Source organism: Hippocampus bargibanti, linkage group LG17 (genome assembly GCF_051943395.1).
Source record: "Hippocampus bargibanti isolate YZ-2025 linkage group LG17, ASM5194339v1, whole genome shotgun sequence".
Taxonomy (NCBI): domain Eukaryota; kingdom Metazoa; phylum Chordata; class Actinopteri; order Syngnathiformes; family Syngnathidae; genus Hippocampus; species Hippocampus bargibanti.
The window spans coordinates 8,412,523-8,637,500 of record NC_142750.1 but is presented as its reverse complement, the minus strand read 5'-3'; the positions used below and the strand labels follow the sequence as shown (position 1 = coordinate 8,637,500).

General features: G+C 40.6%; 13 protein-coding genes, 1 long non-coding RNA gene and 1 other non-coding gene across 20 annotated transcripts; 3 read left to right on the top strand and 12 right to left on the bottom strand.

Annotated features, from left to right (window-relative positions):
- Window positions 1-2,345: 2,345 nt before the first annotated feature.
- Window positions 2,346-2,417, bottom strand: trnaa-ugc (transfer RNA alanine (anticodon UGC)). Its single transcript has one exon. It is a non-coding gene; the product is annotated as a tRNA-Ala (tRNA).
- A 5,789-nt stretch (window positions 2,418-8,206) lies between these two features.
- aanat2 (aralkylamine N-acetyltransferase 2) lies at window positions 8,207-12,451 on the top strand. Its single transcript, XM_089018821.1, has 3 exons — window positions 8,207-8,800; window positions 10,460-10,614; window positions 11,539-12,451. The coding sequence occupies exons 1-3, from the start codon at window positions 8,506-8,508 to the stop codon at window positions 11,842-11,844; spliced, it is 756 nt and encodes a 251-aa protein (XP_088874947.1). The 5' UTR covers window positions 8,207-8,505; the 3' UTR covers window positions 11,845-12,451.
- Window positions 12,452-12,584: 133 nt separating this feature from the next.
- rhbdf1a (rhomboid 5 homolog 1a (Drosophila)) lies at window positions 12,585-30,693 on the bottom strand. Of its 3 annotated transcripts, XM_089018817.1 has the most exons (18): window positions 30,547-30,693; window positions 30,155-30,294; window positions 29,755-29,862; window positions 28,594-28,807; window positions 25,189-25,395; window positions 23,480-23,599; window positions 23,234-23,397; window positions 19,686-19,937; window positions 19,502-19,613; window positions 19,345-19,419; window positions 19,103-19,264; window positions 18,931-19,031; window positions 18,801-18,864; window positions 17,642-17,736; window positions 17,500-17,575; window positions 17,326-17,426; window positions 16,179-16,332; window positions 12,585-14,715 (listed from the first exon to the last, which is right to left on the bottom strand). In XM_089018817.1, the coding sequence occupies exons 1-18, from the start codon at window positions 30,661-30,663 to the stop codon at window positions 14,296-14,298; spliced, it is 2,682 nt and encodes an 893-aa protein (XP_088874943.1). In that variant the 5' UTR covers window positions 30,664-30,693; the 3' UTR covers window positions 12,585-14,295. The 3 variants fall into 3 exon arrangements, with proteins under 3 accessions (XP_088874943.1, XP_088874944.1, XP_088874942.1); XM_089018818.1 differs by lacking the exon at window positions 29,755-29,862; XM_089018816.1 differs by lacking the exons at window positions 28,594-28,807; window positions 29,755-29,862; window positions 30,155-30,294; window positions 30,547-30,693 and adding an exon at window positions 27,303-27,668.
- Window positions 30,694-59,616: 28,923 nt separating this feature from the next.
- On the top strand, window positions 59,617-62,297 carry mpg (N-methylpurine DNA glycosylase). The gene is given in 4 exon segments (XM_089018820.1): window positions 59,617-60,055; window positions 60,058-60,092; window positions 61,272-61,476; window positions 61,766-62,297. Coding segments are annotated over 4 exon segments (810 nt in total). The 5' UTR covers window positions 59,617-59,886; the 3' UTR covers window positions 62,167-62,297.
- A 752-nt stretch (window positions 62,298-63,049) lies between these two features.
- LOC148885547 (GATOR1 complex protein NPRL3-like) lies at window positions 63,050-73,989 on the bottom strand. The gene is made up of 14 exons (XM_089018819.1): window positions 73,672-73,989; window positions 73,228-73,294; window positions 72,426-72,464; window positions 71,671-71,803; window positions 70,957-71,031; window positions 69,149-69,302; window positions 69,007-69,082; window positions 68,801-68,938; window positions 67,549-67,705; window positions 66,512-66,618; window positions 66,266-66,395; window positions 64,680-64,872; window positions 64,347-64,548; window positions 63,050-63,215 (listed from the first exon to the last, which is right to left on the bottom strand). The coding sequence occupies exons 1-14, from the start codon at window positions 73,883-73,885 to the stop codon at window positions 63,050-63,052; spliced, it is 1,851 nt and encodes a 616-aa protein (XP_088874945.1). The 5' UTR covers window positions 73,886-73,989.
- LOC148885546 (GATOR1 complex protein NPRL3-like) lies at window positions 73,967-77,632 on the bottom strand. The gene is made up of 5 exons (XM_089019338.1): window positions 76,656-77,632; window positions 76,212-76,278; window positions 75,433-75,471; window positions 74,705-74,837; window positions 73,967-74,050 (listed from the first exon to the last, which is right to left on the bottom strand). Exons 1-5 carry the CDS (start codon window positions 76,867-76,869, stop codon window positions 73,967-73,969), a joined length of 537 nt encoding a protein of 178 aa, XP_088875464.1. The 5' UTR covers window positions 76,870-77,632.
- A 135-nt stretch (window positions 77,633-77,767) lies between these two features.
- On the bottom strand, window positions 77,768-79,287 carry LOC148885545 (hemoglobin embryonic subunit alpha-like). Its single transcript, XM_089018824.1, has 3 exons — window positions 79,129-79,287; window positions 78,856-79,063; window positions 77,768-78,001 (listed from the first exon to the last, which is right to left on the bottom strand). Exons 1-3 carry the CDS (start codon window positions 79,221-79,223, stop codon window positions 77,873-77,875), a joined length of 432 nt encoding a protein of 143 aa, XP_088874950.1. The 5' UTR covers window positions 79,224-79,287; the 3' UTR covers window positions 77,768-77,872.
- A 2,112-nt stretch (window positions 79,288-81,399) lies between these two features.
- On the bottom strand, window positions 81,400-85,119 carry hspb9 (heat shock protein, alpha-crystallin-related, 9). The gene is made up of 2 exons (XM_089018823.1): window positions 83,242-85,119; window positions 81,400-82,648 (listed from the first exon to the last, which is right to left on the bottom strand). The coding sequence occupies exons 1-2, from the start codon at window positions 83,427-83,429 to the stop codon at window positions 82,111-82,113; spliced, it is 726 nt and encodes a 241-aa protein (XP_088874949.1). The 5' UTR covers window positions 83,430-85,119; the 3' UTR covers window positions 81,400-82,110.
- Window positions 85,120-85,978: 859 nt separating this feature from the next.
- On the bottom strand, window positions 85,979-87,259 carry LOC148885543 (hemoglobin embryonic subunit alpha-like). Its single transcript, XM_089019586.1, has 3 exons — window positions 87,101-87,259; window positions 86,812-87,019; window positions 85,979-86,232 (listed from the first exon to the last, which is right to left on the bottom strand). Exons 1-3 carry the CDS (start codon window positions 87,196-87,198, stop codon window positions 86,104-86,106), a joined length of 435 nt encoding a protein of 144 aa, XP_088875712.1. The 5' UTR covers window positions 87,199-87,259; the 3' UTR covers window positions 85,979-86,103.
- A 3,495-nt stretch (window positions 87,260-90,754) lies between these two features.
- Window positions 90,755-93,409, bottom strand: snrnp25 (small nuclear ribonucleoprotein 25). Its single transcript, XM_089019587.1, has 5 exons — window positions 93,097-93,409; window positions 91,690-91,780; window positions 91,204-91,309; window positions 91,025-91,099; window positions 90,755-90,920 (listed from the first exon to the last, which is right to left on the bottom strand). The coding sequence occupies exons 1-5, from the start codon at window positions 93,298-93,300 to the stop codon at window positions 90,863-90,865; spliced, it is 534 nt and encodes a 177-aa protein (XP_088875713.1). The 5' UTR covers window positions 93,301-93,409; the 3' UTR covers window positions 90,755-90,862.
- Window positions 93,410-94,922: 1,513 nt separating this feature from the next.
- LOC148885540 (uncharacterized) lies at window positions 94,923-100,464 on the top strand. Its single transcript, XR_016118155.1, has 5 exons — window positions 94,923-95,016; window positions 96,065-96,120; window positions 96,201-96,280; window positions 97,223-97,274; window positions 97,387-100,464. It is a non-coding gene; the product is annotated as an uncharacterized LOC148885540 (long non-coding RNA).
- Window positions 96,057-97,406, bottom strand: hcrt (hypocretin (orexin) neuropeptide precursor). Its single transcript, XM_089019588.1, has 2 exons — window positions 97,200-97,406; window positions 96,057-96,395 (listed from the first exon to the last, which is right to left on the bottom strand). The coding sequence occupies exons 1-2, from the start codon at window positions 97,284-97,286 to the stop codon at window positions 96,057-96,059; spliced, it is 426 nt and encodes a 141-aa protein (XP_088875714.1). The 5' UTR covers window positions 97,287-97,406.
- LOC148885539 (inactive phospholipase C-like protein 2) lies at window positions 98,972-158,380 on the bottom strand. 2 transcript variants are annotated; one of them, XM_089019579.1, is made up of 6 exons: window positions 157,739-158,374; window positions 119,436-121,922; window positions 114,459-114,662; window positions 113,445-113,520; window positions 107,669-107,778; window positions 98,972-102,110 (listed from the first exon to the last, which is right to left on the bottom strand). In XM_089019579.1, the coding sequence occupies exons 1-6, from the start codon at window positions 157,994-157,996 to the stop codon at window positions 101,721-101,723; spliced, it is 3,525 nt and encodes a 1,174-aa protein (XP_088875705.1). In that variant the 5' UTR covers window positions 157,997-158,374; the 3' UTR covers window positions 98,972-101,720. The 2 variants fall into 2 exon arrangements, with proteins under 2 accessions (XP_088875705.1, XP_088875706.1); XM_089019580.1 differs by lacking the exons at window positions 98,972-102,110; window positions 107,669-107,778; window positions 113,445-113,520 and adding an exon at window positions 115,856-115,977 and having other exon boundaries at window positions 114,525-114,662; window positions 157,739-158,380.
- A 5,471-nt stretch (window positions 158,381-163,851) lies between these two features.
- On the bottom strand, window positions 163,852-209,767 carry stat5a (signal transducer and activator of transcription 5a). 2 transcript variants are annotated; one of them, XM_089019581.1, is made up of 20 exons: window positions 209,609-209,767; window positions 190,301-190,385; window positions 188,264-188,401; window positions 186,745-186,901; window positions 185,542-185,631; window positions 183,467-183,641; window positions 180,973-181,103; window positions 180,735-180,886; window positions 180,446-180,601; window positions 179,432-179,611; window positions 178,335-178,422; window positions 177,162-177,284; window positions 175,570-175,662; window positions 173,077-173,283; window positions 171,474-171,568; window positions 171,135-171,277; window positions 169,569-169,724; window positions 169,442-169,493; window positions 168,994-169,104; window positions 163,852-166,530 (listed from the first exon to the last, which is right to left on the bottom strand). In XM_089019581.1, exons 3-20 carry the CDS (start codon window positions 188,389-188,391, stop codon window positions 166,407-166,409), a joined length of 2,361 nt encoding a protein of 786 aa, XP_088875707.1. In that variant the 5' UTR covers window positions 188,392-188,401; window positions 190,301-190,385; window positions 209,609-209,767; the 3' UTR covers window positions 163,852-166,406. The 2 variants fall into 2 exon arrangements, with proteins under 2 accessions (XP_088875707.1, XP_088875708.1); XM_089019582.1 differs by lacking the exon at window positions 190,301-190,385.
- Window positions 209,768-211,895: 2,128 nt separating this feature from the next.
- stat3 (signal transducer and activator of transcription 3 (acute-phase response factor)) lies at window positions 211,896-224,739 on the bottom strand. 2 transcript variants are annotated; one of them, XM_089019583.1, is made up of 24 exons: window positions 224,561-224,739; window positions 223,036-223,179; window positions 221,995-222,238; window positions 221,811-221,903; window positions 221,137-221,218; window positions 220,924-221,024; window positions 220,688-220,839; window positions 220,255-220,413; window positions 220,062-220,154; window positions 219,766-219,825; window positions 219,660-219,689; window positions 219,487-219,580; window positions 219,349-219,396; window positions 219,182-219,265; window positions 218,844-218,942; window positions 218,587-218,722; window positions 217,609-217,661; window positions 217,409-217,503; window positions 217,183-217,322; window positions 216,852-217,070; window positions 216,730-216,772; window positions 216,146-216,205; window positions 214,085-214,188; window positions 211,896-213,071 (listed from the first exon to the last, which is right to left on the bottom strand). In XM_089019583.1, exons 2-24 carry the CDS (start codon window positions 223,161-223,163, stop codon window positions 213,031-213,033), a joined length of 2,358 nt encoding a protein of 785 aa, XP_088875709.1. In that variant the 5' UTR covers window positions 223,164-223,179; window positions 224,561-224,739; the 3' UTR covers window positions 211,896-213,030. The 2 variants fall into 2 exon arrangements, with proteins under 2 accessions (XP_088875709.1, XP_088875710.1); XM_089019584.1 differs by lacking the exon at window positions 216,146-216,205 and having other exon boundaries at window positions 224,561-224,738.
- Between the last annotated feature and the right edge of the window lie 239 nt (window positions 224,740-224,978).

Here is a 224,978-nt window from a genome sequence, read left to right as displayed (position 1 = left end):
GCCGAAAAAAACACCATGTATAGTAAGGCATTTTGACCCAAAAAAACGACCATGTGTAGTAAGGCACTTTTAGCTCCCAAAAAACGACCATGTATAGTATACATGGTCGTTTTTTTCGGGAGAAAAAAAAGCCTTACTATACATGGTGTTTTTTTCGGCTAAAAATGCCTTACTATACATGGTCGTTTTTTTCGGGAGAAAAAAAGCCTTACTATACATGGTCGTTTTTTGATGGGGCTAAAAACGCCTTACTATACATGGTCGTTTTTTTCGGGAGAAAAAAAGCCTTACTATACATGGTCCTTTTTTGATGGGGCTAAAAACGCCTTATTATACATGGTCGTTTTTTTCAGGAGAAAAAAAGCCTTACTATACATGGTCGTTTTTTAGGCTAAAAACGCCTTACTATACATGGTCGTTTTTTTCGGGAGAAAAAAAAGCCTTACTATACATGGTCGTTTTTTAGGCTAAAAACGCCTTACTATACATGGTGGTTTTTTTCGGGAGAAAAAAAAGCCTTACTATACATGGTTGTGTTTTTCGGGAGAAAAAAAAGCCTTACTATACATGGTCGTTTTTTAGGCTAAAAACGCCTTACTATACATGGTTGTTTTTTTAGGCTAAAAACGCCTTACAATACATGGTTGTTTTTTTAGGCTAAAAATGCCTTACTATACATGGTCGTTTTTTTCGGGAGAAAAAAAAGCCTTACTATACATGGTTGTGTTTTTCGGGAGAAAAAAAAAGCCTTACTATACATGGTCGTTTTTTAGGCTAAAAACGCCTTACTATACATGGTGGTTTTTTTCGGGAGAAAAAACGCCTTACTATACATGGTCGTTTTTTTCGGGAGAAAAAAAAGCCTTACTATACATGGTCGTTTTTTAGGCTAAAAACGCCTTACTATACATGGTGTTTTTTTTCGGGAGAAAAAAAGCCTTACTATACATGGTTGTGTTTTTCGGGAGAAAAAAAGCCTTACTATACATGGTCGTTTTTTTCGGGACAAAAAAAAGCCTTACTATACATGCTCGTTTTTTAGGCTAAAAACGCCTTACTATACATGGGTGTTTTTTTCGGGGCTGAAAACGCCTTACTATACATGGTCGTTTTTTTGGGGTCAAAGTGCCTTACTATACATGGTTGTTTTTTTAGGCTAAAAACGCCTTACTATACATGATCGTTTTTTTCGGGACAAAAAAAGCCTTACTATACATGGTCGTTTTTTAGGCTAAAAACGCCTTACTATACATGGTTGTTTTTTTAGGCTAAAAACACCTTACTATACATGGTTGTTTTTTTCTGGAGAAAAAAAAGCCTTACTATACATGCTCGTTTTTTAGGCTAAAAACGCCTTACTATACATGGTTGTGTTTTTCGGGAGAAAAAAAGCCTTACTATACATGGTCGGTTTTTTCGGGACAAAAAAAAGCCTTACTATACATGGTTGTTTTTTTAGGCTAAAAACGCCTTACTATACATGGTCGTTTTTTTCGGGACAAAAAAAGCCTTACTATACATGGTCGTTTTTTAGGCTAAAAACGCCTTACTATACATGCTCGTTTTTTTCTGGAGAAAAAAAGCCTTACTATACATGGTCGTTTTTTTCGGGAGAAAAAAAGCCTTACTATACATGGTTGTTTTTTTAGGCTAAAAACACCTTACTATACATGGTGGTTTTTTTTCGGGAGAAAAAAAAGCCTTACTATACATGGTCGTTTTTTAGGCTAAAAACGCCTTACTATACATGGTGGTTTTTTTCGGGACAAAAAAAGCCTTACTATACATGCTCGTTTTTTAGGATAAAAACGCCTTACTATACATGGTTGTGTTTTTCGGGAGAAAAAAGCCTTACTATACATGGTCGTTTTTTTAGGCTCAAAACACCTTACTATACATGCTCGTTTTTTAGGCGAAAAACACCTTACTATACATGGTTGTTTTTTTTCGGGAGAAAAAAACCTTACTATACATGCTCGTTTTTTAGGCGAAAAACGCCTTACTATACATGGTTGTTTTTTGGGCTAAAAACACCTTACTATACATGGTGGTTTTTTTAGGATAAAAACGCCTTCCTATACATGGTCGCTTTTTCGGGCTAAAAACGGCTTATACTTGCATACATGGTCGTTTTTGTTGTTTTTTTTGGGGGGGGGGGCTAGAAATGCCTTACTATACATGTTTTTTTTGGTCTAAAAATTCCTTACTATACATGCTTTTTTTCCCGCGACAAACGACTTACTTTACAAGGTAGGTTTTTTGTGATAAAAACATTGTCATTTTTTAAATAAGAATAAGAAAGCCTTTCGTAGTTCCACAATGAGAAAATTTGCAAAAAATAAAAGTGGAGATGATGGGGATTGAACCCACGACCTCATGCATGCAAAGCATGCACTCTCCCACTGAGCTACATCCACATTTCACCAGTCAAAAAGTGCCAATAGTACATGGTCGTTTTCTTTTAGACTAAAAACGCCTTACTATACATGGTCGTTTTTTTCGGGAGTAAAAAAAGCCTTACTATACATGGTCGGTTTTTTTAGGCTAAAAACACCTTACTATACATGGTGGTTTTTTTAGGTCGTCTTTTTCGGGAGAAAAAAAGCCTTACTATACATGGTCGTTTTTTAGGCTAAAAACGCCTTACTATACATGGTTGTTTTTTTCGGGACAAAAAAAAGCCTTACTATAGATGGTCGTTTTTTAGGCTAAAAACACCTTACTATACGTGGTCGTTTTTTTCGTGAGAAAAAAAGCCTTACTATACATGGTCGTTTTTTTTCGGGACAAAAAAAAGCCTTACTATACATGGTCGTTTTTTAGGCTAAAAACGCCTTACTATACATGGTCGTTTTTTTCGGGAGAAAAAAAAGCCTTACTATACATGGTTGTTTTTTTAGGCTAAAAACGCCTTACTATACATAGTTGTTTTTTTAGGCTAAAAACGACTTACTATACATGGTCGTTTGTTTCGGGAGAAAAAAAGCCTTACTATACATGGTCGTTTTTTAGGCTAAAAACGCCTTACTATACATGGTTGTTTTTTTAGGCTAAAAACGCCTTACTATACATGCTCGTTTTTTTCTGGAGAAAAAAAGCCTTACTATACATGGTCGTTTTTTTCGGGAGAAAAAAAGCCTTACTATACATGGTCGTTTTTTAGGCTAAAAACGCCTTACTATACATGGTCGTTTTTTTCGGGACAAAAAAAAGCCTTACTATACATGGTCGTTTTTTTAGGCTAAAAACGCCTTACTATACATGGTTGTTTTTTTCGGGAGAAAAAAAAGCCTTACTATACATGGTCGTTTTTTTTCAGGAGAAAAAAAGCCTTACTATACATGGTCGTTTTTTAGGCTAAAAACGCCTTACTATACATGGTTGTTTTTTTAGGCTAAAAACGCCTTACAATACATGGTTGTTTTTTTAGGCTAAAAACGCCTTACTATACATGGTCGTTTTTTTCGGGAGAAAAAAAAGCCTTATTATATACATGGTCATTTTTTGGGGGGTCAAAATGCATTACTCTACATGATTGTTTTTTCTGGTTAAAAACGCCTTACTATACATGGTCGTTTTTTTCAGCTAAAAACGCCTTAGTATACATGGTTGTTTTTTAGGCTAAAAACGCCTTACTATATATACATGGTTGTTTTTTAGGCTAAAAACACCTTACTATACATGGTCGTTTTTTTCGGGAGAAAAAAAAGCCTTACTATACATGGTTGTTTTTTTAGGCTAAAAACGCCTTACTATACATGGTTGTTTTTTTAGGCTAAAAACGACTTACTATACATGGTCGTTTGTTTCGGGAGAAAAAAAGCCTTACTATACATGGTCGTTTTTTAGGCTAAAAACGCCTTACTATACATGGTTGTTTTTTTCGAGAGAAAAAAAAGCCTTACTATACATGGTTGTTTTTTTAGGCTAAAAACGCCTTACTATACATGGTCGTTTTTTTCTGGAGAAAAAAAGCCTTACTATACATGGTCGTTTTTTTCGGGAGAAAAAAAGCCTTACTATACATGGTCGTTTTTTAGGCTAAAAACGCCTTACTATACATGGTCGTTTTTTTCGGGACAAAAAAAAGCCTTACTATACATGGTCGTTTTTTAGGCTAAAAACGCCTTACTATACATGGTTGTTTTTTTCGGGAGAAAAAAAGCCTTACTATACATGGTCGTTTTTTAGGCTAAAAACGCCTTACTATACATGGTTGTTTTTTTAGGCTAAAAACGCCTTACAATACATGGTTGTTTTTTTAGGCTAAAAACGCCTTACTATACATGGTCGTTTTTTTCGGGAGAAAAAAAAGCCTTATTATATACATGGTCATTTTTTGGGGGGTCAAAATGCATTACTCTACATGATTGTTTTTTCTGGTTAAAAACGCCTTACTATACATGGTCGTTTTTTTCGGCTAAAAACGCCTTAGTATACATGGTTGTTTTTTAGGCTAAAAACGCCTTACTATATATACATGGTTGTTTTTTAGGCTAAAAACACCTTACTATACATGGTCGTTTTTTTCGGGAGAAAAAAAAGCCTTACTATACATGGTTGTTTTTTTAGGCTAAAAACGCCTTACTATACATGGTCGTTTTTTTCACTATACATGGTCGGTGTTCTGGCCTCAAAATGACTTACTATACATGGTGTTTTTTTTTGGGCTAAAAACGCCTTACTCTACATGGTGTTTTTTTGGGGGGGCTAAAACGCCTTCCGATACATGGTTGTTGTTTTTTTGAGGGGGGGGGGGGGGGGATAAAAACACCTTACTATACATGGTCGTTTTTTTTCGGCTAAAAACGCCTTACTATACATGGTCGTTTTTTTCGGCTAAAAACGCCTTAGTATACATGGTCGTTTTTTTCCGGGCTAAAAACACCTCACTATACATTTTTTTTGTTGCTAAAACGCCTTACTATACATGGTGGGTTTTTTTTTCAGGCTAACGCCGCCTTACTATACATAGTCGTTTTTTTCGGGCTTAAAACGCCTTACTATACGTGGGCTTTTTTTCCAAGCTAATACTGCCTTACTATACATTACTGATATGCTCTGCTGTGCAAAGCAATTTTTGAGGCATGTGTTGATTACGCTTGTGGTCAAGCCCTAAGCCTTGGAATGTGAGTTGCTATATTCAAAACCTCGCGAGACGGACTTTCTATGTCATCACCAACTCATAGTTTATTTCCAAATTCTGACTTTAAAATGAGAATCCTCTTTTCCTTTCGGCTTTTCCCTTCAAGGGGTCGCCACAGCAAATCAGTGTCCTCCATCTTTAGAGGTTTGATCCGCATGTTTGTTTTGGCCAAGCTTTTACGTCGGATGCCCTTCCTGACACAACGCTCTGTATTTATCACATGACTTGAAGAGCTTCCTAAATCCACTATGCTGACTGAAAAGTCATATTTCTTCAATAAAATTGAGAATCTAACCAACTTTTTTTGTTGGCCCTAATCCTATTCAGTACATTTTGACCCTATCAAATCAATGGTATAATTTTCATCAACCTCTCTGTCATGACATTTATTTTCCACATGATGACGCAATAGAAGAAATGAAGCCTCACGATGCTTCGGCCCAGAGCCGAACCCTTTGAATGGAAAGACTTGTTGCTTCATGATGCTTCAGTTTCCATCACTACAGGATTCACACTGTCACTTACGAACAATTTGGACTTTTCAATCAACCTGCCAGGTGGGAGGAAACCAGAGTACCTGTACAAAACTCACACAACACCCGGGCAGAACATACAAACTCCACACCTAAATTTAATTCTTCAAATATCAATTGCATACACAAATTTAGCAATGATATGCTAAATTAAGGCTATTTAGCTTTAGCATTAGTGTTCTTTGTACACGTGATGCCACCTCTGCGTAACAGAAGGTCACCTCCTCTCTGGAACGTGATTAGCTGGCTGTAGCTACTGCATGCTGGGTTGACATTAAACCACAGTTAATCCTCATTAGTAAGATGTCGCGTCGTCACCTTTTTTGAGCTCCACATAAGCAGACTGATAGAAAAAAAATCAGGTTATAATAACTCCAGAGAAGGGTTTAAGATCATGCGCATTGTTAATACAGTATATTCATCTATATATAGGCAGTGGTTCATTCCAACAAATTAATATTTCTGGCTTCAAATGACTTTTACTGAGCGTATTTTACGAAGATACCACCGCATATAGCTATATTTTACCTTTTAAGACTCGCGCTGAATAGTCAGGAAGTCTTGTTTTCGAGTTGATGACGATGCCTGACGTCACGTCACGGAAGGAACGCCCCTGAACAAGAAAGGACACACAATGCATTTTGGGTACTTTGTTTGCTCTGAAAACTTCATGTTGATCCGTGTTGATGATGAAATTAGAAGGAAAACACATAAATAAAGCGATGGTGAATCGTTGTGTGTCGGACCAAGACTACTATTTGATAGTAGTTGACACAAATTCCCAGCAGACAAATCAGCCCATTTCCAACAGAGCTTCGGCGCCATCTTGTGCATTTCCAGGACGCTACATTTTAGTCCTGACGGCTCGAATTGATATGGAAGGACTTCTTTAATCCATTGAAAACATTTATGCTTTCCTGTTCAGAACTATTTGAATCATATTCATAACTGCATGAGTAACAAGAAAGCATCTTCTCCGAATCTGAAGCCATTGTTTTGATTCTCGAGCAAGGCAAGACGTCCTGCCTTGACGTCACGAACGAGGGGGCGGGACCTTCTGAAACTCGCTATCTCCGAAGTCATTTTGAAGTAGTTTTGGGACACTAACTCATTTTTATTGGTGTTTTGCAATTGGGCTAAAAATATCAGCCTGCGTGTTTGGGTATTTTAGATGCTATCAAACGTTTTTCTGATGTCAGTTAGGAAACAAAAAAATGGTGTCGGTTGTCCTTTAAGGAACTGTTTTATTGTTGTCATTTGTCTAAATTGTTTAACAGTACTAAAAGTAGCAGGAGAGAGACTTAAGCATTGAATTCACAAAAAGATGGAACATAGCCTTCTGAGTCAGTTGTTCTGAATATTCCGCCCTTTTGCCACATCGGGTCATTTGGCACGTGTGAGGTTTTGGGAGTCCTAATGTCAACACGTTGAGCTCCATTTCATTAGCGTGCCTTTAAACCTCTTTCAAGGGGTCAAATCAGCCAAACAGCAAGCCGAGCAGATCGCCCAATGTACGATTCAATTAGCTCCTCGTGCCCCCGATCTCTAGAAACGTGGGCACTGCCCGCAACAATACCTCAGACACTCACTCGAAAATCATGCTCCAACATCCAAACGAGTTCTTTCTCAAAGAGCAACATGCTATCTGGAAGCCGCACGTGTAAAGTGTAGAGAAGAAATTAAGAATAACATAGTCTGGCAGATGTATCCAAGGATGCCATGTTGCCTCAAAATAGACCAAGTACTACCAGTATATAAATGAACAAATGGACAGATAGCTAGCGAGATAGCTAGCAAGATAGATAAATAGCTAGCTATCTAGATAGAGACCTAGATAGTTAGCTATCTGGCTAGAGACCTAGATAGCTAGCTAGAGAGCTAGCTAGAGTTAGTCAGCATGAAGTTTTTGAAGTACACACACACACACAAAAACGAGCAGTTACTACAAGCGTTATTAAGGTACGGCTGTAGCTAGGACCAAGGAAAAATGTTAGATTTTGGGAAGTGTGTGAAACTTTTTGTGAAGTTTTTCTGCCACAAGTCAATTCTGAATTTGTACGTTTACAGCCATTTTAGACATGTTTCATCTAGCCATCCATTTTCTGTAACGCTTGCTCTATTTAGCTAGAGAGCTAGATAGCGAGCTAGCTATTGAGATAGTTCGATAGATAGATAGATAGATAGATAGATAGATAGATAATATACTAGTCTGCATCTTCAGCAAGCAAAGCAAGTCAGCACTGGAGAATAGTACAATTTGTCACCTGGTTCCTTCCTAAAAAAACACATACATAATGAATGAAAAAATAAATAAAATCAACCATAAATGAATGAATAACTGGTAACGTAAAAAAAAAAAAAACAAAAAAAAAAACAAAAATCATCCCTCCAAAAAAGACAATCGAAATATATTAGGTAAAAAAAAAAATCAAGAACAATGAAAAATTAACCACGGATAAAGAAAAATAACTAAAAATCTAATGTGAAAAAAAAACAACAAAAAACAAATTAAAAAACACCCCCCAAAACAAGTTAAAAAATCTATAAATATCTATTAAAAAATCAGCAAAAATGTAGATCCAAGCAAAAATCAGGAGGAAAAAAAGAACATTCTGTGAAAAAAATAGATCAAAACATGCTGTCATATTTTCACATTCACCTTTTTACTATTCACTCGCAATTTCTGCAGGAATTGCTCATCCGCACACGCAGCACTTTTGGAGCATGAGGTTCTGAGACCCATTTGTCAAAGTGGTCCCGTAAAAAATATTTAGGCCGGATGCACCCAGCAAATGTCCGTCACGGGGCGGGATTAGAAGACAGAAAATGAGCAGGTGTCACGTTGCCGGCAAGGATTTGCGCAAACGCCCGTCGTCGTCCCTCAGCCCTCAAGTGTGCGGACCAGCAAAAAAGAGCTCCACATTTTTGCATCTCGCGTGTCGATTGGACATCATGAGCCAGCACCTGAGTGTCTCGTCGCCCTTTCTCAAGTCTTTCTTCCTGAAGACGCCCGTACGGGTGGTCAGTCCTCTTCGGCAGAGGCGACACACGCTGCCGGCCAGCGAGTTCAGGAACCTCACGCCTCAGGACGCCATCAGCGTGTTTGAGATTGAGAGAGAAGGTGGGCATTCTATCTATCCATTATTACTGTTGTTTACATTGTCAATCACCCCCAAAAATAATAATACATCAACATTTGATCATATTTGCTAAAACTGTCAGGGTGACATTTCGTGATTGGGCTTATTGTTTAATCCTAAATTAAACAAACAAAAAAAAACAAAAACTTGTAGCGGTCGCTCCAGTTTATAGTGCTTACAGATGACAGCAAGTGTGTCAAACCCATTTTTTGATTGGATTGGATGTGTCTTTATTCATCTCGCAGTGGAGAAATTTACATTGCAAAGCAGCGAAGTTATGAAAAAAAAGAGGAAATTCATAATTATGACAGAAACCATATTTAAAAAACAAAGTCAATAACACTTTCTTCAACTATTATTTAATGTATTCGCTGCCATTCCCGAATTTATTTGGGAATTAAAAAGTGTGACGTGGAGCACCATTCCTGAGTTTGTTCAGTTTTTTTTGCGGGCGGTGCCGATAAAGCGCTGGTCAGACCTCTGACAATATTTTTCCCCTTTTTCGAGGGGGCAGCATTTGCCTTTGAATAATAACAAGAATAATAATACATTTCATTTTTAAGCGCCTTTCAAAACTCTCAAGGTCACTTTACAGTCACGGGATATTTTTTTTTCTGTGGGTGAGCAGCGGGAGCCACACCAGCGAGCGTTCACTAAACCCAGAAGTGAAAATAAATAAAATGATCATCATTACACAACAACATTAATAATAATAATAATAGTAATAATACATTTAATTTCTACACACCAAAACTCTCAAGGTCACTTTACAGTCATGTCCATGTTAGCGCTTTGTTACAGCTTTAAAGTTCTTAAAGCTCTATATAAATCAATATGTATTGTATTGTATTCTGGACAGACGGCCCAATTTCAAGCTCATATAACTCCGGACCTATATAATTTAGGAATTAATATTTTTTTTCTGATGAGAGGAGAGAGTCCAAGGTTTCTTACACTGCATTGAATGTTTAGGTAGTCCGAAAACTCAATATTCTGTGGGTCCTCCAATTTGAGTGACAATGACAAAAACCCGGGCACTGGAGTGGACTCATTTTTGCGCGCGTCTGGCAGTGAATGAGTTAATGAAGTGCATTCAAGCGCTGATACAATGTTGAGTTTAGATGATTTTCAAACACTTCCCAAATGAGAAAATGTCCAACTGTATGTTTAAAATCTAAAAATGTGTGTTTAAAATCTAAAAATGTCTTAAAATCTAAAAAAATCCATCCATCCAACTCCAGACCTATATAACTTTTTTTTCCCAGGAAAGAAGAGCATGTAAGGTTTCTTACGCTGTATTGACTGTTTATGTAGTCCTAAAACTCAATATTCTGTGGGTGCTGGAATTTGAGTGAAAATGACAAAAACCCTGGCACTGGAGTGGGCATATTTTTTTGCACATGGCCTGGCAGTGAATGAGTTAAGTTGCTGTAATCATAGTTGCCATTTTGGTGCATATTTTGACAAGTAGCCGTGTTTGATTTATGGGCCGTATTAAATGATGCGTCCGCCAGATCCGCCCCCAAGCCATGAGTTTGACACCTGTGGGTTAAAGGGCGCATGAAAGTGTTCATGACAATGATTTATGATAGTGAAAATGTTTCCGTCATGACCTGCGTATTATCATCTCTCCTCGCCAGCTTTCATCTCGGTGTCCGGCGAGTGCCCTTTGACCCTGGAAGAGGTGCTCCACTTTGTGGATCAATGCCCTGAGCTGTCGCTGGGTTGGTTTGAGGAGGGCCAGTTGGTCGCCTTCATCATCGGTACAGGTTGGGACAAGGAGAGGCTTTCCCAGGTAACAATGCGCCACACAGTCAGCAAGGGTGACTGGGCAATGTAACGACAAATGACTTCACTTAGAAAAATGACGTGTTTCTGTGGTGGATGACTAAAATAATCTACAGCTGTGTAAACTCAGTCGTTCAGGAGCGGTCCATCGATGAAAAGGTTTCTTCAGCCGTCATCTGTACTTCTTTGAAGGTGTCGGACGTTTCGCTTCTTATCCAAGAGAGCAGGGACCAATCATAGCAGAGTCTGGCACCGCCATGTCTGGGCAGTAGGGATATACATAGGGCCAAAACTGCCAGCAAAATATTTTAGTTCGCTGACGAAGCCTCTTGGATAAGAAGCAAAACGTCCGACACCATCAAAGAAGTACAAATGACGGCTGAAGAAACCTTCTCATCAATAAAATAATCGACTTTTAATTTATTCGCTGGCATTTCCTAATTCATTTGAGAATTGAAAAGTGTGACATGGAGTGCCATTCCCGAATTTCTTCTGTTTTTTTTTTTGTTTTTTTTTTCCATGCTTGGGTGCTGATAAAGTGCAATGTTTTTCCCTTCCACGCGGGAGCAGCATTTGCCTTTTGTCCATGTTAGCGCTTTGTTACAGCTTCAGCTGTTGTTAAATCACTATATAAATAAATATGTATGTATTGCATTCTGCCCCCATTTCAAGCTCAGATAACTCCAGACCCATATAACTTAGGAATTAACGTTTTTTTCTGATGAAAGAATAGAGTCTAAGATTTTTTTACACTGAATTGAATATTTATGCAGCCCTAAAACTAAATATTCTGTGGGTCTTGGAATTTGAGTGAAAATGACAAAAACCCTGGCACTGCAGTGGACACAATTTTGCACATTGTCTAGGAATGAATGAGTTAATTAGAATGACCAAGATTTTTTTCTTTCTTTTTTGGGTGGGCGGTCCACAGGAGGCCATGACGCTGCACGTGCCCAACACGTCAACGGTGCACATCCACGTGCTGTCGGTGCACCGCCACTGCCGTCAACAAGGCAAAGGCTCCATCCTGCTGTGGCGCTACCTGCAGTACCTGCGTTGTATGCCGCACCCTCGCCGTGCCCTGCTGATATGCGAGGACTTCCTGGTGCCCTTCTACCGCAAGGCCGGCTTCAAGGAGAAAGGCCCGTCGGCCATTAGCGTGTCCAACATGCGCTTCAAAGAGATGGTGTATTTGCTCGGCGGGCAGGCGTACGCCAGGCGGAATAGTGGCTGCTAGCGCCGCCCAACCTGAAAGACCCCCTCGCCCCCACCTCCCACTCATGGCCTTCACCAAATTGAAGTTGGGTTTTCTGTTTCAACATGCAGACTGTGCGAAAGCAGCACTGCAAAGTCCTTCCTTGGCTGGGTTTTGTACAAAAGGCAAAAGAAAGCAGCCACTGCATTATAAACTCTTCAGTGGGTTCTGTGCAACTAAATGCCATGTCTCCAACAACGCTGATGTCCGTGTGAAATTCCACACATGATTACAATGTCTCTTTTTTGTTGGGTTCCGTGTAAAAGCCAAAGCTGCATGAATACTGAGACGACTGGGTTATGAGCTGGATGGATTTTTTGCCTAAATGTACTATCAGACACAGCGATATTCTTCCAGTGCTGAATTCTGTGTGAAAAGCAACGTCAACGTCAAGCCGTTGGTGATAAATCCGACGACGTAATCTCTGTGTGGAATGTAGTAGTCCCATATATTTCTCTTTATCCGGTTTTCAGTCACAAATCTGCCTGATAAGGCATAGCAGTGTCAAATGTCCATCTTTTGCTGAGTTATGTGCGAAATTGCTTTATCGCCGCGACTTCCTCTACAACTGACGCTGCCTATATAAAATCAGATTGTCAAGGCAATTTTTTACACTTTGCTGAGTTTGTGGAGAAAACAAATGCTGCATCTTGTTATTTAGGATGGCAGTTTTGCTGAATCTCCGTGTGAATTAATAATAAAGACTAACACACACACGCACACACTGTGATTATTTGTATCTTTTTTTCCTCTCTTTTTTTCCAGTTACATGTGAGTAGACGGGGAGCTAAAACGCTGCCATTTTCAAGACAAACATCACTTCTGAGGAAGCAATAAAACAACATACAAGGAAAAAGAAAAACATTTGAGTGCTCAGCATCATGTAACGAAAAAAAAAAAAAAAAAAAAAACAATGGCAGTAGTAGTTGGTACATTTTTCTTTCAAACAAGGCACCAACGGTTTTGATATTGGATTTCTATTTGTTGTGGTTTGTCCCTGCTTTATGTTTGAGATTGCCTGAAGGAGTTCTGCGGAAAAGGATAAGAACCAAGTGGGGGTTGGGGGGGATTGTAATAATAATTAAAAATAAGTGAATTTTAAATTGCAGAGGACTCTTGTGGATGATTCAGGTCCAATCAAATAGATAAAAGAAAATATGTATGTTTCATTGAGCAATTACTTTATAGTTGCACTGATAAGAATTCTGAATGGATGAAAATGTGTTTTCGCTCCATGAAAAAAAATGTGAGTCTGTTGAATCATGAACATTGCATCATTTTGGTTGGTCAATAATTTGTTAAAACAGAAGAACAGCGCAATAGTAGACACTTCGGGGGGGATGAAATTGACCAAATTTGGACATGTAGTAGGGAATTCTGCCCAACCGAGAATATATATATATATATATATATATATATATATATATATATATATATATATATATATATATATATATATATATATATCGTTTTTACCCGCCTCAAAACTCACTTGTACTCTTTGGCATTCGGCATGATTCCGATTTCATCTTGGTTTTACTCCCTGGTGCTTTCTACGATCGTTGTGACTGCTTTATTTCCTGTATATGATAGCTGTCCATGTTAAGCGCTTTGTTCCAGCTTCAGCTGTTGTTAATGCGCTATATAAATCCATGTGTATTGTATTGTGTATTGCAAGTGTACATAACCTGTTTGTGACTCATGAAAAAGTGCTCCCATGTCTTATCTTGTAACTGTGACGTGAAAATAGTGCTTTGGAAGTTAGAAAATTATCATAGGAACAAATATTTGTCAAATTCGCAAGTATTCGTTTTTTTAAATTAATTAATTTATTTATTTATTTATTGTTCAAGTGCTAGTACAAATATGTACAAAATGATAAGTGTGCCTTTTTCCAAATGTGAGATTTTTGTTTTTTAATGGTCTATTAAAAAAAAAAACTTACAAATCCACCATTGCAAGTGACATGAAAAGTGAATCTGGTTTTTTAAGAGTTGTTGTGAATGCAAAGGGCCTTCTAATGAATTAATATAAAAGAAAAAAAAATGTGGAATTCAAGTTACAATTCTAATTCATACGGTCAAGCTATGTTTTCAAACTAAAAAAAAAAGACATTTGAGTGCTAAGTCACATTTTCTTCCCCCGCACGTGGTCCTGATCCTCCTCCTGTTAAAAATCTCCACGTCAAGACTGAAATACCAACGATTAGCTCTTTCTCTGGCTTCGGTATATCAGACACTCGGTGAAGCACTGAGCGTCATAAGGAGTGTGAGGTAATGAGCTGAGCGGAAGGGCGGTGATTCAAAAACAACGATGACACATTACTCGTATCTCGACCAGAATAGAAAAACCTCAAAGCGTCTCGCCAACGGAGTTCAAGTGGTTTCAAAACGTCCCATTCTGACCTGATTGGTTGGGAGGGAGGGCAAGGCCTCAGTGGAGATGCGCGTTGAGGTCGTACTTCTCGCAAAATTTGTCCGTGAAGGGGATGCAGGTAAGCAGCTCGCACCAATCGCACTTGATGGGGTAGACGTAGAAGAGCACGACCAGGCCAGAGAAGAGGCCCACGAATACCAGCAGGAAGACGATAATCTGGCAGCGCTTGCGGTACAGGTCCATGCGGCCGAAGCTGATGTAGGGCAGGAAGGCGAAGGACAGGAAGAAGCCCGACACAAAGCCGCTGAAGTGGGCAAAGTTGTCGATCCACGGCAGCAGGCCGAAAGCGAACAGGAAGAGTACCACGCACAGCAGTTTGGTGAAGGCCACCCAAGGTTGGGCCAGGATCTGCCAGCTCTGGAACAACTCCACAAATAAGCAGGCCAGGATGCCGAACTGAGAGCCCGCCGGTCCCACCTGAGCAGCCAAATGCCGAAAGGAAATATTTTCAATTTATATTATTCACTGCCATTCACAAATGTATTCGGGAATTGAAAATATGACGTTGACGTTCCCGAATTTGTTCGGGTTTTGTTCCTTCTTGCTTAGGTGCCGATAAAGCGCTGGCCAAACCTCTGGCAATGTTTTTCCCCTACTACAAGGGGGCAGTATTACCCTTTTTTTCTATGTTAGCGCTTTGTTCCAGATTCAGCTGTTGTTAAAGCCCTATACAAACCAATATGCATCTATCGCATTGTATTTTGTACAGCTGCCCTCATTTCAAGTTCAGATAACCTCAGACCCATATAACTTAGGAATTAACTCTTTTTTTCTGATGAAAGAAAAGAGTCTAAGGTTTCTTACGCTGCATTGAATGTTTATGTCGTCCTAAAAGTCAATATTCTGTGGGTCCTGGAATTCGAGTGATAATGACAAAAACCCTGGAACGGACACATTTTTGCACATCGTCTGGCCAGTGAATGAATTTAGACGGCTACATACTGTCTTCTCTCAAATATATTCCCAATAGAGTTCATACACAGATGACAATTGTTCAAGTAAAATAAAGAGGTTGACAATATCCCCCATCAAATCCAGTGTTAAGAAAATATCACATCATTTTTATTATTATTATTTATTTTTATTTAGATTAAAATGAAAAACACTGACTTTTTACACTTATTTGTAGCACTGGAAAGACCAGAAAAAAATCACTTCAACTAACCTAATTGTAATCTAATTGATATTAATACTCATATTCGGAGTATTATAAATGTCCGATTTGATGTGTATGTCACTGTTTTTTATTTTTTGGTATTTTTTACACGATTAGAAAACACCAACCCCAGCTTTTATGATGTGATGAGTAAAATAAAAAGAGGTTATCATTCCCCCCCCCCCCCAAATCCAATGTGAGGAAAATATGATCTGTTTTATTTTAATTTTGTTTTAAATGAAAAAAAAAACACCCAGCCTTTTTGCATTTTTTGTAGGACTAGAAAGACCAAAATCACGAGGAAAAAAAATCTATTAAATTAAGCAAAATTCTAATCTAATTGAAACCAATATGATTCCTATTTTGCATGTTTCATTGATGTTATCGGTACTTATTTCAATTGTTTGTTTTTTCTTTTTCTTTTTATTGTTTTAAATAATTAGAAAACACAAAACCCAGCCTTAGGATGCACCAATTTTAATCTAAAAAAAACCTAATAATTTGTCAAAATCCATTTGTAACACTAATATGTAACAAACATGTAACACGTAACATTTTAGCATGCATCCAACATTCTGTTCTTACAGTATTTTACAAGCTAAGCATTCTGGAGTAACTCCACATCTCTACTATATCACTTTTGGTTGTGGCTAATTTTTGACCAAAATGACCAAAGTGTGAACCAAGACGCCCTGGCGTGCGTTTCTCAATGTGCGTAGCTCACCTCGGCTCTGTACGGCAGGAAGATGGCAGACGCCAGGTTTCCAGTGATGCCGCTGACGATGTAAATGATGGAGATGCGCAGCCATCCCGCCAGTTTCTCCAGGTCTCTCAGGATGGTCATCTGGAATGCCACCGACACCATGCAGTGAAGGACCCTGGCAGGACGGCACGGAAGAACAACCGACACCATTTTTGTTATTTTGTAACTGACATTAGAAAAACGTTTTATAGCATCTAAAATACCCAAAACACACAGGCTGATATTTTTAGTCAAATGCAAAACACAAATAAAAATGACTTAAGGTGTCCCAAAACTGCCACAAAATGCACTCGGAAATGGCGAGATTCAGAAAGTCCCGCCCCCTTGTTTGTGACGTCACCTCCACAAAATGCCTTGCTCCAGAATCAAAACAATGGCTTCAGAGAGTTCAGATTCGGAGAAGATGCTATCATGTTACTCATCCGGTTATGAATATGATTCAAATAGTTCTGAAGAGGAAAGCATACATGTTTGCAATCGATTAAAGAAGTCCTTCCGTATCAATTCGAGCCATCTGGACTCCAATGTAGCATCCCAGAAAATGCACAAGATGGCCCACAAGCTCCGTTGGAAATGGGCTGATTTGTCTGCTGGGAATTACACCTTATTTATGGTGTTACCGCAATTGGTAGTCAAGGACTCACCATCGCGTTATTTATGTAGTTTTCCTTCTAATTTCGCGATCAACACTGTGTTTTCAGCTGAAAAAAAAGTGCCCAAAATGCATTGTGTGTCGCTTTGTCGGTCATGGGTGTTCCTAATGTGACGTCACTTCAGGAATCGTCATCAACTCGAAAACAAGACTTCCTGAATATTCAGCGCGAGTCTTAAAATGTAAAATATAGCTATATGCCGTGGAATCTTTGTAAAATGCGCTCAGTAGAAGTCATTTGAAGGGATTTTACAAATAATGGACGCAACTTGTTCGGAGGTGTCGGTTGTCCTTCAAGTATGGTTTACTTTAGTTTTAATGGACGGAGCTTCCAATCACAGAGACGGAAAAGAGAAAATGTTCATAGTTCCTCTTGATGAAGACTGCCCCAACATGTCAGGCTAAATGTTAAAACACCAAATCGACAGAGCGCATCTGTATCTCACAAAGACTTACCCCGCATGCAGGAAAAGTGAAAGCCAGAGTCTGTAAAACTGATCTGGGACTTCAGGATTGAGGAAAGGCAGAAGTCCGCATACGTCATCCATGCAATGCACCTGAAAGACAAAGCAATGAGATTGAAATCCATCTTAGAATAAAAAGAACTCACAATTGGAAAACAGAGCTTACTTGGGAGCAGAGAGTGGCTTCCTCGTGAAAAAAGCCATTCATGAAGTCACAATATTCCCGCGATGTGATTTCACACCTTGAACAAAAAAAAGCCAAGTCAGAGCTAATTAAAAAGAAAATAAATAAATAAAGGTTTCCCTACCTCCCCTTGGTTCCGATGCAGCAAGGTCGGCCCGTGATGGTGCAGTCAATGTGAGGCAGGTTGGTGTGGTTCCCTGTGTTTGACCTGGTACAAATCTAACCGTAGACGACCACATTCGTGATAAGATATATATATATATATATAGTAAAGTCTCGTTATATCGATATTCAAGGGAGTCCGAAAAAATATCGATATAACCGGGACTATCGATATATCCGACCCTGTTTGCATGTAATTTTCTCCGTGCGTGCATAGAAATAGTATCGATATAACCGGGACTATCGATATATCCGATATCGATATAACGAGACTTTACTGTGTGTGTGTATATATATATATATATATATATATATATATATATATATATATATATATATATATATATATATATATATATATATATATATATATATAAAATATAAAAATAGAATAATAAAATAAATAATTGTTTCACATAGATAAACTGCTGAAGAAATTGCTAGCCAGAGCATGCAGTAAAAAAACCGAACAAACAAACAAACAAAACAAATAAACTGATAGATAAATAAATGTGTAAATAAACAAATATTTTTTTATTATAATAAAAAATAAACACACTATCAATAAAACATGTGCAAATAAATATGTAAATAAATACAGAAATAAACAAGTAAATAAACAAATAAACAAAATGAATAAAAATAGATCTAGCTAGTTAGCTAGATACCTAGATAGCTAGTTAGCTAGATAGCCAGACTATACTATAACTATAAAATGTATTTACAGAAAATTAAAAAACAAATGTATAAGCAGATAAATAAACAGATAAACAAACAAAAAAAAAAAACAAAAAACATGATAAATAAATGTGTAAATAATACAAATAAACAAACATGAAAAACAAACAAACATCCAAATAAATAAATACATAAACAAACAAATAAACAAAATGAATAAAAATAGATCTAGCTAGCTGTCTAGCTAGCTAGGTAGAAAGCTAGATAGCTAGGTAGTTAGCTCGACTATACAATAACTATAAAAACAATGAAAAAACAAATAAATCAATACAAACAAAAAAATAACAAAACATGATAAATAAATGTGTAAATAATACAAATAAACAAACATACAAACACATAAACAAACAAACATACAAACAAATAAGAAAAACTCTACTCACTGGCCACTTGGTGATGTCGTCTGGCCACTCGTGCGGCGGGACCGAGGCAGGCTCCAGACATGTGCTGACAGGGACAACCCAGCCGTTAATAGCCTGCTCTCGCTTAACAGCGCGCTTTCAGGAGGCGTACCTGGGGTCCTGATGGCAGACGGAGCCGTAATGTCTGGCTTTCCCGTTGAGCTGAGGCGTGCTGGAATGCCGCGGCCACTTCACCCACACAGCCAGAGTGCTCTGCGCAAGGAACGGACCAGTCAGAAGTACACTTGCGACGACATACAAATAAAAGACGGCGCTATACGAACCGAGCACTGCTCCTCTGATGTCTGGACGCAGCCCGAGCGATCGTTGCGCACGCAGCAAGCAGAGTTGCGTTCAATGTCTCGTTTTTCCCTGATGAACTCATGAACTTGCTTATCCTGCCGCATGCACGGAGAGTATTTGGCCCCCAGGTGGATCAGTGCCTCCTGTAAGGGTGACGAGAAGATTCGCACTACGCAGCGTCTCAATTGTACATTTCCATGCTCGAATTGAACCGTGCGCTTACCGAGCTCGGCCCGATCCAGAAGTTCTCCTGCTGTACAAACTTGACATTTTCGTACACGCCTTTGTTTCTTAAAACCTGCCCACACGACAAAAATGAAAGACCAAAACAGTCAAGAAGATTCCCACCTCCGCAAAAACGTCAAGTGTGCGACACTCACAGAATCAACCGTCTCATGCTGGGAGAAGCCCACCGGCGCGATGCCGTAGATGCACACGGCCAGGATGGTGATGAGCATGTGGACAAAAGTGATCCAGTAGGTAAAAAAAGGTCTGTGGGGAGGGAGGAGAGATTAAGAAAAAAAAATGTTGACTCAAGAAACACTTGATGAATCAAATGTGGACCTGTGATCATCCATGTCCTCGATCTGCCTCTTAACGTAGCTGTCGATGCGCTTGCGGTACACGCGGTTGGTCAGCTTGCCCACCATGCCCAGTCCGTAAGGCCTCTTTTCGCGGGCGAATAGTTTCTTGACGGGTACGGCGATGCGTTGACCTCGACGCTGCCCGCTGACACTGACCACCTCCTGACGCAAGGGCACCTTGGGCGGGCCCGGCGTGCCCTCTTTGGCTTTACGCCACCCTCGCTCCAAAGGGCTATGCGTCGTCATGTGGACACAAGACAGAAATAAGGCGCTGATCATATTTGAAAAAGAGCTGTACTTCACGTTGTAAGATGCAAATTTTTGATTTTTTTTTTTTTGTATATTGGATCTCACAATTGTTTACATATGCGATACATAGTGAAAAATACACCATAAAAAAATCTTTTGAATTCTTCGGAGAGAGCTTATTGATGTATTTTGCAGATGATTTTTTTTAGTATTTTGGATATGAATGAAAAGACGAATAATTTTTTCCAAATTATTTTTTTTATTATTACAGTAAAGTCTCGTTATATCGATATCGGATATATCGATAGTCCCGGTTATATCGATATTATTTCTATGCACGCACGGAGAAAATTACATGCAAACAGGGTCGGATATATCGATAGTCCCGGTTATATCGATATTTTTTCGGACTCCCTTGAATATCGATATAACGAGACTTTACTGTATTTGTAACGGATGTTGGCCAATTTAAGTTATTTCAGAATCAGAATCAGTCAACCTTTATTCGTCCCACAATGGGGAAATTTGTTTTGTAGTATTTTTTTGGGGTCAAAATCAATTCAGAATTTTTGATCATGTCATTGCATGACATTCCCGTATGGAGGATATATATATACATATATATACATATACATATATACACATATATATACATATATACATACATATATACATATATATATATATATATATATATATATATATACATATATACATATATATACACACACACACATACATACATACATACACATATACATACATACATACACATACATACATACATACATATATATATATATATATATATATATATATATATATATATATATATATATATATATATATATATATATATATATATATATATATATATATTTATATATATATATAAAGTACACAGAGTGAATTTTCTTTAAAAACATTTAAAAACTACTATTTAGCCCAGGGGTGGGCAAACTTTTTGACTCGCGGGCCGCATTGGGTTCTAAAATTTGACAGAGGGGCCGGGCCAGGAGCATTTGGAGGGAGTGTTTGGGCCGGAAATACTCCGAACAAGTTATGTCCATAATTTATAAAATCACTTCAAATGACTTCGACTGAGCGTATTTTACAAAGATTCCACAGCATATAGCTATACTTTACGTTTTAAGACTTGCGCTGAATATATGAAGTCTTGTTTTCGAGTTGATGACGATCCCCATGTGACCGCCCCTGACCGAGAAAGCGACATACAATGCATTTTGGGTACTTTGTTTGGTCTGTAAACTTCGTGTTGATCTGTGTTGATGGCGAAATTAGAAGGAAAACACATAAATAAAGCGATGGTGAATCGTTGTGTGTTGCACCAAGACTACTATTTGATATTCGCTGACACAAATTCCCAGCTGACAAATCAGCCCATTTCCAACGGAGCTTGGGCGCAATCTTCTGCTTTTTCTGGGTGCTACATTGCTGTCATTGACGGCTCGAATTGATATGGGAGGACTCCTAGAATCAATTGCAAACATTTATGCTTTCCTCTTCAGAAGAACAAGAACAAGAAAACATCTTCTCCGAATCTGAAGCCATTGTTTTGATTCTCGAGCAAGGCACGACGTCTTGGCGTGACGTCACGAACAGAGGGGTGGGACCTTCTGAAACTGACCATTTCCGGATTCATTTTGAAGTCATTTTTATTGGTGTTTTTCATTTAACTAAAAATATCAGCCTGCCTGATTTGGGTATTTTAGATGCTATAAAACGTTTTTCTGATGTCAGTGGGAAACAAAAACAAAAAATGGTGCCGGTTGTCCTTTAAATGTAGTATGTACAAACCTCATAGCACAGTAAAAACACTACAACCCAATTTATTAACTGTCTTTCAAATGTGAAAAATATCCCTGATCAGTTAATAAATTTGTCTCAAGGAATATGCAAGATATGGCATTTACAGACTATTTCGCAGATACTTGGAGGAGGAAATGGAAATAGATTAAAATAACATATGCACTGAGATTTATCAAGATTGCGTCTGTTTTTAAGTTTCCATCGAAGGGGCAAAGAAATCAACATTTATTGAAAAATGGAATCACTTTCAACATTCAAAACATATGATTACACAACGAAATATTCAAGCTCAATAATACCTACTTGTGTTAAATTCCGCCAAATCATAGATGGTTGGTCCTGACCGCGCGCTCAACAAACTCGCCACGGACGCTCTCGCCGTCACGCGCTAACAATACACGTGTACCGTCGCCGAGCACACAAACATAGACTACCTGCAGTTGAAATTTGCATACTCGGCTCGGCAGCCAATCAGAAGCCTGCTTCTTTCTTCCGGACTTTCGCAAGCGTTACAAAGTCGTGCAATTGCATGTCATTTTCCAAAATAGATGCACAGAACCTCAAACTAGAAGAAAGATTCAAAAGAAGCTAACAACATATGTGAGGCTACAAAACGTAAATTTACATTAAACCGTGACTGTAAAGTGTACGTGAGACTTATGAAAGGGGCTTAGTGGCTCGTAGGAATCAATGCAAACGTTGCATTGTGCACCACAATGACAATCAACTACTGTGGCGAAATTTACAGCCATGCGCATTTGACGTAAATTATGCAAGCTAGCATTTGTAGTTGGTGCATTCTTGATTTAAAAAAAAAACTTTATACTTTGTGACAATGTTTCTAATTGGGATTGGTCTCATTTTGCTTCAAGTTGGGAAAAATGAGGCAGGCAACTTTTCAGTTATCTGCCCTGTTGTTCGCTCGCTTTTTGTCATGAGTTTTAGACACTGTTTGTACTATAATTTGGGCAAATTCGGCGGGCCGGATTGAAAAGCCTAACGGGCCGTATGTGGCCCGCGGGCCGTAGTTTGCCCATGCCTGATTTAGCCCATGTAATGAATTAAAACGGTTAAAAAAATTGTCGTGCAATAAATTATCAAAAATTCTGAATTGATTTTGGCCCAAAAAGCGTAATAATAAAACAAAAAAATTCTCAGGAAAAAAAAAATTGTTTTCATTCAGATCCAAAATGCAAAAAAGGTATTTGCAGAATTAGAAAAAAAATAAATTGTGAGAATATAATATTGTAACAAAAATAAAATATTTCAAAAGATTGTCAATGGTAACATAAAAAAAACAAGCTCAATTGAAGATTCATTGCATCTTTGACCATCTTAATTTTGAAAACGTCCAATTTTTTTCTGTCTTTTAAATAAAAAAAATCCACAGAATGACACCTTGCTTGAGAATTCCTCTGGCGCAGCGCCATCTACAGGTGGCAAACTCACAGCATCAGGTGACTCCTCTCCAGCGCCGTTTTATCCAGCGCGCTTCCCGTCAGCTCGATTTCATCCTTCTTGTCACTTTGCTCGGCCTCTTTCATCGCCGCCTCCGACGGAGATTCAAACACCTCGTCGGCAAAAGTGGACAACTCTTCGTGCATCAGAACATCCTGAGGAACAAAAAATAAATAAACACTTGGAATGGTGCGAATACAAAGCGCATGAGGCAGCGGTGCTTTTTGGCAGACTTACTCGGGCAAAGAAGGACGTGTCCAGCTCATCGGGAAAGTCGATATCTTCCTCCATGAAGCTGGCGGGGGTGAAGCTCCGTCTTTGGGTCCGTCGAAGGGTGCCGTCCCGTATGGAGCGCCCCTAAAGAAGCACCCAACACGCATAAGCACTCATTAAATACACATGAACTCAAATGGCTCATTCACTGCCAGACGATGTGTCCTCTCCAGTGCTAGGGTTTTTGACATTTTCACTCAAATTGCAGTATCCACGGAATATTGACTTTTAGGACCGTATTTATTCGAGTAGAACACGCACACATGTATAACGCGCACCCCTAATTTTCAATTAAAAATCTGTATAAAATTGTGTTTTTTTTTCTCGGCTCAGACCAAGCATTATGATAGAAATCATTTATTGACGATGTAAACCGGTCCCAAGCCCAGAAAAATACAGAGGGTTGTGTCAGGAAGGGCATCCGACGTAAAAGCTTGGCCAAAACAAACATGCGGATCAAACCTCTAAAGATGCAGGACACTGATTTGCTGTGGCGAACCCTTGAAGGGAAAAGCCGAAAGGAAAAGAAGAAGAGAAACACTGAATCAAAACTCTGGATATTGGTAATTGTGCAAAATAGCAATGCTCAACTCATGTTTCAGTGTGGGCGAGGCAAGGAAAGGAAATGAAGCGTAGCTAAAGAAATGGTAATCAACAATAATTAAAAAAAAGGAATCAGCGTGATCAGGTCTTTCCGAGAATCGAAACTGAAGGGTGAGAATAGCCTTGGAAATGCTGTCCCCCTCCTGCAAGGATAAAGCATTAAATATACATGAAATGTTTTTCCCAGTCCTCGTTTATAACGCGGTCGAACATTTTGCGCGTTTTATTCGAATAAATATGGTACATAAACATTCAATGCAGCGTAAGAAACCTTAGACTCTCTTCTTTCGTCAGAAAAGTTAATTCCTAAATTATATGGGTCTGGAGTTATCGGAGCTTGAAATCGGGGTGGTTGTACAAAAGGCAAATGCTGCCCCCTCGTGGGAGGGAAAAACATTGCCAGAGGTCTAACCAGCGCTTTATCGGCAACCCCGGCAAGAAAAACCAAAACCCAAACAAATTTGGGAATGGCGCTCACAGTCATGCTTTTCAATACCCAAATAAATTCGGCAATTGCAGTGAAGGAGTTAAATTCGAGATTAGGACAGAACGCTTTTTGAAAAATCAGGTCGAAAAATTTGCATAAAAACTTTGAGACAACTATTCTATTAAAAAAATAAAATGTACTTGAATCACCTTAAAAAATAAGCAGGTGTCCATATGAGAATTTCTTTGAGGTCAAATAAAGAGACAAAAGTGAATTATTACAAAAATAATTACCGTAATTTCTGAAACACTGTATAAGGCGCACCTTCAACAAATGACATATTTAAAAACCCTTTCTATACATAAGGTGCACCGCATGATAAGGGGCACCTTCAATGAACGACCCATTTTAAAATGTTTTCCATACATTAAACACACCGGATTACGAGGCTCAGGGTCAGCTTTTGAAACATGTTTTTGTTTTAGGTGCGCCTTATAGTGTAGAAAATAGGCTACTTTGAAATATTGTCATAATAAATATGACTAACTCTAAATTACCCGAATGGGTCCCATTTAAGGCTTGCAACACCAGTTTAGACAAGATTAGGTGTTCCTAATCAAGTGTCTGAAAAATCCGGGCTCACCTTGACAAGCGCCGCCGCCGCCCTGAAGCTCATCTTGGCCACCGACTCCCTCTTGCGTCGGCGGGGAATCCGGTTGAGGCCCGAGCGCGAGCTGGTGAAGGAGCAGAGCGACGCTGCCCCGGGCGTGATGGGCGTCTGAGGTACGCTGTATCCGTCCACTTCCTCCACCATGCGGAAGGCCCGACCGCGAGCCAGCGGGTCGACGATCTACGGCACAGGTGTCAAAGTCAAGGCCCTGGGGCTAAATGTGGCCCGTCACATCATTTTATTCGGCCCGCGACAGCAAATAAAACTTGTGAAATTAAAGTCCCAACCGAAATTTCAAATTGTCATTGTGAACCACAATAACAGTCATTATTTTGTACTTCAAATTTTAAAACTAGTTATTCATTATTTGTTTGTGCGTTATTTTTCTAATGTGTGGAGGAGATGACACATTGTAATGGTTTCCCGAAATTGGAGAGGAAACCGTAACTCCAATCATGACTACAGTAGCACATTAAACGCAAGCCACTGTTCTCTTAAGATTCTGAATTTCATTTGCTGCATGAATTCATACATTCATAAACGGAAGTCCTATTTCCATTCCATGTCTTAAAAAAAGTTACATTGACTTTTATGTCAGTAATGTGAAGTTAAAATTCCGTACGATTCAGAAAGAAATCAAAAGCTAATGTTTAATGATGAAATAACACGTTATGTTCACAAGTAACTCACTGTACAAGACGTTCGCCTTGTTGTATTTTCGTACCGTCTACGATCACAGTGGTTACAGCTTGCCCAAAATGGCCGCCGCATCCCACAATGCAACACAAATTCAATTCTTGAGAATTTAGAAAGAGCAGAAAGGAGATTTGGCCGGAGTAAAAATTGCACAGCGTGATCACGAACGCATTCTAATATTTAGCGATTACTCCCGACTTTTTTCAACTGAAATGGGGTAAGGCTACCTACTAACACAAGTATTTTTTAAATTGTTTTTAAAATAATAAAAAAAATATACAACTTGTTTTTATCTAACTAATACCAACTGTTAGCATGTCAATTGTGTTTTCGAATGAAGCCTCTGTTTTGGGGTTTTCATTGCAAAACATCTACAGTGATACCTCAGCTTACGAACTTAATTGGTTCCCAGAAAGTGTGTGCAAGGCGTAAAGTGTGTCTTACAAACAATAATTTCCCATAGGAAACCATTAAAAATGAGAATAATCCGTTTCCACGTCCCCATAAAATTTTCTACTTTCTAATTTTCTAAGCCTTAAAATTACACAAAATATACCTTATTTTATGTATAATAAATGTGCTATGGTATGATAATTAAAGAAATAAACTACTGTATAATAAAGTCGTTTCATTTACCTTTGTGACGGTCGATGGCTTGATGGAGTGGAGTGACCGGTTTCATCAACATTAAACACTTGATGAGGAATGTAACCTTCTTCTTTCACCATCTTGAGGAATGATCCCATGTAGGATCTTTGTCGGCGATAATTTTACCTTATTCCTCATCAATTGTGTTCTGTTTAGCTGGGTTTATAGCTTTTTGCATCAAGTGTACAGATGGCTTGTGCGGGTTATTTGTGGAGCCTGATTGATGGGATATTTTAATCTTGCAGTCTACATTCTGCCTTACGTAAAATAGTTCGTATGCCAAGGTAAAATTTTCATAAATGTAACGTTCGTAAACCGAAAAGTTCGTAAGCCAAGGGGTTCGTAAACAGAGGTATCACGGTACTTCCCTTTATTTGATGTTTAGTTTGACCGGGAACTTCAAATGTGATTGGCATGAAATGGCTTGAAGCCTATTAAAAAAATAAAATAAATGTGCTTTCATGTGGTGGTAGAAGAAACACATGTAAATTGAGATTCCACGATTTCCCAATTGGAATTTACCTTTAAATAAATTAGCAATTTGTAGCCAAAATGGAACTGTATAGTGCCACTTAGCATTTTTTTTTTTTTGACGACGATACTAGTGCAGCGTGTTCTACCGGAAACAAATTCCTTGTGTGTTCTACATACTTGGCAATAAAGATGATTCTGATTCTGATTTTTTTCCTTTGCGGTTGCATTGTATTGATGAGAAGCAGGTATTGGTTTTTGTTTTTATTTACCTTCTGCATGCCATGCGAAGAGGAGGGCACATACAGCGGAGGCGGCGTCTCGGTGCTGGCGAGCGAGATGTTATCCTGGCTCGGCAGGTCCATCTCCCGAATCACCTGCGGCTTGAGCTTGCCATAGCGTAGGCTGCAGTGGCGGAGGCTCTTGCGCTGCCATTTTTGCGTGGCGTCGCAATCCTTGCTGACCCCGAACCAGTCGGCCGTGCCCCTGGTGCCAAAAACAGCCGGCATTCAGTTCATGGTTATGAACAATTGAGGCATTCGTTGATAAGATAAGGACATGAAGGTGAAAGAGACGACACTTCCCCAGATGTCATAATAAATGCAAGGGAACATGTCAGGGCATGTTTGTTGTGAGCTGAAGGATAACATGTCGCAGACAGACAGACAGACAGACAGACAGACACGCACGCACGCACACGCACACACACACACACACACACACACACACACACACACACACACACACACACACACACACACACACACACACACACACACACACACACACTTCCTAATGTATGTATTCACTTATGTATTAATTTGTGTATTTATTATGTATTTATGCATTTGTACATATATCTATTCCTCGGGGGCGGGGAATAGAGCACAAAACACAAGTATTTTTTAATTGTTTTTAAAATAATAAAAAAATATACAACTTGTTTTTATCTAACTAATACCAACTGTTAGCATGTCAATTGTGTTTTCGAATGAAGCCTCTGTTTTGGGGTTTTCATTGCAAAACATCTACAGTGATACCTCAGCTTACGAACTTAATTGGTTCCCAGAAAGTGTGTGCAAGGCGTAAAGTGTGTCTTCCAAACAATAATTTCCCATAGGAAACCATTAAAAATGAGAATAATCCGTTTCCAGGTCCCCATAAAACATAATTTTCTACTTTCTAATTTTCTAATCCTTAAAACTACACAAAATATACCCTATTTTATGTATAATAAATGTGCTATGGTATTATAATTAAAGCAATAAACTATACTATATAATAAAGTCGTTTTATTTACCTTTGTGACGGTCGTTGATGGCTTGATGGAATGGAGTTTCATCAGCATTAAACACTTGATGAGGAATGTAACCTTCTTCTTTCACCTCTTGAGGAATGATCCCATGTAGGTCTTTGTCGGATAATTTACTTTTCCTCATCAATTGTGTTCTGTTTAGCTGGGTTTATAGCTTTTTGCATCAAGTGTACAGATGGCTTGTGCGGGTTATTTGTGGAGCTATTAAAAAAATAAAATAGCAGGTATTGGTTTTTGTTTTTATTTACCTTCTGCATGCCATGCGAAGAGGAGGGCACATACAGCGGAGGCGGCGTCTCGGTGCTGGCGAGCGAGATGTTATCCTGGCTCGGCAGGTCCATCTCCCGAATCACCTGCGGCTTGAGCTTGCCATAGCGTAGGCTGCAGTGGCGGAGGCTCTTGCGCTGCCATTTTTGCGTGGCGTCGCAATCCTTGCTGACCCCGAACCAGTCGGCCGTGCCCCTGGTGCCAAAAACAGCCGGCATTCAGTTCATGGTTATGAACAATTGAGGCATTCGTTGATAAGATAAGGACATGAAGGTGAAAGAGACGACACTTCCCCAGATGTCATAATAAATGCAAGGGAACATGTCAGGGCATGTTTGTTGTGAGCTGAAGGATAACATGTCGCAGACAGACAGACAGACAGACAGACAGCACGCACGCACGCACACACACACACACACACACACACACACACACACACACACACGCACACGACACACACACACACACACACACACACACACACACACACACTTCCTAATGTATGTATTTATTTATGCATTAATTTGTGTATTTATTATGTATTTATGCATTTGTATATATATATCTATTCCCGGGGGCGGGAATAGAGCACAAAAAAAAGTCCGCAGCCATTTCCTTGTTTGGAGAACGGGCTCCTTCACGAACGACACATCACTCATTGTGGCAGCTCCGTGTGTATCCCGAAAAATAGTTGTTGTGCCAAGGTAAAATTTTCATAAATGTAACGTTCATAAACCGAAAAGTTCGTGAGCCAAGGGGTTCGTAAACTGAGGTCCCACTGTACATGAGCTGCTGGAAAAGCAGCCACTCTCGTATGATAAGAAACATTTTCACATACATCAAACAACATGATCAAGGAAGCCATATTTGGTTCAAGAACTGTTTACATCATTAAATTAAACGAACAATTAAAAATGAGAATATATTAATATTATATGTATTTTAGCTACATAGTGCATAAAAGGGTAAATATCAATCAATAAATTGAATAAATAAACAAATAACCTATGTTTATGTGAAACAACTGTGTCTTGTGGGAGTGTGGAGTGAACGTTACAAATAAAATCAGCAAGGACATCATCAAAGTTCACCTCCAGCATCATTGCGTCGTGTGCTTTCTGACAAGATTTGACCCTGCATACCTGAGCAGGGTTCTGGAGAGCGAGTGGTGCTTCCCTGTGCTGCGGCGGGCAGCTCGTTGGCCCTTAACAGGCACCGTATTAATCCGCTCAAAGTGAACCCTCCTGCTGCTGTCGCCGGGCAGGAGGAAGGTGCAATGGGAAGAAGAAGGAGAAGAAAACAGAGAAAAGAACGGGCAGTGAGAAGCAAGAGTGCAGCGATGGAGCTATCGAGCTGGGCTGAGGAGACGGTTCAAGCAGGATATCGAATTCAAGCAATTTGCCACCAGAAAGTCTGTTGTAGTAACATTTGTCAATCAAATGTGAGTAGCCATGCAATTTGCATCAAAAGAAGGAAACAAAGGAAAAGATCAAAAGGGTTTTCTCACACAAGTCTGTCAATCAAACCCACTGGGGGCCTCACCTCTTGATGGTCTGCGTGATGGACGACTGGCGCTGCAAAACCGGCCGCCGGCTATCAAAGAAGTCTCGGGGTGGCGATTGCATATGAGACGTTTCCACCGGCATGCTGATGCTGCGCAAGAAGCCCTGCCTCTTTATTGGCTGCAAGGTGGGTGAATGAAAGGTCAAAGGTCAGAGCTCTATTTGTGTTTCCTTGCCCAATCCCTTTGGTCAAATATTTAATACCACATTAGTTCGATAAAAATATTATAATTGACAAAAAATGTGAGAGAAAAAAATAAGTCAATCAAACCTTACTGCCATTTTAAAAAATAATACTGGCTGTGATTTTTAATTCTACTGTTATTATTATTATTATTTAATAATATTATTATTAAGAGTTCGATGACTCACCTGAACAAAAGTGGGTGGCTCATCCAGCGACATCTGGGCGGTGGGAATGTCTAATCGCAGCCATGGAGGCTTCTTCCTCTGCAGACTGCTGGTGCTCTCCCGCCGCGCTTCTGCCATGTTGTGTGTGTGTCCCCACCACAGGCCTGCCAGCTAGACAGACAAACACACACACGCGCACGCACACGCACACGCACACGTACACACACACACAGACACACACACACGAGGGAGATAAGAACTTTAATGCGCCACTGTAAACATCAAAAATCAAAGATCCAAAGGAAATGACTTGCAGTACAGATTGACTCCGCTAGAAGGCGCTGTTGACAAGACGTATGATTTTAACAAGCTGTGTAACAAGATGGAAGTTTTGCCGGAACGTTGCGCGTCAAGACCTAAATTTAGTCCTTGGGAATCTTCTTGTGAAGCAATAGTGACTGTGGACAATTCCATTCCACCCACAGGAAGTGGAAATAGAAGAAAAACAACATTATGCCCACCTTTTGCAACATCTTCCATTTCCACGCTAGCCAAAAGTGGAACCTTGTCCAGAGCCTGACAAGTATGAGTGCAAATTTACTCCAGAAAAGGCCTGATGACAACAGGGTGTTAAATAATAATAATAATAATAATAATAATAATAATAATAATAAAAGCGCATCGCCCCACAGCCGGGGCTTTTTTTACTGCATGTTTCACTTCCTGTCTCCACTTTGAAACAAAAATAGCACTCCTCAACAATCCAATGAGTGGAAAAAAAATGCTTCTTCATGTTATTTCAGTTTGAGATGGAAATGTCATCATATTAATTGCGGGAAAGTCTTGAAAACTACACAAAAAAAGTCCTGAGTTCAATAAATTGAATAAATAAACAAATAACCTATGTTTATGTGAAACAACTGTGTCTTGTGGGAGTGTGGAGTGAACGTTACAAATAAAATCAGCAAGGACATCATCAAAGTTCACCTCCAGCATCATTGCGTCGTGTGCTTTCTGACAAGATTTGACCCTGCATACCTGAGCAGGGTTCTGGAGAGCGAGTGGTGCTTCCCTGTGCTGCGGCGGGCAGCTCGCTGGCCCTTAACGGGCACCGTATTAATCCGCTCAAAGTGAACCCTCCTGCTGCTGTCGCCGGGCAGGAAGGTGCAATGGGAAGAAGAAGGAGAAGAAAACAGAGAAAAGAACGGGCAGTGAGAAGCAAGAGTGCAGCGATGGAGCTATCGAGCTGGGCTGAGGAGACGGTTCAAGCAGGATATCGAATTCAAGCAATTTGCCACCAGAAAGTCTGTTGTAGTAACATTTGTCAATCAAATGTTAGTACGCGGGGGAAGTTAAAGATGACCAGCCATGCAATTTGCACCAAAAGAAGGAAACAAAGGAAAAGATCAAAAGGGTTTTCTCACACAATCAATCCCACTGGGGGCCTCACCTCTTGATGGTCTGCGTGATGGACGACTGGCGCTGCAAAACCGGCCGCCGGCTATCAAAGAAGTCTCGGGGTGGCGATTGCATATGAGACGTTTCCACCGGCATGCTGATGCTGCGCAAGAAGCCTTGCCTCTTTATTGGCTGCAAGGCGGGTGAATGAAAGGTCAAAGGTCAGAGCTCTATTTATGTTTCCTTGCCCAATCCCTATGATCAAATATTAAATACCATATTAGTTCGATAAAAATATTCTAATTGACAAAAAATGTGAGAGAAAAAAATAAGTCAATCAAACCTTACTGCCATTTTAAAAAATAATACTGGCTGTGATTTTTAATTCTACTATTATTATTATTATTATTTAATAATATTATTATTAAGAGTTCGATGACTCACCTGAACAAAAGTGGGTGGCTCATCCAGCGACATCTGGGCGGTGGGAATGTCTAATCGCAGCCATGGAGGCTTCTTCCTCTGCAGACTGCTGGTGCTCTCCCGCCGCGCTTCTGCCATGTTGTGTGTCCCCACCACAGGCCTGCCAGCTAGACAGACAAACACACACACGCGCACGCACACGCACACGCACACGTACACACACACACAGACACACACACACGAGGGAGATAAGAACTTTAATGCGCCACTGTAAACATCAAAAATCAAAGATCCAAAGGAAATGACTTGCAGTACAGATTGACTCCGCTAGAAGGCGCTGTTGACAAGACGTATGATTTTAACAAGCTGTGTAACAAGATGGAAGTTTTGCCGGAACGTTGCGCGTCAAGACCTAAATTTAGTCCCTGGGAATCTTCTTGTGAAGCAATAGTGACTGTGGACAATTCCATTCCACCCACAGGAAGTGGAAATAGAAGAAAAACAACATTATGCCCACCTTTTGCAACATCTTCCATTTCCACGCTAGCCAAAAGTGGAACCTTGTCCAGTGTCTGACAAGTATGAGTGCAAATTTACTCCAGAAAAGGCCTGATGACAACAGGGTGTTAAATAATAATAATAATAATAATAATAATAATAATAATAATAATAATAATAATAATAATAATAATAATAATAATAAAAGCGCATCGCCCCACAGCCGGGCCTTTTTTTACTGCATGTTCCTGTCTCCACTTTGAAACAAAAATAGCACTCCTCAACAATCCAATGAGTGGAAAAAAATGCTTCTTCATGTTATTTCAGTTTGAGATGGAAATGTCATCATATTAATTGCGGGAAAGTCTTGAAAACTACACAAAAAAAGTCCTGAGTCAAGATTTATAGGCAGGACCTCTTAAGTGTGAGGATGAGGTGCTAACTACTTTTCCATCTCTTCAAAATTCAATTGAGTAATCGACAATGTGTAGAACATGCCCCTACACACATTTATTCAGATGCTAGATTTTGGTGAAAAATTAGACAAAATCATTTCAAAACGTTTTTTTTTTAACCATTAAGGAGTTTGATTACATGTACAACTACATTGAATTGAAAAATTCAGTTATTACGGATTACGCATGGCCCTTCAGAAGTGAGCAATGTGGCTGTGTTCAATATTTAATGTGATTCAGCACACTCTAGCCACCATTTTAAAGTGCCTCCAATGAAGCTCAGCGGTTCTCGTTGGCTTTTCCTGATTTTTTTGGATGTCACAGCGTTCTTATTGTTGAATCAGTACAGGCATTGTAGAAAATGGATGGGTCGATGCAATTATACTTCCAGATGATGTCATCACAGTATGGCTAAGTCACGTCCTCACTTGCTCCTGCAGTGCTAGACAGTACGTGCCCTTCGTGTGGACCACATCTGCCTTTCTGCTGCCATTCCGACTCGCCGCAAGCTTTTCGAGCCTCTGCTTTCAATTAGGTGGACGTCAGACAATGGCAACCACGAGCAAAAATAAAAAATACAAATAAAATACAAAAATAAAAATGTCATGGCCTGGAGTGACTTCATTAAGTACACTTACATCACATGTGTGAAAGTCAAGGCCCGGGGGCCAAATCCGACCCGACACATCATTTTTTTCGGCCCGCGAAAGCAAATCAAACTTGTGAAATTACATGATGCTTGCTAAGATCCTAACAAAAATGTCATATTTTTGGATGGAAACAATAATATCAGTCATTATTCTTGACTTCAGATTTGAAAACTAGTTATTCATTAATTTGTTGTGCGCTCGATACGTAATATGTGGAGGGGATTAAACATTCTAATGGCTTCCCCAAATTCATAACGGCCCTCGAGAGGAAACCATAACGACAATGTAGCCCGTGGCAAAAAATGACTTTGACACCCCTGACTTACATGATTTAATAGCAAATAATAATACCTCGTTTTTGATTGACGGAGGGGTATTCATTTAAAGGACAACCGACGCACCCGGACAAGTTGTCTCCATAATTTGTAAAATGGCTTCAAATGACTTCTACTGAGCGTATTTTACAAAGATCCCACCGCATATAGCTATATTTTACGTTTTAAGACTCACGCTGAATATTACGGAAGTCTTGTTTTTGAGTTGGTGACGAGCCTGACGTCACGTCACGGAAGGAACACCCTTGACCGAGAAAAGACATACTGTCGAAGTCCTTTCATCACCTCAATGCATTTTGCGGTACTTTGTTTGGTCTGAAAACTTTGTGTTGATCCGTGTTGATGGCGAAATTAGAAGGAAAACATAAATAACGCGATGGTGAGTCGTTGTGTGTTACACCGAACAACTATTTGATATTCGATGACAAAAATGCCAAGGAGAAAAATCAGCCCCTTTCCACCGAGCTTTGTCGCCATCTTGTGGGTGGTATATTTCTCCAGATGCCTCAAAATGGCACAAAATAAATTATTTAATCGATTGCAAACATGTATGCTTTCCTCTTCAGAACTATTTGAATCATATTCATAACTGGATGCGTAACAAGAAAGCATTTTCTCCGAATCTGAAGCCATTGTTTTGATTCTCGAGCAAGGCAAAACGTCTTGGCATGACACCACGAACAAGGGGGCGGGACCTTCTGAAAATGGCCACTTCCGGTTTCAAAATGAAGTAGTTTTTAGACACTTAAAGTCATCTTTATTGGTGTTTTGCATTTGACTAAAAATATCATCCTGCGTGTTTTGGGTATTTTAGATGCTGTAAAACGTTTTTCTGATGTCAGCTAGGAAACAAAAAAGTGATGTCGGTTGTCTTTTAAGAGTACTGTTTATTTTGTACACCACTTCAAACTGAAACTCTAATAACAAAAATTGGATTGTTCAATTAGCCAAGGCATAAAAATGGTGGAGTGGTACATTCCTCCCACCTCCATTAGCGGCTAAGATTACATTAGCAGCTGCACTTGACGCGCGTTACAAACTGCTCGCCAACTGCCAGACCAATGAACAAAGGCCTACGATTGAAGATGCTTGAATTCGGGTAAAGAGAGCAATGTTTAACATCAAAATGTGAAAGACTTTATCAAATAAATACATAAATAACAATATATCACCACATCCAGATCTTTTGGTGTAAGGTGTATGTATTCAAAAAGACCAATCCAGCCCACCAAACACATGAAGCGTATCGCCACCCAAAGTCGTGTGTTAGCAAGACCTTTTTCAAAGCAGATAGGGGAAGGGAAAAAAACACACTTAACCCACATCACAGGATAATCACCCAGGATAAACTTTCAGAGACATCAAATGATGAAAAGGAAGAAAAATGCTCGAAGATGGCCAAATTATCAGTGGAGAACATATTGCTCTCTTCCGAATCAGTTAATGAGCTAACTAGCTTTTTTTCCTGTTTTTTCTCCGCTCTGCAAACGTTACATTGCTCTTGCTTTAAGATCCCCCCCCAACCCATCCCCATCCCTCAACCTGCCTCCAGTGTTCCACTCTGCCAGGAATAACTGCCATTTGCAGTACTTTACGTGCACCTGATATGCAAGAATGGAAAACCCAAACATGGATCACATGCACAAAAATATTGAGACAATATTGTACATTTGAGGCGGAAGCAAGGAAAAAGCATAGAGAGGGAATCAGCAAAACCTGATTTGCTGACAAACCCGATTTGCTCTTCAACATAAGCACTGATGCGTATGTGGACCTGTCGCGGCTTGGAATTGAAGCGGATTTATGTGGGACAGGAGACATGAGACAATCTTTTTCATCAACGGATGCTACGGCTTTGTGTTTGTTTTCAACATTTAGCTTGTAGCGGACTTGCACATTTCACCATGACGCTTTGATCTTCTCCTGTTTCATCTAGAACTGCTTCATTCAACAAAGAAGGTGCAGACAGTGTTTAGGATTGAATGACTTTGTGTTAGCATATTATTATTATTATTATTTATTTTTTGTTCTTCTTTTCACTTCAAGATGGCGCCACGAGAGTGGCTGCTTTTCCAGCAGCTCCTGTATTTTGTTTTTATACATCTTCCTTTCCTTTCCACTTCCTTTCCTAACTCTGCTGCTGTGAAATGTAAATTTCTCCACTGCAAGACCAATAAAGGCTAATCCAACCCAATCCTATGTGTGCTCAAGCGACACAAGCCTGCAAAAATCACCAGCCTGGTTCCTCATCTTTTTACGGCACAAATTGAAATTAGTAGGGCACAAGGCTGTCATTCCCTCCAGTGGCAGAGATGTCCTTGCGTTGGAGGAGAGTCGCCGATGAAGGAATGCTTGGCATCTACTCCAGATGGAGGATTAGCCTCTTTCATCAGCGAGGGAGCACTATCTGCTCACGGCCACATGCACGCACGAGAAAATTTTTTTTGTAAAAGGCGCCTCGCTGTTTTCCCAATGATTTAACTCAATTACCCCGCTTGAGTCGTAATCTGACTTTCAAGGTGATGCGCTTTTTTTCCAACTGATAGGCGGCGTGTTTGCATTGCCCGTCACATTCTTTATAGCGCCATGATTTCATCAAGTTGGGGTTTGTTTTGACTTCACATGGACGTGCTTTTAAAAGTCTACCCCCCTGCTCCCGGGCCACAAAAAAATACACACTTCCTACTCAATCAGGATACAGGAGGCAGCCTTGCATGGCTTGTTCAAAACTTAGCATCCATTAGGTAGCAGGAGAATGCAGACAAAACACACAGCTGACATCTTGCCAGGTGCTTGTAAGTCCGACGGGCCGCGATGACGGAGGCTGACGGGCGGAACTAATCGCCTGGACGTGAGCTATTGTTGTTTTTGAACTCGTACACTCCATAGGATGGTTTCAAAAGATATTGTGCTCATGAAAGCACAGTTGTGTATCCCGAGTGGAGCTCCAGAAACAACCTTCGGCTCGGCCAAGCGTAAAAACCACGTCCAATGCTTTAATTCACTTCCAAAAAGGAAAAGAAATGAGTGAGAATTTTTGCTGCATTCAATAAACAATGAAAATTGGAGACATAAATTCAGCTCACGCAAAACCCTCAGGACGAGCGCCACAGAAAATGGATGGATGGATTTTTCAATAAATAGTAGTGGTTTACATATTTTTTCTCATTTGGGAACTGTTTAAAAAAATCTAAATCCAACACTGTATGAGCGCTTGCACCTCATTAACTCATTCACTGCCAGATGATGTGCAAAAATGTGTCCACTCCACTGCCAGGATTTTTGTCATTGTCACTCAAATTCCAGGACCCACAGAATATTGAGTTTTAGGACTACATAAACATTCAATGCAGCGTAAGAAACCTTAAGACTCTCTTCTCTCATCACAAAACAAAATATAAATTCCTAAATTATATAGGTCAGGAGTTATATGAGCTAGAAATGAGGGCGGCTGTGCAAAATAAAATGCAATACATACAAATTGGTTCACAGAGCGCTTTAACAACAGCTGAAGCTGCAACAAAGCGCTAACAAGGAAAAAAAGGGAACTGCTGCCCCTTACTGGAAGGAAAAAAACAAAACCCGAACAAATTCGGGAATGGCGCTCTACATCAGATTTTCAATTACTGAATAAATTTGTGAATGAGTTAAGTGAAAACAGGCACAGTGTGAGATGTAGGAAATTTTTACATAAACATCAATGTGAGGTCAAGCCGAAAGACATGACTGTCGGAAAACCACAGACCACAGGCCCAAAACAAATACACTCTAAAATACATGAGCTCTAGATAAACATCCAAAACTCAAAAAAGGTTTGGGATATTTGGCTTTCATGTGAAATTTCAGTATGTCACAATTCCAGGAGTAAAAACGCACACGTTGAGTAAGTGTAAAGAATATTGGGCTCATTGTAGTCCGAAAAAAAGAATGATGTATATTGTGGAAGTGAGCTACACCATACAATACTGTACCATTTTTGTGTAAAATTCACTGAGGGAACATGAATATTCAGGATGATCTGTTGAAAATCCTTTACCCAATAGCCATGGTCATGGTGCATGCCATACTCACATTCCATGAGTTCTCAACTTTAGCAAGTGCCTTAAAAAATGCCAGAGCACAAACCACATGAAGAGTACGATTTACGGACAGGAGCTGTCTGGTTTCCGGGCACTGTGTGTTTTTCAGCTGTGGTCGGACTAGTGGGGGGTGAAATTGACGGAACCGAGCTATAGGGCAGGTTTTGTAGAGGCGGCTGTGGACAGTAAGAAGCAGGAAGTGGTTCCTCTGATGTACGACCTCATTAATGTGAAGAGTGAGAAGTCCGGATCGCTCACTGGCAAGAACTGTAACGACGCCTGCCCTACAGTTCACTTGCCATTCTTCTGTAGCTTAACATCTTACGACAATCTAGAAATAAAAAATATGTCTGACCTTGAACAAGAATAGAACGGCCACTGCATTGGGGGCCGTTAGGTACTACAAATGCAGCTATTGTTTCGTCTTTCTTCACATTTGAGTCGGATATTGAGAACAATACAAGGAAATGACACAATTCAAACTTTGGTGTTCCCCCCTCACCCACTTAGAACTGTAAAGATCCTGCATGTAGGACCAGTTTTTATTTAGTGGGATTTTGTTTTTGTTTTGTTTTTTAAACACACTCCACTCATGATGTGAACAATTTGCAAAAACGTTTGCTTGCAAATTTCAAGGACAAGACATTTTTCCCACAAAATGATCTCATAACAATGATTAAAACATATTTTTAATTGGGTGGTTAGCCATCAGATACAGTAAAGTCTCGTTATATCGATATCGGATATATCGATAGTCCCGGTTATATCGATACTATTTCTATGCACGCACGGAGAAAATTACATGCAAACAGGGTCGGATATATCGATAGTCCCGGTTATATCGATATTTTTTCGGACTCCCTTGAATATCGATATAACGAGACTTTACTGTAGTTACCTATGTACCCAGTTACCTATTATTAATAGCCAGCAATCCAATACGTATCAAGTGATTGGACAACGATCACATTAGCTATCTAGCTAACAGTTATCTAGCTAAGAGAGTTTTCTAGCTAGCCGTCTAGCTAACAGAGTTTTCTAGCTATCTATCTAGCTAACAGAGTTTTCTAGATAACTAGCAAGCCAGCCAACTGAGTTTTGTAGCTAGATAGCTAGCTAACAGAGTTATCTAGCTAGCTAGATAGCTAGATATCTAGCTAGCTATCGAGCTAGATAGCAAGATAGCTACAAAATACATTCGCCAGATATCAAATCGCAGCCTTCAGACTGGGAGCTCAACAACTCCATCATGGCTTGCCAGCTCAATAAATCAAATGATGGATAGGTCTGTTTTCCTAACTTGTATTTTCATATTACAAATGTATGATTTCGTGGAAAAAAAAAAACATTTCTTCCCGCACCCATAGGCCAAGATGAGCCACGAGCTCCAGTGGAAGTGCTGACATTGGGAAGGGCTATGGCGATATTGTATGTGACAGGCTGTCATAGCCGTCCCGCCTTTTACGACATTAAAACACATCCGCAGCAGAAATATCCCATGCAGCTGACCCTGAGATCAAGTGTCACAGAGTGTATAGGGGCTAGATGCCAGACACGGCACAGCCAAGAAGTCTACAGTAAACGACGCACTGGTGTTTTAACTGTTTCTCCCAAAATTAGCGGTTGGTTAGACAGAATACTCTTTAACCCTCCTGACCAAGGATAGAGTCCTTACTCTTCCCAGACTGCCTCACACTCGTCAGTGTTTACCATATGAAAGTGTGGTGTGCCAGAGATATGAATAGCTCCTGAAAATATAAATGGCATCCTCAAAGCAGGCCTTAGGCATGCTGTGTATTTTTAGATGTGAATTTCAAATGTGCTACTTGGTGCGACGTAAAAAAAAAAAAAAAAAAAAAAAAAAAAGGGGGGGCCCTCACAGGAAAATAAGCAACAGGCCCATTGTGCCACTTTATTTCACTCATAAAGGTGATTGCGTGTTACATTTTGGCTACCAACCCACCCAATATCAACCGAGCAGCTGAGAAAAGGCAAGACATTTTCTATTACAAGCGCATAGTTAATATCGAGCAGAGGAAATTAAACATGAACCTTTTTTAGTTTTGCAGACAGTTTATTATATGCAAAGCTGACTCAATGCTTTGAAATATTCAAACCGATCAGGTTAATTATTTACCCATTTCAGCGGGGAGCCAGTTTTATAATATGACTTTTGTTTTGAGTGCCGATAATTGGATACAATCGTGTGCGTTAAGGCTGGTGCCATGAGCTTTGTTGTTTTAATGACCTTTTCCACACAGCAGTCACTTGGACATAATGAGCAACACTGGGTAGATAGTGGGACATAGATGGGGGGCCAGGGGTGGCGACAGAGCGAGAAAGAGGACAACATTTTTTCGTGCACAGCCCCTCGACATACAGTATTAATGTCCTACAGTTTTTGCATTTAGAAAAATAATTCTACGGATAATACTCTTGGAAAGCACTGTTTATAGCCATATCAGCAGGGGGGAGACAAGATTCGGCAAGTAAATCTGTGTCATGTCTCAAGTGGCAGCGAACCTTGTTTGTTTCTGCAATCTCAAGGAAGCAGATGACCGCGAACGTTGTGTGTAAGACATTTCAGACAAGGGAACACCCTTTTAAAATCAATCCAGCCCACTCAAATGGCTGCTTTGTGAAGTCGAACTACTGATAAGCTGCTAATTTTACACGGCGACTCCAACTGAGGCAGCCAAAAGTACTTTGTTTGCAGTGAAGGCTTATCTTGCAGTGGCTGGATCTCCACCTGCACTCACAACGTATGTTTCTATAGTGTATATATATATATATATATATATATAAATAAAAATGTGTATGTGTGTGTGTGGGGGGGGGGGGCGTTGTGGCACCATCCATCCACCGGGTCAAAGAGAGTTTATGCACGACAAGCACACTGTGGAGAAAAGACTGGCTGTTGAGGACGATTCATGAAATTCAACAGGACTGTGACACTCCCCAAGAGTTGATCTCAGGCCAAAAGTGAACAGACAACCATGGCGGAGGTTTAAGACCAGCAGAGGGAACTACGCTTTATTTTAGAGACAAAATCTGCATATTAAAAGTGACCGCTTTTGCTCCAGTGAGGAAGAGGGAGAGCGAAAGCAGAAGAAAATAAAAGGAAGTTTGGGCGATGAGACTGCAAGTCATGACAGTGACTTCAGAGTGACCTTTCACACAACATGGACACTTTGCTTTTTGAAAAAAATGACCTTGGGTGAAATATGTATAAATTCATAAAGTGAAGGTGAACCAAAACAGTCACAGAATGCCACTTGCTCCGAAAAAATATAAATACTCTGTATCCTTTCTAAGCATTTTATCACAAAGTGTGCCAAAATCAGAGGGCAAGTAGAGGTTCTACACTGGCTCCACAAATGGTTAAACTTACATGAAACAGATCACGCAAGACATTGGGACAAAGTTTGCCGAGTGAATTTGTCCCCTATGACCACCGTCAACGGCGAAAAACATTATAATTCTGGCAATAAAGTACCGCACTGACCTATCCTGAATGTCTCTGGATACGACACTGCACACCCTGCTCGAAAAAGACATAACTCAAACAAAATGAGCACTTTCTACAGCTCCCAAACGCACCTTAAATCGCCCCCCATAACAAGTCGTCAATTGTCTGGGGGACTTTTGACATTCTCTTGTTAAAGCGAGTAATAGAAGAAATGGCATGTGATAGCCATCCAAATAGTTTCCAGCATGATATCAGCCTGAATCAAGGCTACAAAAGCCAGTATTGTGCTGCCTGATGTTCAATAACGCTCATTGTGCTGGGTTGCGATTGGAAGTCTAAAAAAGAAAAAAAAAATACTCTTGCAATTACTGGAAATGGCATAGCAAGCAAATTCCCACTGGGCCTAATTGTTTTATTTGTTCGCGTACGCAAAAATCATTACGAGTAGAGCAATAACGACTAATGTTTGTCTTGAACTGATTCATCGCGATTAAAAATTCTCCATAAAAGATGACATTGACGATGTCATCCCACTTTCACCCATAGAGACCACCAGCACATTGAGCTTGGTTTACTTGGAGTACTTGAGGGAAGAAAGCAATGGCGCAGGTAGTGGGGGGTGGCAGGAAACGCGCACATGCAACGGGATGCGTTCAACATGACGGCGGAAACGACGTGTACACATCCCGTCCCGTCGTGCGACGGTTCGTAAAGAGAAACTCGCTTTAGGTCACTGAAAAAAAGTTAGAGTGCAATGCAGTCATCAATTTGACATTGGTCTCATCAGGACGTTTGGAACAGACATGTGCTAATAATGTTAGTATGGGACGAGGGGCAATTTTTCACCAAAAACCAAACTGAAACAATTCATCTTGACAAAAGGATATTACAACACATCGTGAGCAAAATTAGAATTTGAGTTTATTTTCGCCCACCAACCTGTTGTATTTGCTAGGCTATTAAGGTAGCTGGGCAGGCGCTTTTCTCCTGAGCTGAAACTGGCTAACGGCCTTTGTTTGTTGCGCTGTGTATAAGTGTGGGAGATCCCGGCAGCAAACTAATAACATACTGCCGAGATGGACCTCATGACTGTCATGATAATTTATTTAAGGCTAGTTTATTCCATGCTCATTAGCCGGCTAACTATTCCCATATGAATCCAGCCTGCCTCCACATGATACATGCGCACTTACCACATTCCTACATCACACATATTGCGCTCCTGAACGTTCAAGTGACAACAAACACACTAAATACACCAAATTAGCTATTTGCTTACTGTTTAACAAGCAAGTAGAGAATCAAAAAAACTCGAATGGATTACTAATGGTAGTTTTGCGGAAAAAACATGTTATGGTCACCACAAAAAAAATTAAACATCCAATTTGATGACAATGGTAAGCCAAGCCCTGACTCACCCTACAGAAAGGTCTTCCTTTTTATTTTAAAATAACTTACTTTAAAGTTCATTACATGTGAGGTGAATTAAAGTGAGTTGTCCAATGAAGGAAAGGTTAGTTTGCTGACACTCAGTCACACATGAGTCAGATTGGAAAGACAATTTCTTTTTTTTTTGTTTGTTAGTTTAGTTTCTTTATCAAAAGCCATAGCCGTAGAGTTTTATCTTGAATGTTCCCTTCTCACTTTGTAACAAAGTGATCTAGGTGGTTAATGCGATTCATTTAGGGCAACGTGCTACCATGCTAATTTAGTCTGTCATCACAATATTTTTTTAAAGATAGGGAATATTTCTGATGTAACATTTCAGGAGTGGGAATCAACTAAGGGGGCTGGGACAGTCCAATGAATGATGTAACACAAAAAAAAAAAATCAAATAAAACACACTGACATATAGACTTTATGGTTCCACCAAGATGAAGTCCACAGAGTTCAAGCACAAAGGAAGGACGGCGGAGAAGGAGGAGGGGGAAGAGAAGTGACAGCTGGACTGAGAGATAAACTGACTGGAAAAGTCTAAGAGGAAAGCACAGGAAGACAACAAGTCTTCTGGGACTGTCACAATGCAAAATACGAGGAGGACAAGGGCCTCTCAATGAGCCACCCAGTGGGCGGCCGAGCAGTTATTGTCATACGGCGAGAGGAGCAACCAATTAGGAAAGATGATGCCGGCATGGACGAGAGGAAAGAAGCAAACAAAAAGACTTCTCTTCTCTCCCCAAATGAGAGGGAAACTACAACTTTTGTTTATATACGCCACCTATTAAGAGCGACGCCTTTGTGACTGAGGAGGGCACCGTCAAAAGAGAGACTTGACATCATTTTCCATCCGATCTGTCACAGTGCAAAAATGGAGAACTGAAAAAAAAATGGCAACATGGTCGAGGCGGAGGGAAAGGGGAAAGTTGGATTCCGAGTTCAGGTGCTTGTTAAAATCCGCCGGCAGCGCTTTGGCCGGAAGCCACCTCGCTACACTGTCTCGACTGACAAACATTCATCACATGCCAACAGACCAACTGACAGTGACAAAGAAATAAATAAAATCAACAGCACATTATTCCAGACTTGTGGCTGGCTCTTGTGTTTTAAGACAGAGGGGCGAGAGGCCAAAACACACCCTGGTTTCTGGGAAGGCCCTTGGAGTGCGTGTGGCGCATGGTATGCAATGCTGGTGGGGCCGCTGAAGCTATCCGCATATAACTCCAGCGTACGGCGCCGCCTTTCTCACAACACATATGGACGCCATTAATGGAAGGAGACGCGACGTGAGAGTTGAACTAGGCGGGGTTTACACGCAATGCCAGGGCTCTGCTTTACCTTAAAGGACAACCGACGTCTCAGGACAAGTTGTGTCCATAATTTGTACAATGACTTCTACTGAGCTTATTTTACAAATATTCCACCACATATAGCTATATTTTACGTTTTAAGACTCGCGCTGAACATTCAGGAAGTATTGTTTTTGAGTTGGTGACGAGTCCTCACGTGACGTCAGAAAAGGACCGTCTCCTGACGTAAAAAAAGACGCATTGTAGCGTCTTTCCATCACGTCAATGTATTTTGCTGTACAGTTTTTTTTTGGAAAACCGTGTGTTACATCCAAAAGCCGCGAGCAGAGGGAGTCCAAGCTCCATGGAAATCATTTATCAGCCTGTGGAAACGGGCTGATTCATTCCTCACAGATCGGTGGCCATTTTGTTGCCTCTTTTTGGGTGCTACAGTTCCCCCCCAGATGCCTCAAAATGGCACGGAATAAATTCTTTAATCAATTGCAAACATGTATGCTTTCCTCTTCAGAACTATTTGAATCATATTCATAACTGGATGTGTAACAAGAAAGCATATTATCCGAATCTGAAGCCATTGTTTTTATTCTCCAGCAAGGCAAGACGTCTTGGCGTCACGTCACGAACTGGGGGCGGGACTTTCTGAAAATGCCCAATTCGCAGCTCAATTTCTTGCAGATTTTGGACACTAAGTCATTTTTATTGGTGTTTTGCATTTGAATAAAAATATCATACTGCGTGTTTTGGGTATTTTAGATGCTATAAAACGTGTTTCTGATGTCAGTTAAAAAACAAAAAAGTGACGTCGGTTGCCCTTTAAGTCACACTGTAGCAATGAACACATAATTCTGATACGAGATTCCTGTCTTGAGTTTCTAATGGGAGCCATATCTGATACCCTTTGCCCTCATTTAACCGAATAGAAATGCCCTATTTATTTATTCATTTATTTGTGTATTTACGAACTTGCTATTTATTTATTTACTTATTTATTTATCTATCATTTATCTATTTATTCATTCATTTCTGTATTTATTCATGTATTCATAATAATAATAATAATAATAATAATAATAATAATCACGAGGACATAAGCCAGTGTCTTCCTGTGCCGATCCCAAGCCCGGATAAATACGGAGGCTTGTGTCAGGAAGGGCATCCGATGCAAAAGCCTGGCCAAAACAAATATAGGAATCAAACCTCTGAAGATGGAGGACACTGATTCGCTGTAGCGACCCCTTGAAGGGAAAAGCCGAAAGGAAAAGAATAATAATAATAATCATCATCATCATCATAATCATAATAATGCATGTATTTCATCCATTTATTCATATGTGTGTGTGTATGTGTGTATGTATGTATTATTTATTCATTCATTTATTGATTATTTTTACCTTTTTTTATTTATTTTTTATTTATTGATTAGTGTGTTCATTTATTTATTTATTTTGTTTGTTTTTGCTGATTTCAAGGTCTGACATTAACTGTGGCCCAAGGTCACCATTAGACTGTGTGGGGCGTCCCAAAGTTTATTAACGCTGGCCCACAAAGGGACACTAATACAAATTTAAAACCAAAATGCAATAAAACTAATACGATCTTTCATCTACTAGTATTTCTTTCACACATATTAGTTTGAATTTCGTTCAGAATTGTGTGAATTCAGGGCCGGTTCTAGCGGGGCCTCCTCAACCTGGCGTTGTGATTACTTTTACCCTCGCTCTCCACACATACAAAATCTTTATGATTTTTTGCTAAATGTTGTTAAGTTAAACACTTACTAAAGCATGTAGTCTTGTAAAACAGTATAATTTTCTGCCTGTAATAATAGTTAAATAGTTATTAGATAAATAGAAGTCTGCCTTATCTGGATTATTTATTTTTTTAAACGCTGATACTGATTTTGATATCAGCTGGGCCCTCATATTTATTCACCACAACACTTGTATAATGCGTCTTTCCTGAGAAGTGATAGTGAAGCATCTTTACCGCAGGGATTTGTTAACAAATTCATTCTTAAATTACACCGGTGTAATGGAGGCTTGTGTGAACCCGGTAAAGCGAGCCTGTGTCAAAGTGATTTCACTCACGTATGGCATGTGTGCTCGCAACATGGCCGACATGGATATTTCTGGCCCAAGGTGTCAGGTAAGACATTTATTGGCTAATCTCCAGTCAACACGCCCTGAAAGAGTGACACTGGGCAGTCAAAGTTCAAGCAGTCATCGTTGCTGCCGCCGCTTCTCGGAAAGTATACAAAACCTTCCCACAGCCTCGAAACTAAGCTCTGCTTCAAGGTTAAAAAGCTCCAGACACCATGAGAGTGCGACGGGACCCAAGACACCCGGCGGCCAGAAACCCTAATGACATGTCTTCCTCCCCGCAAACGCCACTTGAAAGGGATATATGACAGATATTTGACTTTTTAACGTCTTGTATACAAATTCTTAGGCATCGAGAAAGCCTGCCTACCCGTCAAAAATGCAAAATTTAACAGCCAAAATAATTGTATGTATTTTTTTCTCCATTGTGGCTCTGATTCCAACCCTCAGTCGCTATGGAAGTAAAATTCGTACTCGCTATTGGTCCGGGAGTAGAATATAATTTTTCAGTAAGACAAGAAAAAGTATGCTGTAAAAATTTGACAATAGTTCTTGACCCTTGAGGTAGTTCGTAAAAAGAAGGTCATATCAATTTTTTAAAACTTCTAGAAACTGGGGGCACGACTGAGATGGCATACAAAAGGTCCGAAGTAACCACCAGCAGGTTAGACCCAAGAAGGTTGTCAACCCGAAAATAGCCACGATGCGGACTGCATGACATCACATCAACTGTCATGGCCGCCGCCTGTGACTCACACAAATCCACAGGAGGGACACTCGCGCTGAGCCAAGCGTATTTCCAGGAAAAGCGAGCAGCAAGCGTAGAATGCTAATGTCCGCCGGCTTCAAAAAGAAAGAAAAAGCCTTTCTGTGTAATTAAAAGCGGCGAGGACAAGGCAAAAAGCATCTGTTTACATTCCTTTTTGAGGAGCACAAAGGCACTCGTCACAAGCCATTGTTCTACTTATTTCATCCTAACTTTGTCAGCGGATGCATTGGCATGCTGTGGATCAAGTGACACGATTCCGCTTTTTTTCCTTTTTGCATTTAAGCGGCACAATTGGGACATGCGTCACAGGAGCACAAAGAGAAAAACACATCGGATCGCAATCAAGCTTCTTCTGAATGCGGATGGAAATTCAATCTGAATTAAATCCATTTCTTCTCAAATCATTTCCTCCCCATTGAAATGAATGGGAATTCCACTCAACTGTTCAAGCCCCACAAAACACAGACTAAAATATTAATCATGTGTTTATACAAAGAAAACAAAGCTCTCCACACAGTTTATTTGAATGAAAAAAAATCCCTCTTTTGCGTTATTTCATGCTTCAACACCTAACACACATCAACACATCTGGTCCTTCTGGATGCCCAATTAAAGCAATGTTAGCATTAATGCTAGTTTCTATATCATGTGTTAGCATTAAGGTAGCTGACTTTTCAAGGTCTCATTTTAAATAACAAGGTGTAGCTAAAACTTTAGATTTTTTTAATGTAAACTTCAGATGGGACTTGGCAGATTCGGGTTGTGGTGATAAATGTTAGAATTTTAGGGATTTATTTATTTTCTTGTGTCCAAAAAGTGCATTGGCTCAATAAAGTTTTAGAAACGCTGACGTATATACAGTCCCATCATTACACTTCACAAATCAAAGAAAGACATTAGAAAACACCCACTTTCAATCATTACTACAGAGAAGCCTTATGCAAGTACGTATGACGTAAACATAATTGTCACCCATTACGTCATCAAAATAATTGCCGGCGGCAGTCGGACCAGACGTGGAGGTTCCCCTCATTTAAATCAATACAGGAACAGCCGATATAGGCAATGCTTCATAATTTTTGGCATATATATATATATGTGTGTGTGTGTGTGTGTGTGTGTGTGTGTGTGTGTGTGTGTGTGTGTGTGTGTGTGTGTGTGTGTGTGTGTGTGTGTGTGTGTGTGTGTGTGTGTGTGTGTGTGTGTGTGTGTGTGTGTGTGTGTATAAATAAACAGTTTTTACTTCCTGCTGTTGACGCTAATGCCGTGAAAGAGACAGTCGTATACAGGATTATTTGAGAAATGCACAAGGAAATAGAGGAGGCAAAAAAAATCAAATAAAAAAATAAAAAAAACAATCAGAAATAGGGATTATATCGGAATTGGGGAATTGGGTGTGCAGTGCAAACCCATCAAGTGTGCGAGCAGATGATCATCGCGCTTGCTCTCGAGTCAGCGAAAAAGAAAAAAGTTCTGAGTGAACTGTATTGAGACGTGGGTATAGTAAAAGTAGGCAGCAAAACAAGTTGGCTAACACGTCTGACCTGTCCACACACACACACACACACACACACACACACACACACACACACACACACACACACACACACACACACACACACACACACACACACACACACGAATGATGATGTCACAAATATGAAAAGAACTACACTTCGCAATTATTTACTTTTACAGGCACCTTAAGTCGTGTTTCACATGTATAAAAATGTTATTTTGGGTCAACGTCCTGTTCCCAGCATACTACAATATCCTTTGACAGGTGAGCCAATAATTTGGAATGGAATCATTTATAAAGACTCTCTCTCATCAATTCAGCACACACAATAAATTAGGTTCCGTCACCAAGACAATCGTGAATGCCTCATTTGTGGTCCATGACCAAGGGATTATCAAAGTAAGATATTTTTGTGTCCCATGAATGCTGCAAAAGGACACAATAGAGAATGTAAACACTTGCAGAAATTATTTTTTAATGACTGTTTCATATTGATGTTTATCCAATCCCTAACTCGAGTGATTATTGTCATATATTGTCTTGGAGACAATTTGAGCACATTTCAAAAGATTTGATCCAACTGGTAACATGCCAAATCGATCCCTACCAGATAAATAGCATTCACTTTCACAATGGTTTATGAGTCCTTCACTATCACATTGGTGTCTTTGTAACACTTAATATACGACAGTTAATATATCGTATTTTCCGATGTATAAGGCGTACCTAAAAGCCTTTGTTTTTATTCAAAAGACTACTCTGATCCTTATACGCAGGTGTGCCTTATATGTGAAGTAATATTGAGCCGCGACAGGTCTCGCAACTGGTCAACAGCCATCAACTCCATTTCCCCTTTAAGAAGTAGTGCGGTAAACCCAACCTCTACTTATATTTGGAAAACTTTTACATATTGATATATATTATATTTGTAAAACTTTGTTTCATTCGTTGAAGGTGCACCTTATGTATGGAAAAAGTTTGAAAATACACCATTCATTGGGGGTGTGCTTTATAATCCGGTACGCTTTATACACCAGAAAAAATACGGTACACCGCGGTGGTTGTAGAAGGGGCTATTTTTGACAATATTAAATAGCATCTCAACATAGATTGAGAAACAAATTTCCTGCTGAATAAAATCCTCAATTTTTTTGTCTTGGGGAGAGGGGGGTGTTTTAGTTTATTTTTAGAAACATGTGTAGCACACATGTAAGATCTAGAACGGGCAATCACACAACCATTTTGGAGCATAACCTTTCAAGAGCTTCTTCTTGGAATCCTATTTACAAAAATGACATCTGCGTTGTACCATAACCCAGAGCGCCAAAGTAATATTGGTCCCACAAGTCGTCATCTTGAAGCCATTAGTCCGCTTATCACGATGCCTCGGGGTGGACGCACTAAAAACTAAATCCGTTTCTAATGTGCTCTGCAGAGCCACGTTTCCATCAAACCCTCCAGGGTAGCACATCGGCTTCGTCAGCTCGTAACATCGTCACACCGACGTGGTCAGATGCAGTTAAAAACAAAGTGGACTGACGATGCTAGGTGGACAAAGAGGACATAGATGAACAGATTATTATTTTTTTTTTTTTTTGTTCTGCTGTAATTGCTTGTCGACAGTGGCACAGAATCAGATAATTTGATGATGCTACCAAAAAGTGAGACTGTACAAAACTACAGAAGGGCAAGTACTAATAGCATTTATCCGTATCATGCCAATACACAATACTTCTATACCACCAATACTAATGAGACAAAAAAAATCTGCCATAGTGTAAATCCTCCTCTGTGCTTTACTGCAGTAGACTGACACGTCAACAAAATCATCATCCACCTCATTTCTGTCATTGTGATCAATGCAATTGTAGAATTTCAGAGTACCGTATTTTCCGGTGTAAAAGGCGAACCCAAAAGCCTTGATTTTCTTCAAAAATGTCCATGCGCTGTGTAATCCGATGCGCCTTATATGTGAAGTAATATTGAGCCACAACGGGTCTCGGAACTCCTGTCAGCAGCCATCGATTCCATTTTCTCCCCCCCATCGAAGTTGTGCGTAACCTCAGTCTCTACTGTAGCGCCTTAAAATGCGATGTGAATTATATTTGGAAAACTATTATATATTTATGTATTATATTTGGAAAACTTTTTTTCATTCATTGAAGGTGTGCCTTATAGTCCGGTCAGTGTGCCTTATATATGGAAAAAGTTTGGAAATACACCACTAATTGGGGGTGCGCCTCATACTCCGGTGCACCTTGTACACCGGAAAATACGGCACTGAAAAAAATGCATGAAAGTGAACCAAACCGTGTGTACCGCACTATACGGTGTAAACAAATGTTGGATGAACTTGGCGAGACAGCTAGTCAGATAGACAGACGGTGTGCCAGCACTCCAGCGGGCACGGCTTGCAGGTCAGACCCCCTGAAGAAAAAAACAAAAACCCTCCCACATACCAGACAGTCAACACAAGGCCGGGCTTGGGCGTCCCACCACCCCCTCATATCAGAACGGTAGCCCAGAACTCGCCTGGCTTTATCGGTGCGGTTACGTCATACCCAACTATGAGCACCCTCCCCTTCCTCCATGCGATAAGGTTTCAGGCCCATGTGCTCCTGTGTCACGTCTGCCAAAATAACTCAGCAGTTTCTAATAAACCGCAGTGGGGAGGCAGGGTGGAGGACAACACGGCCCACCTGAAGTATAATTAAAAAAAAACAGGCAAGAATAAACTTTTTAGGTTCAAACGACTGGGAATATGGGAAGCACATGGGTGTGTTTCTCTTCACATGCCCGCCTGATGTTCTGCTTAGCTTTAGGCCCACCAGGTGCCGTGGGAAATTATGCAGGGCCACTTAATTAGTTTGGAAATGGTCTTTTATTTTATCTATGTTCGCCTACCTATGCCAGCAATATGCAGAAGTTCCGCGATTACCTTTTAATCCACGTCATTTGTTTTGCTTTCCTCGTCTAAAACATGTGCCTTGACGAAATAATGCATTGGGAAATCGTAGATGATGAAGATGAAGCGAAAGGAGGAGGTGATGGAGTGGGAGGGAGACGAAGAGGATGATGGCGTGACTTCACCCCGTGATGATTATTCAGCAGCATTCCTCATTCCTTTGCATAACATTCCGCTCAGCTGCTTTTGCCCTACACACATATTTTTCCATCGCAAAGTTAGAATAAAGCCTAGTAACAATTTGAAAATGTCCCCATTGTGGGACTATGAAAGGCTTTTCGATTCTGATTAAGTGGATGGAGTGACTCCAAGAAAAAAACATTTTCTCAATTGAATTAAATTAAAATAAACCTGCTACTGTACCTCCACTGTATTAAAAAAACACACAGCTGACACTGCCCCGCCGCTCCCCAAAAAACATCACACTGGATGAGGAGGAAAGAAGTCTTCCTCGACCTTCCACACGCGTGACCACCATGCTGGTAGAACCGTAGCCGCAACTCACCCTTCAAAGCCGGCGGCTCGGTGGATCTCCAGCGGCGGGGGAATCAATTCCGATTTCCGCGTTCTCCCTCGGAGATTTGTCACATCATCCTGACGAGTCACACGCAGGAAATGAACGCTTCTTCTCGGTCTCCTTTTCTCTCCCCCCTCCTTCCAGCAGCAGCACTCGGCTCCTTTCCTTCCTTCCTCCTCCTCCGGCGTCGCCACAAATCCTTCGCCGGCTCGGCGTCGTCAAATCCGGCCACGCTTCTTAACCGCGCCAGAGTCCCCGGAGGATAGAAGCCGGTCGTCCGCGTCTTAGCTTCCCACCGACGAACACAGCTTTCCCACACTGCTCCATGCATCGACCCGGCCCAAGTTTTTCTTGTGCCGGGTTTGAGCTTGTGAGCCCCGCCCTGTGCTCGGAGACAGTCCGTGGGGAAGGAGGCGAGGCAGTCGAAGGACGGCAGCCAATCTGCGTGTGAGCGGGGAGGTGCTCCCATTCCACTCACCTCCTTGCCGGGATCTGAGCCGGTGACGAAGCGACCTCCTCACTCCAAATGGTTACCACCGAAACTGGCCTCGGTCCCGCCGAAACGTGTGACGAACCGCAACGTGTCTGTAAATAAAAAATGTATCGTGTGAACTACGCGTTGAGAGATGGAAAATTTTCATTCGTAGCGGCGAACCGTCAGGGTCTGCAAGGCCTTCTCTGCTGGCCTAAAAATATCGGAATCACAGACTGATGTTAATTTTATTTTATCCACGAATTCTTTTTAAATAATTCAAAATTTTCTTTCTGCTTCCTTTCATTACTTTTCCCCTGTTGCACTGCTACCATATGTGTGTTTTCGTATTTCCTCCCAACATTCATAACACAGCGATTCTCTTCCCACCTTCAAATCCCATCTCAAAACCCACCTATTTAAAATTGCATTTTCTGTGTAGCTCTATATCTTTTTTCTATTTATAATTGTATTTTATTTATTGTATTCTATTTATAATAGTATTTTATTTAGTATTGTATCTATGCTTGTCTGTGACTAAAGTGTCCTTGAGAGCTTTGAAATGCGCTTGAAATATATTATTATTATTATTATTATTATTATTATTATTATTATTATTATTATTATTATTATTATAATCCATTTCATTTCTAAGCGCCTTTCAAAACTCTCAAGGACACTTTACAGTCACTGGATATTTTCTTGCGTGCAGGTGATTATTATTATTATTAAGCATTTAACCAATCATGTTTCAGCCATTATTTGTTAACATGGTCAGAAATCTACCTGGACGCCTTCACAATCAGTTCTGCAGGCCCTGCCGCATCAAATGTTTCGATCAAACTGTTGCTCTCACCAATCAGATTTCGAGTTGGCAACACGCCTTCTGGAAGGACCTGGTCAACGTCAGAGTTTTCGCAAACTATGATTGGCTAGTCACTACCCGATCATTGTATCACAAGCCGCGAGTGACAAGTGCATACTGGCCAGAGCTAGCATACTGTATCAGTAGCTAGCTGCATAAACAAATATATTGTGTTGATTTATTAGCAGTTTTGTCAACCCACAATGGCTGAAGGAGGGGAAGAAATAGATTTGGTTGGAGATTTACTGTTGAAGCCATTTTCAAGACTGACTTTTCAAGATGAAAAATGGACATCATTAAGAAAGGTCGGTCAGTTATTTCCTGGCTGATGGTACCCTCTAGTGGACTTGTAGTAAATCACACCACATTTTTTTCAGTCTGAATTGATTCAGACGTAGCGCGACAGAAGGCCTTGCGATGAAATCCACGGCACGAATCCACGGCAAGAATAATGATTGTTATTTTGATTTACATGGGACAAATTGAAATTTTGGTTTTGACTTTAGCAAGCATCGTGGCACTTGACATGCGTGATTTGCTTTCGCGCGTCGAATAAAATGATGTGGCGGGCCAGATTTGGCCCCCCGACCTTGAGTTTGGCACCAGTGCAATACAACAAATATGATATGATGGTGTACATTTCGGTTATTTCCTCAGATTTGTTTTTCGAATTGCATGGAGTCTGCTTATGAATGCCAACAGGGCGCCAAAAAACAGACGGAATGCATCCACCATGCACTCAATGCCACAGGAAATGTAAATCACAAGCAGTGATAAAGACGGCAATGTGGACAGATGGACGGGTTGAAGATATCAGAGGACACACACGCGCACACATAAAAATGAGATTTGTGTGTGGACAAATATTATTTCACTTTATCATGGCTTATTGACACCTTAACTCACACTCACGGATCACGCTTTGTCGTTTTTTTTTCATCGAAAGCCCACAATCACGTATAGCTTCTCTCTAAAATAGAACGAAACGGAAGCTTCAGCTTGAACTGTAGCACTCCGCCGCTGCATTTAATGAAAAGGCCAGCGCATTCCATCAGAGCTTGAGCGACAGCTCCGCTCCACCTGGGAATAGTTTGCCAGATGGGAGATGGATGGTGGGAAGCGGAAAGCTTGCAACATGCTGACAAGGGTGCACGGCTGTCATCCTCGGCTGAGATTTTTAAGTATACGAGAGTCTCAATTTCCTGGAAAGGTCTTCTTATCTGCGTCTCCATTAAGGCACTTGAAGATAGATGTTCTAAAGTGCTGTGATATCCTGTAACTACTGAGCGACATACTAATGATGGCAGATTTGGTGGAGGTTGTTTCCTTTAATCTCAATGACAACTGTTTATTCTTAACTGACGAGGATTGTACCCTCAAAGTTGCCACATGAGAGGTCATCTAATGCATTATATTAAAAAATAACATTACAATTGTGGGAAAAATGCCAACACATGACAAATGACGACGATGAGAAGAAAGGAGCATCAGCGCAGAGTGCCGATGCATATGTGGAACTGTGAGTCGCGGCTTGGAATTGAAGCGGATTTAAAGGAGATGTCAGATAATCTTTTTTGTCAATGGATGCTACAGCTTTGTGTTTGCCTTCAACATTTAGCTTGTAGCAGACGTGCACGTTCCACCATGACGTTCCACTAGTGAAAAGGAGGCTTTGATCCTCTCCTCTTTCATCTAGAAATGCTTCATGCAACAAAGAGGGTGCAGAAAGTGCTTACGATTGAATGATTTGTGTTGTGTCACGTTCTTTTTGTTTTTAACTTCAAGATGGCGGCGCATGAGTGGCTGCCTTTACAGCAGCTCTTGTATTTTGTTTTTGCTGCTGTGAAATGTATATTTCTCCACTGTGAGACAAATAAAGGGTCATTGGATCTAATCTAATCTCTAATCTAAATATCAGAGGGAGGGAAAAACTAAATAATGACACCCCCCACCCCCAAAAAAATCTCCTGATTTAGTCATTGAAATATGCAGATCTTATTCGCACAGTGAACATGCATATACACAAGATTAATTTGTTGCTCGGTTTGGTTAAGATAATTCAGAAAACTGTCTTTACAATGCTGCTGATCAACCACAAGAGTCCATTAATGATACTTAATAAACATTAGAGGTCTTTTAGTTGCAGTGACGAGCCTTCTGGGAGTTTCTGATTGATGGAAAAAGCAGGGAGGGGATCGACATGGGTTAATGCCGTGGTAAAAGCGGAGATTAGGAAGCAACTCGGGACATTTGGCAGCACTCAATGCTTCACTAAAAAGAACAGTCTTCAGAATTAAGAAATGTTTCCTCTTTGAATTGACTACATGGAGGCATGATTAAATCTTGGAAGAGCACAGAAGTAGTATTTTTGTTGTTTTTCTTGGGCGCCACCGCTGCCCTTAAGAGCAGCTTGCTTCAATGAGCATGCGTGTTCAATGTTGCTGAACATTCCAGCAGAAGGAGAGAAAAAGAATAAAAGAGGGCACAGAAAGACCCCGTGGATGTGGGCCTGGAGATAAAAAAAAAGTTTTACTGCCTGATTCCGGGGAAATATTTGAAAGCTTTATGACAAAGTAAAACAAGAAAGGTCAGCAGACGTGCTCCACCAAGCAGCTGCATAACGGCTAACGTTTTAATGACAACAGGCATTCCGCTCACTATCATATTCTTTTTCTGTTGACTTGACTCTCATTAAATGGTTGGGCAATGAATCCTATTCTCTGAAAAGCAGAACTAAATATGAAGTTGGTCCATTTCCGTTATTTTAAAATCAATTTGCTTGTGTAAAAGTAAACTGCAGCTCAGCAAATAATGACTGGAGAAGAGTACCGTATTATCCAGTGCAAAGTGTCATTGAGAGTTTTAAAAGGCACTTATAAATATAACATAAATACAAAAAAAAGGTGCATCCCAAAGCCGTCATTTTCCTCAAAAGACCCTGCGCCTTATAAACAGGTGCGCCTTATATGTGAAGCCACAACAGGTCTCGCAACGACTGTCAGCAGCCACTAACTCCATCCTCCCCTGTAGAAGTGGTGCGTAACCCCAGCCTCCACTGTAGAGCCTTATAATGCGGCGTGCCTTATATTTGGAAAACTATTATATTTTTATGTATTATATTTATAAAACTGTTTTCATTCATTGAGGGTGCGCCTTATACTCCCGTGCGCCTTACACACCGTACTCAGCGGAGTAACTAGTAGAGTAACTAGTAGTGGAGTAACTAGTAGATTCAGATTTTTTTTTAAATCCAAGCATCACTGTCAATTAGACAAAACTATAAAACAAGAAAGATTATATCCTTTTTCTTCTTCTTTTCCTTTCGGCTTTCCCTTCAAGGGGTCGCCACCGCAAATCAGTGTTGTCCATCTTCAGAGGTTTGATTCGCATGTTTGTTTTGGTCAAGCTTTTACGTCAAATGCCCTTGCTGACACATTCTTCTGTATTTATCCGGGCTTGAGGCCGGCACAAGAAGACACTGAGTGTCAAGTGTCCTTGAGAGTTTTGAAAGGCGCTTAGAAGTTAAGTGTATTATTATTATTATTATTATTATTATTATTATTTCTCCTTGTGGCTACAGAACAAAAAAACTCTATGCACTTAATAAAGATGAAGATGCTCCCAAACACAAAATGGTCATCGGCACAGCAACATTTAAAAAGAGCAAAACTATACTCAGATTATATTCTTTTTACCCTTACAAATTATGTTTTTATTCCAGTAAAGTGACTTTTTTGTCATAAATTTATGATATTCACCTACAAAATAGGAACTTTTTCTCACACAAATGCAAGCTTTGTTCAAATAGCATTTGAATTATGAGGGATTCTTTGGAAACAATTCACTCACTGTAACAAAAACGTTTGAGATGAACTAGTACACAGACTTCCAACTCATGAATCTTCTTTCTCTTTAATAGACTCAATGAAACTTCTTGGATGAAGAGGAGTGGAATGTATCCCAGCTGTAATTGAAGTAGAATTATTTTTTCCCGCAACAATTTCACTTCCTGCAGGTGTCAAGAATTTGTGTGTGTGCGTGCGTGCGGGCGTGTGTGTGAGGTTGTGGGTGTGTGTGTCTTCACTGAATTGATGATTTGACCACAATGAGAGGCAGACCACCTGTGCATCACACACAACACCTTCGCAGTCTTGAAAGGGCCGCATGAATCATTAATCCTTACGCCATGAATCATTAAAAGCATGAGGAATACACATGTACCCCCTTCTCGCTCTCGCAGTAATGAACTTCACATGTTCCATTAGTGAGAATGAATGCGCCTTGCCAGATATTGTGAAAAGTATCTCTGGCGCAGAGATGTGGAGATTATACAAACAGCAACTAGATTGTGATCGTAACAGCAAAGCGAGCTCAGACTTCACTGGGCGGCCGGCGACAGGCTGCACGGAGGTGCTAAGCAAACAGTGGCCTCTCCACCGTTTCGGCCATCCGACACTTAAAGTCAACAATTCACGGGAGAGACGACTTCACGGGACACCGTCAGCATATTTCTCGCCGGCCGCCAGATGGATCAAAGCAACAAATTGGTTTATCTGGCTCTTTTGTCAAACGGGAGAGTAAAAGCAATCGTCTATTATGCAATTTAAAATAGTATGACCCTAAAAAAGTTGTTTTTTCTTTTTTTTTCAGGGGGCTGTCAGAAATGGTTAGTCTCTCAGGAAAACCATAGGGATCCAAAGTGCCTGAGGCCAAATTGGCGTTGCTCACTTCCTGGGCAAAAGCACACATGGGTTTTATTTATAACCACTTCCCAGGGTCAACTGTTTTTAAATGATGGGAAAAGAATAAGAGTGAGGATGGAGAAATATATTTATTGTATTAGAAAAAGAGTCACAAGAATTATACATGCTGAAATTATGCTGATTTTGTTTCAATTGAGTCACGAATGTACTTCGAAAGTGTGAAATGTTTGCTGTATGAATGGCATAAGGCGAATGCAATGGTTCATTGTATATTCTGCCATCTAGTGTAAATGCATTTAATTGCTTTGCCTGTCGATATTTTGCCGGTAAAGCTATCGGCTATGAGAGATCATCAGGGGTGGCATGGAAAATTATCCAATTGTACTCAATTTGTCTGAAAATACATTTCAGATGTCAGGGAAGTGTAATGACAGGTGAGGGCAATTAAATGCTCCGCCAGTAGATGGCAGAAGATAAAACCCACCTGTCGCCATTTATGTATACCGCGGAACTGTGACGATTATAAACAAATATTATTAGAAGGAAAAGTATATTTAGAGTGAGTTTAAAGGACAACCGACGTCACTTTTTTGTTTCTTAACTGACATCAGAAAAACATTTTATAGCATCTAAAATACCCAAAATGTATGATATTTTTATTCAAATGCAAAGCACCAATAAAAATGACTTAAAGTGTCCCAAATCTGCAAAAAAATTGTGCTGCGAATTGGGCATTTTCAGAAAGTCCCGCCCCAGTTCGTGACGTCATGCCAAGACGTTTTGCATTGCTGCAGAATAAAAAAATGGCTTCAGATTCGGAGAATATGCTTTCTTGTTACACATCCAGTTATGAATATGATTCAAATAGTTCTGAAGAGGAAAGCATACATGTTTGCAATCGATTAAAGAATTTATTCCGTGCCATTATAAGGCAACATTGAGGGGAGATGTCTCAACGACAAAGAGGCACAAAATGGTGACCTCCTGTGACAACCTCCGTTACCACAGGCTGATAAATTCCTTATATGGACGCCCTCTTCTGGCGGCTTTTGGGTGCAACACGAGGTGGTAAAATATAGCTGTATGCGGTGGAATCTTATTAAAATACGCTCAGTAGAAGTCATTTGAAGCCATTTTACAAATTATTGACATAACTTGTCGTGGGACGTCGGTTGTCCTTTAAAGTTTACATACAATACGTTTTCTCCAATAAACAACCTCTCGCGTCCTTGTTCGATTAAATAGTGCACGTACCCTTTAAGGGAAAACCTGCTCGTGTAACTTCCTGTATTTACTTCCTGGTTACCCGTAACGCATTTACGTTGGGTTAATCATAGCAAAACGCGTCACTTCTCCAAAACAATGCACATGGAAATGTCACATCCGTGTTATACATAATGGCAGAGCGTAAGAGAAAGACGCCGACAAGGAAAGGTGGACAAAAAGCAAATAAACGCTTGCGTCAGGGTGAAGAAACGAAACAGAATGAGACTGTGCTCAGTGTTTACTTCAATGGCGGTCAAACTACTGACCTGCCGAGGAGGCTGGGCGAGGATTTCTTCACACAACTTGCATTGCTTTGGCCAAAGCTTTTCTTGGCAAGGTAACTTCAGTGGTATCTGGTGGTACGAATCATCAAAACACAAATTAGGCTAATTTATTCAGCGTACGCATTGTAATCAAGCCGTAACTTCAGGTACATTGAATTTCAAGGGCTCAGTATTCTTTATTGTGCACGAAATCATTAACATTTAGTTCAACAACATGTGTCATAGTGTCAGCCGTGCACAAAATTTTAATTACCGGAATTCACATCAACGGCATGAGTCATCATTTCAACAAAATGTAAGGAAGATGACGAAATCGCCCTAGTTAAGATCTTGTGTTGTTACTATCTCTGATACAGCCAGTTGTGCACTAAGACCGTTTTTATTACAAATATATGACAATGCATCCGTATCAGTGTAAATTGCAACACCTGCCACTGCTAAAGACATAATGTAGGGATGTGACAAAATGTTTCAATAATAATTCATCACACAAAATGAAAATTGAAATTCTAAACAGGAACAGACAACACAAGAATAGATTCAAAATGTAAATTAGCCAATATCAAAGATCGAATGCAGGCAGATTTTCGTCAGAAATAAAAAATGACTGTCACTGAATACAAGGAAAGAAAATTGCAACCTCTAGAAATATATATGCTAATGCTTCTTTTTGCTTGAAACTTGGCAGTTATGGAGATAAATATGTATTTTACCACTTCTATGAGTTATTAAAATACAACTTATTCACCTTTATAAACCGTAGTGTTAGCAAAAAGAGCTATTTTTTTTCCGTTTCTCGTTGTCGTATTCGGAAATTTCAAGAACCAGCATGGAGGGAAACGTGTAATAAGCTATCATAAGCTGCATAGCCTGGAAAATCCCATGAAAAACGATGACGTACTTAACAAAAATGCAATGATATACAACCGCGAGTACAAAGTGCGCTCGGTTCACTGGACAGAAACAATCGCGGCAAAATATAGGTCACTGAAGCGTACCTACATAATGAAGTGACTATTACACAATCATCTTTCAGTGTCAATCAACCCCTCCCCCCAAAAAAAAATTCTCAAATAATTTTGGATACATTTTATCGCAAAACATGGTGCAGGTGTGCCGTGTTTGCTGCTTGTAGGAATCAATATCACCCTTTTTTTTAAATCAATGATTAGGCGTATAATCAAATTTTAAAAAGGTTTACACATGTTTGTGTGTTACATACATATGTTCAGGTCCTGGTGCGTCTTTGTGCGGATGGCACAGAGCTGAGAGGGCGCGTTGTAGAGACGGAGGCATACCTGGGGGGAGAAGACAAGGCATCACACTCGGCAGGCGGAAAGCGCACAGAGAGAAACACTGCCATGTACATGAAGCCCGGCACCATTTACGTGTACCCCATCTATGGCATCTATCTCTGCATGAACGTGTCAAGTCAAGGTCATTGTAAGCTCAATTGTGCATGATGTACTGCGATCTCTGAAATTTACAGGGGCTTAAGACAGAGCCTTGTTACTGCTATAGCGATTGTAAGTTATTGATTCTGCATTCAGCCAAAGCTATGTCTGATATCAAAATATTGCTCTGGAGTTCAACTGGAGTGGAGCTTCATTTTATCAGGCCATACAGTAGCTTTGTTTAATTGAGAAAAAAAATGTATTGACGCCACCTCTTGGCATCTATTAGTAATGACTTTTTTGTGGGCAACATATGGTCTGGCGTCTCACAGGCGACGGCGCTGCCGTACTACTGCGCTCACTGGAGCCGCTGGAGGGCCACGCCGTCATGCGGCAGCTGAGAGCCGTCAGACGCAAAAACGAAGCGCGGCCCCTCAAGGACAAGGAACTATGCAACGGTCCCTCCAAGCTGTGCCAGGCTTTGGATATCCCGCGCTGCTTTGACCGCCGGGACCTAGCTACCGACCCGGAAGTGTGGCTAGAGGACGAGGATCCCGCCATGGGAGACGCCCGCCACAATATTGTGGTGGAGGCGCCGCGCATTGGGATCGAGTCCTATGGGGAATGGGCCAAGAAGCCTCTGCGCTTTTACTTCCAAGGAAACGCTTGTGTTAGCATCCTGGACAAAGCGGCTGAAAGACAAGAGAATGCGTTGGCCTTGCAAACTATATAACCTGATATAAATGCATTGAGACACAGCCGCTGAATCAATTCATCCTACTGCAGCGTTGTCAACTTCACAGAGCTACGGAGTAGTTGGTGTTTAGTCGACGCCAGCACAAATTCAATGCAACTCTGCTTACCTTCCATTGCTATCTTTCTGCAAAATAGTGACCCCAACCATTGTTTGAAAATGACCCTGTACCTTCACCCGGCTTCGTCTCCGAGTCAAATTGCAGTATGGCAGTTCATTCAAATAAGCCTGAAGGAAGCAATGACGAAGAATTTTCTTAACGGACATTTTCAGTAATTGTTATTATCCTCAATAACACAAAATTGCACAATATTGCTTCTAATATAATATCAGTTTTCAAAAAGTGAAATCTGGCCCAGCAACTCCAGATCTTGTACTCGGATTTTCACTTTCGTCCACATAAAAAATAAGACGGAAGTCAAGCCACAACTTGGGCTGAGGTCATCCCTGCCTATTGAGGAAGGGCGAGTGGTTTTCATTGAATCCACAGATGTTTGGAACCGCCCTCGCCTCCCCTTCAAAGCGCAAAAACAGCACATCGAATGTCCTCAGTAGTCTTCCCACCGCTGTGAGGTGAATGTCTGCAAAGCTCATTGCTTACCGTGTGCCCCCCCCTCAGCAGTCCAAACACATCTGCCACCCCCATCAATTCCCCCTTATCTGAACACTCGAGGCCTCTCTACCATGTACAAAATAATTTATTTGTCAAAACTGACTCATAAAGAAGAAAAAATAAATTGTGTCCTTCTTGTAAATCAAACCTTTTCTTTCTCTCTTTCGACATCGGTTCCAAGCCACATGGTGTGACTGACAGTGTCCAACTGACGCATGCTAGGCTAAGAGTAAGAGTATGATGACTACACTATTCTTGGGGAGACTGGAAAATGGAAATGATGGGATCTTCATGATTGGTCACCACCAGCACGCTGCGGAACTTGTCCAAGAGCGTCTTCAGCTGAGAGCGCCGCATGTTCTCGTTGTACATGATCTCCTCCAAGTGGTGGTGGCCCCGGAAATAGTGCAGTAACCTGCATGGTTTTTGTCATTTGTATGGCGGAGGAAAAAAAAAAGTCACATTTTCAGCATACAGTATTTTCGTTAAAAAAATTCAGGAATAAGAATGATGATCAAACGTGCACATATTGACACCTAGTGGTAATCAAGCATCATTCCACTTATTTTTGGAACAATAAAAGTATCTACCGTAATTTCCGGACTATGAGGTGCGACTTTTGTCACAAGCTTTCAACCCTGCGGTTTATGCAACAATGAGGTCAATTTGTGCATTTTTTCTAACGGCCGCCATGGGGCGCTCGAGTACTAAAGGTGGCGAATATATGTGCCGAGGAAGACGCAAGTTAATTTAACTACCGTAATTACGCGTGTGAATCCTGCATTTAAAGTGGCCCTCCGAGTTGAATTGGACGCTTGAATAACTAGCAGCGAGAAATCGTTTACCAAAACTGGCAACTTTTGTCTGCTAACTTCCGTGTCTCAGTGACTTGGTAAGTTTTTGTACCCGGACCTGTTAGCGAGTGCTAACGTGTAGCTGCCTTGTCTCACTGCACCTGTCTATAAGACACCTGTCATAAATCGCACCTGAGGTGCGGTTTATGTATGTACAAAATAGTTTGTCCTTTGAAAATGTTTATAATCCTTTTAGTCCAGAAATTACGGTAAATGTTAAATTTGTTGACTCCTGTTTTTCTTCATTGTATAAATACATTTGTTATTGGGTGGTTTGTTTAACGGCTCCTATAAAGTGTCGACAAAATACGTTTTGATACAGTTAAAAAGACCAATGAAGGAGTTTCAAGGCTACTGTGACCGCAGTCATATTAATATTATTATTAATAATAATACATTTCATTTATAAGCGCCTTTTAAAACTCTCAAGGTCACTTTACAGTCACGGGATAAGTTTTCTGTGGGTGAGCAGCAGCAGCCACCTGCGCCAACATTCGGTTATCGCAAAGGATAAAGAATATATGCCTGTGAGTTCTCATATAACGTTACCCATCAACTGTGTTTTGCATTGTGTGTTAGCATTAAGCTAATTCTCCATGGATCATTGGACGGTTAGTTGTAAACGCCCTCCCGCAATAATAGAATTGATATTCCGCAAATAATACAATGTGTCGTGATGAGCGTCAAGTGACCTGGCAAACATGCGGAGATCCTCTTGGTTCTGGGCGGCGGGGATGTTGAGGATGAACAGTCTGTCATGCTCCGAAAGGGTGGCCAGGAGGGTCTCGGTTAGCAAGATCCTTTTGTCGAGGGGAGAGTCGTCGGTGCCGGGGGCCAATTCTGCACTGGAGTTGTCCATGCTGGGGCTGGTCAGGGTCATGTCATCGCTGCTGGCTGCATGTAATGCATGGACACAGGGTTATTTTTTGGGAACGAGAAAAGACAATATCTATAAATCTCGATATACTGGACAGAAAAACCACAGATACACAGTCAGACATTCCAGTCCAGTTCATCGGTCATACTTGGGGATCCGAAACTGAGGGCGCTCGGGGTGCTGAGGTTGCGTCCGCCGGCGACCCGCGCGGCCAGGGGTAGGTCGTCGTCCCTGTAAGTGGGCTCGTCCTCGGCGGGCGGCACCATTAGGCACACGAAGGTGTGCAGCTGGATGAGTAGGCGTCGCTGCAGCATCCATACCACCATCTGGATGAGCTGAGCCTATGTGGGCATGCGCGCATCAAAGTCAAAGTCAGCTTTATTGTCAAATATGCTAATATGCATGACATACAGCACGGATGAAATTACTGTCCTCTCGGACCCAGCATGAAAGGCACTTATAATGACTTTAACAAACATAATAAACATGAAAATGCCAATTTGCATTCATTGCAACAACTCAACTCGTATCCAGACGCTTTCGCTAGCTCGGCACGGGCATACACAGCATTATCTTTGTTATCTAATATATTTGGATTTTTATTTATTTTTTATTCAATTTGTTTCATTTGTATCTTTAATCCTGCGGCTGGATGGATGCATGGCTTGAGGAGCAAGGAGCGTCAGCATAGAACGCCGACGGGTGTGTGGAACTGTCGCAGCTTGGTATTGAAGCGGATTTACGTGGGACATGGGATGTGAGACACTATTTTCGTCAATGGATGCTACAGCTTCGTGTTAGCTTTCAACATTTAGCTTGTAGCAGACGTGCACATTTCACCATGATGTCCCTGATCCACTGGTGAAAAGGACGGTTTGATCGTTTCCTCTTTCATCTAGAACTGCTTCATACAACAAATAGGGTGCAGAAAGTGCTTAAGATTGAATGACTGCGTCTTTGTGTTGTCATATTATTTTATTTTGTTTTTTGTTCTTTTAACTTCAAGATGGCGCCGCAAGAATGGCTGCCTTTCCAGCAGCTCCTATATCTTCTTTTTTTACTTCTTCCTTTCCTCTTCCTTCTATAACTTTGCTGCTGTGAAATGTAAATTTCTCCACTGTTAGGCTAATCTAATCCAATCCCGACATAATTTTGGCAAATAAATCTTTTTTTGCATATTATTTGATGATGATTTTGTTTCTTAGTATGTTTTTTTGTGTGTTTGAACCTGATGGATTTGTCAGATGCTGTTATAAAGTTGTATTTGTTTAATTCCCACCCTATCTAAGCATGAGTTGAGATCCAAAACCAGAACCTTTGACTGCTAGGCAGACGTTACAACTACGTACTTGCTCGTTTTATTTCAACATTATTTTGAGGCAAGCTGGTGATGCAAATAATATTTATTTATGTATATGTTTATTTTGAAAATTGGGAACAGAAAGTGTAGTGTGTGTTTTACTAACAATTATCATATATTTCTACATCACAGGTGTGAAACTCAAGGGCTCCATGTGACATTTTTTTTTGCGCTATTCACCAAAAGAAATTCCCAACCCTCGACCTTTTCAACGTTCTTCACAATTAACAACACTTGAGATCAGAGAAAGCATTTTTTATTCCAAACCTTCCTTAAAAATATATGAAAAAATAAACAATGATTTACTAGTTTCTAATTGCAAAACAAGTAATGTTTAAAGAGTAAAATAATCTTTGTGACGGGCTCAGACGTACCTCCTGGTCGGGAGCTTCCAGGGGATTCCTGAACTCGGCCAGCGAGACAGGCAGCGAAAACTTTGCCAACGTGGAAGGAAGGTCATGGCCGGGAAACTGTTGCGCAAACTGTTCGGCCTGAGGGGAGAATCTGTCCAGCGAGTGGAGAAAGATGAAGTGAGTGGAGCTCACATTTTAGTGGAGCACTTGTCGACACTGGATGGTGATCACACCCAGCGGCCGCATGTGTAGCGACGAGCGACTCACAGATAGATGTTAGCGTGCGGGGACAGCATGTAAACGTTGTTCTCACATAGTGGATAGATGATAATGGCCTTGCCCCAGTAAACAAGGTGGGCTGCAATTTGGAAGATCTGAGAGGAAAGCAATATGATTGTTTTGTAACCGTAATTAAAAATAAAACAATTAAATAAAAATACCGACTCTATTTCCCCCTGTAGAAGAAGTAGTGCGTAACCCTAACCTCTACTATAGCACCTTACAATGTGGTGTGCCTTATACAGTGATACCTCAGTTTACGAACGCTGTAGCTCACGAACTTTTCGCCTTAACATTGAATTCGCGAGAATATAATCTTAGCATACGTACTAGTTTTCGGCGGGCGAACCAAACCACACAGCGCCACAGTGGCTGGCGGACTAGTTTTTGGCGGATGAACACCGAACCACACGGTCAAACATATGTTGGAAAATAAAGTCACTTTGACTTGTTATAAAATCACAGTTAGCCCCAAATAAACAACTTTGCTATGCTTTCCAAATGTGTTTCCCCCTCAGTGACAGAGTGTTAAAAACTGCTAATCTAAAATTACTAATTATTGTTTTTATATCACCAGTCAGAGAACAAAGCTGGAGGTCATGTTCCACTACCTTTGCTTAGATGAAAAAAAAGGTGCCAATTTTCTTTGGTGTGTAGATGAGAGCTAAACGAAATCCCATATTCATATTTTCACGTCCAATTACCCCCCCCCTCACCCCTGCCCCCCAAAAAATCAGCTGGCTTCTCTGTTTCAATATTCCTGGAGGGGAGTGTAGATTCCTGTGAACATTTGGTGTAAAACTCAGCTTAGTCTGGATCTCATTTGGGATGGCGCATCTGACAACAATTTAATTAAGTGAAAGGCACTTTTTCAAGCATTGGCGCAAGTCTGCACTCGCCAAGTTTCTGCTTTCAATTTTTTTTTCACCTCCCATTTGTGATCGGTTCAAATTAAACAGAAGGAATATGAAACTCGGACTATGACCGCATTTCCTGACAGGAAGGCCTGTAAGTAGCAGCCTTACCTGAAGTAGTGCTAGGTCAGTGTCCTGAGCCAGCTGCTGCAGGTTCTTCACCGCCGAGCACGTCTTAATGAGGCGCATCATGGCGGGCGAGCAGTCCACGGGAAGTTGGCCAAGCAGCGCCTTCTCGCTTTCCAGCAGCAGCAGCGCGTGGTAGGGCCTGGACGACAGCGCCCGTCAAGATAATTAAGGTCTGGAAAAATCGGATTCTCGGGCTGTGCAAACAGCCAATGGGGGAAAAAAATACAATAAAATAAACACGCGTCTTGACAAAGGGTAATGATTCAAGACGACCAACAGAGGGCATTAGATGGCAGTCAACAATGCTTATCCTGAGATGACTCCACTTGCTGCTATCAGTGAAGCGCACACATAACCCATAAAGGGCACACATAACCTAAGGAGGCTACTAACCACACACTAGCATGAAACCTAACTTTAGAAATCATGAGTATGCATTATCACTATTCAAAAGAGCGTGTGAATCACATAATTGAAATTGAATGATATAAACACAAAAGATGATTTAACCACAGAATAGCGTTCAGTTTCCATTAAAATGGAGGATTCCACTAAAAATGGTGGATTTTTACTGCCGATATTTTTTGGGTTTGCGTGATGTTTTTGTGTTATTGTTAGATGTGTACGTTACAATTTGAATAAAATTGCTTTGTTATTCTAAAATACTTTGGACTTCTGTCCATTTGTAATTAACTTTTTTTTTTAATCATGCTTTTGAGTATTTAAAATACAGTATATATTTACGTTTTTTTGTATTGTAAATTATGTCAAAATTATAGAATTTTCCTCAAAACTCTATACATCTGGAATATTATTCTGTTGACATATTTCAAGTATATATTTTTATGCTGCTATTTTACAAACTTGTCTAATATTTGGCTTTTTCTCATATACCTTTATCTCTCTTTCCATTCATATTCCATTAATTTATTCATATTGTAGTTTTTGTCTCGATATCATCATTTACCTTCCTCAAATCAAACTATGTATTTTTCTTCAGCAAGCACGGAAAACTCAACCAAATAAAGACTACATTATAAATGAATCATTGTCCATGTGAAGCACTTTGTTACAGCTTCAGCTGTTGTTAAAGCGCTATATAAATAACTATGTATTGTATTGTATTTCGTTTGAGGTGTAGCCGACTGAGTCTAATGATGACATAAAGTGTCTGAACTCTCCGAAGTGCGTGAGATGGGAGGACCTCATAGTGCAGAATAAAAATCATGCACACCTGATAGCTTTCAGGCTGCGTTCCAAAGCCTCGGGAGGGATATAGTTGCCTCCAATGCGGTGGATCTTGTGTGGGAGGCAAAAGCTCACTTCCAGCCAATTGTTGATGTGCAGCCGTACCACACCTGTCGTGCACAGACTGAAGCAACACACGGTTAGCAAAAAAAATATGGGAACGAATAAATGATGCTGTGGCTACACACAAACCTGTCATAAGCCTCCTTGAGGTCCTTGGCTAGCTTACATTTGGGCAGGATTTGTCTAAATGGTGACTGTGGGCTCACTAAGAACAAAAAGAACAAGAGTGACACATCAAATCACAATGATGTGATGTCTTTATTTTGCTCACTTTCGGTGACAGTGGTGATCTCGTCCTGCACGGCCAGCATGAGCTTGGCCTCCCTGGTGAGGTACTGGCAGCGCCGCTCCTCATGTTGCAGCGCAATGGCGATGCGGCGGGACAAGTTTTGCATGCAGCTGATGACCGAGGGATCAGCGTTGGCCTGGTGAAAGAAAATAAACGGTCACAACGATAGCATGGAGACCACCTTACCAGTCACTAATATTCATGAGTTTGACGTCTAATATTAGAGTATTTTTAATGTCTAATATTTACTTACAATTTTATTTTCATAATGTTTGGGTATGATTTTTAAAAAATATGTTATCTGAATATTTTTATATTTTTCAAATGCTTGGATATATTTTGTGCATTTTCATTGAATATTTTTTATATTTGTCTAATATTGTTTTCTATTTATGTTAGTTTATATTTTTTTTTTCATGTTTAATACATGTGTGCAATAGTCAAGTAACATTTTTGCACATTTCCTCTCTAAAAGTTTTGTATATAATTTTTGTATATGGTTATCATGTGTGCATTACTGCCCCCAAACTCTGGAACTCACTTCCCCCCAACATTCATAACATCAATTCTCTTCCCACCTTCAAATCCCATCACAAAACCCACCTATTTAAAATTGTATTCTCTGTGTAGCTCTATATCTTGTTTCTATTTATAATTATATTTTATTTTTTATTGTATCATTGCTTGCCTGTGACTGTAAAGCACAGGTGTCAAAGTCAAGGCTCGCGGGCCAAATCCGGCCCGCCACTTCATTTTTTCGGCCCGCTAAAGCAAATCAAACTTGTTAAATTCCATGATAATTGCTAAAATCTGATCCAAAATTTCATATTTTTGTATGTCAACCACAATAAAAGTCATTATTCTTGACTTCAGATTTGAAAACGAGTTATTCATTAATTTGCTGTGTGCTCTATATGTAATATTTGAAGGGATTTAAACATTCTAATTGGTTCCCCAAATTCATAACGGCCCTCGAGAGGAAACCATAACTACAATGTGGCCCGCGGCAAAAAATGACTTTGACACCCCTGCTGTAAAGTGTGTCCTTGGGAGCATTAAAAGGCGCTTGAAATAAAATGTATTATTATTATTATTATTGTCCTTACACTTCGGTATTTCTTTCATACTGCTTTTGCAAGCTGATCGGTTTTTGTAAATTATTATTATTATTATTATTATTAAATAACAATAATGCTTCCAGTAGTGCACCCGCATTAGTATCTAGTTCAGGCTGTACAAAAGAATAAATAAATAAAAGTGAGTTTTGAGTTGCTGGGCAGATATCGTCACATGACTCAGCCTCTTTCAGGCCCCCTCCCAATGGTGCTCATCTGATGGGCCACGCCGCCGTGACTCAGCAAGGGCAGGAACATGTGGCGCCACATCAATCAACACATTCAAACGTGCGAAATTGAGCCCCCTCCGCCTCCTTAAGCCGCTTCTGCTTTCACAGATAGCGAAGACTGGGGAAATTATCACAATTAAACACAACCCACCCTCACCCCTCCCTGTGTTTGTGTCCCACCCACAGGCAGAATGATGATAAACGTGATATTAATATCTGAAATTCACATTGTTTTACCTAGCAGAGATATACATAGTGTGTGATATTTATTTTATTTTTGTCTTATTAACATTTTGGCAATATTGTTGCAGAAAGATATTGAAAATTGCTTGAAACCTTTGCAGTCGTTTATTTAAGACATTTATAAAGCAATCATTTTTTTTTTTTTTAATTGTATAGGGGTGTCAAATGAAGTGTATGGTGAGCATGCAATAATTTTCCTAACCCTTAGAGCAAACACCACATTGAAGAGGATCATGGTGGGCATCTCTCTTTTTGGCGAAGGATCTGTTTTGGAACCCTGCAGTTAAAAAAATAAAATAAAGACATACATGGCACATTCAAGAAGTAATAAAAGCCCGCTGAACATGCTAAATACAAATGAGAAGGAATATATAAATGTACAGCAACCTACGTTTTTCTCTAAATAAACATAAATATATAAAATGTCTACATTGTTATTTTGATTGTTTTACAAGATTAGAGGAAAAGTTAAAATAAAATTAAATGTAAAGATTGGACTTTTATAATGTTATCATAATTTCTCGGCCATGTATATATTTAATCAGAATCAGAAAACCTTTATTCGTCCCACAATGGGGAAATTTGCAGTGCACAGCAGCAATTTGAAAGGGGGGTGGGGTGGGGGGGGTGAAAGGATAGAAAACAAGATATTCTAAGCATAGTAAAATTTACAGCGATTTTAAAAAAGGCATTTCAACAGTTTAGTTGTTTTTTTTTTGTAAATAAGTTTGTGACACCAATATTTTCTCTTGGTGAAAATGAATATCTGCTCCAAAGGTCGGTTTTCTGCCTGCTTGACTACTAAATGCCACTGGTATTGTCATGAAAAAAAAAACCCTGTCTATCGCTACAACAGTAATCAATAAATCATTAAAAAAAGGCATCAAAGAACTGAGGAGGTGAACTGCAGGCCAACCTGAATGACGGATGGATGCTGCAGGAGAGTCGGGTGGCCCACGAAGCGAACGTCATCGATCTTCAGCTCAAACTTCTTACCGCACATGTCCGACTTGGTGGCCAGGATTGTTGCCAGGATGTTGTCGGAAAACCTAAGAGATGGAAAAGGCCAGGCTTATACCAGGAAGGTTATTTAAATAAATAAATAAATAAATAAATAAATAAATAAATAAATAAATAAAACTTCAACAGCCACACTTTTGGAGAGAGATTTTCAAGATGAAAAATTTTGTGTAGGGGGTTTGATTCCATCCACTTCCTGTGATTTGAAAACGAGAAATAACAATGTTATGTGTGTGCATGATTGCGTGTGGATCCACATTCTGCAGAAGATTCATGCGGCAGGGAATTCATGCTGCAATTAAAGGCTTTGGAGAAGAAAAAAAGCACTACACACATTTTCACAATGATTGGGAAGAAGGAGAAAAAAAGAGAATTTAATTGGAGTTTGCAGCCAATTTCAATGGATGCATCATGCTGCAGGTTGTTTGATTGCGCTTTCCATCCGTTTCCCATGAAGTATAAGGCAACATAGAACAGCAAATGAACACACTTTAAAAGGAAGAATGTACACAAAAACATTGGCCCGCTTTGCAAAAGAAGAATGATTACAAATCTAATTGATCAATCGCGCTAAATAAATAAACACAGGCAGAGACGGTGAGTGATGGGAGAAAAAGGAAAAGGTGCTCTCGGAGGATTCCAGAGTCTTACCCTGCTACCAACTGTTCGTCAGTTAATGAAGATGACTCTCTGAAATGGGAATGGGGCCATCAACAAAACAAAAAGAGAAGAACCAAGCAAACAAAAATAGGAAGATTCAACATGTGCTGTTTTTACATCAATTAAAAGGTATCATGTAATTGATGCTAGTGCTACTTTGTTTTTAGGTATACAAGAGGAGATCAAATGGGGAGAGAAAAACATTTTTACAATGGAAAGGTTGGTAAATATGCTTGAGGAGACATTATTTGGATGGAATGCTTGAGCCGATGATACTATTTACTCAGGATGTTCAATATCACAGTTTTTGGACAGGAATTCTCAATCATTGAGTCGTCCTTGGTATCAAGTACAGATACTACTCGTAACAGTTTCCGAGAACGTGAAAGAAACATTGACAAAAAATGCATCTTAATAGACTCTTGTCGTACATGTATGACTTTTGTTGTCGATTGTAAAACGGCCACAAGAGGGGGGTGGGCGCTAGAGCATATCCCAGCTGTCTGGGCAGCGGGGTACATCCTATGAACTGGTTGCCAGCCAATTTCAAGGCACACATAGACAAACAACCACTCGCACACACTCACACTAAGGGACAATTTTGGATGCAGTACTGTACTCTATTCATCTACAATTTGCATGTTTATGGAATGTTGGAGCGCTTTGAGGCAAATGTCCTAACCAGTTGGCCACTTTCACAAGTACTGATAACTAAATAGTGTATCAGCACAATACCAACAAATGATATAGGTGCTAACCCATCCTTACTTTTAACAATATGAGTTAAAAGTACCTTGAATCACCATCGTAGTCTTCAACTTCTGCCGTTGTATTCTGTGCATAGCGATTCCGCTGTTTTGCTTGTGGGGGAGAAGATAGCGCTTAAATATTGAAGCAGTATTTTGACGTACACAGTCCTCAACACGTTAAGAATATTCGCATTTTTTGACGAAATATAATAGTGAACGCCAAACGCACTATAAAGGTGTAGGGCGTGTAGTACTTATTCGTCGTTCAACTTTTAAATGCACATGACCAACAGTTGAGCGTTTCGGTTCATAAGTCGCTCACGACTAGCCTAAAGTTCACAACACAGTGCAACTAATCCCCAGTGTCCTGAAAATTCACACGAAACTCAAACATATTCGAACTGGTTGTAACGCGTGTATAAGGACAAAGTTTAATGTTGCAACTCAACTTGATGACGCAGACAGCGTGATGCTATCGTACAGAATACCTGTGTGAGACGACGCACACTCGGCAGTTCCTTGGAAAGGGTAGCGGAAAAGGAGCTTGTTCCCGCGGCTGCCGGAGCTCACTAAAATTACACTTATGGGGCTGGTCTTATGTCCGCATCGGGGCTCTCTGTACAAGCTGATGCTCGGTTGCGTGACAGCAGATTTTCGTTGGTCATCTGCGGATGCGCCGCCGCCGGACGGATTCAGCATCATTATAGCATGCTAGATGGCACGCATGGTTGCCAACATGACCGACACCTCTCGAAATGAAGTGAAACACTACTCGTTGCAAGGTTAACTTTCAACGACGCTTACTGAATGCTTGAAGAGGATCATGGTGGGCATCTCTCTTTTTGGCGAAGGATCTGTTTTGGAACCCTGCAGTTAAAAAAATAAAATAAAATTGACTATCAGACATACGTGGCACATTCAAGAAGTAGTAAAAGCCCGCAGGCACATGCTAAATACAAATGAGAAGGAATATATAAATGTTCAGCAAACTATGTTGTTCTCTAAATAAACATATAAATATATAAAATGTCTACATTGTTATTTTGATTGTTTTTACAAGATTAGAGAAAAAGTTAAAATAAAATTAAATGTAAAGATTGGACTTTTATAATGTTATCATAATTTCTCGGCCATGTATATATTTAATCAGAATCAGAAAACCTTTATTCGTCCCACAATGGGGAAATTTGCAGTGCACAGCAGCAATTTGAAAGGGGGGTGAGGTGGGGGGGTGAAAGGATAGAAAACAAGATATTCTAAGCATAGTAAAATTTACAGCGATTTTAAAAAAAGGCATTTCAACACAGTTTAGTTTTTTTTTGTAAATAAGTTTGTGACACCAATATTTTCTCTTGGTGAGAAATGAATATCTGCTCCAAAGGTCGGTTTTCTGCCTGCTTGACTACTAAATGCCACTGGTATTGTCATAAATAAAAAAAACCCTGTCTATCGCTACAACAGTAATCAATAAATCATTAAAAAAAGGCATCAAAGAACTGAGGAGGTGAACTGCAGGCCAACCTGAATGACGGATGGATGCTGCAGCAGAGTCGGGTGGCCCACGAAGCGAACATCATCGATCTTCAGCTCAAACTTCTTACCGCACATGTCCGACTTGGTGGCCAGGATTGTTGCCAGGATGTTGTCGGAAAACCTAAGAGATGGAAAAGGCCAGGCTTATACCAGGAAGGTTATTTAAATAAATAGATAAATAAAACTTCAACAGCCACACTTTTGGAGAGAGATTTTCAAGATGAAACATTTTGTGTAGGGGGTTTGATTCCATCCACTTCCTGTGATTTGAAAACGAGAAATAACAATGTTATGTGTGTGCATGATTGCGTGTGGATCCACATTCTGCAGAAGATTCATGCGGCAGGGAATTCATGCTGCAATTAAAGGCTTTGGAGAAGAAAAAAAGCACTACACACATTTTCACAATGATTGGGAAGAAGGAGAAAAAAAAGAGAATTTAATTGGAGTTTGCAGCCAATTTCAATGGATGCATCATGCTGCAGGTTGATTGATTGCGCTTTCCATCCGTTTCCCATGAAGTATAAGGCAACATAGAACAGCAAATGAACACACTTTAAAAGGAAGAATGTACACAAAAACATTGGCCCGCTTTGCAAAAGAAGAATGATTACAAATCTAATTGATCAATCGCGCTAGATAAATAAACACAGGCAGAGACGGTGAGTGATGGGAGAAAAAGGAAAAGGTGCTCTCGGAGGATTCCAGAGTCTTACCCTGCTACCAACTGTTCGTCAGTTAATGAAGATGACTCTCTGAAATGGGAATGGGGCCATCAACAAAACAAAAAGAGAAGAACCAAGCAAACAAAAATAGGAAGATTCAACATGTGCTGTTTTTACATCAAATAAAAGGTATCATGTAATTGATGCTAGTGCTACTTTGTTTTTAGGTATACAAGAGGAGATCAAATGGGGAGAGAAAAACATTTTTACAATGGAAAGGTTGGTAAATATGCTTGAGGAGACATTATTTGGATGGAATGCTTGAGCCGATGATACTATTTACTCAGGATGTTCAATATCACAGTTTTTGGACAGGAATTCTCAATCATTGAGTCGTCCTTGGTATCAAGTACAGATACTACTCGTAACAGTTTCCGAGAACGTGAAAGAAACATTGACAAAAAATGCATCTTAATAGACTCTTGTCGTACATGTATGACTTTTGTTGTCGATTGTAAAACGGCCACAAGAGGGGGGTGGGCGCTAGAGCATATCCCAGCTGTCTTTGGGCAGCGGGGTACATCCTATGAACTGGTTGCCAGCCAATTTCAAGGCACACATAGACAAACAACCACTCGCACACACTCACACTAAGAGACAATTTTGGATGCAGTACTGTACTCTATTCATCTACAATTTGCATGTTTATGGAATGTTGGAGCGCTTTGAGGCAAATGTCCTAACCAGTTGGCCACTTTCACAAGTACTGATAACTAAATAGTGTATCAGCACAATACCAACAAATGATATAGGTGCTAACCCATCCTTACCTTGAATCTCCATCGTAGTCTTCAACTTCTGCCGTTGTATTCTGTGCATAGCGATTGCGCTGTTTTGCTTGTGGGGGAGAAGATAGCGCTTAAATATTGAAGCAGTATTTTGACGGACACACTCCTCAACACGTTAAGGATATTCGCAGTTTTTGACGAAATATAATAGTGGGCGCCAAACGCACTATAAAGGTGGAGGGCGTGCAGTACTTATTCGTCGTTCAACTTTTAAATGCACATGACCAACAGTTGAGCGTTTCGGTTCATAAGTCGCTCACGACTAGCCTAAAGTTCACAACACAGTGCAACTAATCCCCAGTGTCCTGAAAATTCACACGAAACTCAAACATATTCGAACTGGTTGTAACGCGTGTATAAGGACAAAGTTTAATGTTGCAACTCAACTTGATGACGCAGACAGCGTGATGCTATCGTACAGAATACCTGTGTGAGACGACGCACACTCGGCAGTTCCTTGGAAAGGGTAGCGGAAAAGGAGCTTGTTCCCGCGGCTGCCGGAGCTCACTAAAATTACACTTATGGGGCTGGTCTTATGTCCGCATCGGGGCTCTCTGTACAAGCTGATGCTTGGTTGCGTGACAGCAGATTTTCGTTGGTCATCTGCGGATGCGCCGCCGCCGGACGGATTCAGCATCATTATAGCATGCTAGATGGCACGCATGGTTGCCAACATGACCGACACCTCTCGAAATGAAGTGAAACACTACTCGTTGCAAGGTTAACTTTCAACGACGCTTACTGAATGCTGATTTGGAATCGTTTTCTCAAATGTAATCACCCAAGGATCAATTTTCACGTTGACTCAACTTCCGCAACTCAACTCGATTGTTTTGTGTCAATGTAAAAGTATCCGACTGGAAACAAGAAACGTAGGACTGAATCGCACGCGCATGCGCTAATTCAATACCAAACTGGATGGATAAAGACGGACCACTTTTTAAAATTTATGTCAAACAAAACCTTATACGAGCGTCTCACACCAAACCCTCAACGATACTTTACGCGGTTTATAAATGGTTTTGTCTCATTTATTTAAGGGGGGGACATCATTGATACATATATATATATAGGGAATTTCATGTTTTTTACAACTTAATTATCAAATGGGAAATTAAAATAATAAAACAATCGTGGTTTTCATGTACAGAAAAAAACAGGAAATGAATGATGCCAAAGTAAAGGCCTGGAAAATCCTTTCAAATGAAGAATGCAACAGTCTGATGAAGTCAGTGGCTCAGAGGCTTCACGCAATAATTGCAATTCAGCGTTTATGCCAATAAATGTTCACAGTTCAAAATACATTTGCTCACTTGAAAAGTGGCCGTCGTCTAACAAAAAGAAGTGGTGGTGTGAATACCATTAAAAGAACCAAACTGTGTGTGATATTCCTCTTGAGTGTATAACCAAAAGAAGACCATATTTTTCATTTACAATCACAAATATACGTCATAGTATAAAAATCAACGCGTAATGATAAGGAAAAGTAAATAAGTGACCCATACGGCCAAATAAAAAAATACATGACACATTCATCGTTGCTTTTGATCATTTATTGAAAGTGAGCCCAGCATACACCGAGATGAACGAATTGAATCCCGTGGGCATGGTTGATGTTATTTATCTGTTGTGGATCATGCTGTTTATCGGTACTTCTCAGCGATGGCAAGAGTCAGAGCCGCCAGGAACTTATCCATGCTCACGTGGACCTCCGGGGTGAAAGTCACCGGGAATAGCATGGCCATCACAACAAGAATGCAGTGAGCCAGAAGCTGAGGATGGAAACGACAAGACATTTCAGAGGGTAAAATGTATTGATTAGCTTGGTTGAAAAAATATATATATATATATTGTTGTTAAAGTGCTATATAAATCAATATGTATTGTATTGTATATATTGGACGTGCAGTATTGTATCAAAATAAACAGATCAAGCCTATTGAGTATGTTGGTGTAATTGACTTGAAAAAACAAATTTCCTGCTTATATGATCCTATTCTAATGCGATTTTGTTCTTGATAAACTTTTAAGAAATAAAATGCTCTATGTATAAATGTATTCTTTGCTAATCATCTTTTTGACCAGCCTCCTTGGCAAGAGGTACGCGGGGAATAAGACAATTTCTACCTACAGCTAAATTGATTTAGAAACATTGCATCCGTCTCGCTGCAGCTGCATAGTAAAACGCATTCTTCAGCGGCGGGCAAATGTCATTTGAAAAAAAAAACATCGTAAATCCTCTGTCGTTTATTCTAGTAGGACAATCTTTTATAAAATGAGTCACAGTGTCGTAGGATCAAGGTCTGTCTTTGGTTATCTGCGCTCTTTAACAGGATAAGGTAGCTCTCTATTAGCGACTGTATCCTGTCACTAGAAAGTGACCTGAAGAGTTTTGAAAGGTGCTTATAAATTAAATGTATTATTATGATTATGATTATGATTATTGCTGTATTTATTAGATAACTATAGCTTTCTATCTATTTGAGTTACTTCTGGGTTGAGTGAACGCTGTCGTGTGTGGCTGCCGCTACTCATCCACAGAAAAGCTTATCCCGTGACTGTAAAATGACCTTGACAGTTTTGATTTCGCCAAACCAACCATAATGAGTGTTTAGACTGCGCCCACCTTGAAGTTGGCGGGGTCCACTCTCAAGGTGAAAGCATGCAGCTCGCTGAGGGATGACAGGCCAACGGTCAGGTTATCCATTTTGTCGATGGCATCGCCGATGGCAGCCATGATGACCTTGCCGTGCTTCTTGACCGGAGCAGAGTTGAGGCTCAAATCCTTCCAGTGGGCAAAGTAAGTCTTGGATTGGGGGTACACGTAGAGCAACCTACAAAAGTCGAAAAAGCCAACGTTAAACGAAACCGAGTGTATATTTACGTAGTGCATATTTACCTGGATAGAGCTTCACTGCCGATTATGTCTGACTTGGCAGCAGCATCAGTCCAGAAGGCCTTGACTCTAGCTTTGTCCTTTTTAGTGAGACTCATCTTGGTGCTTCTGCAAAAAGTTTAATGCCACTCTGAGAAGGAAACGGAGCCTTTATATATTGAGTGGCAAAGTGGGCACGGGCACACCCCGATTGGATGGGTGCCTCCTGGATGCCATCCAAACTGTGGAGGCGATCCAAAACACACCCACAGACACCCCCCACACCCCAAAAAAATGACAAGAGGGGAGCAAAAAATTGTATTGTGTGTCATATGAACATGTGTGTGACCGTCAATTCTGGTCTTACTGATGGAACCACTGCACAGTCATCGTTTTTGTATCTGTCAAGCCGACGTTGACGGTCAACAAAGCACGTAGCAAAAGGATGACCTCATTTTGTTTTTCTACTTCTTTCTTTCCTTTCCTCTTCCTTTCATAACTTTGATGCTGTGAAATGTACATTTCTCAACTGCGAGATGAATAAAGGTACATCCATTTGACAGAATTGAGAGGCCGGCACAGGCCCCTTGTGTTTAGCGTGTGGGTTGAAATGGTACTCGGGGCATCTAAGGTCAAAAACATCGACGTCAATGCAGTGGGTTTCATATGAAAACATGTGGCAGACACACGCAGAAGTCTTATCAGCTCATATGCACCGCACTAAAAAAAAGCATATCTGATAAACATTCCCCTCAAGGAGATGCAAAAAAAACATTTTTCACGCACCAATAAATTGAATAAGAGCCGATTCAAATGCTTTTTAATAAACATGTCTTCAAGGGGATTAAAAAAAATAATAAATTGGCTTTTGCTCAGCAACAGAAACGTTTTGAATATCATTTTGAATATCATAACTGAGCCAACTAAATAAATAAGAAAAATGTATCCTGTGACTGTATAGTGACATTGAGAGTTTTGAAAGGTGCTTAGAAATGAAATGTATTATTATTTTCTCCCTTGCAAGTTCACATAACCAAAGCTTTCAAAAAGGCCCCGTAAGGGTAAAATATTTGTTACTGCTCATTAAAATGCACAAATGCTTAGATTGGTTAGATATCATAAGGCCTTAAAGGACAATCGACATCATTTTTTTGTTTCCTAACTGACATCAGAAAAACGTTTTATAGCATCTAAAATACCCAAAACACGCAGGCTGATATTTTTAGTCAAATGCAAAACACCAACAAAAATGAGTTAAAGTGTCCCAAAACTACTTCAAAATGACCTCAGAGATGCAGTTTCAGAAGGTCCCGCCCCCTTGTTTGTGACATAACGCCAGGACGCCTTGTCTTGCTCTAGAATCAAAACAATGGCTTCAGATTCGGAGAAGATGCTTTCTTGTTACTCATCCACTTATGAATATGATTCAAATAGTTCCGAAGAGGAAAGCATAAATGCAATCGATTAACAAAGTCCTCCCGTATCAATTCGAGCCGTCAGGACTCCAATGTAGCGTCCCAGAAAATGCACAAGAGGGCGCCCGAGCTCCATTGGAAAAGGGCTGATTTGTCTGCCGGGAATTTGTGTCAACTAGTATCAAATAGTAGTCTTTGTGCAACACACACGATTCACCATCGCGTTATTGATGTGTTTTCCTTCTAATTTCGCCATCAACACGAATCAACACAAAGTTTTCAGACCAAACAAAGTACCCAAAATGCATTGTGTGTCGCTTTCTCGGTCAGGGGTGTTCCAGACGTGACATCATGTCAGGCATTGTCATCAACTCAAAAACAAAACTTCCTGAATATTCAGCGCAAGTCTTAAAACGTAAAATATAGCTATATGCGGTGGAATCTTTGTAAAACACGCTCAGTGGAAGTCATTTGAAGTGATTTTACAAATTATGTACACAACTTGGTTGTCCTTTAAATAACATTTTAAAAGTAATTTTTTTTATCAGAATAGAGTTGTATTTTCCTAAGTATTAAACAGCATATTACAAAAATTCAAGTTTGTATTTGAAAAACTATTATTTTTACCACATGCATTTGCCAAATTGTTTTTTTTTTAAATCTCATCGTCTTAAACCTTTTTCTCAAACAACAGCATTTTGAAAATAAAAATACTTTTGGCTCTTGGTGAGGGTGGAAACAGTCTTTATTTCCGTGACCTTTCATTCTAAAAAAAAACAAACTAAAAACAGCAGTGTTACATTCAGGTGATGTGCCACAATCGGGGCTTTTTGAATTGTTCTGAAGTTAAGGCAGGACAATTATGAACAATATTTGTTAGTTTTATTTTTTTATATAAACTTCAAATGTTTCAAACGCTCAAATGAGCCCAGTTTGAAATCTACCATTAAATGTGTGTCTCTCTGTGTCTTTGTGTTGTCATATTTATTTAGTTTTTTGTTTTTTTTACTTCAATATGGCGCCGCGAGAGTGGCTACCTTTCCAGCAGCTCCTGTATGTTGTTTTTCTATTTCTTTCTTTCCATTCCTGTTCCTTTCATAACTTTGCTGCTGTGAAAAGTAAATTTCTCCACTGCGAGACGAATAAAGGTACATCCAATCCAATTATAAGATCATACGGAACATGAAAACATTTTGAAAATCAGCCGTGAAAAACATTTTCATTACATGGCAAATGAAACGATCAGTCATGCATTTTTTTGGTACCTCTTATCTTGTAATGCGGATTAGGGGGGGGGACACTTAGTTTGGGTGAGACTCATTTCCTGTCAATGAAAATAAAATGTTGAGAATTAAAAAAAAAGATAATTCAAGCTGTGGTACCCTCTACTGGACATTGTTGCACTGTACATCAAAACTAAACATAACAGGATAAAAAAAAGGCACACTGCCAATGACAAAATGTCTTTAAATGGAGTCTTCAATTAAATCCATTTGGGACTTGTGTAATAAAATAAGACAAAACATGCTAAACTTGTGTGGTGCAACAAAAATGATGTTTTGAAAGTGGAGTTGGAGGTGTAAGGAGTGTGCTAGTGTGTTTGTTGGGCTTCAGTCTTCTCCTTTGTGATGGGGAATTCCAAGGAAGTCCTGAAGAGAGGGGTCGCATCTTCTTTATCCTCCGCGATTGGCTCCTTGCGCTCATCCGCCACCGGCTGTTTATGCTCCTCGGCGATTGGCTCCTCGGACCCTTCCGCGATCGCCTGCCGAGCTACTGGAGCGTGGATCCGCAGCTGTCCATCCTCCATGAGGGAGCAGGACAATCCGGATAGGTCCAAGTGAGGCGAGAGGTGGATCCTCTGCTTGAAGCCCACCCGCGAAGCCGCCGAGGAGGCGAAGGAGGCACGGGAGGAAGGAGAGGAGCAGGAGTGAGCTTCCTGAGCACCCGCTTGCTTGGCGGCCATCACCAGCAGGCTGCGTCCTTCCAATTTGACGCTGATGTCGCCGGGGGCGTAGCCGCGGGCATCAAGGGTCACCAGGAGGTCATCGTGCGGTGACGCTTGCCCGACCTGATCCTGCGTGATTTGATGTTGCGTTTCTTCTTCTTCAGTTTCGTCTTGGTCACCCATTCTGAGGATAGTGGAAAGACACAATATTAGAGATTCAAACTTTCTTTTTGGGGGGTGGGGACACAATGTGATGCGTTTCTTGTCAAGAACGCCTCCAAGTCATCCCCATTTCTCATTTTTCAATCGATGAACGGTGGTTAGATAAGATTAGATGAGCCAGCAAAAACAAAATAGAGGAGCTGCTGTAAAGGAAGCTACTCATGTGGCGCCAACTACAAAAAAAAAACAAATAATTTGACACAACACAAAGGACACAGGCAGTCATTACGCACTTTCTGCACCCTCTTTGTTACATGAAGTAGTTCTAGATTAAAGAAGGAGATGATGAAAGCCTCCTTTTCACCAATGGATCAGAGACGCCATGGTGAAATGTGCAAGTCTGCTACAAGCTAAGTTTTGAAAGCACACACGAAGCTGTAGCATCCATTGACAAAAAGACATTGTCTCACAGTTCCTGTTCCACATACTGTAAATCCGCCTCAATTCCAAGTCGCGACAGTTCCACATACGCATCGGCGCGATGCGCTGACGCTCCTTTCGCCTCATTGACAAAGGGCAGCTTATCATGTGCATGAAGGGGTTCCAATCACGTACCTGAGGAAAGTGGAAGGCATCAAGGATGAATTGAAGAGCCGAGATCCATCCTTGAAGAACGTGTTGGACAGATCGACTTTACGGTTGAGGAGGTCCTGCCGGAGGGAGGAAAGCGGCCACAGGAGCCCTCCTTGACTGAAGAAAGGGTCATCGCCAAAGAGGCTGCTCAGGGTTGCGTGTCGGGACATGAAGTTGACGTTCAGGAGCGGAAACGAACTCAGGCGGACGTCTTGTTGAGCTTCTTCTGGCTCGTGTGGTCTCTCCACGCCTTAATATACTTCCACTATGAACGCTGCCCCCTCCTCCACCCGTCTTCCTTGGTGCTATTTACGGAACATTAGCTCAGGGTTGCTTCCATGTGTCACCGAGGGAAGGGATACCCTGAGAGTCGTCAGATGGCTCAGCAAGGCTCGGGGCGACATCTTGTTTGTGTTTCAACTGAGTCACAACAGGTGTCTTGCCAATATTTCCAGATGACCAAACTCCCCCAGCAACGAGTGAATCTTGGATATTCAGACGAGTCAGAATGTGTCTTGCGATATTGATGTGTCAGGGTTGAATGGTGTGCTGGACATATGTCGGGAATGCGCTTGCAGCGAGCGGGAGAAGGACTTTGGGCTGCCATGGCCGCTTTGGAGCGGACTGTTGTCATCGCGGGGAAACGCTCTGGGGAGATTTAATGTATTCCACTCATTCAAGGCTTAAAACCAGATGTGTCAAACTCCTTTTTGTCATAGGATAGATTTTAGTGACAGATTCCCATGAAAGGGTGTTATTACTGAAACTACATTTTAAAAAGTAAAAATATATATATATTTGTCTCTTGTCTAAGTTACTGTAATGACAGTATCAAACTTATTTCTTCCAAATGACAATTTGGATTTTGGTTGAGGTTTTTGCAAGCACTACAAAATACAATACATACAGGTATTGATTTATATGGTGTTTAACAACAGCTGAAGATGAAACAAAACGCCTAACATGGACAACTATCATATCTTCCTCTTTTCCTTTCGGCTTTTCCCAGCAAATCAGCGTCCTCTATCATATACAGGTACAGAAAATAAAGCAGTCACAAAGATAGCAGAAAACACCAGGGAGTAAAACGAAGATCAAGTCTTAATCATGCTGAGTTCAATGCCAAAGTGAGTTTTGAGGCTGGTTTTAAAAAAATGGGCAGCGAGTGGGCTTGCCGAATGTTCAGTGGCAGGTCATTCCAAGGAGTAAAAAGCTGACATCTGAGATTTTGTTTTGTGGGCTTCATAAAATGATGTGGATAGCCAGATTTGACCACCAGGCCTTGAATTTGATACCAGTGATTGAAACAAATATATTTTCGCCACTCAAACATGATAGGAAACAGGGCAGGAAAAATACTATCCACGTCATTTGGTTGTTTGATTGACAGCTGACTTTTTTATTTTTAATCTGTACATTTTTTTGTTATTCTGTCAAATTTAGAAGACATTTTTCACTTTGCACAAAAGTTGTGTAGTTTAAATCAACCTAAATTCGTGTGCTGTGCTATGTAAATGGAAACTTTCAGATCTTTCTAATCAAATGATAACTTGGGAAAAAATCCTCCTACCCCACTCTCCTCACTCCATTAAGGCTTGAATAGTCATCTTAAACACGCGTGAGTCGAGCAGCTGTCAAGAGTGACTAACAGCTGGCGGCCACAAAGCACAAATTTAGGCAAACATATTTAGGTTACAAGGTCTCATCGCCGCCATCTTGAGGCATTAACTCAGCACATTGGCATCCGGCATGCCAACATTACAAGGAGCGAGCGTCATAAACCTTCACGGCTGTTGGACATTTGGTTAGCACCAAAAGTAGACGCAAGTGTGCCTCGAGGCTAGACGTTTTGGGCGATTTGTTTTCGAGTTATACTTAAGATCTGCCCTTGTATTCATTTATCTATATACGGATCTCACATGACGCAACTCGCTGTTTCGTTACTTCATCACTGTTTTGATACAAGGATTAAAATAAACTCCAATAACAACCACAAAATGCCAGCAGGGGGCAGCATTACCCTACACAAACTTTCATGTTTAATTTCTCAATACAAGAGGGAGATTTATTTGTACAGTACGTATTATGAACGTGTAAAATGTAAATGTGGTCACGTTAATGGTGGCTAATGGATAATTCGTTTGACAATTTAGCAATTCCTTCAATAATACTTATCCTGTGACTGTAAAGTGACCTTGAATTTTGAAAAGTGCCTTTCAATGAAATAAATGTTCTTCTTCTTCTTCTTCTTCTTCTTCTTCTTCTTATTATTATTATTATTATTATTATTATTATTATTATTATTATTATTATTATTATTATTATTATTATTATTATTATTATTATTATTATTATTATTATTATATTTTTCAATGCCAGGAAGGCGAAAAGACGGGCAGGCCAAATAAATGCTCGGCCACTAGATGGCAGCAGTTAGAATAAAGCCGCCATCTTGGCATTCAAACAATAGAGAATTTTGTGTTTTTTTTTTGTAGTTGAAATAGTTTTGTAAATAACATATAAAATAGTCCGCGAGGAAAGTGAGATGATTATACCCATTTCAGGATGAAATATTGTTCATGTACGTTTGTCTCAGTAAAGATTTTTGGACAATAACGTTTGGAGAACAGTTGTCACACACGCAGTTTTTGTGTGTTTTTTTCCCCGGTTTAAAATTCTGCAGTATTCAAATGTTAAAAAACAGTCCAAAGACTTGGGGCTTTTTTTGGTTTGTTTTAATTTTGCATTTATTGATGACAAGCACACAGTAAAGACATGCTGATTGATGTTGCTGCTGCTGTTGGCTGCTGCCTGTTTTCCCGGGAAGGCTGTTTTTATGCCCGTTTATCTGTATTTCTCAGCCAGGGACAGAGACACAGCGGCCAGAAACTTGTCCATGGACACATGCACCTCAGGGGTGAAGTCGATGGGGAACATGAGGGCCAAAACCACGAGAATGCAGTGGGTGAAAATCTGTGAAGAAGAGCATACAAAAGCATGTATTACGTTGCCAACCTCAAATGCTGCGCAATCATTTCATGGTCAGAATATTTTGGGTTGATGCAGCCAATTTATGAATATTCATTTTTGTTCGTTTATTTTATTTTTTGTCGCTCAGGTATTGTTGTTCTAAAAAAAAATGTTTTTTTTTTAAATAAACAAAATCTATATAATTATTATTAATAATAATAATAATAATAATAATAATAATACTAATACTAATAATAATAATAATAATAATAATACATGAATAGAAGGTAGATTAATTAAGTTTGTTGATTACTTGCACAATTTGGCCACGAGGGATCAAGAAGAGGAGCAACGCTAGTCATTGAGTTGTTCGGCATTAAGCTAGGCAAATTATTGTGCTTGTTTGAAATACATACAGCGTCATCCACTTTGTTTGATGTTTAGTTTGACAGTCAACAGTCTATTTGGAGTGGGACTATCAAGCTCAGAGCCCCCAATAACATTTTTTTTAACATTTGAATAACGGCAAACGGCCGCTTGTTGCGAGGTAAAAAGTCCATATCTGCGCATGTGTGGATTTACCTTGAAGTTAGCCGGATCCACTCTCAGGGTGAAAGCGTGCAGCTCACTGAGGGGCAAGAGGCCTCCCTTCAGGTCATCGAGCATGCCCACAGCGCTGCCCACACCATTCATGATGATCCTGCCATGGCGTTTGACTGGCTCAGAGCCGGGGGCCAAGTCCTTCCAGTGGGCAAAGTAGGTCTTGGTCTGAGGGTACACAATGAGCAGCCTGCGGCGAGAAAAAAGAAGCTGTTGAATAAGGACAATGATGGAAGGTGTAAAATTATCCGAGTGTTGAGCCAAGGCTTACCTGGACAGAGCCTGCATGCCGATGTCCTCCACCTTGGGGGCCACTTTCTCCCAGAAGGCCTTGACGGTCGCCTTGTCTTTCTTGGTGAGACTGGTCATCTTTGCAGTTGCTACGACTGTGGTGCTACTAAAGTGCAGCGGGGGGCTTTTTATAAGCAGAGAAGCGCGGCCGCGCCCAGGATGGCCACTGATGAGATAGGCCGCAGCACGCCTACCCAGGAGATAACTCAACATCTGCGCATTGTGTCTCTCAGCGACACCCGTCAGCTTCTACGCCGCGGGGAGGAAATTGAGCAGGAGTAAAAGGTTTCAAAATACACCATTCATTGGGGGTGCGCCTTATACTTCGGTGGGCCTTATACAGCGGAAAATACGGTAGATTTGATGATGCGACAGAAGAATATGCAACCAAACTGCAGTAGTACTTTTTTGTCCCTTCAAATAGGATAAAGTGTATATAAGTAATGTGATTTCTGTGTTCCAATGCAAGTATAATGAAGTGCAGCAACATCTACGCTAGTTCCGTTAGCCCGTGTTGGCATTTGGCTTTTTTTTTTTTTTTTTTTTTTTTTTTTTTTTTTTTTTTTTTTTAGCATTAAGCTAACAGACTTTAATTAAAGATTATAAAAAGTGTGTATGTAGCATGGGGATGGTCTTTTTTTTAGCATCCCCAGCATGACACAACTAAAATCCTCCAGCACCCATTGGAAAGTTAGAGGGGAAAATAGCTCCATCGTGAAATATCCTATACAACATTCATTGGGGGTGCGCTTTATACTCCGGTGCGGCTTATACCCCGGAAACGAAGGTATCCTTCTGTATTCCATTCTAACTAAAAATATTTTTTAAGACCATATAGTAAGTAAAAAACATGGAAAGATGGAATCAGTATTGTCATCATCAAATATTGCCTTCATTGACCACATGCCTGGAGGGTCACTCAAAGACAACGTCGTCCAATTGGGCCAGATTTCAAATCTTAATTCTTACGTCACCTTTTATTTTATTTTCAGATTGCAACCTTCATTCGTGCTTTCTTATCAGCACTGCAGCTGCCAAGGGAGTTGTCGCTAAAGTGACACTGCAAATAATTCCACGCTTTCATTGGAGCCTGCATTCAAAACTACTGCCGTGGTGATCGATAGCATGGTATTCTGCCATATATATATATATATATATATATATATATATATATATATATATATATATATATATATACATATACATATATATATATATATATATATATATATATATATATATATATATATATATATATATATATATATATATATATATATATTTATACTTAGGTCTAGTATAGGTCTATATAGTTCTAATATCACAAATCTTTGGAGGAATTCGTTTGTTGAAACATTTTTCTTTTTAGGTAACTAGTGTATAAGGCGCACCCCAAATGAATGGTGTATTTTCAAACTGTTTCCATATTATGAAGCACACAAGACTAATAAGGGGCACCTTCAATTAATAAGAAAAACATCAAATATAACATATAAATTTTTTTTTTCAAAATATAAGGCACATCACATTAAATAAAGTGTTACAGTAGAGGCTTGGGTTACGGAGCACTTCTACGGGGAATAGAGTCGGTGATTGCTGACAGTCGTTGCGAGACCTGTTGTGGCTCAATATTACTTCACATATAAGGTGCACCTCCGCAAAAGGCGCAGGGTCATCTTTTGAAGAAAATCAAGGCTTTGAGTGCACCTTATACACTGGAAAATACCGCAATTCAAAATATATCTGAGTTCATCTGTCTATGCCAGTGACGTATGATGATGACCAAAAGAATAATGACACGCCGTCTCTTCACATTTCCATGCATCCAACAAAGCATGTAAACTGAGATAACTTCAATACCCATCCACATTGTGACGTTTTTGAAATGTAACGGGAGCATCGTCGCAATAAAGATTGTGTAAGAGCGCATTCACGTATGTTTGCTGACACGCGAATGTGACTCTGCTGACATTAGAGCAATTATCTCAATATCTCCTCCCAAAGGCAAGTCCGATTCTTGAGAACACAGTTTTGCTACGGCTGCAACTCAAGGGCGCGGCGCCTGCAGCGACAGCCCTGTTTTTCGCATTTTGGAGGTAAGCAGGGACTCGTTTTGGGACCTGCTCTAATGAGCAAACAAAAGGAAAAGCATAAGAAAAGCATTTCACGTCAGATTTTTTTATACCACCCTGTGAGGCCTCACGTAGTGCACATATACTGCCGCAGTCATGCACAACAGATATTTCAGGGACAGCTTCAGAGTCGAGACAGAAGTTCAATAGAGGTGCCTACTATTGTGGCCTTTCCTTTTGATCAATCCACCCATACTGGAAAAAAATGGGAATGTGGAGCACCAAGAGAAGTGTTTAGAAACAATACACGTGAGTTCAGATAATATTTTCGCAAACATTTAATAGTATGCAAAAAGAAATCACTCAGGTTGGTTGGGCACCGCTGGCCATGACACACATTTTGCCATCAGAAATATGACGAAACAATGAATAACAACAATGAATAAACCTCCGATAGTCTAAAAAGAGGCTTGAAAAAAAACTCGTTTGACATGCGTCTGGTCTCTGGTGTCTTGCTGTCCATTGAAATACAGTCGTTCAAGCTTTGGGTGAAAAAAAATTGTGATTCAGCACCACATTCTGGTCGCGTCTGGAATTGACCAGATTGAAGGTTCAACTTTCGGAATATGACAGTGTTTCGTAGTTGACACAACGTCGAACATAATTTGGATATCTTTGTGTTGTCATACTTCAACATTACGTATGAAATTTAAACCTACATTATACCAGTAGGGTTCAACCATATTTTTTTCATTTTAATTTTGGAAAGTTTGTTTACACATAGGGTGTTGGGTCTGTACACTCTTATTAGTCAAGAAAACGTTCTGTTGCCAGTATTCGGCCAGTACATTTATCCCTCGCTGCTTTGTTGTTCATTTATCGCGGTTTCAGTACATCTCGGATTTATTTTTCAGTGAAAAAACGTTGAGTTATAAAAAAAAAAGCCAAATGACTCAGAGGTTTTGCACATGGCTGTAGCTTGATTGGTTCCCCGCGCTGACGTCACCCAACGATAACACGATAAGATGTCCACGAAAGTCTCTTCTTTTTATTCTTTCGGCTTTTCCCTTCAAGGGGTCGCCACAGCGACAGTTTGATTTGCATGTTTGTTTTGGCCAAGCTTTTACGTCGTGTGCCCTTCCTGACACAACCCTCTGTATTTATCCAGGCTTGGGACTGGCACAAGAAGACACGGGCTTATGTCCCCTTGTGGCTACAGAACAAGCAACTGAAAATGCTCTGTAAAAGGCTCCCAAACACAAAATGGTCATCGCCACAAAAAAGCGAAACTATACTCACCATTTGACGACAGTGCTCTGATCTTACGTGAAATGCGCATCTCTTTCCCTACATTACATGACAAACAGAACTTCAATGTCCTTTTAGATGCTTCATCTTCCAGTCACAGTATATATCTTGAGTGTTTTATTACAAAATAAAACATTCAGGCACTGTTTGAAAATTTACAATAACAAAATTTGTTTTATAAATATTTCGACAACTTGTAAATATTTAAGAGAATTTCCAGTAAAGTAACCGCCCCTAAAAGGATTTTTTTGAAACACTCACACAAAAAAAACTTTATTAAACAAACAAAATATAAATACACAAAATGTATGTACAATCATATGTACAAATAAAATGTGATATGTGATTGCCAACGATGCATTTCATTTCTTCCTGAGCCTCTTCATGAACGTCACTTCGTCTCTGTTTCTAATTCCGTAGCTGCGGGGAAACAAATCAAAAAAGTAAATATGTTTAAAAAAGTAAAAACAAATGTGAATACAAAATTCCAATATAATATGTAAATTAAGTTGTCATGAACTTACTCTTTCAGTCTCAAGCGGTCGTCTTCCAGTTTTTCTCCCTGAAACACCAAATTATAACTCCTCCAGATATACCTCCTGGAAAAGCAATTTATGAGTATTTTAGATGTTCATATTCTATTATATGAAGTTATTATATCAAGTAATTATATTGATTGTATATGACTGAGTTTGTTTGTTACCAGCTGATGTGCGTCACACCACCTTCTCTCTGCTGCTTCAGCTCAACAAACCTGCGAATAGCTTTCTTCAGGTCGAGCACGCTGGCATCTTGCACGACCACAATGGCTGAAATGCAACGATTTTGAATATTTCCAGTGCCACTAAATACTACGTTGCATTAAATTCTTTTTGTAACAGCATATTATATTTCTATTATATAGGAAACATACAAATACATTCATTTCTTGAAGAAATAAGCATTTGTGTTGAAAAAAATAGTAATCGCATTTCAAGCATAGAATTTAAGTTTTAAAACCTTGAGAAAATATATTTTCAAAGTAAAAAAAGAAATTAATACATCAATCAAATTTTCTGAAAAATATTACAGTGTAACAGAAACATGTCTGTATGACAAAAATAGATTTGAAGCAAAATATTACTGGCACAATTTTTCTAAATATCTTCAAAACAAGAAGTCATGAATAAAATAATTCAAAGAAACATACGCATTATTTCACCATCCGCCTTTAAAACTTTGACGGTCATGGCCTGGCCGTACTCCAGTGCAATCTGAGAATTAATTTCCTCCAAAGTCACCTGCAAAAAAAAAAAAGAAACCCAACCCACCCCATTCCCCTAAATGATTGGTATTGATCAAGATTTTAGTTTGCGTGAGACCTCAAAGTTTGTTTTTTCACACAACTTCACAATGTGTTCTTGAGGGAAAAAAAATGTGTTTGCACCGGCAATCTTGGGTATTTTTCATTTGACATAAATACAACCGACATTTCCTTTTATCTTTTTTAAAACTTATACAGGTCCCTTAAAGGACAACCGCCGTCACTTTTTTGTTTCCTAACTGACATCAGAAAAACGTTTTATAGCATCTAAAATACCCAAAACACGCAGCATGATATTTTTAGTCAAATGCAAAACACCAATAAAAATGGCTTAGAGTGTCTAAAAAGTACTTCAATTTGAAACCGGAAGTAGCCAGTTTCAGAAGGTCCCGCCCCCATGTTCGTGGTGCCAGGGCAAGCCTTGCTCGAGAATCAAAACAATGGCTTCAGATTCGGAGAATATGCTTTCTTGTTACTCATCCATTTATGAATATGATTCAAATAGTTCTGAAGAAGAAATCATACATGTATGCAATCAATTAAATAATTTATTCCGTGTCATTTTGAGGCATCAGGGGTGGGAAATGTCGCACCCAAAAAAAGGCAGAACATGGCAACAAAGCTGTGTAAGGAATTAATCAACCCGTTTCCACAGGCTGATTAATTCCTTACATGGAGCTTTGTCGCCCTCTTCTGCCTCTTTTTGGTCCTACACGACGTTTTCAGACCAAAGTACAGCAAAATGCATTGACGTGATGGAAGGACTGCTACAATGTGTGCTTTTTTTCGGTCAGGGGTGTTCCTTCAGTGACGTAACGTACAGACTCATCACCAACTCAATAACAAGACTTCCGGAATATTCAGCGCGAGTCTTAAAACGTAAAATATAGCTAGATGCGGTGGAATCTTTGTAAAATATGCTCAGTAGAAGTCATTCACAAGTCACAAGTCAAGACATTTTACAAATTATGGACACAACTTGTCCGGAGACGTCGGTTTAAATTGGGGTTTTCAATGAGATTGACCGTCTATTTCATTTTTTAAGACGTAAAATGTTTTAAGACGTAAAACGTATCACTTACGAAAAAAAAACGGTTGCTGATGTAAAAACGAAGACATTTTGGAATTTTAGACCTTAAAAAAATATTTTAAAAAACAAAAAACAAAAATTCATAGTTTCACACAGACACTGACAATAACTGTTGTTATTTATAAATGAGGCCTACATGAACGAACCATACGAGTCGAAAGTTTCACAAAGTTGCACACAAACTGCACAAAAAGCAAACGTACCTGAATGGGTAGATCGCAGAGCAGTGGATCTTGCACGAGACGAGCGAGTCCTTCCTCGAAAATATCCAAAACATCAGCGTGAGTAAACGATTCTGCATCTTCTTCCTCCCCCTCAACAGAGGCAGTAGTCATTTCTGGCATGTTTTGCACGTCTTCTTCCTTCACATGTTGTTTTACGGCGACCTCCTCGCTCGCCTCCTCCATTATAAACTAACGTTGACTCTGATTTATAATTTAGCAGATAGATTAGTTTGGAGGTGCTTATTTCATTTATAATAGTACCGAAGATCTTCGGTAATGGTATAACACACCACACCGGAAATAACAAAAAAAAAAAAAAAAAAAAATATATATATATATATATATATATATATATATATATATATATGTATGTGTGTGTGTGTGTGTGTGTGTGTATGTGATATATACATAACAGATTAATTCAAATTAATCTTTAATTCAAATTAAGATTAATTTGTCTCAAAATGTGTACAATTAAAGAAAAAAATACAAAATAATAAATACCAAATGCAATAAAATGATGTACATTTTAAAATGCATGAAAGAAGCATTTGAATGGATAAATCAAGGAGGGAAAAAAGCAATATGCAATACACAAAGCAATACACAAAAATTATGATTTACATAAAATCAGAGTAAGGTAAAAATAAATCAAATGGTCACATTTTCAAAAACAAAAAAAGTACAGGATAGGTAAATTCTAAAAAATCTGGATTAAATATTCAATACAGTATAACATCCTCATAAGAGCCCATTCTAATTTAAATAAATACAAGATGGAATGTATAGTCACCTATTTAGAAAATTCAAATTGTGAGTTATTTAATGTGCTTCGTCAATGAAAATTAAATAAAAACAATCAATAAAAGAATCCACACTTATCATAATCGAAACAGTGCCGCTCTGCATGCGCTAGGAAAATGAAAAAGACCAACGTAACGGCTTTCTAATCTTCTTACCTTGCTGGATGTGTTTGACCCAGGCAGCCTCTGGAGTTTGGAGTTGACCCACGTCATCTTGCGGCTGTTGTTCGGGTGAGGAATCATCCTTTCTTGCTTTTCAAATGACTTTTATATGCAGCAAACGTGACATAAGAGCCTCTGGTTTTGCTCATCTCCCTGCCGTTAATTAACTTTCCTCGAGTAGATCATCTCCAGGACTCTCAGCTCTGATACAGGTATGTCTTTGTGGTGGTGGGCCGCTGGCTTATTAACACATGCCATGATGGGGAGTCATGATGGAGTCGGGCTAATTAGCACCACTACGTCCTTCCAAACAAGCCTTTCTTTACTAAGAAGAAGCTAATTCCTAAGGATGCTTCATTGGTTTCATTTCCTCACAGCCAGCCATCTTATTATGGCAGTGGACACACAAACTTTGCAAATGTTTATTTACTGCTATAGAATGAAGCGTCATGATGCAGAATGATTATTATGCATGTCATCTGATGGACAAAGAAATCAAGGCTGCATTTTGTGTGTGTACGTTTCATTGTCGCATGCTTAGCAAAAGTCAGTATTAACTTGCCTCCAGTGCTTAAAAGCTATTCTCCAACCCGAAGCGAACAAATGTGCAAACAAAAATGTTAGAAAAATAAAACAATATTTTAACCAAATTCACTACAGGAGTGAGGACTTTGGATGTACCTATTCAGAGTCTTCACTCCTGCTGTAATTTCAGTTCAAGTCCATTTTTTATTGCTTTTTTTTAAGAAGTGGAAGTGGGAAATGCAGTTAGGGGTACATTTAGTGTTCAAATGTAACACTCGTTCTTCTCTAAACATATCGGAAAAGACACAAACTGCACAAAAAGCAAACGTACCTGAATGGGTAGATCGCAGAGCAGTGGATCTTGCACGAGACGAGCGAGTCCTTCCTCGAAAATATCCAAAACATCAGCGTGAGTAAACGATTCTGCATCTTCTTCCTCCCCCTCAACAGAGGCAGTAGTCATTTCTGGCATGTTTTGCACGTCTTCTTCCTTCACATGTTGTTTTACGGCGACCTCCTCGCTCGCCTCCTCCATTATAAACTAACGATGACTCTGATTTATAATTTAGCAGATAGATTAGTTTGGAGGTGCTTATTTCATTTATAATAGTACCGAAGATCTTCGGTAATGGTATAACACGCCACACCGGGTGTGCGCAGTAAATGAAACACCCGAAAGAAATTGCTAATTATGACTATAGTTCCGCATTGTTTTTGTCCCGGGATGAATTTGTAGTGTGTGTAAAAATAACACAACAATTACTTTGTATGATACAAGCGGGTAAAATATTTACCAGCGACAAGCTGCTGCATAAAACTGCCATGGGATGAGGGTACGGTCTAAATAAATTACCGGAAAGAAACTGTTTCTGCGCTTTACGTTCCGTTGGCGAAACATCACTTGTACTGAACACCTCGGTATTGCAATTAATGCTGATTTAAAGCCAGTGTATATTCCAGAGATGCTTATTTTGCTTTTATTTTTTTGCTTATTTCTTGTTCCCATGTTGTTGTTGCACACGTCAATTTCTCCAGTGTGAGAGAAAGGAAATTTGTCTACCAGGAATCCTGCTCCAGCAGGCCATATTGTCACGTCAGAAATCTATCTAGGTCCCGTTAATCCCCTACAACATTTTATTTGTCTAAAATGTGTTCATAAATTATTTTCTCAATCCTATTGGTCAATCGTATTTGTGCCATCCTTGAGAAGGTTGATGGTATTTGGACCGAAACTTGACATCAGAAAAGTCAGTCAGTCCAGTTCCTAACTGATGTCAGTTAGGAAACAATGTCAGTCAGCCCAGTTCGACCGCATGATTTGAGGCGACACCAAATATAATTGCTTGAATTGGAGAAATATTTATTGATCATTTCATGAGATGTTACGAGGCCCCTGGAAATCAGGTGGCCCCAGTCACAAAAGCTCAGTCCACCTCTGCTTTAACCCCATCAAACAGGTGAGGGCGTGACATTTGAGGGCAGCCTCCACAGGTTCTGGGCCCTCCTGCCCATGGTCAGGATCCCGGCGGCATGGCTCCGCGACCCGTACAAGAGCTGCTCTAGGCGGTTGTTGAATGTGCCCTCTTCTTCCAGTCGCTTGCCCAGGGTCAGGATACCGGCTGAGGCATCGGCCGGCCCGCCGCTGACCCCGCCCGAGCGACACAGGAATCGGTGTACGCGACACGCTCGCGATGGCAACCTGCAGCACTCGCCGGATGTGCTGTGAGGGTCGGAACGAGTCTCGTGGGAGAGCAAAACCAGCGCCAGCACCACAACTGATACCTTCTGCTGAAGTCCACACAATAGTGTTAAAAACCAAACAAACAAAAAAATAACAATTTGAACAACACATTCAAGATAAATTAAATTCTGAATTCAAAATATGGGGATGGAAAAATCAAATGCTTTTGTGCTTCCATACAAATGCAGTCAATAATGTATTTGAAATAACAACAATATAAATATATAATAAATATATATATATATATATATATATATATATATATATATATATATATATATATATATATGTGTGTGTGTGTGTGTGTGTGTATATGTGATATATTACATGATTACAGATTAATTCAAATTAAGATTAATTTGTCTCAAAATGTGCACAATTAAAGAAAAAAATACAAAATAATAAATACCAAATGCAATAAAATGATGTACATTTTAAAATGCATGAAAGAAGCATTTGAATGGATAAATCAAGGAGGGAAAAAAGAAATACAATACACAAAAATTATGATTTACATAAAATCAGAGTAAGGTAAAAATAAATCAAATGGTTACATTTTCAAAAACAAAAAAAGTACAGGATAGGTCAATTCTAAAAAAATCTGGATTAAATATTCAATACAGTATAACATCCTCATAAGAGCCCATCCTAATTTAAATAAATACAAGATGGAACGTATAGTCACCTATTTAGAAAATGCAAATTGTGAGTTATTTAATGTGCTTCGTCAATGAAAATTAAATAAAAACAACCAATAAAAGAATCCACACTTATCATAATCGAAACAGTGCCGCTCTGCATGCGCTAGGAAAATGAAAAAGACCAACGTAACGGCTTTCTAATCTTCTTACCTTGCTGGATGTGTTTGACCCAGGCAGCCTCTGGAGTTTGGAGTTGACCCACGTCATCTTGCGGCTGTTGTTCGGGTGAGGAATCATCCTTTCTTGCTTTTCAAATGACTTTTATATGCAGCAAACGTGACATAAGAGCCTCTGGTTTTGCTCATCTCCCTGCCGTTAATTAACTTTCCTCGAGTAGATCATCTCCAGGACTCTCAGCTCTGATACAGGTATGTCTTTGTGGTGGTGGGCCGCTGGCTTATTAACACATGCCATGATGGGGAGTCATGATGGAGTCGGGCTAATTAGCACCACTGCGTCCTTCCAAACAAGCCTTTCTTTACTAAGAAGAAGCTAATTCCTAAGGATGCTTCATTGGTTTCATTTCCTCACAGCCAGCCATCTTATTATGGCAGTGGACACACAAACTTTGCAAATGTTTATTTACTGCTATAGAATGAAGCGTCATGATGCAGAATGATTATTATGCATGTCATCTGATGGACAAAGAAATCAAGGCTGCATTTTGTGTGTGTATGTTTCATTGCCGCATGCTCAGCAAAAGTCAGTATTAACTTGCCTCCAGTGCTTAAAAGCTATTCTCCAACCCGAAGCGAACAAATGTGCAAACAAAAATGTTAGAAAAATAAAACAATATTTTAACCAAATTCACTACAGGAGTGAGGACTTTGGATGTACCTATTCAGAGTCTTCACTCCTGCTGTAATTTCAGTTGAAGTCCACTTTTTATTGCTTTTTTTTAAGAAGTGGAAGTGGGAAATGCAGTTAGGGGTACATTTAGTGTTCAAATGTAACACTCGTTCTTCTCTAAACATATCGGAAAAGGTGTTCCTCAGTCCGTCCAGGTTGCGTGAACGCTGGCGCATGTGGCCACCGCTGCTCACCCGCAGAAAAAATTATCCTGTGACTGTAAAGTGTCCTTGAGAGTTTTGGAAGGTGCTTATAAATGAAATGTATTATTATTATTATTATTATTATTATTATTATTATCTGGAGTTACCCAGACCTCACAAAAATGTTGAAGCAGGAATGTGTGTGTGTGTGTGTGTGTGTGTGTGTGTGTGTGTGTGTGTGTGTGTGTGTGTGTACCAGGTATCCAATTGAGGTAAGGTGTTTGTAACATTTAGTGTGTTAAAGAATATGTAGTTTCCTTTTTTTTCCTTTCGGAATTCATAAATCATTGTTTATTTTAAATGCGGGTCAGTTTTTTTCACTTTAAATGCCACTGTGAACAGATTTTGGGTTTTAAAAAAAGGGTATTTATTTTAGTTTAAGTTTTTATTTATGCATGTGAACGTTGCTGTTGGCATTGAATGGTGACACAGTCGATTGTCTCTTGAGGCTGAAGCTGGTAAGGGAAGGGGCAATTTTCTATTTTTACAAATTGTTTTGTTTTTCACTATTAATAGGGACCAGGACCACCCGCGATCGTCAAAAAGTAGGGTTTGGCATACCTAGCAACTCATTGTGCCACGGCGTCCATTGTATCGTGAAACCCCGGTTGAATTTGTTTATTCAAATACAATGTGTAACAAGTTTGTAAAATAAAAATAAATAATTATGATTCCAAAGAAATATGAAATTGAGATTTTTCATGCATTGTATTAATAAATAATGCTTTGCAGTGCGTCATCTTTTAACTTCATGCTTCAAAACCACAATTTCCATTGTGTTTGACTGGAAACATGTTGAAAGTTAACTTTTTAGATTAAAAATAATACTCAAATAAATCCTAAAAATAATAGAAATAAATAAATAAAACATTTAAACCAATGACGCTCCTTTTAATGGGTGACTTCAAGGAGACTTTACAGAATTCACACTCACTTTGTAGTGGTACACATGGCTGATGTTTTTTTTTTTTTCTCACAAATATCGATACGTTTTTTTAGTTTTCTTTTTGGATTCTGGTATATCATGGCGCAAACCCGTAATTCCTCTCATTGCAGACCCAACAAACAGTGACTGTCCAGATATCACATAAAGCAGAATTAAAAGTTTGTAAAAAAAGAATACTGTATCCATAGGACTTGACACAATTAATTAAAAGAGCCACCATTTGTGTCTACAAGAGTCCTTGTATCATCCCATCTTTCATTTTCAATAGTTTACATTGAGATGCCACTACACTTTGTTGTTGAGTAACATTTTCCGATCGCGGCTGTTGAGCGAGGTGAGTCCGAGAACAATCATGAGTGTCCCTCAGGGTAAAGAAATGAGCACAACCTATGCCAAAAAGAGAAGGAAAAACAGTGTGTAGCAATCAAATTACAGAGGGACTGTATGAGGGACTGCCAAGGCTTGGAATTGAAGCGGATTTACATGGGACAGGAGATGTGAGGCAATCTCTTTTCGTCAATGGATGCTCCAGATTCGTATTTGCTTTCAACATTTCGCTTGTAGCAGACGTGCACATTACACCATGATGTCGCTGATCCACTGGTGAAAAGGACACATTCAACAAAGAGGGTGCAGAAAGTGCTTAAGATTGAATGACTGACCGTGTCTTTTGTGTTGTGTGACATTATTTATTATTTAGGATTTTTTTACTTAAAATCGGTGAACCGATTTAATTTTAAGTCAAATCAAGGTGTTTGGAGCTGAAGTGTTTACGTGTGTTTACGTGTGCACGTCAACACAGAGCGCCGATGCGTATGTGGAACTGTCGCTGCTTGGAATTGAAGCTGATTTACGTTTTTCATTATTATTGACTTCAAGATGGTGCGGCAAGAGTGGCTGCCTTTACAGCATCTTCTGTATTTGTTTTTCTTCTTCTTTCATTCCTTTCCTTTTACTTTCATCACTTTGCTGCTGTGAAATGTAAATTTCTCCACTGTGAGACGAATAAAGGCTAATCCAATCCAATAAAGTGGCATTCCACTAGTTTTATCAATTCATTCGCAGTTGTTATGAACAATTTAAGATACTCTAAGATAATTTAAGATTTTCTTCACAAAGGACAAAGTAAAGATTCAGATCTTGTGTGCAACGCGGTGATTGAATGTCAAATGTTTCTGACTGATTATCCTGTTCTGTGACGCGTGCCAAGAATTTTTGGTTTCCTTCCCTGATTACTTGGAAAAGAGTTGGCCGTTGAGAATCGTAAATCTGATCTGTGGAGAGTGTGCGGTATGCTTTGATAGTCAACTTGACAACACCACATGAGAAGAGCAGTGGGAAAATGTGGTCATTATTTTCTTGCCATGAGTGAGGTCCTTCACATAAAAAATAAAATAAAAGCATTGCAGTCATTGGCCTCGGTTATTGTGAAAAATCAGTATAAAGGACAACCGACCTCTCCGAACAAGTTGTGTCCATAATTTGTAAAATCACTTCAAATGACTTTGACTGAGCGACTTTTACAAAGATTCCACGGCATATAGCTATATTTTACGCTTTGAGACTCGCGCTGAATATTCAGGAAGTCTCGTTTTTGAGTTGATGACGATGCCTGACGTGACGTCACAGAAGGAACGCCCCTGACAGAGAGAGCGACACTCAATGCATTTTGGGTACTTTATTTGGTCTGAAAACTTTGTGTTGATCCGTGTTCATGGCGAAATTAGAAGGAAAACACAAACAACGCGATGGTGAATAGTTGTGTGTTGCACCAAGACTACTATTTGATTCTAGTTGACACAAATTCCCAGCAGACAAATCAGCCCATTTCCAACAGAGCTTTGGCGCCATCTTGTGCATTTTCTGGGACGCTACATTGGAGTCTTGACGGCTCGAATTGATACGAGAGGACTTCTTTAATCGATTGCAAACATTTATGCTTTCCTCTTCAGAACTATTTGAATCATATTCATAACTGGATGAGTAACAAGAAAGCAACTTCTCCGAACCTGAAGCCATTGTTTTGATTCTAGAACAAGGCAAAAGACGTCCTGGCGTGACATCACGAACAAGTGGGCGGGACCTCATGAAACTCGCCATTTCCGGGGTCATTTTGAAGTAGTTTTGGGACACTTTAACTCATTTTTATTGGTGTCAGATGTCAGTTAGGAAACAAAAAAATGGTGTCGGTTGTCCTTTAACGGAGTGCCTCAAGGCTTGTGTTTACCATGACTATCTTTGATAATTACCAAAGGGGGAAATTAATTGACCACATCAAATTTTTGATCGGGTTGTGTTCCATTTACTGTATTTTTTACATTCAGCTTTGAAGGAGTCAACACAAATTTGGGTCTTGAGACACGTCTCTGTGAAGATGATCTAGAACGGGGTAGAAAACCTCATGAGATGAGTGGATTTTAACAGTGAAAAGAACATTTACATTTTCTTCTGCCGCTCTCTCAAGTCTGACATTCATACCCGTGTCTCGCTTCGAACGCAACCAGTCTTTCTTTCTCCTACCCATTCTCCTCCTCGTCATCTGGTTGACACTATCCTCCATTTCCGTTTTTTTTTTTTTGTACCACTCGCTAATTCCTGCGTTGCTTCCAGACATTTCCTTTCATCTTTTTTACTCGCTCTCGGGTGCTCGTCTCCATGGGGACAGACAGTGGGTCAGCAGCGTCCCGCCGCATCGTCGTAGAATGTTTCCTTCTCCATGATGGAGTCCAAAGGTCCTGTTGCCCTTTGCTGCTGGAACTGGAAATGTGGTGGCAAGGCTGGTGGCGGAGTATAAGGGGGTGGCTTGGGTACAGTTTGAAGCAGTGGGAACGTGGAATGAGGTCCAGTCCAGGGTTGGGTTTGCGAGGGGGACGGCAGCGTGGGCTGAGGCGAGGCCTTGGCCTGAGGCAGCGTCTGGTGTTGGTGGAGATAAGGCGGATGATGCTGCAGCTGAGGGGAGGTCGCCCCGTTTTTACTGAGGCCACAGGATTGAGCCGCACAGTGGATCTGACGTAGGGTGTCCAGTGCCTCACTCTTGGCGTGTTTCAATAGGTCCGCCTGGCCCTGCCACCACACGCACAAACACACAGAAAATACATTAAAATCTTATTCAGCATTCAAAAAAAAAAAAAAGATGCTTTTGCGGGAGATTGAGACCAAATCCCTGTCAGGAATGGCAAAATTCGTCGGGCAACTGACTCCTCTCCTTCTGAAAAAGGGTTTTAAGTTAAGTTGCATGTAAATGCCTACAAAATGGCATCAACACCGTGTGTGTAATATGTAGCCAATCATGAACCAACGAGGCTAATCTATAGCTATATCTAGCATGCTTAACAACATGCTAGCACAAACCTTCTCCATTCAAGGCCATGTCGAGTTGTCAACATTTTTCATTAAAATGGATTAATGTGTCTCACTGTAAAATGAAAGAAAATGTGTTGAACACTGGAACAAAATACCATTTGTACTTTGTAGGAATGATTGCATCATGTCATTACGAGTGAGAGACACAAGAGGGCGGTGTAGTACCATTAACAGAAAGCGCCATGGTCGTTTGCCAGGTTTTCTCCAGTGCACCCGGGAGGCTATCAGTCCTGCATTTCTGCTGACCCTTTGTTGCCATGGCGGTACGTGGGACGACTAGTTATCAAGTTTGCCTCACAGTACAAAGATCATGGCTTTGATTCCATGTGGAATTTCCATGTTCTGCCCATGCCGTGTTTCGGCTGTGTGCTGCAGTTTCATCCCATGTTCCAAAAACATTCACAATAGGTTAATGGAAAACTGTGAAAATGGCTTGAAATGTTCATACAGATGTTCTGCCCTCACCAGTAAATCCAGACTGTAGTATAGCACAAATAATTGGGTCTCTGGGACACCCACATCATTAACTCATTCATTGCCATTCCCGAATTTATTCGGGCATTGAAAATATGACGTAGAACGGCATTCGCGAATTAGTTCGGATTTTGTTTTTCCTTGCTTGGGTGCCGATAATTCGCTGGCCAGACCTCTCACAATGTTTTCCCTTCCACAAGGGGCAGTATTTCCCTTTTTTTCCATGTTTTGTTCCAGCTTCAGCTGTTTTTAAATCGCTATATGAATCAATATGTATTGCATTGTGTTTTGTACAGCCGCCCCATTTCAAGTTCAGATAACCCCAGGCCCATATAACTTAGGAATTAACTCTTCTTTCTGATGAAAGAAGACGGTTTAAGGTTACTAACGCTGTATTGAATGTTTATGTAGTCCTAAAACTCAATATTCTGCGGGTCCTAGAATTTGAGTGACAATGACAAAAATCCTGGCACTGGAGTGGACACATTTTTGCACATGTCTGGCAGTGAATGAGTTAAGTTTGACATGAAACAACCAAATTAATATTTTGAGATCTGACCATGATGGAAAATGTATCTGTGAGTGAACATTTTGGGAGTTTAATACGTTTTGCTGCTCTTTCTAGTGTGCACAGTAATATTTGTTGTTCTTCCTAGAGGATCAAAAATACATGCCTGTGAGTATTGTTGCATTAGCTGTCAGTGCTGTAGTGACTAAACAAATTGCATAATAGAACATGTTTCCTTTCAAGGAGACATGCACATGTTGCGTCACCCCAAAATCACGTTCCTCATTTTCTTGCCACTGAAATTCAACTTAATGTGATCCATTGTGCTTGACGGACAAACATCTGGCTCGGTCTGTTCATCAAAATTATTAAAAATGGCATGTAAAGGTCAAGTTCACTGCTGCAGGTGGCCTTTTGGAAACGAGACTACACAATACACGCGATCATGAAAAAGTCATGTGATTGAACCCAACACACACATACAAATTATGTAAGTCGTGACTCAGCGGGCATGAAATGCGACAGCGACAAGCTCGGCCTCTGGAGAGCGATAGAGACTCATTTGGGTGTATTCAGCATGCTACAATCCACTGTGGGGATTTGGGGGTTGGGGAAACAACCTTCTGTAGTTCAATAAATCCAACCCTCTTTATGCTCATTAAATTCTTAATCCCCCTCCTTGTTTGTCCAAATCAGACGCTCTCCTTAACAGAAACACGGGTCTTAAATCATTTGTCTTGTTCTAATTAGCGGCAAATTGTCTTCAGTCGATATCAAAATTACTCTTTAAAAAAATCCTGTTCCAGAAAAAAGAATTGAGAGTAGTTTGTAAACGCATTGCACATGCTTGAAGATGTTGAATTGCAGTAATCATTCGACGGGCCCTTGAAACGCTTAATGAATAGGCCAACTGTTTAGATGTCCGTTAAAGGACAACCGACGTCGCCGGACAAGTTGTGTCCACAATTTGTAAAATGGCTTCAAATGACTTCTACTGAGCGTATTTTACAAAGATTCCACCGCATATAGCGATATTTTACCTTTTAAGACTCGCGCTGAATATTCCGGAAGTCTTGTTTTTGAGTTGGTGACGAGTCCTCACCCTACGTCACTGAAGGAACGCCCCTCATCGAGAAAGGACATGCCTTGCATCACCTTAATGCATTTTGCGGTACTTTGTTTAGTCTGAAAACTTCATGTTGATGGCGAAATTAGAAAGAAAAGACATAAATGAATACTTACCAAAACCTCAATCAGTGAACATTAATTCAGGTTTGGTTTGCATCCAACTCCATCGATGAGAAGGTTTCTTCAGCCGTCATCTGTACAAAAGTGAAGGTTTCGGACGTTTCGCCTCCTATCCAAGAGACTTCGTCAGCGAACTAAAGTCTGACTGGTCGTATCGGCCCCATTTATATATCCCTAATGTCCAGACCTAGTGGCGCCGGACACAGCTATGATAGGTCCCTACTCTCAGGTTGGGGGGGGCGCGGGACCCCCCCCTGTGGCCCCACTGATTGTTCCTACATTCCTGACTAACGATTGGCCTATTAGTTTTCCCTTCCACAAGGGGCAGTATTTCCCTTTTTTTCCATGTTTTGTACCAGCTTCAGCTGTTTTTAAATCGCTATATGAATCAATATGTATTGCATTGTGTTTTGTACAGCCGCCCCATTTCAAGTTCAGATAACCCCAGGCCCATATAACTTAGGAATTAACTCTTCTTTCTGATGAAAGAAGACGGTTTAAGGTTACTAACGCTGTATTGAATGTTTATGTAGTCCTAAAACTCAATATTATGCGGGTCCTAGAATTTGAGTGACAATGACAAAAACCCTGGCACTGGAGTGGACACATTTTGAATGCGCAGTGAGATAAGTTCAAAACAACCAATAATATTTGAGACACCAATGAAATGTACAGGAACATTTGGAGTTAATTTTGTCTTCATGCACAAAATTGTGTCTCCAGGATAAAAATAAGCCTATATGTGCATACGATTGATACAAAAAATCAAGAACGTTCTTCAGACATGCCAGTTGCGCCCCAAAAACTCCCCCCGGTATCACCTCATCAGCATAACGACCCTCATCAGCATTGCGAAAGTTGCCTAACCTGTTTTGCCTGAGCAGGCTATTGTATGAACGATCCAAATTGAACCTCACACCACCCGACCGGTTTAATGAAGGATTTTGTTGTTTTATAAGAATCGCCTCTTTTACCCCCCTTTCAAACCATCTATGTTCTTTCGCTAAGATTTTAACGTCATTGTCGTCAAATGAGTGGTTAGTAGCTTTTAGGTGCAAATGTACTGCCGATTGAGGCCCACTAGTATTATCCCTGCGATGTTGATAAAGTCTTTTTTTGAGAATTTGTTGAGTCTCCCCAATGTACTGCTCTTTACAATTTTCATTCTTACAATGTATGGAATAAACTACATTACTTTGTTTTTCATTTGGTAGCCTATCTTTTGGATGCACTAATTTTTGCCTTAACGTGTTTATCGGTTTGAAATAAGTAGGAATTTTATGTTGCCAAAGGACTCTTTGTAATTTTTCAGAAACTCCTGCAATGTACGGTACTGCTACTCCTCTCCTTTTAGAATCTTGAGAATTATTGGTTTCGTTCGCTATTCTTTCTTTCTGACATTTGTTGAATGACCACTGAGGGTACCCACAGTTAGTGAGTGCTCTCCTGATATGTTTTGACTCCTTTTCTCTACCTTCAGTGCTAGTTGGTATTAGTTTAGCCCTATGCTGGAGGGTTCTGATAACTCCTAGTTTATGTTGTAAAGGGTGGTTAGAGTCAAAAAGTAAGTATTGGTCAGTGTGCGTAGCCTTCCTAAAGACTGAAAGAAATTCAATCCTTCACAGATCATCTCAACTCTGTAGACTTCAACATTAAATTTACTCGTGAGGACATTCAAGAGAACCAACTAGCCTTCTTGGATTGTAAAGTAATTATAAAAGAGGACAGAGCGCTAAAAACAGAAGTCTTTAGGAAGGCTACGCACACTGACCAATACTTACTTTTTGACTCTAACCACCCTTTACAACATAAACTAGGAGTTATCAGAACCCTCCAGCATAGGGCTAAACTAATACCAACTAGCACTGAAGGTAGAGAAAAGGAGTCAAAACATATCAGGAGAGCACTCACTAACTGTGGGTACCCTCAGTGGTCATTCAACAAATGTCAGAAAGAAAGAATAGCGAACGAAACCAATAATTCTCAAGATTCTAAAAGGAGAGGAGTAGCAGTACCGTACATTGCAGGAGTTTCTGAAAAATTACAAAGAGTCCTTTGGCAACATAAAATTCCTACTTATTTCAAACCGATAAACACGTTAAGGCAAAAATTAGTGCATCCAAAAGATAGGCTACCAAATGAAAAACAAAGTCATGTAGTTTATTCCATACATTGTAAGAATGAAAATTGTAAAGAGCAGTACATTGGGGAGACTCAACAAATTCTCAAAAAAAGACTTTATCAACATCGCAGGGATAATACTAGTGGGCCTCAATCGGCAGTACATTTGCACCTAAAAGCTAGCAACCACTCATTTGACGACAATGACGTTAAAATCTTAGCGAAAGAACATAGATGGTTTGAAAGGGGGGTAAAAGAGGCGATTCTTATAAAACAACAAAATCCTTCATTAAACCGGTCGGGTGGTGTGAGGTTCAATTTGGATCGTTCATACAATAGCCTGCTCAGGCAAAACAGGTTAGGCAACTTTCGCAATGCTGATGAGGGTCGTTATGCTGATGAGGTGATACCGGGGGGAGTGGGGGTAATAGGCCAATCGTTAGTCAGGAATGTAGGAACAATCAGTGGGGCCACAGGGGGGGGTCCCGCGCCCCCCCAACCTGAGAGTAGGGACCTATCATAGCTGTGTCCGGCGCCACTAGGTCTGGACATTAGGGATATATAAATGGGGCCGATACGACCAGTCAGACTTTAGTTCGCTGACGAAGTCTCTTGGATAGGAGGCGAAACGTCCGAAACCTTCACTTTTGTACAGATGACGGCTGAAGAAACCTTCTCATCCAACTAAAATGAACGCAGTTAATCCAAGGAAGCTCCTTCACTTAATACTAAATGATCATGAGGATGCAGGGCTAAAAATATCCATTTAGCCGAGTGGGGGGTCCCCGTGCATGATGTGGAGCTTCATCTTTTCATAAATTACACACGAGAAGCAAAGGGGAATTGTCCTTCGCACGATTTTATGAGGAATGACAAGCAAGCCCCGTGTATGTAATGCATCAGTAACCTTGAGCACGGTGATGTTCCATGCGTAGCTCTCCATGGCTTTCTGAAGTTTGCGACCCTTCAGACCCTCCTTTGCTCCAATGCGATGCAGGTCCTCGTGGAAGTCCAGACCTGCAGACATCAGTGGGAGCATGTGATCAGATATCTGTTTTCATGCGTTTCACATATTAAACTCATTCACTGCCAGACGATGTGCAAAAATGTGTCCACTCCAGTGCCAGGGTTTGTTTTGTCAATGTCACCCGAATTCCAGGACCCGTAGAATTTTAGGACTAGATAAACATTTAATGCAGCGGAAGAAACCTCATACTCTCTTCTTTCATCAGAAAGAAATAGTTAATTCCTAAATTATATGGGCCTGTAGTTATCTGAGCTTGAATGAGTCCAAAATACAATGCAATGCATACAGACTGGTTTATATAGTGCTTAACAATAGCTGAAGCTGCAACACTGCTCTAACATAGAAAAAGGGAATTACTGCCCCCTTTTGGAAGGGAAAACATTGCCAGAGGCCAAGGCCAGCTTTTTATCGGCACCCAAACAAGAAAAACAAACAAACCCCGAAATAATTGGGCAATGCCGCTCTACGTCATATTTTCTATTCCCATATAAATTTGTGAATGGCAGTGAATGAGTTAAAGTACTTCAATTCATCTACTGTGGTTATGGCTAAAATATGGGTGTGCATTTCGAGAATAAAGATGATACATATCTGCAGCTTGGGAATGATTCATACATGAAATTATTTGCATACTATTCAGTACTTGTAGTCGGAGTAGTATTATTTGGTGGTATGTGTGCATGTGCCCCCTGCATGTCACAGCAAATGTGATGAAGCTTATAGGACAACCGACGTCACATTTTTGTTTCCTAACTGACATCAGAAAAACGTTTTATAGCATCTAAAATACCCAAAACACGCAGTATGATATTTTTAGTCAGATGCAAAACACCAATAAAAATGACTTAAAGTGTCTAAAAAGTACTTCGATTTGAAACCGGAAGTGCCCAGTTTCAGAAGTTCTCGCAAGACGTCTTGCCTTGCTCGAGAATCAAAACAATGGCTTCAGATTCGGAGAATATGATTTCTTGTTACTCATCTAGTTATGAATATGATTCAAATAGTTCTGAAGAGGAAAGTATAAATGTTTGCAATCGATTAAAGAAGGTTCTCTGGGTCGTTTTGATTGCTCAAGACAAATGCTGTTGTTGAAAATGTTTTGTTTTGCAGTTTGGATTTTTTTTCAACAAATATCAAAGAGTTGTCTCAGTGTAACATACGATTCACCATTGCGTTATTTATGTGTTTACCTTCTAATTTCGTCATCAACACGGATCAACACGAAGTTTTCAGACCAAACAAAGTACCGCAAAATGTCCTTTCTCAGTCAGGGGCGTTCCTTCAGTGACGTAGGGTGAGGACTCGTCACCATCTCAAAAACAAGACTTCCGGAATATTCAGCACGAATCTTAAAATGTAAAATATAGCTATATGCGGTGGAATCTTTGCAAAATACGCTCAGAAGAAGTCATTTGAAGCGATTTTACAAATAATGGACACAACTTGTCCGGAGACGTCGGTTGTCCTTTAATGCTTTATTTTGATTTCATTGTAATTTTTTTTAACTTTACCATCTAATGATCAAAACAGGGTAAGTACATTCTATATTTCAAAATGCAACAAAACAACCCTCACTTTTAGTCTTCAATATCATACATCACCACTGCCAATTGTAATCCCAACAACTGAACACAAAGCTCAGAATATGTCTTCGAATATCTATCTGTCAGACCTTGCTGATGATTTAACAGGGTTCGAGACTAAACTGATCAATAACGTAATTGTTCATGAATATGACTACACCGACGGCGACAAGAGATAAGTTGGTCACCATTGAGCCTCCTTAAGTATTTATCCTACTCTTTAAATGTCACTCAGGTGCCAGTCCATCAAAGTGTGTCACCGTGGCAATGTTACAACATCGCGGTGAGGGTGCATTTGTCTGTGGAAAAACACCCAATCAAAAATGGGGTTTGAGAGGTTGAAAGTTGAGGGATGGGGGCGAGGGGGGCGCTACGTTTCGACAGATTACATTCCAGAATGTGATCACTAGGCTGTTGTTGAACTAGCCAACAATGACCTTCATAAAAGCCAGATGCAGAGTGGGCATCTTTATCCCTGGGATTTCTGTCTTAATGGAATCGCTATCAGGTGGCCTCGAACCAGCGTGATAAGCAGGGGAGGGGCTTGGGTTGGGAGTTGGTCTTGGCAGGGGGCCAACGCCTCACCAACGGCTCTACGGCTGAACCATTAGGTATGGCTGCAACCTTGGCTCCACTGTTATACCTTGCGAGTAGGGGTTGATGTCCGAAAGCACAAACAGGTTAATATAAACCAATTAAGCAATTCTTTATTGTTCTTATACATGTTATAGTGATCTAGAAAATGTAAATTTCTCAACTGCGAGACTAATAAAGGCAAATCCAATCCAATCCAATCCAAAAAGGGCTACATCCCAACTCAGTTTGAGGTAATTGTCAAGATTTGTAAAGTGATGGTGATGGCGGACCCCAAAAAAGCAGGCAGGGGGGGGAAGCATGGTATATTTGACAAATTCTATTAAATAAAGTCAGCAGGAACAAAATCATCAGAAAAGAAACATCCAAAGTAGCAAATAAAACCAGAAGTACACCAGGACCAGATAAAACAAACAATGACCTTTTAACTGCCACTGATTAAAACAACCCACACCTATGCAGCTGCAACCATGGCCCTACAGTGCCACCCTTTGGCTGCAAACCAAAACGTGACAGTAATAAGGCAAATAATTGGATATGTACCAAGGAACATGAACATTATTATTGTGATGCAAGTAAAAAGCAGTTTTCTAAATAATAACTTGACGTAGTAAGTAAAAAAATATGACTCAAGAACTGAGCGGTGAGTACTGATCTGATACTAGTACTAGATTCTAGTACTAATCGAGGAATACAACTGAATACCACAAAATGGATGACACCGAACCACAACTCCAAGCCATTTTGACCTTCGGCGAAACTCAGTAGGCGCTCCAAAGCGAGAAATGGACGTGCGCTATCACAGCCGATTGTGTAATTGGTCTTTTAAGCCATAAACATCATCTCGTGCGGCGAGGCATTCCGAGGCTTAGATCACAAAAAGGCACCCCCCCCCACCCCACCTCCACCCTTCATTAAATTGGGCCTTTGAGCTAAGCTAAGCGGCAGCGTGAGGCAGATGGGTTGGAGCATGCGGGATGTAAGAAGCCTCAATAGGAAGCTTATGCGACTAATAATTGTTGTGGATCGGTAGGGAAACGTTGCTACCTCCACAAGAGGACCTTACCGTAATTTCCGGACGATAAAGCGTACCTGATTATAAGCCTCACCCAGTACATTTTTAAAGTAAAAACATTTTTTTACATACCGGTACATAAACCGCACATTTATAACGAAAGATGGTACAGTGATACCTTGGCTTACGAACACTTTAGCTAACGAACCTTTCGCTTTACGAACGTTAAATTGACGAGAATATAATCTTGGTAAACAAACTATTTTTCGGGAAAGACACGGAGCGTCACAATGAGTGATGTGTCGTTTGCGAACGAGCCGGTTCTCGGAGCTCCAAACAAGGAGCTGGAAATGGCAGCCGACTTTTTTTTTGTCCTCTATTCCCCGCCCCTAGTCTTCGGTTAAAGCCGCACGTCATTGGTCAAGATCCGTGGTAGAGGAGGGAGGGGACACACACAGCAGGACACACGCAGTGAGAGGGGGGAGGGGTTGAAACAGAAACAGAAACACACACACACGAAAGGGAGACGACAGGGCTTGAAACAAAAAAAAAACAAAAGCGAAAAGAAAACAGTGAAATTTGGACTCGTTTCAACTTTATTGATAGTTTAAAGGGAGAGTGTAGACTGCAAGGTTAAAATATCCCATCAATCAGGCTCCATAAATCACCCGCACAAGCCATCTGTACAATTTGAAGAGAACATACAAGCAAGGGAACCAGCTATTAATGAAATTTGTAGTGTGTCTCCCTGCATCTGTTGCAATATCACAACTTCTAAGATGTACAACCCAGAGCTCCTTGAGACACTATGCAAAAAGCTATCCATTCCATCAAGCCATCAACGACCATCACTAAGGTAAATAAAACAACTTTATTATACAGTACAGTTGATTTATTTAATTACAATACCATAGCACATTTTATATTGTGTGTAGTTTTAAGGCTTATTTAGTTGAAAATTATGTTTTATGGGGACCTGGGTACGGATTATTCTCATTTTAATGGTTTCCTATGGGAAATGTGGTAGTACGTAAAAGTATATAAGACTTTTCTTTGAATCGTTTGATTTCTTGACAACGAAAATCAGAACTCGCACACATGTGCATGACCAGGTCTGCATCTGGAGGAGACCCAGTCTTTGTCTCAGTTGTCCCTCTGGCCTCCCGTTAAACGGGTGAGTCATGGCCAGCGATCATGCGTGCCTGCAGGGAGCTAAATCAACCAACACTTCGGCATTCTCATCACCGCGTCGCCGCTTGACTGGCCGAATGAAACAGAGAAACGTGTTTAAACGCAGACTACAACATGCAGAGACAAAGTCATAATTGCGGAACAGATCATTCAAAGCTTGATGCCAATTCGTAAGTTTTAAACCGTGGGGGTTTGGCCGAATAATAGTCGGATTGTTATCGTGAAAGAAAGCTGTGTCAAAGAACGTCATCCTTTTAAATAGATTCAAGCACTGAATGCCGCCGACAGATGAATGACGTTTGTATCCCCCGAAGAATATTGCTTTGTTTCCACTTGGTAGTTTAGACAATGTACGTTGCATTGCGGAGAATACGAGACGTCACAAATTCTCCTCCATCAGATGATAATGCACCTGTCACGGGCAGCATTTTCACAGCCCTGCTTTGTTCAGCGGAAAGGTCGTTGCTGTTGGACAGTATGTGGTTGGATGGATGCATGGCTTGAGGAGTCGATGCATATGTGGAATAGTCGCGGCTTGGAATTGAAGCGGATTTACGTAGGATAGGAGATGTAAGAGGATCTGTTTTAGTCAATGGATGCTACAGCTTGCTGCTACAGCAATTTGAGGTGTGCGATTATAGACCAATTTCGGTTGCAACAACACCGATAGGGTTTGAAATTTCATTTCATATGATTTTTCTCTGTCCCCCACCTCAACCGCCACCACAGCTATTCATTTGACCACTCTCCAATCCCGCGCGCGCTCTTTCTCTCTTTTCTCTCTGCCGCTGCCCTTTTTTCGTGATATGTATACGTGCATTGTGTTCACCTGCCCACCGTCATGATCGACACTCAACACTGATTCACGGACACGACGGGCCGTTGACAATGGCGCTCGTCGTCAAGCGTGGGCTGTGGGCGAGTAGATATGCGCAGAGGAACAAAAGGCACCGGAGACGAGTGACCCCGTTCTGCCGCCATGACGTGAAAATGAACAAGTAGAAAATGGCGTTGTTCGTGTCTCTTTGCAGCCTGACAGTGATGTTCACCCGGCGTTCCATCTCCGTTCTAAATCTCGTCAGTTTCTTCCGCAACAAATGATGCAGTGCGGCCTTTTACGTGAACCCTCCCTCAACGCGCCTGCTTTCTTTGTGCGTTTCCGCTTGCTTAAAGATTAAGAGTCATCAGTTGCTAGTAGTTACGCAACCTTCACAAACCGCAATAGAATACATGTAAATGCATTTTCCTTTCAGTCTTTTGTTTGCGTTCATACCTGCACGCTGGGCTTGCACAAGTTTGGCGTAGACCACATCAGCCGACTCGATCAGTGTTCTGCTGGTCTGGATCATCTATCCGCAAAGAAAGTTCATCACATGACATTGAAAGGTTTGATTTTGGAAAGCAGGAGGAAGGGGCTAATTGAGACGTGATTCTAGCGCTTGCCGGGGGGATTTCAACAGGTGAATTTTTTTCAACTTTAACAGCCATCAATTTGACCTTCAATCGAATTGGAGGGCAGGTCAGCAACCTCTTGCACCACCCCCACGCTCATTTACCTCATTTTCTTGTGTATAAGGTGCACCCAATACCTTGATTTTCTTGAAAAGATGACCCTGCGCCTTATAATCCGGTGTGCTGTATATGTGAAGTAATATTGAGCCACAACAGGTCTTGCAACTACTGTCAGTAACCATGTGGTGTGCCTTATATTTGGAAATTCATATATTATATTTGGAAAACTTTTTTCATTCATTGACGGCGCGCCTTACGGTCCGTAGAGCCTGATACAGGTAACATCCGATTTACAACCGGTGCGAGTTACGACCACCCGTACTTACGATCAGGACGCCAGACCTTTCTTTTTTTTTAATTCTATGGCTGGGACCGCTACGGTGGCAGCCCAGCAACACTGTTGATATCTGCAGCATGTTTGCGATGCATTTGGTAGAATAAATACTCAAGATGGTCCTTCTTGTTTCAATTGAACAAGTAGGATGTTTAATTTAATTTAAAACAGATTCCTATCTTACAGACAGTGTACTGTCGGTGTCCAAATACCTGACATGTTTCGGCGTCTACTTCCGCCTTCGTCAGAGTGTCCAGTAGAATGTTTATTTGCCGTAACACAAAGAGCAACCGCTTCTCTCAGCATTGTATGTGTGGCAGTGATTGAGTTAAATTATGGAGCGTGCTTGACATGGCCGCAATTTGGTCACAGGTATCTTGTATTTCACTTGACGAGCGAGAACAGGAAGGAGTAGAAATGAATCCGGACACGCTCACTCACCATGTCGTAAGCATTGAGCACCTTACGCAACAGCTCGGGAACCAGACCCTGGGCCTCCATGGTGGGGTAGGTCTCGCTCAGGTCCACGGTCACCCGCAGAGAACGCTCGCTGTTCATCAGCCAGGTGGACACGGTCAAGATGCACTGTTTCATGTTGGCGGCTGGAGTCAGCCCGCAGAGCTCCTTGAAGGACACTACGGCGTTCTGGAGGGAAAAGAACAAACGTGCATACCATTGATATTTGTTGTCCTTGTAATTGGGAGCCAAAGATGATGGGAAATCCTGTAATATGCACTTAGGAGAAGTGGTAGTGTTCCAAATGTCTTTGAAGGAGACAATTTAGTGACGAGAAGAAAACAAAACAAAACAGAAAGCGCTGCTCATTTGTCTAATGGAAACAATGAAATGATGGCACTTGTCTTCAAGTTACACTGCCGCCATCGCAGCTGCAGAACAAGCGCAGTTAGTCATTCTTGTTTAGTTTCATTTTCGATTATTAGGTAATTGTCATATTACAAATGGGCGTCATTTCCCGTGACTCTATTGATATTGCATCACAAATCAGCTTCATTTTAGAAGTGCAATGTTCCTGACAGCTTGCTAAATGCTATTCTTTTCTTAATGAGAATTTATTGTGACTTTATGAGGATCATTAGCATCGCTGTTTTCTTTTTCTTATGGCTCACACTTGTTAACTTATTCACTGCCATTCACGAATTGATTCGGGAATTGAAAATATGACATAGAGCGCCATTCCTGAAAGTATTCATTTTTTTCATGCTTTGGTGCTGATAAAGCGCTGGCCACGTCCTCTGGCAATGTTTTTTCTTTACCACGGGGGGCAGCATTTCCCTTTTTTCCATGTTAGCGCTTTGTTCCAGCTTCAGTTATTGTTAAAGTGCTATATAAACCAATATGTATGTACTGCATTGTATTTCATTTCAAGCTCATGTAATTCCAGACCCATTTAATTTAGGAATTAATGTAGTCCTAAAACTCAATATTCTGTGGGTCTTAGAATTCAAGTGACAATGACAAAAACCGTGGCACTGGAGTGGACACATTTTTGCATCATCATCTGGCAGGGAATGAGTTAAAAGAGCGCCTTGAAAATACAAAAATATGAAGTGCTTTTTTTTACCTGACCATCATAAGGAGCAAATGTTAAAGTCAAAAGGTAAGCAAAGCTGCAGTGAGTTTATAATCACCACATGGCAATGCGTAAAGTTGCTAAGTTGCATGAGACAGGAAATAAGATGGAAAAATCTTCTTGGGTACTGTGACAAAGTTATGAATTGGCAAAGTCCTGGTATCCGGTATCATGCAGGGCCAATGTCAGCCTTATTTTCAGGTATCGGTCTCAATTGAAAACTCCGATACCAATCGCCGATACTAACCATGCATTTATTTTCAAATGCGCTTTTCCTCACAGGTATCGCGGGTGGCGCTTTAACATATCCCAGCTGTCTTCGGACAGTATGTGGGGTACACCCTGACCCGGTTGGCATCCAAAACACAGCTATCACCGATATGGAAGAAAAATAAATAAATAATTACATCAATAAATACATAATTAAATATGTATAAAAAAATAAATAAATAAATAAATGCAGTAAAAATCCAAACACCAAATCCTCTGGCAATAGTCGGAACTATACTGTGGCTCTTACGGTACAGTGATACCTCGGTTTATGAACCCCTTGGCTTACAGAATTTTTGGTTTCCGAACATTAAATGTATGAAAATTTTATCTTGGCATCCGAACTTTTTTCGGGATACACACGGAGCTGCCTCAATGAGTGATGTGTCGTTCGCAAACGAGCCCGTTCTTCTAACAACAAAATGGCAGCCGACTGTTTTTGTCCTCTATTCCCCACCCCCAGTCTTCGGTTAAAGCCACGTGATTGGTCAAGAACGCAGCAGTGAGGGGAGGTGGTTTAAACATTAAAGAGACAGGCAAACGACAGTGACAGGCTTTCAACTTTGAGTTCAAAGGCAGAGTGTAGACTGCAAGGTTAAAATATCCCATCAATCAGGCTCCACAAACAACCCGCACAAGCCATCTGTATACTTGATGCAAAAAGCTATGAACCAGTTAAACAGAACACAATTGATGAGGAACTAGGTAAAATTATCACAGAGAAAGCACCTACAAGGAATCATTCCTCAAGATGGTGAAAGAAGAAGGTTACGTTCCTCATCAAGTGTTTAATGCTGAGGAAACCGGACACTCCATTCCATCAAGCCATCAACGACCATCACAAAGGTCTGTGTAAGCTCTCAGTCGTACAGGAGTGGTCGGCTGAAAAAACCTTTTCATCAATGGACCATCACAAAGGTAAATAAAACTACTTTATTATAAAGTACAGTCTATTTCTATAATTATAATACCAAAGCACATTTATTATCCATAAAATAAGATATATTTTGTGTAGTTTTAAGGCATAGAAAATTATAAAGTAGAAAATTATGGTTTATGGGGACATGGGAACGGATTATTCTCATTTTAATGGTTTCCTATGGGGAATTAATTTTTGGGATACACACTTTTCTCCTTGCACTCTGTCTGGGAACTAATTAAGTTCGTAAGTCAAGGTATCACTGTATTATCTTTTTTGTGCTCTCATGTATGAAATGTATTTTTATCAACGGTAGCAAACGTGTCTACCCCAATGTCATTTTCCCCCCTCCAAAATTCAAACAAGTAGTTTAAAAATCTAACTGAAGCAGTTTTTTTATTTCTGCTGCAGTTCTCGCGTCTGATCTGATATCTATGCCTAAAGAATCTTCCGGCTTGATTTTAGGCCATGATATCCAATACATCTATGTGGGCATGTCATCAGTCACCCCATTTGAAATCACAGTCAGAGAAACAAACTGGAGGCAAAGGACAAGGCAAAGAAAAAGACTATCAAGACTCCCTGCAAGCAAACAACCTTTGAGGCAACCAGTTCGTGTTAGTATTTAAGAACCAGTACACGTTCTAGCGTTGTGGCAACAGTCTGTCTTCTGGGGCTGGACCGACAGAAAAATCCGGTCCACATCCCAGGAGGTCATTCTGTGCCACTTTGCCACCTTTGTGGTGGCCCGCGGAAGAACGATAGTCATTTGTATGCTCAACCTGGACCACGGTGAGCACCTCAAACCACTGAAGGGCTCGTCAGACCAACACATAATTACACATGCCGCCTTTTGACGCTTGCCCCAGTGCAATAAGAGAACTTCAGTTATTTTCAACAGTTTTGTATTTGTTTTTTGGCTCAGTTGTTATGCAATTTGAACCCACAACAGTGTTGCGAAATGCAAAAAGAGGGTTGTGTTTTTAATTACCCCTGCCCCCTAAGCCCCTAAACTCCTCTCCGCTCCTCATTTTACTCCCCTTCCCACATTTCCCCAATGGAAGCTTTGTATCCTCTTGACAACACTTCTTTTGTTTCTCTTCCTATGCCCCCCCACACACCCCCTGGACCCCCCTTAATGGGGGAAATAGCATTGCGAGGAGGTGTATGTTAGATCAGCCTATAAGAGGACACTGTTTAGATTAAGGCATGGGGACCCATCTTTCCACAATCATGCTTCAAAATATGGCAATCCCTCTGTAAATTCTCATTCTCACAATGTATTTTCATTAACGTATCCTCATATTTTATTAATAAATAAAATTTAAAATAAAACTGGAAAAAAAATGACAAAATAACAATGACAGAAAACACAAATGAGTGAGGAAGTCTGAAAGCTTTGCTATCAGAACAAAATGAATTTGGTGCTGTAAAAAAGATTTTGACAACAAATGTGTGCCAACAGATGTTTGTAATTTGGTTCAAAAAAGGGGATGTTTTTCAGTTTAAGATTTAATCTTTACTTTTCAGTCTGAGTGAAGAAACCCTCCAGAGATGCGGTGGTTGCTGCCATCTGGGTTGTTGGCTCTCAGCCCGGCGGCATCATCCACATCCAAGTAGCAGGCTCCACACAACTGGCCACCACAAAGCTTTGGCCAGCGTGGTTCCTTTTTTCATTTTTTTTCCATTTAAAAGGCATTTTCATTTATTTATTGAACGCGAAGATCTTTTCAACTTCCCGCTGTCTTTTATCATTCATTTGAAAAATACAAATTTCCATTTCAAAAGGAAATGGCAAAGTTTGTTTGTAGCGAAGGCGGCAAGTGTTTGATTGGGAGGAACGTATCAAGGGTTTGACTGTCTAATTTCCATGAATTAAAAACGAACAAAAAAACTGACATTTAGTGATAAATGCCACGCAATGACCCGCTACCATGCACAAATATTAGCCATGTACTTATAACCTGCATTGATGTTTACTTGGGCTTATTCAAATTTGGGAGGAGTTTTTAAAGTAGTTGTCTGAACGCTTAGCAACAAAGCGCTGTTCCCTTTTGCAGTAATTGTCCCTCATTAATGATTACACTATTCATACAGTGACTAATTGCATACCATTGTCGCAGTATTGTTGCTTTCTTGCGCAACATTAATGGAGTGCAATTAGCCACGAGGCTCCGTGCACAAAGGTGAAAGTCCTGTCGGAACACTCCACATCCTCTCACTCACACACCCCTTCTTACCCATTTTTAATTTGATAATATTTATATCTATTTTGATAGTTTTAGTCTTCTACTTTCTCCGTTTCACAATTCTGTTAATGTAAATTAGGAATTTCTTTATTGTGGCACAAATAAAGGCTTTCTTATCCTATCAAGTTGCAATCACGTCGTCTACTTAGTGATGGAGGAAGATTGGCATTTACTGGTCTTAAGGGATCAGTGAAAATAAAAGATTTTTTTGTCTTGTTCCTTGGACACTAATGATGAGGATGGCGCACTCCTCTGACAAGATTTATGATGCAATTATCTGTCACCTGCTGTATTGTAAGAGATGGGATGAAAGGAAAAAGCAAAGTAGTGGATGGATAAAGAAGACATCAAGTGCTGAGCGTGACAGATCCAAATAAGTTTACTCTTACCTGAACATTTTCTCTGAGGTCTGTGGCCTCCCTAAGAGGTTGGGTCGATGCTCTGAAGAGTTCGTCCACCACTTTGATCCCCGTCGTCTTGGTGTTGGTGTATTCTCGGGCCTTCCGACCTTTTCTGACTGAAATTCCCCTCTTATGGGCCTTTCCTCCTCCCCGTCTGTTGGTGATGGCCACGTGGACGAACAGGGTGGTGTTGGGTAAGAACTCCCCTGTCAGAGACTGCAGCGGGACATGTCGGTAGCCGGGCTGCAGGCACTCAAATGGGATGGTGTACTGGCCAATGAACTCATCGCCAATGTAGTCATCATCCAGCACCACAAAGCGGAGGACGGCCAATTCGGGCAAGTTGATCTGGAATTCAAAACTCTCATCAAAAATGGGGTTGTCTCCATTTTGGGACACGGTTTTGGTTCTTTGCTCCGCGCAATCAGCAGGGATGCCGTGAATTTCCACGTATATGTAAGGTTCCACCACATCGCCCTTAGCAGCAGAGCCACGAGGCTTGGGGAGGTTCTGCCCGCTGATGACTTTTATGTGAAGGAGCTGGGCGGAAACCCCTGGCAGGGAATCCCGAGCATTGGCACTGAAATAGGACACCTCCTCCCTCATGATGGCTGGGCGCAACACGTAGCCACAGTTGCCATTTTGTCGGAACCAGCCAAGGTTGAGGTCCATCATCAGGCCGGGTGTTTGGTAGTTCATGGCCACAATCTGGCAGCCACACTTCCAGAAATCTTGAGGGTTCATGTTACTGGCATCGATCCTCATCGGGGTGGGATACACTCTGGAGAGAAAGCGCTTGTTGTAGCATACAAATTCCTCTGGAAATTCATTGGCGAACCTGTTGGCATCAACCTCGTTGAAGGAGCAAATCTCCCAGTATTTTTGATCCCGTTTTGATGTGTCAAAGTCTCTGAACTGTACCGATTTACAGAGAGACACAAGCTCTGAGAGCTCCTGGCACAGACGGAGTCTTTTGCAACCCAAGCCGTTTAGCTGGTCTCTGTCGACGACTCCAACTCGTCTGGACATTTCTAGACCCTCTTCCTCCTCAGTCACATCACCCTCTGACTCCGTGCAGCTGGGCTCTAGTCTTTTGCCCTTGAGAAGGATTTTACCTTTGAGCTTTTCAGGAGAGGGTAGGTAGTTTTCCTCTTTGTTGGGGGAATCCACAAAAAGTTTGTCCCCGAGAATCTTTTTCATGTGTTGGGCCATAATCCTCTGCTGATGGATGGAGCAATGAGCGACTAAACAGAGGATCAGCGGATACTCAGAGCTCTCAAAAGCATATTGGTTGATGACATCCAGGACCTTGGAGAATGCTAACTGCGAGGCCACCGAACTGCCAACATACACCACCGGCTCGTTATCAGGACCGTCCCAGACGATGACTTCGATGCTGCGACAACCCATCCTCAGAACGCGAATGTAATTACTGATGTCAGATGAACCCCAGAAGTGGTCTTCCAGAAGAGAGGCATTATGTGAAGAGTTAATGTAGTAATGGGACAGGGGCTGAGTCATATCCTGGCACACATGTTTGTGCTGCGGGTCAAAGATGTGACACTCAGAGGAGAGGAGGTAATGAGTAAAACCATCAATGGAAAGGTAAATCTTTTCCCTGCCTTCGACCGATGGCTCGTATTTTAGAACCATATCCCTGCACATGTTCTCTGTTACACCTTCTACACCCTGCTCCACCTCCACGAATAACATGAGATCTTTACAGTCCAAGTACTCCTTGTTACTGGAGAACTGCATCAGCAAGAAGAAAATTTCTGGACGTGTACAGAGCTCACAGTAGGCCTCCACAAATGTGTCCATATTAATTGCCTCACCATATTGGTCTTTAGCTTTCTGGAGTTCTTTGAACTTAAGTTCAATCATTGCTTCTTTCATTCCAGGGTTGAGGCCCTTGATGATTTGAGTGGCCCTGAAAAGGTCAATGTGTCCATCCTTTTCCATGTCCGCCAGCTCAAAGACTGAGCTAATCCAAGATGTCCGTACACTTGGTTGACTGGGCTCTACCATATCGACGGTGTGTCTGCCGTAAGACACCAGGTACCTCAGGCCCATCACCCAGGTGCTGACCACATCCGCCGTACTCGCAACCAAATCCAGTGACTCATAGTTGTCCCCATATATGATAGAGAAGGCACATTCATCTGGGAACTGATCAGAAAGACCATTGCTGCGAAGGACCGGAGTCTTCTTACCCAATCGGACCTCCTTAATGCTCTTGATCTCCAGCTTTGCCTTCTCTGAGTCCTTTTTGGAGGGTTCCCATCGGAGCCAGTGCATGTCCGGATCCAGCAGAAAGTATCTGTTGTACATACGGGAGTTGGAGCGCACCTTCTTCATCTCGCAGCCCTCCATCATGAAAGCCATGCATGCCGCTGTACTGTTGATCTTGCGGTCACTTGGCATGGAGCTGAAGGAGACAGTCTTTTTCCTAACTTGCCTCTGTTTGGACCCGTCCTGTAAATAAAAAGAGGGAAATGAGTTCTATTAAGCTAAATGTTCAAATACCTGGTACCTGGCATGACTAGAGCTTGACAGTACATCATTTCAAAGGGATGTTCTGTCTCCATGGAAATGGTAAATGATGGTTGGCTCTGCCGACCTTTAACTGAAAACCTAGCCCATTGCCTTACAGAAAACCATCAGTCAAAGTCAAGGAAATTAAAAATGTTCCAAATGCCTTAAAATGCCAAATGACCCAAAAGATCTGTTTACTAAGATTAAAGATGATAAAAAATTGTACTCATTCCCCTTTAAAAAAGGGCAGATTAGAGGGATGAGAACGACCACTATATAGACTGGTTCACCTATGATATGTCTGTACACAGTCTCCTTCCAACATCTGATACCTGAACAGATCCGATGGATCGGCCCATAAAACTGTTCGACTTAAGGCACACCGGAGCACCTTTGAACCACCCATCTTCGACAGTCTCGGGAAGATGAAGTCCAGTACATCATCCTGATTACTATGTAAAGCTCAGTGGAAAGGTAGGAAAAAAATGTTCTATAGGAAACCGGACTACTGAGACGAAATCGTCACACAAAAGAATGAAGTGAGAATAAGAACTTGAGAGACTGCCTTTGAATCTGTCATGTGAGTTCAGCTCCAACCGTCAAATTGAATCTTATTTGTCAACTATGATTTGGAGCATGTTTATGGAGATGTTCCTGGGTTAGTAATTTTTTTTCCTGTCCTCAATCATTTCCTCGAAGCAATAATAAATGAAAAATAATCCTATGAAAATGTTTAATTGGAATATAATTCAATGAGATCAATGTTATGTGATACAAGTGGACATAGTGCATTATTCAACTCGTGTTTTTATATGGTTGTCTTAATAATGGATGTGTTTTTGGTTTTTTTCTTTCCTTGCCTTCCTCGTGGTTAAGATCAGGGGTGGTTGTTAATCTTGGTCAACAGCGGACAAATGAAGTCCTTTGAGAATTTTCTGTGATTAAGGTCTATTTAAAGAATTTTGACTTGACTTGATTTATTTGGTTGCCCGGACGGTAAACACAAATCTACCCCAGTCTAAATTTTGAGAGCCTGTGTACTAATTTGGTAGATGGCATTAGACGGAATAAAAATTCATTTAGAGGTTTATCTCGTGAAGGGAAATCATTCAACCCAGTCGGAAGGTAAATGGGTCTTCCCAACTGAGACCGTCTACTAAGACGCCTTGAATATTTTACTTGATTCGACATGATGGCTGAGCAATGTGTTTTGATGCGTCAACGCTAAAAGGTGCGGAGAAAAAGCAGATTCCGACGTGGTTGTTTACGCTGATGTAGTCCGCAAAACTTGTTAGCGACAGATTTCGTGACAGAAGCGACGGGGAGTTGAGAAAACAGGTGTAGATGGCGAGGAGCCCTCCAGATTCCCCCGAGTCTTACTGGTGCGATCAAATCACATCAAGACGTCAGAGCGTAAAAACAACAATCGGCTTTTTCGTCAAATGTAAAATGTTCGTAAAATGGAGACACGGGAGCGGGTCGGTGGTTGACTGGTTCGTGCTTTGGCCTAACGGTGTCTGAGATGCAGGGTTCGATTCAGGGCTGTGCGGAGATGGAATGTTACAGTATTCCCATCCCTGCGTGGGTTTTCTCCGGGTACTCTGGTGTCCTCCCACATTCCATAAATGTGCATGGCAGGTTAATTGAACATTCTAAATGGTCCCAAAGTGTAATTGTGAGTGCGGATTGTTGTTCATATATGTGATCCCTTCGATTGGCTGCCAATTGGTTCAGGGTGTCCCCCGCCTAGTGACAGGTTCCGGCTCGCCTTGTGAGGATAAGCAAATCTAAAAATCGATGGATGTATGAATTGATGGATGGATGGATGACGCCAAGAGACTATGGGTCATGAGGAGAACACCACCACCTCACTGACCCACGACGTAACCCTGAGGTGCAACCACACCTCTCTTTCACACCACCGCTCGCGACAATCACACATTTGGTGCGTAAGCTGCCACATTGAACCCAAGGCGGCTATCCTTCAACCCTAATTGAGTGCACTCCCCCCAAAAAGTGCATGGACAGAAGCATCTGTTGGTAGAGAGGAAGAAAGAGAGGTGACGTGGATCTATGCTAACAATGTTTGTGTGCAACAGGGCGGTAAAGAGGGCTGGGGATGGTCGGCGGAGGTGAAGTGACTGATGAAGACTGAGAACGAGAACGAATGTGTTGAATAATTTAATTTGTTTAGATGTTTTAGACATGCTGTGCAACCTCAATGCCAATAAAGTAAATTGAATCACAAGGAGGAGAAAAACCTGTGTTGGGGGGCATATCGAACACTTATGGTCGGTGTTATTGCAACTGAGCATGTTTATACTGGATTTTTCAAACAGAAAGTGGCTTAATTTCCAGGAGTCCATTTAAGGGTGAGTTTAATGCAATCTAAGGTGACACATACGGTATAAAGAAAATTAAGCAGCTGCCGCTCAATCATATAAAACATCAAGGTTATTCCGCTAAGTGATTCAGGCCAGTCGCCGAATGTGTTGCTACAGCTGTTAATGGTCCACCGTTTATTTGTCCGTTTTTTTTTAAAATCATGCTTCCAGTCATTCACCATGATAAAAATAACAAAGACCGAAGACCATACTGATCATTCAATATCAATACGTTTCTCCATCAACACGTGATCACTATAAATTTAAAATGTGTTTTGAGATAAGAGGCAACAGCACAGCGGTAGAATTGTGCCATAATGGCAAGCACATAAGAGGACATTGTGAGCACAAAAGGGTGTTTTGAGTGCAGCCAATTCACTGAGTGCTCGTCTGTCTAGTGCCCAAATGAAGAAGCCGCTTGAATCGTTGAAGTGCCCGCACTTGCTTCGTTGTAGCGTACACACGTTGAATGAACGTGTGACTTAACTTTGGAATCGGTGTAACTCTTTCAATGAGATTACATGTTGCAATTTAATACAGTAAAGTCTCGTTATATCGATATCGGATATATCGATAGTCCCGGTTATATCGATACTATTTCTATGCACGCACGGAGAAAATTACATGCAAACAGGGTCGGATATATCGATAGTCCCGGTTATATCGATATTTTTTCGGACTCCCTTGAATATCGATATAACGAGACTTTACTGTATCTCTGAATGGATCCAGAGTAGAAGTCAAATACTTCCCTCTAAAGATGCTCCCCAACTTTTGAACAAGACATGTTCTGAACGGTCGTTCGTAAGGTGAATTCGTTCATAAGTTGCTTCAGTGCTCTATTTTGTATGGAATGTATGTTTAAGGCTTATTTGAGTATGTTTAATGTTTAGTGTGTAAGTATGTTTAAAGGACAACCGACGCCTCCGGACAAGTTGTGTCCATAATTTGTAAATCGCTTCAAATGACTTCTACTGAGGGTATTTTACAAAGATTCCACGGCATATAGCTATATTTTACGTTTTAAGACTCGCGCTGAATATTCAGAAAGTGTTGATTTTGAGTTGGTGACGAGTCCTGACGTCACGGAAGGAACGCCCCTAATCGAGAAAGGATACATTGTAGCAGTCCTTTCATTCCGTCAATGCATTTTGCGGTACTTTGTTTGGTTTGAGTGTGAGAGTGACTGGTTGATTGTCTCTGTGTGCCCTGCGATTGGCTGGCAACCAATTCAGGGTGTCCCCCGCCTCGTGCCCGAAGACAGCTGGTATAGGTGCCAGCACTCCCCGCGATCCTAATGAGGAATAAGCAGTACGGAAAATGGATGGGTAAAAAACATGCAATTTTGTTTTTCTTCTAGATGTTTGTGCTCTGTTGTAGTTTATCTATCAATATATATTACATTTTTCATCATGAAATTTGAAAGGGACTAACAGAAGACAGTGAGGCAGTAAGTCACTGCAAGAGCGGCCTTGTCATCATTTTTCAGCCAAATCTGTCAAATGGGAGGAGGTCTAAATTCACAGTTATCTCAGCCACACATTGTGCGGCACGTTCCAACACTTAGTGCAGTTGCTAATGTGTCAATGGCTGTTAGAGGTCTGAGAGGGGAAATGAAAACCCACAACAACACGTGACTAGATCGTGTGGACACGTGTCAACACTCGTCCGGTTCTTTGTGGAAAATGGATTTACACTTCCATCCGGAAGGTCATTCGACACTAGGTCCCCTTGCCTGGAATGGGAGTCTCCCACTCGTTTGTTAGAACTGTGTGCACACGCAGCTCATAAATGGAACGCTTCTAGAGAACCTTGTAAAAGAAAAAGACACAAGGAGCAATCTCGCTAATTACCGGCCTGTACAGAGAGCGGAGCTCAATGCCATCGAGCTGTCAAAGCACATAAGGCAAACACGAGTACCGCAGTCCGGTCTGGCTACTCTGCACAGTCACGGCGTCGGTGTTGAAACGCCTGTTGCCTTTCGATGAGGATTGATCGATATATTTATGATTTTGGGACACAGCGCACCCCCCTTTTTTCCTGTTTTGCATTTAAAAAGACACAAAATCAAACAAATAAAAACTTGAACATTGATTCAGAAATGCACCCAAGTACAAAAGTAAAACATTAATATACAGCAGTATATACAGCAAGAAAAAGTGGAGACGTGTTTTCCATGTAAATTCCCTAATTCGTTCCGAACGGCCTGAAAATTAATTGTTTTCTAATGTATAAAAATGCATCAAAACATTTTCCAAATACATGTTAGAATTAGATTATTGCACAATGAATGAGGCATCTGTATAAGCTCTCAGTCGTACATTAGTGGTCCATCGATGAAAAGGTTTCTTCAGCCATCCTCTGTACTTCTTTGAAGGTGTCGGCTGTTTTGCTCCTCGTCCGAAAAGCTTTGTAAGCGAAAAATAGCGAATTATATATATATATATATATATACACAGTAAAGTCTCGTTATATCGATATCGTTTATATTGATAATACTACTTATTACGACACTATTTTCATTCATTTCACCTCCCCTCACTGCTGCGTTCTTGACCAATCACGTGACTTTAACCAAAGACTAGAATAGAGGAATAGAGGACAAAAAAAATGTCGGCTGACATTGTCTTTTTTTGGAGAACGGCCTCACTCTCTCTCTGTATGTAACCCCCACCCCCTCACTGCTGCGTTCTTGACCAATCATGTGGCTTTAACAGACGACTGGGGGTGGGGAATAGAGGACCAAAACAAGCCGGCTGCCATTTTCTTGTCAGGAGAAGAGGCTTGTTCGCGAACGACACATCACTCATTGTGGCAGCTCCGTGTGTATCTCGAAAAATTGTTCGTAAACCGAACGTTTAACGTTCGTAAACCTAAAAGTTCATAAGCCAAGGGGTTCGTAAACCAAGGTATCACTATACAAATATTTGTTATCAAGGACCAAGTACAGTAACAAAGTACGCATACTTAGTTACTTTCCGACCGTTACATTTGTGGAGCCGCCCACACGGCACTTCCCTCGTTGTCCCTAGCCGCCACTGTGGTTCTTTTCCGTGACCTTCCATTAGCCGTGGGGCCAATTATTTTCCCTGCAGGGAAAACTGTCAGGTGAGCGCATATGTGGTCGTGTGCAGGCGTGTTGCTGAGCAGCGGCGTCGAGTACAGTCCATTTCAAAACCCATTCAAGGTCGATTCCAGCTCTTATCAGGCGGGCCGTCTCGGACTCTGTCGTGATGCCAGGTCTGTGAAAGCTGTGTTTAAATCATAACACGAGGAAAGGCACAAGGAAGAACTTGTTTGTCCCTGAGTTGCCTCGCAACCCTCCACCCCCTCCCCTCCCGCTGATTATTGTCCTTCTAATTCAGCGGGGGATGTTTGAAGGTCGTTCATTTACCTCTTCACTTGTCTGGGCACCCACTTAATTCATGTGTCTGGTTGTCCCTAAAATACAATGAGAACCTCCCAGAGCACAGAAGCCGCATGAGGAATCGCCATTAAATGTTTACAAACAATTTTTTTTAAAAATGAATTGAAATGATTTCAACTTCACTTCAAGTGCCATTTGGGATTAAAAATGTGCCTTTCAAAGGACACAAGGATTCTCATGTAAAATCTTCAAGGATCTTAGTGCAGATTGAGGAAAAAGTTTCTTCAGCCGTCATCTATACTTGTTTGAAGGTGTCAGACGTTTCGCTCCTCATCCAAAGAGCTTAGTCAACGAACTAAAGTTGTGCTGTTGAGTTGCTCCGACAACCTCCCCCAACATTAGAGCAGGGACCTATCAGAGCCTTAGGGATATATATATATATATATATATATATATATATATATATATATATATATATATATATATATATATATATATATATATATATATATATATATATATATATATATATATATATAAGGCGTTACCAGCAGGAGTTGGCAGCACAACTTTAGTTCACTGATGAAGCTCTTCGGATGAGGAGCGAAATGTCCGACACCTTCAAAGAAGTACTGAGGACGGCTGAGAGCCTACACAGACATAGCTTAGTTGCAGAGTAACTGCAGGGTTGACGAAGATAAACAAATTCAACGAAGGTTAAGCAGGGTACTGATGATTGGGGTTATTTTATGCATTTTCCACCTCTGTCAAAAGGTTTTTAAATCAGTGATATCAAAATTACAACCGGAGGGCCAATTGTGGCCTGTCATCCATATTTCAGGCCCCAGCATGATATTAAAAATGACATTTGACATGGCCCACAATGTTAAAAAAAAAGACATTTTTAGTGTTTTCCCTGCAGTTCTCTGTGCTTTTCCGAATTTACCAAACTGTTTTCCAAGCAAAGGCCACTCAATGTTTCGCAGAGATGCTGCTGAGCGAGACGTTGTTGTTCAACGTGTTGACACATGGGCTTTGTCATTTTCACATCTGTTCATTTGCATATGCTTTCATGTTATTGTTTGGTCTCCCCATCATCTTGTGATTGTCACTCAAATATTTTCATTATATTCACACCCTTCTTGTGTTGCTCTCTCTCCCACTCTCCCTCTTTCTCCATCACTCCCTTTCCTTCTCTCCCTCTCTCCCTCCCCCGGCCCTCCCCTTCCCTTGTTTTGTTTTTTACTTCAAGATGGTGCCGCTTGTTTCTGCTGTAAATGTAAATTTCTCCATTGTGAGACAAATAAAGGCTCAACTAATCTAATACAGTAAAGTCTCGTTATATCGATATCGGATATATCGATAGTCCCGGTTATATCGATACTATTTCTATGCACGCACGGAGAAAATTACATGCAAACAGGGTCGGATATATCGATAGTCCCGGTTATATCGATATTTTTTCGGACTCCCTTGAATATCGATATAACGAGACTTTACTGTATAATCTAATCTATTCCACAGTGCACTGAGTGGTTGTTGGTTTCTGTGTGCCTTATGATTGGCTGACAGGATGTCCCCCGTCTGCCCAAAGACAGCTGGGGTAGGCTCCAGCACCCCCCCCCCACAACCCACAGTGAGGATATGACGGTTCGGAAAATGAATGAATCAATGAATGAATGAATCAATATTTGGATGGAACTTTTTCATGGATCGTTGAGGTGACACCCATCTTCTACATGTGCCCAATCTCTGACATTCCTACTTCCACTCCAAGGTCTCACACTGAAAAGCCGACCATACACTGCCTGCAGGTCACCCCCCCCCCCCCCCCCCTCTCATATCGCAACCAGACAGAGGAAGTTAAGGCTGGGCAGAAAGCTGACGACCAACAAAATATCATCCTGCCACTCGCATTGCCATGGAGCCTCTTGCTCGCTACCTCAAATGCAAATGCTCCAATAAAATAATAGAATCGCAAAGGACTCCGCTGCAAAAAGCCAACTAATAAATGTTGTCCAAATCAAGACAAATATGTGTTTGTCGGGGGGAGGGAGGGGAGTTTTTACTCCAAGAATCATCAGGAGAGGTAATGCAAGTCCAAACACATGATAAATAATCGTGATTGAACACAAGCTTTTCCATTATACGTCATATATCTGCCTGCATGACACCACAGGATCAGTTCTTCTTTAGTCAACCCTGTGACTGTTGACCTTGACAACAGTCTGCATTGCAGCGAAGAAAAGAACCCTCCTCATACTGGCTTTTATATTCTCCATTCTGTACTCTTTATAAGCGCAGTTTTGTTTTTATATAAAAATCTACAGGACCGTCCAAAAGAAAAATATCCATCCAGAGCAGACTTCCTGCGTAAAACAACACAAAAAAAAAACCCAAGACGGCAAAAAAAAAAATTAAGTACCATATTTTCTGGAATATAAGGCGCACCTTCAACAAATGACATATCAAAAAAAACCATACATAAGGTGCACTGCATTATAAGGAGCACCTTCAATTAGTGTCATATTTTAAAACATTTTCCGTACATAAGGTGCACCGTATTATAAGCGGCACCTTCAATGAATGACATTTTTTAAAACATTTTCCATAGATAAGGCGCAACGGATTATGAGGCGCATGGTCAGCTTTTGAAAAAATATTTTCTTTTAGGTGCGCCTTATAGTGCAGAAAATACGGTAATTTAATGAACAACCAACTGCTTTTCATTTTGTAGACAATCAGCATGTACCAAAATTTGTTGTACTAAGTTCATCCTGTCTATTTGAACACCTACACTGTCTGTAAGTAAAGAATCTGCTTTAAATTATGTACCAAAATTGCCATTTGTATATTTTATACAGTGAAGAACTTAATTTCAGCAGTATGTATGTTATGTATCATTAAATATTGCTGTAAACAAAAAGTAAGCACTTGTATGCTTTCCATTTTGTTTCCCGTTTATCCAAATTTTGTCGCGTAACCAATCTGAATTGCGATTTTGTTTTTATGGGCCCATTTCTGTGCAACCGCTTTCTGTCATAACCTCAACCAAAAAAAAAAAACAATCAAGCTAACATAAGTGATTTCGCTACACATCCAAGTACAAGATCTGCTTTAAGGTTGAAGGGCCATGTACATGTTTTAAGCTACGTTGATGTCTCTTATGCGTCGACATGCACACTGACTGCTTTTGTGCAAAGCCCACATAATATATACCGGCGGAGCTTCATGCCGAGTGCATTCACTCTCCAAAACGCCTACCATGTGTGTATTTTTAAACATCCAAAGCGCAGCGGCCATTCAAACAGCACAGAGAGTGGAAGGGGGCTAAAACTGGTAGGTGTGCATTGGAGCCCGCTCACCTACACAGGTGAGTGGGACTCGGTGTGGGCAAGAAAAGCAACGTTGCTCACTCGCCGCGACACAAGCAATTGTTTGCCCTTGGTACAAAATAAAATTCCCAAAAAAAAAGACTCTGGTGTCTGAGCTTTTGATCAATGATGCGTTTCTCCTTTCTGACACATTGCAAGCCTTCGTCCGTGAAGCCCACTCAAGTCTATAAATAATACCCGTGAGCCTGATCTTTGGCCGGGCGCCTTCCGTCTCGTCAAGAGGCTGGCAAAGCGACCGGCGGAAACGACTGGAGGCAAAACTATCAGCGCAGCGACTTGTTATTCTTTGTTGAGATAATCATTATTCTTGTGTGCTTATCAGGGTGACGCGTTTGGACAATTGACACTCGCTACTCAGGCTAAATGATTTAGAAAAATAAAATATTTTATTTTAATTTGCTTCTTTAATTCATTCAATGCCATTTCTGAATTTATTCGGGAATTGAAAATATGACGTGGAGCGCCATTCTCGAATTTGTTCGGGTTTTGTTTTTTCTTGTTTGGGTGCCGATGAAGCGCTGGCCATGGCCTCTGGGAATGTTTTTACCTTCCACAAGGGGGCAGAATTTCCCCTTTCCCCACATTAGTGCTTTGTTCCAGCTTCAGCTGTTGTTAAAACGCTATATAGACCACTATATATGTATGCATTGCATTCTATTTTGAACAGCCGCCCCCATTTCAAGCTCATATAATTCCGGAACCATATAATTTAGGAATTAACTCGTTTTTCTTCTGATGAAAGAAGAGAGGCTCAGCTTTCTTACGCTGCATTGAACGTTTATGTTGTCAAATATTCTGTGGGTCCTGGAATTCGAGTGTTCATGACAAAAACCCTGCCACTGGAGTGGACACATTTTTGTAAGAGTTAACTCATTCACTGCCATTCCCGAATTTATACGGGAATTGAAAATATCACGTAGAGCGCAATTCTCTAATTTTGTCCGGGTTTTGTTTTTTTCTTGCAGGGGGGCCGATAAAGCCCTGGTCACACCTCTGGCTTCCCCCCTTCCACGAGGGGGCAGCATTTGCCTTTTGTGCAGTTGCCCCCATTCCAACCTCATATAACTCCAGACCCATATAATTTAGGAATTAACTTTTTTTCTGATGAAATAAGAGTGTCTCTGGTTTTTTAATGCTATATTGAATGTTTATGTAGTCACAAAACTCAATATTCTGTGGGTTCTGTAATTTGAGTGACAATGACAAAAACCCTGGCACTGGAGTGGACACATTTTTTCACATCGTCTGGCAGTGAATGAGTTAATGAAATCTTGCCATTATGAAGTAATCTGCGATTGTTTTTTTTAACTGTTTTTAGTCCATATTGAGAGCTCAAGAGAATACAACCATATTATTCCAGGTCAATGTTTAATGATATGGGCTTAGTTAGCTCAGGTAATTAATCTTTTCTTTTGAGAATTATAGCGTGCTTAGACTGCCAATCTGTCATTCCGTTGAATTAATTATTACCTTTGCGTAGTGACCGAAAGATAATATGACAAGGTTTGAAAATACAATATACATGCAAATCCATCTTTACAAATGAGACCTTAACGCCGCAGGGTTGTTTGCAGAAGTAGGTTGAATTTACTGCTGAGGCGAGTTCTTTTTTTTCCTCCCAGGGGTGGACACAAATGTAGGACATAAGAGGAACAGCTCGTGTGTGTGTGTGTGTGTGTGTGTGTGTGTGTGTGTGTGTGTGTGTGTGTGTGTGTGTGTGTGTGTGTGTGTGTGTGTGTGTGTGTGTGTGTAAATGGAAATTGAAGGAGAGGTTGAAGGACAAGAGTGCAAAGTGCTTCGCTGTGGAGGTTAGCGTGATTTTGGAGTTTTGCTCTGACCGGTGGGACTGCGAACAAAGTTGAGATCCGAGAGGCCTAAAATTGACTGATGGCTTTGCCGGTGAAATGGGTGCAAGGACGGGCAATCATGGTGTGTTTTTTTAAAGAAAAAAAATAACAGGAAGAACAATGCTTCCTATTTTTAGGTCATCTGCTCGGAAATGAGAGGGAGAGAGAGAGAGAGAGAGAGAGAGAGAGAGAGAGAGAGAGAGGAGAGAGAGAGAGAGAGAGAGAGAGAGAGAGAGAGAGAGAGAGACAGAGAGAAACAGCAGGAAGAGATGTCAAGAAAAAAACAGACACACGGATGTCTTTGCCATGCCGGAAGCTGACCCAGATAGTAGAAAATGCCAAGGCCAAGCATGTCAGAGGCGGTCTTTTGGGAAAAACTGAACTGCAATGCGCTTCATAATGGAACACTGCAGCGCGAGTATGTTGTTTTGATCTGATGGCATTTTGTGAATCCGCAATTTTGACATTAAAGTCTTCTAAAATGAGCTGTTCTACAATATATTGACTCATGTGACATTGTGTCACGAAGCCAGTTTAGTTGTGTGTACAGACGCTCCCCCACTTACAAATAAGATACGTTCCGAACAGTCGTTCGTAAGGTCAATTTGTTTGTAAGTTGCTTCAGTGCTATATTTTGTATGGAATGTATGTTTAAGGTCTATATAAGTATGTTTAAAGGTCAACCGACATCATTTTTTTTGTTCCCTGACATCAAAAAAAGGTTTTATAGCATCTAAAATACCCAAAACATGCAGGCTGATATTTTTTGTCAAATGAAAAACACCAATAAAAATGACTTACAGTGTCCAAAAACGACTTCAAAATGAAACCGGAAATGGCCAGTTTCAGAAGGTCATGGCCAGTTTCAGAAGGTCCCACCCCCTTGAATGAGGTGTCTTCTGTTGCTAAATCTGGATATTTTTGTTTGGTGTTCCACAGGGCTCGATGTTGGATTCTCAGCTGTTTTCATTATATTTGCCAAACCCGGGGTCCATCCTAAGAAATCATTCACGTTCATTTAATGACAGTGAGATCAAAAAGGATACTATCTCACACTCTTGCAAACTGGCTGGTTGGAGAGAAGTGAATTTAGTGAATGGAAAAGAGAAGCTATGGTGTTTGGGCTCAGTGGCCGTTATGCATCACACCCTGGTGAGTTGGGCCCCACGGGCGCCTTAATCAAGGCCAGCGGTCTCTTAATTGTCTTTGTGTATGACTATTTTTCGATTCCATATACAGCACTTTGTAAGAAGCAATGTTTGTTTTTAATGACTCTACTGCAAAACAGGAAAAAAGGGAGGGCGAATACTGTGTGTAGAACAGGGGTGTCAAAGTCATTTTTTTCCGCGGGCCACATTGTAGTTATGGTTTCCTCTCGATGGCCGTTATGAATTTGGGGAACCCATTAGAATGTTTAAATCCCTTCAAATATTACATATAGAGCACACAGCAAATTAATGAATAACTCGTTTTCAAATCTGAAGTCAAGAATAATGACTTTTATTGTGGTTGACATCCAAAAATATGAAATTTTGGCTCAGATTTTAGCAATCATCATGGAATTTAACAAGTTTGATTTGCTTTCGCGGGCCGAAAAAAAATGATGTGGTGGGCCGGATTTGGCCCGCGGGCCTTGACTTTGACACCTGTGGTGTAGAATGTGTTGTTGATGTATTTTTCGAATTGACTTGGCAACTTTCCAATTTCCAAAATAAGTATTTGCATGATATGAAGCGTGCACACTAACGTGAACAGACAGTCTTGGAGGGCCTAATTAGGGAGTCTTTCCTGTAAATATTCGTGTCACCTAGTGAGTGCATTGACTTCCCGTGGTCAAGGCTGAACTGGCCATCTGGCAGATAGAGCTGACCTGCCTCTTGGGCCAGTATGACTTTACTTTATTTATTTATTTTGTCCCTGCGCCCCAAACCCCCGACATCTGGCTCAAATATTAGCTCTGTTCCCTGATCCAGGAAGATAGTTTTTTACATTGTAATATAGAGCCATGTTTTGCTTCTTTATCAGAAAGCAGTGTCTTAAACTGAAGATTATAAAGAGCTGATTGTTTGCGTCGACAGAATGTAATAAAAGATGAGCATGATTAGCATTAAGCTGTGCTCTTGTCAAGGCCAGGAACCCATTAAGATGCACTTGATAAAACTGGAAAAACAGCGGTGCTGTGAAAAAACATCGCAAACACTTGTTTCAAAACTTTATTTCTTCAACACTTTTAATTGTCGCGATTTTTAATGCACGGGAAGATGCAAGGTCTGTGGCTGAAGGTTTTCTCAAGGGTATAATTTCAAACACCACCACACAATTGGATTACAGATTACCTCACAAACAGGCCACAGTACGTGAGGGTAAAGAACTGTGAGTCGGACAGGCTTCTCTGCAGCACCGGAACGCCGCAGGGGACAGTCCTGGCTCCATTCCTGTTCACCCTCTACACCTCGGACTTGAACTACAACATTCCAACCTGCCACCTTCAGAAGTTCTCTGACAACTCAGCTATTGTCGGCCTTATTACAGAGGGAGATGATCGGGAGTACACGGGACTGACAAATGACTTTGTGGACTGGTGCCAGCAGAATTACCTCTAGATCAACACCGGGAAAACCAAGGAGCTGGTAGTGGATTTCTGCAGGAGACAATCCTCACCTGCACTGTTGAAAATCCAGGGTACGGACATTTAGAGGGTAACCTGCTATAAGTACCTGGGTGTTACTCTCAACAATAAATTGGACTGGACTACAAACACGGATACCCTAATCAAAAAGGGGCAGAGTGGCCTCTTCCTACTCAGGAAACTGAGGTCTTTTGGAGTTCAGGGGTCACTCTTAAAGAATTTCTATGACTCTGGTGGCTTCAGCCATCCACTATGGAATTGTCTGCTGGTCAGGCAGCATCACCGCCCGGGACAGAAAAAGACTGGAGCGCCTTGTCAAGAGGGCCAGTTCTGTCCTGGGCTGCTCGCTGGACTCTCTGGAGAAGGTGGGCAACTGACGGACGCTAGCTAAACTAAAAGCTATGATGGACAGCCCCTCCCACCCCCTCCTGCCCACCCTGACAGCACTGGGTAACTCCTTCAGCCAGAGACTATTACACCGGCGCTGCAAGAAGGAGAGGTACCGCCGCTTGTTCCTACCGACTGCTGTCAGGCTCTGCAATTCTCAATGATCACATGTGAAAAAAAACAAAACTGGACACTTATAAATATGGGTTGATGCAACACAGCGACATATCAATATGCCTTTCTTGATACTTTCACTATGTACAATTTTTTACCGTTTTGCACATTTACATTTGCACAGTATGCAGTTGACATTTTTATTTTGTTATGCTTAGAATATCTTGTTTTCTATCCTTTCACCCTCCCACCCCATCCCCTTTCAAATTGCTGCTGTGGACTGCAAATTTCCCCATTGTGGGACGAATAAAGGTTTTCTGATTCTGACTGTTGAATTGTATGAAACAACCCATATAAACTATCTTGAACATTTCTCTCATTCCATCTCTCTCCAAGGAAAGAAATTAGTTTGGAATTCATCTTAAGCGAGCAGTGAAAAGCAGCATAGAATGCGGAAACCGGCGTGCTTCGCAAATGAAAAGCTGACCACCGTATGGGGATCACAAGGGCATCAAGTGTTCACCGAGGTGGAAAGAATACAACCAACGTGTTTAATTCCGTGGTAAATTCTGCTCAGCTGTGGCCTTGAACAGAAGGTCTGCCTGCAGCAGAGAACGCCTCTCCTGTTACTCATATAGTCTAAAAATCAATACGCCTGCAATGGTGGACAGTCTGTTGCAGGGATGATCAATCTTTTCCACTAAAGGGATCTCAGGCTGGTCTGCCGGATGCTGACATGTGCTGTTCTCTTCATCCATCTGCTGTTCTATCCTACATTGTCCCAGGTCCCCCCTTTGCTCCCTTTGCTTCCTACAAATATTTAGTTTCTACACGGTATTTAGTTGTGGCTTTATGTGAATGTTGAGAGACAGGCTAATGTGCATTAAATATGTATTATGCCCTCTCAGTCTGCGTAATAGTAGTTGTAGGAATATGATGTATCGTCGTCTCAACACCGTCACACTCACTATCGATGAAGAAAAAAAAAGCAGGTGCTCATTGACCGCAATTTTTACCACAAATATTTGTCAATGACACTCGACAAGCTACTTGGCATCGAAGAAGCTCATCTGTGACATTCAGGTTTGGGAACTACTGTATGGGTAAACAGTACCCTGTAGATGGCGGTGTTGCGTCGCTTTGGATTTGATGTCAGAATAGTTTTTGAGTGGAAGATCAAGATTAGAAAAAAGGATTAAAGAAGTTAGATTAAAGCAGTACGACAAAACGCTCCATTTTGCCTCGAACAAGCAATTTTGCATCCCAATCGGCACAGCCATTCCACCCATAGGTGGAAAAGTATCAATAAATGTTTTATCCAAATCCTTACCACAAAGTTAAAACAAGACAATGTAGAATATACGAACTTGCATCAAAGTACAGAATTTGGATCAAGGCTTATGTGACAAGATAATATAGTGAGCAATCTTGGCTGATATCTGCCGGTATTGTTTGGCATATTTTTGGGAGCCAGAATTGAGTAAAGCTTCTTTTTTTGGCTCCATCAGCGGGTGAAGATAAGACACACATACTCAAGAATGGGTTTTCTCTCAGTATAAGACATAAAAATGGGAACTTGGTTCTGTTTGGTGACGATTTTTTATGTCAAGTTTAGTTGCACTCATGTGTTCAACGCCGTTTATTGTTCAATGCTAATCAGGCGCTGACCCGCGACATAACTTTAAACTGGCACAAATGCTTGCAAGATAATCTGATTACAATAGAATGAGTGGGGGGAAGCAGCATAATAATCCTTTAAGATAGTCATCAGTGTGCAAATATCGCAGGAAGACACTCAACACGCATCTGAGGCCAAAATAATAACAGCACTCCCTTCTATTGATTTTACATTTGCCTCCCAAGCAGCTGCCACATTAGCTCCAATTTCTTCTTCCTCCCCACAAGGCTACCAGCAAAACTGTCAATCAAAACCAAATACGCTTGGACCCAGATTATCGGCGGCTGCCATTTCCTGGCGGCAGCTCGGCTAATTGAAATTCATCGGTGGAAACCTTTTTCTTCAAGGGAATTGAATAGCGCGTTTACCTTGAGTCGCATAAGCCACCTGCCACCGATAACAGCGGGTGATCGGGGCCATAGATGGACACAAACGCAAATATGTGCAACAGGGTGTGTTGCCAATAGGCTCATTAAATGATAAGAGTGCGAACAGAGGAAGGTGGGGGTACGTCAGAACCCGTCAGGCAGCTTGCAAATGATTATGCCACCAAAGGGATGTATAAATAGACATCATAGAGTGGATCACGACCAACATTGCTATTAGGTTGGACAAATGGGAATTAGATCTGGAAAAAGTTCAGAAAAACTTACATCAAAAATATCTTCTTTCATGAGAAAAAAAAAAGTTATTTCCTAAATTATATGGGTTTGGAGTTATATGAGCTTGGAATGAGAGCGGCTGTCCAAAATACAATGCTATCCATACATATTGGTTTATATAGCGCTTTCACAACAGCTGAAGCTCGAACAAAGCGCAAACATGGAAAAAGGGAAATGCTGCCCCCTCGTGGATGGGAAAAAAACATTGCCAGAGGTCTCCCCAGCGCTTTATCAGCACACAAGCAAGAAAAAAAAACGAACACATTCGCGAATGGCGCTCTGTCATATTTTCAATTCCTGAATACATTCGTGAATGGCAGTGAATGAGTTAATGACATTTCAGTCATAACGGCCCTCCAAGAGAAACGGTAACTAAAATATGAGTTGGAAATAGGCTGCTTTTTTTAAATTGTATTTTTTTAGCCCTGCATTACTTGCAATTCGATGCTGTGCCTTGCAGTAAATTGCGCACAATGGGATTATCTACTTGGTCCATGCATTCCTGCTAGTGCTTAGCGTTATAATATGTGGGGGTCCTACATTGTCATTGCTCAGGTGATACTTTTAAAGTTCTGTTAAACAACATTTAAACGCAGCGATTAAAAGCTTAATACTACATTTAAACTCAAAATATATTTGAAAATAATTTCAGTTATAACTTGGACCTTTGGCGATAGTCGCTTCTTCTTGCTGACCTTCCTTGTCCACAAAAAGCAGGAAACCTTAATTTGAGCGAATTGTCGAGTAGTTTCCCCCTCACTTTGGGAAAGACATTTTATTTTTTAATACAGAAACCATACTGGATAAATAAGATTCCTTGGGTTGTAAGGGTGAAGCATCTGCAGTTTTTTTGTTGAACAGAGATATTGGCAAGCTTTAATTTATTCTCCCGGTTCAAGGGCGATTAAATAAAGCAGCCAACCCTAACGCTGAGGCAACATCCGAACATAATGAGATTAATAAACACCATTCTTCAATTGAAGAGATGTCACAACATGCTACATGTTGCATACAGAATACAATCTGACACCTTCATTCAGATTTTAATGGAATTCATTTAATGATCAAGGGAAATTAAGAAAACAAGAGTGCTCTCTTGTGAAATACTGTACTTGTGGATGTTAATAATCAACATTAGAATGGAACGTGGGTGCTCAAATGAATCAAACACTGAGCCTCATGCGAGCAGTCAGTCCTGAACTGCGTGCGCGCGGGCGGGCGTGCGTGCATGTGTGCATGCAGAGGTGGTCTGAAGGATAGCTGCATGAGTGCCGCTGCAAAATGACTCATCCCCACTTTAGTCCTGCACAAACGGCGTGAAAATGGAGAGAGGGCTGATGAGAACGCGATGATGATGATGATGATGATGAGGAAGAGAAGGAGCGTGGGTGTGACAAAAGGTGGAGCTTTTCCAGGACGTACTGGGTGAGCGAGCACAGGTGAAGCTTTGATGCCAAAACAAGCTTTATTTGCACCAGTGTGTCCTATTTAATTATATAATAATACTGCATCAAATACATGGTTTCAAATTTTTCAAATAAAAAGAAATGCTGTCAATACACAAAAGCCTCCTTAAAAAAACTCCAAAAAGTGTTTGTCTTTAAAAATAAACAAATGCGCACACACACACACACACACACATACACATATATATATATATATATATACACAAAGACATAATTAAATAAATAATGAAATAAAGAAATTAATGAATAAATAAAGAAAGAAATACATTGTAAATATGTATTTTTTATTCACACAGCTATAAGGACACGGTCTCATCTTTGTAAGATGCAGTTATGCTGATTCTTTGCGGAGGATAAATAATATATATATATATCTGTGAACATCGTTCCGTCAACCGTATGTATTCAAATAACTGCGTAAACGGTGAAAACAACGTCATCTACTGTGGTAGCATTAAGCGAGAGGACAAAATCTATGTGGATCATTTGATTATTTTATTTACTTTTTTATCCCCCCTGAATGTTTTTTAAAAACGGGGAGAACCAACTAGTATGTCAAATAGGTTATTTTCTCTTGTCAGTGTAGAGACAATCTCTCTCCCTTTTAGATTTTGTGACTTCTGTTCCCCCTTTTCCACAACGCTGAGTCAGCATGATGAATACAGCGGGGCCAGCGCGAGGGTCACCCGCGAAAACGCCGCCACATAAGACCCGTGTTGATGCTGGGAGCGAGGTAGCATTTTTCAGCACGTTTGCCTTTGGGTGACTGTTTGGACTCCAGGGACGACGTCCAGCTCTCACTTTGTCTCTTCCTCGCACCGCGAAGAGCACAACGTCCTCCTCATCGTCACATTACAAAGCAAGACGACAGCCTCGCCGTTAAATCCCTTGCGCATACTTACACGGTTTGGTGCCTTTTTGTTTATTTTCTACTTGTTTTATGAAGTCAAAAGATCCCATTGTACATCCTCTTTCGCTCTTGAACGTGACAGACAGTATCCGTGGTTGCGAGCTGAGACAAAAATATCCCACCAAAAAAGCAATAGAAAGGATGGTTGATTGAGGTTTGGTTGAAATATATGAGCTTTTGATTTGTCGTGTTTTTTTTTAATTCCACATCACTAGATGAGGACACAACAATGGGTCATAAGTCTTTTTTTAATTACAGTTTTCAAAGATGTCTTTAGAAGAGGCATACATTGCTTTTTTGGGTTAATTTTTCTTTAGGATAGCTGGTGGATAGTCAGTTTGCTTTAAGATAATTTGTAATTTCCATGTTTTTATATTACATATGCCGCAACATCCATTCATGCATTTTCTATTGTGCTCGCTTAATGATGGTCCGCGGTATCATATTTATATTTTAGATTACTATTAAAAACACTATTTTGCTACAGTTTGCGTTTTGCGAATGAGCCAAAATATTTTTTTAACATAGAGTATTTGTCAATTGCAAATTAAAAGAAAAATGTCATGATGTAAACTACAATATTGAAATCGTTATTTGACTTTCCTTTTTATGGAAACATGGCCAATAAACTTTTTTAAAGCATTTTTGTTTTTCATTTTATTTCATTAACCCATTCATTCCATGAAAAAAAAAATGGGAATGGTGCTCTTACATATTTTCAATTCCCAATTTTTTTTCATGCTTCGGTGCTGATAAAGCGCTGTCCATGGCCTCAGACAATGTTTCTTATTAACCACAAGGGGCAGCATTTCCCTTTTTCCATGTTAGCGCTTTGTTCCAGCTTCAGCTGTTGTTAAAGCACTCTATAAACAAATACGTATGTATTGCATTGTATTTTGTACAGCCATCCCAATTTTAAACTCAGATAACTCCAGACCCATATAATTTAGGAATTAACAGGTTTTTTTTCTAATGAAAAAAGAGAGTCTAAGGTTTCTAACGCTGTATTGAATGTTTATGTAGACTTAAAACTCAATATTCTGTGGGTCCTAGAATTCAAGTGATAATGACAAAAACCCTGGCACTGGAGTGGACACATTTTTGCACATCGTTTTGCACATCGTCTGGCAGTGATATATATATATATATATATATATATATATATATATATATATATATACACACACACACACATGTGCTTTGACCTTGCAAATTAATAGCCATTTGGTGACAGATGACAAGCCTGCTCAAGGCCAGTCGAACACATGTCACTCAAGGCCGTCACATGCTCTCATGATTAGTATTCACTGTTTTTTTCTTCCCCACTCATGCCCCTCCTTCACCCCCCCCCCCCCCCCCCCGGGCTTTGCAGATGAGACTGAGTGTTGTATACGTGCGTGTTCAAGTGTGTAGGAAACAGGTGTGCGACTCCCCATTTTTCTGCTTTTGTTTATATTGTTTGTGGCCGTGAGGAGACTGTTTATGTATGTTTCCCTGTGTGTGTGTGTATCTTATTGCTCCTTAAGATATGGAACGAGGAATGGAGCCAACACCCCCTCACCTCCCCCCAGGAGAGGGGGGAGGGCCTCAATTACACCCGCCACTTACTTTACAGCCCCCAGAGACCCTCATAGCGTTGACAATTTGGTTCTGCCCACTCCTTGCAGAAACAAGGCAGGGGGGATCACGAAAGGAATGAATAACAAAAAATAAATACATAAGGATGCGGGGGAAATCGAGCAAGCGGTGGTTTTATTGCTGGTGCAGAGATGGAGGATATATACTAAACTGATTGAAATAAACCAAAATACATTCATTGGAGCATGATGTTTCTAAATTGCAAATGAAAAAAAACAATTTAAAGGACAACCGACGTCTCCGGACAAGTTGTGTCCATAATTTGTAAAATGGATTCAAATGACTTCTACTGAGCGTATTTTACAAAGATTCCACCGCATATAGCTACATTTTACGTTTTAAGACTCGTGCTGGATATTCAGGAAGTCTTGTTTTTGAGTTGGTGACTAGTCCGTACGTGACGTCACTAAAGGACCGCCCCTGACCGTAAAAAAGACGCATTCTAGCGGTCCTTCCATTACATCATTGTATTTTGCTGTACTTGTTTGGTCTGGGGAACTCGTGTTGCACCCAAAAGTCGCCAGAAGAGGGCGTCCAAGCGCCATATAAGGAATTTATCAGCCTGTGGAAACGGAGGTGGCCACAGGAGGTCGCAATTTTGTGCCTCTTTTTTTGGATGAGAGATTTCCCCCCAATGTTGCCTCAAAATGGCACAAATAAATTCTTTAATCGATTGCAAACACATATGCTTTCCTCTTCAGAACTATTTGAATCATATTCATAACTGGATGTGTAACAAGAAAGCATATTCTTCGAATCTGAAGCAATTGTTTTGATTCACTAGCAATGCTAGACGTCTTGGCGTGATGTCACGAACTGGGGGCGGGACTTTCTGAAAATGCCACAGCTAATTTTTTTGCAGATTTTGGACACTAAGTAATTTTTATTGGTGTTTTGCATTTGACTAAAAATATCATATTGTGTGTTTTGGGTATTTTAGATGCTATAAAACGTTTTTCTGATGTCAGTTAAAAAACAAAAAAGTGATCTCGGTTGTCCTTTAAGGTGATGTAGAAAGTGCAAAAAAAAATGAAATTTGACGAACCAAAGAGAGTTTAGTGCCACTCCCAGATATCGGGATCAGGCTGATTTTGGCCTCATATCAAGTATATTTGTTTAAATGGCAAGAGCGATAGGTAAAATCTCATTTCTCATCGCCAAAAATGAGCTTGCAAGCATTTGTTATCAAAAGTGTTCCAATATGCTTTCAAAAGTGTTCCAATATGCTTTCTCCTCACTCTCCCTCATCTTTTCTCCATAGCCGCTTCCACCCAGTGAGGAGAGAGCAGAGCAGATTCATTTCCCAGCGTCAACATTGCATAAGTGCTGTCGGCAAGCGGCTATCAGTGAAAAACATCTTCCAGTCTACTTGCAATGTCCATCTGCCCCTCCCACGCCGCAACGGATTGATTTGGAAGCGACAGGAGTTTGGATCGCCGGCGCGAACGAGTTGGCGCGATGGCCCGCCGGGACACGCCTTAGTGCGATTGGTTAATATGTTGCGCCTGTCGTGTATGTGCGGCCATGAATACGCTTGCGGGATCGGGTCAAACCGCTACTTCTCATATTGACGGAATCCTTGAGTGCATATATATCAGGAAATTGCTGTGCTGGCCATGTTATTGACTGGAACAGACTGGACAACATGCTGACTGTGAGTGGTGAAGTTGCCAAGAGGGGTCCAACTGTTAGAGATGCATATCAGGCCCACTGCTACTTGGTTGACCACATACATACATATATTATATACATATATTATATACATATATATATACATATACAGGTAACATCCGATTTACGAGAGGCGCGAGTTACGACCACCCGTACTTACGCCCACGACCGCCAGACATGTTTTTTTTTTTTTAATATTATTGTACGGCTGCCACCGCTACAGCCCGGCAACACTGTTGAACGCCGCAGCGTGTTTGTGATGCATTTGGTAGAATAAAGACTTGAGATGGTCCTTCTTGTTTAGATCTGTCACGTTCTGAACAAGGCAAAGAGCAGCCGACTCGTCGGCGCGAAATTGGATGTCTGGATTCCCAAGCAAGCGACAGAGACAGAGGTCTGTGTAGGATGATATATGAAGAGACAACACAAAGCACTGGACCCAAAAAGAGGACCAGGGGAATAATAAAAAATAACAAATACCAAAAATGATGAGGAGGGGGGCAAAGGGAAACCCAACACGCGAATGGGAAAAACCAAAGGCGAAAAGCAATTCGCATTCGGTGGTGCAAAAAAGGAACAATCCCGAAAGATAATACTACTTACGGGATTGGGGGGGGGGGGGGGGGGCTCGGACCGGGTAAAACACGAGCACTGAGGATATAGAAAGTCCAGGGGAATACAAAGTACAAATACAAGTTGACAGCGTTCCGTTTTAGTACCTGGTGTCCTGATGAAGCGGAAGTGGAAGCGGGGAGGCACGGCCCTGACCCCAGCTGTCAATCCGAACGTGACAATATCAAACAAGTAGGATGTTTATTTGCCGGAGCACCAAGTGCAACCACTTCTCTCAGAATTATATCCGAATGTGACAATATCACACAAGTAGGATGTTTATTTGTCGGAGCACCAAGAGCAACCACTTCTCTCAGCATTGTATAAGAACTACTTTTGTATCGCTGTCAAAGGACCATATGTAGCGTTGTGGCTCGGTTGCCAGATCCGCTCAACATTCAGCATTATGTCTCATTTATCTTAACAGAGAATATTACAACATTGCACAAAATGAGGATACAAAATAACTGTTTCTTAACAAACGCGCACAACCATTTTCTCCAGGCCGACAGCATCTCACTCGCACAGGAATCGGGTGGGTGTCGGCGCTCAGCAGGTGGGATCGCCGCGACGCAAACGCCGCGTCGGGCACATGGTCGCCGTCGCCGCCTCTTTGAGACAGTACGATTTGCTTCGTGGCGAGGTGGCGGGTTGGGCGAGTCGGCGTTGCAGACGGTCCCTGGGTCGGGCCGCACGTCGGTGCGGGGTACGGCCGGGAAGAGGGCAACCGGTAGAACCTTTTTGCTTCGGCGTCCGCCTGAGTCCGAGCGTGTGTGTTGGGTGACCTCTTCTGGCTTCTCCGTTAGCAGGGAGAGCAATTTTTCAACAGCTCGCATGCATGGGAAGCCATGCGTATTTGGGTCAGCAGAAAGCGTGTGCGCCTACACAGTAATAAAAATCGATAATACGAAATATAATATAATATAATATAATATAATATAATATAATATAATATAATATAATATAATATAATATACACATATATGCATATATACACTTATATTATACATGTATGTAATCAAAGAACCACAAGGCATAGCGGACGTTATCCAGAAAAACAACCCGTGATTGAACCAAACAAATGTGTCGTAAAGCGTTCCGTGTGCAGAGGACAAGATGGCCAACAGTAGGTTATGCCAGGACAGGGTGATGCAAGTCCATGCAAAATGTATGCCCTGCCTCCCTTGCTGTCGCCTTTCATGACTTTCACTTCATCATTTGTTGTTTTTTTTTGGATAGTGTAGTGGGGGATATCATCCTTCCTCATGATTGTGCTCGTCTTTGTCATCGTCATATGCCCCGTCCAGGGGCCAAATTATTTCCTGCTCTTTATTTTTTCCATCAAAGTCAAACTAAGAATGTGACAAACTTTTATTTTTGATTTTTTTTACGAAAACAGCAGCCAAATTGGTAGACACCATTACGATTAGCAACTGAATTTTTGGTAGATACCGTGATGATTAGCAACTGAATTTTTATACCATTTGGCATATTTGGCAAATGATATCATTGTAACCCTGTCATGCAGCCTGCATAATATTGCATGTTTTTGGTTCATCGCAAAGTGTATTCAATGTCCACGTGACAAACATTTAACAATTTTTATGAGGGCTAAAGGATTTTGGATTTTCTTTTTCTTTTATATTCCTTGAACGTGGTTTTTTTTCAAAGAACTACATCTCAAAACCCGATAGACTTCAATTAGAAGCCTCCACCCACTCCGCACCCTCACTAACATGCCTCAACAAAGTCATCCAGCTGAAGCGTTGATTATTTTAAATGAGATGTTGATTGGTTAAACTGGCCTCACCGACTAATTCTTTCAAACTGAGTAAATCGTGGGGGAGGGATTTAACTTTAAAATAAATTGGCTTACACAATACCCCTTTTATTCCCATGCACAAACAGATGGTACTGTACATTTTATGCTAAACAAAACCGATCTGCAGTCTGGCACTGAAAGCTGGTGGCGCACAAGCCTGGAACATATCATACTCCCTTCCCGACCACCCTCACCCCTCCTCCCACTACCCCTTAATCCGCCAAAGCCCAAACACATATTTAATATATTCTCAGGGCTGACTGAAGCCTTTCTACAGACCGTCCGGACACATGTATGGATAAGAAAACACGTACACATAGCAAAGAAAATATTTCAGCACATATATATATATTCAAAAAGCAAAGCACGCTGTGAAAAATGTCAAAGGATGAAGATAAATGTGGTGCAAGAAGCATTGGGGGAATGTTTAAGCGACATGCCCGTGCATGTTACCTGCTGCTTAAAGGCAGCCTGGTATGAGGGGGCCAACGTACACGCTCATGCACACAAAACTGAAAAGCTTTCACACACACTGTATGGACTGAAAATATTTGCTTCGGGAATTAGATGAAATTATCTTTGTATATTAGTTGAAAATGTTTTAATTTATCAAACTATCTGCATCAATTAAATATTTGTATATTAATACATCAAATGGAGCAATGAAATATTTGGGTATTCAGATTGAAAAATAAATAATCTAATTCTATAAATTATCAATCCTTTGGGCAGTCATCTCCCAGCCAATAACAGGGCAGACATAGACAAACAACGATTTGTGCTCCCAATCGGACCTATGTATAATTTAGAGGATTCTATTAACATACCATGGATGTTTTGGGAATGTGGGAGAAAACTTGACTACCCAGAGAAAACCCAGAACATGCGAATTCCACCGAGGAAGGGAAAAGCTGGGATCGAACCTTGGACCTCGACAGTGTGAGGCCAGTGTGCTAAATCGTCGCACACCAACCAGTTTTTATTTTAGGATATTCGATATTTTATAATTATTGTTAAACAGTAAATAGTTTCTCGAAAACATTTGTGAATTTTTTAGACAAATCGATGAAAAGGTTCCTTCAGCAGTCATCTGCACTTCTTTGATAATGTCGGACGTTTCGCTCCTCATCCGAAAAGCTTCGTCAGCGAACTAAAGTTGTGCTGGTAGCTCTGGCCCTATAGTTATCCCTAATGGACAGAGGTGTCGGTGCCAGACCTCTGATTTGATAGATCCCTGCTCTTAGGTTGGGGGGAGCAGTGGACTACTCCCAGAAGCTAATCTGATTAATCAGACTTAATCAACTTCAGTTCGCTGACGCAGCTTTCCAGTTGAGGATCGAAATGTCCGACACCTTCAAAGGAGTACAGATGATGGGTGAAGAACCCTTTTCATTGATGGACCACTCCTGTACGACTGAGAGCTTACACAGACGTATTTTTAGATATAGATTTTGATCTATGAGACACAGCGATGCCAGAACCACAGTTGCCATTTTGCTCGTTAAAACAACACAATTAAGTAAGTCTGGATAGTGAAAAGTGACCAGTTGGAATGGAAACTGTGTCAGGCTGTCAGCCACAAAGTGTGTCCAGTTATTTAAATAAAAATTAACTCGACAGCTCTCCATTTGGAGCGCTGCTAACACTAGCTAGTGCTGCGAGCTAGTGCTGCTTGCTTGTCAGCGTAATAACAACCGCTTCAGGCGTGATACCATACAATGTCTGCGTAATTATGTATTTTTGAGCGTCTTTAATTCAGCGACCAAACACTACTTGTAGCCATTCTGTTCAAGTCCGAACCAAAAGTTTAAGACAGATAATTGACCCAAACAGACTCTGCCTTGAATGTATTGTCTCTCCTTTGTATGAGAAGGTCTCAATTTTTCTTGATAGCCCCATCTGTTCCACAAAGGTCAATAATGATAATGCAAGTTCCGACGATTCAGTTGCATACACACTTAAAGGACAACCGACGTCACTTTTTTGTTTTTTAACTGACATCAGAAAAACGTTTTATAGCATCTAAAATACCCAAAACACACAGTATGATATTTTTTGTCAAATGCAAAACACCAATAAAAATGACTTAAAGTGTCCAAAATCTGGAAAAAATTGAGCTGCAAATTGGGCATTTTCAGAAAGTCCCGCCCCCAGTTCGTGACGTCACGCACAAGACGTCTTGCATTGCTAGAGAATCCAAACAATGGCTTTAGATTCGGAGAATATGCTTTCTTGTTACACATCCAGTTATGAATATGGTTCAAATAGTTCTGAAGAGGAAAGCCTACATGTTTGCATTTTGAGGCAACATTGGGGCAACAGTGGATCACCAGAAAATATCCACAAAATGGCGACCTCCAGTGGCCACCTGCGCTTCCACAGGCTGATAAATTCCTTATATGGAGCTTGGACTCCCTCGTCTGGCGGCTTTTGGGTGCAACACGGTTCTCAGACCAAACAAGTACAGCAAAATACATTGACGTGATGGAAGGATGCTACAATGCGTCTTTTTTACGGTCAGGTGGCGGTCCTTTCATGACGTCACGTACGGGCTAGTCGCCAACTCAAAAACAAGACTTCCTGAATATTCAGAGCGAGTCTTAAAACGTAAAATATAGCTATATGCGGTAGAATCTTATTAAAATACGTTCAGTAGAAGTCATTTGAAGCCATTTTACAAATTAAGGACACAACTTGTCGGAGACGTCGGTTGTCCTTTAAGTGTTGTCCAAAAAGCCGTTAGTCGTCGTCTTCATGGCCATCTGCATCACACTGGTGGGGGGAAACAAGACAAATGGCGCCATCTGTGAAATCTTGGCGTGGTTCGCGCACAACGTGTCATTGGTCGACCAATTTACATACAGTAGTCACGGCTAGCACCATCAGTGACGGCAGCTCGGGCTTTGTGTTTTGCTCGCGAGGAGCTGTGATTTGCATGAATTCCACTTTAAGAGTTAAAAGCGCTACAGTCACTCCCCAAAAAGAACGGCGTACCCAGAAATGATGTGATGCAGTGTGTTACGCCATCACAATGAAAGATTCAGTGTCGGGGAAGGACGAGAAGAGCAGCTGTCTGCAAACCTCCTCTGCTCCATACAAGCTGTCACTGTCAGCATTTCCGACGATGGAGTTTACTTCTTCCAACGCACGACTGCTCGAAATTGCTTTTAAATCATTTCCGCGTTTTGTAATGGCGTTCCGGGTGTGAAGCGGCGAGCTTTTATAATTTAGCATGACCCCTCGGCACACTCGAAGAAATCCATTAAAGCGAGACCAATCAAGGCAAATATGCGGCTAAACGAACGTTGTCATTTATTTTTATGAATGCAGATAAAAATGCAAGCATTATTAGGTACAACGTGTGTTTGGAGCTGTCACACTCATGCTATGATGCATATAAGAAGTCTTTGCAGTGTTTGTCACTTTTCGCGGTTTGAATGACTGGAATGACTGAAATCTTTTTTGCTAATTCATGGTAAATCCATTGGTCCATCCATTGGTCCATCCATCCTTTGCTCAATCCATCCATCCACCCATCTGTAATCATCCATCAGTCCATCCAACCATCCATCGGCCCATCCATCCATCGGTCCATCCATCCATCCATCAGTCGGACTAATCCATCCATCCATCCGTCCATAAGTCTACCCATCCAACGGACTATCCATCTGTCCATCCATCTATCCATAGGTCCATCCATCCATCCATCCATCCAGTCTTTTTTATAGGTTTATATGTCTACTTTCATATTTCAACAGGGTAATGCAGTTCAAACTTGCTGAGGCATAAATCCAAACAGACACAAACAGTCACTCGCACGGCTTCCTTCCTTCCTGTAAAATTCTCGGGCCATTAATAGATTCACATCATTTTTATTCTAGCGGCGCTGAAGGTCTCGCACATCCCAACATCCCCGTTTCCAATTTCCTCCTCTACTTCCTGCGCACGTAAAGCCACCACACTTTGACGTCACTTCCTATGACCGCCGTGACTCCAAAATGACCGCGTGCATACAGGACCCGTCCACGCTCATCCGTCTCAATTTTTATTCCTCATCCGTGTCGCTCTACGTTTTGATCTTGAGTCAGTGAGAAAGATGCACAATGCTCAATGGGACAGGAAGAGGATGTGAAAACGTAACAGAAGATCTGTTTATACCATGAGCTCTGAATTATTCAACGATACCTACCGAAGCTCAAGTGTTAGACATCGGGACAAAGCGTGTGAGAACGCCAGTATTTTTTTTTCCTTGATCCGATCTTGATGCATTGAATTACAGTGGTACTTCTACTGATGAAATTAAGGGTCCTGGAAGAAATGTATTAACTGAATATATTTTTAAAATAAAGACATTCATGTAAATGCCCTAATTAGTTCCAAACACCCCCAAAACACAGACATATATGCTTCCTCAAGCATAAAAATGCATCGAAATATTTAACACGTGTTAGAATTATATTATTGCACAAAACACGAGAGTTGCGCATGATGTAAGAAAAAAAATAATAGAGTAAAGGACAATAATTGGTGGTCATTTAACTTTCTAACTGTGTCCTCATCGTTTCTTGACTTCTTTAGTTCAAGTTGTCTCTCAGAAGTGCTTTTTACCTGCCGTTTTGAATTGATCCAAGGTCGTTTGCTTTTGTCGGCCTTTAAAAGTCCTTCCAAAAGGAGTGGATAGACGGATTTCGATAATCAGGTACATCTTGTGAAATGAGCAACCTTAGTTTAGACGTCACACTGTTTTTGCCGCATTTAATCAATTAACATTGTTTAACTCCTGCCTCACAAGTAGCTTCAACCCCGGTCATAGGTCGTTGGCTTGAATGTACAGTTTCGTTTCCCAGCGGTCATTCACCATTAAATAAAAAATAAAATACAGTAAAGTCTCGTTATATCGATATCGGATATATCGATAGTCCCGGTTATATCGATACTATTTCTATGCACGGACGGAGAAAATTACATGCAAACAGGGTCGGATATATCGATAGTCCCGGTTATATCGATATTTTTCGGATTCCCTTGAATATCGATATAACGAGACTTTACTGTAAAATAAAATAAAAAAGTGGTTGAGAGAGTGAGGAAAAAAAACAGACTGCAAACGCCACTGAAAATATGTGCCACATGTTTGGAAAGTATTAAAAACAAAGCTGACGACAAGCCAGGTGGAATGGCAGATTGTCAACCTCATTCATCAGAACCTCGTTGTTCTGTCCACAGTCCTCGCAAATGTCTTGAGAGAATAAATCTGAACAGGAATCATCTCAAACTACAACTCGTTAATGGAAAAAATATTGTTCCAGGACAGGTGAAGGCTATTCCGAAGTAATCTTCTAATCAAACCAAAGTGCCTATCACCATCATAACACATCAGTCGGATCCAATCGAACCTTTTACACTTAAGCAATTAGTTCTTTGTCAAACCCCGATCCTGTGAGGGCATTAAAGACAGGGAAGGATTAAGGTGGCAGCGCTTGGCAATCGCATGATCCAAACTAAGATTAGCTCAAGGCACACCTTGTTGTGTCTTACCAATCGGCGACAAAGGTTAAAATAGGGAGTCTAGTTACCAAATAGCCATGATCTAATGATTTAGTCGTGATTTAGTCATCATTTCGTCGCCATTTAATCGCGATTTAATCTGCTATGATTGCTTAGCGCGAAAGATCACCTGTGCCACAGGTGAATGTTCAATTTCGGCAAGTGTCTGTTTTTTTTTGGGTTCAACTGAGCAATGTCATGAAATGCATTTGTAAGTGTTATGATTTCAATGCAGTTATCTGAAGTGTTTGTGAGGACTTTGGTTTGGTTGTCTGATGCGCTACTTTAAAAATAGTTACAGTTTTTGACACTGTGGATTTACATCTTCTCAAGGAGGGCCGTAACAAGTAAATGCTTATGTAATGATCAAATTGGTGGATTACTAGTTTTGTAATCACTCAAGTTAACTATGTGTTTGTTGAATTGGGTTAAAAGTTTGTTTTTTACAAGTTTGTTTTTTACAAGACCTTGGTCTCTTTTGGTGAAGTGGACAACTCTTACCTATCTGAGAGTTTCGACTATCACTTCAACTTTCGTCGAACCTGTCACTGCTTCCAGGTGATGCATTTGTTGTTTGTTCGATTATTGTTCATGTGATTGTAAACAACGAAATATTTGCACAATTTCAACATGATTGATTCTTCAATCACAATTTGACATTTGTGTGCGGATTTTAGCAAGAATCATGGAAGTTGATAATTTAATTGCTTTTGTGGGCCGAACAAAATAATGTCGCGGGTCGGGTCTGGCCCCGGGGCCTTAAGTTTGACACTTGTACTGTAGATAAAGTTTCTAACGTGTTAAATCGACAATCAACCAAATCATGTCATATGTTTTGGGGTGCTATGTCAAAAATAATAACATTCTGTGCTAAATTTCAATAAAGTACAAACAAAATGTATCCTGGACACAGTTTTATCAAACCTTGAAGAAAAATATTTATCAATCTATTGATCTATCCATCCATTTATTTATTTATTGTGCAACGTTGCTTTAAGAGAACATGGCCACAATCCGGCGAGAAAAATCTCCACACCACTTCCTTGCAAAGATGCCACATGGTATGTATTCCAAAAATCATTCAAGCCCTCCCTCTTATGTGATGCCACGAGCAGCAGGAGGTGAGAGAATATTACTTTTATATCTCTGTACAGGTTCCATTAGCTTAAATTAAAATTCAGGTGAAGTACTCATTTTCCCAGTGAAGTCTGTGATGGACGCAGTGTTGCGTGGATCGACATGCTTTTCCAATTTTCATCATCATCAGCTCATGTGATTATCTTGTCTGTAATCAGAGTTACAGGGTTCGGATTGGGCCGGAGTCATACGGCAAGGACACAATATGAGTGTCGCGCGATACTTCAAACTTGTCTACATACAGGTTTTAAGAGACAATGTCCCCAAGACTACTACTTCATGGACAGCAGTTACCCTGTGATCAGGTTGCAGAGTGCACCAAAAAGTTAAGGAAGATATTTTATCCCATTTGCCGATATATTGAGCGAATCATTGCACTTGCACTCTGTAAATGATACCGCAGTTGGATTTTTGTTTTTTTCAGACATAGTCAAACCTTGGGATGTGTTTTCTGGCATCGTATCCACCCCGCCATACAAGATAAGCGTCACCTCCAATCTGGCAAATCCAAGGCTCAATGGTTGACCTCGAAAAGGCTGAAAATTTGTACTTCAAGATCTACCACGACCTTTAAGGATGTTTGTAGCCTGTGGCTTTCTGTGTTTTTTAACCTTGAGTCAAATGCAAAAACCTGCATGAACACATGGGAGAGTACGATATAACATTATTTCAAAGACCCCAAAATACGTCGATCCACCCTTTCCTCAAACCTCGCCATCACCCTAACTCAGTGGTTCTTAAACAGGGTTCGATCGAACCATAGAAGTTCGATGAGTCGTCTCAGGGGTTTGGTGGATCCTCCGCCGCAGAGGTCCACCCCTCAGTCTAGTCTGCAGTTAGTGGGCACAGACATTGAAAGAAGGGTTTGATGAATGAGCATATGAAACTGGTGGGGTTCGGTGCCTACAACAAGATGAAGAACCACTGCCCTAACCCAAGAACTCACAAGCCTTACCCATGAGCCTGAGCTTAAGTCTAGGACTTGAGAGGCTTCTAATTGTGAAACCGAGGCCGATTCATGTGTCCTTTTGACCCTGATTCCTGTCGTTAGTTTCCGTACTAACCATCCAAGTATGCTCTGGACATGATGAGTGCGCACAATTTGTCTGCAGACCATTAGATGAGGTCATGAGTGTGCAGTGCATGGGTTGGATCCATTCCCGCGCAAGGGAACCAGTACGGACGCTACGACATCAGAGGGAGGAAAGATAACCGTGAGATTGTTATTGATCGTTTATTTCTAATGGAGCCAGACTGGATCGTACACATTTGTCTGACGCTGGGCGACTGGAGGAATTCTAGCTTTTATCGTCTTTTTTTTAAGGGGATAAGAGGCCTGATTCTGATCTGAAGTTCTCTGATTTAATGTAGACTTTGTTTCCAGTGACGTTGCCATGATGTCTCCAGATCGTGCCAGTGAGGAACAAATAAGAAATAAAAAATACTGATTTATACAACATGAACCATGCAGTGAGTAGCCAGTTGGGGTATCCTAAGTATTTGGATGTGTTTAGAAGAACAATTCATCCTTTTGTTGAGTTTTAGCGAAAAGCTGAAATTAAAATAAGCAAATAAAAAAATGAATGAATGAGCATAACTGTGCATTGAGATTAAGGTGAGCTGGTCACGTTCATGCAGCAGCAGCACATTGTGCAAGTTCAGGCTTTGTTGTTGTGTGTCCCCGTCCCAAAAATGTTTGAGAGAATAAGTGCTGTCACCACGGGAATCCAATTATGAGCTGATACAAGAAGTGAATTCAATCTACTGTATGTAGTCTGATCAGACTACATACCTGAACACGAGAACAATTTTGTATTTCTGTGGCTATCCGCGGAGTACCCCAAGGCACACCAGTGGGCTGCCTCGCAAACCTCACAATGCAGTCCATCCCCTGAATACTTTGAATTTTATCCATTTAAATCATGTTATTTCACTGCATTGCATCATCCAGAATAACGATAAAACTCGCGATTGACAATGCAAATAGGATAGGCATGAATATACCGGGCCAGTATTGGGTCTGACAGGGCTCAGAGTAACCCCTAACCCCCAAAAAAACCCAGTCACGAGTTTTGCGAGTTATTGTGGGCAAGGATAGCCACAGAAGGACAGAAGGGGCAACTCCAAAGAAATTTTGGAAGGTTACGCCCCTTAAAAACCCACACCCAGCATCCGAACACTGCAGCTCGTACACTCAGTAAACTTTGTAAAACCAGATTTTATGTTCGTATGCAATTTTGGGTTACTTTTGTCTCTATTAACTCAGCCACTGACAGACTATGTCCCAAAATATGTCCGCTCCATTGCCAGGGTTTTTGTCATTGTTACTCAAATTCCAGGAGCCACAGAATATTGAGTTTTAGGACTACATAAACATTAAATGTTGTGTACGAAAGCGTAGACTATCTTCTTTCATCAGAAAAAAAGTTAATTTCTAAATTATATGGAATTATATGATCTTAAATTGAGGGTGGCTGTCCAAGATACAATGAAATACATACATATTGGTTTATATAGCGCTTTAAGTGCTGAAGCTGAAACAAAGTGCCAACATGGAAAAAAACAGAGATGCTGCAACCTTGTGGAAAAGAAAAAAAACATTGCCAGATGTCTGGCCAGCGCTTTATCGGCACCCAGTGAATGAGTTACAGTAAATGCACAAAACAAAAATACGGTGGCAATTTAGATCGGGCATAAAATGTCATAACGTCATTTCAATGGATGTAAACGGGGAAAATCGGTTTGCTATCCGAGCAAATGCTTGGTCAGGGAAGGAATTAAATGATGAGATTGTACTGTATGTGACTCACTCGCTCACAGACCTCAATAACGTTCCAACTGTTCAGAGGAGAGAAAAAAAAATGCTTTTGTGCCGTATTTATTCATCCCTCTGTTGCATCCTGCAAAAAAAGACGACTTTTCCCTCCGAATCTGCCGATATGAGTCAGTATAGGTGTTGACAGAAACACCCATCCATCCATTTCTACATCTGAAACTGATATTGAGATCCTCACAATAACGTTACAGGGTTTTTCGGAGATCTTTGTTTACTCCTCTTAACTTCCGGTTAACTAGATGTGAAAAATATAATTCCAACAACAAAGTGCTGCACGTGCTCATCTATGATTAGCATATACTTAAACGCCGCCTTAAGAGGAAATCACAGTACGAGTGAAAACAACTTTTTGTCACATCAAATTTTATTGGATGAAACTTTTTTAATGATCCTCACTTGTAATGGCCAATAACACTTGGCTTTTAGTCAAATAATTCACCTCAATGACTTGGAAAGTCGTAAGAGTACATTGCGTGCTCTACTGCAATGTTAGTCGAACTTTCATGAAGCAGAGCAAAAACGGCACATTGCAAAACACCACCAAAACTCTCATGATCAACGTATGTATGGATATTTGGAAATAAATACAAGCATGTCTATATTTACTTTTTTTTGTACTGGCATTCCTGCTATATTGTCTTTGGCCTTATGTGATGTGGCGATAACTGCAATATTTTGCCATGCTTACATCCTGGGCCAGTTTCCAATGTCGTTCTTGAGCGGACAAAATGTTTGAGTACCCAGTTCCTCCAAGGACCCCGCTCATGTGTATGCGGTTTTTGCATGCGATTGTACAAACAGAGGCCTTGAGGGATTGATTAGTGGCTTGTTTTTCCTTGTTGTGGAGCTCTTGCTATTAACGATGCAATGGTTTTCATTTGTGCATCATCTCTCCTGAATACATTGTGTCAGTTTCTAGTTACTTAGCAAGTTTTTATTCAAAGTGGGGTAACATTCACTCTAATCAACTGACTCTTTGGGGATAAATTGAAGGCTGCTTGGAAATATATATTTGGATATTTGTATTCATACAAATGGCTACTTCGACAAAGTTACATTGAGCGACATTTGAACTGCGACTGATATTTCATTCCATTTAAACAATCAAAAAATATTAAGTGTCATGTAGTCACTTGCATGACCACATCCACTCTCTTTACCCCTTGCCCCCACTACCACAAGGAGCCAATGTTTCGTAAAGTACACAGGGTAGTAAAATATAAAAATTGGGTACAGGTAGAAAAAGCAATAGGCAATTCATACAGAGCAGTTCATATGTATTAATCACATTTTTGAGGAATGAAAGGGACTTCAAAATCATGGATAACTTTATCCATGTCAGATTTCAATAGATTTTTTTTCTGATGTAATTGAAATGTCTGCCTGGTGTGCTTAATTTTTGCATGTCTATCAGTGAATGAGTTTTCATTTGTTTTAAAAGTGATATTGTGCAAATATTTATCTTTGCCAAATGTTGAATTGAATACTACCTGAATACTAGGTCATTATTTTATTAAAGTAACAGAAGTTGAGTCAAATTTTTGGCTCTTCAGACCACCTTGGTTGCTTTCGGAAGTGGATTGGTAAAGGGGGAGGGGGGGGCAAACAAACAAATCCGAGATGTCACCTTGAGACTTAATTTGAGCCAACCAACCTTCATGATGCCGCAAGGTGTGTTGGCTCCTCCCTGGCTCCTTTCCGTGGAAGGTTCGCGGCTGCGACTGCCCATCGTCGGGCTGCTCAGCTCCCGATACCGGCCATTGCTGTACACTCCCTCGGCTCCGAAGCCCCGAGCAGAGCCGGCAGACACCTCCAAGTAGGGCCGGGTACCGCCGCCGCCGGAGGCTTGCGTCGGCCGGCACAAGTCCAGAAAATGTCCCGACGAATCCGAAGAAGCGTGGAGCCCCGCCATGGTTCAGAAAAGCAGAAGCAGCAGCACCTCCGCGGTGTCGCGGCAATAGCCCATATTTTTTTTTAACCCACACAAAAAAAATAGGCGATTTGGACTTGGCGCGGTGCCCGAAACAGGGAGCCGGCCGGCCGGTGTCCCTTCACTACTCCTCCGCTCCTTCCAGGCGACTGGCCCACAGCTCGGAAGCGGTCCGGACGGGGATGGGGGGCGGGGTCCAAACCAGGTTTTGATCCCGAACAGCTGCGCTACTACTCCACTTGTGCTGTGTCGAACCGGGACTGCCTTGTTGGGTTTCACACGCACGCACGCGCAGACACAAACTCACGCACACAAGCAACTATCGTGCATCCGCGGGACAAATTCAATACTCCGCGTGCACGAGCGCGTCGCTGGTATGGTGCCGCTCGTGCCCGATGTGCGCGTGAACCGTGTTCACCAAAAAGCAAATTGAAGCAGCTCAATGAGATCTGCAAGTGATTAACAGTTTGACTAATGTTTGTACGAATCTGAAAATTTGACATCAGTATTTTGACTTATGTAGATGTTTTCCACCATCTGTAGTTTTGTAGGAGTGCAAATGCCGCTGTGAAAAAATAGGAAGAGTAAAAATTCAAGACTAAAATAAACACGTTAAAATGAATTGATAATGACAAAATTACCCAAGTCCAATTACAAAGTGATGAAGAAGTCCAAGGTGGCGCCTGAGTATGCAGCCTTCAGCAAGTGCTCTCACGAGGCTTGCTTTTTTGCTGTTGTTTTTTGTTTTCTTTTGTCACTTTAAATTGTTGTGCGTCGTGTGGAACAGATGTGGATTGTTTTTCAGCATTTTTGGCCACGACATTCATCGAGAACACTGCTGAGCGGTTGCTTCTTTTCGGCAGTACAAATATGCCAGCACTGTTTTTGATTTGAGCGATGTCAGTGCATTTTGACTGTCATCGCAGGACAGTGAGGATGAAATGTCACAAGAAAAATAAATTCGCAAGTAAATACCAATCCTTAAAAATTTATTTGTACAAGTAACAAAGTATATAGACTTAAAGGACAACCGACACCATTTTTTGTTTCCTAATTGACATCAGAAAAACGTTTTATAGCATTTAAAATACCCAAAACACGCAGGCTGATATTTGTAGTCAAATGCAACACCAATAGACCAATAAAAATGAGTTAATTTAATTTAAAACGGATTTTCTTACAGTGTGTTGTAGGTGTTCAAATACCTGACATGTTTTGGGGAAGTATACGCCGAAACATGTCAGGTATTTGAACACCTAGAACACACTGTCTGTAAGAAAATAATCCGTTTTAAAATAGATATCAAGTAGACAGTATGAACTTAATACAACTATTACCAATAAAAATGACTTACAGTGTCCAAAAACGACTTCAAAATGACCTCGGAAAGTTTCAGTTTCAGAAGGTCGCGCCCCCTCGTTCGTGACGTCACGGCAGGACATCCTGCCTTGTTCTACAATCCAAACAATGGCTTCAGATTCAGAGAAGATGCTTTCTTGTTACTCACCCAGTTATGAATATGATGAAAATAGTTCTGAAGAGGAAACCATAAATGTTTGCAATTGATTAAAGAAGTCCTTCCGTATCATTTTGAGGCGTCTGGACTCCAATGTAGCTCCCCGAAAATGCACAAGATGGCGCCCAAGCTCTGTTAGAAATGGGCTGATTTGTCTGCTGGGAATTTGTCTCAACTAGAATCAAATAGTAGTGTTGGTGCAACACACAACGATTCACCATCGCATTATTTATGTGTTTTCCTTCTAATTTCGCCATCAACACGGATCAACACGATGTTTTCAGACGAAACAAAGTACCCAAAATGCATTGTGTGTCGCTTTCTCGATCAGGGGCGTTCCAAACGTGACGTCACGTCAGGCATCGTCATTAACTCGAAAACAAGACTTCCTGAATATCCAGCACGAGTCTTAAAACGTAGAATATAGCTATGTGATGTGGAATCTTTGTAAAATACGCTCAGTAGAAGTCATTTGAAGTGATTTGACAAATTATGGACACAACATGTCCGGAGGCGTCGATTGTCGTTTAAGTCGGTTTTTCAGACATCAGTACTGGGCTGTAAAAAAAAAACAACAAAAAAAAAAAAAAAAAAGAAAATTAAATACTCATGTCAAGTCAATAAAAGTTTACTGATTCTTTTCAGCAAGCCATATTTTTGTAATTAATCAATTAAGAAAAAAGAAAAAAAGAAGAAAAAAATCAAGCCCCGCACACACATGACTTGTGATTGTAATCAGTTGCGGTCATTACGCTTCGGAGGTCAGCGCTATCTGCAACGAGGGTGGGACGGATACCGGTATTTAGGGAGTCAAAGGTCATTTTGTCAGGTTTCCCCAGGCGGCAGAATGTAGGCCTCGTTGGTGATAAGTGAGTCCATGTGTGTAACCACAACAGTACAAACGTCCTCCCGCTTTCAGACTGGAATGAGAAACGTCAGGTCACGTGATAAGCGTGACAGCATTTGACGAGGATGTCCGAAAATGAATATGCGCCGCCGTGGGACAGGAAGAAGCAGACACTTCCTTTCCTGGAATTATGAATTATGCATTGTCAGAAATTATTTAGTAAAAGTTGTGCTTTTAAAAGCTGCGGCGCTAACTGCTGTGCTTTCATGTCACAGGATGTCCTCTTAAACACGCATGATTCAAAATATTTGGCTTCCTTCGCCACATAACAGAAAATGGAATTTACGTCTCTGAATTAGCTTCTTAATACAATATGGTTAAAGCACAACGTACTTAAAGCCCCCCTCCCCTGGTTGAAACATATGACTCAGCCACGCTGTGAAAATGATGCACTCTAAAGTGGACACAATACATAGGAGCTTTACACATGCTTCGTGTCAAGTCGACTTCAAAAATAGATAATTAAATTTAATCCTCTCTCGTCAGTCTTTCTCTGGACCATGTGCATGCACTCGGAGTCAACAACGAGGCACCCTCAAGAGGAATTTCAACATCTCAGACATCTGTTTTTACCTCCTAAGACATAAAATGATCAAATCAAAATACAGTGACACCTCGGTTTATGAACCCCTTGGCTTACAAACTTTTCAGTTTACGAACGTTAAATTTATGAAAATTTTACCTTGGCATACGAACTTTTTTCATACACGGAGCTGCCTCAATGAGTGATGTGTCGTTTGCGAACGAGCCCGTTCTTCTAACAACAAAATGGCACCCGACTGTTTTTGTCCTCTATTCCCCACCCCCAGTCTTCGGTTAAAGCCACGTGATTGGTCAAGAACGCAGCAGTGAGGGGAGGTGGTTTAAACATTAAAGAGACAGGCAGATGACAGTGAGAGTTTCAACTTTGATAATTCAAAGGCAGAGTGTAGACTGCAAGGTTAAAATATCCCATCAATCAGGCTCCACAAACAACCTGCACAAGCCATCTGTATGTACACTTGATGCAAAAAGCTATCAACCCAGTTAAAAAGAACACAATTGATGAGGAACTAGATAAAATTATCACAGAGATAGCATCCACAAGGGATCATTCCTCAAGATGGTGAAAGAAGAAGGTTACGTTCCTCATCAAGTGTTTAATGCTGAGGAAACCGGCCACTCCCTTCCGTCAAGCCATCAACGACCATCACAAAGGTAAATAAAACGACTTCATTATACAGTAGTTTATTTCTTTAATTATAATACCATAGCACATTTATTATACATAAAATAAGGTATATTTTGTGTAGTTTTAAGGCTTAGAAAATTACAAAGTAGAAAATTATGTTTTATGGGGACCTGGGAAGGGATTATTCTCATTTTAATGGTTTCCTATGGGAAATTTATTTTTGGGATACACACTTTTCGCTTTACACACTCTGTCTGGGAAACAATTAAGTTCGTAAGCCAAGGTATCACTGTACTTGTGTTCGACCTGAATCAATACCAAAGTAAAAACAAGTATGTTTAAAATTTCTTCTGAAAAGTTTTCCAACAGTTGCAAGCTCGCAGTCATTTCCTGTGGCGGGATGCCTGCCAGTCGTCCGGCATTACGCGGCACGGCGCCATTCCTCCTGTCGGCCTCTGATTGAAGATCTTCGAAGCCTGCCGTAATCGCTCGAGGGCTCTAATGGCCCTTCTCCCTCCTTTCCACTCCTTGTTTTTCTCCTCCTACAGACGAGATGTATTGATGACAGGCGCCTATTGATCATTTCTGCTAATTCCGGCTGGCTTCCAAAGAGAGAGGCAGCGGGAGGGAAGAAGGGCCGACGGGGTCATGCGGTCAAACGGGGATTTATCACCGGTTGGGAGGACCATGGGGAAGAGAATTTTTGTGTTTGAATGTTCTCTTGTTTGTCTGCATCAACTGGATGCAATCTCTGAGACCTCAAGTGTGTCGTCAATCGTCGAGGTGGCGTCTATCCGTCTGTCTATCTTCTGCTGCTTGTCCCCATGAGGGACGCAGATGAGCTGGACCTTAAAATTGCGGCATTGAGATTGTTATGGAAAAACACAAATTTTGTCATTTCAGGCGAGGGGGTTAATCATTTAACCTACTGGATGAGAAAGAACAACATAAAAAGGAGGTACAAAAAATGTGTAAAAAAATTGGACCCCTGAGAATGTATATCCTTGGGTATATTAGACCCAACCATTGTCACAAACACATTTTGGCGGTAATTTACAACTCCCCGAAGAGCAGGATGAAACCCCGAGTTTGGTTTCCTGTGTTTTACTGACACCTATTGGATTAGACAGAAGTAACTAGCATAAATTGAATTGTGCAGTGCTCGATTTCCGACAGGTTTCCGTCTTATGACAGATAGAACCATGTATGCACTATCTATCTATCTATCTATCTATCTATCTATCTATCTATCTATCTATCTATCTATCTATCTATCTATCTATCTATCTATCTATCTATCTATCTATCTATCTATCTATCATATCTATCTATCTATCTATCTATCTATCTATCTATCTATCTATCTATCTATCTATCTATCTATCTATCTATCTATCTATCTATCTATCTATCTATCTATCTATCTATCTATCTACATTTTTATTGACATAAAAAAATTCTTATCCCGTGACTGCAAAGTGTCCTTGAGAGTTTTGAAAGGCGCTTAGACATTAAATGTATTATTATCTATCGACATATCTACCTTTCATAATTTTGCTGCTGTGAAATATAAATTTCTCCAGTACGAGACTAATAAAGGAAAATCAAATCGATCAACATATATACCGACCTATCGACCCATTAACCTACCTATCTATCGAACTAGCTAGCTAGCTATTATTTTTTGTAATGACATAGGCTGCTAGAACTCTAACTGATGAACAAGAATAGAAAAATAAACTGAGAACAGTATATTTTAAAAGCGGCTCGGAAAATGGAAGATGAATTTAAAGAAATGCGTTACTGTATGTCCTATTTATTAGACGTTTTCATTCGTTTCTATGGGATTTGGTGTGAATAACTCAAACCAGGTGTGATGGTGTGTATCCAAGTTCATCTGTTCATTAAAAAATCTAATTAAAGATGATTACCGGCTCCATAATATATACTCCTAATTATTTATCATTTATATATTTTCCTCATATCTTCCATTGGGTGTATTTCTGTCCACTAGAGGGCAAAAGAGGAAGCCTTGGGATACTCGTGTCCTACAGCAATAGAGTGAAAAGTCTATACAGTATATCTATTTTGTAATTAGAGGAATGGTAAATTAAGAAATAAGCATAGATTTATTTGATTGAAAAAAAATCAGAATCTCTTCTATCACAATGTTCTTAATATATTTTTGAAACGACTAAATCTGTGGACGGTTGCATCCAAGCCACCACATCAGACTTTAAAACTTAAAAAATAGAGCATTTATTTAGTAGCAACATGTTTTCATTTCACAGGGGCTCCAGGTGAATTTTAATTCACTTAAATTCAACACCAAGGACAGTTTTCGCTTCCTCTCTCTGGAAAAGCTTCCAAAGCACATATATGACAAAGGCCACAGTGACATAAGATGACACAAAGCTTCCAAAAAGCTCAGAGTGGGGAAAAAAATTAACACATGCATTGAATTGAGGTCCACTTACTAGCGTGACAATGCACCTCGGAAAGGTGGACAATTGACACATGAAATATATTCATTCACACAGGTTCTTCTTTTAGGAGTCGATCAACACATTCCTGAGAATGAAGCTTTGAGTGTATCCTTCAACCCCCGAAGTACTGTAAACAGTACACTGAATATATGTACCGCATACAAGACAGGCTGTGACAGTAACTCCACTTTCAAAAGCATCAGGATTGCACGCAAAATAAAATGGCTGCACTGGTGTCACATTTAGTTTTAAGTTCAAGATAGTTGGAGCTATTTTTTGGCTGGTTATTTAATATGACTTCAAAATCAGCAACACTTTGGAAAATAGTTCATTCTTCATAGAGGCCTCAAGCTTTTTATTTGGCAGACTGTCAAAGTGAACACAAAACTAAGGGAATCGGAGCTTATATATTTAAAACAACCAAACAAATGTGCTTGGAGAACGGCCCGCCAGATTAATCATAACCTAAAAATGCAAAATGCCAATGGTATTATCAATGCTAATAGTTAGCATATATAGTAGAGTAATACCTCGGCTTACGAACGCTTTAGCTCACGAACTTTTCCCCTTACAAACATTAAATTCGGTGGCTGGCAGAGTCGTTTCCACACCCACTTTCTTTGAATGCACTCACTGCAGACGTGGTTTGCTATAGAGTGGAGTACTTTTGCTATTATGGGACCGAAAAAGACCCCACCACATGCTAGTGTTAAGACGAAGAAAATTACGGTCGAGCAGAAGAATGAGATCATCGAAAAAGACGAACAAGGTGTGCGTTTGTGTGACTTAGCGTCCCAGTACCAGTATGCTAAGTCGACCATTGCTATGTGTGGCTAATGGTGTTTCTGTGTTGTCTAAGCTACGGTCTCATGCAATAGAAGAGGTTGAAACACAATTGATTTGGATTAATGAAAAGCAGCTAGCATGGGACATTGTGAGGGTATTATCGCCGAGAAAGCAACTTCAGCAACTTCACTCGGATATCATCAAGAGTCAACTACATCAACGGCCATCACTAAGGTTAATAAAACGACTACATTATACAGTACAGTTTATTTCTTTATACAGTAGCACATTTATTATATATAAAATAAGTTATATTTTGTGTAGTTTCAAGGCTTATTTAGTGGAAAATGATGTTTTATGGGGACCTGGGAATGGATTATTCTCATTTTTAATGGCTTCTTATGGGAAATAAATGTTTGGCAGACGAACCTTTTGCCTTGCACACACTTTCTGGTAACTAATTAAGTTCGTAAGCTGAGGTATCACTGTATTGGTTAATACATTTTTGCATCTTTTTACATTCAGAAATACAATTGAAATTTTCAAGGTTAGCCCATCCACTTCTCAGTGCAGAGATGTAGTGTTGGATTCCTTCTTGTGTGGAGTTAGCATGATCTCCCTATGCCTGTGTGGGTTTTTGCCAGGTACACCAGTTTCCTCCCACATTCACAACCAACTTTGTGAGAAAAAAAATGGTGTAAAAAACACCATACCATACATGTTTATAACACAGCATCCCGTTTGGACGACAAAACAGTGCAACCACAACAAACCCAAACTACTGCCGCTTGCAAAACAAATGTTAATTCCTCATTTTGGACAGTAACCTATTTAGGCAGTTGCATACTCCATCTGCAAGTGGATTTTGAGTCATAATTGTGTCGTTACCGTTATGCAGAAGCGATAAAGACGGTGAGAGATGAACTAAGGCAAGGCAGCACCGATGAGGGGGTCTGGAGCGCTAGGGGTCGCGGGGGGTAGGCAGGTAGTGGGAGACCTGAGAGGACAAGCAGGTAGCATTGTTGAACAAATAGCTCTGGACAATAGACAACGTTGCCAAAGTGCACCCAAGCAAGGTTTTAGCTGGTGAACGCATCTGAGCGAGTGGCCCTACACGTGCGTAATCACTTTTTTGTGAGTGTTTGCCGTCATGAGTAAAGTTCCAGTTTTTTTTTCTTTTTCTGTCCAAAATTCATTCAAAGCCCAGATATAAAATACAAAAAGTCTTCGTACAGTAGCACGTATGTTAAAATCAAAAGATTGCATGCAGACTGACATCTGAACACTACACATATATATATATATTTTAACCAATACTGTAACACTGTTGGTTTTCCACAGAAACCTTGTACAAATACTTATGGACACAACAAATAAAAATAAAACTTCACAAAGAAAAAATAAGAAATAAAACCACAACCGTTATTAACAATTCACATTATAGCAATGAAGGGCAAACGGACAAAATGATCGGAATTAAACCCGTGAGTGATGTCACATAGAGAGGCCGGGCTAGTTGCGTGCGGTCAAGACTGCTGGCCACTCCAATGGCTCTCCACAGGCCGTCGTAGCAGTTCCTCCACGTGCCTCGCCACATCCATGGTGTCGTCCAGGTCAAAGTCTCCATCCGCATCCAGCATGGATTCGTTCCTGCATGCAGGACATAAAAAGGAGGCGGTGAAAATGACTCCTGTCAAATTTGCTGCTGTTTTGGATTTCAGAACAACACGTTTAGGGAGTACAGTCAAGCCAAAATGAGATGAGAATCGGGGGTTTGTTAGCACCAGTTCCACTTTTGCGGCCCGTTTAGGCATTAAAGCCGTTGAGAGCTGTACTATGCAGATGACATTGAGGCAACAGAAAATTCGTCATAAAACTATCTTCCGATTTATACCACGGCCCATTTAGGCAGCCAAATATCTGGATCTGTTTGCCACCACACAGAACTAGCAGCAAATTAGCAAAAAACAAAAAAACAACAAATCCCACAGTTTCAGGTTACTGCCACTTTGGAATTCAACAACAACCCGTTTAGGGAGCAAAGTAGACGTGTCGAAATGTGCAACGTAGTTGGACTGAAAATGAATTGTGCCTCCGGCTTGGTCGCTTTCACTTTTCATTTCTACCGTTACAAGTGAAAGTGAATCAGAGTCTGAACAGGTTGCCAATACTATCAATCTGGCATCCCGTTGAGGCAGCAGAGTAGATGGGCTAAAATTAACTCATTCACTGCTAGACGTGCAATAATGTGTGCACTCCAGTGCCAGGGTTTTTGTCATTATCACTACAGTGTTAGAAACATTAGACGCTCTACTTTTTATTCTATTTATAATTGTATTTTATTTATTATTGTACCTATGCTTGTTTGTGACTATCGATGAAAAGGTTTCTTCCACTGAGACTGCTGCTGTGGTTGGGATATATGTAAAGAGAGAAGTCACATCGTAAAATGCCAATGTTTTCTCAGGTTCCAATATGAGGTCTTTGATCCTCTCTACAAACCCTGCGGTGTTCTCTACGTGATATTCTGTGTAACTAACCAACGGAGCTAAGATAGTCTTTAAATATTTGGCTACATTGTATGTAGAGGAGTCAATGCTACAAACAATGGATCTGAGGGGGAACCCTTCTTTATGTATTTTTGGCAGGCCATAGATACATGGCGTGGCCTCTCCCGGGTATAATCTAAAATACATCTATATGTTTTCCTTTCTCTAACTTTTGGAGATAGTCTATCATTTCTTTCTTGTATCTATTGGAAGGGTCCATTTTTTGTTACTCATAAGTGTAAGAATCACTGATTAACCTATTTATTTTGTCTTCATAATGCAATGTGTTGAGAAGACTTTATCAACATCACATGGATAATTCTAGTGGGCCTCAATCGGCGGTACATATGCACCTAAAAGTTACAACTACTCATTTGACGACAATGAGGTTAAAATCTTAGCGGTTTCAAGGGGAGTAAAAGAAGTGATTTTCATAAAACAGCTAAATCCTTCCCTTAACTGTAATGGTGGGGTGAGGTTCAATTTGGATCGTTCGAACAATAGACTGCTTAGGCAATATAGTCATGATGATGAGGTGATACCAGGGCAAATTGGGCAATCAGGCCAGTCTTTAGTCAGGACAATAGAAACGATCAGTGGAGCCGCAGAGATTAGTCCTTTGCTCCCCCCAACCTGAGAGCAGGGACCTATCGTAACAGAGTCCGGCACCGCCACGTCTGGACAGTAGGGATATATATAGGGCCGAAACTACCAGTAAGAATTTAGTTTGCTGACGAAGTTTCTTGGATAACAAGCGAAACTTCCGACACCTTCAAAGAAGTACAGATGACGGCTGACGAAACCTTTTCATCGATGGACCACTCCTCTACGACTGAGAGCTTACACAGATTTGTCTGTGACTTCAAAGTGTCCTTGAGTGCTTTTAAAGGTGCTTGAAATAAAATGTATTATTATTATTATTATTATTATTATTATTAGATCAGAAAAAAATAGTTAATTCCTAAGTTATATGGGTCAGTAGTTATCTGAGCTTGAAATGGGGGCGGCTGTACAAAATACATAACAATACATACATATCGGTTTATGTCACGCTTTAACAACAGCTGAAGTGCTAATATAGGAAAAGGGAAATGCTGCCCCCCTGTGGAAGGGGAAAAATATTGCAAGAGGTCAGGCCAGCACTTTATCGGCACCCAAGCATGAAGAATAAAAACCCGAACAAATTCGGGAATGGCGCTTTAATATTTTCAATTTGCGAATACATTCGTGAATGGAAGTGAATGAGTTAAATGGGTACTCTGATAGTTTGTTCTTGGTTTAAATGTTTTTTTTTTTAATTCAAACTGCAAAATAAGTGGGCCAAAATTAATCACATCTTGGTTGGGTAGCTTCATAATTTTTAGATTTTCAATATAACTGCGCCCCATGGAGTTGCTGCCACTTCATTCCTCTGCGGCTGTCCCTTCAGAAAAATAATCCATTGTGAAATACACAAAGCATAATATATATCTAAGCGACATTAATTAAAAATGAATTGTAATTGATTCATCAACAGTCGATAAATCATGCCCGTCTCTTCATTTCACGCAGTGCAGTGACTCACATGGGTGGGTACAAGCCAAAGGTGTGAGGATGAGTGACAGGTGCCGGAGAGGCGCCGTGATCCATGTATGTCGCATTCCCACTCGTTGGATCCGGATTAGCCGTTGTAAACCTGAGAAGAACAAGGTTGTGCGTGCAAAAAAATACAAAATAAACGCAATGAATCCTCCATCCGGTCGTCTAAGCAACCACCCACAGCGTGAGTTCCGTGCCCCGCTGCATCATTACGGTGAAGCAGCGGCCAAAGCAGAAGCCGGAGCGGCACTCGGCGGCTAACGAGGCTAACTCTAATGATGAGTGGAGGACACGCTCGCTCAGGAGCCCCTCTGGATTTTTTTAATTGGCCTCCTCCAACTGTAACGGCGAAGTAATTGCTGATCTGTAATGCAGGATCCAATAGCCGATGATTACCTCGAAAAAAAAAATGGAAGGGAAAGAGGGGCACTTACTCAGGCACCACTTGTTTGATTTGCGGCTTCACGTAGCCATCCACCGCTTTCGCTGCGCAAAGAAGAGAGAAACGTTGGAGGCTATCGAAACATCGATGGGTCTCAAAAGGAGCTCCACGAGACTTACAAAGGGGAGGCGTGTAATACTTGGAGAAGACGTCGTCCTTGGGCCTGTCGGGGTAAAGGAAGAGGAGGTGGTTGAGATCGCTGATGCGGTCGGCCAGAGAGCGAATGGTGAAGTCTTTGGTTGTGTAAGGCATGAGGTTCCACACCATTCTTTCGCCTGGAAGACCAAACATGCCCAACATTTCAAGACATCAATACGATCCACACTTATAAAAACAAAATCGAAAACATGATTGTATGAATGTTTCCTAACTTACATCAAAAAAATGTTTGATAGCATCTAAAATACCCAAAACACGCAGGCTGATATTTTTAGTCAAATGCAAAACACCAATAAAAATGACTTCAAGTGTCCCAAAACTACTTCAAAACGACCCCGGAAATTGCGAGTGTCATAAGGTCCCGGCCCCTTGTTCGTGACGTCACACCAGGACATCTTTGCTCTAGAATCATAACAATGGCTTCAGATTCGAAGAAGATGCTTTCTTGTTACTCGTCCAGTTATGAATATGATTCAAATAGTTCTGATGAGGAAAGCATAAATGTTTGCAATCGATTAAAGAAGTCCTCCCGTATCAATTCGAGCTGTCAGGCCTTCAATGTAGCGTCCAAGAAAATGCACAAGATGGCGCCCAAGCTCCGTTGGAAATGGGCTGATTTGTCTGCTGGGAATTTGTGTCAACTAGTATCAAATAGTAGTCTTGGTGCAACACACAACGATTCACCATCTTGTTATTTATGTTTTTCTTCTAATTTCGCCATCAACACGGATTAACACAATGTTTTCAGACCAAACAAAGTCCCCAAAATGCATTGTGTGTCGCTTTCGGTCAGGGGCGTTCCTGACGTGACGTCATGTCAGCCATCGTCATCCACTCGAAAACAAGACTTCCTGAATATTCAGCACAAGTCTTAAAATGTAAAATATAGCAATATGCGGTGGAATCTTTGTAAAATATGCTCAGTAGAAGTCATTTTACAAATTATGGACACAATTTGTCCGGGGGTGTCATTTGTCCTTTAAATGGTGTGCTTTGTACAAGAAACACCTGCCTCGTCGATTTGCTACTACTGACCATTTCTATAAATTTACATCATCGTCGTTAAGCAATAAAAAAAAAAAAAAAAAACTTTAAAAAAATCAATTGTTTGTCCGACTGATTGCTTTGAACGTTCCATTTGTGACGCAGCCCATTCAGGCAGCAAAATAATTGGGCCCAAATTAATGAATGAGTGCCCGCGTTGTCGCTGAGCTTCAAAATCAATTATTGTGCTGGCTGGTTGCTTGCACTTTCAATCTGTAGTGCATTTTGCGGTAGTTATGCCTTGCTAATAATAATAATAATAAGATTGGATTTGCCTTTATTAGTGTCGCAGTGGAGAATAATAATAATAATAATAATAATAATAATAATAATAATAATAATAATAATAATAATACATTTAATTTCTAAGCGCCTTACAAAACTCTCAAGGACACTTTATAGTCACAGAATTATTTTGTGCGGGTGAGCAGCGGCAGCCATTCGCGCCAGCGTTATGTCATCTTCCAGCATACAGTATGTACCTGCTTTGTTTGGGTTTTCAGCCACCCAGGCGATAGTGACACCTCCGATCTCAGAGTCGCTAAAGCGCAGGAGGAAAGTGCCATTGGGTTTGGACATCAGCATATCTTGAGCCTGCTGCTTATTCACAAAGCCCAGGATGGCTCTGCCAAAATAAAAGAGAGAAGCAATAGGATGTCTTTATCCACCATCGCTCCTTCCACACAAGACACCGTAAAGTTCTAAATTTAATCTCCACGCACCCTGGTGGAGCAGCCAATGACATTATTGTCCATTTTGTTATGATTACCACAACACACTGCATTTTCGATGTAGCCTTCACATTGAGAGTATGCGCTCACCCATCATTCCAGTGCGGCTTGAGATGCTTCTTTGTCAACTCCATCACGCCGTCGAACCACTGCCAAAAGGTGAAATTCCTGCCGGGCAAGCTTTCCTAATGAGTGGAGGACATTATCAGAGATGGACTCTTCAATCGAGGGTCCGATCGGTCTGTCCCATGGTCTCAGACGGGTGGCCATTTTTGGGACAGAGGACAAAACGTTTTTAAGAAAAGGACAGAAGTGTTTTTTTTTTTCTTCATCCCTTTAATCGCTCCTAACCTGGTTTAGTATTTGGTGTCAAAGGAAAAATAACAAGGCCAGACAGTAGCTAAAAGCTTCATTTTCTGAACGGCCTATTATTTATATTGTTTTTTTTCTCGTGACTCATTCACTGCAGGACGGTGTGCAAAAATGTGTCCACTCCAGTGCCAGGGTTTTTGTCATTTTCAATTGAATTCCAGGACCCACAGAATATTGACTTTTAGGACTACATAAACATTCAATACAGTTTAAGAAAGCTTACACTCTCTTCTTTCATCCGAAAAAAAGTTAATTCTTAAGTTAAATGGGTCTGGAGTTTACTGAGCTTGAAATGGGGCAGTTGTACAAAATACAATACAATACATATTAATTTAGACAGCGCTTTAACACCAGCTGAAGCTGTAACAAAGCGCTTACATGGACAAAAGACAAATGCTGCCCCCTCGTGGAATGGGAAAAAACACTGAAAAAGGTCTGACCAGCGCTTTATCAGCACCCCAGCAAGAAAAACCAAAACCCGTACAAATTCGGGAATGGCGCTCCACATCATGCTTTTCAATTCCCGATTAAATTCGCGAGTGAGTTACAACATAACGATTTTCCTTGCAACAGTAATTTTTATAGATTCACTGCCACCTAGTGTCCAGTTAGAGAACACAAAGTACCTACAGACCCATTTCGCCAACTTAAGAAAGCTAGCTGTGTTTGCCTGTGTCATTTGTGAGGCACGGAATTCTAAAGGAAAAGTTGTTCTTTTCCTGATTATGAGGAGGATAAGTATCAACCCTTGAAAGGAAAAGCCGAAAGGAAAAGAAGAAAGAAGAAGAAGGGGGATAAGTAACATGAATAAGGACGAATGGTACTCAGGTCGACATTAGGAAGCATGAGCGCACGTCACAATACATGCTCTTCATGTTTGCCATCAAAATGCCACCCAACATGCGGAATCCAAATTGACAATTCCCGTTGTTTGTTTGCGTCGGTTTCGCTGCCGTTATCATAATCGAATGACACATAATTGCCCTATTGTGTTGTCTGTTTTGCGAGATGGAAAATAAGGTGTTGTCTTTTCACAGCGTGGGTAAACAGAGTCATGAAGATGAGGACTAAGCTCATTTCGCACGACTAGAACGCGGAATTGCACCAGTGCAAAACAGTGGGACAAATAGTTCTATGAGTATAAGTATAGGCTGCATCACTCAGTGGAAAACAATCATGCTTCGCAAATGGCTCAGCAATTCCGGCCTGTGGGAAGAGGAAACAAGGAAGGAAGTGGGGGAGGGGAGAGCCTCGAGGAGTATTGAATAAAACAAGTCATTATTTTGTGGCAACAGAAAGGGAAAATCACGAGGAAACTGACTCTGTTAAACTGTGACCAGGTCATTGTCATGTTGCGATCGTCCTCGATGCTGGTGCTGGAGTTGCCGAAAGCTTTCTGGGCAAGGAAGACCAGGTTCTCCTCCGATAGACCTCGGTTGCTCTGTACCTCTGCCTTATATTTCATGTTGATGGCCTCGCACAGCTGAGGCCACAAAACCTTGTCCGGAACCAGGAAAGGCACACGGCCCTGAGGACAAAAGTAAAAACCAAGGATACTCCGGAATTAGCGTGGAGAGATAAGCAAAATGTCAAGAGTGAAAGCAGTGTCTGAAACTCATGACAAAAAGTTCGCCGACACCAGGGCAGACAACTCTGAAAAGTTGCCTGCCAACTCTGAAAATTTGCCTGCCCGGCCATAAAGTTGCCTGCCCCATTTTTCACAACTTGAAACACAATAAGATGACTAATCGCAAAAAAAACATTGTTGTAAAGTATAAAGGACTTTTTAAATTAAGGAAGTACCTACCACAAATGCTCCCTTGCTTAATTTATGTCAATATCCCTTGCTGAAGATTTTGCTCCAGTTGTCATTTGTCGTCATGGTGCACAATGCAATGTTCGCATTGCATTGTCTGCTAAAAGCCACGTGTACTGCTCTGTCTAAGCGCCTTTCAAAACTCTCAAGTACACTTTACAGTCACGGTATACTCCGAAGCACGAAACAGGGAAAGTTCGTTTGGCAATTTGCATACTCGGCACGGCAGCCAATCGGAAGCCTGTTTCGTGCTACGGACTATACCGTGACTGTAAAGTGTACTTGAAAGTTTTGAAAGGTGCTGAGAACGAGGAGTCCACATGGCTTTTAATGGTTTGCTCGTTGCATTTGCTTTATTGAATAAAACAAACGTTTGATTTGAAAAAAAAAAAATGTTTCTTTCTTGAAGAAGTTGTCGGCCACCTGGGCCAAGACGTTTTGAAAGTTGTATGCCCAATGTAAAAGTTGTATGCCCCGGGGCTCCGGGCAGACGTTATTTCAAACACTGGTGAAAGTTATTTTTTCTCAATCAAAATGAGCAAAAGCCAGGCAATCAGACGAGCTGAAAAAGAGTGACAAATCCAAAATGATGCACCCTGCTGGGGATGCATCAAAGGCATGGCAAAAAGTATTCTGTGCTCCACCCCGTTACATGTGTCCAAGGACTTTGTGACCCCAAAAGAAGGTCTAAAGGTTTACCATTAGAGACGATGAGTCACCGCGTTACACACCACTGAGCACAGTGGGCTACACTTATAAACAGTGAATGAAATATTGGGCCCCCAGCTGTGCTGAAGCAGACCTGAAAACCTTCCGCGGGGCATTCATGCTGCTGCTGTTGCCATTTCTGCGTACTTGATGAATTTATGGCAGAACATTTTCGGATGTTGACCAATTGGAGCATTTCGAGAGTGTTGTACAACTGATTGACATCATGGTTAGTTTTTCAACTTAAAAAAACAAAAGCAACAGCAACAACAACAACAACAATTGGAGACAAATGATAATAGAGTGATACCTCGGCTTACGAACGCTTTAGCTTACGAACTTTTCGCCTCACAAACATTAAATTCGTGAGCATATAGTCTTGGCTAACGAACTAGTTTTTGGCTGACAAACCAAACCACACAGCGCCACGCTGTCTGGCGGACTACGACTTTTCGGCGGATGAACACCAAAGCACACGGTCGAACAGTGCCAAAGTGGCTGGCAGACTAGTTTTCGTTATCGAGTGGAGTACTATTACTATTATGTGACCGAAAAAGACTCCATCACAGCCTAGTGTTAAGCCGAAGATGACCCAAAAGAAAATTACGGTCGAGCAGAAGAAGGAGATCATCGAGAAACATGAACGAGGTGTGCATTTGTGTGACTTAGCATCTCAGTACCAGTATGCTAAGTCGACCATTGCTACGTGTGGCTAATGGTGTTTCTGTGTTGTCTAAGCAATGGTCTCAGACAAAGGAAGAGGTTGAAAAACTTTTGTTGATTTGGATTAACGAAAAGCAGCTAGCATGGGACAGTGTGAGTGAGGGTATTATCGCTGAGAAAGCATGGCAACTTCACTCTGATATCATCAACAGGCAACTACGTCAACGACCATCACTAAGGTAAATCAAACGACTTTATTATACAATACAGTTTATTTCTTTAATTACAATCGAATAGCACATTTATTATACATAAAATAAGGTATATTTTGTGTAGTTTTAAGTCTTATTTAGTAGGAAATTATGTTGTGTGGGGCCCTAGGGACGGATTATTCGAATTTTTAATGGTTTCTCATGGGAAATAAATGTTCGACAGATGAAATTTTCCCCTTACACACACTTTCTGAGAACCAATTAAGTTTTGTGAGGTATCACTGTACAATTGTAACCCTCTTCTTAAAGCTAATTCAAAGAAAAAAATAATAAAATACAAAAATAAATATATATACATAAACACATTTCAAACAATTACAATAAATTTATCATCGACATGAAATTGTGTACTCACGGGCTCTGCAAAAGCGTTGTCCCACAGCACGGTTGCCGTGGCGTTATTGTCTTGGCTCCCGTGGACTATCACCACTACAGGCAGCGACAATGTCTGTGGAGAAACAATTGATGACACAAAGTGTAGCAAAGTGTTTGAAATGTTCAAATCTCAATACAGGAGTAACTCGACTAAAAGAAAAATACATTCTAATTGCGCTGACAAAATAAGCATAAATGTTGCGCTGGTCAGTATTTATTATGTAATGTATATTTAAACACAAACAATACATGAGCGGATGTAAACTGATGTATATTCTAAATCCTATGTGAAAAATGATGAATATTAGTGCAGTCGATTAGCCGTGAAACTCTTCTTTGTTGATTATGTAAAGTATGTTTGTATTATACTGGCCGCTGCTGGCCAAGAAACACACAGCATGATGTGAATACACGACGGGACATGAAATCAACATGCACAAACGGTTTTGTATTCTAAGAACGGACAATAACATGTCGTACAAAATCTCCTGTGACGTTAAAATCGGTCAACATCGGTGATTTAATTTCCATTCAATTTAAAGGACAACCGACATCTCCGGGCAAGTTGTGTCCATAATTTGTAAAATGGCTTCAAATGACTTCTACTGGGCGTATTTTACGACAATTCCACCGCATATAGCTATATTTTACGTTTTAAGACTCACGCTGAATATTCAGGAAGTCTTGTTTTTGAGTTGGTACGTGACGTCCGTACGTGACGTCACTGAAGGAACGCTCCTGACCAAAAAAAAAGACACATTGTCGCAGTCCTTACATCATGTCAATGTATTTTGCTATACTTGTTTGGTCTGAAAACCTCGTGTTGCACCAAAAACCGCCACAAGAGGGCAACCAAGCTTCATGAAAGGAATTTATCATCCGGTGGAAACTGGCTGATTAATTCCTCCCAGGAGCTTGGACGCCATTTTCTGCCTCTTTTTGGGTGATACATTTCCCCCCAATATTGCCTCAAAATGGCTCCTCAGAACTATTTGAATCATATTCATAACTGGATGTGTAACAAGAAAGCATATTCTCTGAATCTGAAGCCATTGTTTTGATTCTCCAGCAATGCTAGACGTCTTTGCGTGACGTCACGAACTGGGGGCGGGACTTTCTGAAAATGCCCAATTCGCAGCTCCATTTTTTTTTTGCAGATTTTGGACACTAAGTCATTTTTATTGGTGTTTTGCATTTGAATAAAAATATCATAGTGCGTGTTTTGGGTATTTTAGATGCTATAAAACGTTTTTCTGATGTCAGTTAGGAAACAAAAAAGTGATGTCGGTTGTCCTTTAAGTAGTTGGAGCTGAAATGTTTCAATTTACATGTTTACGTCAGCGCAGAGTGCTGTCGCTGCTTGGAATTGAAGCAGATTAATGTTTTTTGCTTTTATTGACTTTAACATGGCACCACAAGGGTGGTAGCCTCGACAGCAGCTCCTGTATTTGTTTTTCTACTTTCCTCTTACTTCATAACTTTGCTGCGGTGAAATAAATTTCTCCAGTGTGAGACTAATAAAGGCTTATAAAAATAATAACAAAAGATTCTATTAATTTAAAGTGTACTCACCTTCACTTGGAAGACGAGCTCATTGCCTCCGACACTGAACTGGGACTCAAACAGGATAGTGAACTTCTCTTCCGTGACCGACTCAGCTCCTCTCCTGTCTGACCTCTTAATTCTCTTCAAGGACTGCATACACGAGACGTAGAAATTTATCAATCATATTTTATATCAAGGCCGAAATTGATGGTCTTATAGCAGTGTCTGAAACTCATGACAAAAAGTTACCGGACAGCAGGGCAGACAACTCTGAAAAGTTGCCTGCCCAGCCATAAAGTTGCCTGCCCCATTTTTCACAACTTGAAACACAATAATAAGACGACGAACCGCGAAAAAACACATTGTTGCAAAGTATTAAGGATTGATAATATGAATATAAAGTATAACAGAACAACACTTTAAAATGCACCAACCACAAATGCTTCCTTGCTTAATTTATCTTAAATATCCCTTGCTGATGATTTTGCTCCAGTTGTCGTTTGTCCATACATTGTTCGGCATGTTGCACAATGCAATGTTTGCGTTGCGTCGTCTGCTACAAGCCACATGAACTTCTCTTTCCACGATGCTTTTAATGTACATTTGCGTTTTGTGGCATCATACATTTTATTAGCGTCTTTTGAATCTTTCTTCTGAGGCTATGACGCTCGGGAAAGTCCGGAAACACGAATGCAGGCTTCTGATTGGCTGCCGAGTATGCAAATTGCCAAACGAACCGAAATTCTGAAATTTCCAAACCGAACGTAGATTTTGAAATCGGAATAAAGCAAACGTTTGATTTGAAAAAAAAATATTTCGTTTTTTTTCTTGAAAAAGTTGTCGGCCACTCGGGCGGAGACATGTAAGTTGTACGCCCGACGTAAAAGTTGCACGCCCCGGGCGTCTGGGCAGACTTTATTTCAGACACTGCTTATAGTCATCAGTCCATCTACTGTTTTCCCGTCATTATGACATTGTGTCTGTTATACATGATATGAGAGGCTTAAGAATATGAAGACAATCATCCCTTTTCCTCCTGTGTGCATTTCATCCACTTGGACAAATAAGTTTCTCCCTCAAAACAGAAGTCGTGACATTTGAATAATAAAATAAACGCCCCTTGTCGCTTTTTGAGGAAATAAAGTGACAACACTGAGCAGCATTTATCCCTGCGTGACAGGTCGCCAGAAGGGCCCTCACCATATTTCTGAAGTGAGCACTGAGCGTGCCTGTGGTCTGGTGATACTCCATCACGCAGTTGTTGTTGAGAATTTCTCCGCTGCTGTCACTAAAAAGCAACGGAAAGAGAATTGCACTGAGGAAGCATTCATTAAATATATTTTCCCACACGAGAAGAATGGGTGCTGAATGTTGTGTGCTTCATTTTTATGTGTGTGTGTGGGGCGGGGCGGGGGGGTCTGATATGCATTATTCCATTTTCTGTGCAAGCAGACAAAACAAGCTACCACTGTAGAAGGAAGAAAAGACTACATAATGACGCTATTGTTCACCGATTTAACTGCTGACGCAGTCTTGCCGTGTTAGGAATGCGAAACAAGGCGGTGGAACGGTGCTAAAAGTGGATTCTGCGTGGACTTTTCTCAGGCATTGTCGGGGTTCCATACATGTCAATTCAGTGGGATTTAAATCAAGTGTAATCAAAAACAACAACTATTGCAACTCTCGCTGCAGGGAACGGAATTAGAAAAAACAACCATGACACCTTCCCTGAATTGTAAAGTTGTGCCTTTACACCAAACAACAGTGGTGTGTTTAAAGTGGCATTATAATACATTTAATTTACAAGCGCCTTTTAAAGCACCCAACAATAAACACAAGAACAATAAAACCATCAATAAAATGATGAATAATAAAAGAGCATTACATCTGTATTTACTTTTTATTTTATTTACATATTCTCCTCATAAAAAGAAATGCAAATGTTTATTTGCGAGCGGTAGCTGGATGAAGAATAACAGAAAAATGAAGTGTCTGTCCAAGCTCCAAGTCATCCTTGGATGACCAAAACTATATAAAGAAGTCAAAAATAAAATTTTATTAAATAGTTGGTTAAGAAATTGTAATAAAGGGGGTGGTCGTATGTCAAAGATTTGTTCCAGATGAAATTTTGGTGTGGATTTTAGCAGGCATAATGAAAGTTATCATCTTTGATTTGCTTTTGTGGGCCACTGAAAATGATGTAGCGGGCAACATCTGGCCCACGGGCCTCAAGTTTGACACCATAAATAATTATTTGGGAAGGCCTAAAAAATGATGGCCAATGTGGCCAAACTTACTTCCTGGTATTCTCGTTCTTCAACAGCGACTTGGCCTGCTGTTCGCTGATGATGGTTGCCTTGACCTGCGGTGGGTTCATGTGCACGTTCAGCTTGCCGCCGACCAAGAGGCGCACGGTGGCGGTGAACTTGGTCTGGGTTTTCAGCACCTGCGGGGGCTGTTTCTCGATGATGAAGGTGCTGAGAGGATTGCGGTGGGGAATCACAGGAATATGTCTGAACAGTTTTTCTTTTGTACTCAAGTGAAAGCTGAGGTTTGATTAATGTATGAGTATTGTGTCACCATGGCAATTGAACTGGCGTGTCATATAATTATGGTAATAAAATATTATGTTAACCACTCATTAAAGTTATGCATGCCTGGCCTAATTTTTTTTATGAGCACTTTAACTCATTCACTGCCAGACAATGTGTAAAAATGTGCCCATTCCAGTGCAAGGGTTTTTTTCATTTTCACTCAAATTCCGGGACCCACACAATATTGAGATTTAGGACGACATAAACATTCAATTCAGTGAAAGAAATCTTAGACTCTCTTCTTTCATCACAAAAACAGAGTTAATTCCTAAATTATATGGGTATTTAGTTATATAAGCTTGAAATTAAGACAGCTGTCCAAAATACAATGCAGTACTGTACATACATAATGATTTATATAGCGCTTTAGTAACAGCTGAAGCTGAAACAAATCGCTATACATGGACAAAAGGCAAATGCTGCCCCCTCGTGGAAGGGAAAAACATTGCCAGAGGTCTGACCAGCGCTTTTTTCAGCACCCCCGCCAATAAATAAATAAATAAAAATACATTCAGGAATGGTGCTCCACTTCACACTTTTCAATTCCCGAATAAATTCAGGAATGGCAGCAAATGAGTTAATTATTTTTTTAGAGTAATGTTATAATATGAGTTTCAAATGATTTTTAAGGTTCATTCTGGGTGAGAATGTTGATATAGACAGTTATCAAAAATAAGTGAGAGTCAAGTCAATATTTGCTTTTTTTCATTGAGCTACCTTGTGACCAAAGCTGAGATGATATCTGTGATTGTGCTGTTGAGTTCATTGAGGAGATCTTCAATGGGACCCGGGATGGGCAACTGTTGCCTGAGGTGCTCGGCTCTCCGGATCTGTTGCCGGTTCTGCCAAATGGTTTCCGCCAGTTTCTCGCACCTAAAACACACATGGGCTCCCCGATAGCGCCTTTAATTACATTTGATTTACTTCATCTTATTGTGCTATTCCCCAAAGGATGCCGCGCTAACGATTGCGGGAGGTTTCCAGTGGATCTAGAATGGAAACTCACCAGGACTGCAGGATGTCCATGGCCCCTTCGGGCGGGCCCCCATTGCCCGCCAGCTGTTGCCGTCTCTTCCACTGGATCAACTCGTTGTCCAGGATGACGGTCTGCTGCTTCCTCAGCAGCTGCAGTGTCTTCTGGTGCTTTTCTGCCAGATCCTGCAGAACAACGACAGCATCAACTTTTTCGTTCGCGAGGCGCGCAATCAGCAGCAGCAGAAGAAGAAGAAGAGTCAAGTAGATACCAATCTGTACTTCTGTAGTGTGTTGGCCTCCCTCGTCAGCCATGCTTCCACGGTGGCTCTTTTGGTTAACAAGGTGGGCTCTCGTAATTGTCGGTCAGCAGGGGGCAGTGTGGCCAGGCTGGACAGCTGAGCTAAAAAGAGATGGGTGGGTGGGTGATTATAAATTCAGCGAAAGAAAATGAATGATTTTCGAGCAAAGGTTTAGAGGGTATTTTTGGTCTTGATGTTTTCAATCAAGGTCGAGTCACATGACCAAATTCAAGGCATCTTTTTAATGGCAGAGTTGCATCTGGGAAAATAAAAAAGGGGCCTAATGGCCGTATCTGAAACTCATGACAAAAAGTTAGCGGACACCAGGGCAGACAACTCTGAAAAGTTGCCTGCCCGGCCATAAAGTTGCCCGCCCCATTTTTCACAACTTGAAACACAATAAGACGACTAATCGCAAAAAAAAAAACACATTGTTGCAAAGTATAACGGATTTTTTAAATTAAGGAAGTACCTACCACAAATGCTCCCTTGCTTAATTTATGTAAATATCCCTTGCTGAAGATTTTGCTCCAGTTGTTGTTTGTTGTCATGGTGCACAATGCAATGTTTGTGTTGTGTTGTCTGCTCAAAGCCACGTATACTGGTCTTTCTAAGCGCCTTTCAAAACTCTCAAGTACACTTTACAGTCACGGTATAGTCCGAAGCACAAAACATGTGTGGAAAAGAGGTGAAGAAGCGTGTCCAGGCAGGCTGGAGCGGCTGAAGAAAACTGTCAGGTGTGATAGAAGGGTTTCAGCTAGGATGAAAGGAAAAGTGTATAAAACAGTGGTGAGACCAGCCATGATGTTTGGACTGGAGACAGTGCCGCTCAACAAAAGACAGGAAGCAGAGCTGAAGATGTTGAGGTTTTCTTTGGGAGTGACCAGGTTGGATAGGATCAGGAATGAGTACATTAGAGGGGCAACTCATATTAGAGGCTTTGGAGAGAAATTCAGAGAGGCCAGACTCCGATGGTTTGGACATGTCCAGAGGAGAGAGAGTGACTATATCGGGAGAAGGATGCTGAGCCTTGAACTGCCAGGCAGGAGACCGAGAGGAAGACCGAAGAGGAGGTTCATGGATGTGGTCAAAGAGGACATGAAGGTAGCTGGTGTGAGAGAAGAGAATGCACAAAACCGGGATAGATGGAGGACATTGATTCGCTGTGGCGACCCCAGAAGGGAAAAGCCAAAAGGAAAAGAAGATTACAGAGAAGACAAAGAGAACAGACTTCACACAATATTTCTTACTAGTGTCTATGAAACACATTTCTTTGCTTTGAAGATTTCCAAAGTGCTGCAACAACTCTGAAATCATTCCCATTTATCCACTAAATTCGAATCATTAACAGCAGTTTGCTGCAACGAATTGTCACTGCCCTCCGCAGACTTATTCGATTGTTTCTTTAAAAAACAAGATTGATTGTTTGCTGCTTGTATTTAATGACTTTTAGAGTTTGACTCCTGTTCTCACGCTCCATATTGCAACCATCCGCCATGACTGATGTAAATACTGCACCATGGGTAAATGAATATTGGATTATCTCTTTCAGCAGTTTTCGGCAGATCACTAAAAGGCCCGAGATATCCTCGACCACGACTTTGGAACGCACCGAAACGAAAACAAGGGGTTAGGGCTAGATATCTGTAAGGCAAGATGGAAGTTAAAAACCTCTGAAGGAAAACAAACGGTTTTCAATTGCCGTTTCACTAAATTTGTTTCTTTAGCTATTTTAACAGATGTCATATGTGGCACAGATCATGTAGCAATATGCGCCAATCGTAATGGAGTTGCGCCGGTGCTGGCGCAGTGGAGTTCTAAAGTTCTAAAGTCTAAATGTATTTTGACAGTGGCTGTCAAAATGCATAAATGGCACAAAGGCCCTGATGCTTTCCTGCAATGGTGTACATTTACTATTGGAAAATGGCTCCAATTATGTGAATGGAAGGCATATTGGAGTACAATACACACAATACATTATATAACCATTTAAAGCACTGGTGTCAAAGTCAAGGCCCGCGGGCCAAATCCGGCCCGCCACATCTTTTTTTCGGTCCGCGAAAGCAAATCAAACTTGTTAAATTCTATGATGATTGCTAAAATCTGAGCCAAAATTTCATATTTTTGGATGTCAACCACAATAAAAGTCATTATTCTTGACTTCAGATTTGAAAACGAGTTATCCATTAATTTGCTGTGTGCTCTATATGTAATATTTGAAGGGATTTAAACATTGTAATGGGTTCCCCAAATTCATAACGGCCCTCGAGAGGAAACCATAACTACAATGTGGCCCGCGGCAAAAAATGACTTTGACACCCCTGATTTAAAGGGACTGACAATCATGGAAACGGCATCTGTAGATAGGTCTCTGAAGTGCCTTCCGTTTATTTTTGAAAACGTTTCTGTATGTTGTCATAGACTGCGTTTCTCCAATTATTTTGTTTTTCCACTCTTGTCTCACCTTGGATGCGCAGGCTCTCCTGATACTGGATGATGAAGTACTCCTGGTTGTGCTGGAGTTTACGCAGGTCGTTCTCCGTGTCCTGGGTGAGCAGACGAAGCTCCTCAAAGGCCTGGTTGATCTGCTGGTACTTCTGAGACATGCTGTCCAACATTCCGCCCACTGGAGAGTTGGACTGTTTGGTTGGATGTATAAAAAAATCCATAATTGTAATTATGAGATGGAGCACTGCTGCATAACTGTGCTCAGTCAGATCAGGACACAACAGTGTCAAATTCGCATCAGTCCATAAATTGTAAACCCATTGAAGCGGCATGTTGTGACTGGAAATCAATTCAAGCCAGCAGTTAGAGAGATTCAGATGTTCACGCTGTTGCTAGCTGGATGCTTTTCAGAACTCGTGGTATGCAATAACATTTTCAAGATTTGATTTCCATCCTTCGCGACCGTGTTGTTGCCAGGTCACTGCAGAGATGAGTGCTGCAAAAAATAAATGTCCACCCCTGTTTCTCAGGATGGTTCCACACTTGATTTTGTTTAAAACAAAGTCAGACAGGATTTCTGCGTGCATCACAAAAACACCAACGTGAAGGTCAAACTTTACACATATCTGATTTGATTTGGTTAAAACAAACTTTGTTCTGAAAATACGAACAAAAACCTCAAAGGAATTCTTCCAAAAGCTGAAAAATGTTTTTGGTTTTTAACTCATTCACTGCCATTCAAGGATGTGTTGTTCGGGTTTTGTTTTTTCATTGGGTGCTAATAAAGCGCTGGCCATGGCCTCTGGCATTTTTTTCTTTTTTAGCAAGGGGGCAGCATTTCCCTTCTTTCTATTTTAGTCCTTAGTTCCAGCTCCAGCTGTTGTTAAAGTGCTATATAAAACAATATATATGTATTGCATTGTATTTTGGACAGCCGCCCTCATTTCAAGTTCATATAACTCTTTTTTTTCTGATAAAAGAAGAGAGTTTAAGGTTTCTTAGGCTGCATTGAATGGTTATGTAGTCCTAAAACTCAATATTCTGTGGGTCCTGGAATTCAAGTGACAATGACAAAAATCCTGGCACTGGAGTGGCCACATGTTTGCACGTCTGGCAGTGAATGAGTTAAAACAGCGCCCTTTTAACCGTTTTTTTTAACCTGACCATAATAAGGAGCGAATGTTAAAGTCAAAGGTAAGCAAAGCTGCAGTGAGTTCATAATCACCATACGGCAATATGCAAAGTGAATGGGTTAATAAAAAGAAAAGGGGGGTAGGAGGACTTATTAGACTTAATAGATGACAGAGCTGTACTCGGTCACATCCTATTCCCCTTTGCAAGAAAAACCAACAAGAGACATCTTCTCTTCTTTATGTGTGAGTTTCAATTATTTCGTGTGATTACCGTATTTTCCGGAGTGGAAGGAACTCCCGAGTATAAGGCGCACCCCCGAATGAATGGTGTATTTTCAATCTTTTTCCATATATAAGGCGCACCGGTCTATAAGTTGCATCATCATTGTCCATTTCTTTACTGTGAGACGAATAAAGGTACATCCAATCAGTGAATGAAAAAGGTTTTCTAAGTATTATATATAAATATATAAAAGTTTTCCAAATATAAGGCACACCACATTATTAGGCGCTACAGTAGAGGTTGGGATTACGCACCACTTCTTCTACAAGGGCAAATGGAGTCGGTGGCTGCTGAAAGTAGTTGCGAGACCTGTTGTGACCTGTTACTTTACATTTATGGCTCAGGCTCATCTTTTGCATTAAATCATGGCTTTTGAGTGCACCTTATACACCGAAAAATACGGTACTTTAACAACAATAATGTCAACAGTGTTCTTTTTTTTGTCTTCGGGGAAAGGGAAACTTTACTCGCCTTCAGTGTCATCTTTGGCGGGAAAATAGCATACTTCATGGCGTGTAAGTCTGGACAGTTGTTCAATCTAAAACTTTACACTTCAATCCCCTAATCAACTCATTGTTTTTTTTAGGCACGTGTATAATTGCGTCAAAATGTTTCCTTATTTTGAAACTAAATCAGTGTATGTGCAGTTTGGCAACAATGCACCCCCCTACTCACATTGGTTGCCTCCCGCACGAGCCGCTGCTCGGTGTAGAGGATGTGCTTGATGCAGCGCACCAGCTCCAGAGGACATCGGTCATACGTGCTCTGAAAGACAAGGAGAACATGTGCCGCGGTTAAGTTCTCGTTAGCCCCTGACAAGGCGAGCGGACGCTACGCTCTGGACTCGGCAATTTGGATGCATCAAGGAGCTTCTCGGGGGCAGGACGCGGCGAACGCAATGGAGACCATTAGAGGAGCCTTAATGACGGCAGTCTCTGAAGTGCGGCACGCTTTGTTTAAAGCAATTATTAGCATACGAGGACTCTGCAGCGTTTTATATGTTCATGCTATGTCAATTAAATTTGGATTTATGTTCTTGAGTCGCCAGTGGAACCGGACACTCCAAACATGGTGCTTTTGTGCGTGGCCTTTCGAAAAAAAAAAACACCAACAGTGGGAGATGTTTAAAGGGGCGGCTTGTTCTATGAGAGAAATAACGTAATTTCCGGTGTATAAGGCGAACCCAAAAGCCTTGATTTTCTTCAAAAGATGACACTGCGCCTTATACGCCGGTGCGCCTTATACCGTTTTTTTTTTTGTTATTGAAAGTTGAATGAATGTTCTTGACATTGCAAATTTGAAATTGCAAAGAGAAATACATGTACATTTTGTATCAAACTCTTCTGTCTGAATATGGGCATCGTTTAGTACAACATACATTTTCTAGGTTACCATATTTTCCAGTGTATAAGGCACACCCAAAAGCCTTGATTTTGCTTTTCAAAAGATGACCCTGCGCCTTATACGCCAGTACGCCTTATACAGTTTGTGAAGTAATATTGAGCCATAACGGACGGGTATTGCAACCACTGTCAGCAGCCACCGACCGTAGTTCATAACCCCAGCAGTATTACATAACCCCAGCCTGTAGCACCTTATAATGTGGTGCCTTATATTTATAAAACATATATATTTATATATTATATTTGGAAAACTTTTTTCATTCATTCAAGGTGTGCCTTATAGTCCAGTGTGCCTTATATATGGGGAAAAAAAGGAAAATTCTCCACTCATTGGGGGTGCGTCTTATACCCCGGTGCACCTTATACACCGGAAAATAAGGTAGTATTTTATGATTAAATGTGGCTGAATTTTATTTCTGCTTACAAAACAAGCAGTCGTAACAATCCCGAATTTTCTTGATGGTGAACGACTTACCTTGAGTTGGTTGGCATAGTGTCCCAGTTTTATTTTGAGCAGGAATCCGTCCTCGCCGACCTGGTGTTCCGCCTTGTTCTGCAGCTCCTGGATCAACCCATCCAGCAAGCGTTTGGCCTTGAATTCTTCTTGCGGGTTTTCCAAGTCGATGTTGTCCCTGAATGGGTTGAAACAGCTCCAATGAGTTTACACAATACACACATTGTGAATTGCATGATGCCTAATAAATCCCGGGTACACTTTTACGTCCATGTTTGTGCCTGAAAATAATGCTCAATAAAAACGGCAGGCAGACTTGCTGCCTATCGTATTTTCCGGTGTATAAGGCACCTTGATTTTCTTCAAAAGATGACCCTGCGCCTTATACACAGGTGCACCTTTTGTGTGAAGTAATATTGAGCCACAATAGATCTCGCAATGGCTATCAGCAGCCATCAACTGCATTTCCGCTGCAGAAGAAGTAGTGCATAACTCCAACCTTTACTGTAGCACCTTATAATGTGATGTGCCTTATATTTGGAAAACTTTTATATATTTATATATTATATTTGGAAACTTTTTTTCGTTCATTGAAGGTGTGCCTTATAGTCGGCTGCACCTTATATGTGGAAAAAGTTTTGAAATAATGTACACCAGTCATTAGGGGTGCACCTTATACTGCAGTGCACCTTATATACCAGAAAATATGGTATTCTTCTGTATGCCATCGTCACCAAAAATATTTTTAAGACTTTTATATATTGGTATAATATATTTATAAAGCTGTTTTCATTCATTGAATGTGCTCCTTATAGTCCAGTGCGCCTTATATATGGAAAAAGGTTTGGAAAGACACCATTCATTGGGGTGCACCTTATATTCTGGTGCGCCTTATACAGCGGAAAATTCAGCATTTATTTTGGGTTCTGCTCATCAGAGACGCACTTTCAAATTTTGTTGCTCAGGGAAACAAGTAAAAGCATTCTCCATCTGTCTAGAAAATGACATTCGGATTTGGTCACAAACTGAAAAAAAACATCTTGAGGACAAGCACCTCTTTGAGGGACCGCTAGAATGGTTCCAAATGTCCTCAAAATAGTCGCTGGAAATCAGTCTCTTTTTGTGCACGAGTTCACGAGAGTTGGGGCGTTTACTCATGACACACCTCCAATTTTATGCTGCCAAGTCGAACTGGCATCAGGGGATGAATTTTCAATATAATGTGGAATTTTGTTCAACGGTTTTGTCACGCTTCGTGGCGAGTCGTAAAATATCCATGATGACCAAAAACGTTACAATTCTCTTGGAAAATGCTTTCTGGGAACAGTTTGGTGAAGGCTCTTTTATGAAAACATTTTACAAATGTAAAAATGAACAGGGAAAAGAAATATTCAACTGGAATTGATGTAATAGACCATAGCATACATCCATTCTATTCAACTCAAACAAAGTTGAATGCGTTTTTCAGGGCTGTTGGGCCAAAAAGGGGGAGGTTTGATGGGGGTGAGGGGGGGCGTTCAACGCAGCATCCGCGACTCACCACAGCTGGCTCTCGATCCACTGCGACAGATAATGTCGCACTTCGATGGGGAAGTGCTGACCGTACAGAGACTGCATCTGATGGAGAGCATCTCCCTGGAGCTGCTGGGCCTGGATCCACATTGCCATCTTCAACACGCTGCCGCAGAGAAGACAAGACAAGATTGGGAGAAGGGGTTATTTGAGGAGAATGAGTTTAGTTGCTTGAAATACGACAACAAAGAAGAACAATGTGAAGAACAGACAGCCGGAGATAATGGAGTGAAGTGGACGTCGTCTGAATCAAAAAGATAAATTCCCTAATCACACCACCCACTGGGGAGCTGGCGTGGAAAGTGGAATTTAGCTAATGAAAGATGAAACAATGACAGATAAAATGGAAGTGATTCAATGCAAACTGCATCGCACACTTAAAGCCAATTTGGAACCACTGTTTTTCCCATTATTTTTTACAGTGAAAATGAAGATAGCAGCACAGTGCAGAGTGGTTTACACGTCTGCCTCACAGGTGAATGGTTTGCGGTTTTAATGTTGGTTGTGAGGCATTTCTGCAAAGCCAATAACAGCCAAAAAACCCCTCATCTGCTACGGTTGGTTTACCGTCAACACGCCAACTTGCTCATCGTAACCGTCCGCAGTTAGGCTGTAATGAGCGCGTGGGGGTGTTTGCGGTCTATGCGGTGTCTATCGTGAGGGCCTGCATTCAGTCCCGTAGCTCACAGCAAACGCAAGCAAAATCAAGTCAAGTAAAATAAACAAATAAAATCACAATCAAGTAGCATCCCGTCCCATGACAGGAAAAATGACTGACTGGAAGGACATGATGAAGAGAGATTGGTTGGTGCATTTTTGTTTTTCAGAGAAAATTTCCAAACCGCATCAACAGTTCTTATTATTCTCATTTGATAATGCGCACAGAGATGATCTTGTTCACCAAAGATAAGTGAATGTTTGTTTCAATCCAATGCATCGTCATGACATTCCGAATTTCCCATTTAATTAGTACAGTAATCTTTAACAACATATACTCATCTCATCTCATTTTCCGTACCGCTTATTCCTCATCAGGGTCGCGGGGGTTGCTGGAGCCTATCTCAGCTGTCTTCAGGCACGAGGCGGGGGACACCCTGAATTGGTTGCCAGCCATTCGCAGGGCACACAAAGACATACAACAGTCACTCTCACACTCACACCTAGGGACAATTTGGAGTGGTCAATCTGCCTGCCATGCATGTTTTTGGAGTGTGGGAAGAAACCGGAGGACCCGGAGAAAACCCACGCGGGTCTGGGGAGAACATGCAAACTCCACACAGGGAGGCCGGACCGGGACGCGAACCGGCGACCTCTGCACCGTGAAGGCGGTGTGCTAACTACTCGACTACCAGGCCGCGCATCTTTTCTTATCTGGACTAAAAATCATTGAAACATTCTATATGGGACCAACAGGCATGGCATTATTAAATCAAACATGCCAACATTATTTGTCGTTTGGGACTGTGAATAGGGTGGGTTTTAATTTTCTATTTATTTGTTTAAGGGTCATATTGACACCAAAATCTCTGGTGTCTACGAATCTCTAGCGGCAATTTTTTTGGGTTATTAAACTTTTTATTGATTTATTTTTTGTATATAAACAATTAGAAAACGTGGTCATATGTTTAAGTACATTGAACATCATCTGTTCCGGACATCAAAACAGTACATACATCACATAACCATCTCAATAAAACGGTTTACAATTCTTGCACTTCCGCATATGCCATGTCCTCTTCACTGTGCCATATGAGAAAAAAAATAAATAAAAGTGACAAATAAAAATAAAATAAAAAATACCGTATTTATTCGAGTATAATGCGCACACATGTATAACACGCACCCCTAAATTTCAATTAAAAATCTGTATAAAATGTTGTTTCACTTTTTATCGATCAGAACAAGTATTGTAAGTGACAACACACGCGTCCATGATAAAAATCATTTACTGACAATGTAAACTAGGGATATTGGTAATTGTGCAAAACAGCAATGTGTAACTCACGTGTCAGTGGGGGTCTTTCCGAGAATCGAAACTGAACCTTAACAACAGCGACCATGGAGAATAGCCATGGAAATGATGCCCCCTCCTGGAAGGGATAAAGCATTAAATATATGAGAATTTTTTCACAGGCCTCGTTTATAACGCGCACCCAAACGAGTTATTTTTTTAGGTAGAAAATTTTGCGTGTTATACTCGAATAAATATGGTAATAATAATAATAATAATAATAATAATAATAATAATAATAATAATAAGTGGATTTGGATCATTAGCGTAACGTAACTATCTTTACAATCACTTAGGTTGCCATAAAAGTTTTTCAACGGCAAGTATTTTGTTGATGTTTTGTTCGTGCTCACGCTCCACATTAAACGCACGTGACAGAAAGTCAGTGAATGGAATATATTTCAGACGGCACTCTAATCATTTAAGAGCATTGAGCCTTAGGAAATGCTCATACTCTGCATATGGGTAAACAAAAAGGGAACCTTTGAGAGCAGCAAGTATGGCGGACAGACAACACTGAGTGCTTAAAGTAATTAGACACATTAGTAAAGAAAAAAGGTTGAAAAGGAGAGTCAATCATGGAATGGCAGAATCTGGGTTTTTGTTCTCTCCTTTGGGAAAATGGTTGAAAATTAACTGCAGAGAAATGACAATGACCAAAACAACAGCCAGACCATTTATGTGCTTCACGTACACCGAACAACATATTCAAGAAAATTGGGACCCTTTCCCAAACACGCCAAAATTCGGGCAGGGGAAAAAAAAACAACAAGAACAACAAAACAAAGCTACTTGTACTAAACATCCATTGAATGCTGTACAAAAACCAATTCCCTTCTTCTGGAGCCTCAATAAATTCATACTTTAGTTCTCATTCATATATCGTTGCCGACAAGCAAATTTTAAATAAAGCTTGTTTCTAAGGTTAAAAAAAAAAACAGCAAAATCTAAGCAGCAGTCATGTAATATTCCAATAACAAATGTATACTAATTTGTAGAAAAGGATAATGGATGACCCATCATCACATTTGTTGTCTCCCATGAGTGTGCTACATTCACGGTGCGGCGGTGGCATGTCACATATGTGTTAAAAGCCCAGCAGTGAGACATTTTCATTCTTCCGCAGAGGTATTTGCAATACCGTAAGCCAAAAAAATAAAAATAAAAAATACCCAAAATCCAAACTTGAGCACGCTGTCACCCACTCTTTCCTCTCAGGGAAAACTGCCATTCATTTTCATGTAAGCATTTCCTGTGAGGAAACTTAAGATGCCACCCACCATTCCGAGCCTTTATGACAGTTTGAGATGATGATGACAACACAATGACGAGCAGATTTTCGTGCTGAAAACTCATTCACATAAACACCTACATATACATATATATGTACATATACATCTATATATACACATATACATATATACTGTATATCTTCACCATTTTTGGATTTTTTTTCTTCAAAAATCGATGAATTTTCACATTTACCGTCCAAATAGGCAGCAGCCGCCTGAGCCTCACCATGGATTGCGCAATGACTATGCTAAATGTGCCGGCTTGCTCTGCAGTGAGACAGCATTGCTGTCCCCCTGCATATCGCTATTAAAGTGTTCAAACACTTTTAGTATATGAACTAAATTTCTAAATTTAGCTTGTGTATATAATGTACAGTCACTGTACATTATAAACACTGTAGCAGAATAATGTATAATATAAACAGAGCAGAATAATATAATTAGTGACAGCAAGCTACAGTAAACAGTTAGCAAGTTAAGTGCAACCATCCAGTCATTTTTTGTGTTGCTTGCCCTTATTTTCTGAATGGAGGATTACATATCTAAATTGAAAGAATGTTCTAAACTGGACTTGAGGTGACAAAGTTGCTCCAGCTCATGCTCACTGTTCCAGCAACTACAGCATCAGTAGAGTCATTCTCAGCACTGAAAACATACAGTCGGAACGGGACTGATCAAGGACGACTTTTTCACTGGCAGTGATCTCCATTGAGACAGAGAGACTTTTAAAACTGAAGAATGATAAGGAAGGCTTCTACAAAGAAATTATCGATGCCTTTCTTCAGAAGGAGCGGCGCTGGACTTCATTTACGAGTAAAGGTCACACGATAATAACGTTTTTTAAATTATTTTTCTCTATGCTATCGTTTGTATATATAAAGAATGCTGACATTACATTTTAAACAAAACATGTTAACTGTTGCCAATCAAATGGTGAGTTACTCTGTAGAGTTCATATGTTTGTAAATCTGACTGTGATGATGTCAGTGCCTCACCAGCCATGAACCTCACTGCACGTCACGGATATAAGTACATATATACGTACATATATACGTATATTTCACACTTAGTGAGTGCACAGGCACCCTAACTTTTCTCTTGGAGTAGAAAAATACCAGGAGAGGTTACTGATGATCACCAGTGAATACCAAATCAACAATATCGTTCAAGCTTAGGAAAATTGAACCATCACGGGAGAAGGACAGAAGACCGTTGTTGTCACGTGTGGACACATGACCCAGAATTGTGGCTGACAGCTTGAAGGGAGAGTGTCAACATAAGGCTTTTGAAAAAGAAACACAGCAAGAAAGAAGAAAAGGCTTTTCAAAGAAAATCGTTATGCCAACAATCGAGGGCTGGGGGATACATTGCAGTACTTACTGAAGCCCATATCCCACCATGCCGCCAACAGCAGGAAATCACTTGTTATCTTGACAGCCTATCGGCACGCACGGACCCATAACCATGTGCAAATACCGACACGTGTCCATCCGAGCCCCCGCCCGGCATCTTTTCATTCACATTCTAATGTGGGAAAAATCATTTTACATCGTTGGCCAGAGGAGACAACACGTGTGAGGGTTGGCTGACTTGGCATGTCATCTACTTCCCAATAGACCCGTCAAAAGGTCAGCTTGATACGCCGTTGAGTCTCATCTATCATCAATTAAAAAAATGTGCGCTCACATGCAGGCAATTAAGTGACTCATCTCGAAATGCCAGAGAACTCAAAACAGACGCAGTGCTCTAACTCGTGTTTCTTTCTTTGTTTGTTTGAGGCAACATTTTCAGTACAAACAATCAGCAGATCTGAATGCTCAATGGTTAAGTGAAAAGATAGTAGAGCTAATTGAGGAACAGTTGATAGGCATTTGATGCCTTCCATGAGCACACCTGTAATCTTAATCAACCAATCAATCACTCAACACTAGCGATCTATCGATCACTCAACACTATCATCTATGGATCTCTCAACACTATCCATCCATCGATCTCTCAACACTATCTAGCTATCTCTGTTTATGTTTTGATGAAAGCTGTCACGAGTTTGTGCGGGCCACAAACAGAGGGTGCAAGACACCATCCTGTGGGTTGCAAATGGCCATTCCTGATTTGTAACATTCTCTTTTTTTATCCGGTAATGGTCTGTAGTAATAGTGACGTGTTTTACATGTAAATGCCCTCATTCGTTCCAAGGCCACGCTTAATTAAGAGATAATTATTTCCTTAAGCATAACAATGCATCAAAATATGTAACAAATTTGCAATAGACTGTTCACTTTTTTTTATTTGAAGTATATACATTTTCACACCAAATCTTGCAACAAATGGGAAAGTGTAGTCTATGTAATCTAATGCAATATAGTTACAAATCTGACATAGTGACAGAGCGAAAATTAGCATTAGCTTCTGCTATAAAACCAGGAAAGTCAGCTAAACGCAAAAAATGCTCACATACAAAAATGATAGATTTATGAAGAAGATGATTGGATCCAAAACAGATTTGTGTGTGACAGGCCTAGAATGAAGAGCTACAATCATTGCTCCTGGTGACAGTTTTGACTTGGGATAAGTGGCTCGTCTAATGGATGGATGGAAAATTTCACTTGTTTTAAAGACACCTGGAAATCAATTGCGAATAATAAAAGCATTAAGCACTGCAGCTTCCTCAGTAACCTTCTCGGTTTGCACGTTGACTGATGGATGAAACGATGGATGAAATGATGTGGAATCAATCAGAGAAGTCATCACGCACTGCAGGTGGCAGCTCCCCTGCTGGACCCGATCCACGCGGAATGGAAAATAACGAGGCATGTCACTGACCTGCCTTGCGCCAATCGAACCAGTTGAGGAAAGCAAACAGTGGAGCGGTTAGTCAACTCTGACTACTTACCTTATGGTGTATACTTATGGAAAACAACTTTCACCTGTCACAGTTAATGCAGGACGTCACCAAATACTCTCAAGATGTCTTGTTTTGTTTGTTCTTGTTTTGTGAGACTTCCTGATTTCGGTTTTGTTTTCAGCAAATGAATGGGATTGAAGTCATTCGGAAATGGAGGGTGAGCAGGAAAATTCTATTTCTTTTTTAATGTGTAAACGTGTTTTACCCCTCTTTAAACTAGATCCACAACTAATTGATGAACAGGTCCATTCATATTAAAGACAGGTTGGTCCTCCGCTTGATCGGTACGCCTCTCTTTGAACAATGGATGTCTCAAGAGGTCAAAACGGTCCTTAACAGGTGGTTTATAGCAGAAAGGACAGCACCGAAGGGGACGAAGGATAGAAACAGCAGGAATGTGGAACAGAAGCCGGGTGTGATTGCATGAGGGAGGTCTGGGATGTTGTTAATACCATCACAGACTAAGTGAGTGGGACAGTTGAGGAAGCTAACAGACTTAACTTCTTCAACCCCTCCAGTATGTCTTCAAACTCATCCTACTTGTATTGTATTCTGTGGTGGAGCATCAAAACTGAGATACTGGCCACAGCCCCACTGCACCTTTAGTGTGTTTAAACAGCAATAGATCAAACGCCACATGCAGATGTCAGCATTCTGACAGCATCACCTCATTGTACTCAGCTGGCCTGCTAGCCTCTGACTCGCAGCCCCGCCTTCAAACCCTTCGAGCAGGATCTCGGCCAGCCAATGACCTGCTTGATCTCATCCAACCTCCCGTCGCTCCCACCCACCCTTGGCTCACACTTTCCAACCATCTGGCCTGCCGCCTCGGAGCAAAGCCGGGCTATTTGAGGTGAAACGGGAGCCATAAAATGAGAATAATTTGTGGTGAGAGACGTCTGGGGAGAAAAAAAGCCCCATATATACTCATGGTTGACAATGTAGTGATAGAGGGGAAAAAATGATCAGCGGTTTGTTTGGCTTGAAAACTAGTAACAAGGCCACATTATATCTAACTGTTGCCAGATTACAAGTATCAACTAACGTAAACCTGGCGCAAACATGAGAACAGCATCAAGGCATCCATCTCAGTATGCTGGAGTTTGCACGGTGTCTGGTTCGTCTCACCCCCTCCTTTGTACTCTGCTCACCCTTCCCCTCTCTGCTCACCCAGAGGGAGACTAACGGGGGGAAAAAGTAACGCCTGAGGTAAACATTGTTCTAGCCCCCAAATAACTTGTTTACATACCACAGGATTTAGCTATTGTTCAGTGCTATGTAACATTGTTATCTAGTTTTAGAAAACAAAATTCTGAAAAAAATAGGTCTGTTAGCAAATTGCCGCTAAGCTAGCTGCCGACTGGACGGTCAACTTCATCAATTGATTCTCCTGGTTTTAGGAGCAGCGCTAAAGGACGGACTCAAACATAAGAGTCATCGAATATTTTTGTACATAAGACTTTGGTCACAAACATACGCGGTTGGCAAGTTGTCAGCGAATTCACTAGCTTGAGAACCCAATTAGCCGGGTTCACTTGGTCCTTCTTTTGTCCAATTGGAAAAGGTGAACTCAAATACTGTAGTGAGTATGAAGCTCAAAGGTTTTCCAAATCCAATTCATCTCAATGAGAACTTGGGGGGGGGGCAGCATTGAATTTTGTAAGTTTTTTGTATTGGTCTCCAGCTAGGATATGTGTGCACGCAGGTCGGCAACGGGCAGTCGGTGGGTGACGTGATGTAACGTGATGCCTGGGGGGGCGAATGTTAAATGCGGATAGGAATGCCGGTGTGTCGCACGAGCGGGGTGACTTTTGCAAGGGCAATTCGGACTGCAGGGCACCTTGAAATGAGCCATCAAGTGTGAGCTTTTAGGGCAAGGATGTCAAAGTCATTCTTTGCCGTGGGCCACATTGTAGTTACGGTTTCCTCTCGGGGGCCGTTATGAATTTGGGGAAACCATTAGAATGTTTAATCCCTTACCAATATGATTTATTGAGTGCAGAACAAGTGAATGATTAACTAGTTTTCAAATTTGAACAAAAAAATAATGACTCTTATTGTGGTTAACATATGACAATTTGAAAATGTAGCAAGCATCATGGAATTTCATCAGATCGATTTACTTTCGTGGGCCGAATAAAATGTTGTGGCGGGCCAAATTTAGCCCCCGGGCCTTGACTTTGACACCCGTGCATTTGGGCAAATGGGCAATCGCGAGTCCTGATTTAATACAGTCTTTTTTGAGGATGAAAATGAAAACGTAGCAACACAGGAAAAAGAACGGAACGGAATAATCGCATAACACTGTATTTCTATGGAGAAAGGTGATTTGATAAACAGGTGTTGTGAGTTATGAGGATGTTCTTGGAATAAACTGAACTTGTATATGAAGGCATCATCTGGTTTTACTACCAAGATCGGACCTTACCCATTCAGCGACGCTCTCGGACATCAAATTAGTCGCTCAAAAAATCCATAGTAACATATCAACATCATAAAAATGTTAATTGATGATGAGCAAGGTAATAAAATGTTCAAAAACATAAACAGAACAGTCGCAAGAGTATAAAATGAAGGCAATCACGAAGGCTGTGTAAAACAAATCACCCCATTCAATTTCAAGGCCAAACGGCAAGTGCGCTTGCTTTTGTCCAACAGTAAAAACTGCAAAAAAAATTGCAGATGTGCAAAAGATTTTCTTTTCTGTATTTGATTAAATACCGGCTGTGAATACTGACCGTCTAGCTCTAAAAGTCAGGGCATTGAAAATTGCTCATCACAATAATTATCGACAAGGAACATTGGCTTTTTCTGTAGGGTAATTGTTGTATCCAGGCATAATTGAAATGGGTGGACAAAGCAGAAATTGCAGGTTTGTAATTAGAGAGAGAAGTGAATGACTTTGAACAAGAACAAAGGCATCAACAATGTGGCACCCTTAAAACTAGCCCAATGAGTGTTTTCGACAATGGTAAATTGTGCTCTTGAATAAGAGCATTGCTGCACTAGACACTCTCAACAATAAGTCAGTTTTTTAATTTTTTTTGATGCTTCTCTGACTCAGATAAAAAGATAACTGAAAATGGGTTTTATAAGCGATTTAAAGAAGTGCAATATATTCCGAAAACAATAAATATGCAGATAGAGAAAGAGCTAGAGAAACAACTACATAAAGAGCTAGAGAAAGAGCTAGAAAAAGAGAGAACGAGAGAATGATTGATAGATCGGAAGACATATCACCCATTCCATACAACTATCCAAAACTGAAACAGATTCAAACTTGGTGCCCTGGCCTTGTTTTGAAAACACTTCATCTGAAGCTCAATCCAAATGAGGACCACCATGCTAGCCCGCCACCTTCCCAGCCTTGTTGTCTTCCCAAACAGCATTTTAAATGTCATCTGACAAGTGAACAAACAGACCAGAGAGGGCCTCAGTCAGATTCAACACCACTTGCCCTCTGGGGGGTTAAAATCAGCCGGAAAATGGCGTTTGAGTCTTTTGGTGGTCTGCTCGCTGACGACGTTTGGAAATGCTACAGCAAGTTGTCAAGAACAAGATCTGGCAACTGCGAGAACTGCATTTCAGCATTTTTTTAAATCAAAATACTCAAGATAGACTAGTTTGTAGTTCACAATTTACAGCAGGATTAATAATTACCTACACGTTGATTTACAATCACTTCCAAAAACAAATTGAGATCATGTAAAGTGTCTCATAATTTTTTTTGTGACAGTCGTGTTAAACCAACAGTGAAATTCAGCCTCTGGCTAGCAGACGTCAAAGTGAGCAATACGCTTATAGCAGTAGAGTATGTCAAACTAATATGACGCAACCGCAGCCTTCAGAGGCTTGTAAACAGTCTCGTGGAATGAAGCCGAATCAATAAATACTGCATTGCCGCTGTTTTTAATTGGCTCATAATTCACTCATTTAAAACGCAAATCATCTCTTTAGTTTATTTCCAAAGAAGACAAAGGATGGGTTATGCATGTCTCTACAAACGAGTCGAGGTTATAATTCATGCTATCCATGTCCTGTCCATGAAAATGTCAGACTTGTACATGAGCCTTTTTGGGCATGAAAATAAGGCGATGTGTCCTGACAAACTTGTTTTCAAACTGTTAGAAACTGATTCCACAAATGTGGAATGTGCATCAAAACAATTAGCTTCTTAGAACCAATACTTGCCGAGTGATTACAACGCATGAGTTGGGATAGTTGATTGTGAAGCAAAGCGGTCCCTTGAGGTTTAAGGTCAAATCGGGCCACTGTGATGCTGAATATCGAAGAGACCACTACGAGTAACACACAACGTGCATAAACATGATAAGAAATTGTTGTGACGAGCACAGCACACACATCAAGCTTGGGCTCGACACCATAGAAGAGGAACGGGATGTCCAAAAATCAATGTTTGTCGTCGCTTTGGAAAAAAAAAAGATGCTCTTGTAGATTAATTTACAGTGAGTCAATCGCTTGGCATTCATACGTAATCCGGTTAGCGAGCCTCATTTAACCATGTTAGGCAATTCAAAGCAGAGCGTCTTCTTTTTATGTATTTATTTATTTATTTTTGACTTGAACGCCCTCTCGCCAAGTCAAACCTTTATCGAACGGGGTGGGAGTTCTTGTCGTCGCACAGGAGCGCGGCTCAATTTTTGTGACCTTTACACCAGCTGAGCGAGCGGCGTCAAGTTATAACAGGTAGTGAGCGTGTGACGGTCGATGTGTGCATTGTGTATCGGTGGAAATAGGGGTTATGTAATGTTTCAACATTCACGTGACCACGTTGTTTGAAAGAGCATCCAAGAGCAAATGAATGGAATGTCAAAGCTAGTCCTTTTGAGTTTGTGAAATGATCGAATCTAAAGGTGGATGCGACCAAAATAATCATGCTAGCGTATATTGCCACAAATATACATGTGTATAGGTACACGTACATCCTAGCAAGTGCACGTGAGCAAGACTTAATGGAGGTCCTCCATGTTTCATCAACGTGTACAGAAGTGTTTGAATGTTGACCAAGTTGTCAAGATGGGGAGAGAATGAGATTTTGTGGCTAAAATCAGTGCTTGTATCGTGACTGTGGTATGGTTAAATTAGCAAGTAATGTTTTTGAGCAAGAGCTACTCAATTTGCAGTCTGGATGCTAAACATCTCCTGTTCATCCGATAGTCTTTATCTCGGGAAGTTTCCAATAACACCACAAAAAAATTGAAACAGTCACGAAGTAGCTTCATGCTTCGTTGCAATGCCCTATACTTCGCTCTCGGTCATCATGGTCGGTCTGTATTTCTCCTGGATACAGTTGCAGACAAGATGGAACTTGTTCCACTCTCATATAATATGCATCCTTGTAAGTGAACGTCGAAACTTGGGCCTTTTTTTCCATGTCCTATCTCGCTCCTTTTCCCACTGGACGTCTCAACTTGGTAAACAACAGTTTCAGCCATTTTGGAGAAGCACTCCACGTTGATCCTGCTAGCTCATCACAGGCCAAAGGTCAGGTAGCTGCAATTTCTCAAATGCATTAGCTCAGCGTAGACGGAGACCCATTACCACCCCCCCCCCACCCCCCGCCCTGGACCGTTACTCTACTTGCTGCGGTCTCCCTGCCAAGCTCTGTGCTTTCAGTAAAAGGTCAGCCGACAGAGATCTTTGGCCTGCAAAACCGGCAAGCTGTGTCCATCTTGATCATGGAAGAGTGCTTCAATTTGCTTATACTAAAACTCGGGTGGTTTATTTATATAAGATGACCCCGGACCACACCGCCATACCTGTTCTATGGCTCGTATAAAAGCAAAGCTCGGGTATTCAAAACGCAGTCTTTGGTTACTCAGCACGTTTCGAGGTGGTACGGATCCTAATAAACAGGGAACGTTGTGAGGAGGGGTAGAAAGGGTCCCGCCTAAAGGCTCGAAGAAATTTTGCCAGGGTTCATGATTTCATGACCGTGTCTTCTCAGAAGAAAGGTATGCAGTGATGATGACATGATGTCCAGCTGTTGCCGCAAGAGGAAAAATAAGTTTTGTCAAACAAAAATCTGGGAAGAAGTTTGATCAAATTTGAAAGTGAAATTGGGAAGTGGATTTAAATGTCTGTGGTATGCTTTTGTCAAAACAGCCTAATGATAGAATACCCTCTTAGTGCCAATATTAAACCTCATCCTTTCACCACATCACCCCCATCCTCCAAGAACTCCACTGGCTCCCAGTCAAATATAGAATCAACTTTAAAATTCTTCTTCATACATTTAAAGCTATCCGTAAACTTGCCCCCCACATACCTATCTGACCTTCTTCAAATGTCTATTCCCTCTCGTTCCTTCAGATTCTCTTCCTCACTCCACCTCTGTGTGCCCCCTGCCCTGTCTGTGCACAATGGGGGACAAAGCTTTCAGCTGCTCTGCCCCCAAACTCTGGAACTCACTTCCTCCCAACATTCGTAATATCAATTCTCTTCCCACCTTCAACTCCCATCTCAAAACCCACCTATTTAAAACTGCATTTTCTGTGTAGCTCTTTCTTTTGTTTTGATTTATTTTATTTATTGTATTCTATTTTGTGATTGTATTTTATTCATTATAGTACCTATGCTTGTCTGTGACTGTAAAGTGTCTTTGAGAGCATTGAAAGGCGCTTAAAATAAAATGTATTATTATTCTCTTCTTCTTTTTACTATTATTATTCTTCAGTGTCGCCACCTCAGGTAATCTCCATCTGCTTCACTCGATATGAGCGGAAGACCAAAATCTTCACGTACACAACCTTTAGGTTTCATGGCATATTTTCCTCACTGTTGACATCCAGTAGACGAGAGTAATCAGAAGCTCATTCCCAATACCACTGGTAGTGTTCATCTGTTCAGGTGTTTTTGTTTTTCAGCACTCTTCGTCTACACCAAGCAGACGCATGGAAACTCTGTCCAGAAATTGTTGATTTATTTCAGTCGATCTGAAGAGATTTTCTTTCACTGCTAACAAATCAATTCTGGAATAAATGTAAATCACATTTAATACTCCAGACAGGATTGTACTTTCGTCCAGTCTCATATGGATGACTGAGAAGAAGCCTACGTGCGGTTCTACTTCCTGCCTTACTTGCAATTCCAGTTGGCTTGATTTTGGGGCTGGCTCGCTGAGCTAATTATCAACTGGTATTCCAGTCACAGGAGTTTTAAAGTGGATATATTTCTGCCGCACAAACATAGAGGACCTCATGTATGGAAAAAAAGAGAGAAATTGGCAGACTGCAATTAACTAGCAAGATACAATCTGTAACCGGCTACCAATATACTCTGTCTTTTGTTTGAGCAACAATGCAAAGAAAACCACAGCGTAGGTTGAAATTATCCATGCTATGGGAAGTATACTTCAGGGAGTGGGACGAAAGTGACTGAGATCGAGCTCAATTCACAACATGAGCCAGTGTGACGTGGCACCAGGCATTCACACTATACAGTACATGTTCTCTGGCCACCACTACCCCTCCCCGGCATTTTATTTACGACCTGCATGTGACGGGTTCAACTGACCCGCATGCCTGTGAGGGGCAGTGGCGGGCATCAGATGAGAGTTAACAATGCAAGCCGTTGACAACCAAATGTGCATTCTCCGACTGTGAACTTTGTCAGTTGGGAATTGCAACAAAGATGATCAATAGTCGATAACCCAGACACGCACTGCATGTGTCTCCAGAACAGGGCTGGGCAAATTTGATCTTTGGGGGCCGCTGTGTTGCATGTTTTAGAACAGATTAAAATGATGAGCTCACCAGCAGGCTCTGAAGAAGCCTGTTAATGATTCGGATGAAAGATGCAAGATGGCGGCTATTAAGTGGCTCATTCCAGCTCTATGGTGTAACAAAGTTGAGGTTAGGAGTCTTTCGGATCAGATGGTGGCATTATAGAAGACCCACTGTGGACTACAGATGCGCAGGCTTTAACAACAGCTGAAGCTGTAATAAAGCGCTGAACATGGACAGCTATTATATACAGGAAATAAAGCAGTCACAAAGATAGTAGAAAGCACCAGGGAGTGAAACCAAGATCAAGTCGGAATCATGCTGAGTTGAATGCCAGAGTACAAGTGAGCTTTGAGACGGGTTGTAAAGATGAGCAGCGAGGGGGCTTGCCGAATATTCAGTGGCAGGTCATTCCAGGGAGTGGGACCACCAACGGAAAAGGCACGATCCCCTGTGAGCCTCCGTTTAGTTTTTAGCACATCTAATAATGTCTGGTCAGCAGACCTGAGGCATCGGGAAAGGTGTGTAGAGGTTTTAAACAGAGAAATATGCTATATGTAACCAAAACAGATTAACTGTTTAATTCATTCACTGCAAGACATGCACAAAAATGTGTCCTCCCAAGTGCCAGGGTTTTGTTACATGGGTCTGGAGTAATACGAGGTGCAAGTTGGGGCGGCTGTACCAAAAGCAAATGCTGCCCCCTTGTGGTTGGGAAAAACATTGCCACAGGTCTGACCAGTACTTTATCTGCACCCCCGCAACAAAAACCAAAACCCGAACAAATTTGGGAATGGCGCTTCACGTCATATTTTCAATTCCCAAATAAATTTGGGAATGGCAGTAAATGAGTTAAAGTTCTGACAAACAAGGTTGTCTTCATTCACATCCGCTGAATTGTGAATCGAATTGGTTCTGCTCGAATCCACAATGCTAGTACTTTTATTATCAGACTTTCCACAATCCTCGTTTGTTAATCAGATGCTCCTTTTCATAATTTTATCCAGATGTTATCTTCTTTGCCGGACATGAGCTAAAGGTAGTTAACAAACAGCTTTTTGTCAAGAGCAAAAACAAGTCAACTAATGTGCATTGGTTGCTCGAGCCTGCAGGAGCACATGGGCATATTTTCGCACCCGTGGCGCATAACGTCTGCTGAAATGACTGCATGGCTTGTTTCCACGCAAACTGCAGCGGCGATATTGGCGGGTGAGCCATTTACCGGTTTGCAATAAGCCCGTAATAGGCTTTACGGTCGCAGTGACAATAGCTTCAGCATGTGTACATCCTGTTCAACTTGCTACTGTGCGTTTCCAAGACACAATGCTGTCCAACCCACAGTATGTGTAGCCAGAAGTTTATTTGACGCATAGAAACCACCAACGTAACAGAACAGAAGACACTATGTGGCCCTGAGTGTCTGTCTCATCTGGAAAAAATAAAAAGTATGTGGTGTATTTCGGGTGTTACCCTCAGTTCAGTTTTTCTAAAAGTCAGAGAGACAGACGTAAGTCAGATTCATGTTGATTTGAAGGAATTGCATACATAAACGTTTTGAAATTTGTCAAATTTAAATAAAGATAAATAAATCATACCTGTCAACCGGCTGTATTTTGCCGTATTCTGTACGATTCTTGCACATTTTTAGAAGTGTACGGCATATAAGAACGTTTGTACTGGAAACGCAAAAACGTTTTCAATATAATTTTGAGATATTTTCCATTCCGTTTTCGTCATTAGCAGAAATGTGAATTAGAATAAATATCGCTATTCTTAAAAAGCAAAGTCGACCACCGAGAAAACAAGTCCGTGCGAAAAGTCTTGAGAAGAAACAAAAGTTCTGAGAAGACAAATTCCGGTCAAGTAGAATTTGAAAATCTTTTAAATTAAACATTTTACCATGTCTTTTACCGTAATATCATTCATGCTTTTTATAAACATTATACATCGTAAGAACAAAAATTCAAAACGTTTTTGTTGCTGTGGACAAATTCAATTTGTCCACAGAAAAAAAGCCACAATGCTCTAAAACAAGCAATATATTTGATTCTTGCGAGAAATATGTTGTATTAGTATTAATAAGTATTAATGTTTGTATGTTTTTTTTCTCAGTAAGTAAGGTCACAGTCGGCGATTAAAGCCACACAGCAACGAGAGTGTCAAAAATGATAGCAAACTGTGAAATTTGGACTCATTTCAACTTTGATAGTTCAAAATTTCCATCAATCAGGCTCCACAAATAACCCGCACAAGCCATCAGTTCAATTTGATACGAAAAGACAAGCAAGGTAACTAGCTATTAATGATTCTAGTGTGTCTGCTTGCATCTGTTGCTGTTGCAATATCACAAGTTCCAAGATGTACAACCCAGAGCTCCTTGAGACACTTTATGCAAAAAGCTATCCATTCCATCAAGCCATCAAAGACCATCACAAAGGTAAATAAAACGACTTGATTATATAGTACAGTTTATTTCTTTAATTATAATACCATAGCACATTTATTATACATAAAATAAGGTATATTTTGTGTCGTTTTAAGGCTTAGAACATTAGAAAGTAGAAAATTATGTGTTATGGGGACTTGGGAACGGATTATTCTCATTTTAATGGTTTCCTATGGGAAATTAATTTTGGGGATACACACTTTTCGCCTTACACACTGTCTGGGAAGCAATTAAGTTCATAAGCCAAAGTATCACTGTACTTGTGTTTGTTAAAAAAGCATTTGGAAAAAAAGTTTCTTAAAAAATGAATTGCAAATAAGATGTAATTGAATCACAATTAATGTATTGTGTAGGGATGAATGAAGGATAATCTATTTTAAAAAACAGAATGGAGAGACAGTAAAACATGGCGACTTTTACAGCAGAGGGAATGGGAAGCTGCCACCCAGTAAGAGAAAAAAAATGGTTTAGAGAAAGTTAACCTCTGTTATGAAAGCCCCACAAGTGAATCACAGTGTGAGGATGCCACGGGCAAACATTTTATTAGATTTGAGTGAAGAACATGGTAGTTAGCAGTAATTTAATTTCACGTGAAGCAGTCTAGCACAGCGTTAGCCATACAAAATGAAAAGGACACAGATGCTATCGGATAAGAAGTGAAAAATGTTGAAATAAATAAATGCACAAGACTTTGCTTAAGGTTCAAATAACTGCATTGCAAGTAGAAATATTCCAGACAACTAGGAAGTCTAACGCACGGTGGCACCACAGCGCATAGTTGAAAGATTCAATTCCGGCCCTGACCATCCTGTGTGGAGTTGGCAGTCTCACTGTGCCTGTGTGGGTTTTCTCCAGGTTCTCTTCGCAAATTCCAAAAACATGTATGGCACATTAATGGAACAATCGGAATTGTCCATGGGTGTATTTGTGAGTGCAAATGGTTGCTTACTCTGTGTGACATGCAATTGGCCAGCAACCAGTTCAGGATGTACACTGCCAACTGCACAAAGACAACTGGGAAAGGCTCCAACCCTTGTGAGAATAAGTGGATTAAAAAATGGATGGAGGGAATTTGGGATTAGCTCTGTGTCAATGCACCGTTGTACTCTATGAACTAAAAAAAATAAAATAATAAGATAACGAAAATAAGATCAATGATGTCGACGAGACTCACTGGATTGTCAAACCACCTCAATTTACGTACGCTTGGCGTAAACTGAGTCACATCACTTGTAAATGCCTCATTACCAAAAACAGAAAACAAACGAGCAGTGATTGGTTGTTTAACTGTTTAGCCCTAATAATGAGCACAAGTGCTACAAAAAAAATTGACCGCTGGATGTGTCGGGAAAGTCATTAAGATTGTACAACTGTCCATGTTTTTATGTTCCTGTTGTGTTTATTATCTTGCTTTGTGTTGACTATTATGTGAAGCGCTTTGCTATAGCTGCAGCTGTTGTGAAAGCGCTATATAAATTAGGATGTATTTTATTGTAGTGTATTGTATTTTGGAGGCAGCACTTTGTCACCCTATGCTACGCTATGCTCTATGTCAAGTAAACCAAACAGAATGTTTCAACTCAACTTTTGTGTTTGGGCTCACTGATAGATTACAGACATGAGTAAATGCAACAAAAAAAAAAAGACTCCAGACCACATCCACCCGGAGCCCAATTTAGATTGTGGCTTTTGTCCAGCAGATTGTTACAAAACTTCAGAAAAAAACTAGTGGAAAAACAAAGCGCTAAATCGCCATCAAAAGCTTTGCAACTTCTTTCATACACTTCAGTGAAACCTGGTGTCATGTGTCAACGGTGGACCAGAGCGGCAAAACCAAAATTAGTCATCTCATGAACCGGCCGAGGAAAATCAAGCGATTAAGTGTGGGTGAGCATGGTGCCGGCGGCGGCCATGAGACAGCAAAAAAAAAGGAAGGCCTATTGGAGATGTCAACAATCAGCGACGTTATTCGACAGATGGATCAAGCTGCTCCAGACTGAAAGCTGGTGGTCACATGACTGGTGGATTAGCGCAACTGAAAGAGGGTGGTTAAAGGGGGTCGGGGAGGGGTTGTCTGTCACCACATGCTTCCTGATCCCTTCCCTCACAAGTTTTACCGTTTTCCTTTCACGCTTGACAAGCTCGCATGTCTGTTTTGGATTGTCACATATCGGCATCGAAAAGATTCATTCAGCTGACTTCCTGTTTCTATGCGGGTGATTGACGAGAAATGCTTGACAGGGTCTGACACCATTGACTCATAGCTCATCACACACATGAAAAGGGGAAAAAAAAAAAGAAACAAATCTTTGATCGTCTCACTTCTAACTAATCACGACGTCACTGCAGAGAAAAGGTCCTCCCCGGTGAAGCAGAATAGCCCGCTTGATGATAAACAAGCGCAAACCAGCAAGAAATTCACAATTGAATATCATCAACGTCCTTTCGGCAAATATTTAAAAATGTTCCTTAGAGTGGACGTTTTCATCCAAACCGGAGGGAGGGCAAAGTATGGTTGACATACCATGTGTTGGACTTTAGGAATTTACATTGTCAAGAGTCCTTTTAATTGTTGCATTCGTTGAGCTGCGTGTTTTGTTTCTCATTAACAAAAATGTGTGCACTCCAGTGCCAGGGTTTTTGTCATTGTCACTCAAATTCCAGGACCCACAGAACATACTACATAACAAACTACATAAACATTCAATACAGCGTTAGAAATCTTAGACTCTCTTCTTTCATCAGAAAATAGACGAGTTAATTCCTAAATTATATGAGTCTGGAGTTATATGAGCTTGAAATGAGGGTGGATGTCCAAAAAACAATGCAATACGTACATATTGGTTTATACAGCTGAAGCTGGAACATAGCACTAACATGAAAAAAAGGGAAATGCTAGCCCCTTGTGGAAAAGAAAAAAATGGCATTAGTCATGGCCAGCGCTTTATCGGCACCCAAGCATGAAAAAACAAAACCTGAAAAAATTCGGGAATGGCGCTTTATGTCACATTTTCAATTCCCGAATAAATTCGTGAATAATAATAATAATACGAATACATTTCATTTATAAGCGCCTTTCAAAACTCCCAAGGAAATTTTACAGTCACTGGATATTTTTTCTGCGGGTGAGCAGCGGCAGCCACACACCCCAGCGTTCACTCAACCCGGACGTAACATAAAGTTAACAAAATTAACGAGTTAAAATGTGTAAATAAAACATTTTGAGGTCATTATGGATCATCTCCGTCTGAAAATGTCTGCACATGCTTTCAGTTACAAAATTGTTACGGTTTTAAACCTCTGTGATCATGACGCAACATAAAGAAAAGTAAAAGTGCTTAAGATTGAAAGATTCTCTGTGTCTTTTGTGTTGCGTCGCATAATTTTTGGGGGTTTTGTTTGTTTTTGACTTCAAGGTGGCGCCGCGAGAGTGGCTACCTTTACAGCAGCTCCTGTATTTTGTTTTTGGTGCTGTGAAATGTAAATTTATCCGCTGTGAGACAAACAAAGGTTCATTTAATCTAATTTAATTTAAATACGATGGGCAAGAGATAACCACCATTACCATTTTGTTTGTTTGATTGATTGTTTTGTTTTTTTGTTTTTAATCTAGGGGACTTTCGAGTTGGAGCGTTATCCTGGGAACATATAAAACAATGATGCAACAGATAATGATTTGTGGACCTATCTCAAGCGTTTCAAATCCTGCTGCTAGTCTACTAACTGGAGCTCGCAGGATGGAGCATATAAATCCAATTCTGGCCTCCCTCAATCGCTCCCGGTATTTTATACCTCACCTGTCTGAGCTCCCCCACCTGTGCGTACAGGCTTGATGCCTTGGGTCAGCTGACTAGACGACTGGAGGGATCAAGGACTAAGTGAAGGCTCAGAGGGGATCAAGCTTTTTCCGCTATCGCTTCTTCTCATTAATGACCTTCCATTAAACATTAAGCATGTCCCCCGTGTATCAAATTTAAATACACTTGTAAAAATGTGATTTATTGTTTGGCTTTTGACTCGGTAAGACACTCCAAACTGTTTTATTAAGATTCCTGTTTTTATGTTGTTATTCTTTCAAATTTATTTGTTTTCAGATGTCTGACTTTTACTGATTGTATAGCCCTTTGTCGTGGTCCTTTTAAAAAGTGCCATATTAATAAAGTAAAGTTGAGAATGTGTCTTATGCCATTCCAAAACCATGACAAATGATCCTCATCTAATCTTTGAAAAAATGCAGACAAAATGGAATTTTTTTCAGTTGTCACTGTAATTTTCTTTAGCTCGCCAGCTCCTGAAGTTACAACAGTGATGAGAACACATTCTTGTGATGGAATTAAAGTTGGAAATTCTCGTGATCAAAAGGCACAGTAAAAATATTGTCGATCTGTACTTTTTTTTAACCTGCGATGTGCGTGAAATCATTTCTTCTACTTGCAGTATCTTTTCGACAGTATCTTTTACACAAGTATGCAGACTTGTACTTACGTACAGCGCGAGTACGTTTACCTATTTGCAATGTATTGGTAGAAAATGCAATTTTTTTACTTTTTCAATGTCAGTTCCCGTATTTACTTGCCCAACACAGTTAGCACTAAGCATTAGCAAAACCACAAGTGACAGCGAAGACCAGTAAGCGTGGAGGTGCGGGTGGTGGGGAAGAGGAGTGGGGGCAACAACAGTGATGCCCTCAGCCGCCTGTTGAGCCTCGACCGGTGGACACATCTGCACCGAGGGCACAGTTAGCCTCGCCAGTTCAACGAAGCTGCAAAGTTTGTTTACCAACGTTGCATTTTATTTTCATGCCGTTAATAGTTGAGGGTCAAGTGGCACGCAGGACGTGTCCCACTCCCTCCCCTATCTCCCCCACCCCTCCAGAGAAAAAGACTCAACAACACTCGGAAATGTCACGCTTACCTCCGTAGGGCGACGACTGCCTCGCGGCTCTCCGGTACGCGAGTACGGCCACAAGCTGCGGTGACACGGGGAGCTTTCGCTCACTCTCTCGACCGCTCGATTGGTGGCAGGTTCGGTCGGTGGAATTTGTGACAGATTACTGACCTCTCTCTCTCTCCCTCTCTCGTTTTTCGTTGCCCCCGCCCACTTCCGGTGTCACTAAACAGTTGGTGAAGGTTTACGACGACGTGTCGAAGTCAAAGTCGTATTTGGGGACACTAAAACAGCGCCTTCCATCAGTTATGAGTAGAGGTATCAATAACACGTTAGATAAGTCAAGCCACAGACATGTCACGAAAATAAAATGGCACTGAACTCTGAATGTTTCTGAAAAAAAGATGGGTACGATCCTGTGTGTTTTTGGCCCGTTTTTGACATCCATTGACTGACCCATGATGCATTTGCTTCATATGTATCCAATTTCAAAGAAATTCACAAGTTGATATGAGTTTGCTCCTTCTGAAAAGTCAATTTTCCTCAAATCCAACATTTTCAAACAAGTATCGCCTCTTCCTTATCAATGGGGCATTAAACATTCATCTTTTCCACATTTAATTCACCATGGGGACAGTTTTCAACTTGCCAAAAATTGACACTGACCCAAAATGTAACCACAATTTCAACACTAAAATCCCCATTTGCCCGAAATTTCCCCACTGTGGGACTATTAAAGTCTTTCAGATTCTGATTTTGTACATTCCCTTTCCCCTCCCAATAACATATTCAACCAGTCAGATTTAAATAACCGTTCTCATTTAAAGGTAAAAAAATATCCGTACATTAGTATTTAAAGGACAACCGACATCACTTTTTTGTTTCCGAACTGACATCAGAAAAACGTTTTATAGCATCTAAAATACCCAAAACACGCAGTATGATATTTTTATTCAAATGCAAAACACAAATAAAAATGACTGAAAGTGTCCAAAATCTGCAAAAAATTGAGCTGCGAATTGGGCATTTTCAGAAAGTCCCGCCCCCGGTTCGTGACGTCACGCCAAGACGTCTTGCATTGCTGCAAAACAATGGCTTTAGATTCGGAGAATAAGTAAAATTGTCGATAACAAGAGAAACATTTGAATTGTTTTTCACAGAATTGAGACAAAAACAATAAAGAAAACTTTAAAATTCAAGTTTCATGACATTAGCAGACCAATTAGTTACAGGCATGCGTTGTATACGCAGTTGTGAAATCGTGTTGAATTTTTCATTGAAAAGTTACATTAAAATATTACAATACCCACATTTAAATATTTCTAATCATTATAAAATATACACATAAAATATATATATTTTAAATTATTTTTTTTGTGGGAAAAAAATGCATTTCAGTCATTATTCCTTGGACTCCTTAGTACAAAATAAAACATATATAAAATATTAAACACCTCAATTACAATTTCACTTGATTAGATATGCATACACACATAAGATTTTGGTATTTAATTAAAAAAACACCACCAACAAGAAACGGATAAATCACTGTTACGTCACTTTATAATAAATAACGAACGATTGATTGGTTGTCAACCTGAACAAATGCCACATCCTCGGGCTTAAAAGTGAACTTCACTTCATTTCACAAACGCACAGAGAAGAAAGGTTAATTCGTGTTTAATTGGTTCAGTCATTCTTTGTTTTCCAATTAATCAAATGTTTTAATTGCATGCAAGGTTTTTGAACATAGCTCTAGTGGTTGCTTTTCAATTTAATTGAATTATTTCATAGAATTCTTTATTGACATAAAACTCAAAAACAAATTGCAAAAAGGTGTAAAATGTTTAATTTAAAACTTGCAATAAAATGACTTCACGAACTAAAGCAAACAAGGACTTTTGTTCTATTATAATTATGTACTTCAAAATGCAATTCCAAATTGGTTGAGTATTTGTTTATTTATTTATTTAGTTATTTATTTGTTTTGATTGATTTAAAAAAAAAGATGGAAAAAAAGGAAAGGGTCTCAGGATGATGACACGGGGCTTTTTTTATCAGTGAACTGACGAGAAATTAAATGACATTGAGGGAAATAGTTCTCAGATGTCGCTTTGACAGAATGAAAGTGAAAATGGGAAGTTTCATTTTTATGATGATGTGCGTGCAATATCCAAACAAAAATTGCCACCCACACTGAGGCCTCACAAGCAAGCTCCTGCAAGCGCTTCTCTTCAAATCATGTCTTGAGTTTCATTTTTCAGAATGAATTTAACCATTGCATTAATTTAAGCACATTAAGAAGACACATATGAATCATTTTCATTTTATTTTTGTGCATGCAACAAATAATTCTTAATTCATTCACTGCCAGACGATGTGCAACAATGTGTCCACTCCAGTGGTTTTTGTCATTTTCACTCAAATTGCAGGACCCAGAGTATTGAGTTTTAGGACTACGTACACAAACATTCAAAGCAGCATAAAAAACCTTCGACTCTCTTCTTTCATCAGAAAAAAAGAGTTAATTTGTAAGTTATATGGGTCTGGAGTTATGAGTTTGAAATGGGGGCGGCTGTACAAAAAGCAAATGCTGCCCCTCGTGGGAGAGGCAAACATTGCCAGAGGTCTGACCGGCGCTTTATCGGCAACCGCTGCAAGAAAAATCAAAACCCGCAAAAATTCGGGAATGGCGCTCCACATCATGCTTTTCAATTCCTGAATTCGGGAACGGCAGTGAATGAGTTAATCAGTGGTCAGGTTACCGATAACAACACTATATTTGTTGTATAAATGGCAAATCGTAACTGTATAAATATACTTTGCGAATACTATTATTCTCTGAGCTTCTGCATTGAAACATCTGATTTTACATTTTCGTCTGTATTCATTTTTTATTATTTTAACAATGAGACATCGATGGGAATTTGTTTTATTGCCTAAATATAATGAGTAGTAACATTAACGTTTATTTTTGTACAGAAAACAATTATGTAACATGGCAGTTGAGCTCCAAACAGATTTTTAACACCACACCATAGGAGAAAGAAAATATATATCAGGCCAAATCCAAAGCTAAAGCGTTGATAGCAAAATAGTGCTTATGAAATAAATGTAAGTATGTACATGCTGTTATCGAGTGCTTGATGGGCAATACAGTATGTTAAAAATGGCAACTACCACATTTGCATGATTCTATTTGACAGGGCTAAAAAGTAGGACATCTTTTTTTTTTTACAATGACATAGCTTATATGACAATGAATCGCTCGAGACAACCCATTCATTTTGAAACATACACATGAATTCGATATACTTGCATGCCACCTTGTGAGGAGACTGTTGAAGATGACACATCACATCTAACAACAGTCGAGGTGGAAACTTGTTTTTACCATCTGTTCTCTGCAAACACTCAATCTATCTAAACTCAAACCATGTTGGGTGTGTTCACATGGGAGAAGCGACATCCATGTCCAAAGTCAGAGATTCTGCGGAGGAATAAAAACAGTTCAATGAGTTCATTTTTCAGATTGCTTTTTACTTCACTTGGTGTGTGTCATATGAATGCATCATGTTATCAGTCACAATAATGATGAATCACTTCACGGGTTCATTTTTGTGTGCTTTATACATTATTTTCAAAGTCACTTTTTATCAGGAATTTGAAGGTCTTAAGTGGTGCGACAACTCTACTGTCACACTAAATAGGAAAGAAATGTAAATGTACGTCTGTTAGCTTAATGATCAGATCCAATCGTGTGTCATGTTCCTGTTATTGAAATGATGCGACTCCGATGTTGCTGTTACGGCTCTTAATGTGATCTTGTTGCTCCGGATGACACCGCTAGCTAGCTAGCGTTTAGAAATGAAGGGAAAATGGATGCCCATTTCAAGGTAAGATCAGAGCATTGTCATCAAATGGTGAGTAGTTTTACTTTATTTGAATGTTATTGTGGCAATTTTATATTTGAGTTATATAAATACGCTTATAAATACAATGTATTATATTATGATTATGATGATGATTATTATTATTATTATCTTTTGACTTCAAGACGGCGCCGCGAGAGTGGTTGCCTTTCCAGCAGCTCATGTATTTAGTTTTTCTACTTTCATTCCTTTCATCACTTTGCTGGTGTGAAATGTAAATTTCTCCACTGCGAGCCTAATAAAGGCAAATCCAATCCAATGATTATTATTATTATGTAAACAAAGAAAATGGACTTGTTTATAAAACTAGCATGGACCTCTCAGTAGTTCAAAACATTTGAAAAAATGTCAGATTTTAATTTCATTAATAGGAACACTTGCCAACAGATATATCCTATTCACCCTATTCAAAAACAATTAACGTTATAGAGGCTAAATTGCGGTCTTTTCCCATCACGTCTACATGTCGATATGTACTATACTGCCACTTAGCGGTCAAGATGCACACACGCACGTTAACATTCTGGCAGCTGAGTGTGTACGTGTGAGGGTGTGTTGCTGGCTAACTCACCCAAATGTCCTGGATTAGCCTCGGCTTCACTGGGCATCAGTGAGTCCAGAGTGCGCGGAGACAGGGAAAGTGAGAAAAGGTCGCTGGTGTTGCCCGAGTTTGTCCTAGCAAAAGACAAAAAACAAAAACAAGCAATGACACCACTGGCTTCAGTCATCAGCCATGGACACACAAATAAAGTGACATGCTAATTGGGTTAGCTGATCGTGAGTGGTTTCGCTGAGTGCTGTGGAAAAATGGCAATGAATAGGGCGACGAAGGAAGGAGTAGTGAAGTTTCAGACTCACTTGTCTCAATCAATTGATACTGTACCACTGCGATTATTAATGTTGTCCTACTAATACCGTATATTTGTGTTGCAAAAGAGGAGTGATGTCACTTATGGATAAGGGAATGCCAGGGGATAGGACTGATGCTTTACATCCACTTCTGCCCTTTTTTGATAAACTGGATTGAACAATTCCCACATCATAAACAGCACTTCATCGTATCAGAGCCGTTAGAGTAAGGGAAAATAGAGATTAATTTTCCACTCTTGCCTCTCCCACGAATCATCTTGCTTCATTGCATGTTGTGTATTGACGTGTGAGACGCAGGGTAAGAATACTTTTGGATTTTTTTTATTGTAATTAGTTTTTTGTTTTGTTTTGAGTTTTGTGTTGTAAATGAACCCGGATTTATTCCGCTTTTATTTAATATTTATTACCATATTTTCCGGACTCAAAAGCCTTGATTTTCTTCAAAAGATGACCCTGTGCCTTATACGCAGGTGCGCCTTGTATGTGAAGTAAGATTGAGCCACAACAGGTCTCGCAACGACTGTCACCAGCCACCGACTCTATTTCCCCAGGTAAAAGAAGTAGTGCATAACCCCAGCCGCTACTGTAGCGCCTTATTATGCGGTGTGCCTTATACATATATGGAAAACATTTATACATGTGTATTTATATCTTATATAAATATATAATTTCATTGAAGGTGTGCCTTATAGGCCAGTGCGCCTTATATGTGGAAAAAGTTTGAAAATGCACTACTCATTGGAGGTGCGCCTTATACTCCGGTGTGCCTTATACACCGGAAAATACGGTATTGAAAAAAATCCCAATCAGTAATGTTAAAACTCAACAAAAATATTACTTCTTGTTTTTATTTTTTCAAACAACCATCCACAATTACAGAAATAAAAAATAAAATGATGGTACTGTCCATTTGCAGTGCAAAATCGTGCTTTGATAGCTCTTGCATCGGAACTTTAACGTCTTGATTGAATCTAAGACGGTCTGGCTTTCCCTCCCTTGTTTGCCATGTTGCCAACTTCTAAAGGAGATTTGCTATTGTATCTGTTAATCATTGTCAGATTGGATGTTAGGTAGGTATGTAATAGCTAGCTAGCTATCTAGCTAGCTACCGAGCTTGATAGCTAGATAGATAGAGAGCATACTTAAACCCAGTTCTATTGTTTAGTACTTTTTTCATGTACAGAATGTATTCTTCATATATGAACCCTTCAGAACACGAGTGAACCTAGCATAGCGTAGCATCGCTTAACCAGGGCTGGGTTCAGAGTCAAAAGCTGGGAAGCCACAACAAACACATGAAATGGTTTCAAGACTGGCTTGTCGCCATGGCGCAATGACATTTGGTGTCGCTGTTTTATTGGCCGCTGCCAAATGCCGTCACTTTTAGGTGACGCACAGTCAAAGTACCACAACTCTCCGGAAACTGATGGACCTTCCTTAGTGCGGCTCACGGCTATGTTGTCATTTCCAACATAAATTCCAAAGCTATGCTCATGATGTAATTTTCTAACCAAAAAAGGAAGCGCAATATTTTCACGATAATTGTAGTTCTTCTTCATTTTTTTCTTCTATTTTTGTTTTGTGGCGTTTTATTTTGTTCACCATAATATCCTTGGCAAAAGCGCATAGTTGTGGAAATGTGTAACGCTTATTAAGCACCGCGTTGCTTTTCGATAGTGTTGATGGGTGAGCTGATTATGGAAACACACACATAGACATAAATATGCAGTCCCTACATGCCCCGCCCAACCAAAGCGCCTACCCCGGGAATCCGTTCCCAAGCAGCTCACTGTCCGGAAAGTCCATGAACACGGAGGGACACCTACGGAGACAGGTCAGGTGTGTGTGGTCTTTTTTGGTGTATTATGACTTTCAAACAGCAAATATGCTTTTGAAGGACTTGACTGTCTGAAACCACCTGACAATTCATCCATCCAAATATTTCACCAATGCGTGGCATCGTTGCCCAATTGTACTTTGTCAGGTTCTTTGTTTTTTCAAGTGTTTTTTTAAACACATTAAGCCTTAAAGACCACCGCACTCAAAGCCAATCATAGTACATAAGTGAATGATTTTCGGTGGACCGCAATAATCAGCTGTGACCACATCCACAGCGGCAGAGCCCTCCGTATCCACATAGGATTCACACTGGTCACAAAAAAAGACAGCCCCATGATTGAAACACCTGTTGGAGTTTCAGAGTGTGCATTGACTTTGACTGTTCCTATTTGTTTCTAACATTAGTAATTAAATAACAGTAAAAAAAGAAGCAGAGACACATGGTAAATTCTGTGTCTGCATAAATCTAAATATGGACACAAAAGAACGTGAAAAGGTTATACTCACGGGGTAACGCAGATGAACTTGGTCTTCAAATACGGCTGAATAACTGGTGAAGAAAAAGATGGGAGTGAAAAAAAGTTGAGTATGGAATTATTACACAATTGTTAGCATAAGCTGACACGTACTACTTGTGGAGTCTCCCAGCTCGGGTTCAGGAGCAGCTTCTGGCCTACAGTACTTCCCGAAGGCTTCTTCCTTGGGAATTTCGGGATACAGATACACGAGGGGGGAAACCAAGATGTTGGTGGCATCCATGATTTTGTAGCCCATGATGATATCAGCGAAAGACATGTTGTTGAGTTGCTGCTTAGTGTACGGCTCCACCGACTGAATCTGAGTCTTGCCTGTCAGTGTCGAAAGAAGCAATATTGAGACTGCCTCTCCCATTGGACATCCCCCAACTGTTCGGCTTTTGATATGAACAGTATAACAACTGTAAAAATAAGCATGCCTTACCGTTGATGTCTTTCTCAACCCACGTGAATGTGATGCCGCCTTCCTTGCTGCTCTCACTGAAGCGCAAAAGAAACGTGCCAGGTGGTTTGGGACTAAGAATGGCCCTCTCTCGCTCCTTGCTGATAAAGCCCATGATGTACCTGGAGGTCAATCAAGTAGATATTTTAAAGTCTAAATGAAAGCAGAAGGGGATAAAAATACCTACAAAATGTCACCACTCCCTTACCCCTCATTCCATAGCGCAAGGATGTACTTTTTGACCAGGTCGATGATGTTGTCTAGCCAGACCCAGAAAGAAAAACCTTTACCGGCCATGTTCTCCTGCAAGGACATAAATTAAAACTTGGATGAGGTCAGTAAGAGGGTTCCAACATGGCCGTCCCAAAGGGAATTCAACACGATGAGCGAAAAAGCCAACTGAAGTACCTTACAAAACTTGGCCCACGTAAACTGACAGCCTGAGTAGTTGACCGACGGACCTGAAGGCAAAATGGAACAAATAGAGAGTACTTTGACATGTCATAAATTCAAGTCAGCGTGTGAAAATCTGCAATGGATAGATGCGATCTTAACTCATTCACTGCCATTCCCGAAATTATTCGGAAATTGAAAATATGACGTGGAGTGCCATTCCTGAATTTGTTCAGGTTTTGGTTTTTCTTGAGGGGGTGATAAAGCGCTGGTCAGACCTTTGGCAATGTTTTTCCCTCCCACGACGGGGCAGCATCTGCCTTTTGTACAGCAGCCCCCATTTCCACACTCATATAACTCCAGCTCCATATAATTTAGGAATTAACTCTTCTGACGGATGAAAGAAGACAGTCTAAGGTTTCTTATGCTGCATTTAATGTTTATGTAATACTAAAACTCAATATTCTGCGGGTCCTGGAATTTTAGTGAAAATGACAAAAACCCTGGCACTGGAGTGGACACATTTTTGCACGTCTGAATGAGTTCAATATATTTAAAACACGCACAAAAAAATCAAATTTAAAATGGTTAGAAAATATAGACTAATTAAATGTTTTTTTTTTAATAGCTTGTCCTAAAGATTTTCCTCCTGAATAATGTTTTTTAAACTTATGTAAAATAAATAAATGAAGTTGTATTGCGGAAAAATATGTAACAGGGCATGACCTCGATATGGCGGGGTTTGTAATAATAATACATTTAATTATTAAGCGCATTTCAAAACTCTCTAGGTCATTTTACAGTCACAGGGGAAGTTTTTCTGTGGGTGAGCAGCGGCAGCCACACGCGCCAGCGTTCACTCAACCTGGAAGTGTATAATATAGCCACAGTTTGATGATATTGTTTACAGTTTATATTAGATCAGGCCATATAATTAGAGAGTGGGACATCAAGTACAGACAACATGCTACAAATGCTTTTCAATGACCTCACCTAAGAGTTTCTCGGCCAATGTGGTGAGTTGCTCAATGGTCAGGCCTCTCTTTGTGGTGGACGAGAATTGCCAGCTGAGCACTTCAGCCACCTGGTCCCACGTCCCCACCGGCGGCTTGGTGAAGAAGTTCACATTCTGTCCAAAGATTCACAGCACGGTAAAACTTCAGTCTTTTCCTCCAAGTCTTCCCTCCAGACCCATTTTGTGTGTCATGGTTTTTTTCATAGTGGCGTCGCGCACAGGGGAATCATCTTACCTTTGGCTGATCTGTAAGCATGTTGTACCATAATATGGACGCCCAGGCATTTGGCATCTGGCAGATGTTAGATATGACCACAACGGGCAGAGAATGCGTCTGCAAAACATGTTGGAAATTAGATCTCAACCTTAATTGCAAATATTTTTTGCACGAGTTTTTCAATTGTCACTGATTGGACAACTGCGTTTTCTGCCTTGGCACAAATTAATAGAGTATTATACGATTAGTTTAGGCTTTTGAACTGATGCGGGTCATCTTGGGGGAAAAAGGTGATAGAAAATGTCTGATTTCTGACTCATTTTGTTCATTTTCAGTTTCTTTCCATTCCCACTGACCTCCAGATCAATCTTCAGACCTTGGTGATAGACTTCAGTCTCAAAGGTGATCAGATGGAGCTCCTCGGTGACGATAAGTGATGCCTAATGAAGAACACAACCATAAGCAAAAAAAAAAAACGTGGGGGTGGGATACCATTGTGTCGAGGTATTGCAGTGTTGCCTACGTCGCTGTTGGTGCGTCCACCATTACCACACCGCTGCTCTCTGAGGGTCTGCAAAAAAAAAAAAAGAATCCAGGGTTCTGCCGTTAGTAAGCATGTATTAGCTGCTGATACGAGCTGGTAGCAAGCTCCGAAACTCACCAAGTGTTTAAACTCTGCTGACAAGCTGCCGTTGTTGGACTCCTCCATGTTCATGACTTTGGTGTTCGTGCCAAGGATGTTGAACTTTCTGGACCTAAAACAAAAGGTAAAAGCAGGAAGTGAGACATGATATTACATTTAAATGTCTGAATGCATGAGTTTGGATACCTTACCCTCGGATTGCAGCCACATCGCCAGACTCCCTGAAAAATTCAGTCCTCATGTATTCAGTAAGAAGGCTTGGGTGTGCGCATAATAATAACCATTTTAAGAACTTACTTGTCGATGCAAACTTTAATTTTCAGCTGGTAATTGAGCTCAGGAAACTTCACGAGCAGCCTGGAAGAATAATCATGTTCAAAGTTACAACATCGTGTACGAAACTAGGATGCTAAATGACATTAGCAAAAACATAAGGACGTATGACTTTGACGATGGAAGTTAGTATGGATATGGTTCACAATTTTGCAGCTATAACAACTTCGACTCTCCTCCTTGTGTTTGTGTTTGTATGGATGTGTCCCAAAGACTTATGTCCATTTGTAAAATTAAGTGCAGGACATTGTTAATCTTACCTGACTTTGTTTGTGAACTGCACGCCTGTTTTTATGACCAACGGCCTGTCAGGGTGCATGGGCATGCACGGCTGTCTTTCTACCACAAACGCACTGTTGAGCCACAATAACACAATGACAGTTAAATATTGAAGAAAAATAATTGTCATAACTGTTTGAATTAGTGGTATGTTTGTTCATACTTCAACCCTACCTTTTCATGAGGTTTCTGAACAAGTCCACAATCTTCTCCTCGAGGGCAGGTCGGTGCTGGACGATGGGGTCTCCTTTGTATGACACCTTTTGTTGAAGCTCTTCCAGCTTTTTGATCTGCTGCCGAATCTGGAGCTGGGATTCGGCCAAGGACGTGATCCTGAATGTTGTGAAATGTTCACATTACATCACCAATCAAAAATACAGTAAAGTCTCGTTATATCGATATTCAAGGGAGTCCGAAAAAATATCGATATAACCGGGACTATTGATATATCCGACCCTGTTTGCATGTAATTTTCTCCGTGTGTGCATAGAAATAGTATCGATATAACCGGGACTATCGATATATCCGATATCGATATAACGAGACTTTACTGTAATAATAATCCGGTCAGCCGAGTAACCCCAATATAATCAATTTAGAAGAGTACCATGTTTCCAGGCGGTCAAGGCAGATGTTTGGCGGACCTCCGATACATGCAATTTGCTGTCGTCGCTTCCATTCGGCCAGTTCTTCGTCTGTTAGGTTCTTCTGTACGTAGACCATTGCGGTCAGTAAGCCTCCCATCTCTGTCACAATTTGCTGTCGGGGGAAAAAAGTTACAATATTCTCCAGACAACAGCAGATGGGTAAGCTGATTCAAAACAATCAGATAGATGAGCACACCCGTCGAAGCTGGTCCAGTGTACTCAGCATCTGCTCCAGCTGAGCCATTTTTTGCCTGGTAGCTGCTGCCTGACTATTTCCATTCAGGTCCTGGTTCAGCTCTGCAAACAGATTTTTAAAAATGGAAATATGAGGTCATACTGAATGCAAAAACTCTAAAACGAGTATATATTGTAAAAATATGAGTATATATATATAATGAGTATATATTACCTCCTTGACTTTTCAATGTCTTGTAGTTGAAATCAAAGTCGTCCTGCAAGTTTTCCAGCATCTTCATCTTCTGTTCCATGTCCTGTTGGAAGAAAGAGGACATCTTAAATAGTGATCTTCAATCTACCAGTCCTTGAGAGTTGTGAAAGGTGCTTATAAATTAAATGTATTATTATTATTATTATTATTATTATTATTATTATTATTATTATTATTATTATTATTTACACAATTAATTGTCAGGCCTGTCTCTGTGATGAATTTTTCCCTATGTTGGAAAAATAAATACATATGAAAAAAAAAAACAATCAAAATTAATTTAATGTAAAATTTCTTCCTAAATTTACAATTTAGGAAGCAACTGGCCTCTCTACAAATATTTTCCAGTGTGTTTTTGGACCCAGTATATTGTAAACATTTTACTTTTTGAACTCAACCACTACAATCGTCTACAATTTTCTTTATTTATGCAGCTCATTATCCATTTATAATTTTTATACCGTCCTAATTTGGAGTCTGAACGAATTTTGAAGTCATGCACGTGATGAGAATGTGGCAGAAAGCAACAGTAAGAGTGAAGCCAAATTTCGAACCGCGAATCTCAGAACTGCAATAAAAACATGCAAATCGGGAATCTGTCAGCTGCGGGAAACGATCAACACGTCAAAACAAACCTGTACTCGTTTCCTGATGTCTTGAAGGTTGTGTTCCAGAATCTGTTGCTTCTCTGTCACCACTGTCCCTGTAGGGTGGGCTGCTTGTCCGTCCTGATTGTGACATGTAGAAGCTATGTCATGAAATTAACTGAAAATATCAATTTTAAACTATATAACTATATAATCATGTTCCATTTTGGACCTGCGCAGCAGCGGTGGCTGTCTGTAAGAGGCGTTGCTCCTCCCACAAGCAGCGAGCGACGATACGGGCGATGTCCATGGGCTTCTCCAGGTACTTGCTCTGCAGGTGCTGCTTGATCCGCCTCAGGTTGTGCTGGTAGAGGACGTTGTTCTCTTGCAGGAAGCGGCTGTACTGCTGGTCTATCTCGCCCAGGAGATTATGGAACACCAGGGTGGCATGAGACTCTTTCTGACCAGCAAAAGTCCTTTCAGAACAAAAAAAAGGCTGATGAGTCAAAGTTAAAGTCAGCATTCGTCATTTACAGAAGAAACGTGGGTGTATGCAGTATGCAAAAAATGAACTTGTGTGAAGTAAACCATGTAAATGGAATGAAACTCTTTTCTTTCAAATCCAAGTTAGACCAGTGGTCTACGACTATACTTACGATTCAGTCGACTCTGTTTGAGTCTCTCTTATAACTGTACAGCGCCTCTTTGCAATTTCTTGACACTAGCGCAGCGTGTTCGACCAGGGACAAATTTCTTGTGTGTTCTACATAATTGGCAATAAAGACAGACAGATTCTGATGCGTTGAGCGACCAGATGACTATCCAACATTTTTTGGAAAATAATACAAAGATCAAATGTTTGTGACTGCTTTTTTCCTGTATATGATAGCTGTCCATGTTAAGTGCTTTGTTGTAGCTTCAGCTGTTGTTAAAGCGCTATATAAATCAATATGTATTGTATTTATTGTATTGTAAAACAATTTTCCACAATCAGGAAGAGCGAAAAAGCGGCCATGTCTCGTCCAAAATTCTTTCAAACTTGAGAATAAAACATTAAATCCATCAATCACAAACATCTAAAAATGCAATGAAAACACAAACAGGAACTAATAATAACAATTATAAAACCGTTGAATCATGAGAATTTGTTGTTGATCCCCACGACGTGGTTATGACCAAGCAGGAAGTGGTTTGTAAGAACAAATCGAATTGTTTAGCAGAAAACGGGTCATGACTCTTCACACTCTTCCTAGCAGTCGAATTTGTCACTCACCAGTCTTGACTTTCAATCCAGGGCGCGAGGAACTGACGCAGCTCCATGGGGAAGCTGTCGCTGTACAGGTGGTACAGCTGCTCCAAGTACCTTGTCTCCAGCTGTTGCAACTGGTTCCACTGGGCCATCTTGACCGATGTGAGCCTAAAAAACATTTAAAAAAACACAAAGCAACACACTTTCAGGGTGCTCATTTCCTCTGTCATGAAACCAACACATGCTGTTTTATCAGTAAAGAACTTAGAACGCCTTTTCTCACCTAAATGTTGTAAAACTACAAATAGGATTACAGTTAGTCATGTTGTTGTAACCTGAGAGTCTACAGATGGCTTTATTGATTATCTATTAGTTGCAAGAAGCAGGTTGTATCCGCTGGCTTGTCCTACGATGAGCAAAAGCCTTTTGTTTTGACCGTAAACAAGAACCACAGCATACAACCCCCTTCTATACTTTGAGGCCATCACATAGTAAAAAATAAATAAATAAAATTAAATCACATACTGATCAAATCACACTTTTTAAAAACCGCATGAAAATAATTGAACAAAGACAAATGTCCAGTATGTGCTGTGTGATGCTGGTGAGTGTCTGTTTGAGAGCTTTGCCTGACAGCAGTAACTTTCAGAGAGGTGAAGGAACAACTTGTGGAATAGTGCTCAGAATGCACTTCCAACAAAAAACATCAACCATTACTTTTCCAGCTTCAAAAAGGGAGTAAATTTAAATAGTGTTTATTTGTGTTGCTCTTTGATTGGTGGGTAAATGTAATTATGGTACCAAGAAGAAAAAAAATACCCAGATACGCAATGAATCAGGTGTGTGAAAACATGTAAAATGTGTTCTTATTGTCCTTATTTTTATTATTGATATTATTATTGTTGTTGTTGTTGTTGTGGGTCACAAAAGAAGCAAATAAGCAATAAAACGGGGCAGAAAATGGGGTGAAGTTGTCAGTGAATCGTATGGCAAATTGGATGTTTACAAAGTTACCGCATTCACCGACTGACAGAGCATCAAGAGTGACAGTATCTTGCTCAAGGAGACCTTCGACATCGTCGTTGTTTATCATCGAGACACGTGTAGAATTCCGCAAGCAGGGGGCTGTTGTGTTGCTTGGATGAGTGAATGTTATTGTCTACAGTATTTTTATGTAAGCAGGCAATGCAAGGCTGCTCACGGCCATATTGTCCTGCAGCAAGGATGGAGATGGGCGTGACTAAACCACGAAGGAAGCCAATTTATAACGTAATCAGAATAAGTTAACAGCGATTGATGGTGTGAACATGCTAAAAACAAAGATTTGAAGTTTTATATTCAGGGACTGAGCCCAGCCCGGAATTCTTGGAATTGTCTTTTGCCAATGAAACTTATGTAACCCGGAATTTTTCATACCTAGATCACCGTGTACACAACATATATAACTCGTTTAGTTTTTTAATTGTCGTATATAGACAATAATTTTGAATAACAACAACTCCATCAAAATGTAAACAAGTACTGTACTGTCCTCGTAAAGGCTGCTTACCTGACTAACCGTTGCTCCTTCAGGAAGTTTCAAGTGATAATAACGCCGATCCTCACTATATGTCAGTGAAAAGATGCAGACCCAGAATTTTAAAAAAGTTATCAACCCACGTCGTCGAGATCTTCACGTCCGGAGCGCTATATACATTGCGGCGTTTACAGCCAAACGAACTCCACAGCTGCTGAACTGACAGCTCAATCCGTCAATGGCTGCTCAACATTAAGTATTACAACCAATCAGAAATTAGAATGTCCGACGTGAAGGCGGGTTTACATGTCGAAGGCTCACGGGAGTGTTTCACTCCTGTCGCAACAGCGCTGTTCCTGTAAGAAAAGCCTCCCCTAAAACTCTATTCAATAGCGTGCTGTATTCAAGGGAGTAATAACAACTCGACGTAACAGCCAGTCTGGAAGTCATC

What these genes read in the sequence shown, in the direction of transcription:
- hspb9 (XM_089018823.1), bottom strand. Translation starts at nt 83,429, where the DNA reads ATGTCCCGACACGCAACCCTGAGCAGCCTCTTTGGCGATGACCCTTTC. An exon ending in ATGCCTTCCACTTTCCTCAG is followed by an intron (nt 82,649 to 83,241) that starts GTACGTGATTGG and finishes CACTATCCTCAG; the next exon opens with AATGGGTGACCAAGACGAAA.
- LOC148885543 (XM_089019586.1), bottom strand. Translation starts at nt 87,198, where the DNA reads ATGACCAGTCTCACCAAGAAAGACAAGGCGACCGTCAAGGCCTTCTGG. An exon ending in GGCATGCAGGCTCTGTCCAG is followed by an intron (nt 87,020 to 87,100) that starts GTAAGCCTTGGC and finishes TTCTCGCCGCAG; the next exon opens with GCTGCTCATTGTGTACCCTC. An exon ending in TGGATCCGGCTAACTTCAAG is followed by an intron (nt 86,233 to 86,811) that starts GTAAATCCACAC and finishes TCTTCTTCACAG; the next exon opens with ATTTTCACCCACTGCATTCT.
- LOC148885546 (XM_089019338.1), bottom strand. Translation starts at nt 76,869, where the DNA reads ATGATGCTGAATCCGTCCGGCGGCGGCGCATCCGCAGATGACCAACGA. An exon ending in GACGAACAGTTGGTAGCAGG is followed by an intron (nt 74,838 to 75,432) that starts GTAAGACTCTGG and finishes TCCATCTCTTAG; the next exon opens with GTTTTCCGACAACATCCTGG. An exon ending in AGCATCCATCCGTCATTCAG is followed by an intron (nt 74,051 to 74,704) that starts GTTGGCCTGCAG and finishes TTTTAACTGCAG; the next exon opens with GGTTCCAAAACAGATCCTTC.
- LOC148885545 (XM_089018824.1), bottom strand. Translation starts at nt 79,223, where the DNA reads ATGAGTCTCACTAAAAAGGACAAAGCTAGAGTCAAGGCCTTCTGGACT. An exon ending in GGCAGTGAAGCTCTATCCAG is followed by an intron (nt 79,064 to 79,128) that starts GTAAATATGCAC and finishes CGACTTTTGTAG; the next exon opens with GTTGCTCTACGTGTACCCCC. An exon ending in TGGACCCCGCCAACTTCAAG is followed by an intron (nt 78,002 to 78,855) that starts GTGGGCGCAGTC and finishes TTCCATCCTCAG; the next exon opens with CTTCTGGCTCACTGCATTCT.
- LOC148885547 (XM_089018819.1), bottom strand. Translation starts at nt 73,885, where the DNA reads ATGATGCTGAATCCGTCCGGCGGCGGCGCATCCGCAGATGACCAACGA. An exon ending in GACGAACAGTTGGTAGCAGG is followed by an intron (nt 71,804 to 72,425) that starts GTAAGACTCTGG and finishes TCCATCTCTTAG; the next exon opens with GTTTTCCGACAACATCCTGG. An exon ending in CGCAGCCTGAAAGCTATCAG is followed by an intron (nt 67,706 to 68,800) that starts GTGTGCATGATT and finishes GCTGTCGTCCAG; the next exon opens with GCCCTACCACGCGCTGCTGC.
- stat5a (XM_089019581.1), bottom strand. Translation starts at nt 188,391, where the DNA reads ATGGCAATGTGGATCCAGGCCCAGCAGCTCCAGGGAGATGCTCTCCAT. An exon ending in ACAACGCTTTTGCAGAGCCC is followed by an intron (nt 173,284 to 175,569) that starts GTGAGTACACAA and finishes TTTTGTCCTCAG; the next exon opens with GGCCGTGTGCCTTTCCTGGT. An exon ending in GTATTACACGCCTCCCCTTT is followed by an intron (nt 169,494 to 169,568) that starts GTAAGTCTCGTG and finishes TTCTTTGCGCAG; the next exon opens with CGAAAGCGGTGGATGGCTAC.
- stat3 (XM_089019583.1), bottom strand. Translation starts at nt 223,163, where the DNA reads ATGGCCCAGTGGAACCAGTTGCAACAGCTGGAGACAAGGTACTTGGAG. An exon ending in ACATCAGGAAACGAGTACAG is followed by an intron (nt 221,219 to 221,810) that starts GTTTGTTTTGAC and finishes TTCTTCCAACAG; the next exon opens with GACATGGAACAGAAGATGAA. An exon ending in CTTGCGCTATGGAATGAGGG is followed by an intron (nt 217,323 to 217,408) that starts GTAAGGGAGTGG and finishes ATTGACCTCCAG; the next exon opens with GTACATCATGGGCTTTATCA.
- LOC148885539 (XM_089019579.1), bottom strand. Translation starts at nt 157,996, where the DNA reads ATGGCGGGGCTCCACGCTTCTTCGGATTCGTCGGGACATTTTCTGGAC. An exon ending in ACCTCAGAGAAAATGTTCAG is followed by an intron (nt 114,663 to 119,435) that starts GTAAGAGTAAAC and finishes TTTTCCCTCCAG; the next exon opens with AACGCCGTAGTGTCCTTCAA. An exon ending in TGTGCAAGCCCAGCGTGCAG is followed by an intron (nt 107,779 to 113,444) that starts GTATGAACGCAA and finishes TGATGTCTGCAG; the next exon opens with GTCTGGACTTCCACGAGGAC.
- aanat2 (XM_089018821.1), top strand. Translation starts at nt 8,506, where the DNA reads ATGAGCAGGTGTCACGTTGCCGGCAAGGATTTGCGCAAACGCCCGTCG. An exon ending in GTTTGAGATTGAGAGAGAAG is followed by an intron (nt 8,801 to 10,459) that starts GTGGGCATTCTA and finishes TCTCCTCGCCAG; the next exon opens with CTTTCATCTCGGTGTCCGGC. An exon ending in ACAAGGAGAGGCTTTCCCAG is followed by an intron (nt 10,615 to 11,538) that starts GTAACAATGCGC and finishes GGCGGTCCACAG; the next exon opens with GAGGCCATGACGCTGCACGT.
- hcrt (XM_089019588.1), bottom strand. Translation starts at nt 97,286, where the DNA reads ATGATTCCTCACCCGAACAACAGCCGCAAGATGACGTGGGTCAACTCC. An exon ending in GGTCAAACACATCCAGCAAG is followed by an intron (nt 96,396 to 97,199) that starts GTAAGAAGATTA and finishes TGTGGACTTCAG; the next exon opens with CAGAAGGTATCAGTTGTGGT.
- snrnp25 (XM_089019587.1), bottom strand. Translation starts at nt 93,300, where the DNA reads ATGGAGGAGGCGAGCGAGGAGGTCGCCGTAAAACAACATGTGAAGGAA. An exon ending in TCTGCGATCTACCCATTCAG is followed by an intron (nt 91,781 to 93,096) that starts GTACGTTTGCTT and finishes TTTTTTTTGCAG; the next exon opens with GTGACTTTGGAGGAAATTAA. An exon ending in GGTGTGACGCACATCAGCTG is followed by an intron (nt 91,100 to 91,203) that starts GTAACAAACAAA and finishes TTGCTTTTCCAG; the next exon opens with GAGGTATATCTGGAGGAGTT.
- rhbdf1a (XM_089018817.1), bottom strand. Translation starts at nt 30,663, where the DNA reads ATGGCAGAAGCGCGGCGGGAGAGCACCAGCAGTCTGCAGAGGAAGAAG. An exon ending in ATCACGCAGACCATCAAGAG is followed by an intron (nt 29,863 to 30,154) that starts GTGAGGCCCCCA and finishes GCCCGGCGACAG; the next exon opens with CAGCAGGAGGGTTCACTTTG. An exon ending in TCCTGCCGTACAGAGCCGAG is followed by an intron (nt 14,716 to 16,178) that starts GTGAGCTACGCA and finishes TTGGCTGCTCAG; the next exon opens with GTGGGACCGGCGGGCTCTCA.